This window comes from Stegodyphus dumicola, chromosome 6, assembly GCF_044657685.1.
Source record: "Stegodyphus dumicola isolate Sdum_Otavi_A_Nest chromosome 6, ASM4465768v1".
NCBI lineage: Eukaryota > Metazoa > Arthropoda > Arachnida > Araneae > Eresidae > Stegodyphus > Stegodyphus dumicola.
The window spans coordinates 182,618,516-182,906,873 of NC_140773.1; the positions used below are offsets into that span (position 1 = coordinate 182,618,516).

The window sequence follows — 288,358 nt, forward strand, 5'->3', positions numbered from 1 at the left end:
TTTAAATAGCACTGCGGAACACTTACTGCGTTTTCAAGTCTATTGGAGTTATTGGCTGCAGATTTCGCAAGCACGTCAGCCGCTTCGTTGCCAGTAATACCCACATAAGCTGGAACCCAGATCAGGATAGGTCTGTCATCTGGTGAGATACTTAGAAGAATTTTCTGAATATCTTGCATCAAAGGACTCCTTGTCTTGTGCCCTCGCATGGACTGGAAACTTTAGGTAGAGTCGCTATATATGTTGACCTTTATTCCTAATTGATATTTTGCCAAATTGATGGCTACTTTTAATGCAAGAAGCTGGGTCTGAAAGACGATATTTTTGTCTGCCAGTCGTCTTTCCCGAGTTTTAACCACTTCTTCTTGGAGTACACAGTAGGCGCAGCCTGTGCCTTTCTCTGTCTTTGAGCAATCTGTATAAATAGCTAATGCTTTCTAATTTGGCGTAGTGTATTGCATGTGTATTGTGTGCGATAAATCTGTATCTGCAGGGTATCCACGTATGATCGGCTTGCGCTTCTCATAGTCCGTATGGTAGAATGTGTTTTGCCACAGAGAGAAGTTATTTTCCAGGCGCAATGTCCTTACTAATAGTGATTCTCTCTCACTAGAAGGTCCAGTGGAGGGATACCCGCCAGCACTTGCAATGCCGCAGTCGGAGATATTCTATAACCTTTGCATATGATCAAATGTTGCATTCTTTGGATGGTGAGAAACTGTCTCCTCATATGGGCAGTAAGCTTCCTTCCCCATATGGCAACCCTATATTAATATGATCTTTTCTGAGATTGTTCTGTACCAGCTTTTGAGCATAATGATTGGAGTGCCCCAATGAGATCCTGTTGTTCTAACCATGGAATTACTAAGCTGATTTATCTTCTGCTTAGGCTCTTGATTCCTATTTCGCGCTCCATGCCTACATATTGTTACGAATTTGGTATTTAAAAAGCTAATGTTAGTTCAATTATAAATTAAATGGTTTTATTTCTCGTGCAGTGCAGCGCGTGACGAATATTAAAAGAAAGCTAAGCCGGAAAAATTAAAAATACAAGAGCGCGTGCGTTAAATAAATAAATATCTCTTTTTGATTTCGAGAAAGTGTTGGAAAATTCTAGCGCGTGATTTTAAAATGTTATAAAAGGAGGAAAACATCTCAGTTTGTAGTAGTTGCTTAGTTTGTTGTTGTTTAGAAAACTACTGTTGTTGATTGTAGCGAATTCGCGGATTAGCGTTCTTTAGCTGTTTTGAATTACGTTCTATTGACATTTGAGTAGTTAAAAGAAAACTACTGTGAGATATTGTAATACTGCATGATAATTTGAGAAAATTTAAGCATTTTTGTTGTGATAATAATAAATTTTTGTTCATTTTTCATCGGACTTGTGCATTCATTTCATAACGAACCCGTACGCACGCAACAATTTTTGGTGTCAGAAGTGGGATTTGAATGCCAATAACAAGAGCGATGGAAGAACAATTGAGACAGCTCATTAGTGCTTTTGCTGCATTCCAAGAAAAGATGGAAGCTGGCCAAGCATCATTTAAGGAAGAAATGAAATTGGGCCAGGAATCCGTTAAGGAAGAAATGAAATTGGGCCAGGAATCCGTTAAGGACGAAATGAAAGCCGTTCAAGCTGGTCAAGAAGAAATGAAAAGAGAAATTACTTGCATAATAGAAAATAAATTTGAAGCTATGGAAGGCAGAATTGACGCAGTTGAAAATAAAGTTGGACATATTGAAGAAAGAGTTTCTTCGGTGAAAGAAGAAATAGAAGAAAGAGTTTCTTCTGTAAAAGAACAAATTGACGAGAGAGTTTCTGCAGTTGCCAAAGAAATGGATACTTTAAAGAAATTCGTAGCGTCGGCAGGGAGCAGGAGTGATGATTTTAAATTCTTACCAATGCCTGCTCGTCCACCTCTGAAGCTATCCACATATGATGGGAAGACCTCCTGGCAGGTGTATAAGACACAATTTTCTATCGTGGCGGATGCGAATGGATGGGATTCCCAAGCTAAGGCCTGTCATCTCGCCGCTTCTTTAAGAGCCGACGCAGCGGATATCCTTCAGACTCTTCCCGAAAACAAAAGGTTAGATTTCGAAGCTCTGTCCGGCGCCTTGGAGTTGCGCTTTGGGGAGAAATGTTTAAAAGACTACAGCAGGCTCCAATTAAAATCTCGTCAACAGAAGCCTACCGAAACACTTCAGGAGCTCGCCGCGGATGTTGAAAGGCTGTCCCATCTCGCCTTTTCGGAATGCCCGACAGAAACAAGGGAAATCCTGTCCTTGCAATACTTTATCGACGGCATCCGAGATACTGAAATACAGAAAGCTCTACGAATGGCGGATGTAAAGGATGTAAAAAGTGCTCTGTTGTACGCCGTGAAATTGGAGACAGCCCAGCATGCAACTCTTAGAGATCGCTACCCAGTCAGAGCTGTGCGAGTCCACGACCCAGGGGACCAATTGATGGCTCGTTTAGATGATTTATCCAGACAAGTCGATGCTTTGATACGGAGTAGCACTGAGAACAAAGTGGCTGTAAGATGTTGGAAATGTGGTTCTGAAGGTCAACTACGACGGCATTGCAGAACACCCCAGGGCACGGATAATAAAACGGATGAGTTGACAAGACCAGTGAATGCTTTAAGACGGAATAGTGGTGAAACAAAACCGACCCTAAAGTGCTGGAATTGCGGTGTTGAAGGCCACCTACGAAGGAACTTCAGAACTCCCCAGAGCACGGAAAATAAGGCATACGATTTAAACAGACAATTGAATGCCACGGGAAGGAAAAGGACTGACAAGAAACCAAAGTGCTGGAACTGTGGAGCTGAAGGCCACGTACGAAAGAATTACAGAACACCCCAGGGTACGAAAATTGAGACAATTTCTGAGCAACGACTCAGGAAACAAATTAATGACCATATCGAGGAACGGAGGTTGCCAGATAATGAAAAACCCTGTTTTAAAGCGCTTAAGATCTCTATAGTGAGTGGCAACAATAACGGACTGTCCATCAATGGGAATATCGATGGAGTTCCTTGCAATATGATCATTGACACAGGAGCTAATGTTACCATCATTAGGAAAGATTTAGCTGAACAGTTTAAAGATAAACTTACTTGGACGCCGTCCTGTGTTACCCTTCAGACTGCGTCTGGTGACAAGATTGACATAACTGGGAAGTTAAACGTAAACATCACGTTTGGAAGTGCCGCCTACCATCACACGGCATATGTGGCGGATATTACAGATCCATGCATACTCGGATTGGACTTTTTAAGGAAATACAATTTTTCCTTAGACTTGAAAAACAATAAACTGCTTTCAGGATCTGAAGACATGACTATCCATCCTAAGAAGGGATCCTCACCTGGAAATGCCGATGCTTTGTCCGAAAGAACCAGCTCGAGAAACAGCCGAAATCATGCTAGGGTCGAAAAGAAACACCAGACTACCAGCTACTCTCCATCTCAGATGCTCTTCGGTCGAGACCTTCGTCTGCCTTGTGACCGCCTGTTTCATCGCCGTACGGATGCGCCTTCATCGCCTGAGGAACACATCCAAGATGTCAAGGCCCGTTTTGAAGTGATGCACCGTTCCGCACGAAAGCGAGTGAACTTGGCGACGGAGAAAGTGAAGACCAGATACAACGCGAGAGCTACTGGACATAGATTCAACAAAAGAGACAAGGTGTGGTTGTGGAACCCGATTCAACGAAAAGGACTTTGTCCGAAATTACAGTCACCTTCGGATGGTCCATATACAGTGCTGAACACGAATGACGTCGTGGTTCGGATCCGTGAGTCTTCGAACTCTTACGACAGGTTAGCTCATTACTATGGCCATAGTACATAATTGTAAATAGTCTAAGACCATGGTCATTTTGTTTACAAATGTGTATTTGATTTGATTTGTATTTAGTATTTGATTTGTATTTAGTATTTGTTTTGTATTTAGTATTTGATAGCATTTGATTTGTTTAAGTTAGTTATTGCATTTATTGTTTATATTGTTTGATATTGTAATGTAATGTTTATGCCTCAGTTGCATTTATGCCACAGTTGTAAGTTTAGCTTCCTGTCCAGGGATTGTACTGCCCGGGACGTGCAGTTCTTGGGAAGGGGGCAGTGTTACGAATTTGGTATTTAAAAAGCTAATGTTAGTTCAATTATAAATTAAATGGTTTTATTTCTCGTGCAGTGCAGCGCGTGACGAATATTAAAAGAAAGCTAAGCCGGAAAAATTAAAAATACAAGAGCGCGTGCGTTAAATAAATAAATATCTCTTTTTGATTTCGAGAAAGTGCTGGAAAATTCTAGCGCGTGATTTTAAAATGTTATAAAAGGAGGAAAACATCTCAGTTTGTAGTAGTTGCTTAGTTTGTTGTTGTTTAGAAAACTACTGTTGTTGATTGTAGCGAATTCGCGGATTAGCGTTCTTTAGCTGTTTTGAATTACGTTCTATTGACATTTGAGTAGTTAAAAGAAAACTACTGTGAGATATTGTAATACTGCATGATAATTTGAGAAAATTTAAGCATTTTTGTTGTGATAATAATAAATTTTTGTTCATTTTTCATCGGACTTGTGCATTCATTTCATAACGAACCCGTACGCACGCGACAATATAAACAGTTTTTTAGTTTTATATGCTGAGATATTTAATTTGTGCTGATTTGCCCAGCTTGCAAAAGTATTGATTGCGTTTTGTGCCTTTAACCTAATGTCCGTAAATAATAATAATGTAAAAAATATGTGAATTTCTGTTTTAGTGTATTACAACTTAAAGTATACTAAACTAAAATAACTTTCTTTCCCATCTCTTAAACATTTGTATATGAAATTATTTTTTAATAAATTACGATAATATTGTGAATAAATCAGAAGTATCACTTCTTAAAGGAACAATTGAAAAGTACACCCCACAGGTTGCTAATAAAACCTGAACAGCGGCTCTAGTCTGGACACCGTCGAGATAGAACGGGTCGTTTTTTACGATCAACTCGACAAAGAGCGAGTCTGGTGTCATCGTCTCGATCATTACAAAGATAGACGCGTCGGAAATTTTTCCGTCAGCTGGACAGCTGCCGTTTATGTTTCTGACTGTCGTTTTAGAGCTAAACTGAGGACGGTGGAGGTCACGAATTGTTTTTTGGAATTGTACGTAATAGATATTTTAATTTCTTAAGATTTGTGAAAAACTCGAGTATTTTGCAATAGAAATAATGCATTTGATGCTGACGATTCTACATTGTATATTTATTCTACTTTACCAATGCCTTAATTAAATTTTAGTGAAAATAATATATTTGGTGTTTTCCTATTTCACATATAAAGAAGGGGTGAAAACTTTTAATTTAAAATTGTAATTTTTAAACTAATGTACATATCAATGTACTTAATTTCATGTTTTGATGAGTAATTTGTAAATTTTGAAATTTTATGTTTCAAATTATAATGTATTTTCCTCTACTTTTATTTTAATTTGTAGTGTATAAAAATGTAATACGTTAGGCATGCATTAAAGAATCTGCAGTATATAATTCAAACTATGCACATCCTAAATTCAACATTTACATTAAATTGCTTTGAGTTAAAAAATTTATTTAAGTAGTTTTAACTGTAGCGATATCAATGTCAATTTCCAATAGTTGTTAGAATCTCCTGTATAAAACAAGTTACATTCCTACATAATTTTCGGTTAAACCAAATTCTTGCAAACAATATAATGCATGATTTATAATTAGTTATCAGATTTTTTAATGTGGTCTACTTTAAGATATTACATCAGTTTTCTGTATATTTATTCAGATCTAAAAAGTGCTTGGTTTGGGTTTTATGTAATTACGGCAAAGCCTCGAGGGCTGTCTGCCTTAAGTGAGGGTTGCCTTCGTGGAGGACATTCTAAGGGAAACTAGCTTGTATACACGTAACACATGGAGAAAACGACGAAAACGTCCATGCAGCCAGCTCGTTCGCGGGATTCCAACCTTGGACCGAACTTCCAGTGTTCAGCGATTTTACCGCTCGGCTGCTGGTGGAATCTATTTAAAAAGGGTATAAATAGGAATATGTGCTGCACTTTCTTTCACTGTATCTGTTAATATATTTATAATACAGTTATATATATATATATATATATATATATATATATTTGAAACAGATTTTGTGTGCCTTAAACTTCTATGCTTCTGGAAGTTACCAATGATATATTGGCAATGACAGATACGGGCTGGACGCATGGGTAATGACGCCCATACGTCCAGCCCGTTCGCGGAATTCGAACTTCGGACTGCACTACCAGTATTCGGAGATTTTACCGCTCGGCCACTAGTGGGATCGACATAAAAAAGGCATAAATAGGAATATATGTACTGCAATTTCCTTCCACTGCATATGTTAATATATATATGTTTCTGTGTGTGTGCAAGATGATATGTTTTATGATTTAACCTATAGTTATTTAATTCTTTCTATTTTCCTTCCTATTACTTTTGTTAAAAATTTGTTATATTTTTACTCAATAGTAAATCGTCTTTTAATGCATCAAACCAGTTTTCTGCTTATTAGTATCTACGATACATAGTATATTTGTAGCTACGTGATAAGTATAATTCCTGAATAAATAAAATTATTGATATAATGATTGGTTGCTAAAAATTAATTTTTTGGGGAATTATTATTGAATAATTTATAAATTCTTATTTTCATTAGGAATATTAAACACGCGTACGCGATGTTATATTTCAATGATTTGACTTATGACGTCGTTGCATAACCTTTTCAGACAAAATAATGTATTTTAATAATAAAATTCCTGTTAACAAATAGTTTACAAACATGCAACCTTTTAGAAAATTTCCATTTTGCAAAAGATCATACATAAAATTATGTGTACGTTTCTTCACAAACCTGAAGTTTTGAAAAGGCCATTTCTTTCTGCGTTTGAAATATCCATTAACGTTCACCATTTCTTTTTTCCATACTCTTTACTAAATGTGCTATCCAACAGCGAATTTTTTTGGAAAATTTCGCCATTTACTGGAACTCGTTGCTTTTTTTTTTTTTTTTTTTGCTACCCCCATCCTTAGAAATAAATACGTGAGAAACAGCCCTTTTGACAACAAACTACCCCATTCCCCTCAGCCTCGAGCAATGTAGAGGTGAGATAGACTGGTTGCTATGTAATAAACGTCACTTCCGCACGGAATTTCCACTTCATTTTCCGCCGATGCGATTTAAGGGGCCAGACTCGCTCTTCCTTCTGCTGTCGAGTGGAAAGAGAATCCCGACTGGTTTTCCGATATCGATCTCGACCGGTGTCCAGACTAGACCCCTAGATCCTTGAAATATGCAGAAGCATCATTTTTAAAGGCTTTAATGTTATACACATGCACTTATATTTCGATCTATTTCTTAATAATTTTCTGCACATGGTAAATTATGGATATCATCTTTATTATTTTAAAAAATTTAACATGTTTTTGTTCGAAAATACATGCTTGGAACAGCTTAGAAACACGTGCGTTTCACTACGGTAATGCAATGTTTTGATATTACAAACATGCAGGCCGCTTGTTAGGTAGGATTTCATTTCCCGATAGTGGAAGACACTGCGAACCGACCATCCTTGCCTAGAACTTACTTTGGTGTATTGTAAATTAACGCAGTTTCCTCCCCCTTTTGACTACATTCATGAACTCTATTTTAGGATATTTTCTACCTCTTTTCCTTTTCTTGGCCCTTTTTTTCCCTCTCTCTATTACTTTTCTGCCATTTATTTTAATATTTTTTGGTCCCATATTTTCTTCCTGGCCTTTCGAGCACGTATACGAAGTTAACCTCTGAAATACGAAAATTCCCCCTCTTTCTATACACCTTTGCACAAAGAGAAAATTTTGGTGTAGGATTTTGGTGCCTGGGTCCAAGACCTACCCCACATCGAAGAATAGTGTCGTTTACTAATGATACAGGAAAATAAATTCTTACACATAATAAATTCAAGAAATGTATATACAAACATATTTAAATGACATACGTAATTTTTCCTCTTCGTACGTAAGCTTGATTTTTCGCCCATCAGAGCAAAAAGACTTAGCAGATGCAAAACAAGACATCTCTCTACTTTGTCCAAGGAGGCTATTCTAACCAAGGAGGTTAGAATAGAAGGAGGGAGGGTTCGCAGTTTCTTGTACTATCGGGAAATGAAACTCCACCCAACAAGCGGCGTCCATGTTTGTAACTTCAAAACATTGCATTACGGCAGTGAAACGTACGTGTTTTTAAGCTGTTCCGTGCATGCATTTTCCAGTAAAAATATGTTACATTTATAATGAAATGCTTCGCTATTGTTAGTTTTTTGTTTTAAAGTTATAAAGATGATATCCGTAATTTACTACGTACAGAAAATCATTAAGAAATAGTTCGAAATCTAAATGCATGTGCATAACATTAAAGCCTTTAAAAATGATATTTCTGCATATTTCAAGAATTTGTTTAGGTTATATTAGCAACCTGTTGGATGTACTTTCCAATTTTTCCTTTAAGAAATGATATTTCTGATTTATTCACAATATTATAATTTATTATAGAATCATTTAAAATAATTTTAACCTGAAATTAATAGCAGATAATTATCTAAAAAAATAGTCACAGGTTGCATTTTTTTAAATGAAAGTTTTAAATAGATTCTTTTCACAACCAACAACCTTATAACAACAAGAAAATAAATATTAATAAAATAAAACAGATTTAGGTGAATTCAGTGATTTCAGTTTATGCGGGTTTCATATTTATAAATCTCAAAGAAATTGCCTTGAATTAAGATGAATTACAGAAATACACCTATATAAATTTTTGGATACATCTTTCCACATGTTCAGTTGTGTAAATATTTTACTTACTTTTATCGCTATACTGCCCACAAATTTGTAAGTTTATGCAAAACATTTTTAACAACAGAACAGTTAGTTTATCTTGATCAAATGCACAAATTATATTCCTAACAGTTCACAAAACTTAAAAATGAATAATATTTAATACATAAAGAAAAGCATTACTTTATTTAACACCTTTACAATTCATAAAAACAGTAACAATTGATTTCTTACTTTTAAAGAAAATTATAAAACGAATTACCTAAAACGTTCAAATTATAGAGTTTAAATCCTACCATATATTATTTTATGCTAAGGAACGAAGATACCAGCTATAAACAGAAATATTAAAATGTATTTAAGGTATTTTGATTATTATTAAGTACTTTTTTTCACATCTGGAAAGAAAAAAAAACATGACATTGTGATATTTTTAAACATTTTTATCAAATTACATAGAAAAAGAAAACCAATACTTACGAATGAAAAGTAATCTTAGGAATCTTTTTCGAAAATCTGTTTGTGCATCCATATGCAATACAAGCTGACATGCTTTAAAAAAAAAAAATTGCAATTACAGACTTCTCGCACAAGTCACAGCGATAACAGAAACATGGCCGTCAAGCTTCACCATTTGAGTTGAACCTTCCCTCCTTCTATTCTAACCTCCTTGACTTTGTCTTTACACTAGTGCCCTCTATAAACAAAGTAATTCATATAGGATTAACGTGTCCACGGTCAAACTGTAAACTTTTATCCAGCTGCTTTTGGGCGCTGGACGTGTGTATATTAATTAATTTCTCAATACATGCATTTTCTATTGAAATACGTGTAGGTATAAAAATATTTTTTAGTTTAGTGAATTAATTTATTTAATAGTATTGTGAATAGTATTATAGAATTTTTGTGAACTTAAGTGATGAGAAAGTAGATGGGTAAAAAAAAAAAAAAATGTTATAAATAGTGCTAAAATTTTCGTTAAGAATTTTGTTATGTCAGTTTCTGTACCATTTTTAATGCATTATTTCTTTAGTGATGTTTTTAATGTACATTGTCTTTTTTTTTAAGCATAATTTTTAAATGATGTTTACACGCACTTTGTAATGAGTGCATGATTTTAAGAGCACTGTACACATTTCACATATTAATTCATTACTTTTTATAATTCACATTTGTTTTGGGGCACATGTATTTTCGAAATTTATTTGTTTAGAACTTGAATTAGACACACAGTCTTCAATATATACATATTTTGTTTTGTTTGTTACAAATTAATGTTAGAAAATATCCTGTAATATTTTTTTTCCCCTTCCAGAAACTGTTAATCAGTAACTCACATAATAATTTGGACTTTCAGAAGTTTTGCTGAGATGTTTTGGCAAGTTTTCTTGTCATAGTTGGGCGATACTTACAAATTACCACCTTGATGCAATTTGGCATACATATGAAAAACAATAATGAAGTTATTCAGTTCAGTTGCAGAATTTTATTTTTTACATACATAAATACTTTACATTCTAATTAAGTATTTATCCAGAAAATCAATCAATAAATCAGTTTACAAGCTGTTTCTTATTTCTTTTATTCTAGTGGAAATTTTGTGGTGTTAATTTTACAACAGATTCGAAACAGTTGTTCTCTTTAGCGATTTTTTGGCATAATGCTGTAAATATTTCCTCAGAAATTTTGTCGAAGTTTTTTCCCTTACTGGCAGACTCCACCACTGCATATTTAAAATCGAGTTTAGGACCAAAAAAGGCTTGATTTATCTATAAAATCCATTTGAACTTAGACAGTATATAACATAAATTAAATCACTTTATAGAAAATTTTTGTACAGACAAATGTATATGTACTTAAATCTTATCTGTGGAATGCAGCCAGTGTCAAATTAACATATAAGCTACACAAGCTATAGCATAGGGCCCCAGCTTTTTAAGGATTACCCCCCCCCACACACACACACTCGCCATATCCTATGTAAAAAAAATTGTCCCGTATCTCTAATAAAAGGCCCCATACCTCATATAGCTTAGGCCCTCATCAAATCTAAATCTAGCCCTAGATGCAATGCTATTTAATGTGAATATTTTAACTTATTATAATTTATATGGTTAGAGATAGTTGAAATAAACTACAAAATAAGTAAAATTTTGGTCATTAGTAATTTGGTACTTAGTACCTTGGCTTAGTTTGGTGATATTTTGCAGAATAAAAATGATGGTGACTTATGATTTTAAAAAATAATTACTATATGCATACATATTATTAATGTACATTTTATGTTACTTTAAAAAATGATCAGTAAATTTACTTACAAGAGGGCTTTTCTTTTTGTTCTTGTGGAAATTTTGTAGTGATCTCTTTAAGATCAGATTCAAAGCAGTCGTTCCCTTTACACCTTCCCCCCTCAAATATATAGAAATTAGAGCACAAATTCTTTCACTGTTGGGCAGATCCCACAAGAGCTTATTTTAAAGATGCTTGCAACTTTTATAAAACTTTTAATACAACAGAAAGAACACATAAAAAAATAGTGACATTGCTTACTAAAACTGAAAATTTATTACATGTACGATTGTCTGAAGAACAGCTATGTGCATGGTTGCCAGAGTTTGGCACATTCTGAAAATTTGGTGGCTTTTAATGTTTTACTTTTTGTTCTAATATGCAAGTTCCAAAAATTCATGCTGAGAAATTTGTAATCAATTAAAATAAATAAAATTGTTCATAATAAGTTATTGTATATGATTCCTGAATGTTGATCTATTCTGTTTTCTAAATTACAGGGGTGTAGCTAGAGGGGGGCAAGGGGGCGCAGAATCCAAGTGGTGCCAAACTGATGTTATGACATTTTAGAATTAAATGTTTTCCATCCTTGGCAAGCAGTAGGGAGTGCGAAATCTTCAGTTGTCCCTGGGCGCTGTAAACCCTAGCTAAGACTCTGCTAAATTATTTATCAATATAAAATAGTCACTAGTATTTTAACAATACTGTGTACTTATATAAGTTTTACTTATACATTTGATTGTTCTTCCATTGCATTTTCATTAAAAAGGCATTATTGTTCTGAGACAAATCTACAATTAAATCATTCTAGGATAAAATCTATACATTGAATAGGTTAATATACACTGATGTGCAAAAATTAAGGACGAGATGGTTTTTTCAATATAACTTTGTAAAATGCTTTCCAAATCAACACATTTAATACCGTAAGATCCCCAATACGTAAGGACATGAGTAATGTAAGCAACACTTACTAAAAGAGAAATCAGAGGGATAAAAAGAAGCTTTATTGAAAAAGTAGCATAGAGCGCAATGCGACTGAAGGCCAAAACATCCCTGTGATGGGTGTCCAGCAAGAAACATCCGGTCTTTAATAGGGGATATGATCTCCCCTGACTGCTAGGCAGGTTTCACAGCATCTGCCCATGCTGAGAATGAGGGTGTCAGTGAGTTGTTGAGGCATTGTTGCCCATTCGTCTTGCAGTGCCAATCAAAGCTCCGGAATTGTTACAGGTGGTAAGTTAGGAGCTGCCAAGCGTCTGCCTAGAAAATCCCATACATGCTCAATGGGATTGAGATCCGGATATCGTGCCAGCCAATCCATACGTTCAATATCCTCACTCTCTAAGAGCTGTTCGGCAGCTACTGTGTGATGATATGGTGCATTGTTGTCCATGAAAAGGAACTGCGGACCCATAGCGCCTCTAAAAAAACGCACATATGGAAGAAGAATCTCGTTACAATAACTGGTCCCGTTGACTGAACCTGCGTCGACGATGTGAAGGTCTGTACGACTACCAAGCATGATGCCTCCCCAAACGAGAACACCGCCACCTCCATACCTGTCCCTTTCAATGATGTTCGAGGGATGATTGCGGCTTCCCCGCTTTCTCCAGATGAGTGTGCGATGAGAATCGCTACTCAGTCTGAATCTGCTCTCATCTGTAAAGAGTAGTCATTTCCATTCATTGTCTCTCCAATTCCGGTGTTCCCGGCACCACAGAGAACACCTTCTCCGATGGGCAGGCGTTAGAGGTACACTCTGTACAGGGCATCGTGCAAACAGACCACCACCGTGCAGTCTTCTGGCCACAGTAAAACGCGATATCGGTCGTCCAGTCGCCTGTGTCGTGTGTCTAGCGATTTCTCCCGCTGTCTGCCGCCTGTTTCTTCTGGCCTGTGAGGCAATATACCGGTCATCTGCGGGTGTGGTTCCTCGTGGACGACCACTACTAAACCTCCGGATAGCTGTTCCTGTAGTTTGAAATTGTCTCCAAAGTCGTGAAACGATGGTGTGAGCAATTCCGAACTCTGCAGTCACACTGCGGCCTTCCTCCAACTTCCCAATGACTCGACCTCGGGTAAAAGCATCCAGATGTCGTCTAACAGATTGATTATTCATCATTTCTCACTGAGGCAGCAAATCGGTATGATTTTAACTGCTATACAGCGTGCAATCTCTTTGCCAGAAATACTGATCTTGCACCGACAACATGCTTTATACTACTCAGACACTCCCCCATTATGTCTACCTGCATATCTGCGCATGTGCTACCGTACATCACCTTACTTAATCTCCTGATTGGTCTTTCTGTCCGCTCTGCCTCTTCGTTCAGCTGATATGCTAATTTTTCGACTTCGTCCTTAATTTTTGCACACCAGTGTATTGCAACATTCCATTGGCATTCTCTTTCACAGCAAAAATTGCAACTTTTTTCCTTATTCTGCTAGATGTTGCATCTTTTTACCTTTGGATTCAATATTACATGCCTGTTTTTAGTAACTGTCAAGGAAATGTTTCGGGATGTTGAAAATTTTGGCAACTTAAATTTTAGAAGTAATTAGCTTCTTTATAGATTTTAAATTTATTTATCAATTAATAAACTTTATCAATTAATAAATCTGCTTATTTTCAACTTCCAAAAAAAAAAAGCCAAGTTTGTTGCAAAAACCATTCAAACCAGGCTCAGAATAAACTGTTTAAGAATGGCTAGAATAATTATATTAAAATATCTATTCAGAAAAAGAGCTTTTCTGAAAAATGCATATATTTTACCTTATTCATATGCTTAAAAGGTCACAGTAATGACATTTTGGCTTATTGATGATGGGAGCAAAATTACAGACAAATGAAAGATCATTTGGGATATATTAATAACCCTTTACCAGTCCGGTGAACTTCTGGTATACAAAGCATTACATACCATCTGTAAGGCTGTTGTTTTTATAAATAAAAAAGGAGAATACTAATAAAATTTGTTTTACTTGGTCATAATTTAAAAATTTATTTTTTGTTAGTGACATATTAACAGATGCAATAAAAAAAAAAAAAAGCACAGTAGAAGAGGATGCAAACACGTTAAAAAAATTAATAAAATTTGATGAGGTTATCTAAAGAGATGTATAGTATTATTTAAAACATATACAGTCAAATGTCGTTAATCTGGAATGATCTATAATCCGGACCTCAAAGTTACAAACTTTCTGCGCATGCGCGCTTAATGTATAGTGGACGGTATAAGCTAAGCTAAAATTATCTAATTATCTATTTCAGTTAATGTTGCAGACTGCATTGTTCCTTAATCTTCTAATTGGATTCGGCTTATTATTTTTTGCAGACTGTTAGAGCAATTTTATAAAAAGTAAGCTTGAACTTTCGATTATGTCAAAAAGAGTTTCTGATTCTGGAGCTGCCAAAGGATCTACAAAGCGAAAGCATGTTTTGATGTCTATCAAACAAAAAGTGGAATTGCTGCAAAAAGTGGATAAAGGCATGAAGAAAGTGACAGAGAGGTTAGTGAAATCGAAAAAATTTCGATTGACAAGTTAGTCGGTATTCTCGGCGCAGCAATTACAGGATTTGAACAGCAGAACTTTGTAACTGAACAAGAAATTATGTCTGTTTATAGAATTAAAGAGAAAGTATTAGCACATAAAACGAAGCAACTTAAACAACTTACACTGAAAGAAATGTTTAATAAAGTAAACAAATAAATATTAAGCTTTTTTTTTTTTTGTAAATTTTGATACCCTTTAGATCATAATTGCTCTTTATTTCATAAATTACGGTTTCATATTTAAGTAAGTTGGAACTTTCGATTATGTCAAATAGAATTTCCGATGCTGGAGCTGCAAAAGGATCTACAAAGCGAAAGCATGTTTCGATGTCCATGAAACAAAAAGTGGAATTGCTGCAAAAAATGGATAAAGGCTCCTTTGTTTCTCTAACCATTCCGAAATCTGTTTATCAATTTCACGCTGCTCTGGAAGGGGGGAGGGGGGAACGTCATGGCGCGCAATGAATTGGAAGTTGATCTGTCAGCACTATCCTTATCTTCAGGGCAGATGTTTTTATTTTATTCGGTTTATAATTCCTTACTAAATGTAGTATTTAATCTCGGTGTACTCCATCTTTGATATGATTTAAATCAAATTCCTCGTCATTATAAATATCACGAATACAAATCAAATAGTTTTCTGGTTGCTAATTTTCTAATTTCGACTATGCGTAATGTATGCTTTATGCATGCGTGTGTTGAAAGAAATGTTTAATAAAGTAAACAAATAAATATTAAGCTTTTTTTTTTTTTTTTGTAAATTTTGATACCCTTTAGATCATAATTGCTCTTTATTTCATAAATTACGGTTTCATATTTTTAATTTTATAATTTCTGCATGCCATCTTACCAGATTTAAACTGATGATCTATAATCCGGAATCGCCGAAGTCCCGGCGAGTCCAGATTAAAGACTTTTGACTGTATTAATATTTAAGGTACTTTTCTGTTTCGCTGGCGCAAATCTTGCCAGGTAGACTTTATTGGCGAAAACACACAGTATACACGTAAAAAGTGTTGACAAATGTTAGTTCTAAGAATTTTTTATTTTGAAGGTATAAGTATTTTAATGTCGTTTAAAATTTTGTAAAAAAGCCAATAAACAAGGACAATAAATTTGTAAAAAGACATTAATTTAAGAATTTACTATGCTTTCATCGTACAACATCCTGATTCGCCAGTTCATATCACATGACCCCAAGTGATCTCATCTCGCGTAAACTCACGTAAACTACAAAAATCTAATTCTCTCAGTAATTATCTACTTTAATTTCAAGTTAAATCTTAATTTGGAATACAAGTTTAAATGCTAGAATTATTTCAATTCAGTGCGACTAGCTTACTCAGAAATTAAAACCGCAGTGCTTTACTTCGCTAGTGCATTCTCATTAGAATTGATGAATTTAACCCTTGACTTTGCCTTTTCTATATTTTTGCCATCAGCTGAGCGGTGTGATTGCATTCTAATTGACTTAATTACCGCCAGCGAATGGCCTTAGGGCATAAAACTGAACTATCTGGTAAAAATTCTATGTAATTGTATGCCAGTATTGAAAGAAACAATCAATCTGATAAGAAATGGATGCGACTTGTTTTGAAAATGTAAAAGGTTACCAGCGAGGATATTTTGTTTGGCATTGGTTGTACCATTACTGCCGACTATATTGCTTGCACCATCAAAATGGAAAAGTACCATATTTAAATTTGTTTTAATAGGAAATAGATCAAATAAATCACTTTTAATGAAAATAAAAAGTGCTTGAAAACGGTAATTGCAGCATGCTCTAAATCGTAGTTTTCTTGCATATAATTAGTGCTGATGAAAGAAGTGATAATAACTTGTGGTACAGATATCTGCTCTGCTCTTCCTCCAAGTGCTTTGTTCTGTATTAAGTGAAACACACTTCTGAATACATTATTTAGTGATTTTTTTCACATATATATTAATTTTCATCTAAATCTTTACTTTTATCCTTTATGTTTTTTAAGATTGATTCACCACAATGTTCAGATTCAAGAGATTCTTTCATTGAAACATTATTCACTTCTAAATTTATTTTAATTACTCAAAATAGTTCCTTTGAAGTTTTTATTGCCATATTGTTACCTTTGATGACCTCTGCTTGCAGATGTTTTCCAGAGTTTGTAACGTAAACAGACATCTATTGTATGCCAGTCGGTGTCAAATATTGTTTCTATTTAAAACACTTATAATGATCTTGCACTACAAATAGAGTGATATGAAGGGACCTGTTAAGTTTAGGATTGAGTGGACAGAGAAGAGTGAGGGTAGTTCATTTTCAAGTTAGCAGATGATTTTTAAATGGAATAATCTCAGATATGACACCTGACTAATTTAAGGATAATTTGTGATAAAAGACAAGTTAATTTAACATAAGGTAAATATTTAGTTTCTCATCTTTGATGTATTTGACAAAAACTGTACAGTCTTCCCTCGTACATATTAATACCTGATTACAAGATTAGGCAGTTTGCCTTTAGTTTTTTCTTTTTCTTAAATATAATTTCTTTAAAGTTAAAATGAAGTTATAATACACTGCTCGACATTGAAAATGCAACACCAAGAAGGAGTGGTCAGAAAGTGATGAAATTTGGAAAAATGACAGAGGCAGCAATAAGTGATCTTTATTTCAAAATGATAGTCAGAATACAGAGCGAGAATGGCGTCGGCTCAGTAGGATGTAGGGCCACCGCGGACAGCGATGCACGAAAAAACATGTCTAGGCACACAGTCAATAAGAGTGTGGATGGTGTCCTGAGGGATGGCTCTCCATTCCCTTTCAACCATTTGCCACAGTTCGTATTCTGAACGAGGCAGGGGTAGAGTCTGCAAACGGCGTCCAATCATATCCCAGACATGTTCGATTGGTGACAGGTCAGGAGAGTACGGTGGCCAGGGAAGCATCTGTATACCTTGCAGAGCATGTTGGCAGATGCGAGCACTGTGTGATCAGGGGTTATCCTGCTGAAAAATTGCAATAGCCAGCCCCTGAAGGTAGGGGATTTCCACCGGCCCCAGTACATTATCCAAGTATCGTTGGGCTGTCATAGTGCCCTGAATACAAACTACAAGTGACCTGGAATCATAAGCAATAGCGCCCCAAACTATTATGCCACGTTGCCGCGCAGTGGGGCATTCCACAGTTACTGCCGGATTAAATCTGTCTCCATGTCAATGCCACACATGTATGCGGCAACTGTCACTGGATAAATAGAAGCTTGACTCATCTGAGAACATGACGTTTTGCCATTCTGTCATCCACATCGCTCCAGTCCGGCACCATTCTAAATATTGGCGTGCACGCTGTGGGATCAATGGCAGTCTTCTTAACGGACGCCGTGAGTGCAAGCCACGTTCAACCAATTGCCGGAAAATGATTCTGGTCGACACGGGAACATCCAGGGTATCTTGCACATGCTGCAGAATTGCGGTACAAGTGATTTGCGAGACCGCCACAGCTTGTTGGCAAATGCGTCGATCCACGCGTGCTGACGTCACTCTGGCTGCACCAGCACCCCTCCTTCTTCCCACATTTCCTCGTTCCAACCATGTTCGGCATAGCCGATGCACCGTGCTCGCATCCATGTGGGTATCAGTTGTGATTTGACACAAGGACCAACCCGCCCTTCTCAGTCCGATCACCATAACCCTCGTAAAATCGTCTATTTGCTAGTGCCTTCATTGACGGCGGCCTGGCATTCTCTCCTATTACACATATCCTCCGGGACAAAAACCAACTTTCTTCGATAATTCATCTGGCAGAAATAACAACATGAATATTGCCCATTCTGCATGAATATTGTTCCTTCCCTTATATCTTATTTCACGTGCGTCGGAGAACTGTGCATTTCACATCATTCGCATAACTCAGTGATGTGCGTCTACTCTAAAATTTGCATGAATTTCTGACCACTCCTTCTTGGTGTTGCATTTTCAATTTCGAGCATTGTATGTAAATGTCGTATTTCTTAAAATTCACTATATTTATAACTAAATGATTATACTTAATTAAAAGTTTTTTTTAAATTCTGATAGATAAACAAAATTTCAGCTTTAAAAAATTACAAATTTGCAAATACACAGATTTAAAGAAAATTATCAAAATCTCACACACTTCATAGAAAGGCACTTTCTACAAAAATGTTTGGATAAATCTTTATCAAAAATATTTTATATGAATTCATATTTTCATAAATATTAATATATGCATTATTACATAACTGTGTTTAACTTTATAACAGGCAAATGGATGGGCTCTCAACTCTGAAAACATGCCAGATTTACAGATATGCCAATTTTAGTTATCAAATAGTGCTGAATTCAGCTAAATATCAGACTTTATTTCACTTTGTTGCCAGCAATTTTACCATTAAAAACAGACAAATTACTGATGATTCAAAAAATTCAATAAAGTCATTACAACAATTAGAAGAATCTGAAAATATTAGTCTGACTAAACCTTCATCTCCAGATGATTTGACCTGCTGTGGAGAAGGGTGCTCAGATTGTGTGTGGTTAAAATATGTGATTGAAATAAAATTTTACTATAAAAGTGATGAAAAAGTTAAAGAAGCTATAAAAAACATTCCTAATGAAGACATTAGAGCATTTGTAGAATTTGAAATGAAAAATAGAATAAAAATATGAGAATAGTGTTTTGAAATAATTTGTAGTGCAAGTACATTTTGTTCTTATTTATCTTAATATTTAACAGATTATTTAAAAAGTTTTGTACTAGAAGGTCAATCATGAAAATATATATATAATTTCTATTAGCAAATCACAACACATAGCTTATACTTTGATTCCTTATAGTAATTACACAAAATATATTTTGATGGCCAAAAAAATAATTCACCTATCTACAGAAACCCCAAGCTTTTATCTATCTAATATTTCAACTTGAAATAAAAGCATGGCATTTACTTACTCAAATAAGCCATTATTTATGAATTCAAAGTCTGTCATAATGGGAGCACAGCATAATGGAAATTTCCATCAAATATATGATCATCCCATTAGTGGCCGAGAGGCTAAAGCTACAAAACAGTAGTTTACTTCAGATTATATTACCAGTGGTTGCATCGATTTTTCCTGATCTGCAATATGAATATTTCCCAGGTGAAGATTCTTAAAAAATCCGTCATGAAGGCATCTTCTATAGGAAGCTACTGTCTGCATACCATAATCACTGCTCAGGAAAGCATAATTTTGGTTTGTAAAGGTAATATAAAATCAAAAAAAGTCTGGATAATCATTTGCCTTTGATGATGATATGCAGAGTTAATGGAAGCCATCTAACATATAAAGTGAGACTGATAAGTATGGTGAATGATCCCTGAATTCTGATAATGTAAAATATTTGAACATATATATTCCTCATTGGCTATCAAAGTAATCTCTCTGTGATATAATGCACTTCTGGCAACAATCATATAACTATTGAAAATGTGAAGTCATTTGTCACAATGTTGTTAGTTCTCCTGTCATAGCAGTTTGGATGTATTAAATGTCATAAAAATCTGTGCTGTTCAACATTTGATGCTATATTGCTTGTCATCAGTGTGTCACATTAATGCTGATCTTCAATAATATATCATAATCACACAAACATTACCTTAACAAAAAAAAACTGGCGGAATGTGTCTGTGACAATTTATCAGAAGTCAAGCAATAAAAATCAGTCACCTGGTCTTCATTGTTGTAAGAGAAACATTACTTGATTTAACTGTCATCTGCAATGCAAAATGAATTTTCTAAGACAACATTCATTGATTTTATCAATAGTTTTATGAAGACAACCTTCCCAAAATATTCTAAAACAAGATTTTTGACCTAACACATTTTTGTACTTGTTGTTTTTCAGCAGTTAATTATGGTTCAAACATGATATAACAGCATTTATAAGCTGTTAAAAATTATCAGACCATCAGTATATTTGTATATTGGTGGTTCACTGTGGAAAAAACATATACCAAATTACTCCAACATCAACTGGCATTAGTTAATCCTCAGAGATTATTTCTGATTTAAGACAGCCTAGGACAGTGCAGCTCTTAGAGTCTTAGGGACTACCAAAAAGTTGGTTGGAAAGCATTACATTTATCTTATTCTCACAAGTGATTTATCATCTTTTCTATTTATTTGATAAAACATTAGCAGCAGTTTGTCAGTCATATTCTCTGTTAAAAATATAAAAAAAAATAAAAAAAGGCAAAATTCGTTGCCTCTGCACTCAGTATGGTGGTTCTTAAGCTGCTAGAACATTTGCAGTATGTAATGGCTTGTGATTGACATTATTATAATGAATAAATTTATCTTCTGGTGTTTGAAATATTACTACTTACTTCTTCCATTTTTTTAACTCTATTACACTTACAGGGCATTTATTATTTATGCAGCCTGGTAAATATTGGTTTGGCATAAGGCATATGTTCTTTTATTTATCATCATCAGAGCCTAACAAGTTAATTGTTCTCAGAGATGTTGCTGTTTAATTGGACATACGATTTAAAAAGTATGTTGAAATTAAATAGTATACTATTACTCATACTTAACAATTTGAGCAACTTAAAAGCAATTTTCCTACATCATAATGCAGGTTGTATCTGTTTAATACTTAATATTCTAATTGGTCAAAATGATTGATTTTCTTTTTGAATTGAAATACTTGTAGGTATACATTAATCATTGGTCATTCTAATGTTAATGGTATTTTATAGTCCAGTGTATTTTGAATCTGCAACCATTAGTCTGTGAATTTGCCACAAGGGTATTTACTTAGTACTTAGGATTAAAAATCTATTTACCTCACAGTTAAGTGGATTTTACAATGCTGTTAATTTTTCGCATTTAGCAATACTGTGATCTGTTAAGCTGATAACAAGCAGGTTAAGAAGTTGATTTATATATTTAGTTGATAACAGCAAACCATAGAAGGGCTTTGCCATAATCATCTTTGGCTAAGGAAAGAAATGCTTTTGAAAAGAACTTTGCAATAGAAATTTCATATTAAATGAGAATCTAAATGAAAATATCTATATAGCTCACCCAACAGCTGGGATTGAACAACCAGTATTAAGCTATTACGGGGCATGGTACTAATCATTGTAAACAGAAATCGTTTTCTATACTTCAAATATTAAATAAAAAAACATAAGTAAAGATACTATGTGAATATCATGGAAATGGATCATTGCCTGTGCATGACATTAAAAAAGACAGGGGGAGAAGATCTTTTAGCCCACTAAAGTATAAAGATTACAGAAGTTTATTTAAAAGCATTTGTGAATATATATATATGTCATAATTTCAAAGCACAAACGCGATGGCTGAGTTGTAGGGCGAGAAGAAGAAGTTAATACCAAATTAACAAATAACAAAAATAAGAAAAAAATTTAAAGGGCATTAGGAATGTTCCTACGGGGAGTCTGATTGAATGAACAATTTCTGATTTCTTTTTAGTTAGAGGATTAGGCTTATCAATTTCAAAAGTGACTTCAGAATATTATTTTAAAATTTTGTAAGGACCTGTAAAAGGAGGAGAGAGTTTATGGGTAGGATAATTGAAATTCTTCATACATTACTAAATCACTTATTTTAAAATTACTGGGTTTTTAATGAGTATCATATCTTTGTTTACATTATGATAATCATCAGACCTTTTTTGAGTAATTTTTTTTTCCAGCTGCTTCAATTGGTGGATATACTTGATTTTGAAGTAAGGAATCATAAGGTAATTTTTTATACATTAAATATGATGGTGGGGATTTAGTTATAGAAGTATGTGGAGTATTACGATATTCTTCAGTAACCTGGGGTAATAATTTTGTCCATGCTATATTGCCTTGATAAGAATTTAATTTACATTTTAGCCTAGTTATAATTGTGTGAACATGTTCAACTTTATCATTAGTTTGGGGTCTATTGGCAGTAGTTAATAACTGTTTTACATTGTGATTCCTTATGCTTAAAATTTGAAAATCTAAAAGCAGCATTTCTATGACTTTTTTTTTTTTTTTTTTGGTATTTGAATTTTTTTGGTAATGAAAAAATTTTCTTTGGTGTTTGAATTTGAAAAATTTGCCTTAAACAAGTAGTTACACGATTAGAAGCAAAAGTCTAAATATACCTAGTTGCACGACCAATAATAATGTTAGTATACTTTTTTGTAAAGTTATAATAATTTAAACTACCAACAGTATCAATAAACAATATTTCAAAAGGTTCACTAACAGAGGGTAATTCCTCGTAAACAACATACTCTTTGATCGTACACTTACAATAATTTCTTATACACATTGTGTTTTTAGAAATTAAGATGCAGGCATTTTAGAGATATGCTTGGAATGCCTTGGATTGAAAATTTTGTGCATTTTCCGAACTTTTTCCGGAATTCCTGCACTTTCAACAGAAAAATTGGCAACCCTTAAATTCATTCTGTTTAGGGGTATTAGAACAATGAAAAACACCTTTAGGTTACTGTTTTGTTTATCTTCATGCCTATCTTTCTTTGTGTTTCGAATAAAAGGCTATACAAGGCGGGTGTAGCTCTCAGTTTCTGGAAAACTAGGCATGCAATGAACATATCTGAGGTCTATATATCTACTGTAATAGATATTGAACCAAAATTTAATTGAGAACAGAAATCTTGAATTGGTCCTTTGATAGCTTTCAAGTTCTTTAAGCTATCAAATAGCTTTCTGCTCAATTACATGCTAATTTTTTATGTAAAATTATTAACATATGATAAAACTGAAAAAGGGGGGAAAAAAAAATTGTAATTGTATATAATTTAGTAACCGTTAGTAATTTCGTGACTTTTAATACATATATTTTAAGTTGTTATTAAGATATTTTGGGAGATGTGACAGTGGTAACCACTCTGTTATTATCCAATAAAGTTTTATACTATTTTGTGAGATGATCCATTTTTACTTACCAGACTGGATACAGCAAACCAGATTTTCAGTCTCTTCAAGTTTGTTATAATAGGTTTTGACTTAATTTGAAAAATAAGAAAAAAAGTAGTAACAGAAAACATGTAAACAAGAGAGAGAAGTTCAAATAAAATGCATAGATTCCAACACGGTAGTCAGTGAAGTTAGGGTTCTCCTTTATTTCTTTTGGCTGTTTTGATTTACAAACTGTAACATATGAAATGCTCAAGATGTTTTGCTGTAAGTATATTTACCTTGAGCATTATTTAAGAATCATGCCAAAGATAGGCATGCTATTATTTTTAAGATAGAAAAGGGAAATAACCAGATTAGAAAAAGACTTAATAAGCAAAAATGACTAAATTCAAAATGAGATTTTAGTAGCTATTACAAACTAAAGTTAGAATTTCATTTTACATTTTCTATATCTTACGTATGCACACACGTCTATTCTTCACACAAAAGAAAGAAAATTATGAGGGTTGTTTTTTTAAGATTGATGCATTTTTGTAAATAAGAAAAATACTGTAAATATCATTAAAATATTTTTCCCCATTTTCTACATAATTTCCATTTTTGTTCAATCATCTGGCATTCAGCTCAACATGTTGTTGAATTTTGATGTTAAAGAAATCAGCTGCCTGTGAAGAAGTCTAGGCCATGACTGCAGTTTTCACTTCTTTGTCATTGAACCACTGACATCCCACCAAGTAATTCCTTTAAGTACCGAAACAAGTGAAAATCACCAGCTGTAAGATCTGGACTGTAAGGTCAATGATTCAATTGTTGCCATCCAAAAGACCTAATTAGACCTCATATTCTTACAGAAACATGTAATCTTGTATTGTCATGGTGTAACATCACATTGGAAGAAAGTAGATCAGACTGCTTGTTTAGTACTACATGTCAGAGTTTTCTCAGGGTTACACAATATGCATCACTTATTGGCATAAAACCCAATAACAAAATCCCTTTTCTGTCCCAAAAGATAGTTGCCATGACCTTTCATGCCAAAATTGTGTATTTGGTTTTCACTTTAGTTGGTGGCAATGTATGTCGTCATTTCATTGCCATCATTCTGTGGACTCTGGAGTCATGTGAGACATCCAGTTCTCATCTCCTGTAACAGTGCGATCCAAAAATTCATCTTCAGTCATTTACTCGTGATTGTATTGGAAAAAAAAAAGATAACACACAGCCCAATCTTTTTATTTTGTGATCACCAGAAAGCGCTTTTGGAACCCACTGACAACACAATTTTCAATAATTTAGTTTCTCTGAAACAATGGTGTACAAAACTAACCTTGAAGCCTATGGAAAATCAGTTGATAACTTTGAAATCATGAATCATTGGTCTCTCGAATTTTGTTGTCCACATTACAAACCAAATCTTTAGAATTCAGAGAAAGTTAGCCAGAATGTGACTCATTGTTCACACTAACTTGCCCGTCCTTAAACATTCTCACCCATGTTCTGAATTTTGCTGTTACTCATAGCCAGCAAACTTCATAAATCTGTGGGGAGAATTTCCACTGCTGCCAAGTTTCTTATGCTCACAAATCGAATTACAGATTGTATCTCCCAATCGGGAAGCAACTCTATTTTCTTATTCATAATAAATTTCTACAGCTTAGCAGACAGACAATAAGGCTGAAAATAGCATCTAAAATGTGCACAAAGCATGTTGGGAGCAGACATGCATACATATTGCAGAGATATGCATCTTTCTAACTCTCATTCACAAATGGACCTAATTAAAAAAATAACCCATGTATATCGAGAAGACATCTTATGTATTTGGAAAATCTGTAGAAGTATTAAAAATATCAATAAAAAATTACTCACCAAATTAGGTGATACAGTAAGTGAAGAAAAGAAATTCCTACTGCAGCTCAAGAAATCATAATAATCTTTAAACAATAAAATGAAGTTTAAGTATAGTATTTCTCTGTACATTGGATTGTAATGCATTGGAAAAGTCCATAAATTTCTTTTGAAATTTTAAATTTTGATTTCTCCAGTGCTGCAGGTATTGAAATCTTGCATGTTAAGCCAGTATGCATGCAAAAAATTCTAAAACATTTGAATCAGATTTGGAAAACATTTCATACTCAGTGAACCTTTAATTTTTGTACTGCATAATACACTTGATAGACAGACATTCTTATTTTATAATAATATAGAATCATCATTGTTATTACATTATGTTCTGTGTCAAAAAAAAAGTCCATTTTAATTTTAAGGCATTATTCAATAGAAAATAAAGGTACCTAGTATCCTGCAAAGTATTTGGGCAGGCAAGTGGGGAAAAAGTATATATATATATATATATATAGAGAGAGAGAGAGAGAGGGCTACAATCTGATGAAAACTCATAAAAACTTATCGTTTTGCATCTCCTAAAAATTCATTTTTCTTTTTTGGTGTATTGTTGGATATATTGATTATAGTGACAATACATCAGAATAATAATGGTAGGTATTATTTATATTGCAAGATATGCTCATCCAGAATAATAACAGTAATTGGATTTACACAGTGGGATGAATGGATTACTTTCTTCTCTCTATAAATTTACATGCTTTGCATAAAGAATATCTTCTGATATATGTACTAAAAATTACTATATATACTATATATATTTCTGTATTATTTTTAACTGCATGAGATATATAAGCATTAGTTCTTCCAGATGTGTTCAAGAGATATATTCTGACATAAATTACACACGAAAAGGGGAAAAAAGTGCTGAAAAATTTAATTATCATTTATCTGCAAAAATCCTTCTTCTGTAAAAAATAACTTTATAAAACAGTATAGGGCATCTTTCTACAGAGACTCAAATTTGAATCTTTTTCAGGTAAAAATCTAAAACACTATTTTGAAATTAATGGTATATGAATTTCAAATTATTATTTTTGCTCCAAAATGTTAAATATATTTACACTGCACATAGTTATGCAGAGAGCTTTTTGATATAACGATAATTGTGAAGCTATAAAAAAGGATGTCATTCATTTATTTCCTTCAGTTATAAAAAAACAGCTTTATCTTGACATAATGGAATTTGTGTGTTTGATTATTTGTTCATTTTGAAAAACTAAAAAATGTTGTAGATGAAATAAAACATATTTTAATGTAAAGATGAAAAAGCAGTATGCAGAGTAAAGAAGTATCCATTGAAAGCTACACAAAAGGAATTTTAATTGTTGACAGAAATATAATGTAATAATTTAGCTGACCTGTCTTAGAAGTTTGTTCAAGTCGTGCTCACACTTAATTGAAGATGTCATTACTACCTGAAGGTTTTGAGCTGTTAAACCATGACAAGTGGGATCGATGGAAAGTCGATATGAAAATGATTTTACTGGATAGAAATTGTTGGAGATTCATAGAGGACAAAGAAGAAGAATGAGATAAAAGTGCAACAAGGCGTGAAAAGCAGGAGTTCACACTGAGAGAGAACAGAGCCTTCACTACATTATATTATGGAATTAAAACTGAGTTCAGGCCGCTGATACAAGAATGTTCAAGTGGTAAAGAAGCATGGGAAGTTCTACAGAAGCAATTCGAACTCAAAACAAGAGCAAAGATAATTCAATTACTGTATGAATTTTTTAGTATTAGATATACACCAAATGAAGAAATAGGATTATTCATTGCGAGGATAAGAATGACTGCAAAGAAGTTGGCTGAAGCTGGTTACAACTTGGCAGATCTTTTTAAAGGATTCCAGGCAATACGGAGATTACCCCAGGAATACTCCGCCATTGTACAGTTGATCTATAGGTGGAAGGACGAAGATTTTACGCTGGAAAGAATTGCTGAAGAACTAATAAGGGAAGAAAGCCGACTTCGCCAGGTAAATGCCGATTTAGAAGACAGCAAGGTAAGCGTGTTTAATACTATTGGTTCAAATGCAAGGAAAGATAAAGTTGAAAATAAAACTAAATCTAAGAAAAAAATGGGGAATATGAGAATAGGACCCTGTTTCAGATGTCATAAATTTGGGCACTTAATTACTCGATGTAAAGAAAATGTAAGTAAAAATCAAAGTTTAAAATAGACGATAAAAATGGACAGTTTAGAGATAAAGAATTAATGTTAGTAGAACATTATGTAACAACTACAGATAAAGGACGTAACGCAGATAAATTTAATTGGGTCGTAGATACTGCAGCTACAACTAGTTTCTGTAATAATAGAAATTTAATGACAAATTTTGAAGAAATAAACGATATATGTATGTCTTTAGCTGTAGGAAATTGTGAAAGTAAAGTACTAGGAAAGGGTACCGTCAAATTTGCAGTAAAAGTAGGCAATCGAATAAATTGGATTGAGTTAGATAATGTCTTATATAATCCAAATCTAAGGAGAAATTTACTATCAGGAGCAAGGTTAGAAAAGCCAGGTGCTCATTTTGTGATTTCAAAAGGGAAGATGTGGATATACTTTAATAATTGGGATAGATTATGCTACGCTAAAAGATATGGCGGACTTTATCACGTAAAACCATTTAGATATGCAAGCGATAAAAAAGAGGTTGGTTACGATACAGAAATTGGAAGGTTAAATAAAGTAGACGATGCAATGCTATGGCATCGGAGATTTAGCCATGTAAATTTTGATTATATTAAGAAAACTAGTAAGAATCAAAGCGTGAAAGGGTTACCAGAAATTCTAAAACCAATGGAGAGGTGTGAACTGTAGTATTATTGCTAAATCTAGTAGAATAATTTAAATAAAACTGTTTCGAAAAGATCGGATAAACCATTGCAGTTGGTTTATTTAGACGTTTGTAGCCCACTACCAGTTCCATCTAAGGGAGTAAATATTTCCTTGCTATTGTGAATGACTATAGTAGATTAGTAACAGTGTATTGTATGAAAAATAAAAATGAATCGTGCTACAACTTTAAGAATTATCATAGGCAAATGGAAAGACTGACGAATAGAAAATAAATAAGTATACGCACCAATAACGGTGGGGAATTCTGGAACAGGCAATTTGAAGGGTACTTAGCCGAAAATGGAATTAATGTCACAAACGCGTACATCCCAGAAGAGAACGGTGTGTGTGAACGTTTTAACCGAACAGCATTAGACACAGTTAAAGCTATGCTTAGTGATGGTAAAATGGGAAAAAAATGGTGGGCAGAAGCTCTTGGCTGTTTTGTACATACGTGGAACAGAGTATGTCATAAAAGCAACTGAACCCCTTATGAAATGTTCCTAAATAGAAAACCCAGTGTTGTTTATTTTAAAATATTTGGTTGTAAAGCCTATGTTGGCATGCCAAAACAGATTAGAAATAAATTACAAATGAGGTGCAAAGAAGGAATCATGGTAGGATATGCGAAGGAAACTAGGGTTTATAGGATATGGCTGCCAGAAGAACGCAGATTAATAGAAACCTGTAATGTGAAGTTCGATGAAAAACTGTATGCAGCAAATGGCATCCTGGAACAGAAATCAAAACCTAAATTTAAAAGACTAGAGGAATCTGAGCTATTAGCAGAATCAGATGAAGAACAGGAAATTTCTAGAGAAGAAATAAAGTTGTCAGATGGCAAATCTACTCCGAAAGAAGTATCAGACTTAAACTGGCAAAGAAAAGCAGTTAAAAGGCCAGATGGAACACGTACAGACATATATTATTATGTAGAGGGAACAGACACCCGTTTTAGATCCTATAATGATATTGAAAAGTTTTGTGGGGCAAGAAATATTAAATTTGAAAAAGATAAGTTCGATTTTAGTGGAAAAAACTAATACTCGGGCAAAGTTAATTTTGTAGAACAGGAGACTAGCTCCATGTCTGAAGAGGCAAATTCCGTAAGAAATTGTTATCCCTCAAAATTTTAAAGAACGAAAATCAGTAAATGCCGAAGAATGGGATAAGGCAATGAAAGAAGAAATTGAAACAATGAAGAAAAGAAAGGTTTGGGAATTAGTCGAAAAGCCAGAAAATAAAACTATGATAGGAAACAAATGGGTCAATATGCTAAAAAGAAAGGAAAAGAATCAAGTGGTTAGATACAAAGCACGTTTAGTAGCACAGGGATTCAGGCAGAAAAGAGGAGAAGATTTTGACGACGTTTACAGTCCTGTAGTAAATTTTTCAATCATAAGAATATTTTTCACTATCCTGGTATGTTTATATGGATGGACTAATTGTCAATTAGATGTAAAGAACACATATTTATATGCAAACCTAAATGAGAAAATATGTATGACCCAACCAGAGGGATTTATCGAAGAGGAAAATAAAGTGTGTTTATTACACAAGGCCATTTACAGTCTACATCAAAGCGGCTGTGAATGGTTTTGTGAATTTAAAAGTACTTTAGAAAATCTACATTTTAAGAAAATACAATGGTGTAATTGTGTTTATAAGAGTTCAAATGTAATTCTCTTGTTATATGTAGATGATATTGTGATTTTTAGTAAAGATCAATATAGTATAAAAGTAATTTCACAGCTGAGTAAATTTTTTTATCTTAAAGTATTAGGCAAAACTAAAACGTTACTTGGAATTGAATTCTTAGAGAATGAGAATGGGGTTTTTATACATCAGCAAAAATATATCGAAGAAATTTTTGAAAAATTTAAACATTTCCAGATACCAATAACTTCACTTCCCATAGCTAAAGGCACTATTCTTACAAAATTAGATTGTCCATCTACAAGTACAGAAATTGCAGAAATGCATATATTACCCTTTAGAAATCTGTTAGGATGTTTAGTTTTTGTAGCTAACAGGACAAGGCCTGATATTACATATGCAGTGAATATCTTATCACAATTTCAGAAGAATCCTGGAATTAGGCATTAGGAAGCATTGCTGAAATTGCTTGGTTATCTCACTAGTACTAAATTATATAAGTTAAACTTATCGAAGATTAAACATCTAAATTTATATTGTTATTCAGATGCTGATTATGCAAGTAATAGAGATGACCACGTGTCCATGGGAGGATTTATATTATATTTAGATGAAGTACCGGTCATCTGAAAAACTGTTAAACAAAAATGTGTAATTAAGACACAATAACACGCCGAATAAATACTAATTCAGAAGTCAAACAACAAAAATCAGCGTTATATTTACAAATTTTGCGTTTTTTTTTAAGCCTGGACAAGAATGAGCAAGTGACGCCATCTGGTGGTGAAACCAGGACTAAAACATAATTTCTTTAAAGGCCGAAGGCAAAGTTGGATTGGAATTAGGATCGTTAACTAGAACAGAAAGATTTTTATGAATGTGAAATGCCTCTAGAAAATCTAGTTCTCCAATGGAAGATGTTTTTTGAATAATTTTGGCAGCAGAAAAATTGAAAGTGTGATTTTCGGACCAACAATGTTGAGCAAACGATCTTATCTTATCTAATCATTATTTCCTATCTTGTTCATTTGCGGTTTTGCAGCTGAGGATGGTGGTTCGGTAAAACCATTACTGTGAAAAATTTTGTAAATATAACGCTGATTTTTGTTGTTTGACTTCTGAATTAGTAAAAATGTGTAAGTTTATCAACCATGGAAGCGGAATATATCGCCTTATCTGAAGCAGCGAAGGAATTAATGTGGACTAAAAATGTCTTACAAGATGAAATTTTAAAGTTTAATTTAAGAGAATATAACCTGTTTTGTCATAACAAGTCTGCCATTGATTTTTCCAGATCGCCAATAGAAAATCGCCGAACTAAGCATATAGACATAAAATATAATTCTGTGTAAGTTTTGTTTTTGTTTTTGCATGAGACAAAGAGGGCCGATTGTTGGCTTTAAGTTTTCCTCATGCAAATTTTGATCGGAGGTCAATCGGCGGTAAGCCAACATGGTTGCCGCTGATTGGCATGGACCTTATAAGAGACAGACTAACCCAGTGGGCGGGGCGCGCGTCACCGATATGTCAGCAAGAAAGAGTAGGGACGATCTGGTTTACTTTAACACTGAAACCTATGGCCTTTGTATCCCTTTGTATCACATAACTCTTTTTAATTATTACATGTTATACGTTGTATAGTGATGAGATTATGAAAGCCACAGTTTTTTCCAAATAGGATTTAATATATCATTAAAGCACTTTTTACCGCATTTCCCGCATTTTTTTCACGCGTAATTCTTGTACAAACATCTTTACTTTGGTAAAACGGTAAAAACTCTAAGCACAAAATTTATGAACTTAATTTTGCGTAAAAATAAAGTAAAATTAAATAAGATTGATAGTACGCGATGCTTTGAAAAAAATAAGGTAAAATTAAACAAGATCTCATAATTTTTTTTCATGAACACTTTCAGGCAGTGATTTTCCAAACTATAATAACATTGCAAAAAGATCATATTTGTTTGATTATATGATCATTAAATTATTAACATTTAAGTGGATTAGTTATTTTAATAATTCATAAAATTCGGAGCATAAAATTTTCCCGAGCGTAATGAAGGAAAAAAAAAAGATAAAACAAAATATAGAAGCACTCTTTTTTTTAAAGTTTTGTGTGTTACCTATATTTATTGAATATCATGTTCTTCGCCTGTAAACCACATACATTTGAAAACAGCATATCTTTAGAATTTCCGCACTGGAGATAAAACTGTTATTTTCCGTACAGTGCTCGCTCTGAACTCGTTGAGTTTGTTAATCAAAAATTCGTTAAAGTTTTACAAAATATGAAATAGATTAAAACAAATTCGAAATTCGGCCGTCCAGATGCCTATGTTCGAGTGGAGGATTACATTATTCAAAATTTGATGGCTCTAGATGCTGTCGTTTTTGTCACAGTGCGAGAAACATACATGTATTCATGCAGATTTTTCATTATTTAATTTCTTTACATATAATACAGGGCGATAATATTTGGTAACAACAATTTTCAAGGAAACACGGACATTTATAGTAAAACAGCGCAAAATGCCGCTTTGAAACTATCAGCCTTTCTAGGCTACCGTCCCTTTGAGCTAATAAATTAAATTAATAGTAGATAAAAAAAAAATCTTATGCAGAACTAAAAATAAATTTTAAAAATAATCACTATAAAATAGAAGCAAAACTAATTATTACGGTTAAATACAATTTTAATATCAAAATTAAATGTATAAAAATTTTTAAGGAGTCAAAAGTGTTTATCACTATGATGTATTACGAAATAAAATTCCTTTATAGAAATTGTGCTATAATACTCATCTATAATTTAAAAAAAGCAGCACAATTTAGAAGTTTAAACAAAACTTTCAAAAATTCGTTTTTAAATATTTTAGTATTTTTTACTTATTTACACCAATAAAAAGCATAAAAATTGCAAGAGAAAATTGCTTGTTTGAAATTTTCTATTAGTTCAGATTTAAAATATTATTTTCTAAAAGAAGTAGTTACAAATTTCCTTACAGCATAGGAAAAGCTAAAAAAAATCCAGTCCTGAAAGCATGCAATAGCTTTATAATTATTTGGAATGTTAATTATGCTCGATAAATATGCTAAATTTTTAAAAATCAATCTCAATTTCAAAAATAAAAATATGTAGAAATTCTAATTTGTGAAATGAGGCGCTACAACCAGCTTTTTCTTGACAATTACACATGCTGCAATAGGCAACCAATGTTAAATTTCTGCAAGCCGTCCCTACTCCTCCGGATGTGATCAAGGTGACAGCCGACAACGTCTCAGACGAGGGAGAAAACCCGTTTGGGTTAGTCTGTTTCTTATAAGGTCCATGCTGATTGGCCGAGTATTATATATATGTACGCCGGTATCAGCGAATGTCTTGTTCTCTTGTGATATTATGAGTAAGCATAATGCAAGTTTGCTTTCAATCAAATGATTTTAAATTTAAAGGCTACAGTGTTAGCTTATTTTATTTTAATTTACGGAATAAAACATGAATTTTATTTAGATTTGTCTTAGCTTTATTTAAGGGAAGCAAAATATGCTTTGCCTTTATCACCACTGCCAACTGAAAGAAGGATGTGGATAGCAGAATGGAATGAAATTGCTTTTACTGACGAGTCACGCTTCTGTCTGCAACACCAGGATGCTTGGATTCGAGTCTGGAGATACCATGGAGAGAGAATGCTGAATAGCTGCGTTATGCACCACCACACTGGTCCTGCACTGGGTATTATGGTATGAGCGAGTATTGGATATCATTCTCGCACTCCTCTAGTACGTATTGCTGGTACTTTAAACAGCCAGCGCTACATCTCCGAGGTGTTGGAGCCAGTTGTACTTCCTTACCTTCAGGGCTTGCCCACAGCCATATTTCAACAGGATAATGCACGACCACACATGGCAAGCATTATCCAAAAGATCTTCGTCAATCACCAGATTGAATTGCTTCCCTGGCTGCCACGCTCTCTGGATCTTTCGCCAATAGAAAACATGTGGCCCATAGTTGCTAAACGACTGACCCAGATTTCAACTCAAGCTGCCACACCAGATCAACTTTGGCAACGTGTGGAAGCTGTTTGGCCTGCTGTACCCCAAGAATACGAACACATCCAAAGTCTCTTTGAATCAATGCCGAGGCATGTGGCAGTGGTGATCTCCAACAATGGCAGCTACTCTGGCTACTGATTCTGAAAGTAACCACACTTCACAGAAGTCTATAAATTTAATCATTGTCTTGGTCAACATGTTATCTACTAAATAAATTTTGTTGTGATATCTCTTGTTTTTCTTGGTGTTGCAATTTGGGTGGCCAGCAGTGTATTTTAGAAAAATTGGAAAACAATTGAAACAAGTGAAAATGTGTTAAGGTTTTCACTATACAAATTTCTTATCTTGGCAGAGAAGAGGCTGCTACCTACTTGCAAGAAATATGTGTTGCAAACCTCATGTAAAAGTGATGTGGTTATATCTGCAATTTGAAAAATTAAGGCTTTTATTAACCATTTGTGGCTCAGTGTTCCACTACATGGAACACCCAAATTGAATCTCTTCTGAAACCTTTAAATTCAACCGTAAATACGAGGGCCATCCAGGAAGTAGATTACGTTTCCGTCTGTGTCCGCTAGGGGCGGGGCTAGCGCGGCCATCTTGGGGTCAGAGCGTTGCGCAGCTCAGTCTGCATCTAGCCGTGCTAGTGAGAGGTTCGTGCTGTGCTCCGTTCAGATACTGTGACGGTTTGAAATGTCTGCGTTAATTGAAAATCCCGCGAGCTGCGAGGTGCGCTCAGTAATAAGGTTTCTGACTGCAAAAAACTGTAAACCGATAGAAATCTATCGGCAGCTTCGTGAAGTGTATGGGGACAACATTATCACTGAAGGTGGAGTGCGTCAGTGGGTCATAAGATTTCAAAATGGCCGAACCAATGTTCACGACGAAGATCGAAGTGGGAGACCCAGCATAGTGACCGCCGAACTTCTCGAAAAAGTCGATGCTAAAGTCCGTGAAAATCGAAATTTCACAATAACGGAACTTTCTTTGAGTTTTCCACAAATTTCGCGAAGTTTGTTGCACGAAATCATCAGCGAAAAGAAGAAGAGGTAACGAAGTGGTTGAAGGCGCAGGCGGCCGAATTTTTCGACGAAGGAATTTCCAAGCTCGTACATCGCTACGATAAATGCCTTAATTTGTATGGTGACTATGTAGAAAAGTAGTATTTGAGTGTGGCTTTCATCTGTATATAATAAAATTTGTTTCCTATACTTTGTTAATTTTTTATTCCAAAACGTAATCTACTTTCTGGATAGCCCTCGTAGATAAAAATGCCTTTATAATATACTTTGAACTTTTCTTTTTAAACAGTAGATAGCAGTATATCACAAGGAGACACAGAATTTTCATTTATTATGTGTTATTAAAATCCACTTTTTTTCAAGTAATTTTCTCTTTTTTTTTAATAATATAAAAAATTTTATTTGGAAAAAGAATTAGGAATAATTTTGCTGGCTGTACTCCAAATTATTTTTTCTATATTTTTTTAAATCTTTCATACAAAAACCCTACACAGAATCATTGAATAAAACCGTGTGTTCCATTAGCGGGAACACTGCGCTTTTAGCGATCTCATGCTGTTACGAATCAGAACATCTGTGCTTAGGAGAGAACATCTGTTGTTTACATTTTCTGTTTCCGTTGTTTTTTGGGGGGCGAGGGGAATGAATTCAAACAAAGCAGTATTGAGGGATGAGGTATGTTTTGTGTTATGGAAGCCTTAATATTGGCATCTCGAATTTTTTGGGAGTCGTTTTTAGGCAGGAATTTTTATTAGTAGCTTGACTCATTTTTACTTAGTCCTGCATGAATTTTTTGCTGTCACTTTTTAGTCTCATTTCCGTTTATTTTCAATAATTGTGTAGATATTTTGTGTGTATGTATATATTATAGGCTTATTTTTCTTTATTGTTAATATTAATCGTAGTTAATTTTTCTTATTATTAATTTTCCATAAATGGCGCAGAGAGGTCTAACTCTTTCCGAAGCGCTAAAAGTGTTTCATGAATTACCCTCAGATTACAGCCCAAAGATTTCCGTTTAAATTTGCTGTGTTCCCTCTGTGCCATGAAAGCATCAGAGATAACTTTGAAGAGGCGACACTTCCTTCAAGACCTGAAGATACTCCCAGGCATAAAGTAAAGGTTTCTGGGGGAAAACGCTACAGTAGTGTTGAACACATACTGGTGAAAGGTTATGCGTAGACGATGTGCACATTGTAGCACGAAGCAAAAGCCGCACAAAACAAGTTTTATGTGCAAAACCTGCAAAGTTGGTTTGTGCTTCCATCAAAAGGTGTGACTTGCTTTGAAAAATTTCACAAAGCTAAGAAATAGGAAAATTTGTAAATATTTTTGTATATAGGACTTGTGTATATAGATATTTATCTCATTTATCCGTATATATTCAAGAATATTGTGTATATCCAGGAAACCATATATACAGCCATAATACAGAGTTTTTTCATTCCTATGCAAATGCTTCTACTCATTTTCGTGCTTCACTGCAATGCTCGCTTAGTCACACTTTTAAAAGCTCTGGCAGCACAGTGTTCCACCTCATGGAACACCCACAGAATTAAAACTGTAAGTGCAATTTTTACAAAATTTTACCTATATACTCCTTTAGGACTAAATAGATTGCATACAACTTTTTTTGTTGAAATTCCGACGTTAACATATAATGCGCCGCAAAGGGTTAAGTCTCCACATGGTGTTAATATATGATGGAATAATATCATAGCATCTGGCACTGCTGTTCTGAAAAATGTGTTTTATAGAAAGGATTTATATACGCTGTAACTTGAATTTCTTGGAATTAATTTTATACTAGTAAGTGTTTCATAACTCTTTAGTTTAAACTATTTTAGGTGCTTTAAGGAATCTAAATGCAAGGACTAGATTCAGTTATTTATTTATATTATTCACAGAATTATCTTCTAAACTGCAGATTAAAATACCTGAAAATAGTATTCTGAGTATACATTTTATTTCCAGTATTATGTTTTTTCCATTCTTTGTAATATGCCTGGAAAAAAAAATATATATTTACTCTTATTGTCATAAATTATAGAAATTAATATTTATATATGTTCTTAAATATTTTATAATTAAAAAAATTATCTACCAAATATTATTTAATCATTTGCTTACTTTCAGTAATAGTTTCAAAGCTTTCTCTAGAAGGAAAATTTCTATCTATTTGTCCTTCATCACAAAATTTCCCTGTAAAATAAAACAATATTTTTATGAATGTTTCTGAATTAAAATAGGAAGGAATAATCTGTAATATTAACAGCTGTTGAATTATTAAAAATGTTTTAAACTTATAAAAAACACAATAAATCTTGTACTTCAGATAGGTTATTAAAACATCAGAAATATTATAAGTTTCAGAAATTTTATTGGAACAACTATATTATTAGAATATGCTATGGGAAAACTCTTAACTTTATAATAACATGCCTTATTTCATTTAATTTTTGGCCAATACTTATTCTGCTATTGCGCATATGTTTATTAAATGCACCCCCATTATTATTTCTTAATAATTTTATTTCCTAATTATTGTGACTTTCTGTTTCTGAAATTGACTCTTTCCTTAAAAACTTGATATAAACATAATAAATAATAAAAATTGTGTACAACATATAATAGTTTATAAATTTAAAAGAAATATGCACATTTAATGCATGATGCATAAAATTTAATTTTTCCATTATTTATGAACTAAAAATGAAAAATAAGTTAAAAAACTATCTCAATATTTGCATTAATATAATACCTATTTGAGAATTCAATGGAATTTTTCCCAGGAAAGGAACATTCATTTCTTCTGCCATTCTCTGAGCTCCACCAGTTGTTGGAGGAAAAATTTCAGTTGATACCTAATAATTAAAGGTAAAAAGAATAAGAGCCTAAAAAGAATGAAATTGATCAAGGGGGGAATACAGCTGTAGACGAATAGAAAAAAAAAAATTGAAAACACGTTTCTATGTCTGCAAATGATTTAACACCTTCCCTGCCGCGTGGGGCGTATGCGCCCCATGCTAAACTTTCCGTTCAAGCCATTTGGTATTATCATTGTAAAATGAAGAATTTTTTAAAAATTCATTATGCAGTCAATTATGGGCATCTTAATACTACTGCTATGCTCTCATTTAATCGTGGGGCATGGACAACTTTTTTTTGATCGCCAAAAACAAAATAATACAAATGTAAAGCGCACGCCCCACGCGGCCTGAACGGGAAGTCTTCAAAAAATGAAAAACGGTCTGGCAGGGAACATGTTAACATTTAAATTGAAATTACAGTACCTGCCACATAATAAAATCACTAGTTAATATAATTAGTTACTTATTTCAGTCAGATTTCCAAGTGCAGAATCAAATAAGCTTAGAATCATTAAGAAGATACCACTTATATCCCCGTTGGGATATCCCTTATAAAGTACCTGTTCATAGTTATAATAATAAAATCTCAAAAAAAGTGTCATTTGATGTTTCCTGTCTTAACAAGGGGATTTGAATGTGAAGTTCAAGAGGTGAAGTTGTATAAGTTTCCTAGAATCAGTTGCAGGAGTAAGAACATGATGTACTCCATGTAAAGCATAGAAATGTGTTTAAAAAAAATGTGTGCGAGAGAGAAATTGTATGGAGTATGAAACTGTTTTCTGGAAGTATTTTGAAATTGTGAGGCTGAAAAATGCACCAATAACTAGGACAGTCTTCATAGGAAAAGCCAAGGAACTTGCCAAAATGATGAAGGAAAATTTTATTCCAACTAATGAATGGTTGAAAAGATGGAAAGAGAATTACAACATAATCCTATGTAGTTGTATAGAGAAAGAAAAACACAGATCAATAAACAATTGAGATTTTTGGACAAAAATCATCTTGCTCAAACTTTTGAGTTACACTCTATATCCAGTTTATAATACTGATACAATTGTACAGACCTTTTCCAGAGAATACCTTATTATTCAAAATTAATTTTCAGCAGGATACAAAAGTCAAGCAGTGGCAGCCTATCAATAAATAAATAATAACAAAATATTTTTAAAAAATATGGATGTCTTCAAGAAGATGTGTTATGTATGCTGAATGCATACAAGTTGAAGAAACTTGTAATGATTCATTTTTGGAGTATATTGCTATAAATGAAAATTTGACAACAGTGTGCTAAAAAAACTGAAAACATATTGTAGATATAATTAAAGAATGAGAGGAAGAATAACAGGATGAAGTTGAAAATAGTATCTACTCCAATGCAAAGAATACTGGTGTGTCAATAACCACCAAATCATGAAACACACTTCAAATTCTTTGAAGGATTCTAGAATTCAAAAGTAGATATGGCAAAGTTATCAACAATTTTAGAAAATACTATCAAAAGACTTTATTGTGAAATATGCAAAATAATTTTTTTTGATTGGAAAATATAAATGTTATCAGTATTACATACATGCATTCTTTTAAAAAATATGCATATATTCCCCTCCCCCATTATTATACGCAGTCAAAAAGCAAAATTAATTTTTGCAAATGTAGGAAGGAGTATAAAATTAATCTAAGAAGTTGAGTTTTAGTTCTTCAAAATTGGTAAGGAAAGATTTAATAAGATATGTGCAAAAATTCTGATAAAACAAATATGAAAAGTGGAGAATTAGAATTGTGTTTTCTATCATCATGATGTATTTCCTATTACCAAGGAAGATATATGTGTATATTTATTATGTTCATTCTGTTTTAATGGTAAAATTACTCTCAGTTAAATTCTTCTAGTCTGAAGAGTTTTCTAATTAATAAGATACATTTGTAAGCAGCGGTATCAATTATATATATATATATATATATTTATTTATTTTAAATATCACACTAACTTTACAAATAAAAATAAATTACCTTACACTTTGGGCATACGAAAACACTCATATTTTCTACTACTCCAAGAACACGAAGCTTTACTTTCTCACAAAAATTTATTTCTTTACGAACATCTAAGAGAGCTGTTTCCTAAAAAATAAATAAGTAGTAAAAATTTTCAACATGCACTTTTATTTAATTAACATTTCTAAAAAGCGTTTTCTAAATTAATCCTTCATAAATATATATGCTGAATATGTTTCAAAAGATATATGAAGAGTCTATTCTCAAATCTATGAAATGAATTTCTTAAAAAGTCCTTTTTGATCTTTTTTTTTTTTTTTTTCTTTTCTTTTAACCAAAGAGGCAGTTTATTCTGAAAAAGAAAATTGTTCTTGAATCTTTAAATAATGAATAATCACTTAATGTTTAAAATTATAGTTATAGTTAAATGATTAATTACATGTTATCAAATTTTCCCCTCTGGCTAGTGATTGCATACAATGATACGAGCAACAGCAGCTCATGCAGGCGCTTTGTTAAATTTATCTCTAATATGAGAGCCCCTTGTTCTTTTTGTTTGTGTGATAAACTTATGTCTTGCATGTCATAATCATATTCGGACTTGCATTAGCCTTTCTGTTCTTGAGAATTAAGGTCTCGTTTGGTTCATTTAAGTTAGGTCAAACATATTTTAGATTTAAACAAATGCTTCAGCATTTGTTGTTCAATAAGTTTATTGTTGGGAATGACAATGTTTACCATCAAGACAAGGAGATGAAATTCTTTCTTAAAGTCTTTCATTAAATGTTTAGTTTTTAACTAAATGTTCATTGTTTAGATTTCCTTAAAAGAGGAAACCTCTAAGATTTAATCCTAAATCTTACATACAAAATTTTTTGGAAAATCATTCCTCAGCCTTGGATTCTCTAAAAAATCAACTGACATGAAAAAACAGAAAAATGATGTTATTTACACCAAGTTTGTGGTATGAACTGCATTGTATAATTAAATTTATTTATTATTTTATGTAATATCCATGTATTTGTAGTTCAAAGGGACTTTGTCCCTGAGGGACTATTGTTTTTGTTTTGCAATTTTGCATTGAATCACTCTGAATGTCCATTTCACTTTTCAAACTGTTGCCACCAAATATTATTGCCCTGTGTAATATTTGAAGAATTTAAATAATGAAGCACCTGCAGAAATGTATGTAGTTTCTCGCATTGTGATGAAATAACTGTACCTAGAGCTATCAAATTTTGAACGACGTAATACTACTGCGAATGTGGGCATCCGGAAGCCCAAATTTGAAATTTGGAACTTGTCTTATTATCGATTTCATATTTTGTAAAACTTTAACGAATATTTGATTAACAAACTCAAGGATTTCAAAGCGAGCAGTTGCAACGTTGTACAGAAAAAACATTTTTATCTCCAGCACGTGAGATTGTGTATCGGAAATTCTAAAGGATATGCTCAATTTAAAATTATTTTGTGATACTGCTCTTGAACTGAATTTTATGGTTTAAGTGTGAAGAACATGATATTTAATAAATAAAGGTAACATACAAAATGTTAAAAAATTTCCCCTTTGGACATAATTTAAAATCTGAAACCTTTCAGATTTTCTTTTATTTTACGTTTATATTCATATCATTTTATTTATTTATTTTGTATTATAAATTTTTAAAGATTTTTCTCATTTTAAAATGCTTGGTTTCATGCACAATTACTGTTATTTCTTATTTCTGTAAAAAGGAAAATATTTAATAAGAATTTGATATTCTCTTTTTGTATGGTAAAGTTTTTTGTTACAATTTTATACCCTTTCTTACAATTTTATAGCTTACCAGTGAATATATATGAATTTCCTCTATTAAAGTCTTGATACTGAAAATAAATATGAAGGCTGACATATATTTTTTCTGAGAAAAACTTGACCAAAAAATTTTATATTTACCTTATATAAAAATCTAAATGATAAAATTTCTAACTGATATTTTATTTATAAAACTTGAAAATTTTTCAGAGAAATATATTTTGTATTAGTGCTAAATTTAATCAGATTATTGCTATAGTGATATGTGCTTATGCAAGCCCGCTATGTATAAAATAAATAACATGTGTACCATATTCTCATGTGTATAAAATACACCATTAATTTTTAACACTAATTTAAAAAAAAAGTTCTCAAGAATAAGGTGCAGCTAGCCTGTCTGTAATCTTCAATAATTTTATCATTTTGGTAGTGTAAAAGGAGCTAAAACAAAAATAGTATTTATCACACACCGAGACAAAATTTTTATTTTTAGTCATAAGGAATATGTTTCTGTGTATAACACCTCTTATTCACTATCACTGTCGATACCACTAAATTAGCTGCCTGCACTACAAATGTCACATTCGCCGATATTCATATTCCACAGCATCCATCTAGAGCAGACATTGGCAACCCTCCCTTTTTTTTTAGCTGCGAGTCAAAATCAACCAAAACATGTGCATTAAGAAGACATTTTGGGTCAATGTTATTTTCATTTTAGAAGTCTTTCTTCTTAAATAGTAAGATAAATTTTATTGGGGAAATAATAATAGTAAGATAAATTTTATTGAGTAAATAATAATAGTAAGATAAATTTTATTGAGGAAATAATTTTAATACTTTAAAAATAGAATTAAAATTCTAATTATTATGAAAACAAACATAACTGAATTGACTTTATTTTTCTCTTGGATGTCAGTGGCTTCTCTGATGCTGAACTTGTGATGTTAGTTTAGTAAATTCTAGCTTATAGTTAGTTGCATTAACATGAATTCAGGCACCTGAATTTCTGGTAATTCAGCTGCTCCTGTTCTTACTTAAAATAAATTTCATGTGTGAAAATATTTTCTCACATTTATAAGTTAAACCAAATATGGACAAAATGGCACAGACTTTTTTTTTTTTTAATTATGAATCAGCATTGCCAAACTTCTTAAAATTTCTCCTTAAAATTCTTAAATTGATTTCTCCTTAAAATGTTACAATTTTTATTTTTAAAGAATAAAAATGCATATTCATTAATGCTTTGTAATCACACAAAGTGTTACAGTTATTATTTAATTTTTTAATGCATTCTTTAAGTGCTTATTTCATATTGATGTTAATCCTTATATATTATATTTTATTCCTGAAACTCCAAGTGGGTCACTTGAAACTATGAAATGGGTCACTTGGTAACTTGCAGGACATAAGTTGATATCTAGATCACGGCCTGATCTAGATCACTTGATATACCACACTTCAAAAAGCCTCGCATTTTCTCAGGCTACCAGAATCCATGCTCACATTGAACATCTGATTATTCCTTTTTGGTATAATGTCATGGTTCATGTACACATCCAGTCACAACAATCCGTTGTAGAGTATCCTAACATTCACTCTACAACGATGTATTTTATATTCAGTTGTTAAATATGCACTGCTATGTTATGCACATGCTACTGTGTTTCCACATAATTCTACAGTATATGTAGCTTAATGTGATTGGTGTTAATGCTATCGTTCAGATATTGTTATCAAATTGTCAAAGTCATTATCATTCAGATATTGTTATCAAATTGTCAAAGCCATGCCCGTTTGTATTTGAAAACATTGAAATAAATCATTTATTTTGATCAATAATTCAGTTAATGTGATCAAAATATTAAATAATAATTTTTTTAAGTTGTTAAAAGGTCAACAAGTCAAGTCAAAACAGATTATAAAAATTTAAAAATGAGAAAGGAATATACCTAAGTCATTAAACAGCTTCATATTGATTTCAGTCAACCATTAATTATGCAAAAATGAAGCCTTAGTTTAACGTAGATTTTGAATAACTCTATCAATTTTGAGGGGATCAGACACAAATCCCTCTTTTCCAGTAGCAAAAAACATTTTGCAGAAATTTCATTTTTAAAAAAACAGAATCCTCTAAAATAGTATATGCCAAACTAAGGTTGCTTTTTTGCCTTGATTAGGAATTTTATATTGCCATATTGTTTTCCAGTGAGGAATGCCGAGTATTAAGATTAAGGGTACAGATCAGTCAAATAATTTCCAGAAATGTTATATATAGTCCATAAATGAACTTTTGCATTAAAGACAGTGTTGCCCAGAAGGTATAGTGGGTAGTGGCATTGACTGCTGTACCGATCGGCCAGGTTTGAATTCCACAGATGGCATGAATGTTTTTAAGTGTGTAGTGTATATGCAGCAAGAGGACACTCAAAATACATGGCAGATCGAAAATTCTCTTGAATTTTGGTGGTAGGGGTGAGGTAGAAGAACTCTGACTGCTTCCCCACCAGAACTGCACAGTTAGCGCGATGGAACTGTATCTGTACAACCAATGGTGAAATTCCGTGTCGCACACTTTTACACTGTACCTGCATTAACATTATGAACAGTTCATAAAAAAAACTTTTGCATTTTCTTATGCTGTGAAAATATTTATTTGTATGTTTCTAGTTATATTTTTATTAAATTAGTTAAATTCCATTGCTGTTTTGAAGGATAATTGTTTTCATTGTTTAAGGTTGTCATTCAGTTAATGTTATCAAAATAGCCCTGGATACATCTGATCACATTAAGCAGCACTTAATGTATCTACCTACTTCTAATTATTAACATGTATAAGCTACACCCAATTTCATCTGCTTTTTTTGAGAAAAAAGGTGAAGCTGAGACAATATGGTATTCATGAGACAATATGGTAAGTGTTATAGTTTTATGGTTTGTTGACTAATTAAAATATGCCAAAGCATACAGTTTGCAAGAAAAATATTTATTTGCAAGATATGTCTAATATTACACTATCTACCTAAGGGGAGGAATGCCTTTGTGGAGGAGTTTTTAAAGAAAACTGGCTTGTCTTCACATTCCATATGGAAACTCCCACGCAGTGAGCCCATTCTTCAGGATTTGAGTCCTGGACTAATTACCAGTGTTCAATGATCTTACCACTCGACCACTGGTGGGCATCATTTGTTAAAATATCATTTATTAATGGTTTTGGCCTTACAGATTCATGTTCAGTTTATTTAAATAAATAGCTATACCTACTAAAAATTACATAACTAATTTTCATTTATGTCATTTAACTCACCCTTTTATTTATTTTTTGAGTTATACGAAGTGTGTTTCGCCAGTCTCTGAAGGCTGGATGAGGGCACACTTGATGTAACATAAAATACTTCTCATAATTCTACATATTGATTTTTCTAAGAATTCATTCATTAAATACCATAACCATACCTGGGGTGTAGTGATAATTACAGCTCCTTCTAAATTTGTGCCTTGAAGATACTGAACTATAGACATATGTTCATCTGATGTGCCAGGTGGTGTATCTATTACTAAATAATCTAATTCTCCCCAGTCAACATCTTTTAAAAATTGTTTTATCAGTCCTAAAAATGGAAGAAAAAGAATGTATGATAAATACGCATAAAAAGTACTTTTTAGTAATGAAATAATATTCTGTTTAGGTTTACTCTTACAGGGAGCCTGCTGAGGACAAGGCAATTTTTATTTGCTAAGCTCACCAACAGCTAATCAGGAATGGATTAAGCATCATTGCTTAAGCAGAAGTTATAAGCTTCTAAACATGTTATTTAGCGCATATAAGTTAAAGCTAGGAAAAAGTTTTGAATTACACTAAACCTGTGTTCATATCTCACTGACTGAAGACTGTTGATGCAAGGTTAAATTCTTAATCCAGTTAAAAATGCTGTAAGTATCACGTGAGTCCTGCTGGGTGCTTATACGACCCCACTGATTTAGTTAATGCAGTTTATACATATGAAAAAGCTAAAAGATTACATAAAAAATAGATAAATTATGTTTCTAGAAATATATATAAAGCATATGTATATAATTTTATGAGTAATATTTAAATTAATATTTCTACTAAATTTTTTTTAAAAATTAAACTTACTTAAAAGTTAATTTCAGGTATCTTTCCCGGATTTTAAAAATATTTTTAACAGATGAAATTTGAAAGATCTTTGCAAATGAAATGTCTGCATTTAAAACAAGAAACTGTTTTATTATTTTTTAACTCAAAGGTAGATTGCACATTGTTTTGCACGTTGTTTTTCATTATGCTTTTTTCTCATCATCAATTACTCATTACTCTTTTCTGATGCAGCAAAACAGTTTATTTTCTTTCACAGTGTTTTGCATAACATTAGCATAAATGACTTTTTTTTATTTACAGATTTATCAGAGATAATGCTTATGTTTATAGAAACATTTATCCAGTTTTTATATTTCAAAGCAGCGATTTTGGCAGACATAAGAACTACTTGTGCATTTATCCCTGCCTTGCTCAAAATGCTTGTTTTCTGAAAAATTAAATAAAACACTGATATTCTATTAACAGTAGCTACACTTCTTTCTGTTCCATTGCAGAATTGGATTATTTCTGGATGTGTTTGCTTAGATTTTGTCGGTTGTTTCTCATGATGCATTGCTGATTTTTTTTTTTTTTTTTTAATCACAGCTAGTGTAATGTCTTTCCATAATTTAAAAGTATGTTTTCCTTTAATTAACAAATTCTGAAGGTACTCCTGTTTTGATTTTCTTCAAATTTCCCACGACAGTAAGTTTTTCAAAAGTCTTCTACCTATCACCTAGCTATTGAACGAATTATCCATCAATATGTTTAAACCAAACAAATCTAAAACCAAACAAAGGAAAGAAAAACTGCTTTATAATATGAGAAAGTTCATTAGAAGTTTCCATTCTGGAGGCACCTTTTGGTTACTGTGACATCTCATCTCTGTATCCTATATACAAAATGGCCTTCCACTGACTAAAGTAAAGATACTTTAATGCCATATTTCACTGAAGTTTGGCCGTATACTGATAAAACCCACATCTTTCACGAAAATTTTACATTTTTCATCAAGGCCTACATACTCATCAAATGAATAACACTTTTGACAATTTTTGTTGACATAACCAAAGAATTCTGTAACTATTATCAATTTATTCACTTCTCATTGAGCTTTATGCTTATTTGTGTTATCTAAACAGAAGCATCTTAGATGGAAAAAATATTATTTGAAAGACACCACACTTCTGAATAATTCAGTATCATTGGTACATAAACCTTTTGCATTAGCATAAGAATATTAATAATGACCATATAACAGTCCAGACAGTGCTTTTATCTATATTTCTAGCATCCTGGTTTCGCTAATAATTAATTTGCAGCTATTTTTGCAATAAAAAAAGTTGGCACAGTTTATAAAATTATTTATAATGCTGGAATTAATACAAGGTCCTCAATATTTGAGGGGTTCCTTTTTATTCAAGGCAACAGATTTCAACCCTGACCATGTGGGTGAAGATATTACATACACTAGTCCCTACCTTTTGATTAGGTTGTCTTTTGTTTCAAATTATTTTGTCCTTTCCTGCATAAGTGTCATGCTTTTTATTAGATTCAAGAGATTCAGTTTTTTTATTACTATAACAAGTTCAAGTTCAAATTTAATATCATTATCATACCCTATGATAAATTTAAAAATTATTTTTCTCTTTCTCTTTTTATCATCTAATTGCCAACACTTCTGCATGAGGACAATTTATCAGGAATGACTGTACCCATTCGTCTTTTAAATAACTCATTACCAACCATAAATGCTGTGCAGGCACACTAAGAGAGGGAGGGGCTAGATTGATACTGCTCTCATGAGGAAACACAAACAGCCCAGCCTTATGTGGGTGTTAAACCCATATCCTAGAATCCACACTAGCAGTAAGCCTCCAAAAACCACCCCCCGAAACAATCTAAATTTCATCTACTAACATTCTTGACTAGGTGACACTGGGCTCAGATCTTGACGTCCATCAAGATGCTTGCCATTGACACTCCACTATAAGCAGTGTCATCTTGCATGGTGGTAATCTCGGTCAAGCTGAACAGTGTCCGATTAGAGAAATGTGATCTTTATCAATGAATCATGCTTTTCTCTCAATGCTGTATACATTTCTGGCAAAGAAGAGGTAAGCAGTCCAATGTACCATTTGTTACCATTACTCAGACTGCTCGCTGGGATGTTGATGACATTTTGCAACCAATCGTACTGCTTATACTAGCACATCATCCATGTTCAGTTTTCCAGCAGGACAAATGCTTGGCCACATACAGCACGAATTTCCCAGAAATATCTTTGACGTGTTAATGTCTTCAAGTGGCTTGCCAAGTCTCCAGACCTGTTGTTTATCAAACATGTCTGGGACATGTTGGGCAGGCAAATTTAGCTGTGTGCAAATACATCAACTCACTGACCATTTGTTGCACCATTCTATTTGTTGCACAATCTACTGCAGAGGGTTACTGGCAACATAATAGACTCCATGCCCAACCAAGTATCAGCTTGTATAGTTGCCACAGGTGGCTTTACCACCTACAAATCATAAACAAAATGCTTTTTTCACCCCAGTTTTTGAGCATTTTTTAATTATTATTTTTTTATCTATACAAACATTATACTACTGCCGAGTTTCACAGTTGTGGCTCAGTTCTTTCTGGGTGCATATTTTCTTTGCAACACGGTGTACAATAGCATTTGATAAGAACATATGCTTATTATATCAAAGATGAATGGCATATACTATACTAGTTTGTAACAGCTATCAGAATTTTTTTTGAGTAGGTGATGTATTAATAAACATATTCTTTGGAATTTTTGTATTAAATTCACTGTCACTAATTAGTATAGCAAACCAGCTTGGCATTTATTCATTATATTATCTTCCAGAAAAGATTCATATTTCTTGGTGTATAATAAATATTAAATGAAATTTATATTCAAAACAGAAATACCAGTCTCTCTACCTCAGATTTCAACAGCCAAGTAAGTTTGCTAAATATGAAGTAGGAGAACCTACAGTATATTAATATTTTCAATTCTATTATTCCATTCAGCTCTGATAAACAGATATCAAACAGTTCAATTTCTGGTAAAGAATAATATTCTATATTTATATTTAAATTATTTATACTTCAAAATTAAATTTTATACACCCACTAGGAATACTGATGTATGCATTAAACAATTCAGAGCATTTGTATACTGCTGTAATAGTTGTTCCAAAGAAAATTAAAATCCAATTTCATTAGATTAAGCACAGCCAAACATTAGGTTTCCATTTTCTAAATTAATTTTTATGTTCATAAATATGTTTTTCTAAAAAATATTTAAAAATTTATCATTTACATTCATGCTAGCAATACAATCAATAAGTTACATAATGACTATTTTTATTAGGGACCATTCCATTACAGTGGCTTGTACAAAAAGTCCCCAACTAATGAGAGAATATTAAACCCATTTTTTGCTATTGTGATCATTTTTCATAATGTTTCTTTCCCATAGAATATGATAAGTTCTTGTAACAAAAATAATCTGTATACTCTTGTTAAAAAAAATCAAAACACCATGAAAGGAGAATCTTTTTCTAATGAGGCAGGTGAATACACATATAGCGGAAAAAAATTAATACAATTTGATGAACAACCGAAACATTATTAGCAAACAGTAGCAATGTACAAGGTATATGTCAGTAAGTTGTAAAGACTCCTCTACCTATACAGCATTCTGCTAAATGGATTATGAAAATATACAGAATTATGTAATTCTTCATTCAAATATTCCAAGTACTCTAGGGTCTAGTACATCTCAAATCGGTTATTGGAAGTATTAAGGCGACAAATCAAATCTTCCAGGAATCATTATTAAATTCATCTGTGAGAAGTCGCACTTATATTCAGTTGTTGAAATTGGGACGTTCTTTGAAACAAATCCATTCTTTCTTTCTTTTTTAAAACAGCTAAAGGATGATTATTTGGCCAAGTTTTGCTTTCCACTATTTTAATCCATTGTAGAATTTCAGCATCTTCTCTTGCTAAAAGTCTGCTTTCCAGCTGGGCTTTTGGACCACTATAAAATTTTATTGGATTGATATGAATTCCCAGTGAATGTCTTGTCCAGTTTTCAGAGAAATTTCTTTTGAATCTGGACTTCTTTCTGCTTTTATAGCTTCCAGAAAAAAAGTCCCATTTTTGAATTCCTTTGATTAAATAATACATGACTCCACTTTTATTATTATTATCACTATTTTATTTACTTTTGCGAGCTGCTAATTCTTGAAAAAGCTCACAAATTAAGCTAAGATCTGAACTGAAATTAATATTCATAATTTTTCTTGACTGTCAGATAAGTTTCGTTAAATTCTCTTTTTATTCTCATCTTGAGCTCTTTTAAAATGGGCAACTAAAGCCTTTGAATTTCGCCAAACAGCAGAAACGCATCTAAAACTGGAAACAGTCCATTTGGTTTTTAAAACATTCCCAATTCTTACAATTTCACAATCGAGCTGTTCTGCTTGGCATTTTAGCTTGCATTTATATAGGACTGATGACACAGTGTGTAAAGTTTATGAATAAAAGATCTGAAATGGTTTACTTGTGATGGGAAATTTTAGTTTATTAAATCCAATATAGAAAGTCTTAAATAGCAAAATGCAAAATAAAATTTTGTGCAACTGACATTTAAATAATGTCACTTTCCTTCTGTTTTGTCCAAGCATTATTGCAGCCCCACCAGTTCCAATTACCAAGAAATTTTCTTTTAGAAATAATTATGAATACCTAGTTCTCTTAAATGGAACATAAATGATTTTTTAAATATTCCTTCAATGACATCTTTAAGTTATATTTTATCAAGGAACATGACGGTAGGTTCATTCATGTCTTGCATTAGTGAACTCTAAAGTACAGGCCATATCGATTCTGTTTAGCTCTTACACAGCAATTTATGCCTCAAAATCATAAAACACTCAATTCTTTATAAGTATTTTGTATACAATTCTAAATATATTGCCAATTGCATCCTCTTCATTTTTAAATGCATGGTACATATTGAAAGAGCTGCCTGATGAATTGAATCCTGTCTGAAAATTTTTTTTCTGACAGAAATCATAGTACATCTGCTTTGTCCTTACTTGTAGCAAAAACTGACATGAAGTCAACTGTTGAGAAATCTTCATACTTTGCATTTGGCATCATGCTGCCTATGTGCCAATTTATTTGCAATATATGTAGCCAAGTTTTTTTATTAAATTTTTAACCATTAGCCAATGAATGTTATTTTTCTTATTAATATCCCAACATTCAAGAAGATCCTCAGAAGCTCAGATCTGTACTCACTCTCCCCATGGTGTATTGCTGTATTTTTTGCTTTTACTGAATCATTATTCATTTCTCTGTTGGCTATGATGGTGAAAAATAGTTATTTTCCTCATATTGAAAAATGCCATTGAATTACATAAAAAGCTAAACTTTCACAAATTAAGTATTTATATGTAATCTGAAATGACTTTTAGTGATGAAAATTACAGATACTAATATTGCTAACCATGCCTTTCTGTACTAGCATGTGCATACAACCAAAGTTTCAGTTTATAAACGAGGAAAAAAAAAAAAAAAAAAAAAAAACTTTTCATTCTTTGGAAAAAACGTATACAAACACATAAGCTGACTGCCACTACTGGAAGTAGCAACAAGATTGACCAGTCACTGTGCTAGAGTCCAAATGGCTTAAAAAAACTTATTTTCATACAATGTTACCAGTTATGCCCGCCATCCTGGTGACCTGTTTGATGCTCAGACATATTCCTTAATAAAAAAAAGGGGAGGGAAAGAGAGAAAACAGCAGTTATAGCAAGTTTAAAATCTACATAAAACATAACTATCACATAAAAATCCATGATATGTTTGGAATGAGTTTAGTGAGAATTCAAAAATTATTTTTTAAAAAAACTTTCTTCTATTAAATTTGTAGTCTATTAGATTGTTTGAAACAGAAAATGTAAAAAGTCAACCATGCTCTTGCTGGGATTTGAAAGTTCTACAGAAACAAAAATTCTAATAGTATAACTGAAATACTTACCCAGTGAAAAGAATAGTTCCTGAAGTTTACTGAATAAGTTACAAATGTGCACATGAACCTTTTATGACATGACAGATATCATTGTGATAGTCAAGTTCTTCCCTAGCATGTCTCAGCAAGTCCATGCAAACTTCTCGCAGAAGTTGTTGTGGTACATGTTTAGATCATCTATCTAAATCTATAAGAAGCTGAGGAACAAAACCCCAATCCCAACTGCTAGCTGAACATGTTATCAAAGGCATAATTGAGGAAAGAGGAAATTCCTTATAGATTCAGTAAAATGTTTAAAGATATGCCTATTTCTGCCTGTCCCCAGTTAAGGAAAAACTGTTTATTTGACATGGCACTACAACATTCACATAAATTATTAGTTTACAAACATGAATATTACTACCATTTTTTTTAGGTCCTCTCCATATAACTGCTTCTTTTGGCCCTTTGAGCAAAAAACCAATTGACATCACACAAAGATTTTCTTCTACATACTACAAAAGAAATTAAACACTAAAGATAAAGTATTTATAAAAAAATAATATTTCTATAAAAAAAAATTCTTTTTAACAAAAATAGTACGCCTAGGATTGAAAATATTTTGTAAATAAATACAGATCAACCTTAAAAATAAACATATTTACTTATAAATTTTATTCCAGCACTAGCTCTCAAAAACAGAATCTATATTTAAGTAGGCATTTCATTTTATAAAAGTAAACTGAGTAATAAATATTAGGCCATTACAGAAATATTAAGCATGGCTTTAAATGATAATGAAATTATTAACACTAATAACTGATACATAATTTAAAATTATATGAGTTAAGAAGCTTGTTTCTAATTCAGCTAAATAGAGCTCTTCTATATCTTTAAACAACTATATACTGATACATTTACTCAAAAAAATGCACTTGATATTGTTATGTTAATTAATATTTATGGTAATGTCATTTAAAATATTCCTATTTCCATGTCTCCCCCTTTTTTTCTTTCCAATTAAAAGTGTTTGTACTATCACAGATTTCACTGCTCTGATTCATAACTGTCTCAAAAATCAAAATAAATAATAATCAAAAATTCATCCAAAAATTAAATTTTAACATACCATTAAATACTAATTCTTAACCTTAAAAATTATTTCAGCTTTTTAGCATTACAGTATATATTATTCATCAAAACAAATAATATTTCCACAATACATTGACTAAGAAAATGTCCTTTTCCATGACTTCATTACATTCAAGCAGAATTTATTTATTTCATTTAATAACATTTTCATTTTATAACCTTATAGATAGGTATTATAGATTTAATAAAGAATATATTTTGCTCCTTGTGTTTATACATCAGATGAAATTAATAAATTATTAAGAAAAGGTAGTTTCTGGGTAAATAAACCAGTTGCATATTAACATATACAAAATTATAAAGAAAATTCGTATTATATTTACAAACAATTCCAGAATTTAAATAATGCAAAATTATCATCAGTAGACTTCTAACAAGATAAATATCTACTGGAAAAATAACTTTATAGGCATAGATCACAATTACTGTTCTTTTACTACATTATTTTAATCAGAGATAAAAGATATTGAGATTATTTTTAATTGCTTATCATCATATGGTACTTAATAAAGCATATCAGTAGAGTCCAAACAGAACGAGACAAGTTCTAAAAATGTCCGGAAGATATTGTTGTGTGCATACGGGTTCGTAATAAATTAAATGCAGAAGTCTGATGAAAAATGAATGAAATTTATTATTATCACACAAATATATTCAAATTGAAGTTTATTCAAATAAAACAAAATGCTTAAATTTCCTCAAATATTCATACAATATTGCAATATTCCACTCTAGTTATCTTTTAAACTACTCAAACGTTCAGCAGAACTTGTATTTTTCATTTTTCTGGCGTAGCTTTCTATTCAAATAAGATGCATGCAGCATTGCATGAGGAAATGAAACAATTTAATAACAATTCTATTTAAAAATGGCTAATTCAATACAAAAACTGTTACAATATTAACTAAATGCTATTACAATATCCTTAAGCATAAATAAATAAGGCTTTCACAGCTACTAATTATACTTGAATTAGGTATTTTTTAACAAGTATATTGACTGAATTTGATTAAGATTAATTTCTGATAAAAAAAATATAATGAGGATTTTTAAGTATTTGCTCTTTTCACCCTTATTCTTCAACTGCATTTCTAACAAAATCATTAGAATACAAAATTATGTCTATCTAAAATCTCAAGATGAACTTCCTTTTGTGTAATGGAAAACCACATTTAGGAAACATTTCAGCTCGCTAAAGTATGGAACATTGCTTATGAAAAAGTACACAATCATAATTCATTTAATTTTATACAGCTGGCTTTTGTATTACATTGGGGTTTGAGGAATAAATATCCTAAACAGTTTTAAAATTGCATATAATATCTGCCTTCCAAACAAGTAAATATTAATAACTTGCTCTTGATCAGAAACCATGGCAATAACAAAAACATTACATCTGCACATATTTCATTTATGCTTTATTATTACAACAAAGCAAACTAGAGCAGAGCATATGCATCTGTAGGGCTGCACCATATTGCAGTCCTACAGATGGACACTATTAATATTTATTGCTATTACTACTGCAGCCCTACTAATATTTATTGAAATCATTAAGTTTATACTATCTACTTACAAGAAAAATCATTCAGTATCTACATGATTCTGTCTTAGAAAATATGCAACCTTCTAGAAAGAGACTGACATTTTTTAAGTTGTATATATTACTAATAATTGAAATCAAAAATGGAAAGATAATTTAGGAAAAAGTTATTTACAGGTACAAGTATTTATGAATTGATAATAACACAACAGTTATATACTACAAGTGATATCACTGCTTCATGATAGCCTAGCCTATATACTGCATTAATTTATCACAATCGTCATGAAGTCTGTATGGCATATAATTTTATATTCCTATAAAAAGCTAGAAACATCAAATCCAACTATTTAATTAAAATGTCATGAAAAGAAGCTAAGAAACATACATAGAAGCATACTTTATATAGGACATTTTCAGCATTATATTAAAAACAAAAAATAACAAAACGATGAAGATCATGTTTTCTTACATTGCTCAGTTTACTTGATTCATAAATCATTTATGCAATGATAACCAGCTTTATGTAATGTTCTGAGCAGATGCTCGCAACACTTAAGCTCACTGTAGTGCAGGTCAGAAAAGGTGAGAATAAAGCTATTACTATGGCACAGAATGCATGATGTATATTATGGCACAGTATGTAAGATGATGTTAATTTTATAGAGACATGATTTATCTGTATATTTTATCATAAAGATAAATAACATATGTATCACATTTTCTTCCAGCCAAAAGCAAAATTCAAAGTCTGTAAGTAGCTTAGTAGTAGTAGCATACATTATTAGCTTGGCAAAATTTTTTTATAATAATTTGTGTTTATTTTATAGCAACAAAAGACAAAAAAGATTAGTAGCTATAAATTTCTTATGCATTCAAGACACACCTAAAACTTTCAGTTAGTTTGATAGTTATAGGTTACATTCTGGGTTTTTTTTTTTTTTTTTTTTTCATAACTTTATAAATCTCCCAAAATATTTCTATATATTTACTGAAGAAAGTTTGGATAGTATTGCCTTAAGTGATATTTATAAATTATTCATATATGTCTAGGAGTTCCACATTTCAAGTAACAAATGAAAATATATACAGCATTGTTGTATCACAGCCATTTGAAAACAATTATTATCCCTGTATAACACATAATTTCAGTTAAAAATCAAAATTTAATATTTCAAGAACTATTATATTCCTTAAGAAACTGTTTATATGATGTCAGCATTCTATTTTACATATGATATACAGTTTTGTAACGGATGTGCATATATGGAGATTTAATTCGGCTATGTAAACCAAAGGAAGCATTTAATAATATAAGTTTTCCTCACCTACAGCCAATTTGTTTAAATCTTTATTAAGTACTTTACCTTATTGTAGATTTATAGGTGTTTTAAAATCAGTTATGTATTACAATTTACTTTTAATTTTTTTGCTTCCCTATATATATTAAAAATACAGTCAAAAGTCGTTAATCCGGACACCCATAATCCGGAATGATCTATAATCCGGACCTCAAAGTTACAAACTTTCTGTGCATGCGTCAGTGCATTAATGCATTGACGCATGCGCGTAATACCTTTATACATGCTCATTTAATGTATAATGGACGGTATAAGCTAAGCTAAAATTATCTAATTATCTATTTCAGTTAATGTTGAAGATTGCGTTGTTCCTTAATCTTCGAATTGGATCCGGCTTATTCTTTTTTGCAGACATTTAGAGCAATTTTATAAAAGTAAGTTGGAACTTTTTCGATTATGTCAAATAGGAATTTCCGATGCTGGAGCTGCAAAAGGATCTACAAAGCGAAAGCATGTTTCGATGTCCATCAAACAAAAAGAGGAATTGCTGCAAAAAATGGATAAAGGCTCCTTTGTTTCTCTAACCATTCCGAAATCTGTTTATCAATTTCACGCTGCTCTGGAAGGGGGGAGGGGGGAACGTCACGGCGCGCAATGAATTGGAAGTTGATCTGTCAGCACTATCCTTATCTTCAGGGCAGATTTTTTTATTTTATTCGACTTATAGTTCATTACTAAATGTAGTATTTCATCTCGATGTACTGTCTTTGATATGATTTAAATGAAATTCATAATAAATATCACGAATACATATCAAATAGTTTTCTGGTTGCAATTTTCGAATTTCGATTATGCGTAATGTATGCTTTACACATGCGCATGTTGAAAGAAATGTTTAATAAAGTAAACAAATAAATATAAGCTTTTTTTTTTGTAAATTTTGATAACCTTTAGATCATAATTGTTCCTTATTTCATAAATTACAGTTTCATATTTTAAATTTTATAATTTCTGCATGCCATCTTACCAGATTTAAACTGATGATCTATAATCCGGAATCACCGAAGTCCTGACGAGTCTGGATTAAAGACTTGACTGTAAATGTTTTGACGGAACCACAGTATTTAAGCGGCTTTTTAGCATACGAACTAGGATTTTTCTTTTAACCTTTTTCTAAATTTTGCAGCACAATGTGCAAAGTTTTTTACCACATAGGTCTTTTTTCATTTGTTCTTTTTACTTTAATTTAAATTGTATTAAAAATAAATAATAAAAAGCAAAATTTTAATTTGTAGTATTGCCTAAGTCTATGATTTAATTTTATTATTTCCTCTATTTATCCTGTAAACAGCATCATGCTTTTAATAAATATCTACCACTGTGTCATTTCAGAATTAATCTTTGCCACATGAATTTTAGGTAACACTAATGGCAAAGGTGTTTATGTCATGCTTTATACAATCATAATATCAAAATTTCCAAACAGACTTTAACCAGCCATTTGGGATAAAATCAAAGCAAAACTGGATAATCCTTAACTTAACTTCAAACTGGAACATGTGCAATTTTTCTTATTTTCTTTGGCCAGTGGGCTTGTTGTCTGCCACTGCTCTTTCATTCTTCAAATATATTACAAAAATATAAAAATTATCAATATAAAAACTATTCAAAAAAGGTATTTATGTGCCAGTTTAGCAGTGTTTTCATAACAAATACACTCATGTCCATAAATTAAGGATAATTCGGAGTCGCACGGAAATCGAACTCTAAAATAAATATATCACCTGTAAAATCACTACGCACATCTTCAAGAATCATATGCAAATTTCAGGAAGTAACCAGATGACACCGATGGGACGTCACAATGACGAGAGTATAAGAGAGTGATATATAAGGAATACAGGCAAAGAAGTAAAATTGTTCGCAGACGCTTTATAAGCATTTCAGTGCAATAACCGAATAGTTATGACACAAAGGACCCATTTGGATGATTTTATACGTGGTAGAATAAGCGGCCATCTGGAATGTGGGCGTACCCAACTGGAAGTATCAGACGAACTTGGAATTGCCCAGAGTGTCATCTCCAGGCTTTGGCAACGATTCCAAGATGATGGTAATGTGAGTAGATGTTACAGCACAGGTCGCCCCAGAGTTACAACGCCGAATGACGACCGATATTTAGCAGTTACTGCCAAAAGAAACAGGCGGAGCACAGACTCAGACCTGTCTCGTCAGCTCTCTTCAGCCACTGGTACGACAATTTCAAGGCAGACCGTGTACAGACGCTTAGGGCAGATTGGTCTATATGCTCGTAGACCTGTCAGATGCGTTCCACTTACTGCAACTCACTGTCGCCTGCGGTTAGCCTGGAGTAGAGAGCATGCATTGTGGACACCGCAACAGTGGGCTTGTGTGATGTTTTCCACGAGTCCATGTTTAGCTTGCAGTCTGATTCTCGCTGGACTTTCATATGGAGAGCTCCAGGTACCCGTTACCACAAAGAAAACATCATTGAATGACACCGTTACGGTGGTGCAGGAGTGCTCGTTTGGGGTGGAATTATTCTGGGTTCTAGAACTGACCTGCATGTTCAAATTGGAACCATGACAAGCCAAATCTATCGGGACGTCATTCTGGAACAACATGTACTTTTGTTTCGGGAAGCCATGGGCGCACAATTTGTGTTTATGGATGACAACGCCCGTCCTCACCGTGCAAATATTGTAAGGGAATGCCTTCAATTGGAGGATATCACCCCTTTGGACTGGCCAGCATTCTCACCGGACTTGAATCCAGTAAAGCACGTGTGGGATATGCTTGGCCGACGAGTTGCAGCCCGTCAACCTCCTCCTACATGTCTACCGGAACTTCGGAGAGCATTGTTTTTTGAGTGGTGTAATATCCCCCAAGATCAGATGGATAATTTGATACTCAGCATGCCTAGGCGTTCTACGGACTGTATTGCATCGTCTGGGAGACATACAATGTATTAACAATCATACCAACCATGTAATATTGGTTTTTTGTAATTTTTTTTTTTTTTTTTTTTTTTGTAATTTGTTCCAGGGAGAAAAAATCACTAATTTTTTTAATAATATCAAACATATACCATCTTTTTTTGCTCTTTACCTTTTGTTTAATAAATAAGCTTTACAAATAAGTCAAATTTGTTTTGCTTCTAACTCTTCCTTTGCCTGATTTTGCATTATCCTTAATTTATGGACATGAGTGTATTTGTCTATAATAAAAAGAATTACCTCCTTATGCATCATCTTTCATTGTTAACATCTAAATTATCACCAAAACTTTTATTACATATACAGTAAAAGACTAACCATCTGGCATTCAACTAACTGGAAAGCTCAAGTAGCCGGATTATTTTCGAATTTTTTTAATGCAAAATTAAGCAAATAAGAGCAACTTTGTTATAAAGCATGCATAGAACTACAATTCGAATCAAACAAAAGTGTTTCCAAACAGTGTGATTAAGTGCCAATAATGGATAAGCTTGACATAATGCTTTGGCTTTATGTAAACCAGCAATTCTCAACCGTGGTACGAAAGAGAAAAATAGGTGGTATGCAAAGAAACAAAGTATTTTTAACTATTAAATTCAAAAATTAAATACCCCAACATTCTGTTTAGGTTTTTTCCCACCTCATAAATTTATGCAATCGGAGCTTTGTTTAAAGTCAATAGCCTCTCATAGACTTTAGAAAAATACAGTCAAAAGTCGTTAATTCGAAGATTATAAATAAAAGTTTCTAATTTATGTTTATATTAAATAATTGAATAGCACTAGGTTTTATTATATATATATATATATGCACAGTCAAAAGTCGTTAATTTGGACACCCATAATCCGGATTGATCTATAATCCGGACCTCAAAGCTAAAAACTTTCTGCGCGTGCGCCGCGTTGACATAGGCGTTTACGCGTGCGCGTAAGACCTTTTACCACTGCGCATATGCGTTTGCGCAAGCGCAGAATACGTTTTCGCGTGCGCGTTTTATGTATAACGGACGGTATAATCTAAAATTATCTAATTATCTATTTCAGTTAATGTTGATGATTGCGTTGTTTCTTAATCTTCGAATTGGATCCGGTTTATTATTTTTTGCAGACTGTAAGAGCAATTTTATAAAAGTAAACTTGAACTTTCGATTATGTCAAATAGAATTTCCGTTTCTGGAGCTCCCAAAGGATCGTACAAAACGAAAGTATGTTTCGATGTCCATCAAACAAAAAGTGGAATTGCTGCAAAAAATGGATATAGACATGAAGAATGTGACAGAGAGGTTAGTGAAAACGAAAAAATTTCGATTGACAAGTTAGTCGGTATTCTCGGCACAACAATTAACGGGACTTGAACAGCGGAACTTTGTAACTGAACAAGAAATCGTGTCTGTTTATAGAATTAAAGATAAATTATTATCACATAAAACGAAGCAACATAAAACAACTTACATTGAAAGAAAAGTTTAATAAAGTAAACAAATAAATATTAAGCTTTTTTTTTTTTTTGTAAATTTTGATACCCTTTAGATTATAATTGATCTTTATTTCATAAATTAAGGTTTCATATTTTTAATTTTAGAATTTCTGCATGCCATCTTACGAGATTTAAACTGATGATCTATAATCCGGAATCGCCGAAGTCCCGACGAGTCCGGATTAACGACTTTTGACTGTAATCCATTTTTATTTTCACAAATATACTGTTATCCACAGAAAATACAAAATTTGTCACAAATGATGTTTTTAAAAGGAATAATAGAAATGAATGTTGTATTTAATAGGAAATAAAAATTGAGTTCCTATAAAAATATAATAGTATCTCATTCACTCTTTTACAGTTCATCGATTTATTAGCATGTCTACACTTTATGTTGCGGCCATTTCTGGGCTCATACTGCTCTATTTTCAATTAGAATAATTTTTTACATCAATTTTTTAACCGAAAATAATTTGAAATGAAAAGAATTAGCATTCCACAAAAAACATTGTTTTTCATTGATAAATAAGTTCAACAAGTATTTTCCCAGGGTTTATGGAAAAGAAAATTAGAGTAGAAATCCATTTTGTTCAAATGTAGTTGAAATTTTATCTCATGAAGAAAAAGAACAATTGATGGAAACTTGTGATTGAACTCTAACTGGAGATTTCAGAAATAACACACTTTTAACTTTTGGATGAAACTCCCCCCCCAAAAAAAAAGAATTTAAAGGCATTTCAAATAAAACTAATATTGAAATATTTATTGTCTACTTGCCCAACCTATTTGTGTGAACAAGGACTTCTTTCCATGTTATATTTGAAAAACTAAATACAGAACAAAATTAAAAGTGGATCAAAATTTACAGTTAAGTGAAATAAGACCAGACATAAAGAAATTTATCTCTTTTAAGCCCCGTCCACAAGAGCAGATTCTACTAGTAGCGAAAACTAGTTCTTCCAACATGCACCATTCATACCGCGACAAGCATTAACACTAGAATTACGGTGGTCTTCGTATACCTAGAATTACGGCGGGTGTCATTTTGACTGTAGCATCTGATTTCAAGAGTATCAGTACTCATATACCCGAGAACCTCTGTGAACGAGAGTAGAATGTAATGTAACTGCGTAAATAGCGCATCGCTGCTGTCTTATTAGTTAGTTAGAAATAAATGTTTGTGCCGTGAACTAGTCTGTTTTGGTTGCGTCATGCACTTCACTGAACCCACACCGCTAGACACAAAAAGTTGGCGACGAGGCTGTGTGAGAAGTACATCGTTCCCGACTCGGCGCACTCGGTTACATGCGTAAAAAGTAGTGGCAAAACCGAAACTTGGATTTAGGGGATTCCCCGAAAACTGCAAAAGGCAGGAAAGTTATTTGATTTTTATTTTGGAAGAATGGAGAAGTTAATTGAAGAATTAATAAAGCAAAATGAAGCTTTAATGGTCGCATTGCAAGAGAAATCGGAACATAAACAAGACAAAATTTCTGTTTCTTTTGATAAGTTCGATGAAACGGTAGAAAATTTTGATTTGTTCATAGAACGATTTGAGGCTTTTTTGGACATTCAAAATGTTCCAGAGGCAAAACGTGGGAAAGTTCTGATCTCAAGCTTGAATGCAAAATTGTATAATTTGTTGAAAAATTTACTCTCTCCGGATAATCCTTCAGATAAAAATTTTACCGAACTAAAAAAGGTTCTTAAGGATCATTTAAATCCTAAAGCTTTAATAATACCTAGTCGGCACATGTTTATTAACAGAAAACAGCATGAGGGGGAATCAATTAGTAGTTATGTCACTGAATTACGCTCGTTAGCGATTCCTTGTGAATATAAAGAGGATATGCTAAATACCATGTTAAGGGATGTTTTCGTTAGCGGTCTACGAGATCGTAAATCGTAAAATCTTAGATCGATTATTTCAGGAAGATGATATCGATTTAGAGAAAACATTAAAGATAGCCTTGGCGATGGAAAAGGCGATTAAGGGTGCAAATGAGATTATAGAAAATTCCGTAGAACTGAAGGTACTTAAAACCAAGAAAAATGAGTCCAAACCGCGAAAACAAAACTTTGTTGCTAAGAATAATAAAGGTCAAAATGAAACTTGTTCGCGTTGCTTAGGAGCAAATCACAATAAAAACAACTGTAGATTTGCAACAAGTGAATGCCGCTTTTTGTAAAAAAATTGGACATATCGAAAAGGCGTGTTATTAGTCTAGGAAAAACCGACAGATTAAACAAAAGAAAGTTGAGGCAAATAATGATTATGATTCGAAAAATGAGGTCCCCATCTATGGATTTAACTCCAGCACGCACATGTTAAGAGAGGAAGAGCCTAAAAGACCGCCAATAATGCTTCAAGTTAAAATTTAAAAACAAACCAGTTAGCATGGAACTTGATACTGGGGGAGCAGTTTCGGTAATGTCTATAAATAAATTTAGAAAAATTTCCAATAAAAAGATTCAGCCTACAAATTTAGTTTTTAAAACTTACAGGGGTGATAAGGTGGTACCTTTAGGATATGTTCCTGTTAAAGTTGAATACCAAGGTCAAAAATTAGTTTTAAATCTATACATTGTGAAAGAAAATTTGGACACAATCTTCGGCCGAGAATGGCTGTATAAAATCAATCTCGATTGGAATGCCATCAAAGCATTGAAAACTTCTAGTGAATTGAATTTAAAAAAAAAAAATTGCTTGAGGAGTATAAGGAAATTTTTGACGGTAAATTAGGTGAAATTAACAATCACGAAGTAAAACTAAATTTGAAACCTAATACTCAACCAATATTTTGTAGGTCACGACCGGTACCTTTCGCATTAAAAAATAGAGTTGAATCAGAAATTGATCGGCTTGAGAAAGAAGGTATCATTGAGAGGGTTGAGACTTCAGAATGGGCAACACCAGTTGTGCCAATTGTTAAATCTGATGGTTCCATTAGGCTTTGTGCTGATTATTCTGTGACTCTGAATCCTAATTTGGAAGTGCCACAGCATCCATTACCAAAACTCGAAGAAATATTTTCATGCCTTAATGGAGGTAAAAATTTTTCGAAACTTGATTTCAGTCATGCTTATCTACAAATGAAAGCGCATCCGGAGAGCCAACGGTTATTAACAATAAACACGCATAAGGGGTTGTATATTTGTAAACGCTTAATGTATGGATTAAATCCTGCCCCAGCTATTTGGCAGCGCTATGTTAAGGGATTATTTCAGGGGATCGAAGGAATTAAAATTTTTATGGATGATGCTCGAGTGACAGGACCGGATGATCAGTCTCATTTAAAGGCATTGGAAATATTTTTCAAAAAATGCAAGGAGCACGGCCTAAAATTAAACTTAACTAAAAGTAAATTTTTTCAAAATGAGATTAAATTTTTAGGGCATAAAATTGATGCCGCTGGATTGCATAAAACGGATGAAAAGATTTCGGCAATTGCTAATGCCCCTACGCCGAAAGGCGTCCAAGACATCAAAAGCTTTTTGGGATTAGTGAATTTTTATGCCAAATTTTGGCCTAATCTGGCAACTTTGGCACATCCATTAAATAATTTGACAAAAAAATATGTTAAATGGAGTTGGTCAAAGAACTGCCAAATCGTTTTTGAAAAAATAAAAAAGGAAATTTGTTCAGAAAGAGTTTTAATGCATTACGATCGCACATTACTGTCAATGCTAGCTACTGATGCATCTACGGTAGGTCTTGGGGCAGTGCTCTCGCATGTTTTGTCTGACGGAACAGAAAGGCCTATAGCATTCGTATCGAGGACACTGACTAACACGGAGCAGAAATACGCCCAAATCGATAAAGAAGCACTGTCAATTGTCTGAGCTGTCAAAAAGTTTTATCTATATCTAAAGGGGAGACGCTTTTCTCTGGTGACAGATCATAAACCTTTAGTGGCTATTTTCAAATCAAAAAGAGGACTTCCTATCCTCACAGCCACCCGACTCTTACATTATGCACTGATATTGCAAGCATATCAGTTTGATATTGTGTATCGAAATACCAAGGAACACGGTAATGCTGACTGCCTGTCGCGCCTACCTTTTAAGTCCCAAGATTTAAGCATTAAGGATGATGTTGAAATATTCCAACTCTCCCAAATTGAAACTCTTCCGGTAACAGCCAGGGAGATAGCTCGGGAAACACGAGCTGATGAAGAATTAAATAGTCTTTATGTGAAATTAAAATCTGGAAAAAGTTTGGAAGGTAGGGAAGCAGAGTACACTTTACAAGATGACTGTATAATGAATGGTCAGAGGGTAGTTGTTCCGAAAAAACTCCGAGTTAAAATTCTCGAAGAGTTACACCAAGGACATTTAGGAATCGTTAAAATGAAGGCAATCGCCAGATCCTACGTCTTTTGGAAGGGAATTGATCATGATATTGAAGAAGTTTCTAGGAACTGTGTCGATTGTATTAAGTTCAAATCAGATCCAGTAAGGGCAAGGGTCCATCACTGGGAATATCCAAGTGCGCCTTGGGAACGCATTCACGTAGATTTTACAGGCCCTATTTTTGAACGAATGTTCTTGATTATCATTGACGCACATTCTAAATGGCTAGAAGTGTATACTTTAAAGTCAGCAAATTCCTTTCAGACAATTGAATGTTTGAGAGACTGTTTTGCAAGATACGGACTGCTTTAGTAGTAGTGAGTGACAATGGTCCTCGGTTTACATCGGGGGAATTTGAAACTTTTATAAGGAATAATGGAATTAAACACAAAACGTGTGCTCCATTTAAACCGGCAAGTAACGGCCAAGCAGAGCGGTACGTTTACACCGCTAAACAAGCATTAAGTGCAATGCAAGGTTATCCAGGAAATATTAAGCAAAAACTTGCCATATTCCTCATGAATTATAGAAAGGCACCGAACATGATAACCTTGTTAAGTCCAGCAATGTTATTCTTAAAAAGAGAAATTAGAACTCGAATTGATGTAGTTGTTCCAAATCTTAAACGAAGAGTAGAAGAACGCATTCGAAGGAATACTTACGATTTCAAAGACAGAAATTTTGAGATCGGAGAAAAGGTTGCCATTCGGGATTATAGATCGGCAAATTCTCGATGGAAAATTGGCAGAGTGACAAATAAGGATGGAGCGCTGCATTATACCATTGACGTTCAAGGAACTTTACTGCGCCGGCACGTCGATCAGATCAGATCGGTAGGGAGCGAGGTTCCGTCTGCACCGATAATCTATGAACCTCGTATGGCTGTAACTTCAGATGGCAACGTGAAGCCACAGGCTCCGGACATGGACATCGAACAAAGAAGTGAAGCTGTGCAAACTTCAGCCGGACTTGAAACATCGTCAGTTCCAAGGAAAACTGAGCCAGTCATTCCAGTGAATCCTGATAAAGAGTTGCAGCAACCTCAGCCAGGACCTTAAGACGATCTTCGCGCATCCGCAAAGCTCCTCAGAGATTAAATCTCTAAATAAGTGGGGAGGGATGTAGCATCTGATTTCGAGAGGATCAGTACTTATATACCCGAGAACCTCTGTAAACGAGAGTAGAGTAGAATGTAATGTAACTGCGTAAATAGCGCATCGCTGCTGTCTTATTAGTTAGTTAGAAATAAATGTTTGTGCCGTGAACTAGTCTGTTTTGGTTGCGTCATGCACTTCACTGAACCCACACCGCTAGACACAACATTGACCCCTTGATAAGATATCTGCATATTTCTCTATATGATACAATATATTTGTGAAAAAGAAATTAAAATAACGCAAATTATGACAATTACAGTTTATTTTAAAGAATATAGAGACTTTAGAGAGAATATAGAGAGAGATGTAGTCAAATAATGAACAAGCATTTAAATATTTCCATCGGAAAATGTAATTTTTTTTTCTCCGATAGCTTACATTTCCGAAACACAGAAAATAAAATGTATAAATATTTACGCAAATTTTTCCAAAAAAAAGTGGTTTCTAATCCAAATATTAAAGTATTTTAAAACAAGCTTTTTGCTATAAAGAGTTCATAGAAATAGAAATATATAGAAATATTTTATTTACATATAATATATTAGTCAGCGCAGCAATTAGCACACACGCTTATCTTTCTGATTCTTTGTGTACAATATCCGCATACGTATTTATTACAGTTGTCGCAAATATTAGAAGTTTTGTTATCTTTGCATTTCCTTACTTGACATTTCTTCCTTTTTTTTTTTTTTTTTTGATTTTATTGAATCTTGTCCATCCACAAAGCCACTTAAAGAGAGAACTAATATGTTTTTATTAGATATATATTCTCTTAGTTCTTCTGCCAAACGCAATAGAAAATCCCTTCTGCTGCTATTTTCTATTGTAACTTCCTTATACAGAATCTACACATTTATGCCCGCTAAGTCCAAAATATTGTATAATGCATGTACTGGCCAACGTCGTGATGGTGCTTTCACGGAGTACTTTCTTGCCATTTGATCCAAAACATCTACCCCGAATTTTGTAGAATTGTAAAGGTGTATTACATCAGGAACCTTCTTTTCATTAGATTCAAATTCAACTGATGAATGGAGTGTACTTAACAAATTTACGTTTTTGTTCCTTTTACCTTTTACCTGATGTAGTTGTTATATAGTCGTGTTTCATCACAACTGAAGAAAAAAGTTTGTTTGTTACATTTTTGAAACTAGAGGGAATTTCTCTTTTTGCACAATTTACTGTTCAAACATGACTCAATCCTTTTGATTTTAGGGATTTTGCAAGTTTTACCGATCTAAAGAAACTGTCTGTAGTTATATTTCGGGCAGTATTTTTGTAAGGATCAACTAAACGATTTACTATGTTCTCTCCTAAACTTTGATCACTTGGTCTCATTTCATCTTTTCCTAAATATGGAAATCCGTTTAATAAGTATTTTGTCCTAACGTCTACTGCTAGCCAAAATTTTATTCCAAATTTATCGGGCTTGTTAGCAAAAAACGGCGTCTTGTTTTTGCAGGGAAAAACTGTTCATCAATCCTAATGTTTTCATTTGGTTTCTTGCAAAGCTTACAGTTTTCTATAAAAGTATCCCATACCTCGGATATTAGTGCAAATTTATCACACTGCAAATGTTACCTTGTTACCTTGATAAAAGACCTTGTTAGTTTATTATCAAAACGAGAAATTTCATAATTTCCAGTAACCTATCGCTACTCAGAGTTTCATGAAAAAACTTTGGTCTCCAAGTCTTGGACCACAAACTAAGAATTGGTAACCCCTTGGCGTCTAATGCCCCCCTTACGTACAACAACGTTATGAATGCTTCCAGTTCTGCTAATAAAATAGTGAAAGAGTCATTATGAAGTTTACGCTTGGCTTCAGCATCAGTACACTTCTTTATGACGCGTAAAATTTTTTCATTTATTATTAATTTCTACGCACTAACAGCTTTACCAGAACAAATGTGACGTTTAGCATAGGATGTCGGTCCTGCATTTTCTCGCAAGATATTTTGCAAGGGTTGAAGTAAGATATTTTGCAATTTGCAGTATTTTCTACTTTCCATGCAGTTCCATTACTAGCAATTTCTTTGCAAGTGTTAGTCTGAATTACGTTGAATTTCATATCCCCTTTTGAGCGTCTATTAGTTCCCGCTTTGACATTCTTAGGCACGGCAAAATTTGAACTCATAGAAAAAAATCCATTTGTACTTTCACTTGAGCTAGAGAATGATATTGCCTGATTACTCTACAATAAATTCAGAATCACAAGATGTTTCATTTCCATCTTTATCTGTAGAATTATTTTTGATTTCAAAACCGGAATCAGCATCAGATAGTTCTTGCATCAGTTTCACGATTTCTTCATGCGTTAGTCCTTTTCTACGCGCCATTAGTACGTCACTATAATAAATTCATGTAAATAGAATAAAATTTTCCACTAAACTTGTTATAAATAATAAACAAAATATCTACGAAAAATCTACAAACGTTCAGCTTGTAATAATCTATTTCCTCTATTTTCTTTTCACAAAGAAAAGTATTGCACATATTTCAAATCATGTGACTGGCAGATGTGAAACTACGCAGACCCACCATATTCTTTTCCTTTGTATTTTGTTTAGCATGTGCAAATAAAAATAGTTTATAGAAGTAACAGTGTTCAGATAATACAATGGAATGTATTCACATTTCTTTTCTCTCAAAGGGGTCATAATGACACCTGCCGTATTGCTAGGTATAATCATTTGTTAGGACTAAAATAAAAATACGATTTTTTAAAAACTCTTTTTCTATTTCGTAAATCGCAATGATTTAGGAAAAGTCGAGAAAAGATTAAGATATTTGCGAAAAAAAAGAAGAGCTGGCAGACATAAAAGTTCGCTAGGTGTGAAAATGACCCCAATTCTAGGGTTAACTGCTTCTCCGAATTGGAGGCAGACTAGTGACTGTTCCTACCTCTCGGGAATAGGGCAAATGGGCAGATTTCCCATACTGCACTGCACGATTGCGCGGTTCACTCAATTTTAACAAACAACATAGCTGACGTGCAACTGACTGCTCACTGGACTGTCAGCGAAACAATCGCGTTGGTAGATATCTAAGGATTCGACATCATCAAAAAAAACTTACATAGAACCGTATGAAATATGGAAATTTGTAAACAAGTATGGACAAGGTTATCTGATGCTGGGTATTCCAGAAATACCATTGAAATTAAAACTAAAGACGGGCATATCCGCTTCAGCTAGACAGGGGGACTCAGTACTTTTTGAATGATTTTTTAATTTAAGAACTTTTATCTACTTTTATGAATATTATTATTAAATGGTTTTCTAAGACAAAATAATTTTAAGCTGAGAATAAAAATTTTTGCCAGTATTTTTTTATTTATTTATATATTTTTTTTATTTTTGGAAGAAAAGTTTAACAATTAATATGTCATTCTTCTCCTCAACTTTCAATGATTTCCCCCCCACACATTTTCTTATTGTATTTATTAGAAAATTCTTAATAGCATAAAGGATCGATTTTGTAATTAAGGAATTAGTATCTGAGAAAAAAAATTTTATGCAAAAACTTTGAAACAAATATAATCTCAATCACATTTCCACTTCAAATCATTTTTCTTTTCAGTATTTTGGAAAACCCATTCTTGTTTCTCTAAAGTATATAATTTTAATAAAGCGGTAAAAATATTTAGGCCATATCTATATGTTTTAGGACTTTAAATAACAGGATTTATCGAAAAAATGCAAATTGAAAAAACACACTTTAAACAATATAAGCTATCTATATGAAATATTAAATCATTTCAAATTTCTTAAAAATTTTATTGCCAAATTTCATTACATATATTATATACAGTCAAAAGTCGTTAATCCGGACTCGTCGGGACTTCGGTTATTCCGTATTACTGACTTTTCCCGATAATAGATCATCAGTTTAAATCGGGTATGATGGCATGCAGAAATTATAAAATTAAAAATATGAAAGCGTAATTTATGAAATAAAGAACAATTATGATCTAAAGGGTATCAAAATTTACAAAAAAAAAAAAGCTTAATATTTATTTGTTTACTTTATTAAACATTTCTTTCAATGTAAGTTGTTTAAGTTACTTTGTTTTATGTGATAATACTTTCTCTTTAATTCTATAAGCAGACATAATTTCTTGTTCAGTTACAAAGTTCCGCTGTCCAAGTTCCTATAATTGCTGTGTCGAGAATACCGACTAATTTGTCAATCGAAATTTTTTCGTTTTCAATAACCTCTGTGTCACTTTCTTCACTATTAGAAGCGAATTATAATTACTAAATTATAACTTGATTTAGATCATGTCAAAGACGGAGTACATCGAGATGAAATACTACATTTAGTAAGGAATTATAAACCAAATAAAATAAAAACATCTGCCCTGAAGATAAGGATAGTGCTGACAGATTAACTTCCAATTCATTATGCACCGCTGCGTCCCCCCCGGCCACAGAGCAGTGTGAAATTGATAAACAGATTTCGGAATGGTTAGAGAAACAAAGGATATGCCTTTATCCATTTTTTGCAGCAATTCCACTTTTTGTTTGATGGACATCGAAATATACTTTCGCTTTGCAGATTCTTTGCGAGCTCCAGCATCAGAAATTCTATTTGACATAATCGAAAGTTCAAGCTTACTTTTATAAAATTGCTCTAACAGTCTGCAAAAAATAATAAGCCGGATCCAATTCGAAGATTAAAGAACAACGCAATCTGCAACATTAACTAAAATAGATAGTTAGATAATTTTAGCTTATACCGTCCATTATACATTAAACGTGCATGCGCATACGCATATGCGCAGCCGTAAAGGTCTTATGCGCAAGCGTGAACGTCAAGTTGACGCATGCGCAGAAAGTTTGTAGCTTTGAGGTCCATATTATAGATCATTCCAGATTATGGGTGTCCAAATTAACGACTTTTGACTGTGCATATATATATATATATAAATAATAAAACCTAGTGCTATTCAATTATTTAATATAAACATAAATTAGAAACTTTTATTTATAATCTTCGTAAAACACGTTCAAAACAATTTTAACAGATGAACTAATTATAATATATTTTCTAAAACATTTATAATCAATATTAAAACATTTATAATTAATATTAATGCTATCAATTTGTCATTTTATTCATTTTTTCAAAAAGCAAAGTTTGAAATTTGAGCAGCCAGAAAACATTTTATTTGAAACCGCTCAGCAGCATATGTGGTTTCTTTTTTTCTTTTAATCATTTTGTCTTGTATATAAATTGCATTTAAGATTAATTTAGGTGTACTTTAATTAATTAAAGAATTAAACTCTGATGGCGTTCTATAGCAATAGTAAAGAATGTCAAAAAAGGTGTAAGTAAATGTTAGAAATCCGCTAGTCTGATTCGCATTTGTGACATTATTCATTGCTCGCAGTGGCTTATGGGTTAAGGGATGGAAGACGATGTGCATCTGAACTGGTCCTGAAGGCGAAAATGCTTCATATCCCCATTTCTCCCTAATACAAACTGTGGTTGGCATGTGAAGCGTTGAGCAAAAAGAGCATTGCATATGAAAGGGGCTATAAAGAGACCCACATTTCTCACTAAATTTTATAACTAAAATATAACTTAAATTTTGATAATTAAAATAGTTACCAATTTTTAACTTATTTTTTTTTATATGTGCATATTTAATACAAATAGAAATGCACAAATGGCAAAATATATATACATATATTTTAATATTTCTGTTGAAAAATTGAAAAATAATCATTGCAAAATGTAGTGGTTGTACTCAAGTTTTGAAATTTTTGTTTAGATGGTACATGTTAGTCAAAAGGTTGAGAACCACTGAAGTAAACCCAATTACTTCTCAATAAGTCAGTTTAATTTTTGTAAAAAAATGAAATAAGTTAACTGCTGTTCATCCAGGTTTTTTAATCACATTTTGAAAAAAAAAAAAATTATTAAAATTTGGGATTTGCCTTTAATGAAATAGAATGCAGTAGAATGGGATCTAGGCAGCAAGAAAAACTGTGAAAATGGATAAACAGTGGCTACGCAACATAAAAAATTATGAGAAGTGATTTAAATTTGTATATGTTATGCATTTAACTTGTATATTCTGATTAACTAAATAAAAAGCAATCAGCTTCTTCAAATGTTTGCAGTGTGGCTGGTGCAAGTTTGGTGAGATAACTGCCAGTTTTCACGGTCGATGGAATTTCGCAGTCGAATATAATGTTTCAGTGCTTATGCCTGGAATGCCCTTTATTCTTTCAACAGTTTCACATAATTTAAATGCACGCATCTACTGTTCAACATAGCAAATAAAATGATTCCTTTTAGAATTTTAGACTGGAAATTTTTACTTTAATTCATTTGCCTTTTATGGTACTTTTCCTTTATGCACCTGCCATGTTTTTTGCTTGTAAAAGAGAAAAGAAAACAGTTGCCGAGACCCAACGATAGCACCACCTGGGAACTATGTGTGTATATGCTTGTGTGTAAAAAAGAGAATAATTAAACACACAGATTATTACAATGGTACTACTGTAGTATTTTATTCATGCGAACAAAAGTTCTTTTGTTCCCCACTGCATGAGATTAGCAGTTTTCAAAACCTTACATTTTCCTCTCATCCTGGTATCTCAGCCTCCCTTGATTTAATTGCTAAATGTTCTATATAGCCAAGCATGCAAAAAGAAATAAAATCGTTTGTGCACAGCTGTGTTAAATGTCAAAGAGATAAAATTGCTAAACATACCAAAGCTCCTTATTGGCACGTTTGTTGAACCTGATGCTTGTTTTTCCCACATATATATTTTATAAGCCCTCTCCCTCCATCTGATGGAAAACAGTTTTGCATGACTATCACACACCAGTTCACAAGACGGCCAGAAGTTATTCCAACAACTCACATGACTGCAGAAACAGCTACTTGTGGCTTAGTACATGGATGGACATCCAGATTTGGATGCACACAGTCACACATCTGAGCGGGATAAAAATTTTAAATCTAATCTTTTAAGAGAACTTACCCGCATGCTTCAGTGCAACAGGACTTGAACCTCTGAATATTATCCCTGGTCAAATGGAATTATCGATTGCTTCTATTGGCATCCTAAAAGAGGCCTTTAAGCACATAATGCAGCACAATGGACAGAAACTCTCCCACTTGTTCTCTTAGGCATATGCTTAGCCATTACAGAGGATATCAAAGTAGCTTCTCAACTAGTTTATGGCACAACATTAAGATTACCTTCTGATCTAGTAACCAGTGATGCATCAGATCTTAAATTTCGCATATGTCAATAGTTTACTTCAAACAGTGAGGTCTTTAAACCCGATTTCTACTGCCCTAGATGGCAGCAGTAAAAAGTCCGACACTCTGGCATTCCACCACCTTATACTGGACCTAGTCAATGACAGAAATGATACGAATTTTATTATTGATGTAAACGGAAAAAATACTACAGTTTCAGCTCCCGCCCGAACAGCTAGGGTTTTCAGAGCCTGAGGACAGCTGATGATTTTGCACCTCCTCCTGTTGGAAAGAATGGAAAATAATTAATTCTAAAATTTTGTAAAATCAGTTTGATACCCTGGATGCTGCACCCATAGACAGATGTCCCCCCTTGCCCCCTCTAATCCACATGATGCTTTAATCAAACATCTACCACTAAGAGTGGGCTAAGATATGATTTTCTAAGCATTTAGTCACAGACTACATTCGTTGAGCACAAACTTTTACTTTATTTAATACTTTGTATTATGCACATGTTTGCTACTGCATCTATGACCATGTATATATTTTTATTACATTATACTTCATTTTCTGTTTTTCACTAATTTTGAATTTTCTGCATATTGTAAATATTTATTATGATTTGTAATTGTGTCTTCATTACTGGGAGCATATCCTGAAGCATTTCATTTATGTCAGGGAGAGATGCCTTGTATCAGACAATCAGCAACAGAAACACATCATGTGTATGTTTTTACATCACAAACTACTCTCTCCCCTCACAGTCTTACTGGCAGTGCTGCTGGGGAAGAAATGCTGCTACAGTGCTCCTGCACAAATTACTTTTCTGTGAATGGCATAAATTGTATTTTTATTTTAATGCTGTCCTCGCAGTTTCATTAACACATTGAGGGTGGCACAGATTTTGCTATATTGTGCCACCGGACGGCAGTAAAAATCGTACTATGTTTTACCTGGTGGTGCCTTGCACACAATGTTGTGTAGCAAAACTTCAGATGCAAAAGCGCAGTTTCCTTTTACTATACGTTTAGTATATGCAAAGCTCTGTATAAGAGGAGTTTCTTTTTTCTGTTATTCTATATTTGGCAAACACTTGCACCTATATTGGTTCTGTAAATATATAAAGCTAAGTGTTGATGAATAATTCTTCCTTCTTTATGGATTACTAATAGTGAACTTCTGTTGGCATGTAACTTTGTTTTTCATTCTGTACGCAAGAATTTGAAATTTAAAAACATTATATATTATAGTATATTATAGTATTGATTTCTTCTGGTAAGCAGAATTATAAGACATCCGGTAAAATATGTAATATGTTAAAATGTTCACCCTTTAGAAAATGGATTTTGCGATAACAGATGACTCATCAGATGAGTCTACAATTGTGTTCCACAGACAAAGATCAAGGCAAATGATACTTCATCTTTTTCAGAGGAGAGTCACAATGATACTTATGATTTGGAGGAAAGTGACTCATTTAGGACATCTGATAAATATACTATGACGCCAGAGTTTTTAGAAGCTGATTCAGAAGAAAATGATAAGACAGAATGGCAGCAGGTCATAGGAAGAAGCAGTGTGATATGTCAGTATACAGAAGACAAGGAATTTTTGAATGAAAATGTTAATTTTGATGATCCTTTTTCATTGTACCAGTTATTTATGTCAGACAATGTTCTAGAATTAATAGTGAATAAAACAAAAAGATATGCTGAACAATCCAACATTGGTGTTGAAAATAATTCTTTATTCACTACCAGAAAACACCAACAAACCTGGATGCCTGTTACAATAGGAGAAATAAAAAAGTTATTGGCATACTCATTATTATAGGTCTGCTGGAGTTGCCAGAAATGAAGTTATATTGGTTGAAAAATACAATGTATTCAAACACATGCATAAAAAAGTTTATGATATTTTATTTTGATGATATTTTATTTTTAGTTATATATAAATGCAAACATTTGCTCTTCAGCTGTGTGTACAGCCACTGAATGTTTCCTGATTTTAGTATCAAATAGCTTAATCAACTTTTGTTGCTATACAAACCAAACTTTTTATGTTTCATTTTTTTTTTTTTTTTTTTTAATGAATAAACAATTTTTTGAACAGAATAATACAGACTAGAGAAACCTTGTAAAAGAATAGATTTTGTATTTTACACAAAATTATTTTTTTAATTTAAAAATACAAGAGACACACAAATCTTTGGGTCATTTAAAACATTTGTAATTGGAAATATATATGTCTACAATCAACGGTTACAAAAATAAAGGCTAAGTAAGGACTTTTGTATGCATTCACAAACACACACATATACAGTCAAAAGTCGTTAATTCGGACATCCATAATCCGGACCTCAAAGCTAAAAACTTTCTGCGCGTGCGCCGCGTTGACACATGCGCATAGGCGTTTACGCGTGCGCGTAAGACCTTTTACCACTGCGCATATGCGTTTGCGCAAGCGCAGAATACGTTTTCGCGTGCGCGTTTTATGTATAACGGACGGTATAATCTAAAATTATCTAATTATCTATTTCAGTTAATGTTGATAATTGCGTTGTTTCTTAATCTTCGAATTAAATCCGGTTTATTATTTTTTGCGGACTGTAAGAGCAATTTTATAAAAGTAAACTTAAACTTTTGATTATGTCAAATAGAATATCCGTTTCTGGAGCTCCCAAAGGATCGTACAAAACGAAAATATGTTTCGATGTCCATCAAACAAAAAGTGGAATTGCAGCAAAAAATGGATAAAGACATGAAGAATGTGACAGAGAGGCTAGTGAAAACGAAAAAGTTTCGATTGACAAGTGAGTCAGTATTCTCGGCACAACAATTAACGGGACTTGAACCGCAGAACTTTGTAACTGAACAAGAAATTGTGTCTGTTTATAGAATTAAAGAGAAAATATTATCACATAAAACGAAGCAACTTAAAACAACTTACATCGAAAGAAATGTTTAATAAAATAAACAAATAAATATTAAGCTTTTTTTTGTAAATTTTGATACCCTTTAGATTATAATTGTTCTTTATTTCATAAATTAAGGTTTCATATTTTTAATTTTAGAATTTCTGCATGCCATCTTACGAGATTTAAATTGATCTATAATCCGGAACCGACGAGTCCGGATTAACGACTTTTGACTGTATATATAGAGAGAGAAAGCTTCTGTTTTGAAACAAAAGTACTATTTTTAGGTATTAAATAGTTATTGATTTTATTTTAAAGTATTATTTAAGATTAATTTTTCTTAAGCTAAAAACAAAATTAATCTGACTTACCACAGGTGACCATCCAGATCCACTTAAATGAACCTAAATTATCAGTAAATAAGAGAATATAACATACATTTTGTCTGGTGAATAACTTAAAATAAATGTGCAAAAATTTTTAATGACAAATTGAAAGAACATTAAACATAAATCAAATGACACAAATTAAAAATATGCTACATCTTTGATAACTAGATACAAAGGAGTTTAGTTTTGCCAAAATTGCGTAAAAAATTTGAGATTTTAATCTGAATTCCATTATGAACATAAATTTACTGTTATGCAAACTTAACTATTAATTTGAATATTTAAATCCCTTCTATTCATTCTTTAGATGCTAAAAATTTTGTTATGTGTAACAACATATATTATTTTTCTTGAGATAAAGTATTTTTTAAACAGTGCAGAGAATAATATTCAAAACAAAACATAAATTATAAGTGAAATCGAGCACGCGAATTTAGATTGAGAGCTCAGTTGAACTTGGATCTGGATCTAAATTTTTCTTCAGATTCAAAGCGTATCAAGTATTAAAATCTAAATGCCAAGTTAGATAATCTAAAACCTAAATGACAAATTAGGTGAATTATAAAAATTATGCTTTATTATGTATCAAGAAGCTGTCACTGTATATCCAAGTATATAAACAGAACATCCAAAATGTCTATTAAGAAGTACAAGAGATTAAGTATTTATCAAAATTATTACCTAGGTACTTTATAAAACTGCATAAAGTTAATACATTCTAACAAAAATTAAAGCAATGATAAAAAATTATCAGGTGAATATTCTGAATTTCTACAAAGAGCATGCTGCTCAACATCACACTCTTAAAATTAACTTAATATGCAGGAATTAGCATTATACGTAATTCAAAGCTTGCTGTACTGTTCGCATACAAACTTTGTTAAATAATGCACAGCATGTAAAATAATGAAATGTGTGCAATCAAAGTTAAAAATTCATCAATTCTGAGAACTAAAGTGGAAATTTTTATAAAATTTTTTAATAAAAAGATATTTAAACAATTTATATTCAGTTCAACTTTGCTTGTTTTATTAAGATCACATTATAATATATGTTCAGATATAATCAATTAGTCAACTATATTATTATTCAATTACTAATTAATCTTATAGGTTAAAAATGTCATTCGCTGCTACAACTGATGTTCATATTGACAGATTTAGTGAAGTAAACATTGCACTCCTAATGTTTTTAATATTGATATTATTTATACATAATATTAATTCATGTATAGTTTAATTTTCTACTTAAACAAAAAAAAAAAAAAAAAGAAAGAAAGAAATAAAGAAAAATCAATTCAAATATTTCGCAGTACAGACTAGTGCATATTCAAAATCAATTTTTTTTTCTAAATTTTATCAAATAAAATTTCAAACAAATTGGACTTGAAGAAAATACCTTCATTTTAAAAGTTCACGAATTCAAACTTTTTGCATTTCTGCTTTGATATATTATAAGTTCACGATACACTTACCCGATATCACATTTTTCAATTAATAGTCTATTCTATTTAGAAAAAAAGTCTTTTTACTATTGTGTAGTAGTTAACTATGTTTTTTAATTAAATAAAGAGATCACTGTTTCATTTTGATAGTACTCACATTATCTTTTAAACTGCAATCATTCTGAACAATAGCAAATAGACAGGGACAACTCTGCTCTCTTTTTCTTCTATTATTTAAATTCCATAATTTTGTGTAACTTTACCCATTTGTGATAACAGCAGACTGGTCAAAATCTCTATGTGACAAGTTTTTTTTTTTTTTTTTTTTTCCCTAGAAATTTTTCACTGCACTTTTCCTAAACTTTATTTTATGTATTTTCATTTGTTGATTTAAATGAAAATTTCTTCTAGATCGCTAATGTGTGGAAAGCTCTAAGCTTTTTTTTTAATATAACAGTGATATTTTTTGTGTCTTAAAACAGATACCAATTGCACAATGAGGTTGCTGAATTCATCTTTAGTCTAAGCACTTATTCTGTCACTAACAAATAACTGAAATGACCGGGGGGGAAAAAAAAAAAAAAAAAAAACACTTTGTTTAACATTATTATCCTATTGAACTTTAAAAGAAGTTTAGAAATAAAGATTAGCCAATCTTAAATTATAAATAATTAATATAATATAAAGCTGAAAGCAGAAAAATCGCTTCTAGCATACTTAGAAATAATAATAAATTAATCTAAATTCATAGGTAAACAGTGAATATTCTCTCTTTGTAACTATATTGTAACTATGTGCAATTTTCCTAGTCTCTTATATTGTGTGAGGAAAGGAGAAGCATGGGAAAGCTACTTTTGTCCATGTTTTTTTCAACTGATGCAATACATTTGTCAGCAAGCATTCTCCTCTTAATGAGAGAGGAGTAAAAAGAAATATGACACGGCAGTGTGCAGCTCATTTTGTTTTGAGTTTCCACCTTTAAAATCATCAATTCAATATCAAACTACAGATTAAATGCAATTAATAAGGATTTCAATCTATGAACAAGTTCTGCTCTGATCAGTATTGTGGCTGGCGATGTTGGCTTGCTTAGATTCAAATACAGGAGAAGACATGGACATTTGTAAGCATACAGTTCTTTAAGGTATGGGGCACTTAAAATGCTGGCAAGCATAAAGTCCTCTCGAGTGGTTTGGTAGTAAGAGAAGAGGAATAGCAGTCTCTTGGATGCATCCCCCAGCTTAATCTCCATCAAAAAATTAGGGCAGAGCTGCATAGTTAATGCAGTGGACTAAACCCAGTAAAACTAATGATGAAATTCTGATTTCCTATCCCTTTCTACTGAACCTATAACTATATGAATAAGTTAAATAACAATAATTCTTTTTTCCAATTTTAAATTTATATGCATTCGATAAGGCAATGCTCCTGAAAATTACTATGAACCTTTTTATAGTTTTTATTAAGTTAATGAGTTTATCATACTTTGAGCAATGTACATCAACATCCAATGCTGAATTAGAATACCAGATGACATCATCATCACAGCCCAGCGCAGTAAGAATCATCCCAGACAGCGCTGAGACCTGGTCGAGAGCGGAGGGCAGACGGCTCACACGTCTTCAAGAGTTTATGAATTTAGATTGTGCTTCTGATGTTATGCCTTTAGGTGTAAAGGGACTACATCATTATATTAATCCAGCATACCGTTAACTTCATCTTTATATACTTTTCTTAATTACTTTTATTTCTTCCTATTAAATAAACCATTTAAATATTACTTCGGGCTCTCATGCTGTGAATTAAGTCAGAGTCTACAAAAAAACATGGCGACCAACCGTGCGGCTCGAACTTGGAAAATGTGTGAGTGACATTATGAACTGTGCATTGAACTACTGAGTGAACTGTTCTCATAAGTTATTCGATTTATTGGATTACTCTTATAAAGTGTGGATTACCCAATTGACGACGATCATCTGTCGGGTGAGTACAAAACTTTCTTTCCAATATGAAGTTAGTAGAAATTCCAGAATTGGAAGCAGCTTTAAAGAACAGTAAAAGTTCTGAAATCTAAAGTTTGCATAAGCTTATTTTTAATACTGATGGAGACCGAAATAACCGGAAAAGATTACGTGAATTTTCTGGCTTTATATTTAAACCAGATTCTAAAGAATTTAATAAGAAAATAGATACAGTACAGAATAGTTTTACTTTGAATGAGTTAATTAAAATTTGCAATGTATTGTGCATAAATTCAGAAGGTTTAAAAACGGAAGTCGTAACCCGAATTGTCTCTTACCTATGTGATTTATCTGTATTATTTGAAAATATTTTGCATGAAGAAAATAGTGATATTGAAGATGAAACTATTAATAAAATTTCTGAAGTAATGCTTGATGATAATCAAAGAGACAATCCTGGTTTTAATGAGTCTCAAGTAAACAACAGTATGCAGCTTCCAATTCAAGATCATTTTAAACCTCATCTTAGTTTTTCTGATATTGAAAGTATTGTTAATCCTTTTTCTGGTAATGCATATGAAAATGTTGATAAATGGATTGATGAATTTGAAGATGTTATAAACTCTTTGAAATTGAGTGATTTGCATAAATTAGTTTTTGCTAAAAGATCATTAAAAGGTAAAGCGAAACTATTTATTCAGAGTGAACCTAAAGTTAATGATTGGTGTAAGTTAAAAAATCTTTTGAAATCTGAATATGGTAAAGCTTTTAATTCTGATGAGTTGCATGAAATGTTATGTAAACGTAAATTAATGCCTAATGAATCTTTAGATGAGTATTTTTTGAAAATGAAAGAAATGTGTTCGCGAGGTAACATTGAAGATGCTTCATTAATTAAATATGTTATTGATGGTATCCCCGATTCTGTAGTGAGGAAAACTATACTATATGGTTGCGAAACAATATCTGAATTTAAACAAAGGCTTAAAATTTATGATAAAATGAGATTGGACAATGATAAGTTTAAAAATCCGAAACCAAAAGTAGACACTCAAGTTAAAGATAGAAGTAAGCTTTCGTCATCAAACCGAAGTCAATTTAACGTTAATAAGGTCAAATGTTTTAATTGCCAGGAATTTGGGTATTATTCAAAGCATTGTGTAAACAAATCAAAGGGTGTAAAATGTATAAAATGTAAGAAGTTCGGGCATTATTCAACAAACTGTCCAGAGCAGACCCCCGAGACACAACAAGCAGCTTTATTACAACGAATTTCCGACAAGCATAGAATTAGGAAGACTGTAGGAATAAATAATCATTTAGTTGATAGTTTAGTTGACACTGGTTCAGATGTAACGATATGCAGCGTAGAGTTATACAAGCAGATTGGTTCTCCTAATTTAAATTGTAGCGATATCACATTAAACGGAATTGAATCAAAGCAAACGTACCCCATCGGCTTTTTCATTTCTGATATTTCAATTGATAGTTTTTCACTGCGTACTAAAATTTATGTTGTTAAGTCATTATGTAATCAAATTGTATTAGGTTTGGATGTATTGAGTCAGTTTAACTTCTCTTTTACCGAGAATGGCCTTCAAATAATTTCTCATCGGAATAAAAGTAATGTAAACTTGATAACTGCTGAGTCATATCGAAATTCTACCGTTCGTTGCGTTATGGGAAATTTGAATATTGCTGTCTCATTGAAGAATGTTTATGATCCTTCGCAATCGTCTGGCGTCTCTGTTAATGTAAACAAAAGTCCCGAAAGCGGAAGTGGATCGACGTTTAATTACCTTTCACATCTGGTGAATGCTATTTCTGTCAACGAGATTGATTTATCGCATATTTCGAATGCAGAACATAAAGAAAGACTGTGTAATTTAATTAATTCGTACCAACCACGGAAAAATAGACAATCTGACTTCAAGATGCAAATAATTTTATGGGATGATATTCCTGTCTGTCAAAATAGAAGATACATGTCTTTTGCGGAACAAAAAGTTGTTGACGATCAAATTAAGGAATGGTTAAAAGAGGGCATAATAAAGCCTAGCAATTCTAATTATTCGGCGCCTATTGTTTTGTGTAACAAGCGTGATAATTCGAAACGTTTATGCATTGACTATTGGAAATTAAATAAGAAGATTATTAAAGACAAATTTCCACTGCCTTTAATTCCGGAAGTACTTGATCGCTTAGAACAGTCAAAAGTCTTCACGACACTAGATTTGAAAAATGGCTTTTTCCATGTAGACATAGACGAAAATGGCACCAAATATACTGCTTTTGTAACACATAATGGTATCTACGAATTTCTTAAAGCTTCTTTTGGTTTATGTATTAGTCCAAATGTTTTTCAAAGGTATATTTATTCAGTATTTCGTGACTTGCTAAATGAAGGTGTACTAATTATTTATATGGATGATATAGTCATACCGGCTAATGATGAAGTTGAATGTTTAGACAAATTAGAAAGAGTACTCAAAACTGCTTCGGAGTATGGGTTACAAATAAATTTCAAAAAGTGCCAATTCTTAAAACGTAAAATTGAATTTTTGGGACATGTAATTGAAAACGGAACTATTCGACCATCGCCTTCCAAAACTGTTGCTGTTCGAAACTTTCCACAACCGCGTAACTGTAAACAACTACAAAGCTTTTTAGGACTAACGGGATATTTTCGTAAATTCATTCCTCAGTATGCTAAAATAGCTAAACCTCTTAGTGACTTGCTTAGAAAAGGTATTGGTTTTAATTTCGATTCCGAACAACAGGAAGCTTTTTGTAGATTGAAAGAAATTCTCTCTCAGGCACCTGTTCTACACATATTTAGGCAAGGGTATCCATTAGAACTTCATACCGATGCTAGTAGTCAAGGCTCTGGTGCGGTATTACTCCAACTGTCTGATGATGGTAATTATCACCCAATCCAGTATATGAGTAAGAAGACTTCACTGCAGCAAGAGAAACTCTGTAGTTACGAATTAGAAGCCCTTGCAGTAATAGAAGCTCTGAAGAAATTTCGAAACTATTTGTTAGGGACTAAATTCAAAATTGTAACTGATTGTAGTGCTTTTCAGAAAACTTTAGATAAGAAAGATTTAACTCCTAAGATTGCAAGATGGGCAATGTTTATTGAAGAATTCGATTATAAAATTGTACATCGTTCAGGAAGCCAAATGAAACATGCTGATGCTTTAAGTAGAAATGCTCTAATTTTAACATCATACACATCCGATGTAACTGAGAAGATTCGGTTAGCACAACAACAGAATGAAGATGAACACGTGAAATTGATAAAGAATTTAGTTGAGAAGGGAGAAAAACATGGATTCTTCATGAGAAATGATATTTTGTACAAATTTGAAAATGGTAAAGATCTTCTAGTAGTGCCAGAATCCTTACAGAATGAAATCATACAGAAGGTACATAAAAAAGGTCACTTTGCTGTAGATAAAACTGTGAATGCTGTAAAGCAAGAATTCTATATTCCCAGACTGAAATGCAAAGTTGAAAAAGTAATTGCTAACTGTATAGAATGTATACTGTACAACAAGAAGCAAGGAAAAGGAGAAGGATTTCTTCATCCTGTACCGAAAGAAAACGTTCCCTTGAGTACGTATCATATCGACTTTATTGGACCTCTTCCATCAACGAACATGAGATACCAACACATTTTAACTGTTGTCGATGCTTTTACGAAATTAACTTGTTTCTATCTAGTGAAATCACCAACTACGCAAGAAGTTATTTCAAAATTGAAGCAACAACAGACTGTATTTGGAAATCCAGCCAGAATCATTTCAGATCGAGGTAGTGCCTTTACATCGAAAGAATTTTCAGCGTATTGTACTGAAGAAGGTATAGAACATGTCAAAATTACTACCGGTATTCCAAGAGGTAACGGACAAATTGAGCGAATTCATAGAATTTTGATTCCTGTTTTGTCAAAATTATCACATGAAGATTCAACGAAATGGTTTAAGTATGTTCCAGATGTTCAGAGAATAATCAACAGTACAACTACGAGAAGTACGAAATATTCACTGTTTGAGCTTCTCATAGGCACGAAAATGAAGAAGAAAGAAGATTTGAGAATTAGTGAGATATTGAAAGAAGAATATCTAAAACAATTGGTTCAAGAACATGATGAAATGAGAGAAGATGCGAAAAACAACATTTTGAGGATTCAAGAAGAGAATCGTAAACAATTCAACAAGAAACGTAAGAAACCGAAACTATACAAGATTGGCGACTTGGTAGCCATTCAAAGAACTCAATATGGGACTGGTTTGAAACTACGACCTAAGTTTCATGGACCGTATAAAATCATACCTGTTCGATCAAATGACAGATATGAAGTCGAGAAAGTAGGATGCCATGAAGGACCGAATTTGACATCTACTGCGGATGACCATATGAAGCCATGGTCAAATTGATTTGATGTTTGTATCAGCTCAAAACCTAAGGACCTGATACTCTTTTTTCTTTTTTTTCTTTTCTTTTTTTTTTTTTTTAATTCTCTTTGCAGGTACATGATAGTGATGTCCAGTCAACAGACATCGAGGACGATGCCTCTTCAGGCTGGCCGAAGCTGTGGGAGTCATCAACATCCAATGCTGAATTAGAATACGAGATGACGTCACCATCACAGCCCAGCGCAGTAAGAATCATCCCAGACAGCGCTGAGACCTGGTCGAGAGCGGAGGGCAGACGTGAGCAGACGGCTCACACGTCTTCAAGAGTTTATGAATTTAGATTGTGCTTTTGATGTTATGCCTTTAGGTGTAAAAGGACTACATCATTATATTAATCCTGCATACCGTTAACTTCATCTTTATATACTTTTCTTAATTACTTTTATTTCTTCCTATTAAATAAACCATTTAAATATTACTTCGTGCTCTCATGCTGTGAATTAAGTCAAAGTCTACAATAATAAGTAATAAATAAGACAAATTAACAAGCATAAGATTTTTATTTTAAACAGAACAACATGATTTATTTTAGGATGGAAATACAGAAGCTATGAAAACTACCAAAAGTTTGTGTTTAACCTGCAGAATAACAGAAATAAAAGGGGGAGGGGTCTACAGTTTTAGGAAATTTATAACCAGTTAATTTACAATTTGGTTCAAGCAGATGATTTTTAAAGTATTTTGATTTTAATAACACATTAAGCAGCATTTGATATATTTAACCAATAAATTATGTTAATGTGCTGAACAACCATAAAATAAAATCTAGAATTTTTTAAAAAAATCATTTTTGCATATATTGCATTATTGGTTACAAGACTACAAATTTTACATTTAAATTTGTTTTCAACTTCTTTAGTAGTATCAATAGCAAGAATATGTAAATTTTCACCTATATACATAGGCTATTTTTTTCCCCAACATCTAATGGGCTATAGGATTTTATTACCAAAAATTAATGTGCAATACAGGTTATTTCTCTACATAATTATCTTGACAACTGAGGCAGTTATCATTATTGAACAATTATAATTTAATTAGGAAAAAATCTCAAGCTCTCAAATTTTTTCCCAGTCTTTGCTTGCAAAAAGTATGGAGAAAATTATCTGCTATATACATGTAAGTAGAATATGCTGCAATGTCAATAATCACACGTATTTATGAACTTATGAAACTTATATATTTATGAAAATCATGATCTATGTCTCTTTCTGTTTAGAAATGATCGTTTTGAGAATAAATAATAAACTTCCAATCCCATACACTGCCCAATACATAACATTAAACTATTATTTAATACACTTATAATACAAACAGAGCAAAATCATATTTTTGAAAGTACTTGATATTTATTTATTTAATTGATATAATAAATAGGCATCAACTGATGATAGTTTAAAATAAAATAAATTTGAATAACTGCACTGCTAATCACAGTTCTTGAAAGCTCTCTGGCTTACTTTACAATTACAGTGGTTGTATCTGTATATTTTGGTTTGCAGTTTTGTGTACATATTTTTCATGAGTTCTTGTTGTTTTTTCATTTACATTAGCTTGAAATGATGAATTGCAATAACAAAACAATGTATTAACTATTGAAATGTGTGAGATAACAGAGAATGTCTGATTTGGACATATATGAATTAAATGCCAAGAAAAGCATAGTAAATGACTATCAGAAAAACCACAAATCCCTTCCAAGATTTTAGTAAGCAAACAGAATCAGAATAAATGCTTGCAAAAAGATGTAATATAAAATTAAAAATTGAAAGGTATTGATGACTCATTATTGAAAACTTATATATCACACTTTAAAATAGTGCACCTGCTTAAAAAGTAAATAAATAAATAAAAATAACTAAAATGTTTAATAAATATTTATATAAAATCTATAATGTTATTTTATATGCTTTCACAGATTCATTGAGCATTTGTTTATGGGATCTAAGGACCAATCCCATACAGACCAATTAATCATAAAACTACTGCAATTGGGAGATATTCCACTTGACATTTCCCTCCATATACAAATGATAACCTGAATACAGAGAGTATACAAGTGGTTATAAAACTCATTTATTAACCTGCATTTTGATATCAGAAGACAAATCTCAAACAAAAAACATCTTTACCTTAATTGATAAATTAAATAGTTTTTTTTTATAGTGACCTTACTGTAAAGATTCAAATATGAGAAAGCTGTGGAAAAAAATTATGAACCGAAGTATAGTTAATAAAATGATTTAAAAGCAATATATGAAGCCATGTGTTATGGATGTAAGGTATTGTGACAACAGTTGCTTCAGAAATGAAAAGAAATTATATGAATGTTGGAAGATAATAAATGAATTTACCAATTAAAAATTAACTATAAAATAACTAACTTTAAATAAAAAAAAAAAGTAAAACATATATTCTCATGTATGAAGATGATTATTCAAGTTAGTATGAAAAATGGAGCTAATGCTTAGTAAACGAAATCATATTGGGATGGCAATGATTCATTTCATCAATTATAAAACCATGACAAACATATTTTTACAAAAGCAGCTTGCACTTAGAGGGTGCTGATACATGCTGAAAAAGGGAAAGATAAAAAGTAGTAATAAGGACATTCCTGGCTAGAATTCGACAAATTGAAAATTAAGTTCTTGATACTGTTACGAAATGTCCAGGCGCGGTGAGATAGCTTCCCAGCAAAGCAGTTTTAGGGTTGCCATAAAATGGCAAGCGCAGGCAGGGTTGCCAAATTTGGCGAGAAATTGCCCATTTGGCGATATGCCATGGACGGATGGAGAACCTTCTGGAACGAATTTTTACCGGTTTAGCCCAGAATGTTCTCGAACACCAGCCAAAAGCTATATAAACCCTGCTGGTACGCAGAGAGTTAGTATCGAGTTGGTGTCTCATCTAGCGAACAAATCCAGTTGACAGCCGGGCAGCAAGTGCCGAGTGGGTCCTCGAGTTCATCGAAGGAGTCTCTTAGTGTATCGCGGTTAGTGCATCATCGAGAGAGCCTGTTGAGCTCTGGGAACGACTGAACCAAAAAGTCGGGAGCCGTGCTCTGTGTGTCGTCGAGTGCATCGCGAGTCGTAGTGTGAAGAGTCTCGAGAGTATGTGGAGTTCCGAGAACGACCGAGCAGAGTCGAGAGCTGTACCCTGGTACTTTGCAGTGAAGCTGTCTTCACAGTTATTGCATGACAGTGTGAAGGCTATGTCAGCGTGTTTGTAACAGTTCGATGACTGTAAAAGTGAATTTGGAGTTACCTGATTAATATAGGCAAATAAAGTGTTGTTTTGATACTTCATCAAGTAGTATTGTCATTATTCACTCCAAATCCTTACGAAACACATACGAAATAAGTAGGTGAAGGAAGTACGTGAAGGAAGAAAATAACATAACAACTGGTGTCGGAGAAGAAAAACACAACAATGCTTTTTAATCCGCTATTGCTACAAGAAAAAACATCTACAACATCTATTGAATCTTAAAGAAGGATTAAAAATCTTTTTCCACAAGTTAAAGCTCAAAAAGCAATTTTTCTCCTTATATGTATTTAAATTGATCATATGCCTTCAGAGGAAGTAATTTTTCCTGGCACTGAAAAAAAAAAAAAAAAAAAAATCAAATGTGCAGTATAAAATGTTTTTACTGCATGTTAAGTGCCCCTATTAAATTATACACTATCCCAAAGAAGATAAGAAAATCCCGTCCCTCTTACTGACCTGCAGATTCATTTTAAGATTTATCATGTTTCTTTCAGAAAAAGAATCAACTCTATTGCTTTCTTTTTTTGTTGCAATATATCCAAAATGAAAGAAAATAACTGTACATGTTACAACACTTATACCATTTCTTTATACTTGTTTCACGGAAAACAGAACAATAATTCACTGAGAGAAAGTCATACATATGCACACATACACACACATGCATGTGTGTATATATATATATATAAAGAAGTTCAAAACTTAATCAATTGCATGCTGAAAGCTTCAACAAGTGATGGTAATGAGGCAAAATAAATTAAATGTTTAAAACCCATCTCATACTTAATTTGGAACCAACCATATGCAGGAAAAAAAAAAAAAAAAAAAAAAAAAAAACATAGCATAGTGGTGGTAAACTGCATGATAAGCACAGTAATTGCCAAAACCAAAAATGAAAAGGAAAAAAAAAAAAAAAATGAATCTTTTACTGCACTGTCATCAAGGGTTGGTGCAATGAAAGAAGTAAATGTATAAGTCTGTTTCCGAACCAACAAGACGCACATTAAAGTTTAATACTTATAATAATTTTAGAAAATCAAATTTGTGTCTTTATAAGGCTAACCCTTACAAGTTGCAGTAGAGTATAGCAAAAAAATTGCAAAATCATAGCATTAACATCATAAATAAGTGTAAAATACAAGTAATTATTTTGAGTAGATCATGTGAAAAAAACAAATCATGCAAATACAAGTAATCCAATACATGAAAATATATAACATATGAAAATTTGAAATCACACAGGCTGGTGTAAAAAATTGTTTTGCAAATTATAGCAACAAATACATAAAGAAGCAAAAAAGATAGAAATCTAAAAAATTATTTTCTACATAAGCGGACTGAGTTCAAAAAACAAAACATTTAAACAAAAGCAATTAAACATAATAATATATGAAAATTTGATATAAAAACATAAAATAAAAACAGAAAGAAGAGTTAATTCGTTAATTCTTAAAATTTGTAACACTGCGGCGACAAAAAAGTTTTGAAATGAAAAAATATTAACACAGCCTAATCAGTAGCAAATGAAACATTAAAATCACTACTGTTATAACAGATATTTTTTATTCTTTTTGTTTGATTAGTAGTAAGGTTAGCAATAATTTTCTGGAGATACTGGAATTCAAATTAAGTTAAACTGGATTTCAAATTAGTTTAACTTAATTTGAATTAAGTCTGAATGAAATAAAGTAATTGAGTATGAAATAAAGTAATATTGTTGAGTTTGTTAATTATGTAAGTCAAATTAATCTGCTATGGTGTCATCTTTGTTAGTTTATTAAGGCATTTAGGATATACAGTCAAAAGTCGTTAATCCGGACTCATCGGGACTTCGGCGATTCCGGATTATAGATCATCAGTTTAAATCTTGTAAGATGGCATGCAGAAATTCTAAAATTAAAAATATGAAACCGTAATTTATGAAATAAAGAACAATTATGACCTAAAGGGTATCAAAATTTACAAAAAAAAAAAAAGCTTAATATTTATTTGTTTACTTTATTAAACATTTCTTTCAATGTAAGTTGTTTAAGTTGCTTCGTATTATGTGATAATACTTTCTCTTTAATTCTATAAACAGACATAATTTCTTGTTCAGTTACAAAGTTCCGCTGTTCAAGTCCCGTTAATAGCTGTGCCGAGAATACTGACTAACTTGTCAATCAAAATTTTTTCGTTTTCACTAACCTCTCTGCCACATTCTTCATGTCATTATCCATTTTTTGCAGCAATTCCACTTTTTGTTTGTTGGACATTGAAACACACTTTCGTTTTGTAGATCCTTTGGAAGTTCCAGCATCGGAAATTGTATTTGACATAATCGAAAGTTCAAGTTTACTTTTATAAAATTGCTCTTACAGTCTGCAAAAAATAATAAGCGGGATCCAATTCGAAGATTAAGGAACAACGCAATCATTAACACTAACTGAAATAGATAATTCGATAATTTTAGCTTACTCCGTCCGTTATATATTAAACGCGAAAGCGAAAACGTATTCTGCACTTGCGCACATGCATATGCGCAGTAGTCAAGGTCTTACGCGCCAGCGTAAAACACCTGTGCGCATGTGCCAACGCGGCGTACGCGCAGAAAGTTTTTAGCTTTGAGGTCCGGATTATGGGTGTCCGAATTAACGACTTTTGACTGTATATGTTTTTCAGTTTCATTATAATTATAAATGTCAATGATGTCACCTATCAGAGCCATGACAAGGGTGAGGAACTTGCCTCAGGTGAATAACTAAAAGGGGCCCAAACTGGCCATACGAATTCGAAAATTACTTTAATTATGTTTTTAAAATTGTGAGTTATTATTAGGGGAAATAAGCTTCGGCAAACTTAAATTAATAAAACAATAGGAAGAATTTCGAGAAAACCTGGAAATTAATGCAATGTGCATTTCGATGTTATTTCTTATTTATCGAAAAAGAATTTTTAACATTTTCATTTGAAAGATATAAATAATTGGTTATATTATTTTTCTGAATTTGCAAAGCTACGATTAAAAAAGACTTTAAGAATTATGGTATAATTATGCTATAAGAATTATTATATTTTGATTTAATACATTTATTTACTTTTGTTTAATACAAATATAGCTAATTTGATATATATATATATATATATATATATAGCGGTGCACATTTACTTTTTTGCCTCAGGTGAAAAAATATCTTGGCATGGCTCTGCCATCTATATACCTATAGGTAAATTTTAAAAATTCTGGTTCATGGTAATTATTAATGAAATAAATTGTTAATAAAATTATATTCTTTAACAAAGAGGAACCTGTTACAGATGGCAGTTGAATTGTTAGTCAGTAATTGGGAAATCTTTCGAGTATTGTTTGAGAATTTTTCTAAATTCAATAACGTCAATTAATAATTCATAATTAATATTACTAGTTGTAGATTATTTATGCTAGTTAATATTATTAAGTAGATGGATAATCCTTACCTGTTCATTTTCTACACCAAGAATTCTGGGCATTGATGGTCCACATAAATCTATATCCATAACTCCAACCTTATATATGTAAAAGATATCAGCAGTATATTAATTTAAAAATTTTATATTCATATTGTTTTATATATACATATATACTGCAAACAAAGATATTACGTGCAGCAAATAATTAAAATAAAAATTTAATGTATTACATAAAAGGAAAATAACTAATTGCATAAAAATCCATGAATTAATGCAAATTATTAGTTATATTGTCAAGAAACACAATTACTGCAAATTTTTTTTGAATCTCTAAAAATAATTCAGGAATTTAACATACTATAAATTTTTGCAAAAAATTATATTAATATTCACTTAAAATTTTGAAAAAAAAAGAGCTTTTTTTTAATCTTAAAATATTTGTGTTTTTTTATTTTTATTTGTTTAAATTACTGCATTTTGATCTGTATCTATTTGTCTTGTTTTATTTTATAGAAACATTCAGACTTTTTATCGCAAGAAACAGAAGAAAATCAACTGTGCTCTAACCGGGATTCAAACCTTGTACTTTTCAATCTGTTAATTCACTGTGCTAATTATATGCATCACAAAATAATATTTACTACATAAGGTAATTCCTTACAATTTTATGCAAATACTTGCATTTTTTTAAAGATTTTATATTATTAGACATCACTATTACTTATTCTGCACACTGTTTTACAGTAAACTTATATTTATTTATTGTTTATTTTGCATAAATTTTAATTTGTAAGTACAGTTAAAGAGTTCTCCAAACTTGATCTGGGCAGAAGAGGATCTTAAGTTTTAAGTCATAAAACTCATAACATTCACAACTCATAATAACATTTCATCCAATACCTAAGTCTATCATAATTTTATGAATACTTTTCTCTTTGTCTATTCTCTCAAGGCACCCAATTTTGTTTCCATTGCTATGTTAATTTGTCTCTTTTTCTTTCACATTTTTACTTGCATGGACAATGTAATGCATCATTTGTAAACCTGGATAAAATCTAAAAGAACTATACCCAGAATGAACTAAAAGTTTAGTTAGTTCTTTTAGTAACTAAACTAAAAGTTTAGTTAGAAAGAACTAAAAGTTACAAAGCACAGCCACAAACCTGATAACATCTAGCAACAGAAAGGAGGAATGTGAGAGATAATCAACAGCAATTTATTACACAGATTAAAGAAAAGTGTTACAAAAGGAAAGAGACAAAAATTGTAAATTTACAGATTCAATCTTTTGAGCTAAATCTTTGTACAGAACACGAAAACATGCTGAGATTCATACACATAAATATGCCGTTTTCCCCATATAACATGATAGAAATTATTACAGTCTAATTATTAATAAATCACCACATTATTTCAAAACTAATGTTGTGCTTGAACAGGAGATTTTTAATGATAAAGTGCAACTGTCGCGTTATATGGAATGTTGAATAATCAAGAGTTTGCAAGATTTTACTGTACTTATATTATGTTTCTATATATTTAATTCTTGATAATTTCATAGTATTTCAAATTCTTTGTCAAATAAATGTACAAAAATGACTGTGTTACAGGCTTACCAGTCTTTCTCACAAAATTTTGTTAACAAATTGGTGACATACTGCAACTTTTAATCATCACAGAAAAATTTTGGAATTTCCTAAAAAAAAAACACTTTTCCTACAAGAAAACATTTTGGATTAGTTTTTTCCAGAATGTTTTTACACACTTTTTCCCCTTCACCTGCTCTCCACCTCTTTAGGGCAATAGTATCAGCATCACTGCCACAAGAAACTCCAGATTGAGAGCTGCAAAGTTACTCTAACCTGTTTGCAGAATAAACAGCTATTAAGTTTTATCCACTCATGATTTAATCTTTGCTTAGTAAGTGGTTTTATAATTTATTCCTGTGTTAAAGTGATCAGTTTTGCTTCAGTTACTTTTAGCTGATTTTTGTCATTTTGATATATGACACTGCAATAATACTTTAGATATTTCTCTTTATTTTGCTTGTTTATTCAGAAGATCTTTATGAGTTTCTAACATGCAAATGTTTTTTTTTTTTTTTTTAAATTGTCACTAACCACTGCACTGAGCACTACTTTGATTAGCTTGTAAGGTATATGGAGCATATCTTTCCAGATCTGATAAATATCCTTATAATAAGAATTATTTGCCAATACCTTGTTTCTTACATTTCTCTAGCTTGATGTTAGAATGATAAATATTATCTAGAAAGTCCACTGAAAGATTTTTAAGGCAAACATACCATTTACTATTCAGCCGAATAATTTTCCACAACTACAGTACAATGTCTTTAATATGGACGTACATAATCCGGAATGATCTATAATCCAGACCTCAAAGCTACAAACTTTCTGTGCATGCATAGCGCTTATTCATGTGCATAATACGTTTACGAATGCACGTTTAATGTATAATGGACGGTATAAGCTAGGCTAAAATTATCTAATTATCTATTTCAGTTAATGTTGCAGACTGCATTGTTCCTTAATCTTCTAATTGGATCCGGCTTATTATTTTTTGCAGACTGTTAGAGCAATTTTATAAAAAGTAAGCTTGAACTTTCGATTATGTCAAAAAGAGTTTCTGATTCTGGAGCTGCCAAAGGATCTACAAAGCGAAAGCATGTTTTGATGTCTATCAAACAAAAAGTGGAATTGCTGCAAAAAGTGGATAAAGGCATGAAGAAAGTGACAGAGAGGTTAGTGAAATCGAAAAAATTTCGATTGACAAGTTAGTCGGTATTCTCGGCGCAGCAATTACAGGATTTGAACAGCAGAACTTTGTAACTGAACAAGAAATTATGTCTGTTTATAGAATTAAAGAGAAAGTATTAGCACATAAAATGAAGCAACTTAAACAACTTACACTGAAAGAAATGTTTAATAAAGTAAACAAATAAATATTAAGCTTTTTTTTTTTGTAAATTTTGATACCCTTTAGATCATAATTGCTCTTTATTTCATAAATTACGGTTTCATATTTTTTAATTTTATAATTTCTGCATGCCATCTTACCAGATTTAAATTGATAATCTATAATCCGGAAAAACCCCTAATCTGGAATCGCTGAAGTCCCGACGAGTCCGGATTAAAGACTTTGTATTGTACAATGTTTCCTTCATTTTTGTATATCATCATACATTCACACATCTGGGTAACTAACAAAGCTGCTTTACTTATATTACATGTACTCTTCACTTGCTGAACTGTTTAATACCTATTACGCACAAAACATAATACAGATTTATGATTTTTTTGAAATTTTATCATACATCTCTGATTATTATAGCATTAAAGCTTAGCTTGCAGTTTGCACAGAACATTTTTTTTACAAGTTGTACATGTAATTTACCAAATATATATGTGACGCAAATTTTTTAATTTCAGTGATCATAGATTTAAATCTTAAAATGAATTCAGTTTTTAAATATAAGCAATATAATTTTTAAAATTATTAAAATTTAATCTTAGGATGTTTGTAGTTGGAACTTGCTTCTAAAGGGAAAAAAAATCTACATTAGCTATCTTTTAAAATATATTGAAACATTTAGATTAATGTTATACATATCCAAATTAAGTTTTAAAATTTTAAACTGATATGCTTGCCTTTATATAAGATAATTGGGTAATCATGTAGTATGTCGATTGCTGCTTTTGATATACAGTGGATGGACAAAAATATGGAAACACCTTGTGAAATGCATGTTTGAAAGGAAAGATTGATTTTAATGAAATATGTAGGTGGCGCTGGCGTTTTTGACTACTGACGCCACCTATACAACTTCGTAAATGTACTAAACAGTTCAGTTGTTGTCGGAGTACTGTTATGTGAGGTTGTCATCGCATTATGTCAGAGTTAACAGACTTCGAACGTGGGCAAATTGTTGGAGCATGTATGGTAGGTGCTTCCGTAAGCAAGGTAGCCGAGGTGTTTAGTGTTTCAAGAGGTATTGTATCGAAGATTTATTCCGCATATTTGAAAAGCGGAAAAACGTCATCTGCTAAATCACAGCGCGGACGAAAGTGTGTCCTGAGTGATCGTGACAGACGATCATTAAGGGCAATTGTGACGAAAAATAAGAAGACCACAGCTGCAAAAGTTACTGCTGAAATGAATGTTGTGTTACCGAACCCTGTGAGTACCAAAACAATTAGAAGGGAGCTTCATAAACAGGGAATTGCTGGCCGTGCTGCAATTGAGAAGCCACTCATCAATGATGCTTATGCCCGTAACAGGAAAAGGTGGTGTTTAAGTCATAAAGCCTAGACTATAGAGAAGTGGAAGCGAGTAATATGGTCTGACGAGTCTTCTTTCACATTGTTTCCCACTTCTGGCCGAGTTTACGTCTGGAGAATGCCATCTCAAGCCTACAATACAGACTGCTTGTTGTCAAGAGTGAAACATGGCGAGGGTTCTGTTATGGTTTGGGCAGCCATATCGTGGTTCTCTGCTAGCCCCATGATAACTGTGTCAGGGCATATGACTGCCAAGACTTATGTGAACATTTTGGCCGATCAAGTTCATCCCATGGTAAACTTTGTTCCCCGATGGTGATGGTGTCCTCCAAGACGACAAAGCCCCTGTTCACACAGCTCACATTGTCCAGGACTGGTTTTCTGAGCACGAGGATGAGTTGTCCCATCTCCCCTGGCCAACACAGTCACCAGACCTGAATATTATCGAACCTTTGTGGTCTACATTGGAACGCAAAGTGCGTTCTCGTTATCCACCGCCAACATCGTTATCTGAACTTGCCACCGTTTTGCAGGAAGAACGGTATAATATTCCCTTGGCAAACATACAGGAACTGTATTTATCCATTCCAAGAAAACTGCAAGCTGTTTTGGATGCCAACGGGTTTCCTATACCATATTAAGCAAAGAAACATGTTTTTTTAAAGGTGTTTCCATATTTTTGTCCAACCCCTGTATATAACACTGTAATAATACTTTATTTCATTTTCCTACCTCCTCTTCTGGACAGCCTCTTTTTTTTTTTTTTTTTCTAATATGTAAGAATATATCACACAAATTCTTTCTGATTATGTCAATATCTAAACAAGAGAAAATGAAACAATTTTTTTCTCCCGTACAGTTAGTTATTTCATAGATGGTGCCACTAAAATTTTTAATTCGAACGTGTGATACAACAGTGGAAAAAAGAAATAATTAAAACAACCAAGTTTAGTGCTGCCATCTAAAAAATAAGTAATTAACTAAAAGTGTTAAATCTGCATACTGTAAGATTACAGATAACTGATATATTGAAATTTATATCAAAATATTTTATTTCATAAATTTAAGAGTGCAACATTAAAACTTAATTTTTTTTTAATTTAAAAAAATATATATACCATTTAAATATTCATGGCCTAATTTTTTAATCAACAAGATGAAACTTAATATACTCACATTTTTAGTTAAATCTGCAGCTAGAGTTTGAGCTAGAAGCGATGAAAATGTACTTTTCCCAACACCTCCTTTTCCCGAGAGCACAAGAATAATATGTTTAATATCACACAAATTCTTTCTGATTATGTCAGTATCTAAACAAGGAAGAGAAAATGAAACAAAATGCAAAAGTAAATATATTTATAGACATCTGAAAGACACAAATTCTTTCTGATTATGTCAGTATCTAAACAAGGAAGAGAAAATGAAACAAAATGCAAAAGTAAATATATCTATAGACATCTGAAAGCTTTCAGATTTTACGTTACACCCAAAGGGGCATTTTTTTAATGTTTTGTGCTCATTAAATATCATGTTTTTCACACTGAAACCATAAAATTCAGTTCAACAGCAATATCACAAAATAATTTTAAATTGAGCATATCTTTAGAATTTCTAACACACAGTCTCGCACGCTGGAGATAAAAATGTTTTTTTCCCCCCGTACAATGTTGAAATTGCTCGCTTTTAAATCGCTGAATTTGATAATCAAAAATTCGTTAAAGTTTCACAAAATATGAAATAGATAATAAAACAAATTCCAAATTTGGGCATCCAGTTGCCCATATTCGGGTGGAAACGTACATTATTCAAAACTTTATGGCTCTATCATTCTATTATCACAATGCAAGAAACATACATGCAGATTCTTCATTATTTAATTTCTTTAAATATAATGCAGGGTTCTAATATTTGGTGGCAACTTAGTTTTGGTCACATGTGTACCTTTAAGAGATTTGCATTACCTAATTTTTTTTTAATATGGTAAACTGTATTTTTAATGTTACTTTAAGAACTTCTTTTTAGTTAATAATTTATTTTTTCCTCTGTAAATTACTGATACTTTCGTTAATTCTAGTGACAAGAGAATTGGAGGGAATGATTAATCTTTAATTCTCTGTCACAATTTCCTAATGTTATTTAGCAGCATAACTTTTCTATGTACTGCTTGACGATACTGTCATCACACTGTTGTTGTAGTCTAGGAAGAGTTTATGTGGCATATACTGTTGAATAATGAACCATTGCTGCATTCTATTTACGGTTGTAATAAATATATTTAACCAAAATTTGATGTTTTCTCCCTAAATCTATGCTCTACACCAACATTTCCTAACCTGTGGCACACATACATCGGGGAATATGTGGTTGCTTAATCAGGAGTATACAAGAAATTTATCAGTAATGGCAAAAAACAACAAAGTGTTCAAATAAATACTGATAAAAAAAGCAAAATATTTAGAAACATTTTATTGATCATTGAATAAATGAGAAAGTAATAGCAAAGATTTTTGGTGTGACTGTTACCAAAATATGTACGAAAGCAATGTAATTAACCTATAACCAATCACACTGCTCAACTACCTGTAGCCACCCCTTCCTATTCCCTTTAAAAACCCAAACTGTAAGAAAAAGCTAATAAAAAGCATATAAGAAGAAACTGAAATGAGCAGATTTTATAATGGAATATTTGCATAAAAATAATGCATTTAGGTTGTAGAAGATGATGTTGAGATCAATAGGTGAAAGCAGTCCACTGGCATAAATTGTCATTCCCTGTAAACATTTTGAATGATATCCACTGCTACCTGAATGTGAAACTCGCTGATATGCATTTTATTCATGCAGGAAAACATTCATAAATAGAAATGAAGCAATAACTCTAAGGATGCACAGAGAACAATTCTAAAGCAGACAGCTGCCAAATCACATAGTGTTCAAGTGTTTAAACCATCATTATGAATCTTGCATAATTCTTCGTAATCACACTTTTGAGCAGCTATTATAAAAAGCTGAATAACTATTCCAATTTAACTTTACCTCTCTCTCTCTTACTTGTTATTTACACCTTTTTTTACATGGTAGCTCTTACACAAACCATTTAAGCACAAACATTCCATTACAAAATCTGTTTATTTCAGTCCCCTCTGCTTTATATTTTAGAATCACCCTGCATATTATACAGTATGCATTATTATTAACTTATGTGATGTTGCTAAAGTATCACCACATGCAATTTGTCAGTTGTGCCATATTTAAGTAAGTTACATGAATATAGGATACAGAGCTTTAAAAAAAAACCAGTTTAATATAACCAGTGTCTTTTTATGCAGATGAGAGCATTACATGCAGTATTTTACAGCAGCTTAGATATAAAAATATGGATTAATGTATTGTAATTTTCATATTAACTACTTTACTTGACATAGCTTATGTAAGCTTTTTTTAATGGAAGTATAATTAATAGTTTACAAAAAAATATATTTTCCCACACATTTATAAAACAAAATAGGTTTAATTCTCTGAGCAATATAATGTCTTTATCATCAATCAAATATAATGTCTTTAATCATAAAATTTGCTTAAAGTAATATTAAAAATATAGTTCACATATAGTCTTGTTCCTTAGAATATGACATTTGCTCATTTTTATTAATGATCTAAATATCATACCATTAAATATAAGAATATGATAACAAAATACTTAATTAAACAAATCTAGTTAACCCATAAGAACGCACGTCGCGCCTGCGAGGCCCTGTCGTTACAAAAACGTAATACAAAAATTTCTCCCTTTGGTGAAATCTTTCGACCTTCTCAGTAGCTGTGTTTAAGGTTATGTACTTATCATTCACAAGCATTTCGGGAAATTAATCCTTTATCTTTTCTCAAAAAGTGAGTAACCGGACTTCCCAGGCCCAAGGCACACACACGCTCGCATTGTTATTTAAAATTGTGAAAGAGATCGGGCAGTTGCAAAAAGGTCTTGCTATTTGAGTTATGCCGATGAAATGAAAAGACTACAGAAACTATTAGCCAAAGTGTCGATTGATGAAGATACAATTAATGAAGAGGACGAAGAAATAGTTGGTGAAGAACAGTTTAATGATCACCAATTAAGTTCTGAAGAGGTATTAGTCTCAAGTGATGAACGTAGTAATGAATTAAGTAATTTTGTGTCCATCAGCGAATTGTTATCTTGGCAAATATAATGTGACGAAATGTAATAAAAAACAACCAAGACTTGCTGTGAGAACTCTTGATCACAACATTGCGAGACAATTATTCGGAAATGTTTGTGAAGCAAAATTTGTGTTCTTCCCTATGAATTCTTGGCGACTGCTTATGGATAAAATAATAATAAAAATTCTAAGTAGATTATGCGAACATTTATATTGAATCCATTGCCATCAAATTTGGAAGATAGAGAGATGCTCGATCCACAAATATTACAGAAATCAGAGCATTTATTGGTCTTCTGTATTTTGAACGACTCCACAAGGCTTCTCACGTAAATGTTCTTGACCTTTGGGTGACTGATGGAACAGTGCTTGACATTTTTCATCGAACAATGTCTAACAAACTTTTTTTAAATTTCTAAAGAGATGTTTGAGATTTGGTGACATAAGAGATCGCTCTTCTAGAAGGGAAATAAGTAAACTGGCTCCGATAAGATATGCCTTTGAAAAGTTCGTTGAAAATTGCAAAAAAGTTGTCTTAGCGTAACGGACCGAAAATCACAAATTCGCTGCGCCATGTGCGAGAAAAATGTTTGTGGTAAACACAGCACGATTATTTGCAAATAAATGTGAAATGCAAGTTTTATTTTGAAATTATTGCTGTAAAAATTTAATATTGCATAAATTAGTACTAAATTTTATTTGCACTCAAAAAGAAATCAGTTTAATTTTTGTTGTTGGTGATAAATAATTTCAATCTTAAAACTGTTTTAAAATAAAACTTTATTAGACTTATTAAATTAAAAGTATATTTTTATATTTTATACATCTGGTTTTATTATTTAAATGTTTTTCTTCAATTAACACAAGCAATTTTGTTTTTGTTTTATTAAGAAAACGCTTCGGGCCTACGGAGCCCGACGTGCGTCCTCCCGTAGCTAAAAATAGTGTGCGTTTTCGCGGGTTGATTATTTCTTTTTTTAACATAAATCTTCATGATCAAATTAAAAAAACATTGTGACTAAAAAAATAACTAAACAAAATATATCAAAATACATTGCAGCTTAATTTATAAATTAAGCTATAACTAGCTTTGCTAATAAGTATTACCAGGATCAGGTTCAGCAGGCTTAGATGAAGCACAAATATTTTGATTGGGGCACCCAGCACAAGCTTCAGCTTTTCCTGCATTTTCACTCCCAGTTCCTGGACAATCTGCAATATGAAAAGTACACTTCTATGCAGTTTAAGCTAATATAAATTGAAATTTGCCTCCTTACTGTTAAACTAATGATAAAACCTTATAACAAATAATTAAAAATCTCTATTGCATGCTTAGATTTATATGAAATATTAAAATTTTATTGAATTAAGACAAATGCTAATGATGTTGAAACGTACGCTTAAGTCGTGAAAATAATGAAATAAACATAAATAACTGTAGGATTATTTTTACTTAAACAAGTGTTTATAACATTTTATGTCACACTAAAAAGTATTTCTAAATTTTATATGAAGTTTTAGCTTTTATGATGAGATTCAGAATAAAATGGCAACAGGTATTTGTAACAATGAGCTTTATTACAATGACAAATTTTATATGTACTTTAATACATCAGATGATACTCATAAAGCACAGACAATAAACTGCGGAACAAAAAGTCACACACATGCAATTACAGAATTACAAATTTTTACTTTCCTTCATAACATTTAAATACTTTTCAGGGAAAGAGAAAAGAATAAGTATTTTAAATTACTTTCTAATTTGGAATATAAGACACCTGTAATTGCAACATATAACAGACCTCTACAAGAATCATTTCAAATCAACACTTATTTAATCAAGATCTTCCTAAATAACATTAAAAAGTTTTGGCAAAATATTTTCAAAAATTTGCACACAATTAAATTTAGCAATAAAATATTAAAATTTCATGTTCTTCTAAAATTATTTTATTGTATTTTGAAAGTATGGCAAATAAGTCAAAAATATATACATTTGCATCAATTTGTCACACTTAAGGGTAATTAATAACATACTCCACTTTTCTAAACTATTCCTCCTCTATAAAATCACCTATTCAATAACTATAATCTAATCACAGCATAAAAATACCCCAAAAGTTCCTAATAGTCTCTTTCTTCTCTTTCACTCTTTCATGTTTTACTGAAATGTAAACTAACCAATGAAAATTTCACTGAATGCATACATTTAGGCTTCCATTAGTTCAGTAAATTAATAACAATCCATAGTACAAATAAGTTAAACACGTTGATTTTCACAAAGGCAATAACGATTGCAAGTAGATTATTTTTAGTTTCTCTATTGTTAAACATATTTGTAGTTGTCATCCTACTTGCTTACACCTTTTGAAACTAAAGCATCCAAGACAACTTTCCAAACAGAACAGTGAAGGTTTGCCCAGAGAGTCATAGGTGATAAGAATGCTTTCTCTCTGAAGATACAGAAAAATAGCCAAGTGCAATACAAAGAAATAACAGTAAATCTTTCCCTATACCAAAGATGCTAAATAGGACTATTTCTATTACAACTCTGAGAGAACAAAGTAACTTTCTTAGTGAAATACTAAAAATAATCTTATTTAATTTTAAGGGGGGAGTGCATGGAATTTTCGAATTGTACGATGAAATTCATAAATAATATCACAAAGCATCAATAAATAATATCTTTTATAATTTAACCAAATAGGTACATTGTGTTAACACAACCCTTTGTTTTAACCCTTTAACCATCTATAGATATGATCTTGAAACAATGAAATTCCCAAATATAAGACATATTTCTTTGAATGTAATTGCAAAATACTCCTGTCTATATAAATTAAGATTCTTTCATTTATCATGAGCAACTTTAATAATTAATGAACATTTTAAGATGTATATGCGTAGTTACATTTAAATATTTGGACAAATATTACTGAATGCATATAAATGGCTTATTAAATCAGAAATTTAATAGATTACATGAAAATGCTTTTGCCTTTGTTATAATATAAAAAATAAATAAATAAATAAGACACTACACAGCTTCCATGTACAAAAAACTCTTTTCAACAGTATATTTTTGTTACAGAAAAAATAATTTACAGAACAAGGAATTAAATAAGTTTTAATTTAAATAATTAATCTCATTTAAGAAAATAAGAGTATGACTTGCAAAACTATAGCAAGAAAATTATAAACATTTTAGAAACAATTCATATGAATTTTTGGTACTGTTCTGTTATCAAGACCAGATCCAGAAATGTATGTATGTATACATATAAGAGTTCTAATATACATGCATGTAGGCACAAGTGTATGTGTGTATACATATACACATATATGCACATACATACATATGTGCATACATTCATACATTTCTGAATCCAGTCACGATAACAGAACAGTACCAAATTTTTTTAACTCGTACAAATAGTACTTCATTTAAGCCCTGCTTATATAACTAGCAAATGTAAGTACATCCACTACAGTAAATTTAAAAAAGAAAACAAAATACCATAAAAGTTTAATAATATTCCACAAAAGAAGGAATATTGATCCTTAAAAATCAAAAGTGTTATCTAATTTAGAATTTTCACAGAATTTAGGGTATAAAAATTTATGGGAGAAGTAACTTTTTAAAATAAACTTTGCTCTCTTCTGTAAACGAAAAATAAAATTAAAATGCTTCAAATAAAAAAATAAAAAAAAAAAAAAAAAAAAAGGGAATATGACAAAGCAACAAAATGTTGTTAATAAATCAAACTAAAATTTTAGTGCAAACTAAAAATAATACATATTACAGTACCAAGTCAGAGATCGGACTCGTCAAGACTTCGGTGATTCCGGATTTGGAATTTTTCCAAATATTAGATCATCAGTTTAAATCTAGTAAAATGGCATGTTGAAATTATAAAATTAAAAATATGAAATCGTGATTTATGAAATAACAAAGCATTTATGATCTAAAGGATATCAAAATTTACAAAAAAAAAAAAAAAAAAAAAAAAAAAAAAAAAAAAAAAGCTTACTATTTATTTGTTTACTTCTTTAAACATTTCTTTAAAAGTAATTTGTTTAAGCTGCTTTGTTTTTGTGCTTTCTCTTCAATACTATAGACAGGCAGAATCTCTTATTCAGTTACAAAGTTCCACTGCTGTTCTGTAGCTGCTGTGTCAAGAATTCCGACTAACTTGTTAATCAAATTTTTTTTCATTTTCAAAAACTTTTCTTGCTTTCTTCAGCGGTATTTTCTGGATCTAGAACCATACTATTGATTTCTCTGTCCGTTAATTGATTGATGGAGCATTGTCATTGCAAGGAAAAACTTCTGCTATATCATCTTATTTATTACTTACTGCTTCTTCACATTTCTTTACAAAATCTATTAATTGGAAAATTTCACCTGTGACTTGTGATATCTGAAAGCCTCGTATTAACTTAGTTATTTATCATACTTATGTCTATTTCTTGCACATGCTTAAGGCTTATCTGAGTCCTGAATACATAAATTCCCACACATACTTAAGCTAACTGAGGGCTGGCACTAGATATTTTGCCACCTGATGCAGACGCTGCGGGTCCTAAATCCTACTGCCAAGCACCTCCCTAAGTTCTAAATTTTGGCTGCTCCTTAATTTTGGATCCCAGTGCTTTCCCTAAATTCTAAAAATTTTATCATGCCTTAATTTTGTTATTCAGTACTTTGCTAAATTCCAAAAATTTTGTCTTCCCTAAATTCTGGTGCCTAGTGCGGTGATACAAGCTCTGGTGCCGGTTGTGGGTTTATGTGAATTAAAAAAATTAGTTATTCTTAATTCAAATAGCATTACATGTAATCTCTTGGCCTATGAATACCATTAACAAAATCTATTTTTAGCATATGGAAAGAAATTTTTGTTAAATTTTTCCTCGTCGTCAACATTTAGTGTCTTTAACTTATATCTGTAATCATCGGCAAGCGTAATGTCAACATAAAAGGCTTTCATACTCTTTGTTATTATACAAATAAATAATATATAATTACATAAATATAATGTAATGAAAATTGTTTAGGTATCGCTGCATGCGTCATTACTCAAACTGTCATGTGTTGATAAACATACGGTGATGAAAGCAAAACATAATAAATAAGGATTTGCCAGGGATATAAAATGTTAGTAGTTGCAAAATCAATGATGTTTCTATGCAGAATGTTTCATTTTGAGATGTATGTCAAGCAGATACAAAGCTACGGAGCCAAATTATTGATGACACAAATTTATGCTAAAATGATTGTTTCTGCAGCAACAAGGTATTTTATTTAGTATTGAATTGAGATTAAGAATCAGATTTCTCCACATATTTCCTTATGGAAAAAAGAAAAAAATCAAATGTGCAAGCATAAAGCATTAAAAAAAAATTGTTAGTGGCTTTCAGGTCTGGATTTTAGATATTCTGGATCTCGGACTTTGTACTGTATATAATTTATATCATAACATACAAAATCCCATATACATTCATAAATACATTTCTAGAAAAAGAATCACAGTTTTTCATAGTCACTTCTCATATGCCTCCTCCCAAAATTAAAATATTTTCTAAACACAGCACGTCAATAAAGCTTTAGGACTGAATTCATAATATACTTATAAATTAAAATGATTAAAAGAAAAGAAGTAAAAACAGAATCTATTATAAGTCACACAAAATGCTATGAATACATTTCTTTTGACACAATAAAGTTATTTAAAGAAAGATTTCATAAATCACTGAACTGCAATGCATACATTATAACACACAAACTAAAATATAATCCCGGAAGTGAAGAAAAATTTAGCACATAATTAAAACTTATCATACACATACCAGGACATTAATTCTGCAAACAAAAAAAGTTAGAAACAATTTATTATATAAATAAAAATGTTTTTCAAGCACTGCACTGCAAAATTTTAAACAATATATTGTAAAATTGGAGGTCATTTAGGACATAACAATGTTTTGCCACATAATAACCTCTACAAGCAGGAACTTTTAAAAGGACTAAAAAAGTTAATTAATTTGTTTTATTAAATCTCTTCATTTCAGATACTCAGCAATTACGTGATCCAAAAAACATTGAGAAAAACAAATTTACACAAAAAATAATGTCCATAAATGCAGTCATTAAATATATAGCAAATTACACATGAACATTTTTCACATGTTTAACACATACCATTTCTTCACATTTTTTGTATATGTAGCTAATTTGTCTTATGCAATTTTTTCATGATATCATGAAGAATTTTAAAATTTCATTGCTTGGAGATAATGACCTATACAATCTACTTTGATTTCATGACAAAGTAAGGCTAGCAACTATGATAAAATAGTATCAGTACACAAAAAATAATGTCCATAAATGCAGTCATTAAATATATAGCAAATTACGCGTGAACATTTTTCACATGTTTAACACATACCATTTCTTCACATTTTTTGTATATGTAGCTAATTTGTCTTATGCAATTTTTTCATGATATCATGAAGAATTTTAAAATTTCATTGCTCGGAGATAATGACCTATACAATCTACTTTGATTTCACGACAAAAGTAAGGCTAGCAACTATGATAAAATAGTATCAGTGCTGCCATATAATGAATTTTTTTTTCATTTTTAGTACAGATAGATTATGTGATGATTAGCTGTCTAGAAGATATCGATTTTTACTTGGAATAATTTTAATTAAAAAAATCTAAATGCACATGCACGTGTTAGTGTCCCTAAGGAAATTAAATAAATACATAAAACATTGGCAGCATGTTTTAATAAGTACATTTACTAAATATCACCAATTTTAAATAACAAACTTTTTGGTACTTTCTTATTATAGTGGCTCCTAAGATTGAATTGCTAATCAACTGAGATATATTGTCATGTGTTCTTATTCCTTGCTACATGTTACATTTTTACTCTCACCATGTGTTTTTATATTAGCATTGTGCTTAATTTTTGTTAAGGGTTTTGAATTCGCATTATTATTATTATTTTTTTAATATTTATTGCTTTTCTGTGAATATGAGTTAACAATCTTCAATCTTCTAAATAAAGAGGTGGATGCCATATAATTTTTTTCAAGAAAAAGGTCTTTTTCCTGACAAGCGAGTATGTGAGAGGCCACAATGAAACACAAAACTATATGTTAACCATGAAACCATTTGAAGGTGAAATGTTAAAAACTGTAAAACAAAGAAGGACCTCCATGTTAGAAATCAGTTCAGTGGTTCAAGAATATAATTTGTCACTGCTATTAGATTTATGTATTCTTTGGTAAAGGAAGTTGACATCCATCAAATAGAGTGACAAACAGCTGAATATGTGTAAAAATGCTGCAATTCACTGGAACAATTACATGTGGGAAATGTGTTCCCTACATCTGATGCAAAGATTCAATGGGCAATAGGCGATCCCAATAAAATAGTTGAAATCGATGAAAGGTTTGCTCGCCGAAATAAGAAAAATAGCAGAGTACTCCCACAACAATGGATTTTTGGAGGAATATGCCGGGAAGACGGCTAGTGCTTTGTCAAATAGAGATGCTAGTACACTTACGGAGAAAATTATTCAGCTTGTCGAAGATGGATCAATGATATATTCAGACTACTGGACGGGATATAAAATGAAGCAACTTGATGAAGCTGATTACAGTCAATTTACTGCAAACCTGTAAGTACAGTTTTGTAGATCCAACAACGGGTACTCAGACCAAAATGTGGAAAGAATTTGGGGTTTCGCCAAGTGATGTAATAAATTACTATGAGCTTGAGATCATCTTGAATCATATCTTCTGAAATTTATGTGGAGAAAGTGCATAAAAAATGCTTTTAATGAATTGCTGAAAGCAATTTCAGAAATATGGCCTCGTCATAAGGATTAACAATATTCTTTGGGAACAACATGCGAGTATCATCATTATTATAGTATATTGCATCATTTTTATTTTCACACTTCACGAGCTGGCAAGATATAACGGTTGATTAGCGATTCAATTTTGGAGGCCACTATAATAAGGAAGGACCAACATTTCAAATAGCAATCATTTCTTCCTTTCTTAGAATTGGAACCTCATCGGTTTCTATTTCAAATTAACTTTATCAGATCTTTAAAGATGTTTGGAAAAAATTCATCATTATTTGCTCATTTGGAATCTACACTAAAGACTCACTGAAATGTTACAGAAATATCAAAAACATAATTTTAAAAGATTAAAAATAAATCAAAGCTATACAGTTTATCCTTTTATCTTAATATTTATAAAGAGATTTTTTAAATGGAAAGAATTTTATTTTTATCAAATTTCATACAATACAGAGGCTGTTCGCAGTTTTTAGACAATTTTGCTTTGCTATAAAAAAATTTGTCTGCTTGAAAATTTCTTTTTCAACTGCAGCTATATATTTGAAAGAATTAATTATCATCTGTTACTTCATATTTTTGTTTACGTGCAAAATGGCACTTTTAAACAAGAAATGGATGGAAGACTACATGTCTGTGATCTTTCTGAAGAAAATTCCGGTAAAGTGCAGAATCACCCACTTATTTGTTTGGTGCTTTTTACAAGAGCAAAAAGAATTGGATTTTTGACAATTTTCTTTGACTTTTTAAGTGAAAATAGGTCGATGTGTACATGGATAAAGTCAAGGGAGTGCGCAATGCCATTTTTGTGCAATTTTGGGATGTTTTTTTAAGTGAAAATAGGTCAATGTGTACATGGATACCGAGTATGTGCAATTCTTAAAAACGCACCAAGCAGTGGGTGATTCTGCACTCTCTCTGAAAATTCTTTGTATCTAATTGTTACAAAACACTGTGAAAGCCATGGTGTTTCAATATCTAAAGCTACGATAAGTAATATTGTCAACAAGAAAGGGAAAAAATATCAAAGTTTGGCTTCAAGGGGACAAATTGTTCCAAATATAATTCCTAGGCAGAAACAGAATGTTTCGAATTTTGCAAAGGTAAGATCTTTAATGTTAAAAGAAATTCTGCCAAGTGAAAGGACTATAGCAAATCATTAAAATGCTCACTGCCAAATGTAAACAAAGTGAATAATGCTGATTTGAATCATAAAAAGGTGAAAAAGCATAACGTGCATCGTCTTTCTATACGACAAATTACCAAACGCACTGCAGAAGTCTTTATAAGGAACATTTATCCAAACAAAAATGGAAAAATTTTGTCATAATATATAAACATTGGGTGTATTTAAATGACTGAAATAAAAGGAGAGCCATTTATTATCGTCAAAGAGGGGGAAAAATCTTAAAACATGGTTCAAAGAATCTAAAAGTTTTTCAAAAGGATTTATGATTGTTGCCGGTTTTTCATATAATAGCAAATTAAAAATTAAGAGAGTGGAGAAAAATGTTAAGATCCAGTTTCACATATTATCAGGAACATATGTGATATCCAACTTTCAAATATGAAATACCTTCTCTTTAGCTACAGTGGCATCAATCAGTTCGACTTTATCAAGACAAAGCAAGCAGACACATGTCAAAATCAACTGTTAATTTCCTGGAAAAAAAATGGAACAAGGAATGAGTATCAAGCTCCTACCCTTCACTCATATCCCTACTAAATATTCTGATGGATTACATACGACTTTTTGTGCTTTGGGACTTTTAAAAATTGGATTGTCCAAATATCAACCTACAACCCTCCTTGGACTCTGGAAAGGTGTTCAAAAGGAATGAGGTACTAAATACATCTTCTAGTAATACAAAAGGCTCTGTTGTTTTTGAAATTACAATGCAGAAAGATAGTGAAGAATAAGAGTTATCAAACAGAATATTTAAAATGCAAACATTTTAGGTAAAATATTTCTGTAAATACAAGGAAAATTATCTAAAATATGCACAAACAACCTCTGTATAAGAGATAGAAACTGATAGTATAAAAACAACTGATCATTAGACATGAATTGCAAAAGCTTCAAACTTGCTAATATTTATGTGCTGTTTTTAGCATGCCATTATTTCTTTTAACTTCATTTTAATCATGCATACCTCCCAGTTCTTCAGCATATAAATAATATAAGTTTTCAGAAAATACATAGCATTCTCATTAATAAACTTTACAGATCTGCTGTTGTGGTCAACAGGAATTTGTAAAATTGAGAATATAATATCAATACTACTACCAAACAAAAAAGGGGGGAGGAAAATTTTTTTTAACTGAAATGGTATTACATAGAGCTTAATTAAAGAATGATACCTGAATCAGAAATGATATAAAAGATACAGCATTAGGAATGATTTTACTAATTAAATTAAGGGTATATTTCCCCACTATTTCATTCATACAGTTTTATGTTTACAAAAAAAGAGTTTTCCTGATTTATGATAGCTTTAGCTAATTTAGTACTAAAGATTTTTTAACCATAAAAAAGATATTCAGTTCATTAAAACAATTGAATCAATCACATTAAAGTATACCAGATAATGTAAAGAGAATGCAGAAAAGATCCCAGCTACCATTATTTAGATACAAAAAAGAACAATACAGCAATTTGTAAAAGAAACATGACATCACTCATGAGGAAAAAAAATCAGTTTAACAGTCATTATTATTATTTTTTTTTTTTTTTAATTTGCCACTACTGACCATGTACGGTGTTCATCAGTAGCCAAATGCCTAAAAAGGCATGAGATGCTAATAGTTCATCTCCAGTTTTAATTTTTGGTAACTATGGCCAGAATTTGACATTCTTCCCATATTTCATGCATGAGCCATTTGGTGACCAGACAAAAGCCCACTGGACGAAAGCGCATGCAACAAAAGCCTACAAAAAAGACCCCACTGAGATAATTGCTCACGTGACTAATACCCACACCGATGAAAGCGCACATTGATAAAAGCCCACACAGATACAAGCGCACGCTGATAAAAGCCCACACTGACAAAATCCCACACCGATATATATGCTACATTAAAATTAATATTTTCCCCCTTTTTTCTTCAGCTTCACAAAGCAGGTTCATTAATAAAGATAAAATAAAAATAAATTAAATTAATAAAAATAATTGAACAATAAATTTAAGTAGCGGAACACATTTCATTTTGGGCTCCGGCTGAATTAAAATCCTATATGTACATAGAACAGAGAGTCAATCGAAATAATATAATAAAAAACATATACATGTATGTGTAACTTTGTTTTTATATTTACGTGACAAATGGAAGTGCCCTAGTATAAGTCTGACAAAGGGAGACGAAAGGGAATACTGGCCACACTGCTTCTTTTAATTCTACAAAATTATAAGGAGTATAAAATGTATGTAAATTTTCATCATATACATAGAATAATTTATGAATAATTTAACACTGCAGAAAATTTTGCAGATAATGAATTTAATATGGAGAATTATAGCCTAACTTTCATTTCAAGGAAAAAAATAAAAGTACCGTATTCTATTATGATTAAGTAAACATTTGTGTGCGCTATCACAAACACTGTTTTAATAGTGAATTAAAAGCACGGTTTCAAATAATCTAGTTCAATTTTGACAACTTGGATTTTAAATAAATTAATTTCATTCCCACTTGAAATTTAATTTTTAATCATAATAATTATTACTCGTAAAATTTTTCATGAAGTCATAGCTATTTTGGATTTCCTGAAAATGTGTGTTGTTTATAAATGGGCATTCGCTCGTGGGCTTTTGTCTTGCAGCTTTCTAACTGGCCGCTGGCTATACAGGCGGGAAAACATTGCGTTCCCCTTTATCCCCTATCGAACCTAGGGTGCCAAAGAACGGCCTCAGAAGGGACGGGATGGCCGAAGAGCAATTAAAGGGTGGTCAGGAATAAATTAAAGAGGATTTTAAATGTTTTTTGTTAGGTACTAGAAAATAACAATATCTGAAATTCCGCTTATAACCGAAGTTAACCCCTTTCCTTGCATTTCTTTAGTCTAGTTCTTGAATAACTTTTTATCTAAGGATTTAGTTAGAATTTCAATTATTTTAAAAATTTCAATAACTGGAAAACAACAGGAATTAAATATTTCTTAACCATTTTTAAAGGGATAATTCACTGTTTTTGCAGTAAAACTGCAGAGTGGAAAAATATGCTAGCTCCTGATTCGATAGTGTCTCTAACAACTTTTTGATGAACTAATTAAACTTGTCTGTTATATCGAAGTAAAGCCATTGTTTAAAAGTAAAACTACTGAACTATTTCTAAAAAAATTAAATTATTACATGTATTAAAATTTACGTAAAAGTAATATTTTTCATTTTAACTTTCATATGGTTGAAAATACAGCCATATGAAAGTTAAAATGAAAAATAAGAAGCCATATAAAAGTTAAACTATTCGAATAATTTTAATAACGAAGGTTTCTGAACTCAAGATTAAGAGAATTTAAGAACCATGAACCATTGTAAGAAAAGTAACCTTGCACATTAAAAATAATTTTTATTTCAATAAAAAATATTATGTTACTCGATTAACTGTAAACACTTAAAAAACAGTTCATTTTAATTTACCGTAATTATTTATATACAAAAACTTTCAATGAAGCAAATTTATTAAACAGCATTTAAAAACTGAATTTCACTGGAACACTTCTTTTGTGGGTTTTATGCTGTTATTACATGTTGAATATTATTTCACCTAGATTAAGAAAAAGAAATGCATAACATGTAAAAATTTATTATTTAGAAAAACTATCAAATTTAAGTCATTTTCTTCACATCGAAATGCATTGTTTTCCCTATACGAATTCCATATTCTGACAACACAGAAATAGTGGCCACATAACTTCTAGGAGATATTTCTTATAAATCTTGTGTATTGGCGATCAAGTAATGCTTAATTATGGAGCTACGTTTTGAATATTTTTTTCCCTTATTGAATGAGTTCAAAAGGTTTTTTTTTTTTTTTTTTTTTTAAATTTGTGTCTTAACTTTTATTTTCAAAAAATGTGCACGTAATCCGAAGTTTTATATAACAAAAGTTAGTATAAGAGAAGTGAGACAAATTAAATTATATGTACATTCAGTCACTATTAAAAACTAATTCTGTCTAAAAGCTGTACATTAAGATAGTGTCATTCATCCAATTCTTAAGCTTTTCGTGTAGGCACAAGGCTCACCAGCGACCAAGTGATAAAAAAGGCTGAACACTGGTAGTTCAGTCCAGGGTTCTAATCTCTGGGGAAAGGCTGACTGCACGGGCGCTTTCATGGTTTTCCCCTTGTGTAACATGTATACGAGCGAGTTTCCTTTAAAACGTCCTCCACGAAGGCATGCTTTTCCTTGGCTTAGTGCCATTTCGTCCGTTTTCTTTTCATGTCGCGTTCGAAATAGTGTCGTTTGTCCGCGGCCTTTCGCACTTATTTCTTTCCCGTTTCATTCGTTGTTCAAAAAGTCACTTTATGATTAAGAAAAGATATATTCAGACGAAATGACCCTTACTACTTTGACTTGACTCAGCCTTTGAGTTCTAATATTTATTAAACATTTTCTTTAGATAAATTTATTCCGAGCAGAATAATGAATTTCAGACATGTTCAAGAGGCATGTTTTTGAATCTAATTCCATTTTTGTCATTATAGTGTCCATTTTTTAATTTCACATACTTCTAAAGAAATAGAACCACTGTTCCTCTGCTTTGACAGAAAATCAAAATGTAGCAAGTGTATAACGAAGATGTACATGTTTTACTAAAAATATAGTGAGCCCTCTATAAACGAAACCGTTCACGGTTTTAAAGAATTTTAGTTGTAGCTATGGTGGTCTTAGAAATATGATATTCACTGGCAATGTTTGTTTATCTTCACAAAAAGTACAGATCTCTTTCAAAAGGCGACGTCTTAAAAATGTCTTCATTAGATATAATTCACTATAATTACTATTTTCTAATGTGTGTGTGTGTGTGATTATGGCAAAGCCTCGAAGGCTATCTGCCTAATTGGAAGAATGCCTTCGTGGAGGGATTTCTAAGGGAAACTGGTTCGTATACATGTTACACATGGGGAAAACCACGAAAACACCCATGCAGCCAGCCCGTTTGCAAGATTCGAACCTCGGACCGAACTTTACCGCTCGGCCGTTGGTGGGCTTATTTTGTAATGGATAATGGAATTAATTTAATCTAATGTCAGCTTGAAAACGGCTATTTACAATAGGGAGATTTAAAAGCACTGTAACTGTAATTAAGAGCACAGTAATTTTTCTTTCACAATCAGCTGTTAGATAAGATTAGCTGCTTTCTGTGTATTTTTCATGTTATATAACTGATATCCATGTGTCTTGAACAAATATACGGCAAATGCAAGAGAAATTATTAAAATATTACAATTTGAAACATTAATACTAATTTTCTATTACTATACATAATACTATTAATGAATGATGAATTTATATAATATGTATACTTAGAATCTAAAAACGATGAATTTTGAATATGACTCTATAAATATATATTTAGTTACAAAATTTTATTAGATGTTATTATATGCATAGTTCTTTGTAATCTTCACAATTTCTAATAAAATGCTTCATATTTATTACTATATTTTGAGGTGATTGTACTTAAATTTGCAGATATGTTGACTACTAAGAGTTGTCCCATCCCCCCAAAAAATAAATAAATAAATAAGATGAAAATATTCCAAATTGCTGTAGTTGAAAGATTAAGAGGTTATATTTGGAATTCATTTTCTGCCAGGGTGTCAGCTGATAGTTTTAATTTATTCAGAAATCTAAAAGAAAATATCTCTAGGAAATCGCCAAATTATAATTGTTACATTCAAAAAAGCTTTCTATGAGAAATATAATTTAAACTTGATAATAAGCTCAGTCTAAAGTAAAGAATAAAATATCTCTTAACCAAGTTTTCATTGTGCTTAACTGTTTTAATATTCTTACACTAAAAAAGAACTAAAAGGAACTAAAGGAAAAACTAAGAAGAAATAAAATAAAATTCAACTGTTTTTAATTAAAAAGTTAATAGTTTTAAAAATGAAACATAATTATATTTAATCTCAGCCATATTACCTTAAAAATAGCATGTGAGAAACTCCACAATGATATTTTTCATTTTCACATACACATACCAAAGTTAAATAAGTAAATAAATAATAAAATGCAATTTCAGATTTATCATCGAAACGTTATAGCTAATCATAATCAGAGAGTAGAAAGTTTGCTTTCAATATAATAAATTAAACAAACAAACAAACAGACAGACAAATATTTGTCTCAAATATATGTATACAAACAGACACATATTTGAGACATTAAAATTCGGATCTGAATAACTCCATTTATTACAATTAATATTATAAATACATGGTATAGTAATAAAAACCATATGTCCATTTCGATTATGTGCGCTTTTATCAGTATGGGCTTTTATCAGCATGGTCTTATATCTATGTGGGCTTTTATCAGTGTGAGCTTTTATCAATGTGCGCTTTCATCGCTGTGGGTATTTGTCGCGTGAGCAATTATCATAGTGGGCTTTTGTTGCGTGCGCTTTCGTCCACTGGGCTTTTGTCTGGGAACCGAGTCATTTTTATTAACAAATCAGTTTCCCTTAGAAAGTTCTTGAATCCACCTTTCCACTCTAGTTACTCATATAGCCCTCAAGTGATTTGGCATCAATAATTTATCATACTAGATTTTAAAAGATTTGAGATTTTACGTTATTGTTCAAGTTACCATCAAATCACTTTAACTTTTACCATAGAAAAATTCTATAATTAAATCATTTTTTGTCACACACACAAAACTAAAATATATAAAATATACATACTTATATGGAATGCAAGATAAAAAAAAGCAAAAGTGAACAGTCTCCTTAAATTTATATACTATAATCACTAAAAGTGATAATTTGAAAATGTACATAAAAAATAGCAATAGAAAGAAAAAGTTTAAATATTAGGTGCATCATTAGTGTATCTTTCAGAAATATATTACCAATATGCTTGATATTCGTAAAAAGCAAACATATCTTTATTCTTTAAATTATAGCATACTTCTGAAAAACTCAACATCAAATAAATTCACAAACTGAAAAGCTTACATCAGTTGACGACAAATAATAATAATAATAATAATAATAATAATAATGCTTGAAATAACTAACATTTTCATTATTTAAGATTGAAAGTTTGAGTGCTTCTTTCTAGACTGAAAAATAAAAATCGTTCTGCAAAAATAAATCTTTTTAATTTATGTATTTTATTGGAATAAATTGGAATAAATATGCTCCTCTACTTAAAACACCATCAAAGTATCCTGTGAAGTTGTAGAAGAAATACCTCAAAACAATAAAAGTATTTACTAGTATATATGTAATTTACACTAATGAATAAATTTACTAATCCCAAACATAGCATTTTATATTCAATTTTTAGTTTAATACATAGATAATTAAACACATCCAATATTTCAGAATGATGAAATTTTTCTAGAATAAAGTCACAAATATGCAACATATATTATTAAATATATATTTTGCTCAAGCAAAAGAATCATTATTCTTTATTAAATAATATATGTTATTGTCAATTCATAAAATCAAATAGTTAATTCAGCATTTATTAACTAGGGTATAGATATGCATCTAAGTGTTATTATCCACCAACTGAGGAAAGCTATAAAATAAAGGTTTGAAAAATATTCTAGGCAGTTCCTTCACTTGCAACTGATGTTGGAAGAGGGTGATCGGGAATATGACGACGACTTAAAGTATCTCCAATGAGGTTAGTAACCATATCACGGTCTTCACGATTTATGAAACCATGAAAAACCAACTCTTCTGACAATTCATATGGAGTATCTTGATGAGTTACTTCACAAGAGAGCTGCCTATTCATTTTATCATCCATTCGCAAAAGAATAGTCATCACAAAATTCTGTCCTTCTTCTTGAGGTTTTATATTACACATAATATTAACTATCCGCCTAGTTTCCACATCAGGTGCTTCTGGGGATGTTGATTTGGCAGAATCTGTCATTTCGGGAGAGGTAGTTCTACGCTGAATAATAGGGACATGTGTTGAAGCATAAGCTGTTAAGGGATAAATACCATTACGAACATCATCCAAGAATTTCTCAAGTTCTAGTTTCTGAGCATCAGTACGACTTATTTGAGGCCCAGGTTTACCACCTTTAATAGGTACGAAAGCTAAGATATCATTCTGATGATTATATCTTGAACGCAAAGCCTCATCAGTAAGCTGATCAGGTTGGTATGAAGTAATTTTCATGACTACATGAGCAGTTAAAAGTTTCAATGGATGTACTTCAAAAATTATAGGATGAAATAAAAGTTCGCGGGCAGTAAGTCGCTCTGAAGGATTTTTACACAAACATTTTCTGATAAAATCTTTCTGTAATGGATTTTCCAAAGACTCAATAGTTTTATTTACAACTTCATCAGTAACTTGATTTCCAGTATCGCCATTGATGGGAATTTCTAATGCAGCCATTTCTAAAGCACACATACCAAATGCATATATATCAACAGCTGGTGTAACCAAAGGAAACAACTTGGTACTATATTCAGGAGCCATAAAATGCATATTTGTTATATCTTTCCTGTACGTCTTCACGTGATAATGAATGGCATCAGGAGCTACTGAGCCTATTTTTATCAACCCATTATGCTGAATAAATATAGTATCACATGTTAAATTACCATGAATAATAGGTGGAGAACATGAATGGAGATAATTCAAAGCAGATAAAATCTGAGAACACCATCTTTTCCATGACAGAAGTGGCAATTTTATGACATTGCGCTTAGTTTTCTTTAAAAACTGTTTTAAAGACCCACTAGACATATACTCAGTAATAAAGATAACTCTAGGTTTCTCTGAATCCTTATCAATCCAATATTTATGAAGCTTTACAATATTTGGATGGTCAAGTTGAGTGAGACTATCAAAAACACCCCGAATTTTCCCCTCTTGATATTTAAAATTTTTTCGCTCAGAAAATTTAACTTCATTCCACACAACTTCAACACCTTCTTCAGTATCCATAGCAAGGTAAGCAGCATCGATACCAGGTATATCCCGCTGCTGCACTTCCTCTCTTCGCTTTAGCCATCGCCCACAAGGGCTTTCTTCTAAATTCTCACTTTCATCTTCAGAATCATCGCAACTCTCTCGTTTAACTTTTTCATCCTTTTCTTTATCGATGATGGGATTATTCGTAGCCATTAAACTCAGGCAAGTACTACTTCAGGAAAAAGTGCCTCGCATTAACTGAATCCTACACACTGATATTGATGACACAAGGAATAATCTTAAACAATGTATTCTTACATTAATATATATTCAGCTAAAGGTTTTCTTACGTTGTGGTATATTATCATCCATGTAGACAGCCAGTTCTACAAATCTTTATTCCAGCAACAGGTAACGTATTCCTACTTTGCTGAAGTATGCTTCTGCCGATAATCCTACAAATCGTTAACGACTTGTTATATCAAATACAGATGCTAGGCTGATTGTTAAAAATACTAATTACTCACGATTTAGTGATAGAAAATAACCAGACGAGAATGTATACATTCAAATGTCTTGGCAAAAACGCATACAGACTCAAGAAGAAACAAACAGAGTTCAAGTCTGCCAACTGATACTTGCATATATTTTTCCCTTTCCAATTTTTTTTCCTATTTCGAAGTTAAAACAGATAATTCAAATTGCAAAGAAATTCTTCGTCCTAAATTAAATAATTTATTTCAATCACTATAAAATATATCGTTTGTTTCTAATCTGTTTCAGCACAAATATTTAATTGTGTTGACAAGACTTTTCAAGGAATTTCAAGAAATTTTACAACTGAATTTCAATTTGTAAAATTCAATTTCAATTTTACAACTGAATTCTTTATCAGAAAAATAAAACATTTTTAAATTACAAAGTAGAAAATTTTATTTTCCTATGTTTTGAGATTGCTGAGACTTTAATTGTAACTGTTGCTTAGCAACCGCTGTTTATAAACAAGTATGGTGATTCGTAATGTATGTGTATTTTTTTTAAATCAAATCCAATTCAATTTTACAACTGAATTCTTTATCAGAAAAATAAAACATTTTTAAATTACAAAGTAGAAAATTTTATTTTCCTATGTTTTGAGATTGCTGAGACTTTAATTGTAACTGTTGCTTAGCAACCGCTGTTTATAAACAAGTATGGTGATTCGTAATGTATGTGTATTTTTTTTAAATCAAATCCAAAATTTCACTGTTGTAATTCTTTAGATGTTTTACTTTGACAGGATCTAATGATGAAAGAACTTTGCAAAGTGAAGTACTCTCAAGCTGTTCCAGGAATTAGTAGAATTGATGATGTTATTCATTTCACTCATGGTGAAAAATGCATTTCTCATTTTGGAGACGGTAAGAGCTGATTTGATATATTATAAGCGTTTAGTCACATAATAAATAATCTTGAGAGAGTTCTAAATAAAACATTTTTAAGTATAGTTTTATGGTTACATATTAAACAGTTAATGAAAGTTTAATTTACAAAAATGGAATGCAAGTCCCTCTGTCGAAAGTAACCGAAAAGGGTACTTAAAACATAATAAACGAATAAATGGTTTAATCCTAGTGTACGGTACCCGCGGGATTTGATGACTTTTGGTGACATTATAAGGAGCAGTAAAGGAGTCATTTTGGTGTAGGCGACAATTTTCAAAATCGCGCGAAGGCCGTACCGTATACTAGGATTTTACCGAATATATATAACGTAAATAAATAAGGAATAGCTGTAAATTATCTGTAATAAAACCAACGGAAAAAAGATAAACAAATATCGGATCCAAAATAAATAAATAACCGTACTTGCTGGTGTATAATACTCACTTATTCTTTAAAAATTTCGGATCTAAAAACTGGGTGCATCTTTAACAACGGTGGCGTTGCGGCTAACAAAATCAAAAGTGAAAGTTTGTAGAGGATGCACACGTTACGTGCATGTTAACCCTTAGATTGCCAATTACTTCCCACGCCTGTTTCTTTTAAAAAAAAACGAAATAACTGAAATTCCATTTGAGATTCACAAAAATTTCTCCCACCCCATTCATTAATGAACAATGAGATGCGAAAATTTCAGCTGATATCGTTTCTAGTTCCTAACAAAGAAGCTTTCCCATTTAGTGTGTACAAAGTTATCTTTGACATAAAGATAACAAGCCAAAAAAAAAAAAAAAAAAAAAAAAAAAAAAAAAAAAAAAATCCAAGAAATGACAAAATAGTCTAAGCAAAGGTGAACTAAACATTGCTTTTGGGGAACTGAACATTGCATAAACAATGCATTTGGGGAAACTGCATCATAGGCTATTCTGCATTTTAGAGGCGTAGCTAGAGTTTCCAGCGCCCGGGGACCAACTGCAGAATTTGCGCTCCTTTCTGTGTGCCAAAAATGGGAAACATTTCATTAAAAAATTTCGTAGCATGAATTTGGCGCCCTTTGGATGCTGCGCCCGGGGACAGATGTTCCCTCTTGCCCCACCCTAGCTACGCCACTGTGTACACTGATGATGTTCAGCTAATGGGAGGGAGTTCTGATAGTGATGACGAGTTGTATAATCAATGAATGTTGATTTTAAGAACTTTATGTAATATTTACTTTCCTAATAAATTGTAATCCAATAGGTTCATAAAACCAATCCGTTAACAAAATAATTCTTTATTTTCTCAATTTTTGGCTTTCAAAATCAAGGTGCGTCTCATACAAGGTCGTACTCATTATTATTTTTCATAAATTTCCATTTTTTTCTCCATTTCCATCTCCTTTCACATGTACTGTTATTTTCCTATTTCAAAACATGCTTACACTGAGAAGTATGTTCAAAAGTTTTCTAAAAATAAAGTAATTCATTCAAAAGAAAAACATTTCACATATTAACCCTTTATTTTCTTTCGAGAGATGTCGAAGTGGAACTTTTAAGCGCCAATTTTAAATTTGAAAAAAAAAAAAAAAAATGAAAAACTTACGATATTTTGTAAATTTAATCTGAGATGTTTCTCATGCAGAAATATAATAAAAAAATTCAAACTCTTTGTTATTTCTTTATTATTAACTCTCAATTATTGTCTGCTGTTTGGAATTATTAATTATTCAGCAAAATATTTGTGTAATAATAAATTTGAAGTAACATGATAAGACTCCTTAAAATAACTGTAAATTTCATTAGGAATTTAATGATGTAACAGTTTTAATATATTAGAAGTGTCGCAGAAACCATTAATGTGTTTTTGATGGATAGTGGGTGGAAATGAAACGACTTGAAAACCAACACCACATTTTTAGTTCCTATAGAATCTGAGGTTTATCATACCAAAAAGTCAACAAAACCCAACCTTGCAGCTGAATTATAACAGTTTGCAGTGAGAGCTTGTCCTGAAACTTTCAGAGGAGTCATCTAAGCACATAGATGCAGTATTTGACCGACAAAGCAGAGATTCTTCTTGAGGAAAAACGGGGGTGGGAGTCAAACTTTCCGTCTGCGTAAAAGAGTTACCATATAGTTACGGTTTCGCGAATATCTTTTTAAATAATCACTCTAGATCAACAGAAAGAAATTACCTATTTATTGGGTAGATAAGAATGCATAGCAAAACTTAATAGCTCTAACTAATTCAAGGAGAGCTCAGATATTTGGAAAATCCTCCTCAACGCACAAGAAATATCGTAAATTACCAATATCATTTCACAGCGTAAATTCTATAAGGAAATTCATCTCTCTCTCTCTGAACTACAGATTTTCTGAGGGCTGACTAACAAATAATTACTCCTGGTTCTCAGAGTCATATTTATAGGGAGCTGAAGAATAAGGGCTTCAAGAAAAATTGCTCTTAGAACTTCGACAGTAAGCTTTTTCGAAACTTTAAAAAAAAAAAAAAAAATAAATAAATAAAAAAAAATCGCCTAATTGGAGAAAAATCACCATGCTAATTTTGTAGCAAATATTGTCACCAAAGTCCTTCAAGAGCGCTTTTGCCAATACCTCTAGTAATTTCCCAAATTAAATAGTGTTCGATTCAGAATCTTAGGATCTACAATTCTATACAAGAAATAAACACTTATATGCAAATTATGCGGACACAAACTTAATTATAGTAAAATATACCCAAAAGTTATAATACAAAATGCAAAAATTAAACAAGAAATTAAAGAAAACACAATATCACCAAAATGCAATTAAATAGATAAAAAATACTTACAGAAATTTACAGTTATGTGCACATAATATAATAATTGTTGAATCGAAACTTAATATCTAATTGATGTTTGGTAAGTGTGTGAACTGGCCCTGTCTTTTCGGTTTAAAATAGGAAAATAAAGGAAAAACTCTTCAAAATAGGAAGTGTTGCCAAGCCAAGAGTAGAAATAAAGGAAAAACCCTATATTTCTTGCTACATCTGTTGCGCGTCGTTAATGATAAGAGTTATTGCGAATAGAGGATGGATCCTGAAGTAAGTAAAACAACGATGAATTCTATCACAGATGAACTCATTCATGCTTGAGGAACATTGTAGATCTGTTCTCACCAAATTGTTGTCGAAAGGCGACACAGTATAGTATTCTGCTTGCTCCTATGAAGCACTGACAGGTTTAGGGCGAAAGTTTTTATTCGGAATGCTATCTCGAAGCATTGTTCTTCCTCAGGATAATGGAAAGCCACATATAGCACTTCACAAAATCCGTCAACTCGTCTGGGCTGTGCTACCCATATAAATGGAAAACTGGATTTATACAGAATGGAATTTTTGCTGGGAGTTGTCTAATAAGAAAAAAAGAGTTAATGAAACTATAAAGTTAAATAAGAAGATGAATATTATAAATAATGTTGCTATAAATCAGGTACTGACTAATCATGGGCGTTTCCCGGCTTATTTTAATCGGTTCCATCTGCAGAATAATGATAAATGCTTAATATGTGACATGTGACAAGTTTGGGGATGCCAGGCACTTCGTCGGTGAATATACTCTTACCCGGAGTGCAAGAGAGAAATATAGAAAGAATTTTAAGGAAGACTTTAAAAGTAACTATTCAACTTTGAGAGATTTTGCAGAAACAATAATGAAAATTATAAATACGAACAAAGATAGAATTGGAATTCGGCACTGAGACTCAGAGCTTGGACTTATTTTTATTTTTATTTTTATTTATTTATTTATTTATTTTTGTCAGTCCCATTTTTTGATCATACGGCCGGCTAGGAGGATCCGAGCTGTGCCCTCATAATGATAATGATAATGTCTTCACCCTTGATATTCAGGTTTACGGCCCAAGAAGAAGCGTCTGACGTGGGAATGCAAAACTTGTTTCCTACCCTCTTCACCAAGCCAAGTGAAGAGTTTTACAAAAATAAAATTGATAGTTTATTGCATTTTGGGATTGTTATCTCTGCAATATACAGAATATGTCAAATAAAATCTACCTGAATTACAATAAACAAACATCACTTATTTGTCAAACAACTCATACATACAGATACGATGGTATGTTGAAAAAGCTCAACGAAGCAATGAACCCTAAAAACTTGTTGCCTGTTGTTAAACAGGCAGATTGAAGCGTAATTGGAGTTATTTACTGCCTCCGTCATGGTGAATTTAATTTGTACACTAACCAGTATGGGTCAGTATCAAAATATAAAAGATCCTGAATGAAAATCCTAAAAATGTGTGACAAAACCTTGGAATGAAATGTACATTTGCATTTTAACTTAATAAAATTTTAAAATACATTGCTAAATATTCGCTTAGTGCTATTGTAAGAATACTCTGGAGTTATTAAAACTCATCTGTATTTTTGGATTTAAGCAATATGGAATGAGGAGAACAAAGAATGCATATTTCTTTAAAAGCTGAAACGAAAATAATTTTTACGGAGGAACGGAAGAAAATCGATCATTCCGACATAAAAACATTTATAAGTATCGTGCCAAAGTGTATGAAAAATATAATTTTAACTAAAGGACATCGAATTAAATATAAAATATTCTGTTATTTTATAGTCTTATAAAATATTAATCGTATGTTCTAAACGTTCCGATACTTGTGTTGAGTTCATTTCCCAGCACGTTTTGAATGAGTTATTTTATTTTTAGAAACGTTTTGACCATATCTTCTTAACAACAAGCAGATATTGAAATGCCTTAGTCATTTGAAAATAAAATGCTCTTTACATTGTGGGATAAATTTTAAAATATAAAATGTAGGTGAATATCTGATAAGAATATGGTTCTGATTAAAATTCATTTTATTTTGATTAGAACGAAAGGTAATCAAGCTACCTAACAAATACATTATTTTACCGTAGTATAGATTAAAAAAGAAACATTCTTCAGAAAAGTAAGTGAAGCATTGTTACCAGTTTGTCTTCAGGCATACTAGTGACCAATAGAGTGGATGAAGGCGTAAGTTAAAATCGCTCAGCTTGTGAGGATCCTAAGTTTTACTAACGTTTATTTTATTTTAAATCTTTACTATCACTTCTTATTTTCTACTTCCGGCCAGAATTAAAAGCTTTAACTTATTTATGGAAATTTGTCTTGCGCACGCCAAGTACTTAAGTTGTGGTTTTTTGCCAAGCAAGAGAGAGGAAGGAGCTATTAGAAGCAGGCCGCTTGCCTTAGAAGTTTTACTCGGTTGCTGTTTGCCTTCCAGGCCAGAGGTTTAATCCTCTTGATAATTTTAAACGTATCGCAGTGTTAGCAGTTCTCTGTACTACATACGGCTTTTTGTTAATATACGGCCAATCTTGGAGTTAGACACTTGTTTATTAATCCAAAGTTAGTTTAGTTAGATTTTTAGTTAATATTTTTTATATTCTAACGTTCAGACCACAAGTGGTTGGTCTCTGTATTCCGAAGTTCCGGAAATCATTGTAAAGAGAGAAAAATAAAGGGTTTCGTATACCCTTCCTGTGTGTATTGTCTACTTCCCAAATTATTTGAACATAGCTTTAGTAAGCTCCCTGTTCTGAGTAAGGACAGTTAATGTTCGCAAAGCAAGTAAGGAGGAACACAGAACCTGATAAGCTAGACGTTGCTGTAATAGTATTGTAGGTAATAATTATTTGTTACGCAATTTATGTTAAGTCCAATAAGTGAGACATTGAGTTAAATTTAAAAGCTCGTAAACAGTGGATAAAGATCATGATGCAATTGTATATCAAATGAGATTGCAAGTTAAGATATGAAAGATGACCTGAATGAAACAACAACTCGAGTCGAAGTAGCGAGTATCAGTTACTTTATTCTGTCACTAGAAATTATGAATGGTACTTTTCCGTTTAAAGTATTATTTCAGAAATGTTTCAAAATATGTTTTGCCAATAAGTTATCTAGAAACTGTTCTTAAGATTGATCATCTTCAGACGTGTAATTAGTGACTTTTCCTTTTGATTCATAATTACAGCTGTTTAGTCCCAAAAGCCCAGTTGATGCTGCTAACTGCAAAGTACATCATTAATTTATAAATTTCAAAGTTTGATGTTTTATATACAAGTATATGACGATCTTTCACGTTTCGCTCTTTCATCCGGAGAAGGAGAAGGCATGAATTCAAAATTAGTAAAAGTTTTATAGGATATATGGCGAAATTTCATGAAAAATTTTCAATTAGGTTTCCCAATTTGGATTTCTAAAAAGGTACATCAGACACGAAAGATTTTGTTAAATTTATTTTTAATCTTTTCTTTCCTTTATAAATATTCATTAATCTTTTCTTTTACTCATAGAACCAATCAGATTTTGCTAATGCGATTTTGCTAATGCAATCAGATTTTGTTAATGCGAATCAGATTTGCTAATGCGACCAGGATCACCAAGTAATCCTGGTGATATTTTGATACGTTATAAACTATACATACATATCTTTTTCTAGTGGAATATTTTTAAGGGGAATTGGCTGGTATCCGTTTTACGCTTAAAGAAAATTACGAAAACTCCTATGCAGTCAGACCCTTCACCGGGATTTGAATTGGGGGTCGAGCTGTCTATTTTGAGCGATTTTACCGCTAGGCCGAACACTGTTATGATACGTAAATTGGCATATATTGCAAACGAATGGATAATGGGTCAGCTAGTTCCTTATTCTAGGTATTATATTACGTGGCTTGGCAACACTTCCCATTTTGAAGAGTTTTAAGTTTCAAGTGGAAATAGTAAGACCTACTTCGAAATACTAATAAAGAGCTCAAATGAAAAAAATCAAAATTTAAATTTACAGTGTGTTAATATGCTACATATAGTTTCCGACACATTTTTTTTAATTCAGATAATTTATTTTCATTTCCTCTGTATTTTTGTTGTTAATTTAATTAACCTTTTAAATATATACACAAATTTCGCCTCTGTTTCTTCATCTTGTGATGTTAAACATGACATATTTTTATACATTTTTTTCTGTTTTATTGTGGATTACCAAAGTCTCATCTTCAATCTCTGACGTAATATTTAAATTGAAGAAATTTACAGAATAGAATATATCCTTCCTAAGACTATTTTATTTATTTTTTAACACTAATCCGTGATATTAACTGAATCCGTGATTTTTAATTAATACAAGATTTTAAATTGCGTAAATTTTTAATATGCTTTTTAATATTACTTATAGATTCTTTTTTATAGGCTTATGAATAAAAATTACTTTATTATGTAGGTTTGCCTCTTTCTCAGAAGTTATTAGCTGATGCTTCTTCAGCTCAGCAGCATGGAAGAATTAAAAAAGTATGGTGTGAAAACTTGAATAAAAGCGGTGAAAAATATATTCGAGATGCTTTCCAAAGGCGAGAAAATAAAATTCGTCAATGGATCGAGCATTTAAATAAAGAGATAGATAAGTATGTAATTTTACAAAAAGCAACTCACTTTGACACACTTTGTTTAATTATATGATGAAAAATGTTGAATACTTGCAGATTAGCAAAGTCTATTGAAGATGTTACAGAATGCCAGAGAGATGTACTGAGAAAAAGACAATATTTTTCAGAGCTACTAAGGATATCCAATAATACCTCAAACTTCAGAGGGGCAATACAAGATCTCAACCCAAATGACCGCACGGGAAATTTACTTAAACAAGTACGTTTTCAAATATCTTATTAATGACATTGTTAAACAGGAAACATTTCGATTACCATATTCATAGTCACATACTTAGCAATTTTTTCGTCTAATATTTAGAATTATCACTAAACCGAACAGTAAATAATTAGTGGTGTTATATTTAAACAAACTTTACATCTGTAAAGTATTAATCCATTTTAGGCAGGTAATGATTGTGATAATTATAAATTATTTTAATCACGCAAAGCAATTAGCAACAAAAAAAAACTTGGAATACGCGTATAATTTAATTATAAATATATTAAATACTATTGTATGTAATTTAGTTCTACATATTGCTACGAATATTGTACATACGTATATAATTTTAGATGAATATTGTACATATAAATATGATTTATGAAATTGTTGTATTTTTTGCGTAATGTAACATGAAAAATCTAGAGAGAAAACCTAGTGGAAAAGTAAGAATACGGGGGGCAAATCCATTTAATATTGAGCAAATGGAAAAGTCTCGGAAATTTGGCGAGATATCGATAAGATGACAACGGTTCTGGCGACTCTTTTTGTCGCCATATTTGGCGATAAATCTCTAAATGTAGCCAAACTTGGCTACCATTTGACGACATTTTGGTCCGGTTCGTGTATCAGCGTAATAGATACTGTAATTGTTCACTATATTAGCTGCAATCAGAATTCAACCCTCATATTGCCTTCCAGTAAATTCGAGAAGCAGAAAGGGCTAGAAATATCCCCGCGACCAGGTGGAAATTATATAAGGCCGGAGAGAGAGCATCCTAAATTCATTATGTCATGTGCCCTGGGGCTTAATTTAAGGAACCGGCAACGTTGCACCTGCAATAGCTCTGTAATATAGAACTGTCTAAGTGTTAGTCTGCTCTGATCATTCGGGACGTGGACTTCACATGTGAAGGTTTCCTGTCCCTTACGCTCTGATTTGGCCTGTGCCACGTGACTTGTTAACTGTACGTTCCTGCTTCGTGCATGTTTCGCTGCCGCTATGCCTAACGACCATCGTTCGGTCCTCTTTGACCAGACTTATGAGATTTTACGTCATGGAGGTACTCATGAAAATGATCCAGAATCTAATCAAGAATTATGGAAGGCTCTGGAAACTGTTGACGAGTTGCAGATTCAACTTAGCGAGGCCAAGCCAGTGAAGGCTGCATTAAGAAAAGTTGAAAAGATTTTCTGGGCTATTATCGATCAAGATCACGAAGCTCGAGAATAGTTCTACAGTTCTTTCTGAAGGATTTTGGTAGAAATCATCTGATAGTAAAGGAACTTAATAAAAGACTAAAAGAAAGATGTAGAATGCAAGTTGAAAAATCGCAGAATCCTGCTGCTGCTTTTAAGAAAGATGTCCGTACCATACCTAAATCGACTGAAGACGAAGGATGAATTACGCCCGTTAAAACTGCCAAAATTTGCTCGGCTCCCGTTTCGGAAGCTAACAAGAATCGTACGATAAATACGACTCCCGCCACGGATATAGCTGAAGTGGTTAGTGCGACTAATAACTTGGAAATTCTGGCATCTCTTCCTGCCGCCGCCGAGCCCATGGACTGCGTTAATGAAACGGAAAAAGGCAAAGATCACTCGACTCCTGTTCCTGTGACTCAGTTAAAAAATGAAAAGCTGCTGCTCTTATTTTGCCTCAGACCTGAGGTAGAATAGAATGAGCTACGAGGACTTCTCTCTAAAAATGGAGTGAAAAATTTTACTGGAATGCTGACGAGAGATAAAATCACGCTATTCTTCGTCTCTTCACATCATCGCGACAAAGCCCTCGCCGTTCTTATGAAGGACGAAGTGCAATTCAGCACTTTCAGCAGTAAGAAGGATACCCCACTCAAAGTGGTTATCCGAGGACTTTAAGAAGACTCTTCGGTTGAAGGAATTACAGCGGAGCTAAAGAACGAAGGTTTCACTGTGTTAAACGTCACTCAATTCACCCGGAAAACTGATGGAATTATGACTAAACTTCCCGTTTTCTTCGTCTCTTTCAAGCGAGACGATAAAAGCCGAAGCATATACGGCAAAAAGACTTTACTCGACCTGCGGGTCCATTTCAGAAGATATCGATGTAATCGGTGCACATTAATGTGCTAGATGTCAACGTTATGGCCATGGATAGACCTTCTGTAATAATTTACCAAGATGTTTGAAGTGTGGGCAAATGCACTTGACTTACACCTGTAAATTAAAGAAAGATAAAAAGCCTACTTGCGTGCATTGCAAAAAGGATCACATCGCTCCTTCGAAGTCGTGCGAGTTTAGACCCAAAATTCGCGAAGGGAAAAGTAATAAGAAATTACCTCAAGCTCCCAAGCAGCAAAAATCTGATAGAAACCTGCCGGTGCCTGAGAAAATTGTGAAGAATGACAACCCTTCTCCAAATACCCATCCTGATGTTGCGAAGTTTGCCTCAACGGATCTAAATTTGGATGAAAATGTTTACTCTTGGTCGCAATACCAAGAGTTTTCTCTTGGTATTGCGAGTTTTATAATTACCAAGAGTTTACTCTTGGTTTTCAAGTTCAATGAATTTGTAGAAAAGGGTAAAAGAATTGACTCGCCCCAAGAAAAAGTTCTTGATCTGGGTATCGTAGAACAGATAGTGCAAATGGACTTTTAAGTTTGCTACTCTCAGTAAGATGAATGTTTTGAATTTAATTATTTTTAACTTTAGCGAACTAGGGCTCCGAGGATGGCGCCACTTGAGGTACTCTGCGTTCCTGTCGTTCTCCTGCATCTACTGTAATCTGTCACGATTAGACTTTTTCTCTGCCTTTCTATGCCTTAGGCCCCTCCTCCCTGCCAAGCCTTCCCTCTGGACTTTAACTTTCGTCTGGACTCTCTACCGTCATACGCCTTATGGCATATTTATCATCGCACCGGAAACATCGCGTAAAGCAGCGATACTCCGGCAATACCAGCATTGATTGATCGATTGACTGCTCTGATGTGTAGTTGTTGTTAGCTGTTAGCTTAACATGAATTCGGAGTACTGAGATATCTGCAGGTAGCTTTGCCTTTAGCTGCTCTTTGCATTGCGTTGTGTTTAACGGTCATAATATTCTGAAGTGTAACTACTGATTGTACTCTGCTATATTATGATGAGTTTTACGACTAATTTTGTGGAACGTTCTAGATCTCTGAAATGTTTCTTTGATAAAATAAATTTTATCAACTTTATCATCTGTGCATTCAATTTGTTACGGACCCATAGGTACGCAACAATATATTAATCATTATACATTAAGTTAATTAAATTTGCATTTTCGTTCGAGTGCTCTTTTAGCTGCCTTCCCTTACCGAATGAGAATATTTAATCATAAATATAGAATTGTTGCAATTTAACGATCTTAAAATTATGGAATGAGAAATTTAGATGAGGGAGGAGATTTGAGAGAAAAACTGAGAATAAGAGTGCAGTGGATGAGAATTTTTAGATGACTGGAAGAAATTTCATCTTCGGTTGTTCGATAACTTCTGTCATTACCTTTCCAAGTTATTATTTTTCTTCCAAAATAGCTCCTGTTATATTAAATATATTAAACACTTAATTATTATTCATTATCACCATCATTATTATTTATTAGACTTTTGTTTTCGCGATATTGTACATGAGAGTGAGAGTCTACCTCATTGCAAAGTAAACAAGTTAATTGTAGTAATCTGAAACTAAATTCGCTGTCACTTCTTTTTCCAGAATTACTACTGGTAAACGAATTTCCACTATTTGCCATTAAGGAAATTATAGGCATAATACTGTTATGTATTTTGTATTTAGTTATCTATTTTTAGTAGAACTGTAATTAAAGTTGTTTTATTTCCTCGTGCAGTACAGGGCGTGACAAGTTTTAAGAGAAAGCTACGCCGAAAAAGTAAAAATACAGGAGCACGCGCATTTAACATAATAAATAGATATCTCGTAATTGTACTCTTTTGCTTTTTAGAAACTTCGAGAAAGTACCAGAATGTTCTTGTGCATGATTCAAAAGCTTATAAAAGCCGGAGAGGAACATCTCAGTTCAGTTGTTTGCCTATTGTTCTTGTTGACTGTAGCGAATTCGCGGTGAGATCCGATTAGCTTTCTCTGCAATTTGAATTCTGTTCTATTTAACGTTTTAGTAGTATAAAATATAACTACTGTGTGATATTGTACGAATATCTGTGAGGGAAAATTTCAGCATTTTGTTTTATTTCTTGTGATAAGAATAAATTTTATTAACTTTTCATCAGACTTGTGCATTCAATCTAGTAGGAACACGTACGCCCGCAACACTTTTTGGTCTCAGAATTGGGGTTTGAATGCCAGTAACAAGAGCGACGGAGGAGCAGTTGAGACAGCTGATGGCAGCCTAGCAGAGATGAAAGCAGTCAAAGGAAAGATGGATGCTGGTCAAAAAGAGGTGATATTCTGCCAAGAATCCCTTAAACAAAAGATGGAAGCTGTTCAAGATGAGATGAAAGCGTGTCAAGAATCAGTTGAAGTGGAGAAGAAAGCTGTTAAAGAGGATAATACCTGTATAATAGAAAACAAATTTGAGGCTATGGAAGGCAGAATACACGCTGTTGAAAATGAAGTTGGAGAAATTTAAGAAAGGGTTTCTTCTGTGAAAGAACAAATAGAAGAGAGAGTTTCTGCTGTGGAGCAACGAATTGAAGGAAGAGTTTAAACCGTCTAACAGCGAATCGAACAACAAATTGAAGAAAACGCTTCTGTCATCCAAGGACATAGCGAACAACAGATTGATGACAGGGTTTCTGCAGTTGCCAAAGAAGCTGATAATTTAAAGAAATTCGTAGCTACGGCTGGGAGCAATTCAGATGGTTTTTAAATTTTTACCCATGCCTTTTCGTTCCTCACTGCAGCTATCCACGTATGATGGGAAGAACTTCTGGTAAGTATATGAGACACGATTTTATAAGTGGCGGAAGCGAATGGATGGGATTCCCAAGCTAAGGCCTGTCATCTCGCAGCTTCTCTAAGAACTAACACAGCGGATATCCTTCAGTATCTTCCCGAAAACAAAAGGCTATATTTCGAAGCTCTCTCCGGCGCATTGGAGCTGTGCTACGGCGAGAAATGTTCAAAAGACTACAGCAGGCTTCAGTTACAATCCCGTCAACAGAAGTCAATGTTAACACTGCAGGAGCTTGCCACGGATGTTGAAAGACTATCTCACCTCGGAGTTCCCGACAGAAACAAGGGAAATCCTGATCCTGCAATACTTTATGGACAGCATCCGGGATCCTAAAATACAGAAAGCTCTACGAATGGCAAATGTTAAAAATTTAAAAAGCGCTGTATTTCACACCATGAAATTCGAGTCAGCCCAACCAGCAACTCGTAGAGACCGCCACCCATTCAGAGCCGCTCAAGTCCAGAAGCCAGGGGATCAAGTAACTGCTTGTCTAGACGATGTAACAAGACAACTCAAAGCATTGAGACGAAATATTAATGACAAGAAACCGACCCTAAGAGACCCTTCAGAATCCTGCAATGAGTGGCGGCAGTAATGGACTCTTCATCATAGGGCATATCAATGGAGTGCCCTGCAATTTGACGATCGATACAGGAGCCAATGTTCCCATCATCCGAAAAGATCTGGCTCAACAACTATAATGTACCGTTATCTTGACGCCGCCCTACGTTACCCTCCAGTCTGCGTCCGGGGAGAAGATCGACATGGACGGGAAATTCGACATTGACATCACGTTTGCAAGTGCCGTCTACCATCACATGGCATATGTGGCCGATATTACAGATTCTTGCATACTCGAACTGGACTTTCTAAGGAAATACAATTTTTCCTTCGACTTTAAAAACAACGAAATGCATTCTGCCTCTGAGGACATAATCCTATTTGCAATTAATGGTGAAGAAGTTAAATATGTCCATCAAATCATAGCTCATAACGATATCATAGTACCAGCAAGAACAGAATTCCTACTTCCTGGATCCATAGCCGAAAATAAAAATTTCCGCTACAGTGTCATATCACAAGAACTGTAACAGATCTACAGGAGGTCACTTCCGAATAATGAGTAACTTGCGGAGTTTCCGTGAGCGCTTCTACAGGAATAATGCAAAGGATGAGGTGCAAAAGTGGTGCCGATCTTGCGAGTCCTGTGCAAGTCGGAAAAGACCGAAGAAACGCAGCCGAGGCAAGCTGCAATGTTACAATGTAGGAGCACCTTCTGAGCGTATCGCCTTTGACATCTTGGGACCTTTGCCACGAACTGCTGATGGCAACAAATACATCGTCGTTGTCATTGATTAGATCACCAAGTGGCCTGAATCATAACCTATTACTGATCAAGAGGCTGACACAGTAGCAGAGGTAATGATACTGCACTGAATTTTCAGGTTCGGAGTGCCCCTTCAGTAACATTCCCATCAGGGAAGGAATTTTAATTCAGCTGTAATCAAAGAACTCTGCAAGATGCTCAGCATTTACAAAACCCAAAAGAGGCCTTTACATCCCCAGCCATACGGCATGGTAGAGAGATTTAATCGAACCATCCTCAAGAAACCACCAGGACTGAACAAGGAGTTACCAGTGTTTCTAGTAGCTTACCGCAGTGCTGTCCACGAGACTACGGGCTATTCTCAGTCTCAGATGCTCTTCGGTCGTGACCTTCGTGTGTCTTGTGATGTCTTGTTATATCGCCCTCCGGATGCGCCTTCATCGCCTGAGGAATACATCCAAGATCTCCAGTCCCGGTTTGAAGAGATGCACAATTTTGCACAAGAGCGCAAAGTCGTGATTTCAACTTGGCGAAGGAGAAAGTGAAGACCGGATACGACACGAGAGCTACTGGACATTGATTCAACAAAGGAGACAAGGTGTAGTTGTGGAATCCGTCTCGACGGAAAGGACTCTGTCCGAAACGACAGTCACCTTGGGATTGCTCTTAAAAAGGGAATTCTTCTGTCTACAAAATTCGATCCTCCTCCACTGATTTGTACAGATTCTCTGTCCAGCTTAGAAGCCTTACGAAATGATAAATCAAGACAGAGTTGTTTGTATAGACAAAGAGACAGCATTGAGTTGTCTGGTTATATACTGGTCTTCGACATACAGCGAATCATCCTCTCTCTTCCTTCAAATAAAAGACCTTTTATCAGCTGGGTGCCAGGTCACAGTGGGATTCTAGGAAATGAACTCACTGATCAAATGGTCAAGGAAGCGGCATGGAGTATTTACTTGCCGGAATTCCAACTTTCGTTTCCAGCCTCATTTCTCAAAATACACTCTTTTCATATTCTAATGCATAAATGGCAACACCGTTGGGATTCTGCTTCGACAAGACTTCGAACTTTTCGATTAATCCCAAAACTATCTACTTTTAATTCTGCATTAACAGCTTTCTTATCTGGTCATGGCCCGTTCCCCCAATACTTAGCTAGATTCAATCTTCGTGATTATGATAGATGTGATTGTGGGGAACTGGACTCAGTTGATCATTATGCTTACGAATGCGAATTCACCCGACAATTTCACCTTAAAAAAACCTTCTGATGCTTATTGGCAACATTGGACTTTACAGTTTTTAAAAAGCAATACTGCCATCAACAAACTCTCACAAATCATAAGTATTTGCAATAGTCGCTTCACTTTCCCAACTGAAAGCTAAATAGCATCAAACTTATGTCAGCATCTCTGGTGAAACTTAATATTAAGACAGCTTGAACTGCATTATACAACTGAACAATAAGTTCACTGTGAATTGCTTGCACCAACTGGAATTATCTAACCTCAAATCAAAATGTAGTAGTGACAGTCTGGTTATTAAAATTGTGATGTAATATTTACATATTCTTAGTATTACAAACATGACAAGTATGCTGAATGGTACTGTATAATATGGTAAACTATAACAAGACATATTCTTTCTTGCACCATAAGCAAATGCACAGCACATTGGAATTCGTTTTATATAATACATAGCAAATAATTTGGTACATGGCTATGAACAGAATGATTTAGGATTACTATAATTGTAATGTATGTGACATATCAATTAATTAAAGGTTATGAATTGTGTTATTTATGCATATTATAAATTGTTCTGTAATATGTTTTCTTTAGTTTGTGATTTGCTATACGGATGGTTTCTTGTAATGCCTGTCTATTGTTGGGAAGTACTGTAGATTGTACTGTAGTACTATACTATACACCGCGAAGATGACATCTGTCCTAGTTCTTGCCGTACGGAATTGAACGCCATTTCTGGGGAAATCAGTTACATTGGCATACAAGGCCTGTTATTCAGTACATATTATTTTCTTTTGTTACAAGATATTTTGAATAGCACAGTATTACATATGAACATGTACTGTAGTACTATAGATACCATTGGAAGTACTGTAGATCCTCTTGTAAGGTTACTACAATTTGTAATGAATGTGGTAATGAAAGTGTCTTTCATGTTTTGTAAAGTGTACTGCTCTTCACAAAATCCAACAAAGCACGTGTTTCTTTTAGTATTGCAAGTGGTAAAGATTGTTGTAAATAGTATACGCTAATGCAATGCCCTGTGTCATGTCCTGAATTAAGTTCAATATTTGGTATGTAATGCTGCACAAAGTATTTTTTACTAGTGATACTACTAAGTATTATTATACAGAAAAATGATTAGCAGTGTATATATTGTTGCGTGCGTACGGGTTCGTTATGAAATGAATGCACAAGTCCGATGGAAAATGAACAACAATTTTATTATTATCACAACAAAAATGCTTAAATTTTCTCAAATTATCATGCAGTATTACAATACCTCACAGTAGTTATCTTTTAACTACTCAAATGTCCAATAGAACTTAATTCAAAACAGCTAAAGAACGCTAATCCGCGAATTCGCTATAATCGACAAGAGCAGTTTTCTAAACAACAAACTAAGCAACTACTACAAACTGAGATGTTTTCCTCCTTTTATAAGATTTTAAAATCACGCGCTAGAATTTTCCAGTACTTTCTCGAAATCAAAAAAGAGATATTTATTTACTTAATGCACGCGCTCTTGTATTTTCAATTTTCCGGCTTAGCTTTCTTTTAATATTCGTCACGCTCTGCACTGCGCGAGAAATAAAACCATTTAATTTATAATTGAACTAACATTAGCTTTTTAAATACCAAATTCGTAACACTGCCCCCTTCCCAAGGACTGCACGTCCCGGGCAGTACAATCCCTGGACAGGAAGCTAAACTTACAACTGTGGCATAAATGCATTAATAAGCATTACATTACAATAATAAACAACATGAACAATAAATGCAATAAATAAAACTAATCAAATGCTATCAAATACAAATCAAATACAAAATACAAATCAATTCCTAAATACAAATCAAATAAAATACACATTTAAAAACAAAAAGTACAATGGTCCTATACTATTTACAATTATTTACATTACGTACTATGGCCATAATAATGAGCTAACCTGTCGCAAGAGTTCGAAGACTCACGGATCCGAACCACGACGTCATTCAGCCTGTTGTATATGGACCATCCGAAGGTGACTGTAATTTAGGACTCAGTCCTTTCCGTCGAGTCGGATTCCACAACCACACCTTGTCTCCTTCGTGGAATTGATGTTCAGTAGCTCTTGTGTCGTATCGGGTCTTCATCTTCTCCGTCGCCAAGTTGACTCGCTCTCGTGCAAAGTTGTGCATCACTTCAAACCGGGCCTGGAGATCTTGAATATATTCCTCAGACGAAGAAGGAGCATTCGGAGGGCGGCCAACAGTAGATCACAAGGCAGACGAAGATCACGACCGAAGAGCATCTGTGATGGAGAATAGCCGGTAGTCTCGTGGACAGCAGTGCGGTAAGCCAGTAAAAAGAGTGGTAATTTCTTGCCCCAGTCCTGTTGGTTTCTGGAAACCACTAATGATAGGTTATTAAGGATGGTTCGATTGAACCTCTCTACCATGCCGTCCGACTGGGGATGCAATGGCGTTTTTTGAGTTTTGTCAATGCCGAGTAGTTTGCATAGTTCTTTGATTACTGCCGAGGCAAAATTCCTTCCCTGATCGGAATGTAACTGAAGAGGCACTCAACCTGGAAATCCAGTACTGTATCATTACCTCAGCTACTGTGACAGCCTCTTGATCGGGAACAGGGTACGCTTCAGGCCACTTGGTGAAGTAATCAATGACAACGAGTATGTATTTGTTGCCATCAGCAGTTCGTGGCTGAGGTCCAAAGATGTCAAAGGCGATACGTTCAAAAGGCGCTGCGTCTCTTCGGTCGTTTCCGACCTGCACAGGCATCGCAGGATCGGAACCACTTTTGCACGTCATCCTTTGCATTATTCCAGTAAAAGCGCTCACGAACTCTCTGTAAGGTCTTCATTATTCCTTCATTATTCCTCAAGTGACCTCCCGTAGGGCTGTTATGTATTTCTTTAAGGATATCAGGAATGCGGGATCTTGTTAGTATCAGCTGCCATCGGAACGTCTTCCCATCATCCGATTCGAATTTACGGTATAAGACGCCATTTCGAATGTGAAGTGAATCCCAGAGTGCCCAATACTGTTTGGTTGTAGGACTACAGATAGAAATGTCCTGCCAGGTAGGTTTTCTGGTTGATGACTCCATTAAATCAATTATGGGTTTAATGTCACGATCTTCCAGCTGGTCTTTCCTGACTTAATCATAACTCCACGGTTTTCGATCAGCCGATGTTGATGTTGTAATTTGTGTTGCGACCGGAGTCAGCAGCTCGTATTCAGTCTCCATAAGACGTTCGAATGTTGCCGGCGCATTACACAGTCCAAACGGCATCACCTTGAATTGCCAAAGCCCTTTTCCCGTAGTAAATGCCGTCTTTTCTCGGTCTTCAGGCTGTATTTCTACCTGCCAATACCCACTCTTTAAATCAAGTGTTGAGAACCACTTGCTTCCAGAAAGAGTGTCTAGAATGTCGTCAATTGTAGGAAGAGGGTAACTGTCTTTCTTCGTAACCTCATTTAACCGGCGATAGTCGACGCAAAATCTTGTTGAGCCGTCTTTCTTTCTGACTAGGACGATGGGAGATGCCCATGGACTTACTAAAGGCTCGATGACATCGCCTTCTTCCATATCTTTTAACAGTGTTTGCACCTCTTCCTGTTTAGCAAACGGTAGACGTCTTGGATGTTGCTTGATTGGGGGATGATCGCCGGTATCTATTCTATGTTGTGTCAAACTAGTTCGACCCACGTCAGAAGACGAGCGGGAGAAAACAACTTGAAGATCTTTAATGACGCGATCGGCAGCATTCCTCTCTTTATCGTTTAATTGCGCATTCTGCAATAACTCCGATGTAATGCTCTCTGAGGACACGGATTCTTGGATGTTACTCTTTCTTTCAACGCTGGTTACTGGAGAACATGCTGCAACCACTTCACCTTTCTTAATAATTCTCCCCTTCTCAGTTACATTGGCGACTCTCACCGGGATAACCGTTCTGGATAGGTCGACGAGTGTTGAGGCTACTAGTACTCCTTTTGGGCTAATTCAGTTATTTGGATATTCTATGATGCCGTAGCGGAAATTTCTGTTTTCGGCTATGGATCCAGGAAGGAAAATTTCTGTTCGGCAAGAACATTGTGATATTGTCTTGTGCTATGATTTTATGAACAGATTTGACTTCTTCATCATTAACTCCAAATAACGCTATGTCCTCAGATGTAGAATGCAATTCGTTATTTTTAAAGTCCAAGGAAAAATTGTATTTCCTTAGAAAGTCCAATCCGAGTATGCAAGAATCAGTGATCTCTGCTACATATGGCGTGTGATGGTAAGTGGCACTTCCAAACGTGATGTTAACATATACTTTTTCAGCGATGTCGATCTTCTCACCGGACACAGTCTGTAGGGTAACGCAGGGCGTCGTCCAGATAAGTTTGCTTCACTGTTGTTCAGCCAAATCTTTTCGGATGATGGTAACGTTGGCTCCTGTATCTATCGTCATATTGGAGGGAACTCTATTAATATGTCCTATTATGAAAAGTCCATTACTGCCGCCTCTCACTGTAGAAATCTGAAGCGCATTAAACTGGGGCTTTTCATTATCTGGAAACCTCCGCCTCGCGAGATGGCCACTAATTAGTTTCCCTGCTGTTTGTTAGGAGCGGTTTTAACATCCGTACCCTGGGGTGTTCTGCAGTTTCGTCGTATGTGTCCTTCAGCACCGCAGTTCCAGCACTTTACGGTCGGTTTCTTGTCACCAATATTCCGTCTCAAGGCGTTCAGTTGTCTAGTTAAATCGTCTAGACGAGCAGTGACTTGATCCCCTGGCTCCTGGACCTGAGCAGCTCTGACTGGATGGCGGTCTCGACGGGTGGCTTGCTGGGCTGCCTCGAATTTCATGGCGTACACTAAAGCGCTTTTCAGATCTTTAACATCCGCCATTCGCAATGCTTTCTGTATTTCAGGGTCCCGGATGCCATCGATGAAATATTTCAGGGACAGGATTTCCATTGTTTCTGTCAGGCACTCCGAAAAGGCGTGATGTGACAGCCTTTCAACATCCGTGGCGAGCTCCCGAAGTGTTTCGGTGAGCTTCTGTTGACGGGATTTTAATTGGAGCCTGCTGTAGTCTTTTAAACATTTCTCCCCGAAGCGCAGCTCCAAGGCGCCGGACAGAGCTTCGAAATCTAACCATTTGTTTTCGGGAAGAGTCTGAAGGATATCCGCTGCGTCGGCTCTTAAAGAAGCGGCGAGATGACAGGCCTTAGCTTGGGAATCCCATCCATTCGCATCCGCAACGACAGAAAATTGTGTTTTATACACCTGCCAGCAGGTCTTCCCATTATATGTAGATAACTTCAGAGAGGGACGAGCAGGCATGGGTAGAAATTTAAAGTCATCACTATTGTTCCTTGCCGTCGCTACGAATTTCTTTAAAATATCCACTTCTTTGGCTACTGCAGAAACCCTATCATCAATTTGTTGTTCGATTTGATGTTGGACGGCACAAACTCTTCCTTCAATTCGTTCCTCCACAGGAGAAACTCTCCCTTCTATTTGTTCTTTAACGGACGAGACGCTTTCTTCAATTTCTCCAACCTTACTTTCGACAGCGTCTATTCTACCTTCTATAGACTCGAATTTGTTTTCTATTACGCAGGTGATTTCTCTTTTCACTTCCTCTTGACCTGCTTTCATCTCGTCTTTAACGGATTCCTGTCCCGCTTTCATTTCTCCCTGTCCCGCTTCAATCTTTTCCTGATTAGATTTCATCTCTTCCTTCATTTCTTCTTGACCTGTTTTCATTTCCTCTTTAAATGCAGCAAAGGCTGATATCAGCTGTCTTAACTGCTCTTCCATCGCTCTTGTGATTGGCATTCAAATCCCACTTCTGACACCAAAAATTGTTGCGTGCGTACGGGTTCGTTATGAAATGAATGCACAAGTCCGATGAAAAAGGAACAAAAATTTATTATTATCACAACAAAAATGCTTAAATTTTCTCAAATTATCATGCAGTATTACAATATCTCACAATAGTTATCTTTTAACTACTCAAATGTCCAATAGAACTTAATTCAAAACAGCTAAAGAACGCTAATCCGCGAATTCGCTATAATCGACAAGAGCAGTTTTCTAAACAACAACAAACTAAGCAACTACTACAAACTGAGATATTTTCCTCCTTTTATAAGATTTTAAAATCACGCGCTAGAATTTTCCAGTACTTTCTCGAAATCAAAAAAGAGATATTTATTTATTTAATGCACGCGCTCTTGTATTTTCAATTTTCCGGCTTAGCTTTCTTTTAATATTCGTCACGCGCTGCACTGCGCGAGGAATAAAACCATTTAATTTATAATTGAACTAACATTAGCTTTTTAAATACCAAATTCGTAACAATATTTTACCCTTTATTATATAAGGCATAGTAACTTTCCTGTTGCATACAGAGTTCAAAGAACTTATTCTGCGGATTGACAATACTTCGTTTCTGTGCTAAGCTGTTAAGCATGGAATGAGTTGCCTATTTCTGTCATCCAAGCCAAGTTTGACTCCATGCCTAATGGGGTAAGGACCGTTTTAGATGCCAAGGATGGCAGCAGTGTCTGCTAATTTTGCACCCCTGTAAACCTCTAGTATGCTTACAAATTTAATTATTTTATCTTCATGCCATACTGTTACGTGCAATAAATATCTTTTTTAAATTTGCTTTCCTTCATGGTGTTGTAATTTTAATGGCCAGCAGTGTATTACCAAAAGAAAAATCTCTGATGCTTGCAGGTAGTACATAATTTAGAACATACGCTTAAATTTTTCTAGAATTTGGAATACAGTTCCCCTTAGTCCTCCACAAAGGTATTCCTACCTTGTAAAGTATATTAGGGCAGATAGCCTTGTATTCTTTACCATATTTAAATAATCAAACCAAACGAATTCAGTACGCCTTATTAAACCTGGCTCGGTTCTGTTGCCGAAGCAAAAACAGCTAACTGGAAGCCTATAAATTAAATTCAACCAGTACAAAAATTGCATCATTGCAGATTAAAGTGAAGAACTACTGGTTTTAGACTATATTGTTGTATAAATTTAAATTACATTATAGAACATCATATCGTATCATAAACGTGGAATCCCATCATTTCTCAGTCGAATTATTTGAAGATTCAGGTGTTTATCCAGTGATGTATGTGGATGTCACCTAAAGACGTTTTTTTTTTTTTCCCTCCTGATGAAACAGCGGCCGAGCGGTAAAGTCGCTGAACACTGGTATTTCGGTCTGAGGTTCGAATCCTGCGAACGGGCTGGCTGCATGGGCGTTTTCGTGATTTTCCCCATGTGTAACGTGTATAGGAGCCAGTTTCCGTTAGAAAATCCTCCACGAAGGCATCCCTCCCGTTAGGGCAGATAGCCCTAGTGTGCTTTGTCATAATTAAATAAACCTAAACCTCTTGATGAAACCAGTCTTTCCTTTCATCTCATACCTTCAAAATGCTTAGTCTCTAAAGACTGATAAAGGTTCTGACCAAATACTGATGAAGTGGATTGAATTGGATTATTAAGTTACAGCAAAGCAGGGCTATCTGCCTAAAAGGAAGGGTGCCTTCGTGAAGAACTTTCTAAGGGAAACAAAGGGAACTTTCTAAGGGAACTGGGAGGGAACTACCAGTGTTCAGCGACTTTATCGCTGCCGTTTGTGGGACTTTATGAAATGGAAGGCGATAACTTTATTTAAAATGATTGTCAGAAATACCAAGATGTTTCGAAAAGTTGGATGCTTTTTAATATACTTGCAGATTGCCTAAAGAAAAAGAGCAAGAATGAAGCAGAATGTCTGAAGAAAAAGAGAATAAAAAATAAATTTTTTCGTAAAATTTAGTATTTGTATTTTTTTTAAATTTAAAACTTTTTAATCTTATGATATTTGATTCTTGCGATTTCAAAAATAAAATATTTGACTAAAATATGAATAACATTTTAAGAACACAAATGTAGGGTAAAATTGTGTAAAGCAATGGGCACAATGATAAAACTGTTTAAAGCAGTGCATACAAGTCATCCTAAGTTAAAATATCGGTTATACATCTCTCTTATTTATATATATCTTTTCTGAACGGAACATTGAAAGGCGTGTTAACTGTGCTTTCTCTTTTAATATATGCAGTTTTCAAATGCATCGTAGTCTGGGTTACAAAGTATTCCTCCGAAAGAAATGCAATTCAAATAAATAAAATCAAATTCTGGAAAATTTCTATTAATAAATGTATTTAAAATGCTCGTTTCGAATGAAGAAATATAAAATATTAAAATAATTATCTGAAGAGTCAATGCAACACTAACAATTAAAATAAAGTCTAAAAATTTAAAAATTACCTAAAATAATAACTATGACTAAAAATATAGTATAAAGAAAACTATTAAAAAAAAAAAAAAAAAAAAAAAAGAATAAACGATGCACCTTTGATTTAAACTACGCAGTTCGCACGAGTAAATAGAAATTTTTAAAACAGTTATTCGAAAGAAACCATGCAACTTAAACAATTAAAATGAAATTCTAAAAAGAAAAAAATTGCTTAAAGTTCATAACAATTATAATTAAAAATATAATATAAAGAACATTATTTGAAAGAAGGAACGATTGGGTCTTTTTTTCCTCTCACGCACTATGTAAAAATGGAAATGAAAATAGGTTGCCACATATTAAGAAGTTCGCCAAGTGAAGTTCGCCATTTTGGCTCAAACTGAATAAAAAGCGCCAACATAAATTGTTGAATTTCTCCGTAAATTTTGCACCAAATTTGACAAAATTTAATATTTAGCATAATTTGAGTCGTAGAATCGAAATATGGAAAAAATTGTTATGTTATTTCAGAAAAAGTCCGATTTCGTGTCAGAATAACTATGTTAGAGTAGAGCTATATATAAATGTAGAGCTAATATATCCTAAGTTGCGCTTTCGAGACATGAAGAACGCAATTTGAATTTCGTCAATCGGCCCAGTAGAACAAGAGATATAGAACTGTCCCCCCTTTTTATTTATTTATTTATTTTTGAGCAGTATACATACGTTCGTACAGACGCCACGAAAAATTCTCTTCAGAATTCATTTTAAAGCAGTTTTATATTTTTTTTGGAAGAAAAGAGTATTTTATTCTGTCCTTACGTACAGATATCAGGCAAAAACATTGTGAAATTGCATTCGATAGCGGTCAAAATGGATATTTTCTTTGAAATATGCAGCCTGAAACTTTTCGCGATTACAATACTTCTTTTTTACTTCGTACAAGGAAGTAAAAAACAACGTCGGACGTGTTATTCAGGAACAGTGGGTATTCGGGGTTTAAGCAACGCGGATGGCAGCATTATACACTCTTTTGAAAAAGAAAAAAAAAAAAAAAATCGAAGCACCAAGAAGGACTTTTGCGATCGTGACGGAATTTGGTATGCAAAAGCATCTTGATCGAACATGCAAATGATCGAAGTTTTAAATCAAATGAAGCGGAATAGCGATCATAGCGCACATTTCTAGTGCGCAATTCGCGAAATATAAAACTAATAAATATTAAAAACCTTACAGACAACTAAACGACTTCGACCGTGGCTGCATTGTAGGGTTGCGTGAAGGTGGGTGGTCATACCGAGCAATAGGCCGCCACCTGCAGCGTACAGAGATGCAACGTGCAAAGATGTTGGCAGCAATGGTTACTACAAAGAAATTGACGACGAAATGAAGGCTCTAGAAGGCCAAGGAGCACAAATGCGAGGCAAGATAGGATGATTGTTCGCCAGGCCCGAACCGCCTCAAAGGTATCATTGTCGACTATTCAAAGCATTACAGCCACGTCTATACCTCCCGTGGTACCGTCCACCATCTCACGGCGCTTGTCTGAGGCGGGGTTACGCTCACAGAGGCCTTTAAGACGTTTGCCTTTGATCCCACAAAAATGGTAGAGTCGTCTGAAGTGGTGTCGCAGCCGATCATCATGGCTGGCATCGTATAGTGTTCAGCGATGACTCTTGAAGCAGATGACCACTGTCTGGAGAGGATGGGCCAGCGAGCCCAATCAGCCTTTGTTTTACAAAGGCATAACCTGCTGGTGTGATGGTGTGCTATTTCTTATGACAGCAGGCCATCTTTAGTCATCCATCCTGGGGCCATCTTCCAACAAGATAATACCAGGCCACATACCGTTTGCATATCTCTGGACTGTCTCCGTGCGGTTCATAATCTTCCTTGACCAGCACGGACGGTCACCAGACCTTTCTCCAATCGACATTTAAACTGACGCCGCTCTAACGGAATAGTAGCATTAAAAGCATAACAGCAAGGAAGGTTTGGGTTGGGCAAAAGCGGCCGTGCATCAAGCACCATCTTTTTCTTTCACATAAATTACCGTAGCTTTAAGCGGTAATCTGAGGGCTTGAGACTGGGGCTGCGCAAACTATTGACAGTAACGGAAGATTATCTTTTATATACCTACACCTGCCCGAAAATCTACAAATATCTGCTTTTATCTACCAAAACTTGTAAAATCTACTTATGAGGTATTTCTTCCGCCTTCTTAGCGAGCTTTCGTGGTGTGGTGGCATGCTGGGCACGTATAACAGAGGAAAGCGCTTCGATTCCCGGCGAAGGAGTAGTTAATTTTTCATCTTGCCTACTTCCAAAAATACCTAATGTCTCTACAGTCGCGCTCGAACTAAAAGGCTGTTGGATGATGATTCTCCTCATTCAGGATTTGGCGATTGGATCTCCTAAAATCTCCAGTCGCCCATTAAAAGGGGGAGTATATAAGGTATTTCTTCCGCCTTCTTAGTGAGCCTTCGTAGTGTGGTGGTTTGCACGCTGGACGCGTATTCCAGAGGTCCGCGGTTCGATTTCCGGCGAAGGCGTTGCTAATTTTTCATTTTGCCTACTTCCAAAAATACCCAATGTCTCTACATATCTACCAAAACTTCATGCTGCCTCTCTGCACCGCAAATTTTAAATTTCTATCTTTATAAATTTTCAAAGACTGTATGTAATTAAAGAGTGTGTTGCTACTACAATAAAATATTTTTTTTAATTCATATTTTATAGGACAAAAAAAGTATTATCACTATGAAAGAATTTCCTCTAAACGGCGCTATCCAATAAGACTTAATTTGTCGGCGTAGGAACAGGACTTCACGTACTTTTGTGAGATTTCCTGGCTTTTTGTCCTGTTATACCAGCTCTTGATAGAAAAGTTGAATTTTTCAACTTTTGCGTCATATGTCTAATATCTAATTTCACTGCTCATCAAAGCAATATTTCGAAATTTTACATATGAGACTGCTGTCCGTCTACTTGTGCGCTTCCCTTTTTCAATGTAATCTCCCATACCAAAAGTGTAAAATGTATATATATATATATATATGTATTACCCACCCCATTACCCGGCTTAAATTGTCCTCCTTATTCAGCCTTTATTTTGACAACCATTGGTCGTAGTCATATACTTCCAATTATAGAAGTATTCACGAAATTACTCATGTTTTGGTTTGTCAAATTTAAAAGAAATTTATTTTGGAAAATAACGAAATCTATCGTGGTCTCACGTTTCCTGTACTTATATTTTGGAGCTTTATTCTCGTTATGAAAAAATAAAATTATAGAAAGTTTAACTGCCATATGACAAAAAATTAATCGATATATTTAATTTCAAAATTTGCAAATTTCTGATGTCATTTTAAAATTTTCACGTGGGATCGGTTAATTAAGTAGCAAAATTCGAAGAAATAAGCTTAAATGAAGTGCAGCGAAAAATGTGCATAATTTCATAGGCCGTATAAGGAAGTCATGCGGTGTCCGCATAGGTTTTATTTAATATATAGTAAAGTAACGTTTTTATTATAAGAAGGAAGCACTCTGGTATATTTTTAAAGTAATTTTAAAATTTTAATTCTCATATATTTAAAAATATTTACACTTGCCTTTTATTGCAAAACTGTTTTTTAGAAATAAATTAGAATTGTGTGTAAATTGAATCAACATACTTCTCTTTTGCTGCATAAAATAAATTTGAAAACTTTTTTCTTCTTCTTTTTAAATAAGGCTGCATAACTGATACCTTACAATTAAAAAGTTTTCAGTAAACAGTTTATTTATTTATTTATTCATTATTTTATTTATTTATTTTTTACAGGAAGAGTCAATTATATGTAAAGCAGATGAAAATATGGCACACTGCTCTGAAGAGCTAAAAGAATGTGAAAAGTATGTATCAATCTAATTATTTTATTAACAATTAAAAGTCTGCGGTTTTGTTATGAATTTATACTGTTTAACGCTGTAGAAGCTCTGTCAGTTTTCTTTCAGGCAGCGAACGAAGATTTAAGCATTCAGAAATTGTTCCAACAGTAATGTACTGAATGGGCTGTATATACTACATTCGATTGTCTCATATCAATATAAAGCAGACAATGCTTAGAATAAAAGGAAACACTGATGAAAGTAAAATAATTATAAGATTATAACAGCGTATATATTATTAGCGTATATAATTTTATAAACATCAAAATTATAATCAAATTAAAAATTCATTGAAATGGATTTTCTCTTCCCTGCCATTCCCTTTAGCAAAATCTGAAATGACTAAATACATATTTTATATTGTATAAAGAATCAATGTTACTATTCATTTTGTAACATTTATAATTTGTAGATTCTTTAATTAGTTTAAAATGCTTTGAAATATAGTAAATGTCAAAATATACAAGAAAGTTCTCCTTAGAACATTTAAACAATGGTTCTGTTTCTTTTAAAAATAAGCAAAATTCATCTTTAAGTTGTAACTGATTTTGTAAAAACCTTTTATTGATTTGAATATTATCTTAAAGAGCAAATATGTGCTTTCAGAATTGTTATTTGTTACAATGGTTTTACTGTTTGAAGAAAAGAAATCAACCAAGGCTTCTTATAAATTAGTAAATAATTTTACTCCAAATATGATATAGCACCGGCCTAACGTTCAATTTGTTCTACATCTTATCAGTTTGAACTTAGCAAATAGTCGCTTCAAGTAAAGATCTAGCCAACAAATTAAAATAGTCAGAATCCTACAAAGCCTACAAAATTAATGCTATGATACTCTGTGTCAGCATTGTGCAATAAGTTAATGCTGATGTCACAAAATTTCTTCAACGAAAGCTTTTTAAAATTTTTCTTTCTCCGTTGTGCTACAATGTCTTTATTATCCACACAGCTTGACTAGTATTAATACTATGAAAAATATAAAAATCTTTAATTTAGTTTACTCGCCACTTCGAAAATAGACAGTTTCAAAAGGATTGCTATTCAACGCGACATCAAAATCTTCAATTTCTTTTCTAGTTACTGTCTTTTCTGTACGGTTGTAAACTGTACTCTGTACTGTTTGTACGGTGTTATTTGATGTGATCTGCTTTAGATCTTGTGAAATGTGTTATAAAATGATGTTTTTCTCTTCTTTCTAATAACGTAAGCATCTATTTAAAAAATTTTTATAAACAAGTTTCATGTTACTCATGTAATATTGGCAAAGAACGTTAGAAGAACTCTAAAATAACATTCTTTGCTTCTAATTCGCTTGATAACTTTTCTACCAGTGTGAAAGGGGAGGAGGTTCTGTCTCGAGGTTCGGAATGTACAGTATTGGAAACACCTTTAATTAATTGCACTAATGATAAGAATGTTCGTAATTATCAATGAAATATAATGCATATAGTTTAACTTTGACTCCTTAGATACATTATTAGGAAAAAAAACAGAGATTTGATTTACGCTTATTAAGATATATTTACTGTTTTAATTTTTCGCATTATTCCATAACTTGTAAGGTTCTTATATTAATTAACAGTTAATATGATTTTGATCTTTGCTTTAACGTCTTTCCGTATTCCTCACCAGAACGAAAATTTGCTTTAAGTGTAAGCTGAGGGTTTTGAATCTGCAGCCGATTGCTTAAAAATTTATTCGTTCGGATAAAGTTAGTTGAGCTTAGTTTATTGCTTATGTAGTTTTAGACTGTAATTAACGTTTATTATAAACGCTTTAATTTAAGTATCGATATTGATAAAATTATATCGCTATGAGTAGTGATTTATCTCTGCCACTCTATTTTCATACGAAGCGATAACTTGCTAGTTGTCTGGTAGAGTTGTAAAACTCAAACTCGAGTACAGTTTACAACCGTACAAACTAGAAAAGAAATTGAAGATTTTGATGTCGCGTTGAATAGCAATCCTTTTGAAACTGTCTATTTTCGAAGTGGCGAGTAAACTAAATTAAATATTTTATATTTTTCATAGTATTAATACTAGTCAAGCTGTGCGGATAATAAACACATTGTAGCACAACGGATAAAGAAAAATTTTAAAAAGCTTTCGTTGAAGAAATTTTGTGACATCAGCATTAAATTATTGCACAATGCTGACACAGAGTATCATAGGATTAATTTTGTAGCTCTGTAGGATTCTGGCTATTTTAATTTGTTGGCTAGATCTTTACTTGAAGCGACTATTTGCTAAGTTCAAACTGACAAGATGTGAGAAGGGTTAAAAAAACCCTTTTATTCAACTGAAGAAGGAATTTACAGACGGCACCTTGATGCTTACAAACTTAGCTAATACGGCTGCAACTCAAAATAGAAATATAAAATTAAAACTAATCTAAATAATCAGCCGAAGCTGCTCAGAGATAATTAACGTGAGTTAGTTCTTAGAACTATTACTGACGTACATAAATCGGCAAGTAATATGCACAATTGTAAAAGCAAGTTTAAATCCTCGAAACAGCGTGGTCTGAAGTAACTCAAACATCAGCTTAAATAGCATCTTTTTACTCTACTTTGCATAACACGCGAAATTGAAATATCATTCTGGCAGAAAGTGGAAATAAGGGAAGAGAGAAAAGATAAAAAATTTTCTCTCCTCCCTCATTCTCTCTTCTTTCAGCCAGAAACTGGTCAGTTTGAAATTGAATGCTTCTTTACAGTTGTATTTTAAGGAATTATAGAATGATAAAATAGATTTTACTATCTGCTGCGCTGATGATCTGTGATACATGATTATTTTTCCAGTAAGCTTCATAAAGCAAGAAGTGCATTAATGTCTGAGGTAGAAGCAAAAAGCATGACTCTGAATATCGGCAAAAGATGTCAGCATGCAGAACCTCTACTGAGTTTTCCCTATGTCCCTGCTGACCATCCGTCTGACCAAATTTATTATCCGAAGTAAGTTAAACAATTATTTATATAAATACAATATTGTTGCGTGCATACGTGTTCGTAATGGACTGAATGCACAGAACCGATGATAGCTCGATAAAATTTATTTTCCCAAAAGAAACACTTTAGAGTTCTGGAACTTTCCGCAAAGTACCCCTACAACTGTTCTCTTTAAGGCAGAGCAGAATGAGTAGTTACTACTTCAAACTACTAATAACGTTAAATACAATGCAGTGTAAAGCGCATCTAAAAGGCGAAGCTCTCAGGGGTATCTGATTGGAACTGATGCTCTATTCGGTCTTACATAGTTTCCCATCCACTGCCGAGAAATCTCTGCTACCTTCCATTTCTCGAAATTATTGGCAGGCATATACGGCTAAAGTTACATATATAAGCCAGATACGGTTACAGTTGCATAGAAGGACCAATTACAGTTATTTAATTATAGTACCAGTTACAGTTATACAGCGAACTGACCAAAATGCTACCAAATGGTCATCAAATTTGGCGACTATTGGCGATTTCTCGCCAAATTTGCTGACAAAAATTAGTCGCCAAAACAATAGCCAGCTTAGCGATATGTTGACAATTTTTCGAGATAGCTGTTTACGTCAATGTTAAATAGACTGTAATCTTGTTTTTCCCGCATATGTTTTCTTGTTTTTGTATAATATAACATTTCCATGTTATATTAACATTTCCATGTTATATTCCATAATATAACATTTCCATGTTATATTATACAAAAGATACTGCAGTTTCACCCGTAATTTCAGAGAAGTTATTCATACTTAGCACCAACTTTCCTCATTTTCAGATTTTCAATTAAAATTAGCTTACAGCATTTTTTGCTTTATACAAGTATGTCTGAAAATTGCTCAGTAGTTACACATCTATTAGATTTTACTGAAGAAGGAATTTTCTCCACATTTCCCTCATTCTTTGAAACTGAAAGACGCCTTATCAGGTTCAGTTGTTCTTCCTTATTTGCTTTGGGAACATTAAATGACCTGACTCGGAACAGGGAGCTTACTAAAGCTATGTTCAATAAATGTGGGAAGTAGACAAGATACACAGGAAGGGTATACGAAACCCTTTATTTTTCTCTCTTTACAATGATTTCCGGACTTCGGAATACAGAGACCAACCACTTGTGGTCTGAACGTAAGAATATAAAAATATTAACTAAATTCTAACTAAACTAACTTTGGATTAATAAACAAGTGTCTACTTGAAGATTGGCCGTATATTAACAGAAAGGCCGTATGTAGTACAGAGAACTGTTAATACTACGATACGTTTAAAATTATCAAGAGGATTAAACCTCTGGCCTTGAAGGCAACCAGCAACCGAGTAAAACTGCTATGGCAAGCGGCCTGCTCCTAATCACTCCTTCCTCTCTCTTGCTTGGCAAAAAGCCACAACTTAAGTACTTGGCGTTCGCAAGACAAATTTGCATAAATAAGTTAAAGCTTTTAACTCTGGCCGGAAGTAGAAAATAAGAAGTGATAGTAAAGATTTAAAATAAAATAAACGTTAGTAAAACTTAAGATCCTTACATACTTCCCGCCAGAGTTAATTAGTTTGAAACTGAGGTCTAAAACGACCTTGTTGAAAACTTTTAGCTCTAGAATCTAACGCGAGGCCAATCTTTTACAAACATTTCTCCCTAGAAACTAGAAATTAAAAAAAAAAAATGGTTTTTTGCATTATCAACTTCATGGACAATTACTTTTCATCTGTACTGCATCTAAACAGGAGCTCTTAGTTGAAATCTGGTTCCTTCCAGAGATCTGGAAGGAAAACTAGTTTAATGAAATGTTACACAATTAAATGGCAAGTAACATGAATATTTATATTTCTCTTAACATTCTTATTTCATTCATGACTTTATTTAATTATCTCTCCCCGTGCTTTCTGACATGTGTTGTAAAAGAAAACACCAAACACGAATGTATTTATGTACAAGTGTCCAACACTACCGCCTGCAATCAAAACACTAACGTGTTAAAATTCAACATAACAAGACCTCATAACACACCTTATATTCATCTCTAAACCCTGAGGTACTATTCTGAAAGTGGCTAACACTGAAGTGTAGCATCAGAGAGCCTAACTACATTCATTCAACCTTTAACACATATTCACAATAATTTGCTCTTTTTACAGTCACACGAATAAGTTAAAAATTTTTGGCATTACTTTCACTTTTAACATATCACAGTATTTCTTAACGTTTAACATAACAGTTCACATTGTATAAGGACATCTTAACATGCCATTAATTTTACGCATTTTAAAACATACATTAGTAGTACATTGTTAACTTCTTTCTTTTCCAAGCAAGTGCCAATTCTTCTCCATTGAAATACTACATTTCAAAAGTCTTTCAGACTAAAACTTCTTTCTTGCCAGAATCTTTTAAATAAAATTTTATACAATAACTTTTAAAATATTCAAGTATTTACACATTCCTATTATACATTAATTTTAGTTTTACTCGCGAGTAATTGAAAAACATAATACCAAAATAGGTAACAACTCATTTCTCGCCTTTTTGGCGATAAAGGTAGACCTCACATGAGGTAAAACGTCTTGAATTCTGCCACTTGCAGTAAGAATGAAAGATTAACTTAAGGTTGCAAAGTAACATAAAGTTTTACTTACCTTTGTGATATTCGGACATTCTTTTTTCTGCCCAGTCCTGGAAGGTAGCAAAGACTAGTGTTTGGTTTATCTTCCTTCTTGTGCGGGTTCGCCCTTCAGTTCCTTCCTCGATGAGCTTTCTTTTTCTTCCAGTGCGGTCACCCTTGAAGACCTTCTTTTTAGCCTCTGCCTGTGGTCTCGGCCGTTTGATGGCAGCTGGTCTTGGCAGAACCGGGACAACTCTCTCTCGTTCCCGCTTGGATCTCGTTGCTGGCTGTTCAAATTTTCCTTGTTTCTTTGCCTCAGCAGCTGGCGTTCCTTCATCGATTCGTCGACATTTGCTGCGTAGACTCCTGTCGATGGGTAGATCTTCCGTTTGGGAGCCGGGTTATAGTTGCCGTTATTTCTCCTGGCTCTCTTTGCATTCGTCGTACTTCTCCCTTCTTCATTCTGAGGGTGGTCGTGCGCTCTCTTTTCTGGTCGGTGGAACGGCTTCTTTTTCTTGTTACCTTCAATTTTCCAACGGGGAAACTTTCTTTTCAATTGCTCCTGCCTCCTAATGGCTTGCCCTTGTGATTGTCGTTGTTCCATCTCTGGAGCTTGTGCCTGCAGTGCCTGCCGTGCCTGCCGTGCCGGATCCTGCAAAAGATCTTTAAATATTTGCATTTTATTACGGTCATAGAATGGTTTTATCTGGTCAATGTTTGCGGAGCATGTTTCATTATTCCTGGCTTTTAACGCCACTACAGCCTGAGTTATTTTTTCTATGACATATGGTCCTTCAAATCGTGGAAAAAATTTGGCGGTTTTATCTTCTGGTGCTGAAGAAAGTGAATGCTTAATTTTTAACACTTCATCTCCTACTTTATAAGTTACTCCCCGTCGTTTCATATCATAATAAAGCTTCTGTTTTCTCTGTGCTACTTCAGTGTTCTTTTTTGCTTCTTTAATTAATTTTTCTATATCACCCATTTTAAATTCTGGGGCTCTTTGTTGAACATAAAATAATTTATCTAACGGCGTTATAATCTTTCTGCCTAAAAATAACTCAGCAGGAGTTTTGCCCGTCGTATCATCTTTTGCGGTCCTAAGGGCGAAAGCTAATTCATTGACATAGTTATCCCAGCTTTTATGAAAATTTTTAACATAACTACGGATAATTTCACTATATTTCTATTGACCCGTTCCGCTATATTTGATTGCGGCCGATACGGGACCAATTTTAAATGACGTATGCCCAGTTTTTGGCACATGTCTTCAAATATATTACCTACAAATTGAGGACCATTATCCGATATAACTTTTAGGGGCGCCACGTATTTTAAAATACATTTATTTAAAATAGAATCAGTAACTAATTTCGCGGAGGCTCGTTTTATAGGAACAATTGCGGTCCACTTACTAAAATGATCAACCATAACAAGGAGATACCGACTTTTATTTAACTGACTTTTTGGGAAAGGGCCCAATAAATCGATGCCAATTATTTCATTTGGAAATTCGGATTTAATGCTATTTAGAAACCCGTCCGGGCGGTAATTAATATAATTAACTGCTTGACATGTCGGGCAGAATTGGACATACGCCCTTGTTAACTTTTGCAGCTCAGGAAAATAAACTGCCTCGCGTACGCGTTGGATGGTTTTTCGAATACTAGCATGAGAAGCTAATGGGGAGTCGTGTAACTCCTGCAGTATATTTAATCTAAGACTAGCTGGGATAACAGGTCGAAATTCGTTGTTGGAATTCGTAGTTTTTGTATAAAATAATAGACTATCTATTAGTCCGTAATGGGCCGCCCTATTTCTTATCGCCACAATATCTTGGTGGCTAAAATTTTCAGGATCCTTTAAATACTCATAAATGTTTTTAAATTCAGGATCCTTACCCAGTTCGGTTATTACAGTTTCTCGGGAATGTATCGTACATGCTGTGAGCATTTCGACCTTTACAGTATTACCTTCTTCATCTATTTTTATTCTGGATAGGGCATCTGCTACGATATTTTCCTTTCAGGGGGAGTGCTTGATTACCAGATTATACTCTTGTAACTTGAGTGCCCATCTTATTAACCTTGGGGATAAGTTTTTCCCTGAGTACAATCTACTTACCGCCGCATGATCAGAATACACTGTTATTGGCGCCCTTCCAAAATAGACTCGGAACTTTTGCACTGCAAACAGAACTGCAAGTGCCTCTCTTTCGGTCGCGGATTAATTTCTTTGTGTTTGATTTAAAGTTCGACTAAAAAATGCCACGGGCTGCTGATTTTGCGAAAGTACCGCTCCTACCGCATAATCCGAAGCATCCGCTGAAATTTCTAAATTATCATCTAAAATCTCATCTTGCAAATTCTTTACTTAAGTTTTCAGGAAATTTCAAAACAGGGGCTTGCGTTAATGCTTGCTTTAATTTTTCGAAAGCACTATTGGCTTCGGCCGTCCACGAGAATCTTGCCTTTTTCCTTTTTAATTTTAACAATGGTTCAGCAATAGCTGCAAAATCTTTTATAAAGGACCTATAATATGAACAAAGTCCTAGAAAAGAAGAGAGCTTCTTTGCCGTATTTGGCGGCGGATACTTTTGCACAGCGGTTATTTTTGATTCGTCTGTCTCGATTCCTTTCTGAGATATTTTGTAACCTAAGTATTTTAATTCAGGGGCTGCAAATTTGCACTTTTCGACATTAACTTTTAGACCGGCCTCATTTAATAATGAAAACACCTGTCTTAAATCCTGTAAATGTTGGTCTCGATTATCACTAGTAATAATGATATCGTCTAAATAGATAAATGTGGATTTTCCAAGAACAGGCCTTAGCACAATGTCCATACATCGCTGAAATGTTGCCGGTGCCCCTGAAAGGCCAAACGGCATACACAGGAATGCATAAGTGCCAGACTTGGTTATAAAAGCAGTCTTAGGCACATCTTCCGGTCTAACCCCTATTTGAAAATAACCAGTCGTTAAGTCTAAAGTCGTCATGTATTTGGTAGAAGTTATGTTCCTTAGAATTTCTCCAATAATAGGTAACGGATATACCGGATATTGGAGTCATGGAGTTTAATTTACGATAGTCAATCGCAAAACGCCACCTTTTTGGATGTTTTACTGGATAGTCATTGTTTTTCTTACATAAAACAACCGGGCTAGCATAACTACTTGAGATGGGCGTTATGATCTTTTTACGTAACATATCTCTAATGTGCCACTCTATAATTATTTCTCTATTCTTATCATATCGGTGTGGTTTGTGGCGAACTGGCAGTGAATCTCCGGTGTCGATACTATGGTTAGTAACTTGAGTAAATCCTGGAATGTGACTAAATAACGAAGCAAATTCACATACCACTTGTCAAATTTTTTGTTGCGCTTCCTTAGGCAGGTGGTCAAGATTTAACATTGGTGGTTCTGTTTTTTCTTCTCGAACTGGTTTCATCGTCAGCTTAAGGGACGCTCCGTTAAAATCCAGCGTTGCTTCTGCCTCTGAAAGAAAATCTATCCCTAAGATGATATGTGCTTTCAAATTCTTTACTATAAAAAACATATTCTTTACTTGTTTGTCCTTGATACGAACGTATAGCGGTAATTTACCTATGCACTTGCATCTTTCTCCCTGCGCAGCTAACACTGTCGTATTATCCGAATTATATACGCGGTATTTACGAAAATACTTCCTAAAAAAATCTTCTGCCACACAGGAACACTGCGCGCCTGTATCCAGGAGTGCGGTGGCTATGATGTTATTCACCAACACTTCAATCTTTGGAAGAGTCAAATTTTTCACCATTACTGTATTTAACTTGAAGGAAGAGGGGTTTTCTTGGCCTTCGGATTTCCGCACCCTCCCGTCAGCAGAAATCCGTTTTAGTTTAAATCTTGTTTTTTCCTTTCCGTGCTTTCCTTCTTTTTCCACTGGCCTTCAGACGTTTTTCCTGGATTACTATTGAACTGTCGACGTTCGCCGGTTGTTTTTGGATACTCGGGTTTCCTTGCCCACTGATTTGCTTTGCTTCCGTACCCGTGTTCTTGCCTTTGCTGTGGTCTTGGCGCACCAAATTGGCTTCGTTGCTCATACTGGCGTCTTCTTTCAATGTCCGCCGTTCTTCTACTTTCAAACTGGATTACTAGCTCAAATAACTTTTCCAGTGTAGTCGGATTCCTTAATTCAATAAAGTCTTGTACTTGGGGAAGTAACCTCGGTAAAATCACTTGAATTATCTCAGGATCAGGACGGTTTCCATACAAGAGATTGAAGACGTGAATTTTTCTTAAAATAAAGCTTGAGAGATTTTCAATTCGTTTCTGGTATATGCTGAAAAGTTCCGTTTCTAATTTTGCACGATTCCTTACGACAGGGAAGGCTTTTACTAGGGCAGTCTTGAAATTTTCGTAAGTATAGGTGGGACTTCCCGCTTGACCCAAGAGACTTCTGCCTATACATTTGAACCAATTAAGCGCTTGGCCCCTCAAAGCGCTGGTAGCTAAGGTGACTTTCTGGAACTCATGCACGGGATACATCAGGAAGTGGTCCTCCAATTTTTCCAAAAAACTGGTTACCGGTGAGTTTCCATTACATGTTGCTTCTGGTTTCATCGATGCGCGCATGGTCTGGACGATGTAACCAAATCCTTCCAGAGCGGCAGCTGGCATTTCTGGATTCTGAGCCGCTTCTGCAGGCAGCACAGGTTCTTCTTGAAACTCGGCCATGGTTATTCTTCTTCGTCGGGCGCCACTATCAGGTTCAGTGTTCCTCCTTACTTGCTTTGGGAACATTAAATGACCTGACTCGGAACAGGGAGCTTACTAAAGCTATGTTAAATAAATGTGGGAAGTAGACAAGATACACAGGAAGGGTATACGAAACCCTTTATTTTTCTCTCATTACAATGATTTCCGGACTTCGGAATACAGAGACCAACCACTTGTGGTCTGAACGTAAGAATATAAAAATATTAACTAAATTTTAACTAAACTAACTTTGGATTAAGAAACAAGTGTCTACTTGAAGATTGGCCGTATATTAATAGAAAGGCCGTATGTAGTACAGAGAACTGTTAACTCTACGATACGTTTAAAATTATCAAGAGGATTAAACCTCTGGCCTTGAAGGCAACCAGCAACCGAGTAAAACTGCTATGGCAAGCGGCCTGCTCCTAATCACTCCTTCCTCTCTCTTGCTTGGCAAAAAGCCACAACTTAGTACTTGGCGTTCGCAAGACAAATTTGCATAAATTTGTACAGTACATAAATAAGTTAAAGCTTTTAATTCTGGCCGGAAGTAGAAAATAAGAAGTGATAGTAAAGATTTAAAATAAAATAAACGTTAGTAAAACTTAAGATCCTTACAGCCTTATCTTTGGTTCATCTTTGACACTTTTGCGCTCACATTTAAGTAGTTGTACGCTTATGCTCCTAATAATGATGCATCACCATATACTATTCGAATTATCTTTAAGATTTCGGTAGCAGATTTACCTAATTTGTAACAATATTTATTGTTATAACCTTGTTCCATTGCGAAAGCAAACTTTTTTCTGTAATATCTTCTTAGTGAATGAAAATGACTCCCGCCTTTTCAAATGCAGACGACATAATAACTGCTTTAAACTTACTTTAACAAGAAATGTCACTCTTTCTAAATTTACATGTAATGCTTCAATCCTTTCTATTTTATCGTTTATCCTTATGGTTACTTTTTGGGCGCACCGTGTATTTGTTTTACAGATTGTAAGTTTAAACCTACTTTGAGTTCTAAAGTTATTACTTTAGTAGTAACTTTTAAATTTACTAATTTGCATTTATTTACAACTGATGGAAAAAATAAAAGGTGCAGAAAATATTTAACATAAAATTAACGTGTTCGCTACGATAGACCTTGCAAATCCGACCCCTTTAGATCCCAGCTTTTAATTTTTGTTTTCTAGTTTGAATCAACTATTTTACCTTCTCATTCTTGCTCATTTTTAGTCTTTCAGCTGAGAGAAGTTCCAGGTCATGTATTAAGTCTAGATTACCATTAGATCTGAAAATGTCAGTTTCTTCTGGTTCCTTTTAGATTTGCCACATTATGAATAAATATAAAATAGGCGTCATTGATTAAAACACGTTCCTTCACCACTGATCCAGTATGTCCTAATTTATGTACTGTACAAATGGCAGTGACTTTTGATTTTACAGAAATAACAGTTTGAAAGATAGAATTCTGCTTACACAACGTGTTCAAAGATCAACGCACTTCAGTACAGAAGGATGTTGTGAGCACCTTAAGTGTTTCGTCGGATGAAGGAAGTATATGGGGTATATGGGGTGAAGGAAGTGGCAACACAATGCGTCTCGAAATCAACAGTGGGGAACTGGAAAAAAAAATGGTATTAGAGAAAAACGGTGTATCACCTGGGTGCCTGGGTTACGAGAACCCTATCCCTAATCGATTAAATAAGCAGTTGCGATTTGTGATTCAAAAATAACTTAAACATAACATATGTACATATTTACATGGCAAGTTTTTTTTTTTTTTTTTTTTTTTTTTTTTTTTTTTTTGTGAGTGTTTTGAGTTTTTCAGACACTAAAATTAAACATGTGATTCTAACATACTGAGGTGCGAGAATCTCACGAGGCACTCGAGTCTGGTTTCAAATATTGCCATTCACAAATACCTTAATGTTCATCTATTTAAATTATTTAAACTACAAGATTTTAATATTATTTAAAGCTGTTACATGGTGAAATTAAGGAATGAAAGTTGATGTGCGCTTTCAGTTTTGTGCATATGCTAAGTTTTATAAACTCGCATCTATTATTATTTATTAAACAATGAACAATGAATTAATTATTAAACAACGAATACTGAAAATATATTTGGAAAATATAAAACTGAAATTCGCAACTTGATGTTCAATATTATATTTTCGTGGATCATTAATCGCTCAAAAATCCGTTCGTAGAAACTAAACAATGCTGAAGAAGAACCACAACAGATCGAAAGTTTTACGATACATAAAGATTTTACACGCAACATAAAAGATCAAGTCAAGACTTTCAAGAATTTCTAACCCCCCTCGAATTCTAGCCACATTTTGAGACGCATGCACACGAATTCGCATATCTTATGAAAGTGTATGTGTGATGTAGGATTATGTGCCCATGTCCGCTTCCCCGCCTAGCTTATACATATACTGACTACCAGAAAAAATATGTTTGGACGATAAATTGTTCCATAGAAAGAGATGCATTTGTTACGTTGCTAAAAATTAGGGGGGGGGTTAAACTTTTAACTTTAACTCAACTGTCTGACTGGTGCCGGACACACTAACAAAAAAATAATAATAATCATCAATAGTGAAATTGCTATCAAAGCACATAAATGTCTTTTATCATTAAACCTCAAACACAATCTTCAAATCAATAATCCTGAAACGTGGTTAGTACAATAATTATAACGGGTCGCGTTGTGAGTAACCCGTATAAAAATGGGAAAAATCCATAACACAGTAACACCACATTCTATAAAAGCTCCATGTTTATTAAAAGCCTCCCGGCTCAAACAAATGGAGTGACATGACATACCACCGTAAATTACATACAAAATAAATAAATGCAATTAAAATTTTCTAATACATTTTTTAAATTTCTGGATTAATTCAATCACATGATAACTGGGTAAACCGATCAGTTCCCTATAAATAGACCTTAAGACGAAAAATAACACATATCTCATTCCAAAATTAACATACTCATATTAATTTTTGAGTTTACTATTTTTGAACATTCAGTAGCTCACTAATTAAGCTGGTGAAACAAATCTTTAAACCTTCATTTACAGACTTTAAAATAACTGGTCATTATTCAAAATATTCTAATCACTTTCTAGTTTACATATAAAAAATGATTATTACTTCTATGGCATTAGAGAAAACAGAGAAGAAGGATTTTTTTTTTTAAATCACTCACATATTTTTCGGAATATAAAACCTTGAGGGGAGAATCTAATTTTCCTACTCACGGAGGAAGTCTATTCCTTGAGCCAACACCTTGATAGCAGTTTAACTAACAGTCTCGCGTTGAAGTCCACTCTGAACAAGAATATCTGGGAACGGGCTGAAGTTCTTTTCGTAAAATTAACTGCCAGATCAGGGAAAGTTCATTCTTCAGGGACATATTTCTGTGTGGAACGTCTATGCGTCAGGAACCACGGATGCCGAATAGTAATAACTACACGTCGATCAGGAACTTCCCAGTGTCAGGCATATTTATTTCGGGAATGTCAAATTTTAGTGTTCGTAAAAAATTATCCGGAGACTCGGGTAGAGAGAGAAAATCTGTGCTAAATTTTCTTGGTAGATTTGCTCTATACATCTCGCTCTAAATCAGTAATCACCTCGCAGTAAAGTACTCTTTGCAGCTCGCGCACATTTCTCCTGACATCTCGCAGGAAAATGTTCCCTGCATCTCGCACAAAACCTTTTTAAACATCTCACAGAAAAGAATGCATCCTCTAGAGCACAGAAAAACACAGCCAAGCCCTCTTGCTCAGGCAACCGGCCGCACGGCAAAGCCTGCAGCAGGGCAAAACGCCCCTCGTTCGCCTTTTCTCTTTCACATCGCCGCTGCTCAAATCACTCTATATCAGACTCCGCTCCGACACGCGAGAGCAAGACCCGCAAGGGGTCAAACCCCGCCACAATTTTCTCCTTTTACTTTTCTCTTTGCAGCTCAAAATCAGACTGACTTCTAACATTATGCAACCTCCCTAGAAATCTCGGTCTCTCCGCCCCCATTTGTTCACAGGTTTAAAAAAATTACATAAAATTAAATCTCCCCAACCCAAGACTTTTACTTTTATCTTTAGCTGAGAAATTGCATCCCCACAACGAATAAAAAAACAAGACAATTTGACAAAGCTACCGGATATCTGTACTCGGGAAAAACGTAGGAAATAGACCCCCCCCAGCTAACAAGCGAAAAATTAGCAAAGAAATCAAATTGCCTAAACTTACAAAGCCCCCATTGTCCGGAAGGGAACTGAAATAAAAGATTGCAATATACACAAAGCGAAAAAGCAAAGTGAAGCCGATTTATGACTTCATCTACAGCCCCATTAGTAAACGAGCTCCCCAGCGAAGAAATGCGACAAACACCCTAACTGCTTCAAGTTCTGGCAGTAAAATGGAAAAACCATAAACCTGATGTCTTCCCTTTAAAGTTTCCTGTCTTTGTTACACAATCTACAGTTTCAAGAATAACGAGCTAAATAAAGCTTTATTAATTTAAGAATACTAGTTTTACCAGTTTCAAATATAAATGAATACAAATAAAAATACTTGATTAATGATACTTAAAACAAAAATGAATATATTTAAAATTCGCGACATAACACATTTGTGTACTAGATTAATTTCTTAAAAGAATGCTTAGGTGACAAATTAGCTCCTAATGCAGTTTATAGCTCTGCAATTACGCAGTTTTATTATTAACTGCACTAAACGAATTTTAGAAGTCTTCCAAAGCTGTTTCTTCGGCAGCTGTTTGAATAATTGCTCTAATTTGTGGTGTAACAGCACGATCGCTAGAATGATATAGATGTTGTCGTTACCAATCTCACTTACCTGGCAATGGTCAGTTACTAACCCACGACATTCATCATGGCAAGGATTCAAACGCGCTTGTCGTTGACATGAGCCTTGAGCACCATATAGGTTACAGTCCAACTTTAGTTCAGTTCCGCGCTCCCAATTTTGAGGAAGGCGGGACCGAAGTTCTCACAATTCTGTTCCTCTACCACTAACCTCTCAAGAGGACTTTCGGCTAGCTGCACATTTAGAATGTCCTCATGCCGCACAGGAGCTATACGTTATCAAACATCCATACCTTTTCCGGGATTTGAAGCCGGGTCCTTTGGTACGGCAGCCAGAGTCATTAACCACTATCCCGGTTGGAAGGCAGAACGGTATAGTAGAGATATTAGGTATATTTTTGGAAGCAGGAGAATTGAAAAGTTAGCAACGTCTTCGCCGGGAATCGAACCCCGGACTTCTCAATTACGCGCTGAGCGTGCAGACCACTACAACACGAAGGCTCGTTAAGAAGGCGGGAGAAATACCTTACAACATTACTATATAGTTTTATGAAATTATTACTGTAATTTGCATTTTCTGAATGAGGAATGAATACGTCATAACATAAAAATTATACCGAAATGACACAAAATTCTCAATATTTATGAATCAGGTAAACTTAATCAAAGTGATTGATCATCTTTTTATCCATAACATGTTTCGTTATCATTGCTGAAAAAGAATTTGTTACTTTTATTATGATAGACTTATTTTTAGACGTAGCTAATATTAAATTCTTTCGTAAAAGCAAATGTTATTCCATCATACTGTATGACGTAAAAATTATTTTTTATATTGCTTAGCACTTAATAATGGTATATTATACCCTGGTATGCAAAATTTAATGGCGAGTTTTTCGAATGTCACGTCGTGCAGAAATGTTCCAGAATGACCCAAATAATACCATAAGACTTCCAAGATGTGAAAATATGGGGCAAGTGAACAAATCCATTCAAACAAAGAATCAAAAGGATAAAGAGACACTTTATTGAAAATGTAGCTTCGAGCTGAACTGGAGAGAAAACAGAAAAGTCCATGTGATAGGCGCCTAGCAAAAAATATTCAATGTTTAGAAGAAGATATAATCATCGCTGACTACCATGCAGGAATTACAATGTCTGTTCATGATGATAATAAAGCAGTCAAGGAGCTGTTGAGGTATCGCGGCCGATTCCTCTTGCAGAACCAGTGCTTGAATTACGCCGGAGCCCAGCTCCGGTGCTTCTGAATTTTTAAGATAAATTACAATTCCAGCCGGAGCGCACAGGAGCGTTAAATAAAATGAGCTCCGTTACTTCTTTTTATAAAACTGAGCCACAATTTCAAGAAAAAAAAAATTAGAATTCCTAACGATTTAGTTTAGCAATAAGCAGACCTTGCAATACTGTATTTCCCTAGAAATACAAACTCATAAACATGAGACGTTCAATTAAAATCCCCTCATTTATATGCGGAAACTTTCCCTTTAAAAAGGGCAATAAATTTTGGGGAGTTTGTTTAGGAAAGCGTAAATTTCTCGCCGTGCCATCCTATCTGGTGCATTGTTATTGATGGTGATCCTCGCAGAATTTTGTGTTCTTAAATGTGCGTTAAGTGACAGCGAGTACAATAAAAGTCAAATACTGAGATAAACTGCTCAAGCACATCCTATAATGCATGCTCCTATGCTCAAGCATCGTCTTCCCACAGTATCCACTAACGTAACCAAATACGGAGGGCGAAAGGTGTAACTAGCAACTTTAACATTCATCCTTAGGATTCAGATTCAGGACTCATTTTACCCCTGACACACATCCGCTTGATGGCTATATCAGCAGAGATCCGCGGTCTTAAATTGAAAGTTTTCTCTCATCAAAATTCCCCTCAATTTTGTTTCCACCCACTCATACTTTCACGCCCTCATTCTCTTTCGCTCTATGTTTAGCATTATCTGAATCTTCATCAACTATACTTTAAGTATATTTAATTTTTGTAATGATAAAAGAACTTTTCTTCCCCTACGATCAGAGCTTATTGGGCCGGTGCTTTTTAGTTTTTGTAATAAATTATAATTCTAGCCGGAGCGCACCGGAGCCCTAAATAAGAAGGCTGCAGCACTTCTTTTATGTAATTGAATAACAATTTCAGTAGAAATTTTATCTCGAAAATTTTATTTTTAGCAATAAAATTATATTTAAAATGGCTTATTAAATTTTAATCTATCTCTTTACATTTAATTTAATTTTAATTATTTAATTACTTTAATTTTTTCAATAAATTATAATTAATTAACTATATAATAATTACCAATAAAATTATAATCAATTATATAATAATTATTAATTAAATAACAATTAATAAACCTTAATTAAATAGTTATTAATTAATTTGATAATAATTAACTATTTATTTTTTTAATTATTATTGAGTTTAATAGTTATTTTATTTATTTATTTACTGTTGTTCCTCTTTGATGACGGTCTTCCATAGGGCTACGACACATCTAATTTTACAAATTAAGCCTTGTGCAGAACCAATATCAGATGCAGAATCTTACTGGCGGCTGGTCACGTGCTGCCAAAGGTCTCCCGAGAAGTGTCCACACGTGTGTTATGGAATTTAGGTCCGAGAACCCTGCAGGCCAATCCATGCGTTGAATATCTTCACTCTCCAACAGCTCTGCAGCATTTACTGTGTAGGGTTTATATTTATTTTAACTGACATTTATTTTAAGTTTAAACTATCTTTCCTGTCAAGCCTTACTTTCCCCTGGAACTGCCAATGCCACAGTATGTAAATTTTAGTAGAACGCGCAAAGATTCAAATTATCAGCGGAAGTATTCTGAGTTAAATAGAAAGGAAACGAGTTCGAGGTATGCTGTTCTTACTTCACGAGCGCGGAGGTAGTTAGCCAGAAATTGAAGAACCCCGCGTTTCGGCCTGTGTGCTTGCCTCGGAGAATTGTTAATCGTTCAACGTGATATTCAAAGTTTGCTGAATTAGCAGCGGTATTGTAAAACGCGGTGAGGTTAGTTACGTTTAGAGAGCCTCGTAGTTAGAGTCTTGTTATTATTTCTTTTCAGGTTCTTATTTTTATTTTACCGCCGGGTCGGCGTAGTTTGTGAGCGTCAAGAGCACGCAATTGTAATTTCTTAAGTTGAATAAAAAGGGACTTAAACCCTTCGCAAGACTCTGTCTCATTTCCAGTTTCAGCAGTCACCACTTTGTTGCGTGCAGGTTGGAGGCGCGCAACCTGCACGCAACATTGTATGATGAGATCTAGCGTTGTCTTTCATGAAGACAAAATCTGGATCCACAGCACCTCGAAACAGACGCACGTGAGAAAAGAGAACTTCGGTATAATAGCGGACACCGATGACTGGACATCCTTAGCAGATGTGGAAGTCAGTATATACTGGTCATTCGTCGCCGTTTTTGCTCTCGGGTGACCGCTGCTGAACGCTTGGATAGTTGTTCCTGTCGTTTGAAATGCTCTCCGAGCCCGTGAAACGATGCTGTGAGCGATCCCAAACATCTCCGTCAGATCTTCCAGCTTCCCAATGACGTGACCTCAAGTAAAGTCGTTCGGATGGCGTCTCCTCGATTGCCTGTTGGCGATATCACACGGAAATAATAACTCGTTTTGGTTGAAATAATTTTACTTTACTTTATTCCAGACAGAGCAGCTGTTCCACTTGGTGATGCTGCTTAGCAACCTGTGTAAGACCTGGAGTGATTCGAATTTTGCTCGCTGATATACCACTATCTTGAAAAAATATACATATTATGCATTTTTCAGTTCATGACTAACTAAAGCAGGACGCCATCTAGTTATTTAGTCGATTGGAGATTCCAAGAACTATTTCAGTGCATTTCTGTATACGTCGTAGCGCATATGTGTTGCAGCAGATGTTATCTACCGATACATGTTTGTTTTGAGCTGATGGAATGCGGAGAGGATAAGCACTTTTTCCTGGACCGTCAAAAGTATAAAGGTCAGGGTATGCAACCCCTCTATATATGCACTGCGCACTGTTCTGAAAGCTGAAGCGAAATAAATAGCTCATGTATGGGCCATGTCCCGTCAGTTATTGTGTCAGCTCAGAAGTACCATTGCGTAATTTATCTCTTATGTTGGAAGGTAATTATATACTCTCCTGCTAATATCGTCGTTATCCCAGGAACTTTACCAATATTCCATCAAAAGAGCCCTAGTGGTCGATTTCATGTGCGACTTCGACCATGGTATGTACAATATCCGCGTATATTCATCCTTGGCTGCCAGTTTGGGGAATTTCGGCTGCTTTTACATTGCCGTGTACTCCAACATGTGCAAAAATTGAAATCACTGTTCTTTGTAATCCATTCACTAGATTGCTGAAGGTACACCGGCCATGACATTCCTCTCTCTACGTCACATGCCGTACAGCACAGCCAAATCTATAATGGACTGGAAGCCCAAAAGTCACGTGATCCATGTGGTCGATGTGTTTTTGTGGTAGTATGTGGTTGTGAATCCGTGGTCGTGTATTTTGTGGATATATATTTTGCTAATAGTGCTTTGCAAGTGGATTATTTTACTATTCTAAGTGATTTTAAATAACTTAAACTTTATATAATGGTAAATAATAGTGCTAAATATAAAAATGACAAAATTAATATATAAAAGTTAAAAAATTTACCAATTAATTTTAGTTAATAAGTCACAATTGTTTATTTTTATTTATGCTTTGTTTCTGCATAAATTATGTATAATATGTAGCATGTGTGTATATTGTACAGCTCCAAGTTTTATGAATATATTTTTAATAGTGGAATAGGCTTGTAATTTGAGGAAACCACTTAAAAAAAATGAGCCTAATCACTTACCTCTCTAATGGTTTGAAAAAAGTAAGACAACATAAAATTGGAGTTGGCACAAATAGAAGATGTCCTTTTTATGAATGTAATTAGCCTTTAATTCTTCGAATTTTTCTTGAAAGAGTTATTTATAGCATAAAATGCAAATAAGTTTATCTTTACTATCAAATTTTCTAACATTTAAGGAATTTTTAATTCATTTCCCTGTTTTAACAAAACTGAGATAGCCAGTTTTTACTAGTGAAGGGAGTAAAGAGAGATGACTATCTATGGATATTTGATGGGATGGCATGGATTTTTACAAAATATTCTGCTTTTTAATATTTATTTTACTATTAAAGAAATATAAAAAAAATTACATCCATAAATATATTGAATTTTCCCACATATATGGATTTTATATTATTTTGGAATAAATTTAATTCATATTACATAAATGGATTCCATTTTTATTAAAATTATAGAAATAAAGATTGCATGTAGTAAATCTCAATGATATTTTTAGTTACATAAACAGAGTATAATTGTTTTTAAATTATTGAAGATATGTATTTTTACCTCCTGTGAAAATAATACACTATGAAAAATTTAATGTAACTCATGCTACCAACTCACGTTTATTAATTTTACTTATTACTTTACGAAAATAATAGTTTTAAGAGAAAACTATTATTTTCGGCAAAAAATAAACTTCACGATTATAGTGAAGAGAAAGAGATCGACTATTTCGATCACGTGACCTTCCAAATTGATTTCGCTTCAAGGCCACGCCGTGTAGGCCTATGCCGTACTGTACAGATCCCAAACCTCTCTCCTGATTGGTCTTTCAGTCCGTTCTGTTGCTTTTACGCTAATTTCTCTGCCTCGTCCTTAATTTTTGCAGACAAGTGTATTATAAACTACACTGGAATCTAAACTTCAAAAATGTTTTTAAAAATAATTTAATTCGTTTTAGTTCTGAAGAAGATTGGGAGAAAAATCTCGAGGTAAAATTACAAAACTCTGTAGCTTCAAGGCAAGAAGCCACTGATTGCTGTTTCCGGACGGCTGCAGCAATCAGAAAGAACCTGAGCGACACAGCAGATGCTTGGTTTAAAACAAGTAAAGCTCTTCAGGAAAGTATACAAGAGGATGAACGAACCGTTTACAACATCCAATGTCACCTGAAACGAGTTAGTAATTATTTTTAAATTTTACTCAGAGACTGTGATTTTTTTTTTTTTTTTTTTTCTCTTTTGCTTTTTTGCTTTCATTTTCTTTCTCAAAGAACTGGCAACGAGTACTTTTTCAACGATCATCTGTGCATTATCTAGCAATAAGTTTTTAAAAGTAAAATTTTATAGTCTCATTCATACAGCATAATGTAATAAAAATTGTTTTATTAATTTTATTAATAAAATAAAAAGATTTTAAAATTATCAATTTGATATGCAGAATGTTACAAGAAATGTGCATGACTAAATAGCTTTTGAACAATTTGTAATTGATTCATTGTTCCAGTTTAAAAAATATATTAAATAAAGAACACTTTTAGAGTGGGACAATTTTGATCACGTAACACTTTATACTAAGACTGTAAAAAAATAAAATTTTTCCATGGGTGAATAAATGTTTCAAATAACAAGTTGGTGCTTACTTTACAAAAGACTTTTAATAGGAGAAGGTCCATTATATGCAAACTTATTCTGAACAAACTACTGTTAAGATTCCATGATTTAAGCTATTTTCACTGTGAGGGAAAAAACTGATATAATGGGTGATATAAAATATAATTTCTATAAGCACAAAATTTCACATTTTAACATTTCCACGAATGGTAATTTGCAACCAGTGTAACTAAAATTGTATGGTCGAACCTGATTTATCCCAAAAATAGTAATAGCGATGTCTCTTATTAAATTTATTCGTTCTGTGATAATTTTATCCCCTTTCTTAAATCGACTATGGAAAACCTTTTTCTGTTGGTTCCCTGCGAGACATAAAATTTCAAATTTCATATATACCAAAGAACTGACAACGAGTCCTTTTTCAACGATAACTAATTTAAATTTCACATTACCAATGCGTATATATCAGCACGTACTTAATCCCACCGAAAAGAATACAAGTATGAGTTTTCTGTTGCTTTTCCCATGAGTAATATAGTCATCACCTACTTCAGTATAGTAACATATTTATCACCAATAGAAAGTTCTAAACAAAGACCTCCCTTCTTTAATTAGATAATCTTCGCTTCCTCTCTTTTTGGATTAACTAAATTACTTGGGCTTTAATAGCACCTGAACAATGACTTTTAGGGATTTATAGCTTTTATTTACACTTTTACATGTGTTTTGGGCCCAGTGGCATAGGTATATTTCTTGGGCCCCTTATGAAAACAAATTTCTGGGCCCCACTCCCTATCATATACAGCTGTCCAAAAAAAGGAGAGGGATCAATGACTTTTCTCTAACGACGACTTTAATCAGTGCTGAATAAGCACGTACTCATAGCGTATCAAGGTGGAAAACGCGTGATAGTTTTTTTTGTGAAAAAAATTACGAAGTGTTCCTCCCTTTCTTTTTCCGTTTCTCTATTTTTAAGTCATCAATGAGTGAAAAATTGAAGCTTTATTCCTGGCATCAGCTGATTTTTACTTCGTTGTACGAAGTAAAAAAGAAGTATTGTAATCGCGAAAAATTTCAGGCAGCATATTTCAACGAAAATATCCCATTTTGACCTCTTTAAAATGCAATTTAACGATGTATTTCCGTGACTGTATGTAAGGACAGAATAAAACACTCTTTTCCTCCAAAAAAATTATGAAACTGCTTTAAAATTAATTCTGAAGAGAATTTTTCGTGGCGTCTGTACGAACGTATGTACGTACGTATCTCGCATAACTCAAAAACGAGTAGCCTCAGAACGTTGAAATTTTGTATATAGGACTGCTATAACATGTAGATGTGCACCTCGTATTTTGGTTGCAATCGGCCGCACCAAACGTATATAAATATATTTATATATATATCCACTCTGTTACCCGGCTCAGTGATCTCAGTTTCTTTACTCTTATATGTTTGTAAATTGTACATTTTTTGCTTTAAAAATGATTGAATTGTGTTGTTTTTATCTTCCGGTTAAAGGTTTTATGACTTTCGTAATTCTGGAAGCAATATTTGTACAATTATCAACAATTTAAAAGCTGTTTAAGTGCGGTAAAGTTTTAAATAACATGGCGGACATATTTGTTAACATTTGAAACAGCAGAATTGTAGATTTGTTGCCAATCTAGATAATTGTTGCCAATCAATAAGCTTCGCAACACAAAAATAACGCCTTCCTTTACTATTGCGAATTAAATCATGCTTAATCCTTTGTGGAATTTTTTCGAGGAAATAAGTGTTTAAGATTTACTTCGTAATTTTTAATATAGATATTTTGAGTTTATGTATATTTCCTTGTCGCGAAGTGAAAACTGAATTAATTGAATGAGAAATACTCAATCGTCTGTGAAAACTGTTTCTTTTTTGTTTTGTTTGCTTAATTTCTTTTATACATCGTTCTAGCTTTGTTATAGTATTTGAATAGAACATGTGGCAACGATTAGATAATTCTTTAAATGATATAAATTTTGTGCATTCTGAGTTATAATATGAACGAAATATAATACTGTTAAGTAAACCTAGCGCCAGAGTGTCATATGGTAAACAAAGTGAATTTTAAAGAATGCATTTATTCTATTGTGGATTACGCGCTGTCGGCGAAGTAGGTTTAATTCAGTCTAATAAGTTTAAATGAAATGCAAGAAAAAATGCGTATAATTTAATATTCCGTACAAGGAAGTCACGTGGTGTACACATCAGATTTTTAATTCAGCTTTTCTGCTTTGCTCAAATTTTTATGAGGCTTTGTTTCATCAGGGACGTTTCGGGGACAAATAAAAAGAATCTAGAAAGAAAAGAAGCATAGTATCATGTAAAATACAGTAAAAAGGAAATATAAAATGGAAACATGCGAAATACAGGGTTGAAACACTAAATTAATAGATTTTATATAAAATTTCATTTTCAATTTTATATGAAATTTTCGCTAAGCGATAAGAGACAGACATCATGATAGGTAAACATACAAAAGAAATTATGTTAATTTTACGCCATAACTTATTTAGCTCACAAATATTAATTATTCAAAAATTTTCAAATTAATAAATTCATTAATTAAAAATAAATTTAAGACCTTCTTGAACAAAACTGTATTTTCTAACCTTAAAATAAACATTTATATCAGAAATTTCCTTAACAAAGTTGTTCCACTAATATATATATATATATATATATATATATATATATGTGTGTGTGTATCTCATATCCTTAATTTTGCAGCATATTGCGCAAAAAAATTATTTAGACCAAATTGGTCTTACAGTATTGTACTAACTAACCTTACTTGTTAATTATATATATATATACGCATGTTTGTATAATTTTCTAATCTCTATTCATTTAACTCCTCTAGTTCTAGTTCATGTAATTCCTAATTTTCTTCTTTCCATCAGCTGTAATTTTTTGCTAATATTGTAATAATTAATAATTGGCTTATGCTGTAAGGTATTTTCTGCCTCCTTACACCGTGCCTTTGTGGTGTAATTGGAGGGCATTTCCTGCTACAATAGGAGTTTCCGAAGTTCGAATCCCGGCGAGGGCATCGTTGCTTTTCCATATTGCCTGCTTCGATAAATGTAACGAATCTACAATGGGACTGATGAAACTGATGTTACAGATCACTATAAATAAATATTAAAAAAGTCATGATGTATTAAAATTTTCTTCTTTAAAATTTCCTTTCTGCAAAATCATTTATTAATTCCTTGGATATCTGCTATCTTTTCGACGATCTGAACTTCAGTACAATATAGTGACAAGATTAAAAACTAAATATAGAGCAGATTGAAATTAAGCTCTTTTATGCATTTCAGTGAATAAGACCGTTAAATACTATAAATAAGATCGTTCGGCCAAGGTTTCATTCCAAGCGAACGGCTGGCTACACAGTTGCTTTTCGTGGTTTCCTCGTATGTAATTTAAATCTGAGCCAATTCCCCTTCGAAATTCCTTCATGATGACATAACTTTCCTTTGGATGATAGCCCTCGTGTGCTTTGCAATATTCAAATAAACATACTTTTTATGCATTTCGATCTTGTTCAATTCATTTTGCAGACCATTAGATTACTAGTTTCGTAGAAATCGACAGCTGAGTAAGACTAGACTGGATTACTTGTTATACACACGAAGGCTATCTGTCTGAGAGGAGAAATGTTTTCTTGGCGGAATTTCTGAGAGAAACTGGTTCGTACCAACGTTACACATGAAGAAAACACAAACACTTCCAAGAAGCCAGCTCATTCGCCGGAAACTGAAGGCTGAGTAAGAAAAATTGCTGAAAATTCTTAATTGCATCCTGTGTGTGATTCCCGAGAACAGGTAGATTTAAGTATTTTCATGTTTGTTCTTATATAAAACTATTTTTTCTAAATAAAAATTTCAAATATTTCTGTTGTGGAAGTTGAAACCTTGAATGATAGTTGAAACCGTGAATATCCACTTTTGATTTTTTTCACTTGATATGGAAAGAAGAAAGGTTATTTTAATTTGTTTACTGTATAAAGAGTGCTCGAAAAAGATTTCTGCAGAGTAATTTTCTCAATTATTGATTCTAAACATATGCATCCATTTATAAAATGTCTAAAATGTAGGCAATTTTGGATAAAAATCTTCTGTTCAGTGATTAAGCGTAGCAAATAGCAAAACATAACATTTTATATAGCTTTCGTCGAGTAAAATATCCAATTAATAAAATATTCAGTATATTTTAATTAGTTAAATAAAAAGTTCCGTACCTTTGCTGTAAAATTTGCAAAATTTGAACATTTCTTCTTAGTACAGGAGCAAGCAAACTTCATGTCATTAAAAGCCGCATGTTCAAATTCAGGAACGTTTGAGAGCGGAAACTAAATTTTTCAAAAGCCGCAACTCCATATTTAAATCATTTTAAAAGTAGTTAAACATGTTTCAAATGGAAAGAAAATTCTGATTCTAAATAATTATTCAATGACAGTTTGCCCTCAGCATATAATGATTCATCGAACACAACGCGTAGTTTTGTGGTGTCTGTGTTTTCTCTAATTACAGCTTGATGCTGTAAAAAGTACTCTTTTTCAGTTTTAAAATACTCCGACTTTTGCGGATACCTGCTAATTAATGTTGATCAATTAGAATAATGCTTATAAAACTTCGGATTCTTCTTGCATTTACACCAAAGCAACTCAAATCGTTTTTCTGCTACTTCAAAATTATCCCATTTTCTGCTGCATGGTCGTACAACGGCAAGCAAGCTGTATATTTCTTTTCCTCAAATTTTACGGATTCTTGAAATTTTCTAAGCTGTAACTGTCATCAGATTTATTAGAAATCCTAAAAGATTTCTACTGTCATAAATTTCTCATCAATTCGGATGTGCAATCAACTTCTAAATTATTTTCAGCTTGTATCGAATTCTGTAGGATATTAAATGTTTCTGATGCATTACATTCTCTGTTCTGCCTACAGACCACCTATATATATATATCTTTCTGATTATATGCTGAGGGCTTTGGTGCATATATATATATATGTGTGTGTGTGTGTGTGTGTGTGTGTGTGTAAGATATAATAAAATACGATAGCTTTAAAAAATAATTGGCGACCTCAAAATTAACATTCTAGATTTGATGATCTCCCCCTAAATTCATCTGTTCTCCGAAATTCGAGATCTTTCGGCATTACGTAACGCTGCTTGAAAAGGATAACCAAAACCAATCATAGTTTATCTCTAGAATCGCACCTACTCTGGTATAAAAACGCCTGGCAGTTAGTTACGTCACTTCTTCAGCTAACTCCCACCTTGATAATATTTCCTGTTTTGCTTCCCCGTCTAAAGTGCCTGCGTCTTAATTTTAAGAATCAATGTAAATAGCAGTTTATCATATTTCATTATGGTTGAATCATAGAAATGTATGCGATTTCATTATGATTGATAATCTATGAAGCTGATTTGATATGCGTGAAAATAAAGACTGGAAGTTCTTCAAGGTTATGTTATATACATACATACATCGTGACATATATATATATATATATATATATGTCACGATTCCGGGATCATAGAAGAGAAATCAGCTTGCATTCGTCGTAGCTGAGCGTGAAGACTTACAGATGAAGATAACATATATATATATGTTAGAAAGCCTAGCGGTCATACGAAATGACCGCTGTTTTAGATATTACAAATTGTAATTAAAATGATTTGTGCAAAGGTGTCTGCTAATTCAAACTGAATTACCCAGGGCAGGCGGCGAGGACGCTCCTTTGTTACTGCCCCACGGAGTTTTCCCCTTTTACTTACTTAATTGCTTAAAGTAGAGTACAATGAAGGAAACCACTGGCGGTACATTTCTTAAGAGCGACCTCTAGCTCAATAAATAAAGGTGATTTAAATAATAAAATGTTAATTCACACGTCAAAGATCTCTTTGTACACAACATTTCTTGTGTAGATCTTTCCATCATTTTTAAGCTCGCCTTTCAGAGGACCATCAATTATTTTTAATTTTACGTCCGTTCTTTCACGAACTCTTGAACAGGCAACATAAAGTTGACCGTGTCCATATCCAGGCTCAGGTAAAGAAATGCCAACACGCTTAAGCGTTTGGCTCTGAGACTTATTATTGATGGTCATAGCAAAGGCAAGTTTTACAGGAAATTGTCTACGTCTCAATTAAAACGGCAACCTTGTGCCGTGGCAACTTCACCCCATTGGCTAGTGCAGTTACGCAAGTAACCAATAAACTATCGGCGACAAATAGACACTTAAGCCGCATATATATATGGCGTGAAGTAACATTATCTCCTCCGAAACGGCTGGCTCCCGAGCTGGGATTAGCGAAGCACACCGTTGGATTCCGCAGGTCCGTGGCACGCCCTAATGATCATTCGCGTCTTCGTGGGACTTTAATTAGCCGAGATATTAATTAAAAACTAATTTTCCCTTACGTTTTATTTACATTTTCCACTTTTTTCTTGGGTTTCCCTATTAGAGGGATTCGGCTACGTTCCAATTTTTTTTTTCTCGAATATCTACAGAACGGCGCCGAGTTGAAATTCGAGACGCCTATCCTCGGATTCCAAAAAATTCTCCGAATCCATCGATATCGTTCTCATCTTCGTACGACTTTAATCGGCGGAGATATTAATTAAAAACTGCGGAAACGTTAACTTTCGCTCTCATTTTTCCGAATGGCAACAATAAACTATCGGCGACAAACACTTAAGCCGCTTATATATATAAAGATATTTGAATAACATCATAAAGTTTTTTTTAACTAACAATAAGAAATAAAATAATTACTTTTCGACATTCATCAGTAAAATGAGAAGAAATAATTACTTTCTTTTGGACATTAGTTTACCATATTTCATTCATATGTCTTATTTGCATAAGAGCCGCACCGCTCGCCTGCGCCTTTAGCCACCCTTGATTTAGTAGATTTCAGTCTTAACTTAGAACACGGAAATTAAAGAATTCGTTGGCTTACTTTGGTTCACACATTTCTTCACTTGCCGGCAAAATAAAGAACACGTGCGAAATCAGTTATTTTCCAAGATTGGAACACTATCCTGGGAATTGGCATTCCGAGAAATAACACTGAACAATATTTCTCCAGAGTTCCAAACCAAAAATGCAATTCCACTCTCGTGTGAGTTACATTTAAAATAGACCTGCCTTTTATTACTTCCGTTAATTCAAGTTATAATATCCTTTTGCTGACATTTTGGCTTTTAAACCGAAATTTACACAGACTGCACATCTGCCTGTTTTACTTGCCTCAAAAAATTTCCTACTTCGGAATCATCTCGTGAGATACCAACAATGAATTGAATATATTGTTACGAAATGTACAGGCGCGGTAAGATGGCTTCCCCGCAAAGCAGTTTTAGGGTTGCCATAAAATGGCAAAGGAATGCAGAGTTGCCACATTTGGCGACAAAATTTGACGATATGCCATGGACGGATGGAGAACCTTCTGAAACGAATTCTTACCTGTTTAGCCCAGAATGTTCTCGAACACAAGCCGAAAGCTATATAAACCCTGATAGTCCGCAGTCAGTTAGTGTGTGTCTCGTCTAGCGAGTCAGTCCGTGCGGAGTCGATCGAGTTAACATCCGGGCAGGGAGTGCCGAGTGGGTCGTCGAATGCACCGAAGGAGTCTGTTAGTATATCGCGGTTAGTGCATCGTCGAGAGAGCGTGTTGCGTTCCGGGAACGACTGAACCGAAGAGTCCCAGAGCTGTGCTAGTGTGTCGTCGAGTGCATCGCGAGTTGTAGCATGGAGAGTCTCGAGAGTACGTGGAGTTCCGAGAACGACCGAGCAGAGTCAGAAGCTGTACTCCAGTGCTTTGCAGTGAAGCTGTCTCCACCGTTATAGCCTGACAGTGTGAAGGCTGTGTCGCTGATTGTGTCAGCGTGTTTATAACAGTTCGACGACTGTAAAAGAGACTTTGGAACTGTCCTGACAATATTGGCCAATAAAGTGTGTTTCGATACTTCATCAAGTAGTATTGTCATTATTCACTCCAAATCTACGAACCCCGTAACAATATTGAATGAAACCTACAGAAGTTACTGTAAAAGAGTGCAAAATTTTCAGAGGGGTATGAATGTAGTATTTTTTACGCTTTTAAATTATATACTAGTGTAGTTATAATAGGAACTCTGACCACTCTTTCTCAATATGCTTCAGTAAAATGTTGTTATGTGTGAAAGGGTTTTAAATTCTAAAAATGTATGACATAAGCTGAATTAATTTTACAAAATGTAAGATTTGAAAATAGTTGAACTTCGTGATTTTGAGTCAACATAAAATTCTTAGAATACATGCACAATTTCTCAAATAGAGGTATTTACCACAGGAAAATTATTTGATTGTGTACAAATGCTTTTAATATAGAGATCTAGATGCTGTTTGAATTTTTCTCAAGAAACGTCTAGAGAAACTTTAACCTTTCTGAACACTTTTATGGCAATAATTTGTAGAAAAGAAATAAAATGTTTCAGTTTCACTTAGAATTAATGAGAACTTGCATTTCTCATTATAATATTTTCTTAATTTAAAAATACCATACTTGATAAATGATTTCAGATTAGCATAAACCCATGCAATCAACCTGCAGAAGGTGTTGCCTTTATTTTCTTCGTCTATTCCTTTTTCTTCATCCTCCCTGAATAATTTACCTTTCCTGCTTCCTACGGGATATACTCTCCTATACTCCGTAGAATAGCACTGTTCGTTAATATCAAATGCGCTAGCTTGGGATAGGAATGATTTTCCCCAAGATATCCAACTCACGATACATTGACATCTGAAACTCCGTACCTTTTCTGTATGTTCTCAGTGTAAGGGGACGTTGCATAGGTTTGAATGAACAGCCTTGAAAAACGTGTGCTAAAATATAAATGTGAAAAATTTCAGGTACTAGTCTCTTTTACAGGATCTAGGTTTTCCTTTATTTTGCATAATAAATTACTTTAAGTTTAACATCTTTCCTGAACCTCTCATTTTCCCCTCGCATTTCCTTGCCAGGATGCAAATTTAAGGTTAAGTGAAGTGAGTATTTAAACGAGTGAATCTTGTAATTTATTCAGAGCGTGTTTTCGCTAGGCAGCGCACGTTACGAGTCTGTCCTTGCTGTTATGCGGAGTTGCTGATACACCTTTTTGGCCATTTAATAAGCCAGGTATGTTATTGAGTCAACCTAGTTAGCCTTAAATTAAATTTTTAATCCAGTACTACTCTTTAACTTTTGAATTTATTGTGTAGCGATTTTTAAGTTCCACCGCAAGTTGTCGGTGTTATCGTAAGAACAAAGTACGTGCCTTTTCTGTTCAGAGTTTGACGAATAATAAAGGGTTATTTGTACCCTTCTTTTGTGCTGGTATACCCTACGCTTGTGAGAGAAGTCGCCAGTTTCCTTAGTAAGATCTACTATAGTTTATATTACCAAAGAGAGTACTTTGGTACTTATATTACCAAAGAGAGTACAAGGTGTAGACATGCCAATAAAACATAAATTTCTAAATCGTACTCTAGAACATGGCTATGGGGAATACATGAATAAACGAAGAAAAACACCCCAGTATAAAACATAAAATAGGCCGAAATTATTTTCTCTCTTCATGAATAGAATGAGTTTAGCCTCTTCCTTTTATTAAAAGTAATTCAGAAATATTGCATTTGTTAGTTACAGTCAAAAGTCGTTAATTCGGACACCCATAATCCGGAATGATCTATAATCCGGACCTCAAAGCTAAAATCTTTCTGCGCATACGCTGCGTTGACGCATGCTCATAGGCGTTTTACGCGTGCGCGCAAGACATTTACGACTGCGCAAGCGCAGAATACGTTGTCGCGTGCGCGTTTAATGTATAACGGACGGTATAAGCTAAAATTATCTAATTATCTATTTCAGTTAATGTTGATGATTGCGTTGTTCCTTAATCTTCGAATTGGATCCGGCTTATTATTTTTTGCAGACTGTAAGAGCAATTTTATAAAAGTAAACTTGAACTTTGGATTATGTCAAATAGAATTTCCGATGCTGGAGCTCCCAAAGGATCTAGAAAACGAAAGTATGTTTCGATGTCCATCAAACAAAAAACGAATTCCTACAAAAAATGGATAAAGGTATATCTTTTGTTTATCTAACCGTTCCGAAATCTGGGGTGGGGGACGTCGCGGCGCGCAATGAACTGGAAGTTGATCTGTCAGCACTATCGTTATCTTCAGGGCAAATGTTTTTGTTTTATTCGGCTTAGAATTCCTTACTAAATGTAGTATTTAATCTCGATGTACTCCGTCTTTGATATGATTTAAATCAAATTCCTCGTCATTATAAATATCACGAATACAAATCAAATAGTTTTCTGGTTGCAATTTTCTAATTTCGACTATGCGTAAGGTATGCTTTACGCATGCGATTGAAAACGAAAAAATTTCGATTGACAAATTAGTCGGTATTCTCGACACAGCAATTATAGGACTTGAACAGCGGAACTTTGTAACCGAAGAAGATATTATTTCTGTTTATAGAATTAAAGAGAAAGTATTATCACATAAAACGAAGCAACTTAAACAACTTACATTGAAAGAAATGTTTAATAAAGTAAACAAATAAATATTAAGCTTCCTTTTTCTGTAAATTTTGATACCCTTTAGATCATAATTGCTCATTATTTTATAAATTACGGTTTCATATTTTTAATTTTATAATTTCTGCATGCCATCTTACCCGATTTAAACTGATGATCTATAATCCGGAAAAATAGATAATCCGGAGTCGCCGAAGTCCCGACGAGTCCGGATTAAAGACTTTTGACTGTATTAAAAATTAGTCCTCATTTCATATCCTAACGACAATAAACACCTGACCTCGAAGCTCAGTTTGAAAGAGAGATTTCTAATCTCTTTCATCTGTAGATGAACTCAGTGGAAAATCAGGAAAGATACTGTCTGTCTACCAGAAGAGCCTCGCCACAGTGTCTGGCGGGTGGCGGTCCCTATAGCAAAAGGGCTAGTAAATTTCAAATAGGGCCGAACCAAGGGCTGCTTTATTGTTATTTTGTTTTTGGCGACTGTTGGCTGAGGGAGAAAAGAGTTTATCATTCGTCTTCAAGACATCCCTACGGAAGATGGGTCAAGGCTCAATTCCACGGCAACAGACAGCTGCAGACTAACTGGCGACAGCTTTTCTCATGATAGACAGACTGTAACTAAGATTTAACTGAGATTGAATTACGATAACTTTTTGTCTTTTCCTCTAAGTTTACTGTAGACCATATAAATGTGAATTTGATGTAAAATAAATAAATAAATTTTGAAGTATATCAGTCTATCAGATTTATTTCATAAAAATATGATATTTGTAGAAAAATATGATATCATTTCTCTGTTTTGTAGCTGGATGAAGAAATGTCATCGACTAAACAAAGGCTAGCGTCATTCTATGATGTCCTAAAAATTCAAGATCGAGTTAAGAACACACAGCTATGGCGATTACAAACCATGACATACCGACCAGGGCCAGACCATATCAGAGATGCTCCGGTTCAAAAGTATGCTACTAATCTTCTTCATTTTAATAACTCAATTATTAATAAAATATTAACTACCGTGTTTTTCGACTATGAAAGGTATTATTTTAACCGAGAAAAAAGGTAGCAAGTACTGACTTAAAACTGAAATGCATTTACGGTGAAGAAGAATTAATACGTGTATTAAAAATTTTTTCCTGAATATTATCTCATAAATAATGAAAAGTATTGTTTTCATGGAGGAAAAAAACTGACTTAAAACTGAAGTGCATTTATTGTGCAAAAAAAAGTTAGCAACTATATAAAAATGTTTTTTCTCCTGAATATTATCTCATAAATTTAGGATGCCTCTTATCCTTATCAAAGTTCTTATTAATAAATAACCTAAAATATATAAATAAAATTGGTATACGAAATTATGAAATAAGCTTTGCTTTTAAACAAATAATCGGCTGTCTTAGATCCAGTATCCTAAGCTCAGATCCAACCTTTTCTCCTAACTCTTCAGCCAAGGTTTTAATGTCCTCTTTTATAACTTTTAACGACTCTATCTCTTTCTTTATATATATTTTAAACAAATAGCAGTTTTAGCTATTTAAAATTTAACCTTTATTTTTTTTAATAATTTTTAAAATTGCAATATACTTTGCATTTACCTATGACAGTACGGTGTACTTTACATTTACTTATGATGATACAATATACTTTCATCAAAATTTTCGAGGTATATTAAAGTATGCATTCAAAGGTAAAAATGTATGCATAAATGCTCAGAACTAAACATTCCCTTTAACACGTTCAACTGAAAAATTTTTCACTTGTTATAAATCTTGCACAAACTAAGATTTTATTCACAAAATTCTAATATTTAAAACATTCAAGACGACTCAGAAATGATTTGTTAAAATACCAGCTAACATTTATAATCTTCAGAATTATAGTAATTCTTCCCTCTTACGCATTCAATTATATAAGCTTAATTTCAGCGCAACTCATCAACATTTCAACTCTATTAACACAGATTCAAATTTGTATAATGAATGCTTTTTTATTTGAAATAAAACAAAAAAAGCGCATGTCTTTAAACTTTACGTAAAACAATGTCAAAGGTACCTACCAGCCTGGATTTGTAGGCTTGCTGCCCTGGTTGAAGCCTGAAACCTGTATATTCTTATATCACTACTTAAAATACTTATGGACGCTGATGGTCCCGACACTTTTAGCACTTCTCACAACACACACAATTTTCGGACATTGCTGGTCTCACGCTTGAACACGATGCTATATATTGATTATAACTTGAATTTTTTATGAACACTGATAGTCCCTACACTTTAAAGCATTACTCATGACACACACAATTTTCGGACACTGCTGGTCCCACACTTAAACACGATGCTGTAAATCTTCAGACATTACTGAAAAACTTAGGGTTGCTATTACATACGATATTAGTTGCCGGAACATAACGTTAGAAAGAACAATTCTGAATTCTGGGAAGTGAGCTTTCGCGAAATCGGGTTACCATCTTCACTTGGTAAACAGGCTGACAGCCAAACAAGAATCAGTTATCGCTCAGATTGGCGAAAGTGATGTTTCCTTTCAAGTGACGATTGCTTTTCCGTGTTGTATTTGTATCGCTCAAACCCTTTTCGTTTTAAACTTTATTGTTAGCTATGGAAAATAATAGAAAGGTGATGGCTATTAAGTAAATTACTTTTATCTCGACTCTGGCGATTCTAAAAGCTAAAGAGAAAAAACATGCACAAAGAAGTCCGATTCATTGTCAAATATATCTGTTGTATATATTTGATTTTATAATTTTAAATAGTTATTTTTGTATCCATATATTTATTTAATACTTTTATGTATATGATATAATGTCATTTACTGATATTTGTTTTGTGATGAGTCAAAAATTTTTATTTCATCCCTATAATGTTAAATATTTCATAAAAGCTACTTGCTCAATTTTTTTTTTTTTTTTTTTTTTTTTTTTAAATTTAAGTATAGTTACAAATGTAAAGGTTGTGTGTAAGTGGGTTAATTTTAATGAGTAGACTAATGCACAAAACGCATTTCAATTATTTGTCAACTGTGTATTCCATATCCATGATAATGCGCAAAGAACCGATGACTACAGTTGCTGACAATTACATAATCTTTATATGAATTAGAAGTAACTTTAAATAAACTTTTTGGCATTGTTCATTTTTGTATTCATACATATCTAGATATATATATATATATATATATATATACACACACACATCTAATAAGACATATATTTACCTACACATAGCAAGAGATATGCGATGGTTTAGAAGTTGTTGATGTATGTTTATTAGTATTAATGTAATAAGTAAGATTTTTATTAATGAATGTATATACAAATGTTTTTCATCATTCATAACAATAAATCCATAAATTTCTAATGTTTCAATATGTATCATTTATAATAAAAATATAGTTCTTAATGTGTTTATAATTTAAAAAGCATCTCATTAATCACAGGAAGATAATAGCATACAAATTTAATGTGTATCCTCATTATTACATAATCTATGTTTTAATAAATAATGCATAATCGCTGATTATGCAATTTTTATATAAAAGTAATAAAATTAATTAGCAGAAAAGTAAAGTCGCGCATATACAAATATATTTTAAAAAATCTGATGTGTACACCACATGACTTCCTTGTACGGAATATTAAATTATACGCATTTTTTCTTGCATTTCATTTAAACTTATTGGATCGAATTAAATCTATTTCGCCTACAGCCCCTAAAACATAATAGAATAAATGCATTCTTTAAAATTCACTATATTTGTTTACCATAGCGACACTCTGGCGCTAGATTCACTTAACAGTATTATATTTCGTTCATATTATAACTTTATGACTTACTTTTTTCTGGTCATTAACTACTAAAGAGTTTTCGCCAGTAGATCGCATTAAAGTGCACTAGGCAAAGATATTTCCAAGTGAATGGTACTAAGAAAAGTACCAACACCCGTGGGCGAAGAAAATTCAGCTGCGTGAGTAGGCACATCTTAATACTTACGAAAGTAGGAGTTCATATATTATAACTATGTCTATATCTATGTCTTATCATAGTAAGAGGCAATCGACCATTAACGGCCTTTACAAATATATGATACTTGACTTTAAAATGCTTGAAGAATCGAGTAAGTTGTATCCAATAATATGGAAGTATTTGTACACATGCTGTGCTAGAACTCAGAGATTACTAGCGACGGAGGCTCCTGTGCTGCCGTTCGTAGAATAAGTAAACTTTAAACAAATGAGGTGCTCTTGTGACGCCATTTATTAGTAGGGATCAAAAGCATTTTAGTTGACTGGAGCTCTGGTTGCGCCAATTCTTGCAGGATGTATTGTAAGGCATTTTTAAAATTTTATAAAAATTATTCTTCTGATAAGCAATAATTGGCAAGTAAAATGATGAAAAACACAATTTCTACATTGGAACGTTTCACAAGAGTAAAAACTATTTACACATAAAATCTACCTGCTTTGGCAGGAACAAAGTCCATAGCGCTTTGTAATTTGATAAGTAAATCTATGAGTAAAGAAAATGAAGTAAAATCTTGGCTAAATAAGAAGAAAACGAAAATATATACATTACCACCGACTATTATGGTGAATAGTGTGGGGCCTCTTGTGGCGTTGTTCAATTGTGAAATCATAATTTCCTAGTTTTTTGATGATATTCTTAGGATGACTGCCACATTTCATAAAAAGTTATGAGAAGCTTTTAGAATTTCAGAATCCGTGGGTTTAATTTTTAAGTCATTGTGAAGAGTGCTCTTTCATACAAACCAAGGCGCATTTGTAATTATTCGGATGGCCTTATTTAGAATTCTTTCTATTCTTTCGCGATGAGTTCTTGCAATTGCAGCCCACGCTGGGGAAGCATACAGTAAAATCGGGAGGATAGCTTGTAGATAAATAACTCTTTTTGTAGCGAGACCTAAGTTTAGAATTTCTCGTTATGAATGCATAGATACTGCCTATTGCTTGGTTGGCTTTTTTACAGATATTTTCGATATGGTTTTTGAAGGTTAGTTTTTGATCGAGATAAACGCCTAAATATTTAACACATTTTTCATTTGGGATGGAGATATTATTAATTGTGATATTGTTGAGATGTCTTCTGGAAGGGTTCTTTTGGAAATAAATTGTGGTGGATTTGCTTTCATTGATTTTAATTTTCCAAACGTTAAACCATGGGAAGATATAGTCTATTGCATTTTGGAGGTTTTGAATGGCTTTTTGCGGATTAATGGATTTCCTGAGAATTGCAGTATCGTCTGCATAGCAGGCGATAATGGCATCTTTGTGGCTGGGAAGGTCATTTATGTAGATGTTAAAAAGAAAAGGTGAAAAATTCGAGCCCTGAGGGACACCTGCTTTCATTACTCTGATATTAGATAGCTCGTTCTTAATACGAACTTGAAAAGTTCTGTTTTCCAAAAAAAACTTGAAATTAGTAGGATTAATCCAGGTGGAAATTTGTTTCCGATAAGTTTCATAAGGAGGCCTAGGTGCTAAACCTTATCAAACGCTTTTTCAATATCAACAAAAATGTCAGCAACAGTGTTTTTTTTTTTTATTATTATTATTATTATTATTATTATTATTAAAGGCTTCTCCGATTCCGATGATTTCAGTAATTCTTGTAACTTGTTGGGTGGTGCTAAATCCAAATTGATGTTCCTTAATAATATTATTGCCTTCAGCGAATTTAGTGAGCCTATTGATGACTAATCTTTCAAACAGCTTGCCAACAGCTGAAAGTAAACTGATGGGTCTGTAATCTGAAGTGGAAGATCCATTTTTCCCAGGTTTCTTCAAGACAATGGTTATCGCATGCTTCCATTGTTTAGAAAGAAATTCCATGCTCAAGCAAGCATTAAAGATGTAATATAGTTGCAGGATGGCTTTTCTTGGTAAATTTTGCAGGGTTTTATTAGTAATTTGGTCATAATCGGGAGCTTTTCTTGGTTTTAATTTTCGAATTAATTCTGTAATCTCTCTGGGTGTGGGGTAGGTTATATTATAACTCAGAACGCACAAACTTTATATCATTTAAAGAATTATCTAATCGTTGCCACATGTTCTATTCAAATATTATCGTTGCCACATGTTCTATTCAAATACTGTAATAAAGCTAGAACGATGTATAAAAGAAATTAAGCAAGCAAAACAAAAAGAAACAGTTTTTCACAGACGATTGAGAATTTCTCATTCAATTAATTCAGTTCTCACTTCGCGACAAGGCAAAAATACATAAAAACTCAAAATATCTGTATTAAAAATTACGAAGTAAATCTTACACACTTATTTCCTCGAAAAAATTCCAGAAAGGATTAAGCATGATTTAATTCGAAATAATAAATGAAAGCGTTATCTTTGTTGTTGCGAAGCTAAGTTTCTCTAGATTGGCAACAAATCCACTAGTCTACTGTTTCAAATGTAAACAAGCAATTGCCGCCATCAAAAAAATTAATAGCCTTAGCGGCACTTAAACAACTTTAAAATTGTTAATAATTCTAAAAATATTGCATACAGATTTACTAAAGGCATAAAAACCTTAACCGGAAGATAAGAACAACATAATTCAATCATTTTTAAAGCAAAAAATGTACAATTTACAAACATATAAGAGTAAAGAAACTGAGATCACTGAGCCGGGTAACAGACTAAATATATATATAAATATATTTATATACATTTGGTGCGGCCGATTGCAACCAAAATACGAGGTGCACATCTACATGTTATATCAGTCCTATATGCAAAATTTCAACGTTCTGAGGCTACTCGTTTTTGAGTTATGCGAGATACGTACGTACATACTTTCGTACAGACGCCACGAAGAATTCTCTTCAGAATTCATTTTAAAGCAGTTTTATAATTTTTTTGAAGGAAAAGAGTCTTTTATTCTGTCCTTACGTATAGATATCACGCAAAAACATCGTTAAATTGCATTCGATAGCGGTCAAAATGGATATTTTCGTTGAAATATGCTGCCTGAAACTTTTCGTGATTATAATACTTCCATTTTACTTCGTACAAGGAAGTAAAAAATTATTCCCCTTAAGCTTAATACAAAAAAAAAAAATTCTATTACATAACAATAACATTCTTTTCACACGATCAGCACGAAACACGACAAATTTGGCAAACATTTAGCGACGAATAATTTGTAAACAAATCATCAGAAACAGCACGTCATCACCGAGCACATCATAAAATATTGTCTATTCTGAAATTTCCACGATTATAAATTTAATGAATATATAAACATTTAAAAATGACTTAAGGGGACTCATACACCTTAAAACCCATAAGATCTTCGAATATGTGACTATTGCAAGAATTGGAATGACATATTTATTTTAAAAGCAATTACTTTCAATCTTTTACAGCTGACTACATAATATGTAGCTGCTTTCTGAAATAGTAATCAGAAAGTTTGTGTTGCCACAAATATTTTTATAATTTAATCTGCTTTGTAACAAAAGGGTTCATCATTTTTCCACCTTGTGCGCACAGTTTAAAGCATTCTGTTGCATAATTTAATTCCATATTTAATATAGAGCTTTTATAACATTTAGAAATTACTGTGATCCAAAAATTCTAAGAATTTCATGTTAAATTTTTATTTTATTTGGAGTTGAGTTTATGAAATGCATTTTAATAAAAAAATCTGTAATGTTTTCGTCCATAAAATTTTTTGATAACATTAAAATATTCATCATATTTTTGGTTCAGTTAGAAAATAGTGCCCATATAAATAATTCTATCAAATTTCAAGTATGTAACATTAGCCATTTTAAAAATACCATGCCCATGAGGTGGAAACAGGACGAAACGTTCTGTCACAAAGCGGAGTCGCAACACAAACTTTCTGCTTACTAGTTTTCAAAGCAGCTATATTATGTAGTCAGCTGTAAAATGTTGGAATTCAATGCTTTTAAAATAAATAAAATATCCCAATTCTTTCAACAGTCACATATTCGAAGACTATAAGAGGTTTAAGGTGTATGAGCCCCCTTAAACAGTTATACTACAACAAAACAGTAATATATATATATATATATATATATACGGCTTTTTCCGCATTTCTTGAATTAAATCGTCATCTATTTCCACCGTCCATGATTTCACAACGAGAGCCATCGCCCTATTGAAAATTACCCGTGATCCTTCAGAAGCAGAATTTTCGTCTGATTGGTTGAACCTGTGTGGAACACGGCTCCAGGCGAAACATTTTCGGGAAAGTTTCAAAATGTTTCTCATAGCCGGGACATGCTGCGCTTAGCTAGATGCAACATTTCTCGGAAACCTTCCGTTTAAACCAGTGCTACTAGAATCTCGTTTCTCGGAAATGTCCCGCCTAACCGCGCACGTCGATAGAAGTGATAGCCCCTTAAGATGAACTCAATTTTATAACCCAACGCTTCTTTTCTTACCCGGACTGACGCCCGCAATCTTTAGAGTAAAACACAAGAGTTCTTGTGTGATTGTCAAACTAAAATTGTTTCGTTGAATTCATATTGTAGATTGTAGCCCTGCCACCAATAAATTTCAACGCTGGGATCCTACCGTTGCCACCAGTAAATATAAGCACTTCGATCCCACAGCTGCCACCAAGAAATTTAAGCTGTAATCAGGAACCTCAGTTTTGTTGCTATTGATTTGGAAGCTGGGGTTAAGTTCTACAGATCCTACTAAACAAGTTAGCGAGTTATGAGTTATCGCTACGTTAGATATATTATGACAAAGTTTTGAGAAGGTTTAAATAACCTTTTTATTTAATTTGACTTTTAATATAAAAGGCACCACTTGTGCCACAGAGAAACCACCACTTGTGGCAATGTATACTAAGCAATAACAAATAATTCAATCTGAACGCTGATAGCTTAGATTGAATAGAATGCTGATAACGAGATCTAAGACTATAGTCAAATAAAATAAACCATAAGCTGGCTCATTAATTTCACCGGCGCATAATTTATAGAATCGGCTAGTGAGAGAATGCAAAAGCTGGGATAATCACTTTTAGGTAAGCTTGGCGGAATTCTAACAGCGCAAAGAGAGTACCAGAAACTTTCTTTCTTCGATTCAAAACCCTCAGCTTCCAAACTATAAAAAATTTTAAAAGCTCATTTTGCATTACGTTGAGGCATACGGAAAGGAGAAGTTAAGTAAAGATCAAAATCACAATAACTGGTTAATTAACATAAGAATCTCCAAGCTAAACTAGAAGAGAAACACGCTAATTTGACAATCAAAATCGTAAAAAACAACCTTGTATTTAGCGTAGGTATAATGAAACACTCAATCTATTTCGAGGGCAGCTAAAGGTCCCTCCTCATCAGGAGAAAGAAATACATAGAAAGAAGAAAATAGGAGAAGGAGTCACAGCACTGCACGTGGTTATAAGATAAGGACCACGTGTTTCTGTGACTCCTTCTCCTATTTTCTTCTTTCTATGTATTTCTTTCTCCTGATGAGGAGGGACCTTTAGCTGCCCTCGAAATCGATTGAGTGTTTCATTATACCTACGCTAAATACAAGGTTGTTTTTTACGATTTTGATAATCTCCAAGCTGTTACTATTTTATTTTGGAAAGTTATTCATAGCTGTTTTGTTCAATTGCGCTATCCTCTAGAATTTTATTCAGGTAACACTGCCGATGAATTTTGTACGCTACAGTTCTACTGATGGCGTCATAAATATGACTAAGTAATTTGTCTAGATATACTATAACATGTCAAATTTTTTTCTAAATGTATGCAAAAGAATAACTTAATTTTGAATAAGGATTACTAAAAGCCCCTAGAAATTGATAACTTCACATTCCTCATCATAGTAGTTTCATATGAAATAAAATTTTAAAATTCGTTTTCTTCCCTTCCTTCTACTTAAAATTCCTACTTCTTCAGTCCATAACCTATTTACTTTATTGAACTTTTTCTTATCAGTTGTCAGAAGATCTAGTTATCTTATGCTAATATATGCCGTATGCATTTTCATAAAATACTTAATATTCTAAATTGTTTATATATACATTTGTGAACTATGTGATTTGTTTGTTAGTTAGCCCCCCTAGAATGCATTTTCCTAAATTTTCTCATATGCAGCTATGCAGCTATTGAGAAAAAAAAACTGTTTATACGTGGACCCGTGCGGTTTAAACCTTTCGTCTTCAACGATTAGTTGTATTGATGAAATTAAATTGAAAGGAAGCAAAGCAAAATGTGGTGTACCTGCAAATAAATCCAATCTGATCTTATATCAGTTTCTGTAAACGTAAGCAACCCACCAGTGGTCGAGTAGCTAAGACCGCTGAAACCTGGTAGTTTAACTTGGCATCAAATACTGACAAATAAGTTGAATTTTTGTGATTTTCCCATTCTGCAAGGTGAAAACGGGCCAGTTTTTCTTAAAATCCTCCACAAAGACATCTTGCCATAATCAAATAAAACCATAAAACTGTAAACTCAAGTTTTGGGTAACTTAAGATGGCTTAGTTACCTTTTTATTTGTCTTTCATTGAATGTATGCATTAAATTATTTTTCTATATTTTGTTCTTATTTTAATAGGTTAGAAGAAGAACTACGCAATATAGAAACAAAGAAATCGTATGTGTTTGATAATGTGGAGCGGAATAAAGATCTATTGCAAAATCTCAGTGACGAGAAAATGAAACAGATGTTGGAATTAGAAAAGGTATCACGGAAATTATTCATCGAACGAGAAAATTGCCTTGGCGCTAGAAGAACGATTCACATCGAAGGACTAAATCTCAATGATTATGTTACCAGTTAAACAACACTTAACTAAAAGTGCCTTCTTTTGTTTGGATTTTTTAAATCATAATCAATTTAAAATAGTAACATGGACTTCTGCTATAAAATGTTAAATTCTGACAGTCTGCAATTAAGTATTGGTATGAACTTTAAAAATTTCATGCTAAAATTTAGAACCACACATTAAAATTTAGCCTGTTTTCAAAAAGAAGATTATTGGTTATCATGTATAGTTTAAAAATTTTAGAAATTTAGCTTATCGGACAGAAATGTTGAAAAATGTATGACACATTAAAAAGTTATACCAGGAAAATATGCGAAAATTATCTTTTGACTTTAAAATCATCAAACACCAGTTTGTAACTGTATATTTTTTCCGACTCATAGTGAAAAATGCGGAAGAAGGTTTTATGTAATAAAGTTGCGGTGTATATCATCAAGCCTTTCTTAAAGACTAAGAAGGAATGACGATAATTAACTATTCCTGGCCACTATCAGTAACGGAGTGATTAAAACCTGGACATTGATACGCTAATGAGCAAAAATTATCGATGATGCACTTTTTTCGCATCGCATAAAGTAGTAGTTACATAGAACGGTGTTTCAGATCTGTACAAAATACATAGTTTCGTACGTACGGGTTCGTAATATATTGAATGCACAGAATTGATGATAGTTTGATAAAATGTATTTTAAGAAAAGAAACACTTCACAGTTCTGGAATTTTTCACAAAAATACTCGCACAGCTCTTTACAGTATCACAAAGTACAATCAGTAGTCCGACTTAAAATTACTAAGAACGTTAGACACCACGCAATGGAAAGCACATCTAAAAGGCGAAGCAAACACGGAGATTCTCAAAACGTTGTAGCTGAATCTGAACTAACAACTGAGAGCATATGGTCTTTCCGGTCTTATATAGTTTTCACACGGCCGCCAAGACATCTCTACTACTTCTTAAAATTACTAGAAGGTATATGATACCGTTACAGATACACATGGAATCAATTACAGTTATTGCAATACATATTACAGTGATAGAGAGACCGAACGAAAATGTCATCAAACAGTCACCAAGTCTGGAGACTTTTATTGATTTCTAGCCAAATTCGGGGACAAAAATTAGGCTGAAAAATCGTCGCCAGCTTGGCGATATTTCACCAAACCAGCAAGACATTTACTCAACATTAAGAAGATTTGCCCTTGTATTCTTTCTTTTCCTGCAAAGCATCTCCTCTTTAGATTTTCGGGACGCATTATACAAAAAAAAAAAAAAAAAAAAAAAAAAAAAAAAAAAAAAAAAAACTATTATCTCATAAACAATTTCACTAAGTTTATTTGCTTAGAAACAAAATCGAGATGTAAGACTAGAAAAGGCATAGTAAGTGACGGAGACAGTGATAAAAAATACGCACGGGACCTTTACTCAAAAACAGGTTCTGAACTAAGTAGGATAGACGATCGAAACAGACATGAAGAATATCATTTTCAGCGAAGTATATAATCATCCCTGACTGCTAAACAGAATGCTCGCTGTCTATTCACCCCTCAGTACCAAGTCTCTGACGAACTTTTGAGCATGGCTTTTGAATACTAAGATACTAAGTTGTAATATACTGGATTTTTACTGCATTGTGGCAGTACTTTCCAGTAGCAGAAGAGACTTCCCGAAGGACCTGGCTTTGTGGAGAACTCGGGAGGGTCCTGTAGTAGAAGATCATCAGGAAGAAGCTAGAAAAGAAAGAGAAAGGTACGAAGCTTTTGAATGAGCATGGCCCATTCCTTTTATAGCCCCGATCGCAGCTGCGAAATGGCTGATGTGCATTAGCGACGTGCCCCGGGCGTTTGATATCTATTCAATTGGAGTTAGATCGAGGGACCTTGCAGATTAATCCCTGTAGCGAATAGCTTCAGGACTCTCCTACACCTCAGCGGCAGCTGCTGTACAATAAGGTCGGAAGTTGTAATCTATGAAAAGGAATGCACGATCCACAGCGCTCTAGAAATGATGTATATGAAGAAGAGGAAGCGTGGTATAATCTATCGCAGGAACAGAGGAAGTGTTACCCGTTACCATTACCACCCATACTTTACTTTATTGCCTGCTGCTGCCTGAATAAGCCACGTCTCTTGCTTCGCTGTACTTTTTCTATTACTTAAAATGTAAGCTGCCTGTATAGAAATTGTGCGACGCGTTTAGCACCTTTAGTGTTGTACTAAGCAAAAATGTATTTCTGAAGAATTATTCCTGTTCAAAATAAAAATGATATTTTAACCATCACACCAGCTGCGATTTTCCCTCCATCTAGGCAACAGTTTTCTCGGTCAGGACTAAAAATTGATTGGGTTTATCTTCTCTACTAAGTTCTAACAACGTACTAACAAAAAATATTATACAATTTTCGTAATCGTTGATTATAGTTATACAGAATTACAGAAGTATTTTAAATAACGAAAATATTCACATTTTGACAATGTCAAATTTTTAAAGGAATTAATTTTTGACAAACACCGAAATATAACTTTTAATACGGTTTTCCAATTCATATATTTGAGGAGAAAGTTTTACACTTGTTATGAAAAAAATGAAATTCGAAATTTGACTCCTGTAGGCAAAAATTGACCGGAATATTTAATTTTTAAATTTGCAATTTTTGATGCCATTTTAGATATTTCTTAAAGTTAAAATAATTCGAAAAAATAAGTTTAAATAAAGTGTAGCAAAAATGTGTATAATTTAGTGTGAAGTCCACATCAGAATTTTAATATAATTATTAAGATTTGGAGCGAGAGCTTCAATTCAAAGTTACTATCGCTGAGGGTTTTATTATCACTAAATTTTAAGCTTTAGCTCTTTAAAAACTATATTATATTTTTTACTCTAAAATATATAATATGTATCAAATATGCATTAAACTTACCTATAATATGGATACGCTGTTTTAATGATTAAGAAGACATATTTCTTTTATAAAACTTTGGATGTTTTCTTTCGATTCCATAGCTTTTTCCAACATATTGCTATGTATTACACAGTACCATCAGTATTTCCACTTAAAACTACTAATAACGTTAAACATAACGCAATGTACAGTGTATCTAAAGAGATAACTGACCCGGAAACATCACCGATCTCACCCTAAAATAACAACTTGCAACAATAACACAACAACTTCAAACTATCTAACTAAGAACATATGCTCGCTCTCCTGTATTATTTAGTTCACAACTGGCCGCCAAGATATTTCTAGTACTTACTGGAAAGCAATACGAGAGTGAATTAGGTTAAAGCTAACACAGTTATCAATTACATTTATTAAATTACAATACTTATGTTATGTTATATAGAAGTGAAAGGGCTACCAAATATTTACCCTAAGTAAGTAGGTATTAGCCCCACACACTAACTAGAAAATTAACAACAATCCGGCATCATTCCTCAAGTCGTGATGGAAATTGTGACTCCAGCCAGCACTACAAGTATTGCCACCGCCGGCGGCATCAACGGCACTCCTAACCTTTCAGCGTTAAATTAGTTCAAGTAAAATGGATTACATTACATGATATACATAGTTGTGCAGGTGCATATTTTGAAGATGTTATCTGTTGTAGTGGGTACAGGTAACATGTTTCAGAACAATTATATATTGCAGTAGAAACAGGCTTGATGTTCCCACGTTACAAATCATTTTTGTAAACATGATCTGTTTACGTCAGTGGTTTACTATCAGAATTAAGTAAGAAATAAAAAAAAGTGTTTACAAAGCTTACATTTAAGTACTGTTGTAAAGTTGTGCTGAAACTTTAGCAGCTCAATTTTGACGATTCTTACAATACTTCTTACGGTGACAGAGGGACCGGCCTAAAATATCGCCAATTTTGGCGATTTATAGCCAAAAGGCGGCAAAATATGTTGCCAAAATCGTCGCTAAAAATAAGTCACCAACTTGGCGATATCTCGCCTAATTACTAAAATACCCATTTACTCAATGATGCACTTGCCTCTGTATTCTGACTTTTCCGGCATAGCTTGTCTCTTTTAGGTTTTTCATGTTACATTATGCAGCGATACAACAATTTCATAAATAATTGCCCTAAAGTCATAAGTAATTGCACTATATATCTATGTACAAAATTCGCAACAATATTAAGCCATTCTTCGTGAACGTAAAAGAAAAATTAGCATACTTAAAGTAATTTTTTGTTGAGAAACATAGGATACTCAAAGGAAACACTGTAGGAATAAATAGGTTTTGCTCGTCGGATTGCAAACTGATTGCTCAAATTTAAGATATGAATGAAATAAAATAGGCTTTCAGGCTATAGCAGTTTTAGTCCCGTAATATCCGAAATTTATATTTGCTTAACGTTAATGGTTATTTTTACTGAATATTCTAGGGTGTTCAGGATATATTTTTCCCTCTTTAGAGAAAACGTTCTTTTAAATAAACTAACTATTACTTAAATAGGCAAATTACTTGAAATCAATAAACAAATAACTTTATTTAATGTATTTTAACAGACCTAGTTCAGAAAAATAGTGATTAGTAAATTTTTTAGTTTTTTCCTATTAGTGTATTTAAATATATGTTACACAATATACTTCTAAATTATATCTAAACATTTTTATGGGTTCTTTTACTTAAAAATAAGAGTAAGTTCAACATTTTTAATTAATAAAGCAGTTTTTTTTTTTTTTTTTTTTTTTTTTTAATATTTCTTTATATAGATGAAATCTGTCATTCCACAGCTATGCGTCTGCTTGAGCCCACTGCTTCTGTTCTCCCACTGTTATCCGTTTCTCACTTGAAAATGGTCAGCTCATTGAAGTAGAATTTCTATAGAATTTTATCTTTTCGAATATAGTGCCCACCGGTTATTCAAATGGCTTTCGTTTCGAACATATTTGAGTTTGTTAAGCGGCTGCATTTAATAAACAGTGATTTCAGTATTGGCTTATTACAGCCCCAAATTTGAACATATTTAGTAAAATAGGAAATAAAATTAAAATAATAACAAATTATTAATTAAAATTTAAAGCTAAAATTAATTTGCGAAAATTGTAAATTTATTTATTATTTTTTATGAAAAAGTTCTATAATTACATACCTGATGAAATGTTAACTTTTACAAGGAATTGCTATATCCGTGTATGTTTCGTATTATTCGCCAACAGTCTTTCAATTGTATTGAATTTGTAAAACTGTTGGTAGCTTTTCGGATCTCCACCTTTCAATTCAAGAGTTCTTCGAGTTTGCAGTGCTTTTCTCCATTTAGCTGAGGTGAGTATATAGTAATTTTTTTTTTCGTATAATTTTCATTGTCAGTTTCAGTTCTGCAACTCTTTTAACACTTTCTAAAATATTATAAACCAGTGTTGTCGTATATTGTCGCGTTCTACGGGTTCATGGATTTGGAGTGATTGATTACAACACTTGATAAAGAATCAAAACACAATTTATTCGTCAGTATTGCATAGGACAGTTCCAAAGACACTTTCCAGTCGCTGAAAAATTACAGCAAACATACTGAAACAATCAGCAACTCAACCTACAACAGTGAAGACAGCTTCACGGCAAAACACTAAAGTACAGCTACCGATTTGGTCAATCTGTCTAACCTCTCAACTCTACTATTCTGCTACTGATCTCAAGATACTACTACTAAACTCAGCATACTCAAGATACTCTTCTACTCCGCGTATTGACAGGGTGTATATAGCTTTCGACCTGCCTTCGAGAGCATTCTCGGTAAAATCGGTAAGAATATGTTCTAGAATGTACTTGCTCCGTCTATGGCATAGCGCGAATTTTTTCGCCAAATGGGCAAGTTCACGCCAAATCTGGCAACCCTGCCTTTCTTTGCCATTTTCTGGCAACACTAGTCGCTTTGCGGGGAAGCAATCTTACCGCAGTTGGGCATTTTGTAACAATATCATCATTAATTGCAACTTATTCTAAAGATAAATTTTCAAAATTTCTCTCACTGATGTCCGAAATATTACAAATAACTTGAAAAGGTTGTAAATAAAAACCATATTTTCTAAAGTAATTTCGGTACTCTTTTGTTATCGGCACCAGATTCAGAAATGTATGTATGTATACATTGTAAAGACCTTATTTTGTACTAATAAGTTGTTTTTTTATTTTAAGATACTTTCCTTTCCCTTCTGATTTCAATTTCCTGCCAGAATGCAAATTTAAATGACGTATATGCAAATCTAAATAAGTTCGGAAATAGTATTCCGAACTCATTTAGATTATTCAAGTAGCCGAATTTAAGCGTTCGCAGTAGAAGAATTAGTTACGAGTTTTTACGAGTTTATGCCGCATGTTTGCAAGTAGCTCTGTTTCTGAAAATTTCGTGTCTGGTTTGGTCTGCACGGTTATTGCCGAAATATTGCGCATATGCGCGATTTGTCCGGCACAAGAAAATAAAGCCCAGTGGGCACATGACATTAGTCTTCATGATAAGGTCAGAGGTGGTAACAGGAGGCGACCGTGAGCAACACCTCCTAGAACTAACTGAAGGCCACGGCGCGTTTCCCAGGAGGAGGTGTGACGTCAGTGTCAGTAGGGATTGTATTTCATTTAACTCTCCCCACCCAGGACTGTGGTGGGTGGATTTCCGGAGTTTTGACGGTCACTTGGTCAGAAATCGTCCATAAGAACAGTCGACATTTTCTTTCTTTTTTCAGATATTTCTATATTATAAGTATTCCACTTTATTATTTGTTTTTCAAATTTTTGATATGGTTTACACATGCTGTGTACCTAACTGTAAAGGGAACTATCCAAATGGTCCAAAAGTACAGGTTTTCTCTTTTCCGAAAGAGAAAGAATTCTTAAATAAATGGATAAAGGCGATTCATAGAAGCAATTTCAAGCCAACAAAATTTTCGAAGGTAAGTTTTTTTTTTTTTTTTTTTTAATGAATAAGTTTATACTTATCTGTGCTTTAAAAAGTGCTTCTGTGTTAAGTATGTTATAATTATCATAAACTAAAGCGAGTACATACATTTATAGAAAGTAAACATATTTAATCTTATTGTAAGTCTAATAGTGATTATATAAGTATGATGATTTAATCATACTATTAATTTAATTTAAAAGCAGATAGTACTGTTTATCATCATGCTAATCGTTCAATCTATAGCAGATGGCATTCTTTATCGTCATGCTAGTCAATTTGTAGTAAATAGCATCATTTACCAAGTTAAGTAAATTAAACAAATGTGTGACTTAAAAGTAGGATTAGATTAAATGTAGGATTAATAAAAATTCAAAATTGTAAATACATTTTGTATGTTGCAAAATGCTTGCATTTAAATATCTCGATACATTTGTCACAGGAACAGCGTATTTATTAAAATCCGAAGACCTTGAAAAATCTTGATAATATCTCTGTAACTAATACCAATTTTGTTTCTGATGTTAATGCGAAAAAATACGCTATTTAAATTTTTGTGAGTTCATGCCTGATATTCTTAAAATTCACTTAATATAACATAAATCATTAAATATGAAGTTTTACAAAATCTTGTATTTAATTCTAGTTTAGATAATTAAATCCGATTATAACAATCTTTGCATGCAAGTGTTTCGTATTTTTTGTAAGTAAATAATTAAATTTATGCAACACTTTATTTGACAAAAGATTTTTCTATCTAATTAGACATTATTCTTCAAAACTAGTACCTGTTTCACTTTATACAATTAATAGATAAGTATGATTTTCTTTCTATTAGTCTTGGATCTTGGATCATATCTTTACTGCTGGCTTTAGCTACTAGGAGCTCTTACCAGTATATTATCATTTTACCATAGGCCATAAAGTTAAAAATTTAAGAGGTGTATTTAAAATACACCGCGCCCGAAGGCGAGATCAATAAATGAGAGAACTCATAAAATAAGTTTTGCTAAGTTGCATATCATGGCATAGCATGGGTGATTATATACGTAAATGGTGGCAAGAAGCGAAATGAAATTCTAAGCTTCTGCGTGAGTCAAGAAGAGCAGGAGCACGTGATCAGCGTCCGGCATTTAGATTGGTCGAGGAGTCAGAGTTCGAAAAATGAAGTTTTTGTAGTTTTTGGCAATAAATAAAGTTCGAACATAGTAAAAGCAACAACTATTTGTGAATTTAAGAGTCTTATGTCTTTTGAAACACTTGAAAATCTTCTAAACTTGCGATATAATCATTAAATGAATAGGAAACTGTAAAAGGTGAAAATGAGGTCATGTAGCTCACTAGGGCTAATGAGTGAGAGTAAGCACTTGGTGTTACCACGAACTTTGATTTTAAAACACACGATACGAAATATTAAAAATAAAAAGTAAACATCTTGGTTAAATAAGTAGTAAAACGAAGAATTCATCGATGAAAAATAAAGTCCTAATTTTGCAAAGTTCATCTTTCTTGAATAGTAACTGCAAAGGAATAGTAATTTTTTTTTTTTATACATTATATACACTACCACCACTTAGAATTGTGGTGGATCGTTCGAGGTCTTTTCACTACGTTCTCAATAGTAGGGTCATAGTCTGTAAGCGATTTAATAGCTTCATAGGGAGAATTTCTCATATCTTCAAAGAAGTTGTGTGCAGAAATTAGGATTTGGTCGTGAATTGGATTGATATCCAGGTCTTTGTGAATTTGAGAATTTCGCACGAACCAGGGTGCGTTCACTATGCTACGTAAGATTTTGTTTTGGAGTACATTTAATTTTTGTCTGTCTATTTTTCGGGCAGTAGCCCAGGCTGGAACTGCATAGAGGATTATTGGTCGAATAAGTGAGTTGTAGATATTTTTCTTGGTACGGAGGCTTAACTTAGAGTTTCTTCCAATTAATGAGTAGAGAGCAATGAAAGCAGCGTTAGCCTTATTTGTAACATATTGAATATGATCTTTGAAATTTAGGGTTTTGTCAATATAGACACCTAAATATTTATAGGAGTTGGCAACAGGAATATCTTGGTTATTGATTCGGATATTTATATTCACTGGGATATTTTTTCTGTATCTGCGAAAGAGAACTACGCAGCATTTATCAGTATTTAGTTTGATTTTCCAGTCTTGACAAAATTTGTTAATAATTTTGACTTGGAGCTGAAGTTTCTCTAAAGCATTATTTGGACTTCGTGAACTGGTGAGGATGACTGTGTCGTCGGCATATTTGAGTATATTAGAATGAAAAGGTAGAGGCATATCATTTATGAATATTGTAAAAAGCTTCGGTCCTAAAACACTGCCTTGAGCTACTCCACTGTAAATCACTTTTTTTGAAGAGATTGCTTCACCACAGCGCACTTGAAAAGTACGATGTTTAAAATAAGAATGCATAAGCTTAATAAAGCTGTTTGGTAAAAGAAAGTTAGATAGCTTATGAAGTAAGCCAGCATGCCACACTCGATTGAAAGCTTTTTCGAAATCGAGGAAGCATGCCGCTACTCCGTTCTTTTTTGTAAATTCTTGGGCAATAAATTCAACTAAATTTAATATTTGATGTGTGGTATTGTGGCCTTTGCGGAATCCAAATTGATGCTTGTCTATTAGATTAAGGCGTTCTAGATGATTGGTGAACCGAGCACTAAGTACTCGTTCGAAAACTTTTCCAAGCGCTGGCAGAAGACTGATGGGTCTGTAATTATTTGCTAGCTTTGGATCTTTTCCTGGTTTCGGGATCGTAACAATGATCGAATGTTTCCACTGCGATGGAAAGTAGCTGAGTCTAATACAAGCATTAAAAATATTTGTAATTAAGACTATGCATCTTCTAGGTAAAGCTTGCAACGCTTCATTAGAAATCATGTCATATCCTTTAGCTTTGCGCTTCTTTAATTTTTTAATAATTTGCTGAACTTCGTTTGGAGATGCAGGCATAAAAAAATTAATGCTGGGACTGTTGAGGATGCTATTGACAGAGTAATTAATATCTTTTTCGTGATCAGAATTTTTATTTTCATGTTGTTTAAAAATGTTTTCTAATTCTTTTGCATGAATTTCAGCTATGGAGTCTTCGGAGTGGTGAATTTTGCCCATGTGATACAGGGGGTGAATTTGATTGGGTGAAAGATTTCTGAGTGATTTAGCTACTTTCCAAACAGAGTTTGGGTAAAGATCCATGTTTTCTAGGAAATTATCCCACGAATTTGATCGATGGGTGGCGATGTCTTCTTTTATTTTTCTGTTTAAATAATTAATATGACGTTTTTCAGTAGGATTGTGAGTAATATGCCATCTTTTTCTAAGTCTATTTCTTTCTTGTATAAGGGATTTAATTTCTTCTGGGATGTCATAGGGATTTTTATTCTTGACTGTATAGGTAGCATTATTGATAGCGTTTTGAATTTTGGAGTTTAATCTGGTGATTTCCAGCTCAATATCGCAGTCGTAACGAAGTGTGGCTCTGCTGTTAACAGAATTTAGCTGTTCGGTAACCATATACCAATTAACTTTTGTATGAGCTTTAGGGAGAGGGGGATAAAATCCATAGAAGTTGAAGACTATAGGGAGATGGTCAGACGAAAGTTCTGGGAGAACATCAAGATTAGGAATATTAGGAAGGTTTTTCATCAAAACTATATCTAAAATATCCCCTAGTCCGTTGTGCGTATAGTGCGTTGGGTGATTGGGAGCAATGAGATTGATGTTACTATTGTGGATGAAGTTGCTTAAATTTTCTCTATTTCTATTTGTGACTCTACAGTTCCAAGAGGAATGTTTAGCATTTAAATCACCTGCTATTAAGGTGGGGTAGTTATTTTCAGTAAGTAGTTTCAGATTATTGAGATCAAGAGTGCTGGAGGGGGGATTGTATACGGAGATAAAAAGAAAAGGTTCTCTAAAACCACTATAGATAAGTACTGCAGCATTTTCTATAGTACAAGCGGGATTTAAATCATATTTGGCTGTTTTGATATGGTTTTTAATGAGAATTGCGTTTCCTCCCCCTTTATTATGTCTTCTGTCTTTTCTGTAGATGCGGTAGCCTTGTATTTTAAATTTGTCGCAAGAGCGGAGATGGGTTTCATTTACTAGCATAACATCAATGTTATGTCTAGTAAGAAAATTTGAAATTTCCACTTGTTGGTATCTGATGCCGTTTGCATTATAGTAACAAATCTTTAAGAAGCTATTTGTAGCTGAGATAAAATTTATTTGACTATGAGTTTGATTAAAATTCATAGTTTAGATTTGAGAAATATTCGAAGGCCGCCATACCGACCTCTAGTTTGTCTAATATTGTTTTTGCTGTTTTAAATTTCTGAAAGAATTCTTTAACTTGAGTGAATTGGATTTTTATCCAGTCAAAAAAGCTAAGTGGGTTTGAGTTTGTGTCTTCTGTTTTACTAGTGTTTTCATTTTCCTTGGAAGTATTCCATGCATTTTTTGGTTTGTTCTCAGGGAGTGAAGGAAAATCCTTTTTGTTAAATTTAAATTGTTCTTTTTTCTTTTCTTCTTTGAAAGCTTTAGATTCTTCGATTTGCTTCTGAACATTATAAGGATGTTTACTGCAACCTTTGAAGGAAGAAACGTGATTTTGCCCACAGAGGGCACAGACAGGGAGTTTGTTGTCATTTTTTGTTTGTTTACAAGTGAATGTTTCATGAGGCTCTGCACATTTTAAACAGCGAGGTTTATAGTGACATTTGTCCCGTGTGTGCCCGTACCTTTGGCACTTATGGCACTGCACGGGTCCAGGGCGAGCTTTAAAAGGCTCGATGAAGACATCCAGACCTCTGAGTTTCTTTAGATCATATATTCTTTTACCTTCTTTATTTCTAGTACATTCTGCTATAAAAACAGGAAGATGAACTTTCTTTCCTTCAATAGTGTGAATTACTTGTCGAATTTTTTGAATTGGGATACCTTCTTGGGCAATTTCGTTTTTGATTAGTTCCATATTAGCTGTTTTTGGAAGTTTTTTAATTATTGCCTTGATAGGCTTTTCACTGTTGAGTTTATAAGTATGAAAAGGAATAAGCAGTTTAGTTAGGTATTCAGTAACTATGCGGTAGTGGTCTGAGTCATAAACTCTTATGGTCAGTGTACCTCCCCTTAGGTTTCCACGATATTTTTTTATATTATAATTGCTCTTCAAAATCTTCTTTCATCTTATCCCAATCCCCCGTGAAGTCTGCTAAGACTATAGGGGGAATGTGTCCTGCTTTTTTGTTGGGTGTAATAAATTCACCTTCCTCTGCTTCCATATTGTCTTCAGGGTTTAGTTCCTCGAATTTATTTTTTTGAGCTGGTTCTTCAATTTCGGAATTTGATAGAGTTCTTTTATGAGTTTTTCTAGGGGTTATGTATCCTTCTTTATCTATTGTGGTTTTCTTTTTGATTCTAGATTTTTGACTAGCAGTAATTTCAGATTGATTTGTTTCCTCTGTTGGATTATTTAGGGTTTCTTTTTGTTTCATTTCATTAATGTATAATTCTAAGATTTGTATATCCTTTTTCATAGCATTGACGTGGGCTAAGTGAACTTCAGTCGCATTTTTTGGATTAAATGAATTTTGATAAGCATGAAACTCAGAAAGCATAAGTTGCTTAAGTTTTTCTAAGTTATGGCAGGTAACTTCCAGATTTCTGTGATCACACACAGATTTGATACGGTTTTCAATCGCCTCCTTGTCCATGATATGCATGAATCTTAACTTTTAACCTAATGGCGAAAAGAATAAAGAAAACATACTTATCGTGAACATCAAGAAGAGACGACAGCAACTCAGGATCAGCTTCAGTAGTGAGAGCAATGTCGTTTTCCCTTACTTCACAAAATCGCAAGAAAAGCAACGCCGTAGACAGAAAGAACAATTTCTTTAATCAACAGCAACACCTCATGCCAGCACTACCAAATCGAAAGTGATGAAGTGTTCTATTAGTCGTGAATAAACATTAACTTATATTATTTTAGTGGCCGACCAGCAGCCGAGCGGTTAAGTCGCTGAACACTGGTAGTTCGGTCCGAGGTTCGAATCCCGCCAACGGGCTGGCTGCATGGGTGTTTTCCCCATGTGTAACGTATATACGAGTCAGTTTCCCTTAGAAAGTCCTCCATGAAGGCATTCCTCCCCTTAGGCAGATAGCCCTCGAGGCTTTGCCATAATTAAAATAACCTAACCTGTATTATTTTATGCTACAAATTTAATGAAATTTAATAATGTATGCTCAGTTTAAAGCCGAAAAACTTAATGTATACAAATTCTTGCTGATAGGTTTGTGCCCTTCATTTTCACCCTGAGGACATTTCAAAATGTACAGAATTCGTTGATGAAAGGACTGGAAGGAAGGTGACTGCTCCCTTATCGAGGTACAAATTAAAACGTTTTGCGATTCCTAGTATTTTCCCAAACTGCCCAAAATATATTTCAAGGGAATTTATCGTGAGAGAAAGCCCAGATGAACGTCGTAAAAGGCTAGAAAATAAAAATCTTCAGTGAGCTGTAACTGAAAGTATATCCCAGTTTCAGCCGAATGAAAAAGAAAAATCCTTTTCTTCTTTTTCTGAATTTTTAGATAAGATGGGAAAAGAAAAGCTACCTGGCTCGTGGAACTGTATTAAAAGAGCACGGGAAGCTATCTTTTTAATTATTGAGCTAACACCGTGCCCTGAAATAAATATTTCAGCATTAATAAACGAAAAACTTGAACTTTCAGTTTACATTGGGAAAACTGAACTTAAAAAATTTAATAATTTAACTTTGCCAGCATCTGTTGGCAATGTAGATGAGGTAATTTATATTTTAAACGCTTTGCTGTCGTATGAATTTAAAAGTGATGTGCAGAATTTAAGAATAAATTCTGTTTGTGAAACTTTAGAAAATATTGAAGAACAATACGATGAAAATAAGCAGAAAGCCATACAATTCATTAGGGAGAAATTAACATTAATTAATACATCCAAAGAAAACTTACGGTATTCTCCAGAGAGTATGATACTATTCAGTATTTTATGTACAATTTCACCCCATGCTTATAAATTTTTAAGGAGTTCTAGGTGTATTTTGGCTCCTCACCCTCGGACAATTCAAAGGTTATGCTCATCTTTGGTAGCTAATTGTATATTTTGTATAGCAGTATGTCGAAGCAATTTTTTTTCCAAAGAAATCGAATATATTGTCATACATATATACGCATGCATATACATACGTATGGAAATAAAAATGTATGGCATGATATTTCATAAAGACTACAATTTAAATTCTTTCTAAAGATAGAAATGTAGTCTTTATGAAATATTATGCCATACATTTTTATTTGATGAAATGCAGTCTGTGATAAAAAAAAAGCAATATTTATCGTTCCCCGTTTACAGACAGTTTTGAATAATTCTGAATTGACTGCAAAGACAATTTCGATGATTTTCTTCTTTTCCTCTATCCTTCCTCTTTTTAGTTGACTGATTGAAAACAATCCTTCCTCTTTTTAGTTGACTGATTGAAAATAAGCATATACATATTATCTAAAGTATTTCTGTATAAATTGTTTCGAATTGTAATGTATAATTTAGTGCATCCTAAGGCATTTATATGTTAGTAATTTTATTCGGCAGTAATAATGCAATGATAGTTGTGTTTTTCATTTGTTGTGTTCAATATCCCAGTTTAGGATTTGTTACATTTGCCTTCCACACAATACTGCTAAACCATGTTATAAAATTTCTCTGTAAAGATCAGAGGTTAGCTATTTAGATCTATATCAGACCTTTATCAGAGATTTGATATTTGCCATTTAAAATGCAAAATAATATGCAATTCTCTCTGTGCACCTAATGTCTCAAATAATTATAAAAACATATTTAAATCGTTGCAAGCTTAGCGTTATTTTTTTCAAACATGAGTATTTATTATTATTCGGCAACATATGTCAAAAATAAGATATATTACTTATACTTATCAAAGATGTTTATTAGTCAAGGCATAAATTGTTGTAAGTATAATTAATACGACCCTTGACCAATAAACATCTCTGATTAATTATATTTGTTTTCAACTAATGATTTTATGTTGCTACATGATTCCAGGTAAATTAGCTTCATAATTTAAATCAGTTAGAATTTATCTCAATTTTTTAGGATCTATATCCTGCCTTCATGTCTTAAATTGTCTTTCTGTTTAATTATTGCGTACAAATAAAATTCCGATTCATTAAGTGTGAAGTTTCTTTCGTTAACAAGAGTTTCTCAGCGATTAAATTTAGTAACATCAGTAATAACTTTTAATGGAATTAAAAATTCTAGTTATTCGTATCGAAAACATTCTAAAAATAAAAATCTCGGTTCTTCACATTCTAATGAAAGCAAGGTATTTTCCAGATTTATAAACGATGAGAATTAAATATAAAAATTTCAGTTTTTATATAAGCCTGTCAAATGGATATTTAAGAAGGCACCCTTAAAGTTGGCGAGGACGAAAGTATCCCTACTGCAGTGACGTCACGAACTGCGCGCCGTGGCCTTGAGTTAGTTCTAGGTGGTGTTGCCGTGAGTCGCAAAGCCTTCGAGAGGCAAGAGCAACGAGAAGCGCACGATTCAGGAGGTGTGAGGATACTGTGCTATATGTTTGTGTTGTTGCATGAATAACAGAAACACATCAGACAAATAATTCAAAAACATATTAAATGCAATACAAGGGGGAATAATATAAGAATAAATAATACAAGCTATATACAATTATAACATATAGGATACTGAAACTATGAAAATATTCATATGCAAAATTATGGTAAAATACAAATAATGTACAAAATACAAAAACGTATGTAGAAGGACTATAGGATGTAGAAGGACAGCGATGTAGAATTATGTAGGAAAGTTCAGGTCCCGAGTGAGGTCGGCCGCTAGTGGTCTAAACATAGAATCCTCCTCGAGAATAACGTAATGCAATACATTTAGATCAATCATATGGCATGGGCGTAACCAGCTCAAATTACGGGGGTTGGCTGCCCGTTACGACTCCTATGGCTGTACTGTTCTTCCTATTACAGAAGATATATATATGATTATTACGTGACAAATATATTATGCTAATGGAAGTTATTTTAATATAAGTAATAATTATATTATGAATTTTATCTCTACATATAATAAAAGAAAGAGTCTGTCTGTGTCTTTCGTTCGCGCTGCGCGTAAGCTAATACACCCACGGTTACGGCTATGAAATTTGGTACATAGGTGCATCTAGACAAGAGTCAATGCATCTCGAAGCGATTTTTTCGAAATTCGAATTCGAATTTTTTTTATTTTATGTTTTGTGACGAAATCGCGTCATTTTGACACATAATGGGTTATAGGAAAGCGAGATTTACTCTACACGCTTCATTTTCACATCGTCATGAAACGTAAGTAGTATAAAAATGGGGGTTCTGCATCAGGTGGATCAGGGGGCGTGGTCAATGACATCACAGAGGGCGGGGCCAAAGGCAACGTCATCACACTAGGAGGCGTGGTTTCGAGTGGAGTTGAGTTGTTCGTAGACTACTGATTGAGTTGTAGACCTCCTGCTTTTCATTAAAAGTTAGTTTTTTTTAATTCGGCAACGGAGTCATGGCGTCCTCTAGGGATGAAAAAGAAAATAATCTATTTAGGAATTGCTCATGGCGTCCTCTATGGACGAAAAAAGAAAATAATTTATTTTAGAAATTTCTATTTTTAAAAAAAAATACTCTATTATTCAAAATATAGAATTGAACTCTGAAACAAAATATCTCACCAGCTGAGTAGTTTGAAGATTTTAACCACTAAGCTGACGGGATACATTCAGATTAAGGTAAAAAAGCCTATATAAGAAAATGGAATTTGAATCGACTCATCAATTTATTCTGATACTTTTATCCTTTCTAGTTTTTCATGAAACTTTCACTTATTTCTCAGGTTTTCTGTTTCATAATAACATATTCATTTACTGTCATATTTTTTTAATACTTAACGTTTCTAATTTATTTGTAATATTTTATTTAATTTCCACATACTATTTTTTTCATACCTTTCATAAATTTCAGAATACCTGATTTTTAACTTATACGTTATATTTCACAAACGTTCCCGCACGTGCTGTTTATTTGTTACATTACTTAATTTTAGATGCAATTTCACACTTTTTTTAACTTTATAATGTTCAATATATTCCGAATTTTAACTTCATTTACTTTTTTTAAACCATTCTAGTATTCTATACACACTTTAACTTAGTGGTATGAAATTGTATTTAAAAAGAAACGTTTATTTTTCATGATCTTAGTTCTTTTACTAAATTTTCTACAGAATTTCTAATTTCTTTCACGTGTTTAACAATATCTTCCTTACATTACCGAATATTTTTTTAAAAAAAAACTTAAGTCTATAACTGTTAATTGCTTTTCTTACGGTCATGATTTCCCTTCTGTGTTTATATTTCTTAATTCTAGCTTAACTTGTTTATTATAATGTTTTTATTTCTGTCTCATCACTCGTAATTCCAACATTTTATCCCTTTTTATTCATTTTAACGATATGGATTGTTTTCATTTACTCCATAATCAAATATTTCCTTACAATTTTTATAATACTTGTTTTATTCCTCGATCATAATAGATCATCTACAGGTTTTACTCAGAAATTTCCATTCACAACTTTACAGTTTAATACCATTTATATCTAAATGTATTTCTTTCTCATATAGTTTTATGGTCTTCAAAGTTTCTAACATCATATTTAGTTTTAAATCCCGATTACCTTTAAGTGTGTTGATAATTTTCATTTCTAATTTTACAACCACGTTCAGTGTTTTATCCACACATACCAAAATATTTCTTACATTTTCTGATATTTAGTCTATGTCATATTTCAGTACTTCAAATGAATTTACACTGCTCACACTATTATTTTTTCATGTTTTAGAGACACTAACTATACTAATTTTACAATTTGCCTGCACTAATTGCATCTATGTCAGCACTCATGATAAACTAGCAATTGTTTTGCATCACATGCATAAAGAAATTCTTAAAACCAACTTTTTCAATATCGTACTCAAATTACTGTTTTCCAGATAGGAATTACCAGTATTCTTTGGTTTTACTCTGTTACATCTTTTTAAATTTTAACATCTTACTTTTAATTCTAACATACATCTTTTAAACAGTTTTTTCTTTTAATGATAGCTTTCCTTATTTGTTCAAATTAATTCTTTCATTCACCTTCTTTACTACCTTTCAGTACCTACATAATTCACTATGCAAACGCAATGTCTTTCACTGACATTCTGTTTAATAATACCACAAGTTTCCTTAATTGACAAAAAGCGAATTATTTCTCATTTCAAATTAGAACTACTATATTTTTGCACAAACATTACCTTTATCCATTCAAGCCACCCCTTAACCTGTAACTGACGTAGCGAAAGGAGATTCTTATCATATGCTCTTTCGACATTTGAGGTTTCTAGAACTTCTTTGACAAGTATATCAATACCATCAGAAAATATACTTAACACTTTTACCCAGTTTAAAGGCAACATACTGTTATAAGAATGGTTTTAGTTAAATTTATAACACAAATAAACGCATTTTGTGCTAAATAGGCATAAACATTTAGATTCAGAGTATTTCTTTTTAATCCGATGTAAGACTTGAATTTCATTCATGATACGGATTGTCTCTTGATTTTCTTTTTGTTTACCTTACACTAATAGAAAATTTTTATTTTCAAGTTCAGCTTTTAATGAAATAGAAATAAAAACTACGATACACCTGCTGATTTTAAGAAAAGGAACTTTGATATATTTCTGGAAATGTAAATGCTTTTAGAGTTTTCTTTCAATAACGTTGATTTTCATTACTTTACTAACTTCAATAATTCTCTTATTAGCTAATATGAATGAAAGAAGATTGTCAAAAATGTGACACAGTATAATTCTTACGAACATATGTACCTTTACCAGCATACAGATATTACTGATTGAAATGAAGAAAGATACAGATATTTTACTCCAATCTACATTAAATTTAAAAAAAAATATTGAAACTTTCATACATTCCAAAGAATAAACGAAAACTCAATAGATATTGTCATGTTTGTATATATGAGATAAAAGTTTTATGAATGGTATTTAAAGTAATGCTTAGAACTTCATAAAAGCGAACATTCACTATGTTAATACACATATCATCAGTTATTTACATTAATCAATGTAATATTAATCATTACATGTACTATATGCATATATATTTAAAGTTTAATTGTCTTACAATTGAATAATTAACTATTGAGAGAAAGAGGTTCATATCTTACACTATTTAATTCACATGGAACAAATTTTTCCATCAACCACATTGAACCAAGTTTATTAAATTCGCCAAAGCTCTTTTATTTCTGAATTTTCACACTCACGACACATTTTAAATGTAACTATTGATTACCATTTCAAACACCAATATCATAACTCAGTGTAAAACTACATCATAACTCATTTTTTCCCTACTAACTACAATTTTATATATTCAAGAAGTACATCTAAGACATGATCATTTTCTATGTTCTAGCAAATCGATTCAATTGCGAACATACTATTAAGACTTGCGATTTTAGAAGACTTGCATATATTAACGATGTCAACGTTTCTTCGTTTTTGTAAGATTCGTATCAAACCATGTCGCATTCGAATGTGGTGTAAGAGATCACTTTTTCTTTTAAACACTTGTAAACAATGGATGCAATTTATAAGAAGAGAAGTATCATGCTGTTTCAAAACATCATCATCAGCATATTTCTGTTTCTTTTGACACCAGCAAAATTTGAAAAAAAAAAAAAAAGGTTCGTGAGATTTTCTTCAAATTCTGTTTTACTTGAAAAAAATGTCCGAACATTCAATACGATGTAAAGATTCATATTGTTTTAAATTCTTATGCTCACTAAATATTTTTTATCACGATTTACTCTTAAAAGTAACTTTATAAGTTTTCATATCCTTTTTACATGAAAAGAACTCGTGATTATTCACTACAAAATTCTAAGACGAGAAGCTTCGCGACTTTTCAAACTACAAATTTAAATTTCTTAGGACATACACTACATCTGATGTTTCTTTCATGAGATTTCAAATATCTCTTCAGATTACTCGTATTCAAGAAACCTTACAAATATATCACATAAGTTCAGCGAATAATCGCTTCATAAACTCTTAAATTTTCAACACGCGTGAATCACTTGAAGCATATACTGCACTGTAAACATACAATACTTAAAAAAATTGTTATAAAAAATAAAAATACATTCATTTCACCAAGAAGCTTTTCTATTTAAATACATTTATTTATTTCCAAAGAACAAGTTTCTGTATTATACATAAAATATACTTAGAATTTTCTTTCATTAGTTAATATCAAATTAACAACAATGTCCATTTACTGATATTTGATATACATGTTTGCTTTAAAATTAAAACTAAAATTTCAATATATTTCTATTAAAAAAAACATAATGAAAAAAAATACTCATAACAATAACCAAAGACAGAAATTTAAATAGAATAGCTGTACTTATATTAGTGCATTTTTATAATCTTCATAACATTTCGATTCAAGAAACCTATTACAAAATAAATGAAACATTTTTTTCTGCCTTAAAGAATCTCTTATATTTTTAAAATTAATACATAAAAATATATCTTCACCAATATATTTAATTCTGTCCTCAACACTTATTATAATGCAATCATGTCTTGTTTGTGAAGGATGATTTACAATGCAACCTTCGCATTTATATAGCTTTTTTATCACTGAATTTAATTCAGTTGTGATAGAGTTTATGAGTTCTTTAAAAAGTTCACATCATCACTTACCATATCCGAACAATTGTTTTTACATTTGATTTGCAACGGTAAAATAATTTGAAAAATACTTTTATATAAAGTATTAGATACATCAGGAATAATTTCTTTCAATTTTTTTAAAATATCACAGTTTACTTTTAGGTATATAGGTTTTAGTTTAAAAGAATTTTCATCTTGTTTAAAAACTTGTTGAAAAATACACTCACCTTCTTTGTTGAAAACTACCAACTCATTATTGCAAATAATGCTGGCACTCGTATAGACCAGATTAAATTCATATATTTTTGAAGAAAATTCTTGCCATGTTGCAGGAGTTATAACAACACCGCGTGTAGTAGGGTATAATATTTTATTTTGTTCCACACATTCACGTAGATGAATGTTCATTCTGTTTTCAAACTGATTTATGGACACAAAATATCCCCAACCTAGAGTCCACTGTGCAATCAACTTCGAACTTTCTTTTTTTTGTTCTCGATTATTCGGCATGAAGATATTTTCAGGAACAGATTTCATATAGTGGGCAAACCAGTCATCCTCTGGAAGTTCATCCTCATTATCTTCCAAGCGTCGTTTTTTGATTTTCGAAATTTTTATGTTTCGGAATGTGATACTAATTCTAGGATCTTTAACGTCAGGTTGAGAGGGTATTCCATGCATCCAAAATTGGTTCGTTGGGGGTTTCATTACAAGGAGAGTTCCATGAGTTAAGTCCACGCTTCGAGATGTGAAATTTCGCCTGGTAAATACCATTTGACGTTTTGCACCTAAACTGATGATAGGTATATCACTTTCAGGTTCGAGACAAGTTTCATTGTCTTTATGCGTTGAAATTTTCGCCACTCCGTCAGGATAATAGTTCAATAAAGCAAAATTATATTTTTTTGCCAGTTATCGTTTCAACATAATCTTTTACATTTAGAAGAGTTTGAGTCCATGGTTCTGCACAAATGCTCGTTCCAGAGAATTCGTAACTAAGTCCTTCATCACCAAAACCGAGTACTTTTCTTCGTGGAACATACTGAGTCCCATTAATTTCAAAACTAATATTTTTAAAATCATAATTTGATACTTCATCTAGCAAAATATCAGCTTCATTTCGTGAATAAAATTCTTCGTATAATTCCACATTTAACTCTGTATCACATATATTCCTCATATTCGCTTTTGAATCTAACGACAATTCTGAATGATATAGAAATACGTAGCATTCTTAAATAGCAAAAATTATCTAAAACATACATTAACGAAATGATTTCATCAACACTTATCGTAATACATTCTTGTCATGTCTTGTTTGTAAAGCCAGTCTTTCCGGCGTCATATGTGTAAAAATAATCATGATAGGATAGTGGGAAAGAGTTATAGTGTCCTAATGTTGTTATTCTGAACCTCGATATTACATATATGCATAAGGAGAATCTTAAAAGCATCATCCACTTATCATGATAGAGTAATGGAAAATTTCTAAAACTCTGATAATCATACGCGAAAGAATGTATTATCTTAAGGTTGTTGTTGCTATTCCAAGTTTGACAATACATACAGAAGTGAAGGAAGACCCTTGATGAGTGCTGCACGTTATCATGATAACGTGAAGTCTACAGCGAACCAATTTTGGATGCATGGAATACCCTCTCAACCTGACGTTAAAGATCCTAGAATTAGTATCACATTCCGAAACATAAAAATTTCGAAAATCAAAAAACGACGCTTGGAAGATAATGAGGATGAACTTCCAGAGGATGACTGGTTTGCCCACTATATGAAATCTGTTCCTGAAAATATCTTCATGCCGAATAATCGAGAACAAAAAAAAGAAAGTTCGAAGTTGATTGCACAGTGGACTCTAGGTTGGGGATATTTTGTGTCCATAAATCAGTTTGAAAACAGAATGAACATTCATCTACGTGAATGTGTGGAACAAAATAAAATATTATACCCTACTACACGCGGTGTTGTTATAACTCCTGCAACATGGCAAGAATTTTCTTCAAAAATATATGAATTTAATCTGGTCTATACGAGTGCCAGCATTATTTGCAATAATGAGTTGGTAGTTTTCAACAAAGAAGGTGAGTGTATTTTTCAACAAGTTTTTAAACAAGATGAAAATTCTTTTAAACTAAAACCTATATACCTAAAAGTAAACTGTGATATTTTAAAAAAATTGAAAGAAATTATTCCTGATGTATCTAATACTTTATATAAAAGTATTTTTGAAATTATTTTACCGTTGCAAATCAAATGTAAAAACAATTGTTCGGATATGGTAAGTGATGATGTGAACTTTTTAAAGAACTCATAAACTCTATCACAACTGAATTAAATTCAGTGATAAAAAAGCTATATAAATGCGAAGGTTGCATTGTAAATCATCCTTCACAAACAAGACATGATTGCATTATAATAAGTGTTGAGGACAGAATTAAATATATTGGTGAAGATATATTTTTATGTATTAATTTAAAAAATATAAGAGATTCTTTAAGGCAGAAAAAAATGTTTCATTTATTTTGTAATAGGTTTTTTGAATCGAAATGTTATGAAGATTATAAAAATGCACTAATATAAGTACAGCTATTCTATTTAAATTTCTGTCTTTGGTTATTGTTATGAGTATTTTTTTTTTCATTATGTTTTTTTTTAATAGAAATATATTGAAATTTTAGTTTTAATTTTAAAGCAAACATGTATATCAAATATCAGTAAATGGACATTGTTGTTAATTTGATATTAACTAATGAAAGAAAATTCTAAGTATATTTTATGTATAATACAGAAACTTGTTCTTTGGAAATAAATAAATGTATTTAAATAGAAAAGCTTCTTGGTGAAATGAATGTATTTTTATTTTTTATAACAATTTTTTTAAGTATTGTATGTTTACAGTGCAGTATATGCTTCAAGTGATTCACGCGTGTTGAAAATTTAAGAGTTTATGAAGCGATTATTCGCTGAACTTATGTGATATATTTGTAAGGTTTCTTGAATACGAGTAATCTGAAGAGATATTTGAAATCTCATGAAAGAAACATCAGATGTAGTGTATGTCCTAAGAAATTTAAATTTGTAGTTTGAAAAGTCGCGAAGCTTCTCGTCTTAGAATTTTGTAGTGAATAATCACGAGTTCTTTTCATGTAAAAAGGATATGAAAACTTATAAAGTTACTTTTAAGAGTAAATCGTGATAAAAAATATTTAGTGAGCATAAGAATTTAAAACAATATGAATCTTTACATCGTATTGAATGTTCGGACATTTTTTTCAAGTAAAACAGAATTTGAAGAAAATCTCACGAACCTTTTTTTTTTTTTTTCAAATTTTGCTGGTGTCAAAAGAAACAGAAATATGCTGATGATGATGTTTTGAAACAGCATGATACTTCTCTTCTTATAAATTGCATCCATTGTTTACAAGTGTTTAAAAGAAAAAGTGATCTCTTACACCACATTCGAATGCGACATGGTTTGATACGAATCTTACAAAAACGAAGAAACGTTGACATCGTTAATATATGCAAGTCTTCTAAAATCGCAAGTCTTAATAGTATGTTCGCAATTGAATCGATTTGCTAGAACATAGAAAATGATCATGTCTTAGATGTACTTCTTGAATATATAAAATTGTAGTTAGTAGGGAAAAAATGAGTTATGATGTAGTTTTACACTGAGTTATGATATTGGTGTTTGAAATGGTAATCAATAGTTACATTTAAAATGTGTCGTGAGTGTGAAAATTCAGAAATAAAAGAGCTTTGGCGAATTTAATAAACTTGGTTCAATGTGGTTGATGGAAAAATTTGTTCCATGTGAATTAAATAGTGTAAGATATGAACCTCTTTCTCTCAATAGTTAATTATTCAATTGTAAGACAATTAAACTTTAAATATATATGCATATAGTACATGTAATGATTAATATTACATTGATTAATGTAAATAACTGATGATATGTGTATTAACATAGTGAATGTTCGCTTTTATGAAGTTCTAAGCATTACTTTAAATACCATTCATAAAACTTTTATCTCATATATACAAACATGACAATATCTATTGAGTTTTCGTTTATTCTTTGGAATGTATGAAAGTTTCAATATTTTTTTTTTAAATTTAATGTAGATTGGAGTAAAATATCTGTATCTTTCTTCATTTCAATCAGTAATATCTGTATGCTGGTAAAGGTACATATGTTCGTAAGAATTATACTGTGTCACATTTTTGACAATCTTCTTTCATTCATATTAGCTAATAAGAGAATTATTGAAGTTAGTAAAGTAATGAAAATCAACGTTATTGAAAGAAAACTCTAAAAGCATTTACATTTCCAGAAATATATCAAAGTTCCTTTTCTTAAAATCAGCAGGTGTATCGTAGTTTTTATTTCTATTTCATTAAAAGCTGAACTTGAAAATAAAAATTTTCTATTAGTGTAAGGTAAACAAAAAGAAAATCAAGAGACAATCCGTATCATGAATGAAATTCAAGTCTTACATCGGATTAAAAAGAAATACTCTGAATCTAAATGTTTATGCCTATTTAGCACAAAATGCGTGTATTTGTGTTATAAATTTAACTAAAACCATTCTTGTAACAGTATGTTGCCTTTAAACTGGGTAAAAGTGTTAAGTATATTTTCTGATGGTATTGATATACTTGTCAAAGAAGTTCTAGAAACCTCAAATGTCGAAAGAGCATATGATAAGAATCTCCTTGCGCTACGTCAGTTACAGGTTAAGGGGTGGCTTGAATGGATAAAGGTAATGTTTGTGCAAAAATATAGTAGTTCTATTTTGAAATGAGAAATAATTCGCTTTTTGTCAATTAAGGAAACTTGTGGTATTATTAAACAGAATGTCAGTGAAAGACATTGCGTTTGCATAGTGAATTATGAAGGTACTGAAAGGTAGTAAAGAAGGTGAATGAAAGAATTAATTTGAACAAATAAGGAAAGCTATCATTAAAAGAAAAAACTGTTTAAAAGATTTATGTTAGAATTAAAAGTAAGATGTTAAAATTTAAAAAGATGTAACAGAGTAAAACCAAAGAATACTGGTAATTCCTATCTGGAAAACAGTAATTTGAGTACGATATTGAAAAAGTTGGTTTTAAGAATTTCTTTATGCATGTGATGCAAAACAATTGCTAGTTTATCATGAGTGCTGACATAGATGCAATTAGTGCAGGCAAATTGTAAAATTAGTATAGTTAGTGTCTCTAAAACATGAAAAAATAATAGTGTGAGCAGTGTAAATTCATTTGAAGTACTGAAATATGACATAGACTAAATATCAGAAAATGTAAGAAATATTTTGGTATGTGTGGATAAAACACTGAACGTGGTTGTAAAATTAGAAATGAAAATTATCAACACACTTAAAGGTAATCGGGATTTAAAACTAAATATGATGTTAGAAACTTTGAAGACCATAAAACTACATGAGAAAGAAATACATTTAGATATAAATGGTATTAAACTGTAAAGTTGTGAATGGAAATTTCTGAGTAAAACCTGTAGATGATCTATTATGATCGAGGAATAAAACAAGTATTATAAAAATTGTAAGGAAATATTTGATTATGGAGTAAATGAAAACAATCCATATCGTTAAAATGAATAAAAAGGGATAAAATGTTGGAATTACGAGTGATGAGACAGAAATAAAAACATTATAATAAATAAGTTAAGCTAGAATTAAGAAATATAAACACAGAAGGGAAATCATGACCGTAAGAAAAGCAATTAACAGTTATAGACTTAAGTTTTTTTTAAAAAAAATATTCGGTAATGTAAGGAAGATATTGTTAAACACGTGAAAGAAATTAGAAATTCTGTAGAAAATTTAGTAAAAGAACTAAGATCATGAAAAATAAACGTTTCTTTTTAAATACAATTTCATACCACTAAGTTAAAGTGTGTATAGAATACTAGAATGGTTTAAAAAAAGTAAATGAAGTTAAAATTCAGAATATATTGAACATTATAAAGTTAAAAAAAGTAAATGAAGTTAAAATTCAGAATATATTGAACATTATAAAGTTAAAAAAAGTGTGAAATTGCATCTAAAATTAAGTAATGTAACAAATAAACAGCACGTGCGGGAACGTTTGTGAAATATAACGTATAAGTTAAAAATCAGGTATTCTGAAATTTATGAAAGGTATGAAAAAAATAGTATGTGGAAATTAAATAAAATATTACAAATAAATTAGAAACGTTAAGTATTAAAAAAATATGACAGTAAATGAATATGTTATTATGAAACAGAAAACCTGAGAAATAAGTTAAAGTTTCATGAAAAACTAGAAAGGATAAAAGTATCAGAATAAATTGATGAGTCGATTCAAATTCCATTTTCTTATATAGGCTTTTTTACCTAAATCTGAATGTATCCCGTCAGCTTAGTGGTTAAAATCTTCAAACTACTCAGCTGGTGAGATATTTTGTTTCAGAGTTCAATTCTATATTTTGAATAATAGAGTATTTTTTTTTTTAAATAGAAATTTCTAAAATAAATTATTTTCTTTTTTCGTCCATAGAGGACGCCATGAGCAATTCCTAAATAGATTATTTTCATTTTTCATCTCTAGATGACGCCATGACTCCGTTGCCAAATTAAAAATAACTAACTTTTAATGAAAAGCAGGAGGTCTACAACTCAATCAGTAGTCTACGAACAACTCAACTCCACTCGAAACCACGCCTCCTAGTGTGATGACGTTGCCTTTGGCCCCGCCCTCTGTGATGTCATTGACCACGCCCCCTGATCCACTGATCCACCTGATGCAGAACCCCCATTTTTATACTACTAACGTAGGCACTTAGCTATTTTACGAACTTAAAATAAATATCGTGTTTCAATAAATCGGTTAAATTCGAATTTATTTAACAAAGTGAGCTTAAAACCTTTCCAACAGGACTTTTTCTAAAAAAGTTTATTTTTAAAAATGTACAGTTTATTTTTCTTTGATTTTTGGACACGTTAAACTTTCATCCTTGCGACTGCTTTTACAAAAAGAATTTTGGAAAAATGATAATATTTCGTATTTTTAAAACATTTCTTAAATGAAGCTTCCGAGTACACTTCTCACATCTTTAAAAATGTGATTTTGGCAACAATTTTCCTGTCTTATTGTTGTTGATAGATTTTTGATGAAATCGCATCATTTTGAATAGTTTCATTCTTTTAGAAATATGGGTTTGGCAACAATTTTTCATCGTGTTTCTTTATGTCACTGTTTTGAAGAGACTGGCCTATTTCATTGTCATTTTTATATATATATATGATACATTTTTATTGATATTTTTTATAAAGTTCTTCTACAGAGTAAAATTCTGCGCGGAATTTTATGTTTTTTGAGTTGCTTTCATGTTATTTTTTGCTTATTTCACTATTTGTAAGACATTGAAAAGTTTTGCATGATTTTTTTCTTCAACGTAAAGTTGGTTAATTTTTTATTAGGATAATTAATATTTGTATTAAGGGATATAGCTTATTTCATTTTAATTTTTTTCTCTTGAAAATATAAGATAAAATATCATTAATTATACTTTGCTTTTCAGAATTTTTTGTATTCTTTTATGTTATTTATTGCTCATTTCACTGTTTTTAAGATATTGAAAAGTTTTGAGTGATTTTTTTTAGGAAACAAAGTTCTTAACCTCCTTTATGTTCTTAAGATTTTGCAAAGGGAAGTTGGTTAATTTATTGATTAGGATAGTTAATATTTGTATTAAGGAATATTGCTTATTTCATTGTAATTTTGTTATACGTAATAACTTTTTTTTATGAAGTTGTTCTGCAGAGTAAAATTCTACGCGGTTTTTAAATTTAACGTTTGGTGTTCCCTTCAGCCATTTTTCCGGTACAATTAAAAGCCAGACAAAGGCTGGCAGCGAAGCTGCTAGTTAATGATAAAATTATGTAACATAATTATGGATATATTGCATTTCATTATCGTATTTATAATTATTACCTTACAAACATACTAAATGCGTAATTCAATATTTTACTTTTTAAATTAATTAAAAATTATTATTAAAATATTAACAGAATTTTGAAATTCGTCTTTCTTTGGTTTCATAATACAATTATAAAGATAAATAAATATATAAAATCCATATTTCTATTGTATATAATTATATAATAAAGATATTGAATTAAATACATAAAAGTTGTAAATACATAATTTATTTTGGACATGAAATTAAACTGCAAATATTTTTTTTTAAAGGCAAACATTTTTCTGGCCTTTCATTTTGGTTCGGCAATTAAAATATTCCCAAATTTCATTTTCCGTGGATGTAAACTGGCAAATATATCAATAATTTTGTCAATTGCTACTTCTTTGGTATAATGCATGTGTATTAAAGCCAAAGAATTTTTGTGCTCTTCCGTTATACTTAGTAGCTCTATTATAATTTTCGAACCTTTTCGAAGCACTTGCGGAACGTTCACATTCGCAAGATGTTGAGAATAGTTTTGTCGATTACTATTTTTTTGATATAATGAATGTGCATTAATGACAAAGAATTTTGGGGCTCTTCCATTATAGTAGCTCTATTATAATTGTCTAACCTTTTCAAAGCTCCTGTGGAACGTTCACATTCGCAAGATGTTATTGACAGTGTAGCTGCTATGTGCAAAAGCACATCAATATTTTGTAAAAAGATTTTATTTGAAGCTTTTAAAGCCAAAATTGGTGTGTCTGGCAGCTTTGCTTAGAGAATAGACATTAAAATGCCATCGCCAACGTTTCTTCTCTTCCTTTAGAAATTCCGGAGAGGGTAAATCAACTTTATGTATCACATTCAACATATTTACAGCAATTTCATTTACACGATCAGCACAAACCTATGGTTTTATGCAAAACAGACATGATGCAGTGAATGGCATAACTAGAACTTTAAGGCTCCTATGCAAAACATAATTCTTGACCCCTCCCCCAAAAAAATCGAGGTTTCCAGAAGCCAACATTTCGATAAAGAATTTATCAGATTAGGATTAATAGTTAAAAATCTGATATAGACACACATGACTTCCATGTATCGCCTATTAAATTATGCACATTTTTGGCTGCATTTCATTTAAAGTTATTTCCTCGAATAATTTTAACTTTATTACCCAATCCCTCAAAGCAAGCTGAAATGACATCAAAAATTGCAAATTTTGAATTAAATATCCCGGTCATACGGAAATCAAACTTCTTCTAATTTATTTTTTCATAACGAGTACAAAACTTTCCGAAGTATAAGTATAGGAACCGGGAAGTTAAATTTCGTTATTTGTCGAGAATTATGTTGTTTAAAATTTGACATAGACAAAACATTTTTCGTCATTTAAAAAACTTCTGTAATTGGAGGATATGACTACGACCAACGATTTCGAAAATAAAGGCCGGGTTAGGGGGCGATTATAATATAAATGTACACTAGCAAATGCAATAAAAAAGAGAAATTCACAAATGGATATTATAGCATCCCCTCAGGTACAAACTTTCAACGGTCTACGGCTACTCGGTTTTGACTTATGCGATGCACATATATATGCATACATACATACGTACATGCGAACATAGAAATGTCCAGAAAAAATCGCTTTTGAATCCATTTTAAAGTCGTTTTTGAAAAAAAAAAAAAATTCTGTCTGTAGATACAGACGTCACGACCCCCCCCCCAAAAAAACCAAATGTGTTCGGTTTGGTTTATGCGATTACTGCAAAGTCTCGAGGGCTATCTTCCTAAGGGAAGAGATGCCTTCGTATAGGTCTTTCTAAGGGAAACTGGCTCGTATACACGTTACACATGGGAAAAAACTACGAAGGCCCATGCAGCCAGGCCATTCGGGGAATTCGAACCTCGGACCGAACTACCAGTGTTCAGCGACTTTACCGCTCGGCCGCTGGACTGTTCTCGAATCCATGGATTCGAGAACAGTCAAAATTAAATAAGATAATCAAATATTTTCGCGATTACGATACTTTCTTTACTTCGTACAAAGAAATAAAAAAGATAATTTTTATTTTCATCCAAAAGCTTTGTTAACAATCAATTAACTCATTTTATGTTGCAGAATTCTTATATTTAACAGTGCTTGAGAGCATTTTTATGTCATTCATCGCAGTGACATATTCTTCCAATAATTTGACATCAGATAAAAAATTAGCTATGTATGTAACCATTTTTATTTTTTGCTAAAGTTGTCTGGATTTAATCTCTCTAAAATTAACTGAAATTGATTTCATCTTTTACAGATTTTTCCATTATTTGATCAATACAGTTATTTTATTTCCCAATTTTCTTTTCAATACAGCTTGCGATATGATGAGAACTTCACTCGCGCTTTTCTTTTCTTATGGGTACTGTATTCCTCTTGCCAGTACTGTATTCCTCTTGACCACATCTATCCTTATTTGAAATTAACCAACATTGTCCGCAATAGTCTTTGTTGAGTTCAAGTGAATAACAAAGCAAAATCTGTCTCTAAAACGGAGTTATTAATCCTTGCATAATGAACAGAAGAAAATGATTTGCTGTCTTTATTTTGGGGAAAATCGGTATCTTTTGGTCTACAAAGGCCAAAATTTAAAATAAATACTTTCTTATCCTTTGCAAGAATTTCTGGATAGTAACCAAAATTGGATGGATATCTTTCATTTTTTTAAAGTTTACTACTTACCAAAATTTTCAGTTTAGATAAATACATTTAAATACACAACAGCACATACCGCATGAAATTTGAATCATTAAAAATTATTTTATTTATTATAATTATACCTATTATTATAATAGCTATATAATAATCGGAATTTTCAAATGAGGGGGAAAATTGGTTGCCTTTTTCACAACAGAAATGCTTCTGGTAGAGTTCACTTCGTTAGAAAATGTACATGTTTTTGGAGAAAAGAGCCTAAATTTTTTTTTACACTTTTTTCTAATTTATGCTTTCTTTTTTCAGGGCGTCCCATATTAAGTGATTTATACTAACCCAATACAAGTTAAAGGATTATTTCTAGTAACACAACACGCAGCAAAATTTGTAGAAAAAGTAAACAGTAACTTTCGAAGACTTTTAGATCGGATTCATTACTTTTCACTTTCTCATAATCAAATTGGCCGGATCCCTCATAGTTTATCCCTAATGGCTAATTAGACCTTCTATATTGATTCTTGCAATTAAGTAAAATGCCTCTTCTATTCGTCCATACGCCTTTGTTCTTAAACAGAAGAAGAGAGCAAAGAGTATGTGCCTACATTTTGTGTTATTTTTAGATGTATACTTTCTTCTTTAAAAAGGAACAGAAGCTTAAATCTGCAAAAAAAGCAGCTTTAAGAATTTTGCAAAAATCGGTGTTCTACACTATAGAATTAAAAAATGAATAAATATCATTTTAAAATTTTAGGCCATGAATTCAAACTATTATAATGAACCAGGGAAAAATTAACAATATTTTCGCCTTCCCTGCCGAGGACAACGGGGATACTTTTTAATATTAATATTGAAATTTTTATTTTATTTTTGTTTTGTATTATGATCAAAAAGTAAAATGCATTTTTTTTCGATAAACATGCTAAAACTATAGTGTAGAACATCGATTTTTGCAAAACAAAGCCCATGCCTATAAAGTTATTTCTCTCTGAAAGGGATATTATTGATTCGTAGTTTCGGCATGATGTCGACGATGTATGATCTTACAATTACATCAGATTTTTATCAATATAATTAGTATTTCATATATGCTTGCTTACTGCTTTTTTAAATCGGTACGGAAAAGCATACAAATGTTATCTGTCTACGGTAAAAGATGCCATCCCATTCGTGGAGAACTTTCAAAGTGACACATGTGTTGCTTAACAAGTAAATCATAGGTTCGAAACTCTGAGCCGACACTTTTTAAAAACACCAACATTTATTTTACACGCCATTTCTTATTCTACAAAATCTTAAATGCAACTAACTATCAAACAGAAAAGCAGACGTAAACGTAATGATGCATCATCTGGGCACGTGATCCTCGTGACAGACGAATTCTTTAGGGTTGCCACAGAAAGGCAGTGTGTCGCCACAATTCTCCCACCTTTTGAGTGGATGGCTATACATTCAAAACATAAAACTTACATCAATATAAATGAGGTTTATATAACAAAGAAAATTACTTAATACTTAAATCATATTACTTGAAAACAAAATTAATACTGAGGAATAATACAACAATAATAGCACAAAAAATAAATCATAATAACTAAAGACATGAATTACATTATTCGTGATTTTACAACTCTACCACTACTGGTGGTGAAAGGAACTTGCTCATTTTGAGTATTATCTATAATATTGTCCAGTTCCAATCTAAACAATCTCTGTATTGGTCTCAAGAACTCTGAATTATTGCTTTTTACAAGAGCAACTCTTATGTTGCCATCTCGACCAGGGATCACCCGAATAACGCGTGCTAAATTCCAATATGCACGGTTTTTATTTTGATCCTCCAGCAAGACAATTTCTCCTACAGAGAGAGATTTATTTTTGTAATTTCTGGTAGACTGCTGTCTTAACTGCCCTAGATACTCAGAGCGAAATCTCACTCTTAACAATTCTCTCATTCTCTGGAGATACTTCGCTCCTCTACTCAATTTTTCTTTGTCCACATTGTCAATATCAGGTACACCCGACTGTGGAGTTTCATGCAGAAATTTTTCTGGAGTTAAAGGCAAGGGATCTTCAATATTGTCAGACACGTATGTAAGTGGTCTTGAGTTGACAATTCTTTCACAATCGCACAAGATGGTGAGTAACTCTTCATAACCAAGAGAAGCACGACCTAAAATTTTTCTTAATATTTGTTTTACAATTTGTATTAAACGCTCCCACCAAGCGGCGGATGGAGGATTAAATTTCCATTGTATTCTCTTTTCAGCAGCCTTAGAGCAGAGGCTGTCCCAGTCAATGGTTTGCAGAACTCTCTCTGCACTCACAAAATTTGTCCCATTATCGGAATATATGGTGGTAGGGCGTCCACGACGTGTGATAAAACGCTTTAAAGCTTGAAAAAATGATTCAGTTGTTAATGAGGTAACCAGTTCCATATGGATAGCACGATAAACCGCACAGGTGAAGAGCACAATATACGATTTTCGTCCATCCTTTAAATGCAAGGGTCCGGCAAGATCACACCCTACGATTTCAAAAATAGCTGAATCACGAACCCTATCATTTGGTAAAACGCCTGGGACTGTCTCTACTCTTTTAGCCTTAAATCTCTGACATGTGACACATTTTCTTATACAGTTCCTTATAGTTTTACGTGATTTTAAGATCCAGTATTTTTCTCTTAAATGCGACATCAATAATGTAGTACCTGCATGTAACAAATCTTTTTGTACACTTAATATCAATAATTTGACTACTGGATGTTCAGAAGGTAATATGATGGGAAACGTAAAGCTGTTAGAGTCGTCGCGATAAGCAAAATTAGACTTAGCTCTTATTAAACCCTGACTATCGACAAATGGTCTGAGTCGTCTTAGCTTATCATCTGTTTCACCATTAAACGACTCTTTTTGTATTAATAGCATTAAAGCTGTTTCTCCCCTTTCTATTTCAGATACAATCAAATCCTTAGAATGGTTTTTATTATTATTCTTACGTACATTATTATAAAATCTGAATATCCATGATAACATTCTTACAATTTTCTTAAATGATGAGAAATACTTATAGTACCATCCAATACAATTATTACTTTTTGCCAACGTAACAATAACTATCTTACGTATTTCTGAATTAACCAAATCCTCATCTGGTTCATCATTAAATTTAGGCCAATTTGCCTCAACTTCCCGTAACCAATCAGGTCCCTCCCACCATTTTCGTTCTATTAATTGAGCTGCATAACAACCTCTAGAAAGTAGGTCAGCAGGATTGAGACTACCAGGGACATATTGACATACAGTGGGGGAGGTCAACTACCTGATTTTCTGTACATGATTAAAAACGAATGCTCCCCAACGTTGATTTCACCGTATCCAACTTAAAGCCGTCGAGGAGTCAGTCCAACAATGAATACGAACTTCATGTAGGCCAATATCATTAATAACTGAAGACAATAACCTAGAACCAATATTACAAGCAAGAAGTTCTAATCGAGGAATCGTAATAGGTTTCGAAGGCGCTACTCTCGATCTTGCGTGTACCAAACTAACCTTTACCTTTTTGCCACTCTGTACTCTTAAAAAGACGCATGCACCGTACGCACTTTTACTACTGTCACAAAAGAGATGTATACTCACAGCTTCATTAATAGTTCTGAGACCTATCCATCTAGGTATTTGGATACTGGATAGCAAGTACAACTTTTTAAGCCAAAACCTAAACTTTTTGGTTAATTCATCGGGAAGAACATCGTCCCATTTAAGCCTTAAATTCCAAGTTTCCTGTAAAATTAGTTTTGGAATCAACATTACAGGAGCCTTATACCGTATAACGTCAAACACCTGATGAGCTACTGCTAAAACTAGTCTTTTAGTAACTGGGTCATCCAATTTTATATCTTGACTTATTTTGCAAGATAAGGTATCTGTAACTGTATGCCATACAAAGCCCAAAACAGACACATCTCCTTCCGTGGAGGAATCTTCCTCTGGCACAACACTTCTTATATTGGATTTCCAGAATCTTAAATTAAAATGACCCGAAGCCATAATTATTTGTGATTCATTTACAAACTTTTTCATTTCTATTTCTGAATCCATACTAGCCACACAGTTATCTACGTAAAAGGATGTTTTCAAAATCTCCGCTGTATGACTTAAGCTTTCGGGAACTACACTCAAATGATATTGTATTGTAGCGGCCAATAAATACGGACTGCACGTAATACCAAAACTACCCTTCTATGCCGATACAGTTCAACTTGTTCTTGATTATCCCTACAAACTACATAAATCTCAAAAAGTCTCGATCTTTTTCCCTTATAGATATTTGCAAGAACGCTTTTTCTATATCTGAAGTGACACCAACGTAATACTTGCGAAACCGATTAAGAATTGAAGGTATAATTTCAATTAAATTTGGTCCAGTAGATCAACAATCGTTCAATGATGGGTAACCAGGCGAATGAGAACTTTCATTAAACACTGGTCTTATACTCGTGCTACTATTTTCTTTAACAACCGCTCTATGAGGTAAATAATGTACACCCTTATATTTATTCTTATCCGGTACTTTTTCAATTATCCCGAGTGCTAACCAGTTCTGGAAAACGTCTCCGTAAGCGTCAAAATTTCCCGTAGTCATTAATTTTCTTTTAGTACTTACAAGACATTTTTCTGCTATCACTTTGTTTTCGGGTAAAAGCAAGCTATCCGACACCCAGAGTAATGCTACTTCGTACCTTCCCTCTGAATTTACCGTAAGAGTCTCTTCAAAATATTTTTGCGTATCCTCCTGTAACTGAGTTTCGGTTTTACTTACGGAAGGTTCACCCTAATACCCAAAACATCTAATTTCCAGAGATCACTAATACATTGACCCTTCACTAACAGAGAAGAAATTAGGAGGGATGCAGTATTTATCGTAGTTGGCTCAGTGCCAGTAAATTTACCCATAACAGTCCAGCCTAACTACGTATGCACCGCGCTGACACCGCACGTAAGGGGAACAATTTTTCCTGTTAGCAACTTACCAGCAAAATCCGCACCAATTAGTAATTTTTATCTCTTTATCTACCTTACATGTACCACTTTCTAAATCACTTAATTTGATACCATGTGACTTAAGTTCGCGTAACCACGAACCAGATGGGAGTTGCTTAATTTCAGAACAAATTTTGTTTTGACCAAGTACCTCTAATTTACACTTATATTTACTATATATATTGCTTACTTCAATAACATAGTTTTTATACATATTTTCTGAAGTCTCAACTCCACCAAAAAGAAATTGCTTAATTTTTGATTCAACAATACACTTACAATTTAACCTTTGAGCAACATCATTACATAAATATGATTTCATAGAACCACTATCATAAATTGCTCGTGCAAACATTTCTTTAGAATCATTCTGAATTTTTACAATTAAAGTTTGAAGATATACATCTGATACCTTAACATAGTTATTAAGAATGCCTGTTTTGTTTTCGTCATTCCATAACTTTGTGACACTTTTTGTTTTGTTAGAAGGCAAATCAGGACACATAATCACAAAATGTCGATTTTTACATAAGGTACACCTATGTTTAGCTGTGCACTGATTTGCTCTATGGTTTTTCTTAAGGCACACAAAACAAACATTCATTTTCTTAATAATATCTTTCTTACATTCTAAACTCATTAAAGATGCATCCTTACAACTTTCAGATAAATGGGATTTTTCACAAAAAATACAAGTATCAGATTTTTTATACTTTTGAAAATTATCATTACACTTACTACTATTTCTATTATTTGCATTAATTAGTTCACATGCAGTTGGAACAACAGGTTTTGTGTCAAAAAACTTATTTTTCTTATTACTTACTTTATCAGAACCCAAAACATCACGGGTAAGTTTAACTCTAAATTCAGTTTCTACTTCCCTTTTTAGAAAATCAATCAATGACTCCAAATCACTCTTACCTGTTGTTTCAGGTGACATACCTCGTTGTCTTTCCCAAATTTGTATTAAATCAGCAGGAAGTGCTGATTCCACTAAAGGAAATAAAACAACTGCAAATTTATTTTTAGTTAAACCGAGTGTTTCCAATGCGCATAGTTGAGTTTGCAACTTGTCTTAAAAGAGTTAATAAGTCTATCTTTTGTTTGTCATTGATTACCAGTTTTAATAGCTCTCTAACATAAATTTGAATTTAAACATTTTCATTTCCAAATCGTTCTTTGAGATACTCCACGGCTTTTTCGTAATTTTCTTCCGTAGCAGGAAAACTCTCCACTATTTCTCTTGGCGCAGTCTCAGGTTTCGTAGATTGTAGTAGATAATGAAACTTGTCTCTCCGGTCGATGCGAGTATCTTCATTTATTTTACTAAACCTTGTCCAAACGTCAACCACTTTATTAGCTGTTTTCGTAAATACACTCCTAATTGCTTTCCGCTTCTGTTTTAGTGTTTCTAAATCATCCATGTTTGCACCTAGGAACTTCTCTTATTTTCGTAAATTATCAAGTGTCGAAATCACCCTGTGACATTCATCCTGGCAGGCTCGCCTAATTTGTTGCTTAACAAGTAAATCATAGGTTCGAAAATCTGAGCCGACACTTTTTAAAAACACCAACATTTATTTTACACGCCATTTCTTATTCTACAAAATCTTAAATGCAACTAACTATCAAACAGAAAAGCAGACGTAGACGTAATGATGCATATCATCTGGGCACGTGATCCTCGTGACAGACGAATTCTTTAGGGTTGCTACAGAAAGGCAGTGTGTCGCCACACATATTTGTTTACCTTATACGCAAGGAAAACCATAAACGCTCATTCAGCTCGTTCTTGGATATTCTAACCTATGTCGAACTAGCACTGTTCATCAATCTTATACATTTTGACCACTAATGGGTTATGTGCTTTTTTTCATTCTATTTAAATTCTCTTAATTTATATTTCCTTTTAATTGGTATTTATCTGATTATATGTCTCAAACACAGACGCACACAAAATAAATAAGTAAATAAATCTGAAGACTTTCAGATTTTATATTACGCCCAAAGGAGCGTTTTTTAATGTTTTCATTGTTACCTTTATTTATTAAATATCATGCTCTCCACACTTAAGCCATAGAATTAAATTCAACAGCAATATCACAAAATAAACCAAAAAGAGCCTTATCTTTAGAATTTCTAATACACTCTCACGGCTGGAATATTTTTTTTTTATGGTTTTGCTATTGTTCGCTTTGAAACCGATGAGTCTGTTAATCAAAAATTCAAAGTTTTACAGAATATGAAATAGATAATGAAGCAAATTCAAAACTCCTAATTTGGGCTTCTAGATGCCTATATTCAAGTGAAGGACTACGTTAGTCAAAATTTGATGTCTCCAGTTACCGTTGTTTTATCACAATGCGAGACATATACATTCATGCAGAATCCTCATTATTTTGTAGAGTTGCGCGCCTCCAACTTGCACGCAACCAAGAGGTGACTGTTGAAACTGGAAAATAGACAGAGTCTTGCTAAGGGTTTAAGTCCCTTTTTATTCAACTTAAGAAGTTACAATTGCGTGCTCTTGACGCTCACAAACTACGCCGACCCGGCGGTAAAATAAAAATAAGAACCTGAAAAGAAATAATAACAAGACTCTAACTACGACGCTCTCTAAAAGTAATTAACCTCACCGCGTTTTACAATACCGCTGCTAATTCAGCAGACTTTGAATATCACGTTGAACGAATAACAATTCTCGAAGGCAAGCACACAGGCCGAAACGCGGGGTTCTTCAATTTCTGGCTAACTACCTCCGCGCTCGTGAAGTAAGAACAGCACACCTCGAACTCGTTTCCATTCTATTTAACTCAGAATACTTCCGCTGATAATTTGAATCCTTGCGCGTTCTACTAAAATTTACATACTCTGGCATTGGCAGTTCCAGGGGAAAGTAAGGCTTAACAGGAAAGATAGTTTAAACTTAAAATAAATGTCAGTTAAAATAAATATAAACCCTACATTTGCCACTGCCAGAATTTGGAAAACTTGGAAGCAGGTCCTACAAACGACCTGTTGTAAGTTTCTATAATTCTGAACTAACTCTCAGGAGCCTCGTTTACACAAAAAAAATCTTATGTAACAAATTGTATACTAAATTTCTGTCGATACTTATAAATCTCTCTTCTTACAGCAACTTTTCCTGGACTTCATCAATCAATCTTGTTCTTTTCCTTCCAGCGTCTGGAAGGAATAAGTATCAGTATCTTTCTAAATACATTATAATTTACACTTTCTTGACACTGAATAAATTTTTGTTTTTAAACGATTCGTTTTCCTTAGTTATTGCTTAATTCACATTCATTCAATTTTTCAAGCATTAATTTAACTTTACCCTGGCTCTCCACCATGTGTGGTGTCAAACGCGAATATTCGTGTTTTAGTCTTACAACACTTCCCCTAACCACCATGATTTGTTAGAATTCAACGACCAAATAGACACACCTTACTCGACATTCTACAACTCGATGAGCTACTTTAACATTCTTAGAAATTCAAGTGTAGGTGGAGAACCCTACAAAACACATTCATTCTAACTTCCCCTCATTCATCTTTAGACATGCAGGCTTTCGCTCTAAAGCATGATTTTATCTACAGTTTAATACTTAAATTTTGAATTCATTGCTTTTCAGCATTTTACTTTTAGCATCTAAAATTTTATGCTTCTAGACTAAATTCTACTTTTACATAACATTCAAGTATTTACGTACCTTTACAAAATTTTAATACATATGATTTTTACAATTTACCATAAAATGAATAAGAGAAAATAAATTTTTACTTTACTCATTCTTCGCCAAGCTGGCGGCACTGAAACTAAAATTCTTATTAATACAAGAATACGAAGTTATTTTTATCTTCGGCCAAATTTTGGCTTTAACATAGCAGAATTAGTCTTTCGACCAACAGAAAATGCTTGTTCTTAGCTTTTATACTTAAAGAAAATAATACTTTTGCCTTAGCTAAATAAAGTAAAACAAAACTAAGTCTCAACCGAGACATATTGACTTTCGTCAAAACATAGAACTTCGTACTTATGCATAACATTTCGGAACAAAAGAAAAAAATTTTTATAGAAGATTTTAACTTATCTTTGAGTTTTCGATGATTGAAACTCCGTCATTCTTTTCTGGCAAAATTGTTCCCATGTTATAAGTTTCATGGACGTCAATCTTCTCCTTACTGACTTCCGAGTGTCGTCCACATTAGTTTTTCTTTTGCGTCCTCTGCATGCTGGCCTCTTGGCGGAGTAATCGTCGGGTTGTTGTCGTTTTCGTTTTTCCCTTGGACGGCTGGTCTTGACGTCCTCCGGTCTGGAGTCCTTCTTGAATTTCTTCTGTTGTTCCTGGTATTTTCGTTCCTCCTGCTGCCTTTTCAGTTTCCGGAACGGTGGCTTTGCTTGCACCTGACTCTCTGGCCCTGGGAGCGTTCTCCTTGATGTATAATTTCTACTGCGATACGTTGTAGTTGGTGTTTTCCACTTTACCAAGGTTTCTTTAAGCAGTGCTTTTGCATTCTTGTTTTTCTTAAATGCTGGAGTTTGAAAGTTTTCATTTTTTCTTTTTGGTACCGTCGTCTGGGTTGTAGAAGGGCTAGGTCTTCTGCTTCTTGGGTGGTGGAACAGTTGTTATTTCTGGACCTTCTACTTCTTTTAGACTTGAGTCCTGCAAGAAACTTTTAAGGATTTCAAAATCATTTGGATTATAGTACTTTTTCACCTGGTCGGGACTTGCTTTACAGATCTCCCCTCTCTCGTTCTTAAGGTACAATACGACTCCTTTGATTTCCTGAATTACATAGGTGCCTTCAAATTTTGGAGCTAGCTTTGCAGTAAAATCGTCTGGGGCACTTGATAAAGAAAATTTCCGCTTCAATACTTTATCCCCAACTTTAAAATCTGCTTCACGGCGTTTTCTATCGTAATACACTTTTTGCTTATTTCTTGCCGTATCCGAGCTTTTAAGCGCCTGATCAATAAGTTTTTGCACATCTTTCTGTTTAAACTCTTGCTCTCTTTGTTGCACAAAGAATAATTTATCTAAAGGCGTAATTAACTTTCGGCCTAAAATAATTCTGCTGGGGTTTTTCCCGTAGTATTGTGATTTGCCGTTCTTAAAGCATAAGCTAATAATGTAGCCATACCAGCGCTTGTGATGTGTGCTAAGGTAACTGCGAATTATTTTTACAATATTTTTATTAACTCTTTCTGCTATATTTGCCTGTGGTCTATACGGAACCATTTTGATATGGCGTATGCCAAGTCCAGTGCATATGTTTTCAAATACTTGACTAATGAATTGTTTTCCGTTATCGCTAATGACTTTTATCGGTGCACCGTATTTTAAAATGTATCTGTGTAAGAATACATCTGCGACTGTTTTGGCTGACGCGCGTTTAAGTGGAACAATTTCTGTCCATTTTGAAAAATGATCTACTATTACTGAAAGAAAACGATTTTTATTTAACTCGCTCTGGGGGAAGGGACCAAGAAGATCTATGCCTAAAATTTCATTCGGAAATGTAGCGCGAATGCTATTTAAGTACCCGGCCGGGCTGTAATTAATATCATTTATTAACTGACATTGATTGCAGGACCTGACATACTCAGTTACTATTTTGTATAATTGCGGGAAATATACCGCCTCCCGTACCCTTTTTAAAGTCTTTCTGACCCCTAAATGACCCGCTGTTTTCGCGTCGTGTAATTCCTTCAAAATGCTTAATCGAAGCGAGGCTGGGATGACTGGTTTGTACTTGAGATTTTTCGTTTATTGTTTTCGTATAAAATAATAAATTATCTATTATTTCATAGTTTTCTGCTCTATTTCTTATCGCATCGATATCTGTGTGCTCAAAGCTTTCGGGGTCTTTCAAATATGCATAGATATTTCCAAATTCAGGATCAGCTTTCAGTTCAGTGATAATCGTATCTCTAGAATCTAAAATTTTTTAAGTCAACACAGCGCATTTAAGTTTATTTCCTTCATCGTCCAGTTTTATACGAGAAAGTGCGTCAGCTACATTGTTTTCCTTACCCGGTTTATATTTTATTCTGAGATTATATTCTTGGAGTTTTAAAGCCCATCTTATTAACCTGGGCGTTAGGTTTTTCCCCGAGTAAAGTCTACCAACAGCCGCATGATCCGAAAAGACTGTTACTGGCGCTTTGCCGAAATAAACTCGAAATTTGTGTACAGCCATTAATACGGCTAATGTTTCTCTCTCTGTAGCTGTATAATTCCTTTGTGTCTGATTCAACGTTTTACTAAAAAATGCCAGAGGATGGCTATTTTGCATAAGAACCGCACCCACCGCATAGTCCGACGCATCTGCTGCAATTTCCAGGTTTTCGTCCCCCTCCGGGAATTTCAAGACAGGGGCATTGATGAGCGCTTCTTTTAATCTTTCGAAAGCGGTATTTGCTTCCGCTGTCCACGTAAATTTACTTCTCTTTCTTTTGATTACTAAGAGTGGTTCAACAATATTAGCGAAATCTTTTATGAAAGACCGATAGTAAGAACATAACACAAGGAAAGAAGAAAGTTTCTTGGCGGTGTTGGGCGGTGGAAAATTCTTGATTGCTTTTATTTTTGAATCTTGCGTTTCTATACCCTTTTGCGAAATTTTATAACCGAGATATTTAAGTTCTTTAGTTGCGAACTTGCAGTTTGAGGCGTTAATTGTAAGACCGGCATCTTTTGATAATTTAAAAACTTCTAGATCTTTAATGTGTTGTTCCAACGTACTACTCGTTATAATTATATCATCTAGATATATTAAAGTTGATTTTCCTAGGACAGGCTTTAGAACAATGTCCATAGCTCTCTGGAATGTTGATGGGGCCCCACACAACCCAAAGGGCATGCTTAAAAATGCATAAGTGCCCGATTTTGTTATAAACGCGGTTTTATGTATGTCTTCGGGTCTCATAGCTATTTGATAGTAGCCAGACGTTAAGTCCAAAGTAGACATGTATCTTGTAGATTTTATCTTTCTAATAATTTCCTCTATAACCGGCAAAGTGTAAACTGGGAATTTAGTAATACTATTTAGTTTTCTGTAAGCGATAGCAAACCTCCAAGCCCTTTTATCCGAAGGAAGAAACTCGTTCTTTTTCCTACATAGTACGACTGGACTCGCGTACTCACTATTTATGGGCGTTATTATTTTATTCTTTAACATCTCCTGAATATGTTCTTCGATGATTACGTCTTTTTGTTTGTCATAACGATAAGGTTTAGTCCTACAAGGTTTTTCGGCATTTAATTGTATCTGATGCGTAACTATTTGGCAACTACCAGGCTTTTCTGAAAACAAGTTAGAAAAATTACTCACCACTTGCTGGATGGCTTGACTTTCATGGTCATTCAGATGGCTAAGGTGAACTTGCGGTTTCTCCACAGGTTCCACCACCCTCTGGTCCATCTCCAGCACCACGGAACTGTCTTGAAAATTCAGCTTGGCCCTCGCGGCCCTTAAAAACTCCATACCTAAAATAAGAGGATTTTGCAGATTCTTCACTACAAAAATTAATACTTTGAGGCTTTCCTCTTTTACCTGTATGTTTAATGATAATTTCCCGATGCAGTGACAGGTTTTTCCTTGCGCCGCTATAATTTCCGTATTTTTGGTTTTAAATAATCGTACCCTATAAAAATTCTTTTTGAAGAATGTTTCGCTCATAAAATTTCCTTCTGCTCCTGTATCGATGAGGGCTTCTACTGGTACAGTCGGTCACAAAAGTATTCGAACACCGGTACCCTATCAGAAAATGACAAGATGGCGTTTTTTTTTCTTTCTCTCTGTGTGTCGTGTTATTCCATCCTAGGTTTTCTTCTCCCCCCTATCTTGGAAAAAAACTGGAAAAAATTGGTCACGATCTCTTTTTGAATGGGGAGATGCCATTTTGAGAAAAAGCTGACGACCCTATCTTGGAGAATGAACATGACCGCTCTACACACCCTTTCACTCTCTCTCTCTCTGAATTGGGAAGCCATTTTGGGAAAAAGCAGACGACCCTATCTTGGAGAATGGAAATGAACGCCTCTCCCTCTCTCTTTGAAATGGAAAGCCATTTTGGGACCCTCTATTCTTGGGGAGGGAGAAAACTGAAGTCTGCACTTCGCTGTCTCTGAATGCGGAAAGCCATTTTGGGAAAAGCGGACCCTCTTCTTCTGATCTTGGAGAACTGGAAATGAACGCTCTACACGATCTCTCTTTGAATTCAGAAGGTATTTTGGAACCTTCTAATGTTGGAAAACTGAAATGGACGCTCTACGCTTTCTCTCTCTCTCTCTCTTTGAGATGAGTAGCCATTTTGGAGGATTCTCCACCACTATCCTAACCTTGGAAAACTGAAATGAACACTCTACACCTTCTCTCTCTCTCTCTCTCTCTGAAATGGGTAGTCATTTGAAAACTCCCTAACTTTGAAAAAAAACAGAAATGAACGCTCTACACCATCTCTCTTTGGAAATGGGGGGTGTCATTTTGAGACATCCCTCCCCTAAACTTTTGGGGACCCTCTCCTCTTGGTAGGAAAAAAAAGAACTGAAGTGAAGGCTCTACACAATCTCTCTTGGAATGGGATCCATATTTCGGGAAACGTGGATCACCTCATGCTGGAAAACTGAAGTGAACCACCAAGATTGGACTCTATATAATATTTTTTTTTAATTGACATCATGACCCTCCTCCAATTTGTTATTAAAAAAATTTTTTTTTTGTTTTGGTTTTTATCCCATTTCCGATGTGATTTCAGAAATGCAATTCCATAACAGTTCAATTTCATTCGAGGTTAAATGATCTAAACAGTCTTTGACCCACCCATCCGTATGATTATTTTCTTCTCCTTCCTGTTGCACCAAATTTTGTAAGTCCATATAATCATTCCATACGGGAAGGGCTGGATCCTCACAAGGCTGTCTTGAAACACTTGGAGTCTCTTTGGGATGAGTGGAGGGATCTAGGATGTCTGGACCCGGCTGCGATTCTACCTCCATGATTTCTGGACCCGTTGGAACTTGTTTACCCGGCTGAAATTCTACCTCTACGATTTCTGGACCCGTTGGAACTTGTGAACCCGGCTGTGATTCTGCCTCCATGATTTCTGGACCTGTTGGAAATTGTGGACCTGGCTGACATTCTACCTCTACGATGTCGGGACTTTTTGAAGCTTGTGGACCCGTCTGACATTCTACCTCTACGATGTCGGGACAGGTTAGAGAAGAAGAAGAAGAGGATACTGGAAGAGGTTCTGTCTGTGAGGAGTCCGAAAGAGGTTGCCTGTTTGAACAAGTCGGGGAAGAAGAAGAAGAAGAAGAAGCTTCTGGGTTCTGAAGCGGATCTTGCACGCCAGGTAGGTTCCGGTAAGTCGACCGTTTTTTAAGAGGTAATTTTTTTTCTTCCTCCTCATCTTCAATTGTGATGACTTCAATTTCATTCCGTTGCCGGGTCGATTTTGTTTCGGGCCATGACGACGGTTTGGTCCAGCTCCTCTTATCATCTAAGGAAGGGATGGGTAAAGGTGGCGGAGGGTTTTCTTCTTCTTTTTCTTGAAACATCATCGGCGATTGGAAAGAAATCTCCTCTTTCAATTGTTTCCAAAGCGAGTACGAGCACCGATCGACGAGAAAGAGACTCTTCTGGGTTGTGACGATGAGATATTGCGTTTTCGGGGGAACGACATAGTTTTGAAAAGGTCTTAGAATATATTTCTTATATTTCATCCTGTCGCTGACTTTAAAACTTCTTTCCTTCAGATTGGGGGACGATGATTCGTAATAGGCGAGAGGAGCGGCTGTGGTTTGAACAATATGAACTTCGTCCTCAGCCGTCGTTCTCACTCCAAACGTAAAATATCGTTTCGTGAGAAAAATATTCTTCCACCGAAAACTCGTGCGCGGATCCGTATATCGCCGGTCTGTTTGAATGGGCCGTCTCAAAGCTCGATCCATCCGATTCCAAGAGAAGGGAGATTCCTCTTTCGTTTGTTGCGATTCGAATAAATTTCTGTATATATTCTGAACGAGTAGGTTGGAGGATTCGACATCTTGGTTGAAAGAAACGATCGCTTGTTGAGGTGGTAAATGCGGAATAAATGTCGCACAATGACACGCCAAAAAAATTTTCAAGTTGGAGATTTGCTTTAGCGTCTTCAAATCCTCCCCGTTCGAAATCCGTTGAGTTGGAAAAACGTCTAATAGCGACATGGCTCCCAATGGAAAAGAAATGATCTCGCCCAGTACTCTCGCCTTTTTATATATATAGACAAACACAGACACACATAGAGGCTCTATGACGTCCGTTTTATTTGTTTTTTTTTTGTTTCTCTCACTCTCTCTTCTTTCCAAGAAATCTTATCTCCATGACCTCTTTTTCTTTTCTTAAAAGATGAATGTGTGTGGGAATGAGGAAGTGAAAGTAATAATTTAATAAACAAAAAAATTATCCAACCATGACCTTCTTTTTTTTTCAAAGTCACCCTTTCCAATCCAAGGACGTCCAGAGATAGAGGAAGCAGGGAGAGAGGAGGAGGAGGGAAGGGAAGGTCACACTCTCTTTCTCTCTATAAATAAAAGGGGAGAGCCCCAAAGTCGTATTTTTGTCCAAGTGGATCATGAGGAGGCATCCCCGGCTCACTACGTGTATTCCTTTCAAATATAAATATGTTGATCTTTCCTTTTATATCATCCAAGGAGTCGTTTACCTGAAAGCCTCCGATTTTTCAAAATGTGCGGGTTATTATACCGTGGGGAGTTATCAAAAGATGCGGGACGAATTTTTGTCCGACGAAAACGTGTTGATGGCTCGTGACATTCCACCTTTGGATGCACAAATTTTGTTAATGAAACGAGCCAAATATTTTTACACGTCCCACTTTCTAACCGTCTCGCAAATGAATAGGATTATGGATCGTCTTGAGAAGACAAAAGGGATTCTCGTTCATTTTAGTGAATGGTTGCACAAATGTTTGCACGAACCTCTCTCGATCGAGAAGACTGGGAAGAATACCTATTATATTCTTCTCGAGGACTCTCCTCGTTCGTCTCATCATAGAGAGGCCACGACTTTTGAAAAAATCCTCGAGCAAGAAAAAATAGAATGGTGGAACAACTACCCCATCCCTCTCCCCGAGCATCAAGAGGAGCCTGTTCAGAAGAAAAAGAAAAAACCTTTCCAAAAGCCTATCCTCATCCTCCTCGATAATGATGGGGATGAGGAGAAGCCTGTTCAGATTCCTCTCCGTTTGTCAAAACCCGTCGAGGATGAAAAACCTCTCCGTTCCTCAAAACCCCTTGAGGAAGAGAGACCCCTCGAGAAGGAGAAATCTCTCCCATTGTCAAACCTCCTCGAAGATGAAAAACCTCTCCCTTTCTCAAAACCCCTCGAGAAGGAGGGACCTCTTCCTTTATCAAACCCCCTCGAAGATGAAAAACCTCTCCATTTATCAAGACCCCTCGAAAATGAGGGACCTCTCGATTTGTCAAAACCCCTCGAGGATAAGGGAACCAAAACTTCTCTCTCTTTCGAAGAGGAGGGACCTCTCAATTTGTCAAGACCCCTCAAGAATAAGGGAACCGAAAATCCTCTCCCTTTCTCAAGACATCTCGAGGAGGAGGAGGAGAGACCGCTTCATGTCTCAAGACAGGACCCCCCTCTATCTCTTGAGGATCCGAGGGAAACGATTCCTATTGAAAAACCATCTATCGACAATCCCCAGAAAAGGTCTTCGGAGGAGATTAGACTTCCATGTAGAAAACGAATCTGCCACAATAATAATAATAATAATAATAATAATAATAATAATAATAATAATAATATAAACCCTTCTCAACAACAGAATCCTACAACATTTGCAGATAAATGCATTCAAACCAATTCCTTTATAGTAACCCTTTTGATTGGAGAACCCGTGCATTAGCCTCGAAAAAAAATGAGATTGTAGACTGTTTCTATGACCAGAATGTTAAGCCAATAGATAGGTCTAGCTCAGAATTTTTCTTTTTAAAAGAAAATAAATAAATAATCCAAAGACTATTCGTAAATATAAATGGTAAAGTCTCGAGTCGGCTGGAAAAAAAATTTCAGAGCTGAGAAAAATTTTCCAACTCAAAAAAAAAAAAAAAAAAAAAAAAAAAAAAAAAAAAACATTTTGTTAATTTTTATCATGTCTTAGACATGATAAAAATTAACGACCCCCTTCCCTTTTCGTCTGGGACTGTTGTCTTACTCTTTTGAAAAACAAATCGTGATTCATTCATGGAATGATTGCCATTAGAGAAAGGATGAGTCATGGTCTATTTTTAGAAAGGGTGAGACATCCTTCCCAGACAAAAAGGGAGGGTCATTAATTTTTATCATGTCTAAGACATGATAAAAATTAACCAAAAGTTTTTTTTTTTTTTCATTAGAGAATTTTATCTCAGCTCTGAGAAATTTTTTTTTCTCAGCCGATTCGAGACTTTACCATTTTATTAAGAATGATTTCTCCCTGATCTATTATTTCAAAATTCCAAGTTTCGCTTCAGAACCATCTGTGCTGTTGAAGAAGTAACGTGATATATGTATTTTTTTTAATGAGTTCTGTCAAGATTGAATTGTGCAGGATCGACCTTGCGAATTTCTTCTCTGTGTCTTTAAATAATAATGATACCGAACCGCTTTTTGTAGAGTGCAATGGAAAAAACCTTTTGTATGGTTAGGACAATTCATGTGTTCGATCCCATTGTATTTGAGAATCTCTTGCGTCGATCCCGAAATGCAATAAATGGATCTTTGCAACCATTTCTCTAAAAACCGCCGTTTCATTTCTCCTCGCACCCAAATCATGGAAAAAGGTTCCGTCAACATCGTTAACACCCATGGAAAATAACTGTACGGAATTTCTCCTTCGTACCACGACAAGCCGTGATAATAATCACTCGCCCACACAGCGGTTCGTTTTTCTTTCTCGGTGAGCATTTGCCATGGAAACGGGGGTTTAAAAACAAATACCCCTCGAGAAGTACCGTCCAATGTGACGTAAGCCAATTCTTTCACAATAAAGGCTCCTTGAGAATCGTAGAAACCTTCAAAGTCGAGCACGAGTTCCATGTTTTTTATTTCTTTTTCTTTCTAAGGTGAACTTTATTATTATTATGATGGATGTGTATTGAGATACGCACGATATTATTCAAAAAACAAATATATATACGAATGTGACCTTTCCCAGAATTCATACGACCTGTCACGTGCAACCTTTTCTCTCTATATATATATAAAAGAGGAGACGGCGAGAGAACGCTATCCATTTTTTCCTTCAGGACACACAGCGAGAGAGAGAGAATTTTGTTTTCTTTTTTTCCTCAATTGAAGAAGATGGACATTTTGAGTGCCAAACCTCTCAAAGATTCCTACATTGTTCTGGACATGGAATACTTTCACTGTTATGATCCAAAGACGGGAGATATATGTTTCATCTTGAAAGAACTGGGCTACATCACTTGCGATTTAACCTTATGCGGGTCCATGATTTTTCTCCCTCCTGTCCATTACGATGACTTATCGTCCCGCAATCAAGCTGTGGTCAACCAGACTACAAATAACCGACATGGCCTGCAATGGACCGAGGGTCGTCTTTCCTACGAGCATCTTCCTACAATCCTGAAAATACTGACCGAAAATGTGGAGGTGATCTACGTCAATGGATACGATAAAGCCGAATTTTTCAGCAAGCTCTGCCAGCGATCCGTTTACGAGTTTTACATCCCAGGGAAAACCGAGTGGCGGAACAAGTCGAAATGCACGCGACACCAATATTTCCAAAAGATGATTCATTGTGCCGAGAACAAGGTGAGAAATTTTCGATACCATTTGATGGAGGGTAGTTACGTTTTCCGGAAATTACATTGTTAGCCCTTCGAGAGCAAAGCTGTCGAAGACGAAGAGGAGGCGGAAGAATCTCCCCAGGAGAACTCGTGCGACGATGAGGAGGAGGAGGAGGAGGAGGATGAACTTTCTAATAATAATAATAATAAATGTCTAAGTTGGGATGCTTTATAGACCCAAGAATATTGGTCTCAACCCTTATCTCACCTAGACCTGAAAGAGGATCCTCAAGTGTACTCTTTGTGGTCCTCTTCTAAAATTTGGTCTTGGAGAGAACCCTTGAATGTTCATGAATGAAATGGTATGTAAATCCCTAGAAAAAAAATAGAAAAAAAATGTTCCTTTTTTTTGTAATGTGTTGATTTCTTTCCAATCCCATTTCTTTTCCATAACTCCAGCCCAATCGACGAGAAGAAGAAGAATTTTCCAAGTTACACAAGACGAATCTTCCAAGTTACACAAGACGTAGAAAGATTTCACAAGGATTTATAAATCACACGCTCCCACATGATATATGTATAGAGAGAAAAAGACCCTCTGTTCTCTAGCCAATACGTCAAGATTTCCCTAAACTAAGAGAGGTCATGAGTACCGAGGAAACCTTAGCAGAGCAAGTGGAAAGTCTTTCAAAGAGATTAGAAGAGTTAAGACGGGATAGATTTACAGTTCCGCCGACTAAAGAGGAAATTATCATCGATTTCAACAAACCGCTGTACTTTCATCCCCTACCCCAAAGAATGAGACGAGTGGACTCGCCGTTGAACAGTTCCAATGAGAAACAAAATGTCACTTATTTGAATAGCCAATTTCAACACATGAATATTTCATAAGTATTTTTTTGTTTTTTTCCCTAAAGCGTAGGGAGATCGGATCAGTAGTTTTTCCCTTTTCATCGTCGAAAAAGATTGGGAGGAAAAATCTTTCTGATCTCTTTCAGAAAAATTTTTCAGCCTTAAAAAAAAAAAAAAAAAAAAAAAAAAAAAAAACTTTTTGTTAATTTTTATCATGTCTTCTTAGACATGATAAAAATTAACTCTACCCCCTTTTGTCTGGGAATGTTGTCTCACACTTTTTAAAAATAGATCATCACTCCTCCTTTCCTAAAGAATAGAATTCCAAGAATGGGATCTGGTCTATTTTTAGAAACGGTGAGACCCTATTCCCAGACAAAAGGCGGGTAGAGTTAATTTTTATCATGTCTAAAGTTCAGGGTCCATCCATCTTCTTACGTGAAACGGTGACCCTGACGAGATCGAGATAAACAAGTCCTGTTAGTTGTTTTGTAATCTTGACGCGATCCAAGAAAGACTTTTTATTATTTTTTTTGAAATAGGCGGGGGTGGGGGAGATAAAATGTTCTCACGACCCTCAGATATCTTTTCATAAATATATTTTTTATCAAAGTGTTTCTTTCATTCCGATCCTTTTAAGAGGTTGGGATGACCCTCACATTTAGATGGGGTCGCAAACCCGACAGATGTCGCGCGAGTATAAAAGTGTGTATCCTCCGCGAGATTTCTTCAGAGAACAGAAGAAGACGTGAACTGAGCTGTTAAGTCCCTTTGGTCCTATGAATATGGTTTAATCATAACTTCATTTAAAAAGACCTTTGAAACTTTGAAACTTCTTAACCATTTGAAAAGAAAAATGTCTCTTTCAAGACGACGACTCTAAAACGTTTTATTGTTTCCCCCCCCCTTTCTAGATCTTCCCTGTTATACATATATACCTTTTCGATTCTCTTTTTTGCTCCTGTTTGTGGAAGACATCACCGTATTCATCGCCATGGCGTGTTCAGAAAACTTTATCGTGCTCGATCTAGAGGGTTTCCAGTCCTACAACCACAAGAAGGGTGAATTTACCTACGTTTTAAAAGAATTGGGCTATGCGACAAAAGATTTTTTGACCGTGGGATCGTTGACGTTTGCTCCTCCTCACCCCTTCCACCAACTGAATGAAAAAACCAAAAGACGAATGCCTGGCTGACGAGAAACCGGCACGGACTTCGTTGGAACGAGGGTCCCTACAACCATTTAGGACGCATTCTCCAATCGCTCACTCACAGCTTCTCCACGATTTATGTGGTGGGATGCCAGAAAGCTAAATTCTTTGCTAAAGCCTTGGATTATCAAAAACCCGTGACGGAAATTTATGTGCCAGATGGAATCATTTGGAAGTATCGGGAAAAATGTGCCCGACATCATCAAAGAAGGAAATATTTCCATTGTGCCGAAAACAAAGTGCGCAACTATCGATGGCATATTACGGAAGGAGATTTTCATATCAATCACGTCTATCCAGACGGAACGGAGAAAGAGGAGAGGATCCAGGAGGAAGCAGACAATCCTCTGCAAGCTTTTGATAAGGCCTACGATCAGTTAGAGAAGGATCCTTCCCCAAAAGCGTACGATAACCTCATCCAGAAATGGGATAATCTGTCCTGTTTCCAAGTGATGGAACATCCGGATGAGCATACGCCTTTAAACTTGATGGGCTCTTCTACTTCTTCTTTGTCGTCAACTTCCTCCAATAACTCGAGGAAGACGGAGGGTTGGGGAGACATACCTGAAAATATTCCCCATTACGATCCAGCAGCCTGTTGGGACGAACCTTCCAAAGAATCTCATGAGACCCCCAAAATATCTTCAGAGGATCCAAAGACAAAATCCACTGAGTGTTGGGACAATGAACGGACGACTCATGCTCCAAAATCCACTGAGACTATATCCACTGAGTGTTGGGACGATGAAAACGAAAAGACGACAGAGAATCGGGATGACCGTTCTCAAAAGTATTTGAATTGATATATACATAAACTCAGGAGAAAAAAAATAAAGAAAAGATTTTTTAGGAATAAGTAGGGAAAGGTTCTCCGCTTTCCCTATATTTATGGAAATGGACTGAGAAGAGAGAGAGACGAATCAGGAGACCAAAAAAAAATGGGTCTTGGAAGGAATGAGTGCAAATGCATTCGATTCCTTCCGAGACCCATTTTTTTTGGGTCCCTCTCTCATCCAATCTTGGAAAAGAACTTTGTCCTATTTTTCTAGGTCCATTCAAAAAGAAATGAATCTATCCATAAATTTTCTTAAAAGAAAAAAAAAAAACAAAAAGATCCATTACATCTTGACGGTCCAAAGTCGAGAATCTTGGAAAAAGTTATCCACTCTCCATCCAGTCAAGCTTCTCTGTAGAAAATCTAGTAGGTGCATCTGCATTCTTGAACACCCGGCAGTTATTATTGGACGCGAAACGTCGAATGCTGAAATAGTTAACAGTGATCCCATTCTTAAAGAAACGGGGATGTTTTATTCATCCAGTCGAGTGGGGAAAAATTTCTGAGAGCCGGAGAAAAATTACTCTAGCAGAAAAAAAAAAAAAAAAAAAAAAAAAAAAAAAACCCTTTTAGTCTGAACGTCAAATTTTTAGTCAAATTTTCAGACTAAAAAGGGGGGTAATTTAATTTTCAGAAACTTTTCCCAGCCGACTCGATGTGAATAAAACTTTACTTTTTTTTTAAGAATGTTCTTTAATGTTTCGATTTCAACCTATCGAGTTTCGCTTGAGTTCCGGCCGTGCTGTGGGCCCACCTGGATACAAGTTTTCCCCATTTGGAATAGAATTTCCGTCAAGGTAGGCTACTTTTCCTCTTTTTGCATTTTTCATGTCATTTCATTTGTATTACAATATACTAAAAACGGGCGTTCGAACTGATTTCTAGGCTATTCCTATACAAATGGAGCTCGATCCAAGAAAGAAATGATGTCTTTTCTTTATTTTGTGGACTGCCAATTTGTATTGGAATATACTGAAAACGGGTGTTTGAGTCGGTTTTCAGTATATTTCAATACAAATAGAGCTCGACCCAAGAAAGAAATGATGTCTTTTTTTTTATTTTGTGGACTGCCAATTTGTATTGGAATATACTGAAAACGGGTGTTTGAGTCGGTTTTCACTATATTTCAATACAAATGGAGCTCGATCCAAGAAAGAAATGATGTCTTTTTTTTATTTTGTGGACAGCCAATTTTGTATTGGAATATACTGAAAACGGGTGTTCTCGTCGGTTTTCAGTATATTCCAATACAAATGGAGCTCGATCTAAGAAAAAAATGATGTCTTTTTTTTTATTTTGTGGACAGCCAATTTTGTATTGGAATATACTGAAAACGGGCGTTCGAGTCGGTTTTCAGTATATTCCAATACAAATGGAGCTCGATCCAAGAAAAAAATGATGTCTTTTTTTTTATTTTGTGGACAGCCAATTTTGTATTGGAATATACTGAAAACGGGCGTTCGAGTCGGTTTTCAGTATATTCCAATACAAATGGAGCTCCATCCAAGAAAAAAATGATGTCTTTTTTTTATTTTGTGGACAGCCAGTTTTGTATTGGAATATACTGAAAACGGGCGTTCGAGTCGATTTTCAGTATATTCCAATACAAATGGAGCTCCATCCAAGAAAAAAATGATGTCTTTTTTTTATTTTGTGGACAGCCAGTTTTGTATTGGAATATACTGAAAACGGGCGTTCGAGTCGGTTTTCAGTATATTTCAATACAAATGGAGCTCCATCCAAGAAAAAAATGATGTCTTTTTTTATGTTGTGGACAGCCAATTTTGTATTGGAGTATACTGAAAACGGGCGTTCGAGTCGGTTTTCAGTATATTCTAATACAAAGGAGCTCCATCCAAGAAAAAAAATGATTTCTTTTTTTTATGTTGTGGACTGCCCTATTTTGTATTGGAATATACTGAAAACGGGCGTTCGAGTCGGTTTTCAGTATATTCCAATACAAATGGAGCTCTATCCAAGAAAAAAATGATGTCTTTTTTTATGTTGTGGACAATCAATTTTGTATTGGAATATACTGAAAACGGGCGTTCGCGTCCTTTTTCCGACTATTTCTACACACATTCCACTATATTAAAATGACGTTATGGTTGAGTCCAAACAGAGTCGTCCTCGGACAGAGTCGTCTCCGGACAAAGTCGTCCCCTCTTTTCTTTGAATTCTATTCTTTAAAAGGATGAGTCATGGTCTATTTTTAGAAAGTGGGAGACAACATTCCCAGACAAAAGGGGGGGTGAGTTAATTTTTATCATGTCTAGAAGACATGATAAAAATTAACAAAAAGTTTTTTTTTTTTTAACATCTCAGAATTTTTTTCTGAGCTCTGAGAAATTTTTCCTAGCCGATCCCATTTCGTTTTTCGGCTTTCACTTTCAACTCTTCACTTTTCCTATCCACTGTCGTTGGAATTGTGTTCACTGGAGGCTATTTCTTTTTTTGCAATCTCGCTTTTAGTTTTCTCTGAGATTCTTTAGAAATGGCTATACAAATTTCACCATCTATATAGAGATGATGTCCAAACAAAGTCGTCCCCGGACCATCTTGATGACCGAATATGTATAGAAATAGTCTGAAAATGGGCTTGAGGGCCGGTTTCTGGACGATTCCTCTACAAATTCGGCCGCATCCAGAAAAACAAAAATACATAGTTTCTTTTTGGGTGGACAGGAGATGATAAATTTCTTTTCTCTCTCTCTCCCTCCCAATATTGGAGGAGAGAGTGGCCCAAAAAAATGGGTCTCGGAAGGAATCGAATGCATTTTGAAATGCACTGATTCCTTCCAAGACCCATTTTTTTGGTCTCCTGATTCAACTCTCCAGTCTATGGTATAGGGAAAGCGGAGAACGTTTCCCCTTCCTTAAGCGACTGGAGACCATATCGCATCATCATCATCATCACCATCATCCTCTTTCTGATACTTTTCAACGAAGGCTTGATGTCTCTGGATGATTTTGGGGAGATGATGGATCCCGAATTGAGTGATGAAAAAGAGAGGACTCTTTTTCCTTTCTTGTTCGTCTTGCACAGTCTCTCGGAGGGTGATATACGTTTCCCCGTCCTCCTCAATTTTCGTCAGAGGTCTCATGAATATTTTACACATCCAAGGGAAAAGCGACTTGTTATGCAGGGATTTCGAAGCGACGAAGGCCGCTTCATTCGAAGTGAGGACAATCTGGTTCGGTTGACCCCATTCTTTGGAGTAGTTGTCCAAATCGCCTAGTCGAAGAAAATGGTGTCGATTAGGGAAAAAGGACTTGGAGAACACTCGTCGTATGCGAGACGTTCGTAGGCAAGAGAGTCAAGATATCTTTGGCATTCCAGTACAGGAATCCTAGATCCACATACGCATGCACGTAATAGTCATCGTTATATTCCAGTTTGAGCAGCATGGCTTTTGTATTTTTTTTTCCGTTCTCAAGGCGAAACACTTGTCTGATATGAAAAAGAGCTCGCTGGCGATCCGTTTATATAGACTCCTCAGAGAGAGAGAGAGGGAGAGGGGAGGAGGAACAAGGTTGATGAATTCTAAAATAAAAAAAAAATGATAACGAAATGAGATCGGCTGGCAAAATGTTTTCAGAGCTCAGAAAAAAATTCTGAGATGTAAAAAAAAAAAAAAAGGATGAGTCAATGTCTATTTTTTGAAAGTGGGAGACAACATTCCCAGACAAAAGGGGGGGTGAGTTAATTTTTATCATGTCTAGAAGACATGATAAAAATTAACAAAAAGATTGTTTTTTTTTTTTTTTTTTTTTTTTTTTACATCTCAAAATTTTTTTCTGAGCTGTGAGAAATTTTTCCTAGCCGATCCCATTTCGTTTTTCGACTTTCACTTTCAACTCTTCACTTTTCTATAAAAGCATTCCACGTTTCTGTTCAGAACAGTGTCTCTCTCTACCCAAATCTGAAACCCTAGTCACGAGAGAATATGAGACTAGAAAAATGGTTTAGCTTATTGATCTAAAAAATGTCCCATGCTAGAACTCAGAATTATAATCAGAGCGGGGCTTTCCAGTATCCACTTCCAAGATTTTAGATTTGCCATGGGTGACATGTTCCCAAATTCATAAATTCTTCAATTATAGTCCCCTTCTTTGACAAATGGCTAAGAAATTCTTAAAGAATATCATGATAAAGATTTAGCTATCTATATATAAGATTATGTTTTCTTTTAAAAAAAAATCCAGTCTTGATCGAAATGGACTTTACACACAATTTATTGTATCCCCACCTTTCCAAGATTGGCTTGAAGAAGTGATAAAAAAAATGGGTCTGGAAGGAAAAGAGTGCATTTCGAGAAAAGAAAAGAGGACCCTCTTTTTCTCGCAATGCACCCGTTTCCTTCCAGACCCATTTCTTTTGCCTCCTCAGAACTCTCTTTCTTTTCTCCTCCCTCTCTCTCTCTTAAGAGGGATTGAAAGAAAGAGGCTAGATGAAAAAGTTTCTTTTTTTTTTCTTTCGAAAAGATAAAAAAAAATTTGGAGGAGGAGCAAATTTTTTTTTGGGTGGTGGTGGTTGTTTTTTTAGAAGGTGATAACTTTAGTGACATTTAAAGAGACCACCAGAGGATCCGTTTGAGTCTCGACGACCTTTTCTTGACTGGGGTCTGTCTGGCAATAAGCGCTGGCATATTGTTTAGGGTAAGTAGAAGAGTCCGTCATGCCTGGATGAGGCGGTATGTAGCGCACTCCCAGATTAAAGAGGGTGATGAAGGGAAAACTCTCCCACGGATAGAGCAGTCGGTAAACGGGTTGATTGGGTACAACTCGAACCAGCGGCTGAGTTAAAATGCTATACACCCAGGCCAGAAGCTGATTATTTTTAGGATTATTTTCGGCCAGATGTAACATTTCTTCGCTGGAGAGGACATATCCCTCTTGAGAACTGCCGAGACTCTCAAGATCTTTTATTTTCCTGAAGACGTGGTGTTCGTCGAAAAACACGGAGAGAATGTCCCAGGTTCTTTTACTGGAAGTATGAATCAGAGGCAAAATGTCCGTAGCGTTCCAAAACAATCTTCCGTCATCCACATAACAGCGAATGCTCACAAACTCATTATATAAGACGCGGATCATCATCTTGAGTAGAAATATGGATACGCACAGCAGTCTCTCTCTCTGGGAAATAGAGTCTGTCTTCCACTCGCGTCTCTATATATACGAGAAGACCACGTGATGGGTGACGTGACGGTTGACTTCTAGAAAAAAAAATCAACTTTGTCTACCTCTCTCTCTATGACCTTCTATTTTTTTTCCTAAAGGACACCCCGTCACCTTTTCAAAGGTCATGGGATTGAGAGGAACGAAAGAAAAAAACAACCATCCTTTGTATACTACCTATGACCTTCTCCTAGAGACCCTGTCATTTTCTTCTCGAAAGCTACGTGATGAAAGCTTTTTTTTTATTCTAGAGTTTATCAACTTTGTAGACACATGACCCCGTCAACTTCTCAAAGTCCATGTCGTATGGAATGGGACCGTTTTGGTTTTTTCTTTTGAGAAAATAAAAAATAAAACAACTTTATAATCATCTCTCTATGACCTTCACAAACACTCATTTCGTTATCATGTTTTTTTTTATTTTAGAATTCATCAACGTTGTTCCTCCTCCCCTCTCCCTCTCTCTCTCTGAGGAGTCTATATAAACGGATCGCCAGCGAGCTCTTGTTCATATCAGACGAGTGTTTCGCCTTGAGAACGAAAAAAAAATACAAAAGCCATGCTGCTCAAACTGGAATATAACGATGACTATTACGTGCACGCGTATGTGGATCTAGGATTCCTGAATTGGAATGCCAAAGATATCTTGACTCTCTTGCCTACGAACGTCTCGCATACGACGAGTGTTCTCCAAGTCTTTTTCCCTAATCGACACCATTTTCTTCGACTAGGCGATTTGGACAACTACTCCAAAGAATGGGGTCAACCGAACCAGATTGTCCTCACTTCGAATGAAGCGGCCTTCGTCGCTTCGAAATCCCTGCATAACAAGTCGCTTTTCCCTTGGATGTGTAAAATATTCATGAGACCTCTGACGAAAATTGAGGAGGACGGGGAAACGTATATCACCCTCCGAGAGACTGTGCAAGACGAACAAGAAAGGAAAAAGAGTCCTGTCTTTTTCATCACTCAATTCGTGATCCATCATCTCCCCAAAATCATCCAGAGACATCAAGCCTTCGTTGAAAAGTATCAGAAAGAGGATGATGGTGATGATGATGATGATGCGATATGGTCTCCAGTCGCTTAAGGAAGGGGAAACGTTCTCCGCTTTCCCTATACCATAGACTGGAGAGTTGAATCAGGAGACCAAAAAAATGGGTCTTGGAAGGAATCAGTGCATTTCAAAATGCATTCGATTCCTTCCGAGACCCATTTTTTTGGGCCACTCTCTCTTCCAATATTGGGAGGGAGAGAGAGAGAAAAGAAATTTATCATCTCCTGTCCACCCAAAAAGAAACTATGTATTTTTGTTTTTCTGGATGCGGCCGAATTTGTAGAGGAATCGTCCAGAAACCGGCCCTCAAGCACATTTTCAGACTATTTCTATACATATTCGGTCATCAAGATGGTCCGGGGACGACTTTGTTTGGACATCATCTCTATATAGATGGTGAAATTTGTATAGCCATTTCTAAAGAATCTCAGAGAAAACTAAAAGCGAGATTGCAAGAAAAGAAATAGCCTCCAGTGAACACAATTCCAACGACAGTGGATAGGAAAAGTGAAGAGTTGAAAGTGAAAGTCGAAAAACGAAATGGGATCGGCTAGGAAAAATTTCTCAGAGCTCAGAAAAAAATTCTGAGATGTTAAAAAAAAAAAAAAAAAAAAACTTTTTGTTAATTTTTATCATGTCTTCTAGACATGATAAAAATTAATTTTTATCGTGTCTTCTAGACATGATAAAAATTAACTCACCCCCCCTTTTGTCTGGGAATGTTGTCTCCCACTTTCTAAAAATAGACCATGACTCATCCTTTTAAAGAATAGAATTCAAAGAAAAGAGGGGACGACTTTGTCCGGAGACGACTCTGTCCGAGGACGACTCTGTTTGGACTCAACCATAACGTCATTTTAATATAGTGGAATGTGTGTAGAAATAGTCGGAAAAAGGACTCGAACGCCCGTATTCAGTATACTCCAATACAAAATTGGCTGTCCACAACATAAAAAAAAGACATCATTTTTTTCTTGGATGGAGCTCCATTTGTATTGAAATATATTGAAAACCGACTCGAACGCCCGTTTTCAGTATATTCCAATACAAAATTGGCTGTCCACAAAATAAAAAAAGACATCATTTTTTTCTTGGATGGAGCTCCATTTGTATTGGAATATACTGAAAACCGACTCGAACGCCCGTTTTCAGTATTTTCCAATACAAAATTGGCTGTCCACAAAATAAAAAGAAGACATCATTTTTTTCTTGGATCGAGCTCCATTTGTATTGGAATATACTGAAAACCGACTCGAACGCCCGTTTTCAGTATATTCCAATACAAAATTGGCTGTCCACAAAATAAAAAAAAGACATCATTTTTTTCTTAGATCGAGCTCCATTTGTATTGGAATATACTGAAAACCGACGTGAACACCCGTTTTCAGTATATTCCAATACAAAATTGGCAATCCACAAAATAAAAAAAAAGACATCATTTTTTTCTTAGATCGAGCTCCACTTGTATTGGAATATACTGAAAACCGACTCAAACACCCGTTTTCAGTATATTCCAATACAAATAGGGCAGTCCACAAAATAAAAAAAAAGACATCATTTCTTTCTTGGATCGAGCTCCATTTGTATTGGAATATACTGAAAACCGACTCGAACGCCCGTTTTCAGTATTTTCCAATACAAAATTGGCTGTCCACAAAATAAAAAGAAGACATCATTTTTTTCTTGGATCGAGCTCCATTTGTATTGGAATATACTGAAAACCGACTCGAACGCCCGTTTTCAGTATTTTCCAATACAAAATTGGCTGTCCACAAAATAAAAAGAAGACATCATTTTTTTCTTGGATCGAGCTCCATTTGTATTGGAATATACTGAAAACCGACTCGAACGCCCGTTTTCAGTATATTCCAATACAAAATTGGCTGTCCACAAAATAAAAAAAAGACATCATTTTTTTCTTAGATCGAGCTCCATTTGTATTGGAATATACTGAAAACCGACGTGAACACCCGTTTTCAGTATATTCCAATACAAAATTGGCAATCCACAAAATAAAAAAAAAGACATCATTTTTTTCTTAGATCGAGCTCCACTTGTATTGGAATATACTGAAAACCGACTCAAACACCCGTTTTCAGTATATTCCAATACAAATAGGGCAGTCCACAAAATAAAAAAAAAGACATCATTTCTTTCTTGGATCGAGCTCTATTTGTATTGAAATATACTGAAAACCAACGTGAACGCCCGTTTTCAGTATATTCCAATACAAATTGGCTGTCCACAAAATAAAAAAAAGACATCATTTCTTTCTTTGATCGAGCTCCATTTCTATTGAAATATAGTGAAAACCGACTCAAACACCCGTTTTCAGTATATTCCAATACAAATTGGCAGTCCACAAAATAAAAAAAAAGACATCATTTCTTTCTTGGGTCGAGCTCTATTTGTATTGAAATATACTGAAAACCGACTCAAACACCCGTTTTCAGTATATTCCAATACAAATTGGCAGTCCACAAAATAAAAAAAAGACATCATTTCGTTCTTGGATCGAGCTCCATTTGTATAGAAATAGCCTAGCAATCAGTTCGAACGCCGGTTTTTAGTATATTGTAATACAAATGAAATGACATGAAAAATGCAAAAAGAGGAAAAGTAGCCTACCTTGACGGAAATTCTATTCCAAAAGGGCGAAACTTGTATCCAGGTGGGCCCACAGCACGGCCGGAACTCAAGCGAAACTCGATAGGTTGAAATCGATCCATTAAATAACATTCTTAAAAAAAAAGTAAAGTTTTGTTCACATCGAGTCGGCTGGGAAAAGTTTCTGAAAAATAAATTACCCCCCTTTTTAGTCTGAAAATTTGACTAAAAATTTGACGTTCAGACTAAAAGGGGGGTATTTTTTTTTTTTTTTCTGCTAGAGTAATTTTTCTCCGGCTCTCAGAAATTTTTCCGCACTCGACTGGATGAATAAAACATCCCCGTTTCTTTAAGAATGGGATCACTGTTAACTATTTCAGCATTCGACGTTTCGCGTCCAATAATAACTGCCGGGTGTTCAAGAATGCAGATGCACCTACTAGATTTTCTACAGAGAAGCTTGACTGGATGGAGAGTGGATAACTTTTTCCAAGATTCTCGACTTTGGACCGTCAAGATGTAATGGATCTTTTTGTTTTTTTTTTTTCTTTTAAGAAAATTTATGGATAGATTCATTTCTTTTTGAATGGACCTAGAAAAATAGGACAAAGTTCTTTTCCAAGATTGGATGAGAGAGGGACCCAAAAAAAATGGGTCTCGGAAGGAATCGAATGCATTTGCACTCATTCCTTCCAAGACCCATTTTTTTTTGGTCTCCTGATTCGTCTCTCTCTCTTCTCAGTCCATTTCCATAAATATAGGGAAAGCGGAGAACCTTTCCCTACTTATTTCTAAAAAATCTTTTCTTTATTTTTTTTCTCCTGAGTTTATGTATATATCAATTCAAATACTTTTGAGAACGGTCATCCCGATTCTCTGTCGTCTTTTCGGTTTCATCGTCCCAACACTCAGTGGATATAGTCTCAGTGGATTTTGGAGCATGAGTCGTCCGTTCATTGTCCCAACACTCAGTGGATTTTGTCTTTGGATCCTCTGAAGATATTTTGGGGGTCTCATGAGATTCTTTGGAAGGTTCGTCCCAACAGGCTGCTGGATCGTAATGGGGAATATTTTCAGGTATGTCTCCCCAACCCTCCGTCTTCCTCGAGTTATTGGAGGAAGTTGACGACAAAGAAGAAGTAGAAGAGCCCATCAAGTTTAAAGGCGTATGCTCATCCGGATGTTCCATCACTTGGAAACAGGACAGATTATCCCATTTCTGGATGAGGTTATCGTACGCTTTTGGGGACGGATCCTTCTCTAACTGATCGTAGGCCTTATCAAAAGCTTGCAGAGGATTGTCTGCTTCCTCCTGGATCCTCTCCTCTTTCTCCGTTCCGTCTGGATAGACGTGATTGATATGAAAATCTCCTTCCGTAATATGCCATCGATAGTTGCGCACTTTGTTTTCGGCACAATGGAAATATTTCCTTCTTTGATGATGTCGGGCACATTTTTCCCGATACTTCCAAATGATTCCATCTGGCACATAAATTTCCGTCACGGGTTTTTGATAATCCAAGGCTTTAGCAAAGAATTTATCTTTCTGGCATCCCACCACATAAATCGTGGAGAAGCTGTGAGTGAGCGATTGGAGAATGCGTCCTAAATGGTTGTAGGGACCCTCGTTCCAACGAAGTCCGTGCCGGTTTCTCGTCAGCCAGGCATTCGTCTTTTGGTTTTTTTCATTCAGTTGGTGGAAGGGGTGAGGAGGAGCAAACGTCAACGATCCCACGGTCAAAAAATCTTTTGTCGCATAGCCCAATTCTTTTAAAACGTAGGTAAATTCACCCTTCTTGTGGTTGTAGGACTGGAAACCCTCTAGATCGAGCACGATAAAGTTTTCTGAACACGCCATGGCGATGAATACGGTGATGTCTTCCACAAACAGGAGCAAAAAAGAGAATCGAAAAGGTATATATGTATAACAGGGAAGATCTAGAAAGGGGGGGAACAATAAAACGTTTTAGAGTCGTCGTCTTGAAAGAGACATTTTTCTTTTCAAATGGTTAAGAAGTTTCAAAGTTTCAAAGGTCATTTTAAATGAAGTTATGATTAAACCATATTCATAGGACCAAAGGGATTTAACAGCTCAGTTCACGTCTTCTTCTGTTCTCTGAAGAAATCTCGCGGAGGATACACACTTTTATACTCGCGCGACATCTGTCGGGTTTGCGACCCCATCTAAATGTCAGGGTCATCCCAACCTCTTAAAAGGATCGGAATGAAAGAAACACTTTGATAAAAAATATATTTATGAAAAGATATCTGAGGGTCGTGAGAACATTTTCTCTCCCCCACCCCCGCCTATTTCAAAAAAAATAATAAAAAGTCTTTCTTGGATCGCGTCAAGATTACAAAACAACTCACAGGACTTGTTTATCTCGATCTCGTCAGGGTCACCGTTTCACATAAGAAGATGGATGGACCCTGAACTTTAGACATGATAAAAATTAACTCTACCCGCCTTTTGTCTGGGAATAGGGTCTCACCGTTTCTAAAAATAGACCAGATCCCATTCTTGGAATTCTATTCTTTAGGAAAGGAGGAGTGATGATCTATTTTTAAAAAAGTGTGAGACAACATTCCCAGACAAAAGGGGGTAGAGTTAATTTTTATCATGTCTAAGAAGACATGATAAAAATTAACAAAAAGTTTTTTTTTTTTTTTTTTTTTTTTTTTTTTTTTTTTTTAAGGCTGAAAAATTTTTCTGAAAGAGATCAGAAAGATTTTTCCTCCCAATCTTTTTCGACGATGAAAAGGGAAAAACTACTGATCCGATCTCCCTACGCTTTAGGGAAAAAAAAACAAAAAAATACTTATGAAATATTCATGTGTTGAAATTGGCTATTCAAATAAGTGACAGTTTGTTTCTCATTGGAACTGTTCAACGGCGAGTCCACTCGTCTCATTCTTTGGGGTAGGGGATGAAAGTACAGCGGTTTGTTGAAATCGATGATAATTTCCTCTTTAGTCGGCGGAACTGTAAATCTATCCCGTCTTAACTCTTCTAATCTCTTTGAAAGACTTTCCACTTGCTCTGCTAAGGTTTCCTCGGTACTCATGATCTCTCTTAGTTTAGGGAAATCTTGACGTGTTGGCTAGAGAACAGAGGGTCTTTTTCTCTCTATACATATATCATGTGGGAGCGTGTGATTTATAAATCCTTGTGAAATCTTTCTACGTCTTGTGTAACTTGGAAGATTCGTCTTGTGTAACTTGGAAAATTCTTCTTCTTCTCGTCGATTGGGCTGGAGTTATGGAAAAGAAATGGGATTGGAAAGAAATCAACACATTACAAAAAAAAGGAACATTTTTTTTCTATTTTTTTCTCTAGGGATTTACATACCATTTCATTCATGAACATTCAAGGGTTCTCTCCAAGACCAAATTTTAGAAGAGGACCACAAAGAGTACACTTGAGGATCCTCTTTCAGGTCTAGGTGAGATAAGGGTTGAGACCAATATTCTTGGGTCTGTAAAGCATCCCAACTTAGACATTTATTATTATTATTATTAGAAAGTTCATCCTCCTCCTCCTCCTCCTCCTCATCGTCGCACGAGTTCTCCTGGGGAGATTCTTCCGCCTCCTCTTTGTCTTCGACAGCTTTGCTCTCGAAGGGGTAACAATGTAATTTCCGGAAAACGTAACTACGCTCCATCAAATGGTATCGAAAATTTCTCACCTTGTTCTCGGCACAATGAATCATCTTTTGGAAATATTGGTGTCGCGTGCATTTCGACTTGTTCCGCCACTCGGTTTTCCCTGGGATGTAAAACTCGTAAACGGATCGCTGGCAGAGCTTGCTGAAAAATTCGGCTTTATCGTATCCATTGACGTAGATCACCTCCACATTTTCGGTCAGTATTTTCAGGATTGTAGGAAGATGCTCGTAGGAAAGACGACCCTCGGTCCATTGCAGGCCGTGTCGGTTATTTGTAGTCTGGTTGACCACAGCTTGATTGCGGGACGATAAGTCATCGTAATGGACAGGAGGGAGAAAAATCATGGATCCGCATAAGGTTAAATCGCAAGTGATGTAGCCCAGTTCTTTCAAGATGAAACATATATCTCCCGTCTTTGGATCATAACAGTGAAAGTATTCCATGTCCAGAACAATGTAGGAATCTTTGAGAGGTTTGGCACTCAAAATGTCCATCTTCTTCCATTGAGGAAAAAAGAAAACAAAATTCTCTCTCTCTCGCTGTGTGTCCTGAAGGAAAAAATGGATAGCGTTCTCTCGCCGTCTCCTCTTTTATATATATATAGAGAGAAAAGGTTGCACGTGACAGGTCGTATGAATTCTGGGAAAGGTCACATTCGTATATATATTTGTTTTTTGAATAATATCGTGCGTATCTCAATACACATCCATCATAATAATAATAAAGGTCACCTTGGAAAGAAAAAGAAATAAAAAACATGGAACTCGTGCTCGACTTTGAAGGTTTCTACGATTCTCAAGGAGCCTTTATTGTGAAAAAATTGGCTTACGTCACATTGGACGGTACTTCTCGAGGGGTATTTGTTTTTAAACCCCCGTTTCCATGGCAAATGCTCACCGAGAAAGAAAAACGAACCGCTGTGTGGGCTAGTGATTATTATCACGGCTTGTCGTGGTACGAAGGAGAAATTCCGTACAGTTATTTTCCATGGGTGTTAACGATGTTGACGGAACCTTTTTGCATGATTTGGGTGCGAGGAGAAATGAAACGGCGGTTTTTAGAGAAATGGTTGCAAAGATCCATTTATTGCATTTCGGGATCGACGCAAGAGATTCTCAAATACAATGGGATCGAACACACGAATTGTCCTAACCATACAAAAGGTTTTTTCCATTGCGCTCTACAAAAAGCGGTTCGGTATCATTATTATTTAAAGACACAGAGAAGAAATTCGCAAGGTCGATCCTGCACAATTCAATCTTGACAGAAATCATTAAAAAAAATACATATATCACGTTACTTCTTCAACAGCACAGATGGTTCTGAAGCGAAACTTGGAATTTTGAAATAATAGATCAGGGAGAAATCATTCTTAATAAAATGGTAAAGTCTCGAATCGGCTGAGAAAAAAAAATTTCTCAGAGCTGAGATAAAATTCTCTAATGAAAAAAAAAAAAACTTTTGGTTAATTTTTATCATGTCTTAGACATGATAAAAATTAATGACCCTCCCTTTTTGTCTGGGAAGGATGTCTCACCCTTTCTAAAAATAGACCATGACTCATCCTTTCTCTAATGGCAATCATTCCATGAATGAATCACGATTTGTTTTTCAAAAGAGTAAGACAACAGTCCCAGACGAAAAGGGAAGGGGGTCGTTAATTTTTATCATGTCTAAGACATGATAAAAATTAACAAAATGTTTTTTTTTTTTTTTTTTTTTTTTTTTTTTTTTTTGAGTTGGAAAATTTTTCTCAGTTCTGAATTTTTTTTTCCAGCCGACTCGAGACTTTACCATTTATATTTACGAATAGTCTTTGGATTATTTATTTATTTTCTTTTAAAAAGAAAAATTCTGAGCTAGACTTATCTATTGGCCTTACATTCTGGTCATAAAAACAGTCTACAATCTCATTTTTTTTCGAGGCTAATGCACGGTTTCTCCAATCAAAAGGGTTACTATAAAGGGATTGGTTTGAATGCATTTATCTGCAAATGTTGTAGGATTCTGTTGTTGAGAAGGGGGTATATTATTATTATTATTATTATTATTATTATTATTATTATTATTATTATGATTGTGGCAGATTCGTTTTCTACATGGAAGTCTAATCTCCTCCGAAGGACTTTTCTGGGGATCGTCGATAGATGGTTTTTCAATAGGAATCGTTTCCCTCGGATCCTCAAGAGATAGAGGGGGGTCCTGTCTTGAGACATGAAGCGGTCTCTTCTCCTCCTCTTCCTCCTCGAGAAGTCTTGAGAAAGGGAGAGGATTTTCGGTTCCCTTATTCTTGAGGGGTCTTGACAAATTGAGAGGTCCCTCCTCTTCGAGAGAGAGAGAAGTTTTGGTTCCCTTATCCTCGAGGGGTTTTGACAAATCGAGAGGTCCCTCATTTTCAAAGGGGTCTTGATAAATGGAGAGGTTTTTCATCTTGGAGGGGGTTTGATAAAGGAAGAGGTCCCTCCTTCTCGAGGGGTCTTGAGAAAGGGAGAGGTTTTTCATCTTCGAGGAGGTTTGACAATGGGAGAGATTTCTCCTTCTCGAGGGGTCTCTCTTCCTCAAGGGGTTTTGAGGAAGGGAGAGGTTTTTCATCCTCGACGGGTTTTGACAAACGGAGAGGAATCTGAACAGGCTTCTCCTCATCCCCATCATTATCGAGGAGGATGAGGATAGGCTTTTGGAAAGGTTTTTTCTTTTTCTTCTGAACAGGCTCCTCTTGATGCTCGGGGAGAGGGATGGGGTAGTTGTTCCACCATTCTATTTTTTCTTGCTCGAGGATTTTTTCAAAAGTCGTGGCCTCTCTATGATGAGACGAAGGAGGAGAGTCCTCGAGAAGAATATAATAGGTATTCTTGCCAGTCTTCTCGATCGAGAGAGGTTCGTGCAATTATTTGTGCAACCATTCACTAAAATGAACGAGAATCCCTTTTGTCTTCTCAAGACGATCCATAATCCTATTCATTTGCGAGACGGTTAGAAAGTGGGACGTGTAAATGTATTTGGATCGTTTCATTAACAAAATTTGTGCATCCAAAGGTGGAATGTCACGAGCCATCAACACGTTTTCGTCGGACAAAAATTCGTCCCGCATCTTTTGATAACTCTCCACGGTATAATAACCCGCACATTTTGAAAAATCGGAGGCTTTCAGGTAAACGACTCCTTGGATGATATAAAAGGAAAGATCAACATACTTATATTTGAAAGGAATACGCGTAGTGAGCCGGGGATGCCTCCTCATGATCCACTTGGACAAAAATACGACTTTGGGGCTCTCCCCTTTTATTTATAGAGAGAAAGAGAGTATGACCTTCCCTTCCCTCCTCCTCCTCTCTCCCTGCTTCCTCTATCTCTGGACGTCCTTGGATTGGAAAGGGTGACTTTAAAAAAAAAAAGAAGGTCATGGTTGGATAATTTTTTTGTTTATTAAATTATTACTTTCACTTCCTCATTCCCACACACATTCATCTTTTTAAGAAAAGAAAAAGAGGTCATGGAGATAAGATTTCTTGGAAAGAAGAGAGAGAGAGAAACAAAAAAAAACAAATAAAACGGACGTCATATAGCCTCTATGTGTGTCTGTGTTTGTCTATATATATAAAAAGGCGAGAGTACTGGGCGAGATCATTTCTTTTCCATTGGGAGCCATGTCGCTATTAGACGTTTTTCCAACTCAACGGATTTCGAACGGGGAGGATTTGAAGACGCTAAAGCAAATCTCCAACTTGAAAATTTTTTTGGCGTGTCATTGTGTGACATTTATTCCGCATTTACCACCTCATCAAGCGATCGTTTCTTTCAACCAAGATGTCGAATCCTCCAACCTACTCGTTCAGAATATATACAGAAATTTATTCGAATCGCAACAAACGAAAGAGGAATCTCCCTTCTCTTGGAATCGGATGGCTCGAGCTTTGAGACGGCCCATTCAAACAGACCGGCGATATACGGATCCGCGCACGAGTTTTCGGTGGAAGAATATTTTTCTCACGAAACGATATTTTACGTTTGGAGTGAGAACGACGGCTGAGGTCGAAGTTCATATTGTTCAAACCACAGCCGCTCCTCTCGTCTATTACGAATCATCGTCCCCCAATCTGAAGGAAAGAAGTTTTAAAGTCAGCGACAGGATGAAATATAAGAAATATATTCTAAGACATTTTCAAAACTATGTCGTTCCCCCGAAAACGCAATATCTCATCGTCACAACCCAGAAGAGTCTCTTTCTCGTCGATCGGTGCTCGTACTCGCTTTGGAAACAATTGAAAGAGGAGATTTCTTTCCAATCGCCGATGATGTTTCAAGAAAAAGAAGAAGAAAACCCTCCGCCACCTTTACCCATCCCTTCCTTAGATGATAAGAGGAGCTGGACCAAACCGTCGTCATGGCCCGCAACAAAATCGACCCGGCAAAGGAATGAAATTGAAGTCATCACAATTGAAGATGAGGAGGAAGAAAAAAAATTACCTCTTAAAAAACGGTCGACTTACCGGAACCTACCTGGCGTGCAAGATCCGCTTCAGAACCCAGAAGCTTCTTCTTCTTCTTCCCCGACTTGTTCAAACAGGCAACCTCTTTCGGACTCGTCACAGACAGAACCTCTTCCAGTATCCTCTTCTTCTTCTCTAACCTGTCCTGACATCGTAGAGGTAGAATGTCAGGCGGGTCCACAAGCTTCAAAAAGTCCCGACATCGTAGAGGTAGAATGTCAGCCGGGTCCACAAGTTCCAACAGGTCCAGAAATCATGAAGGCAGAATCACAGCCGGGTTCACAAGTTCCAACGGGTCCAGAAATCGTAGAGGTAGAATTTCAGCCGAGTAAACAAGTTCCAACGGGTCCAGAAATCATAGAGGTAGAATCGCAGCCGGGTCCAGACATCCTAGATCCCTCCACTCATCCCAAAGAGACTCCAAGTGTTTCAAGACAGCCTTGTGAGGATCCAGCCCTTCCCGTATGGAATGATTATATGGACTTACAAAATTTGGTTCAACAGGAAGGAGAAGAAAACAATCATACGGATGGGTGGGTCAAAGACTGTTTAGATCATTTAACCTCGAATGAAATTGAACTGTTATGGAATTGCATTTCTGAAATCACATCGGAAATGGGATAAAAACCAAAACAAAAAAAATTTTTTTAATAACAAATTGGAGGAGGGTCATGATGTCAATTAAAAAAAAATATTATATAGAGTCCAATCTTGGTGGTTCACTTCAGTTTTCCAGCATGAGGTGATCCACGTTTCCCGAAATATGGATCCCATTCCAAGAGAGATTGTGTAGAGCCTTCACTTCAGTTCTTTTTTTTCCTACCAAGAGGAGAGGATCCCCAAAGGGCTACCCATGTCCAAAGAGAGAAAGTGTAGAGCATTCATTTCAGTTTTTTTTCAAGTTTAGGGGAGGGAGGTCTCAAAATGACACCCCCCATTTTCAAAGAGAGATGGTGTAGAGCGTTCATTTCTGTTTTTTTCAAAGTTAGGGAGTTTTCAAATGACTACCCATTTCAGAGAGAGAGAGAGAAGGTGTAGAGCGTTCATTTCAGTTTTCCAAGGTTAGGATGGTGGTGGAGAATCCTCCAAAATGGCTACTCATCTCAAAGAGAGAGAGAGAGAGAAAGCGTAGAGCGTCCATTTCAGTTTTCCAACATTAGAAGGTTCCAAAATACCTTCTGAATTCAAAGAGAGATCGTGTAGAGCGTTCATTTCCAGTTCTCCAAGATCAGAAGAAGAGGGTCCGCTTTTCCCAAAATGGCTTTCCGCATTCAGAGACAGCGAAGTGCAGACTTCAGTTTTCTCCCTCCCCAAGAATAGAGGGTCCCAAAATGGCTTTCCATTTCAAAGAGAGAGGGAGAGGCGTTCATTTCCATTCTCCAAGATAGGGTCGTCTACTTTTTCCCAAAATGGCTTCCCAATTCAGAGAGAGAGAGAGAGAGAGAGTGAAAGGGTGTGTAAAGCGGTCATGTTCATTCTCCAAGATAGGGTCGTCTGCTTTTTCTCAAAAGAGCATCTCCCCATTCAAAAAGAGATCGTGACCAATTTTTTCCAGTTTTTTTCCAAGATAGGGGGGAGAAGAAAACCTAGGATGGAATAACACGACACACAGAGAGAAAGAAAAAAACGCCATCTTGTCATTTTCTGATAGGGTACCGGTGTTCGAACACTTTTGTGACCGACTGTCTGATTATACTGGGAGAACCATAAAATCGGAAAAGCGATGGGTTTCACAGTTAACGAGACAATCGAAGACAAACTGGGAAAGAGAGATCCTTTTTTTTTAGCTGAGAAGCAGATTGCCCTGGAAATCCGTGACTCTGACCATATAATCTCTCCATAGACTCTTTGAACGGTATTCAGGAGACATCCTCCATGAGGGAAAAAAATCTCCCCTTCCCCTTCTAAATCGACTGGAAAGAGAATGAGGTGGAAGAGATCCATCCACGAGAGATCATACTCTTGAACGTCAGACAAATATGAAGTCGAATAGCTTAAACAAAAAATGCTTGAAAAGTCATCGAGTCTCAAAATCTAGGTCTCTCTCTCTCTGAAGGAAATGAGAAAATGGGAATCTGCGTTTTTCTTCCTAAACGGCGAACATTCATCTGAAGTGACACTCGAAATGTTTAAATAGATAAACGAGAGTCCATTCTTAAAAAAATAGCGCTGTGTCGTCAATTGAAGAATCGAGTCGGCTGGGAAAATATTTTTGAGAGCCAGGAAAAAAATTTTCTAAATCTGAAAAAAAAAAATCTTTTGTTAATTTTTATCATGTCTTTAGACATGATAAAAATTAACTACCTTCCCCTTTTGTCTGGGAATGTTGTCTCACCGTTTCTAAAAATAGACCATCACTCATCCTTTCTAAAAAGAATAAAATTCCAAGAATGGGTTCTGGTCTATTTTTAGAAACGGAGAGACAACATTCCCAGACAAAAGGAGGGTAGAGTTAATTTTTATCATGTCTAGAAGACATGATAAAAATTAACCAAAAGTTTTTTTTTTTTTTTTTTTTTAAGAGTTAGAAATTTTTTTTTCCCGGCTCTCAAAATTTTTTCCCAGCCGACTCGATTCTCCATTGACAAGACAGCGCCATTTTTTTTTAAGAATAAACTCTCGCTTATCTATTTAAGCATTCCCAGTTTGGCTTTAGATGAGTGTCAGCCGTTGAAGAAGAAGCATCCTGTCACTTGGGAGAGACATATTTTGAGGAGTCAACATGTTGTGTGGACCGTTGAGATCGATTTTTCTCTTCCCATTGTGTGGACATTGTTGAGCGTTTTGTGAAGCTTTGAAAGAATGGAGGGGTTTTGATGGAGAATATTTCTTTTTATTGAATTTTTAAAAAAAAGATTTAAGAGTGACATTTTATAACAGGTTTTACATGGAAAGAAGGTTTTTCTTCTAGTTTGAAGACTTCTTTTTCTTGGGAGATGTTTCTATTGGAAAGATGGAAGGAAAGACGATTCCCACATTGAAGAAGGTTCATGAGAAACTCGTACGGATCTTGGTTCTCTTCTCGAGCCGATATATCATACGGAATCCGGGACATGTTTTGCAATCGCTCCAGTTCCTCCTCGTATTTTTGCTTGCTCGCCAATTTCATGCGGGGACGAAACTGGTCCAGAATATACAATACCTGGGGTTGAGTCACTCGAGAAAAAGCGACATATTGCTGAAATCGATTAAAAGGTCCGTGAATGTAAATTGCGATCGACGGAAAGGTGGCTCCTTGGGCTTTATGAGCCGTGATCGCTTCGGCTAACATCAAAGGAAACTGTTCGCGATAAAATGCGAGTGTTTTCGTCGAACAGGTGTCAATACGAATGGAGACGCGATCGATAGGAGCTAGATTTTCGAAAATTGCAGCCAGACTCGCGTCACAACTCCGTCTTCATTCTGATCTAATTGGTGTAGTGTTCCAATCGCTCCATTCATCCATCCTTTGGATCTGTCGAGCGTTTTAGTCAATTGATATCGCGCTCCTCTTTGTAAATGGAGGACGGATTCGAGATTCGCCATCTGAGATCGATGTAAATGTCGACTCCGTTTCATCATCCTCTTCCGCAATTTTTCGCTCTCGGAATAAATCACGTCTCGAGCCAGACACGAACAGTACGTCCCTCGGGATTTCAGACGTTTCATATTATATTTCTCTGCATCCTTGCTCGAAAAACAGAGAATAATAGCTTCGCGAGGAATTTCGTCGAAACTGCGAACGCGGGACTGGAAAAATGCCACATCGTCCGGTTCTAAAAAGTGATTTCTCGTTAAACGATCGAGTCTCTCCTCGTAATCCAGAGAAAATCGCATACATTCGACTAGTTCATAGTAGAGCGTGGATTAAGGCGTCCACCACCCTTCAGAATAAAAAATGGGCGTGTCGCGAATCGGTTGGAGCTGCTGCAAATCTCCAAATTTAATCATATGCACATTCCCAAAGGTTTATCCGGCACATGACACAATTGTCGAAGTTGCTGGTCGAGGCGCGAAAATAAATTGGATCCGATCGTGGAAACGTCATCCAAAATCACCATCCGTAAAGGAGCATACAGGGGTCTGTAATAGTCTAAAGTCTCTTGGGTCAGAGGTCGAATAAAAGTCCCGTTCATTTGAAGGCGCAGGGCATGATGCAAAGTATCTCCCGTAATGTAGACCGCTCCTTGAGCACTGAGTGCGAGTTTGAGAATCGAGCACGCCTCGCTAAAAGGAGGCGTTCGAATCAGAGTTTGGTATAAAGCTTGGATCAGGAAAGATTTACCTGTTCCGGCAGATCCTTGCACAATAATATCCAGAGGAGGGGGACGTTTCGATTCAGGTAACGCGTAATAAGTGTACAAACGGACGAGAACGTAGATCAGGAAATTGTATTGCTCTTTATTACATTGTCGAATACATTTTTGATAGGCTTCTTCGGACCACATATCCTTATACTGCAAATTCGTATAGCTTTCCCACTGCTTGGGAGGAAGATGTTTCTTTCGCGGTCGGGAGTTCTTTTTAAGAACAGCATAACGTTCCCTTTGAAGTATTCGTTCTCGCTCTCGATTAGCTGAATTGCTTCGCCAGCGTCGTTTCTGTTCACGCATTCTTTCCCTAAGACGTTCTCTACTGGATAGGCTCATCGTGACACCACTCAAAAAAGGTGAAGTGTGTGTATAGAAAATCACTTCCTTTAATTTATATACATATACTTTTTGAGGAGGGGGGGATGTGAAATGACCTTGTCTCAAAACGAACCAATAGCACTTCGAGAAGACTTGCAACGAGATCGGTTTCTTAGAGAGAGAGGGACACAAAAAAATATATAAAAAATCAGAATGATTTATCCGTCGACCTCTGGGCTAAAAGTAAACAAACAAAATTTGAAAAGGTCAAGGGGAACTCACTGAATTCATCTTAGAAATCAGATAGGAAAAAAAAATGAGGGTACCCATGTTTCCTCTTCAACAACATAGACTCATCTAAAACGAAACTCGGAATGCTTACACAAATAAAGAAGAATCCATTTTTAAATAAAAAATGGGGACGTCTTGTCGATCGAGTGGGCTGGAAAAAATTTCTGTTACTCAAAAAAAAAAAAAAAAAAAAAGAAAAAAAATTTTGGTTAATTTTTATCATGTCTTCTAGACATGATAAAAATTAATGAAACCCCCTTTTTGTCTGGGAAGGATGTCTCACTCTTTCTAAAAATAGACCATCACTCACCCTTTCTAATAGCAACAATTCCAAGAATGAGTCATGGTTTGTTTTTTCGAATGGGTGAGACATCCTTCCCAGACAAAAAGAGGGGACAGTTAATTTTTATCATGTCTATAAGACATAATAAAAATTAACCAAAAGTTTTTTTTTTTTTAAACTCTGAGAGTTTTTTTTTCAGAGCTCTGAGAATTTTTTTCCCAGTCAACTTGGCATGACAAGACATCTCCGGATTCTTTCTGGAATGGACTCTACGATCTATTTAAACATTTCGAGTTCCGAGTTTCGCTTCAGTTAAGTGTGAGTCGTTGAAGAAGAAGAAACCATTCTGTGAGTGGAGAGAGAGAACTATTCCTTTTTCCATTCACCCATTGTGTTAAACCGTTCAGATATTTGCTTTTATTAATATTTTTTTTCCTAACCCACCCGTCTTTAAACAATAGAATAGTTTGAAAGGGTCAACCCATTTTATAGATATCACATCATAGCCTCATCTCAACGGGTCTCGAGTGGGAGGAAGGAAGGAGCAGGCGACGAGAACTAAGCATGTCTGTTTATCGAGTAGACGCATCGGGCAAAGAACGATACCCGACCGACCCCCAACATCCTCACTACGAATTATACGTTACGGATCCTGAAGGAAATCCTATCTTGGCTCGAGACGAAAACGGTCATGAGTATTACGCGGTAGATTTAAACGGAAACCAATACATTTTAGCTCCTCGACGGTATGCCCGAACGGCTTTTGGACGAGAATACTACCGGAAATTTCAAAATGGGGACGAGTATTCGCTTTATACATCTGTTTTATTCCCTTATGCCAAAGACGAATCGGGGCATGAAATGTATCCTAAAAAGGCGGATGGAGTCGAATATTGTTTAACGGCCGGCGATCGAATTCGTTATGCTCGCGATGCTTGGGGAAACGAGTTTTATCCTCGAAGAGCGGATCAGCAAACGGAATACCTCTGTGAAGAAGTGGGGTATGCGAAAAGAGCGGACGGATCCGAAACGTATCCTAAATTTTATATCTACACTTCTGGTTAAGATCTCTCTCTCTATCGAAAGAGAAGAAAATAATAAAGAGTGTGTTACTGCAATGGAGCATTCTGACGCGGAACCTGTTTCGTATTCCATTTGGTGTGTGAAATGCCGAGCCAAGACCGATACGGTCGACGTCCACTATCGCATGTCGAAAAATCGACGGCCGATGGTCACGGGAAAATGTCAGGCGTGTGGAACCAAGAAACAACAGTTTATTACAAATGCTTCCGTTCCACCTGGAATTCAATTCCTGGATGAGGAGGAAGAAAAAGGAAAATGTTCCGAGTAAGAAGAAACAAGTATAGAAATCAAAAATTGGAAAAAGATGGATCTTACTATTATATGCTCTCCTAAAGCGGGTGGTTCTCCTTTACAGTTTGGCATACAAACGGATTCGCATAATCCGATTCCAAGACTCGTGAATTTTCCTCAACCGACAACTCCACCCTTAGATACTTCTTCTTTGAATGAGTTTTCTAGCACGTCGTGAGAGAATTGATTCTTCCCCTGCAACGAAATGTTGATGAAAAGAGCTCTGAATGTGGAAGCAAGGACACGGATCCAAAGCCAAATTCGGAGGGTTGAAAGGGATAGGTGAAAGTCCATTACTAAAAAAAAAGAAACAATGGTCATGTCTTGTCGATCGAGTCGGCTAGAAAAAATTCTCTAGATAAGATTGAAAAAAAAAAAACTTTTGGTTAATTTTTATCATGTCTTAAGACATGATAAAAATTAACTCTCTCTTCTTTTTGTCTGGGAAGGATGTCTCACCCTTTCTAAAAATAGACCATCACTCACCCTTTCTCAAGGCAATTATTCCAAGAATGAGTCATGATCTATTTTTAGAAACGGTGAGACAACCTTCCTTGACAAAAAGGAGGGACAGTTAATTTTTATCATGTCTAGAAGACATGATAAAAATTAACCAAAAGTTTTTTTTTTCAGAGCTCTGAGAATTTTTTTTCCCAGTCAACTCGATGATCCAAACAACAAGACATCCAAAATTGTTTCTAGAAGAAACTCTCGCTTCTCTATTTAGACCCCTCGCGTTTCCAACTTCAGATCCGTGTGTGCTGTGCACTCAACCTAGAATTGCGCTTCTCCTCCCTCCTGGAAAGAGCCTTTTTTTTCTGAGCTCTTAGCATTTTTTCTCAGCTTCATTTCCATTCTCCAGGTTTCTGTCTCCTCCTTTCCATTAACACTGCAAAATTTCTAAATTTCTCATCACTCGGAGCTTGGAAATCTGTCATCCAAAAAACATGACATAGCTCTGCTTTCAAGGAGTCGGTTTAGATTCGTCAGGATCATGGCTGATTTTCCATGACGGCTCTCCAACCGCAATATTAGAGTTTGAAAGGAATAAGGTAAAAACGTTCGTCCTAGATATGCAACGAAACGTAAAAAGAGCGACGAGGATCTAAAAAAGCTACTACCCTTTCCAGAAGGGGGAGGGAGCAATGGATATTCAGGTGAGTCCACAGCATGGACTGCACGAAAAGGCTTCCGCAGATAACAGAATGTTCGAGATGTCTGTCGTCGATCAAGTCAGCTGGTAAAATTTTCTAAGAGCTGAGAAAAATGTTCGCATACCTTCACAGAAATTCTTTCCAGGAGGTGAGAAGTGTGTATCCAGGTCGAATTCACAGCACAGACTGAACTGAAGTTGGAAACACGAGTGGTTTAAATAGAGAAGGGAGAGTTCCTTCTAGAAACAATTTGGATCTGTCTTGTTTGGAGCATCGAGTCGGCTGGGAAAAAAATTCTCAGAGCTTTGGAGAAAATTTCTGAGTGATGAAAAAAAAAAAAAAAAACTTTTTTTAAATTTTTATCATGTCTTCTAGACATGATAAAAATTAACTCTCTCTTCTTTTTGTCTGGGAAGGATGTCTCACCTTTTCGAAAAACAAACCGTGACTCATTCTTGGAATAATTGCCATGTTGGTTTCGTTTTCGAAACGGTGAGACATCCTTCCTTGACAAAAAGAGGGGACAGTTAATTTTTATCATGTCTATAAGACATGATAAAAATTAACATAAAGTTTTTTTTTTTTTTCATTACTCAGAAATTTTTTCCAGAGCTATGAGAATTTTTTTCCCCCCAACCAACTCAATGGACTAGACGATAAGTTTTTAAGAATGGACGTTTTGTTATTTATGCAGATATTCCGAGTTTCGCGTCAGGTAAATGCGCGCTCACCTTAGATTGGATTCCCTTCAGACAGGTCTAGAGATTGGATAACCCATCAAGAATTCTTCGACAGGTTTTTGGAAAAAGAAATCGTCAAGAAGTGAGTATTGATTTTGATATTTTCTTTTCAACCTTGGGTCAGTATCTAGTACATTCCTATACTAATTCCATTGTATTTAAAAAAAATAATGTCAGCACGGACTGATCTGACCCGAAACGCTTGCCCATCCAGTTGGCTGCTGGAGGGAGGAAAAAAAAAGAAATTTGTTTTGAAGGATATGTCAGTTTTTTTCTAAAAATAGATTTCTAAGAAAAGAATGAACCTTTGTTGGAAATCTATTTTTAGAAACATGTCTAGACAACATGTTGACAAGAAAAAAATTCTTTTTTTTTCCTGAGAGTGAAATGATTTTTTTCTTTCCACCCACTTTTCTTATTCTTTGGGAGGAAGGAAGAACTTCCCTTCCCCCCGCCTTTTTTCCTCTAGTATTTATATAGATCCGAGTTTTTCTGCCTACAGGGTTCATTCTCGTTCTTCCTTCCCAACCAAGCAAAACTAAAATGTCGACCCATGCCGTTGCAGTTTTACCTACCCTGGTGGAAATCACGCCCGTCTGTCATCTCGAAGTAGCTGATCAATGGGAACCTCTCTTACGTTTCGAAGAATGGTTTCGGCACCCGGAGCGTATGGAACAAATCGTCCAAGAAACCATGTGCTATTTATCCTGTTACGATGGAAAAATCCTGCATTATTTTTCGTCCATCGAAGTTTTCAAGCATTTTGCTTTCCAATCGATGATGGAGGCAGGAACCTTTCGCTTACACGCTTATCTGCGATGGCAAAATGTGATCGCCGTCGATGCTGGAACCTTTTTAAAACTGTTTTACGTTTCACCCGAGTGGGTTCATATTCTTCAAACCGGAGAAGCTTCTATCCGTCTTTATGGATGGGAAATGGAATCAGAAGCCGACGGGTATCGTATGATTCCCTATCGACTGCGAGCTCGCTCCGTGTACATTATTCACGGACCTCTTTACTACCAACTCCAATTTCATGACAAGACGGTGTTTGCCGTAGACGCCCTCTCCAGGAAGAAAATGGAGTCTTTACGAGCGTTGCATCCTGAACAGCATTTCCAATTCCCTGCTCGCGAGGAAGAGAGGAGAAGGAAAAGATCCAGAAGGAGGAGACACCTAAAGAGGTACTAAAAAGAAGTCGGAAGGTAGAAGCATTTTTTTTTCATTAACGGAAAAAAAAACTGTGGATCATTCTTTGTATATTTCTTGAAAAAGAAAAGAAAAAGACTAATAGTCATAATAGAGGGAGTTAGGAGGGACCCTATCTATATATAGCTCTCTATATAAATCGGAAGCGTCAACAGGACGGTCCACCGAAAACAATCTATCCTATCTTTCTCAGAGCAGAGTGGAAGAAAGGCCAAGATGCGTGGACTCATTGGAAGCAAAAAAATTCGAGTGGTTTAAATAGATAAGTGAGAAAAGATTTTGAGAGGTGTTGTTTTATGGATGGAGCTGGCTGGGAAAAAAATTGGCAAAGCTCAGAGAAAAATTTCCTGAATTGAAAAAAAAAAAAAAAAACTTTTTGTTAATTTTTATCATGTCTTATAGACATGATAAAAATTAACTCTCTCTTCTTTTTGTCTGGGAATGATGTCTCACCGTTTCGAAAAATAGACCATCACTCATCATCCTTTCTAAAATAATAGAATTTCAAGAATGGGATATGTTTTATTTTTCGAAACGGTGAGACATCATTCCCAGACAAAAAGAAGAGAGAATTTTTATCATGTCTATAAGACATGATAAAAATTAACCAAAAGTTTTTTTTTTTTTTTTTTTTTTTTTTTTTTTTTTTTTTTTTTTTTACTCAAAATTTTTTTCCACAGCGCTGAGAAATTTTTCCCACTCGACTCACTCATCCAAACAAGACATCTAAAATTGTTTCTAGAAGGAGCTCTCATTTTTTTCTATTTAAGGAACTCGAGTTTCGGCTTCCCATCAGTCTGTACTGTGCATTCAACCTGGATACCCATTTTTTGGAGATAGGGGGGGAACTTTCGCAGTTTTTTTACCTGAAACCCTCTATGGAATCTCACACATATCCTCCTCTGTGGATCGAAATGGACTGACCGCCACATCTGTTTTAGATAATAGTTTTGAATTTTCCACCTCCTCCCCAAGAAATGGACTATCTCAATATTTTTTTTAAAGAAAAACGAAATTATTTTTTATGATTATTCTACAATTTTTAGTTTCCCCCCACACTCTAAGAAGAATAAAAACATAAAGCACATTGAAACAGTTCCGATAAATTTTGAAACTGAAAGTCCATCACCTTGTTCTCCACGGGACTAAAATAAGTTTTCCCGGTCTGAGAATCTTCTTGGATTTGAAGAGGTTCTCTCATCACACTCTGAAGCCAGGTCGAAAAGAGGAGAGCGTCTGGACCCAAATCGTTGAGCAGTCTTTCCAGGGAATCGAAGGTGATCAAAGGGGTATGGCGGAGAATCCGGCTGGGGCGGTCCGATGTATCGTTCCAGAGATCCGTCGTTAAGGATCGGTAAGGGCGAAAAGGGGCTCGAGAGATCCATTGCTAAATAGTCCGTTGACTTTTCGGACTCATCCAAGTCCCTTGCTGGGAAAGGCAAGTCACGAGTTCCGATCCTCGAAAATAGAGCGTGCCCGGCCCCAAGTAAAACGTGAGGGGGATCGTCTTGGCGAAACGGAAACGAATCGCGAGGGAAAAAGACTCTCGCCGTAACCATTCCATGGCATTTGGTTTTCTCTCTCTCCTGAGGACGAGATGGAAAAAAAAAGAAAAGACAACTTTTCTCTCGGTTTCTTTTATATATAGGAAGAGAGAGGGGGGAGGGTTCTCGAAAAGACTCATGGGAAATTTCCTCTTCTTCTTCTTTTTGGGGTAGGTGGGAGGAACTCGTTTTTTTTTGGCGGAGAGAATGCGTCGGATGACATCCCGAGACATTTAAAAAAAGAATAGATAGGATGGGTTCTTCAAGTGAGAAATGCGGGGTGACTAAAGGATCTTATTTTAAAGAATATTATTACCATTCTTCGAGGGTGAGACGTCTTACCATTAAGTCAGGTAATCCGAGATGATGAGCATTCCTTTTGACATGCCTCATATGTTTTCTAATAGTTATGTAACATAAATATTCCAGGCTAAGAATACGTGGTTCAACAGCATAATTGAGTAACCGCATATTTTCCTCTTCCAATTTTCCATTTTTTCGCCAGCGTTCTAAAACTGTTTTGGGATCGCAACACCGGACATTCGCACCAGCAAGCAACAATATATCCACGATGAGTTTGCATCGTAATTGACAGGCATAGTGTAAAGGGGTAAAACCAAAAATATCATGTTTGTTCATGTCGCATCCAAGAAGAATCAGTTGCCGAACGATATCATCCATTGAGAACAAAATAGCGAAATGTAAAGCATTTCTTTTCGTTAACCTGTGTTCATAAAAAACGGGTGGTTCCGCGTTTATTATTAATTTTGTGAATATCCATTGATGAAAAATGTTAGAAAAACTCATATTGAATTCAACTCTATTAAATTTACGCGTAGCTTCTTTGATAGATAGGTAGGAGATATCCTTAAATTCTTCACTGGACGGGGTTCTTGAGAAGACAGGGTAGAACCATGTTGGAGAGCACACACTCATTCTAAAAGGAAACACGGATTGAACTAAAGCGAAACTCGGAATGCTTAAATAGATGAGCGATAGTTCGTTCTTAAAAAATTGGATGGTTTTGTCCATCGAGTTGGCTGGGAAAAATTTCTGAAAGCCAAGAAAAAAATACGCCGTAACCATTCCATGGCATTTGGTTTTCTCTCTCTCCTGAGGACGAGATGGAAAAAAAAAGAAAAGACAACTTTTCTCTCGGTTTCTTTTATATATAGGAAGAGAGAGGGGGGGAGGGTTCTCGAAAAGACTCATGGGAAATTTCCTCTTCTTCTTCTTCTTTTTGGGGTAGGTGGGAGGAACTCGTTTTTTTTTTTGGCGGAGAGAATGCGTCGGATGACATCCCGAGACATTTAAAAAAAGAATAGATAGGATGCGTTCTTCAAGTGGGAAATGCGGGGTGGCTAAGGGATCTTATTCCATTTTTTTTACTTTTCTAAATAACAAATAGAATCGGGTGGATTCCATTTATCTCCTTCTAAAAAATATAGCAACACTTGATCCTTCCCGTCCTTTTTCGTTTCCTGTTGACGTGTTAGATACTTTAGAGCCTCTTCGATTTTAATTAAGTAACCCCGATAGACCATCCGATCATCAATACTCCCGATATTGCGTTCGAGAGCCATTCTATAAGCATCTTGAGATTGGAAAGGAGAATAATTATCAAAGTAGGTATTACGGCGTAAATGTTTAGGATGTTCGACTATAAAAAAATATTGTGTATAAATGCATTGATCTAATCCCGTAAATTCTAGTTTGATTAAGGGATACTGAGCCACGTCCGAGGGTTGGTAGGCGAATCGGTAGCCGGACTCTTCTTCAAATTCCTGATACGCGACTCTGAACCATTTGAATCGAGGGTCGTCGTCTTTCTTGAAGCGTCTTTTATCCATTTGTCCATGCGGGAAATCCCATTCATCTTCATAAGCTAATTTAGCCTTGTACCGATCATAATCGTCTTGTAAATTGGGATGGAGAGTCGGATAAATATGGTTTTCAAATTCATCTTGAAGCACCGATATTTTTTCCAAATCGAAGGGTGGTTCGATACGTTTATTTTTTAAAAGCTGAATTAAATAATTTTGAAAACAGTATGGCATTTTTCGATGAATCATCACCACCTGTCCTGATGAGGTCTTTACCACTAAACCATATGAAGTAGAGTATTTGTTTCTCTGGATCATCTGAAAAAAGGAAAAAGAGAGAAAAATTCCTTGATTACCTATCCACTCAATGAATACATTTATGAACAGCAAATTTCACTAATTGTTGGAGCGCTAGCATGGCCATAAATCGATGACAAGATTTCGATCGACAAGATGGACATTGCTGTGGCTGACGATGTTGAGGTTTGTAAATAACAGTCCATAAAAACTTGAGATGTACCTTTTGATGAATTTTTTCTCGAGTGGGTTCATTCGCCACGTAGAGTTTTTCAATATGAAGTCGTTCCAGATCCGCATTCAATTACTGAATAAATTCCTTCGTATGTGTTTTCAGGTCTCTGGCTATAAACCGGACGCAGTTCGTAAGAGTATATCCATCAGAGGTGACAGCCAACACACCAACAATTTTTTGGTGGAGCTTGGTCTGTGAGGACTTCTTCTTCTTTCTAGAGCACGGATGAGTGGATAACGAGGGAGGAGAAGACAGTATTTCCAAAGAATGAGTTGGAGAAGGAGAAGACGTTTTCGGTACTCTAAAAACGGGTGAAAATGGTCCATAAAAAGTGGGTTCCGTATCTGGAATATCCTCAAAGGGATCTTCTTCACATGAAATGACTAAGTTATCCGTTGCCATGTGTTCGCTATCTTTTTACGAAACAGAATGAACTCCGATTTCTTTTTCAACCATTTATATACTAAGAGAGGGAGAGGGGGGAAATAAAAGTAGGTAGAGGTATCGAGACATCGTAAATAATTTTTGATTGAGAGCTGGGAGAAAAAATTCTTTAACCTTAAAAAAAAAAAAAAACACTTTTTGTTAATTTTTATCATGTCTTTTAGACATGATAAAAATTAACTGTACCCTCCTTTTCGTTTTGAATGATGTCAATATGTTGTCTAGACATGTTTGTAAACAATAGACTTCAAGGAAAGTATGATTCATTCTTAGAAATCTATTTTTAGGAAAGGTGAGACATCATTCAAAACAAAAAGGAGGGTAGAGTTAATTTTTATCATGTCTAAAGACATGATAAAAATTAACAAAAAGTTTTTTTTTTTTTTTTTAAGCTTTTAGAATTTTTTTCACCTGATTCGATTGACAAGAAATCCCAGTTTTTTTTTAAGAATGGAATTTCTCTTCTATATATTTCAGCATTTCAATTTTTGATTCAGATCCCTCTGTGCTGTTGAAAAAGCCTGCACTTCAACTCTCCTGGAAACAGTTTAAGCCATGTCTTCTCTCAAGATTCTCTTTAGATCCAGCAAAGATGTGGATTGAGTCTCGTGAAAACAGTTCATTGTTCAAGAAATTCATGGAAAGATGGGGAGGTCTTTTTAAATGTATTATTTCTTTTTATTAACTCTTTTCTTATGTTTACGACCTTGACAACTTGTTACTTTCTCAACTTCAGGTTCTTTGGTCGGCTCTCTAAAAGCAGCTCTTATCTCAGTGGACGATGCATCAAATTCCATTGTACTGAATTCTCCATTTCCCGAAAAGACTTCTTTCAACATGTGAATGGCTTCTTTGGTCAATTCTAATGTTTTATCTATCGTCTTATTCTTTTCATTTTCTCTACGTTGGAGAATAGCGGGAGTTAAAAAAGGATTTTGACAACAGGGTTCAAATTCTTTCGTTTTGTCTTTGCGATCATGACGATGTATTTCTATAATCTTGTCATCCGTATCATCGGGGTTTATCCATATTTCCAAACCTAACTCTTTACCTTCAGAATTTTTGGGAGATAGATGAATAAGTACAGGATCCATCGCCATGGTTTAATTATTGCTTCTTCCTTTTTTATTACTCTTCTCCCTCTTCATTTTTTTTCAAAGTTTTTTTATATAATCCACTCTTCAAGTCCCATATTCAACGAATATATTTCTGGCTTTCTTTAAAAGCTTGCAATAGCCACTGAAATCGGAATCGTATCAAGTAGGCCAGAGCTCCAAAGTAAAATAATAGAATTAAACAGACGACATAATAATGAATCTTCAATACGTTGCCCAGTAAAGCGAAAAGAATCGTAGGACCCGCCGTTACCAGTGGTAAATGAATGGCGAACGTTTGTCTCTTCGACCATCCTTCCTCTTTGGGGCTTTCGTCTTCCTTTTCAAACCGACTCAATTCTTGGTCCGTTTGAAAATTTTTCTCGATTCGTTTGAAATGAGATGTCATTCTTGACCTCTCGAAATTTTAGGAACACTTGTTCCATGTACAATGACATAATCGTACGCTGTGTTGCCTCGCAAGACCCGTTTTGTGAACCGTAAAACCGACTGATTCTCTGGACAATAAATCGGTCGGAATTCAACAGATTGGTCGGTCATACATTCTCGTTTTCCCGTTAACCTATGCTTTTCGTCTATGTGTGTATATTCCAAATCACAGGGGGAAGATAGATCGCCCAGAACTCGATGCACGTAGGGTCCACATTCACAGACGTGTCGTTCGGCATCCCATCCTAGTCCGGGCACGTTCCACAAATCTCGAACGCAGTAATCGACAAAACAGACCCACGGAGATGTTTGAATCATTCGATTACCTCGTCGATCTAAAGAATGGCATTGACACTGGTATCGGAACGATCCATCTTCTAACGTTTCGTAATAATCGGCTACTTCTTGAGCGGGTTGTTGGGTTCGACGATCTATTAAAACATTGAGAGAAGGATCACGGGCTTCTGGATGTTGACAGGGATGGGTGAAAGAGGAACGAGGAGCACAGAGCCATCCCGAGGCCGAAAAAATAGGAATTTCCGAGGAAGAAAGACAAGCGGTCCGAATTCCTTGGGGAATAAAATAAGTACCCGGTTCGAGATGATTCCATGTTTTATCAGAAAGAGTGAGTTTTTCGTAAAACGTGGGATTTGTTTCACAGAGCTGAGAACAATCGCAATGGCTATCGGGACACTGAAAGATTTGGAAAGGGCAATACGTCTCGGTTGAAATTTCTGGTAAGGCTAATGATGATGAGGGAGGAATAGAAGGCATCCGGAGATCGGGTTTATAAAAAAGATTCAAGAGAGTCACTAGAAATACAATGCATAGAATGATCGCGCTCGGGTGTATCATTTTTCTTTCTTTCCTCCTTTATAAATTAGAACCGGTTCCAATCCCTACGAGTTCTCATTATACTGTGATTCGACACTTTTCCAAGGACAAGTCGCTTCTGCAACTGTTTCCTCAAGATGTTTACGTGTTCGTCGATCAAGGTATTTGTGATTTGTACGAGAAAACCAACGAAGAAAAAACCTATATTTCAGCTATCCGGCTCGATACGCTGAAGCGGCACGATCTTTTACATTATAAATACATGCTAAAATGGCCTCATACGATTGAAATCGTGTCGTATCCGAATCATCTCACCCATCCGATGGATATTTTAAATTACAGAGCTTAAGGTTCGGTTTTGATGAAAGGAGCCGTATTCTTCACGGCAATATCGTTTTTATTCTCCGTAGTATACCAATGAGCATCGACCTCCCGAATATTTTGAATAGCCTTGCGTTGTGTTTCATAGAGGGGATCGTCGAGCGATTTGAGAGGTAATAACGCGTTCGGTTGTAACCGTTGTTCGGCATTCAAACCTTGGTGAACGATCCGTTTCAACATAAACGTAAGAAACAAGCGACGTTTTCCAAAAAAAACCAGCGACTCTTCTGTATGGGTATCCATAGCCGGATGAAAAAGTGTGAAATGGCATCCTTTTTGGGGATCCATCACGTATTGGATGACGATATGATGATACCAATCGCGTTGCCGCATTTGCGAGAGGAAGTGAAGCCGTTGCAATTGACGAAAATAACGTCGGGTTAGACGATACGAATCCATTCTGACTTACTTTTTTATCGCGCCAAGATCTTTCTTTTTTGTTGACAGGATAAACATTCACGATACAGAGCCGTCATTTCATCCAACGCGCGATCTTGTTTTAAAAAATGTCGATAATTCGGTTTGGAACAACACGCTGCTGCGTCCTTTTTCGGAATTTTTTGCTCTTTCCATAATTGGCACATCTCGTTTATGAATAAAGGCTGGATGCTCGCCATACTTTTATTCGTTTTGGGTTTATACTACTGCTACTTGTATTTCTATAATTTTTCGGTCCCGTCCCCGAAAGTTCCTTCTTCTCCTCCGACGACAACGACGCGTTTCCAATATCAGATCGAGACCTCAAACGACAACGAGGTTTCGTTACACACCTCCACGGGAAAAACATGGACGTTTCCTCTCCCACTCGAATATTATTTCGCGGAAGGACGGATTTGGGAAAAAGATGAATGTTTTGGACAGCCCGATGATACTCAGCTCCCCGCAACGGGGAAAAACCTCTACCTGTTTTTATTACGATCGCAGAGTTTTGTACCCCGCGAAAAGTCCATGATGTATTATTATTATCGATGTCGGCACGGTCGTGTTCTAGACGTGCTCATGTGTCAAGAAGAACATTCTCCTTCTACCTGCATTCCTATCAATCCCTGCATCGATCAGCATGACGGATCGGTTTTACCTGATCCAACCAATCGACGTTTTTATTACGAATGCCAGAACGAACAACCGATTCGAATCGCCTGTCCGCCCAAGACATTTTTCTACTACGACGCTTGCACTTCGCGAAAACATTTCGTATCTTACTGTGAAGACGGTCAACATTTTCCGATTGACGAGGTGACGTATATCGAGTGTCGTGGCCATCGACCGAAAATGATTCAATGTTCGCCCGGAGAAAAATATTCGACACATTATCGGCGATGCGTGTCTGATCTCTGCGACGGATTTCCGGATAATACGCAACGACCTCTCCCCATCGTCCAAAAAGGATCTTTTCTGTACTCTCCGGGTTACGCGATTTGTGAAAACGGAATGGTTCGCGACACTATATCCTGTCCTCTTTCCTGGGACACATGGATCGGCGATGCCTTATTCCATTTACCGATGGTGTACGACGAAACGTCCCAAACATGTCAACCGCCTCTTTTCTGTGAAAATGTTCAATCGACCTCGAAAGAAATTGTCGTTCCCGCTCACAAGTATACGAAACATCTCCCGTCCTATCCATTTTCAACATCCTTGGATCGAGCTGTAGCTTACACGTGTGATCCAACCCGAAAACGTACGGTTCTAGAACCAGGCTATCGAGTGTCGGATCAATATACGGTTGAATGGGCTTGTGAGGATAAGTCGTCATCGTCGAAACTCGCGATAGGCGATACGAGCGATCAATATTTTGATTGCGCTCGGAGGGAAATTCAAACGTGTCCTCCTCAAACATTTTTTGACGGAAATGAATGTCGACCGCGCATCCCCGGCGCGTTTCAGTATCGGCATCTCGATGTGTTTAAATTCGATCATTTATCGATCGTTGCGAATTGGATTCGGCCCTGGACGACTCTTGATCATGAACCTCGTGCCTCTTGTGACGAAACCAACGAAGAAGTTTATATTCCCGGCTATAATATTTGTTCTCATCCCGACTGCACGCCGTACCCATTCCTCAAACAATTGAAAACAGCTATTTATTTACCCACTTCTTCTCACATGTGTCTTTTCGAAAAGGGAAAATTTCGAAAAAAACGCGTTCGACGGCAAGGTTTGAAATTTTGGTCGCAGCGATTCGTGAAACAGGCTTCGACTTATAGCGTTCCCGAAACGTGTCGTGAAGGCCATCGCATACGATCGGGACGATTTATTCCCGATTCCGTATTATACGCCACTTGTAATTGGCGTCAACCTTTTGTCTTTTGTCCTTCTTCCTCCACAGAAGGAATTCGAGCCACTCCGTACGGGTATCACGTATGCGTACCCAAAGAAGAAGCCTATGAAGGGATTTTACCGGCTGGATTAACCCTTCGACTTGAAGTTCAAGAGCTGAGTCGTATTATACCGGAACATGGAGCGCGATATAAAATAGATGGACGAGAAGCTGTTTTTGATGCGACGCAGCATCCCGAAGGTATCCCCCTCTTTACCTCAGTCTATGAAATTTGGACCGAGCGCGACATGAAATTGTTTTTTAGAATTCTCGTCACGCATCCTCGTTCAGCTTACTGGGAAGACCGAAAATTAAAAGCCCTCCCCGATCCTGACATGACGTTGTTGTACACGGGTGAAATGACCGAAAAGCCCGTCACGACCGATGACTATCCGGTCTCGGCCGACTCGTTGATTCAAATGGAATAAAGTAGAAAAAAAATGGATCGTTATTTAGGTCAAGGCATATTGTTTTACTCTACGGTTTATATCAGCATCATCCTAGTCGCAGTCACCCTCTTAACGAACCGGCTCATCTTTTTATTTTTATTAGTCCTTACGTTTGGTCTAGCCGCTTACATGGCTTATTTGACCGTTCATAATTCCGAACATCTCAAAACGACGGGCCAATCGATTGAAGACTGGATTCGAAAGATGTATCAAAAGATAACTGGATAATCGGAGGTGACTCATGTAAATATCAAGATCGGTAAAGGAAAAAAACATGGTTTCGGTTTACACCATAGATGAATTTGGAAAAGAACGATATCCAAAAGATCCTAAAAAACCTAAACAGGAGATGTATTGTTTCGATAATGACAATCGACCTATTTTTGCCAAAGACGAGCATGGAAATGAATATTACGCTGTGGAATATCGGGGTCATGAATATATAGCGCTTCCTCGTCGGTACGCCAAATCCAATTCCGGAGACGAGTTTTATCCTAAATTAAACAATGGAGGAGAATACCCGTTAAATTCATTGGATGTAAATGTGAAAACGTATGCTGTCAATGCGAGGGGAGGAGAGATTTATCCTAAATCCAGCATTGGAAAAGAATATTATATACAGGATAGAATTCGGGAAAAGCCAGAGACGAATTACATCCGATATGCTCGAGACGAAAATGGAAATGAGTATTACCCGAAAGATCATAAAAACGAGGAATTTCTCTATATCTATCTAAGTTATGCTAAAAAAGCGAATGGTGATGAATTTTATCCGAGAAAGTGGTATTATTGAAAGATCTTCAGGAGAACAGTATCCGCAGCATGGACTCATCTGAAACGAAACTTGGAAAGCTTAAATAGATAAACGAGTCCATTATTAAAAAATGGTATCTTGTCCATCGAGTCGTCTGGGAAAAAATTTTTCACAGCTAAAAAAAAAAAAAAAAAAAAAAAAAAAAACACTTTTTGTTAATTTTTATCATGTCTATAGGACATGATAAAAATTAACTGTCCCCTCTTTTTGTCTGGGAAGGATGTCTCACCCATTCAAAAAAAACAAACCATGACTCATTCTTGGAATTCTATTCTTTAGAAAGGAGTGATGGTCTATTTTTAGAAAGTGTGAGACAACATTCCCAGACAAAAGGGGGAGGTAGTTAATTTTTATCATGTCTAAAGACATGATAAAAATTAACAAAAAGTTTTTTTTTTTTTTTTTTTTTTTCATCTAGAAATTTTTTTCAGCTCTTACAGTTTTTCCCCAGCCGACTTGATCCACAAAACCAGACATGTCAAAATTGTTTCTGGAAGGGATTCTTGCTTATCTATTTAAACTCCAAGTTTCACTTCAGATCACTCTGTGCTGTGAAAGAAGAAACATCTTCTTATAATTTGTAAGTACTAACTGATTTTTTAGTTTATTCACTGGTTAGTTACTTCCCCTCCAAGTCATTCGTTTTTTTCCCCTCCAAAAATCTTCAGCTTTCATTTAGAATGACGATAAAAATAAAACACAAATAGGAAAAAGATGGTCACGCATAAGTAATGCATGTAGGGTTGAAATAGGAAGGTGAATCTTGTTAACAAATAAACAATTATCGTGAAATAAATCTAATTTTTCGGGGTTCTTTCGTCTGTTCGTGATTTTTGGAGAAATGACATTCGCGGGGTCGATCGGTCATGGGCACTTTATGGATAGCATCTAAATATTCTTGCACTTTCTCGGCAAAGAAGAGGTATCGATCGCTCGCATCTTCTTCTAACACGTCCCATAGAAGACCGGGTGTGATTTCTAGAACATGGTCCGTTTCCGATTGATAAAACTGAACGTCTAATCGCCAGTCGATATCGTAAAGAGTTCGAGCGGTCAGCACTTTATTGAAATGAAACGGATCCAATATATCGAGTACGGCGGACAGAATTATACCCGTCAGCACATTGGAAGTAACCGAGAATCCTGTCGCGGCGATTCTGGAAAGTGTTGCGAGCGTACTTGATTGGGTCCGAACGACGGCTTGAAGGATGGCCGATTGAATGGGAAGAGACTGCATACTCAATTTGGTTAAGAGTTTAGGCATCCGTTTTTCAAGGATTTTTTGCGCGGCTTCTAATCCGATATCGATCCCTACATCAATCGCCAATTCATGAACCAAGGACCGTTTCACATGTTTCTTGGGCCAGTTTTGTACAAAGTCGGGAAGATGAGGAGGATATGGTGGTAACGTATAATTTTTTTGCAGAGTGGAAATAGATCGATAGATACTGCTTCCCAAGAAAAATTCGCCAATATCTTGCCCCGTCGTCGTCACACAATCAGACCCGTTGAAAACAAGACCGTACGCTTCACAATAAGGCTGGTTGAGTCGTAAATGACCCTCGACGAGATTGAGGCCGGCATGATGACGAGGAAGAGAAGGATGATTCGACTGAAAGAAAACTTGTTCGGGCAAGAAAGCTAATAATTTCTTGGCGAGATTTACGGCTACACATTTTCCATTTCGATATTCCGTGTCCATACTCTGCTGCGTGTTGGAATATAAACGATCGCAGGCGGGTTGGCAAGCTAAACTGAAACCCGTTCCGAGTCGAATCCATCGCGGTTCATCTTCCGGGGAACACGATTCTAAATTTTCTTGGAAAGGGAAGCAGGCAATCATGTCACATCCCATTTGCGTAAAAACAAATTTTTCGATGACGTGACATTCTTCCGGATCGAGGGTTTTAGGTATGTAGTAATCCCGTTTGGAGTCGGCTTTTCTTATTTGGAAGGTGGTATGTTTAAAAATAAAAGCGTACCGACTTTGAAGAGCTTGTTCGTAAATATAGAGTTGAGTCGCTTCTTGAGCATACCGAATAGCGTGATCGAGATCGTAAGAAGTGACAGTATATTCATTTCTATTTTGAAACGAATCCCATTTCATCTTGAAGGAGGGCTTTGTTCCTATATATCGAAAAAATGTTCGATGTTGTTGCTTTTTTAACAACAAAAATAAAAGGATTCTTTTTTTATATAGTAACAAGTATAAAATGAGATTCAATTCAGTATTTACAGTTGCGTATGGAACATATACAAAAACCAGTTCGAAAAAAAATGTTTTTTAATTAAAAAATAAATTGTCTCAACTATAAAATCCTATAAATTTTAGTTTTTACAGTTGCGTATGGAATAGCGATAAAAACCAGTTCTCAAAATTTTTTTTTAATGAACTATCTTATCTATAAAATCTTCTCAAAATCAGTTTTTACAGTTGAGGATGGAACCTGATGAAAAAATATTTTGGAAAGGATGCTATTCGAAAAACATTTTATCATGGTTAGTAGTTCTTCTTGTAAAGGACAAAAACAAGTTCAGTTCGTCTAATATTTGTGCATCTAAAGTATTTAAATCTATTCCAAAAAATATATATATAGTCTCCCACATACCTTCAATGTATTATTGGACTGTCCACTCTTTATATTCCATTAAAGAGCCATGGAAAAAATGTTCCGAGTCTCTAGGGGTTCACTTTGCCTTGTTCACTACTTGTAGTTTCTACATTTTCGTCTTCACACTCTAGTCTTTCGAAGGAAGCTTCTACAGGATCTTCTCCTCCCCTTTCCGATGGAGGTGGACTCTCGGGAGAAATAGGATCTTCTTCCCCCTTTTCTGATGGAGGTGGACTCTTGGGAGAAGGATAACGAACAGGTTGCAAATCGACAATCGAAGGGTCGAAATAATCACTCGAAGCTAAAGTAGGGTCCGACATATTATTTCTGTTTTTCTTCTTGATTCTAGGATCCTCTCTCACATTCTTTCTCTTTTGAGAATTATTTTCTTGTTGATTCTTTTTCGCCTGGTATTGTTCCAATTCTTTCGTCTTCCAGACTGTAATTTCGTAAAATATATTTGAAAATAGATCCTCTCCAAGATACTTTAAATACAATGCACCCCATTCGCTTACTTCATCACTGGTAGAAGGTGTAGTGTTTATTATTTCTTCTATAGTACGTCGAATCACATCCACGTAGAGAAGAGATTCCGATTGTTTGGAAACTTCGTGATATAAACAACGGACGATTCGAGCATGAACTGCTTTGAAATCTAGAGCTTCTTGTTCGTTTAAAGGTGTTTTTTCATCTCCTCCGTACTGTAGATTAAAAACATACTTTTGCAGATCCTCGCCCAGCAATCCGTCTACGGCAAATAATTTATACACTTCTATCTTAGGTATTTCCTGTCGTTTGAATAAGATGTTGGAAAGTCTTATTAGATCGGTCGATCTAGAATAGTCTTTAGATAAAACTTTCTCGATCATATTCCATTCATCTGGCGTGGAGATGGTTTTATTTTGTACCAACTGCTGTTGCACATCCATCCATAAACGCCAAATGGTATTTAAACAGTATCGATGGACGGGTACAAGAGGTTTCAAATCTTGAATCAAGGTCCACGGAAACATCATCATATTAGCTATTCTTTTTAAAACTCTCAACTGAACGGTGGTTTTAGTCGTAAACAAATTAGATTGATTAAATTCTTCCAGCACGACTTCATCCAACACGTACTTGAGACGATCCTTCAAGGGTAATGTCAAAGGTTCCAGGGTTACAGTGTTTTCCTGATCCATCTTGTCCTCAGTATGAAATGAGAAAATCGTCTCAGCTCCAGCTGTTTATATACTGTGAAACGAAAGGGGGGGAGGTAGAAAGGAGAAGCAAAAGTTGGGTAGTAGGAAAAAAATTAGCTTCCAAAAAAAAAAAAACTTTTTGTTTATTTTTATCATGTCTTTAGACATGATAAAAATTAACTCTCTCTTCTTTTTGTCTGGGAATGATGTCTCATCTTTTCGAACATATTTCTAAAAATAAATTTCCAAGAAAGAAATGAGTCATGTTCTATTTTTAGAAACATATCGAGACAACAGATTAACATCATTTGAACAAAAGGGGGATAGTTAATTTTAATCATGTCTGAAGACATGATTAAAATTAACAAAAAGTGTTTTTTTTTTTTTTTTTTTTTTTTTTTTTTCTAAATACGGCTCTGGAAATTTTTCCCAGTTGGTTCGATCGATAAAATCAGAAAAAGGATTTCCACTTAACTATTTAAATTACTCGAGTTTCGGTTTCAGATCAGTCTGTGTTTTGGATACCAGCCTCGAAAGAGCTTCAGTTAAAGTCTATTATATACACATTTTGGTAAGTGAACTTTATTATTTTGTTGAATTGTTTTTTGGCTTTTGTGAATTGCTTGAATATTGTTTCTTTTTCAACTCGTTGTGTTTAAGCTCTTTTCTTTCTCAAAACAATACGAGCTTGTCGTGGCAATCGATCTCGAGCTGTTGGATGCCGTCGTGAGCAATGACTTAATAGATATCGACAAGCTTTATTGGGAATTTTCTTATTTCGTATGTGGGCCCCACCTTCGGTCACAAACGTAATGGAATGGTTACCATATTTATGAAGCAATCGATTAGGACCCACACGAACGGTTCGAGATCCAAGAACGTATCCTAGACGTTTTCTCATAGGTCTTCTACGAATGGGTCTTTGTGTTCCTCTACGATTGATATTGGAAGGAGAGGAAGAAGAAGATGCAGACGATGAAAAGGAAGCCGAACGACTTCTTCTTAGAGGACTTCTTCTTCTAGAATGACGTATTTCTAAACTACGACTACGATTTCTCTGACTTTTTCTTCTTCTTGGACTTGGACTTCTGCTCCTGCTTAGACTTGGACTTCTGCTCCTTCTTGGACTCGGACTGCGTTTTCTTGGACTTCTTCTTGAACTTGGACTCGAACTTCGAGAAGAAGGAGAAACGGACTGTCGAATAATGTAAGGGCTAGTGGTTACATCGGATTTGGCATACGTGTGGAGAGGAAATTGAAGTTCGAAATCGTCAGGAAGGTCGACTTGGTTTTGAATTTGTGAAGGTAGAATATCGTCATAATAAATAACTTCCGGTGTTCCAAGAGGTGGAATTTCCTTCGAAACATCATCCTCGTTAGGATCATTCATTCTGACTTTATTTCAATCGAAACACGGATCCGACGACAGGATCTAAGTTATATCGCATAGAAGCTCGATACGCATCTTGAACCGATGTGCAAAGAATATATTCCAAAGGTCCGAATCGTTTCTTTTCTAAAATAATGGAAAGATCGACCGTCCCTGCTCGATAAAAAGGCGTGAGGGAGAGAATTTCCTTCAATTGTAACACGTTCCCGTGCTGGAATTCCCTACAACAGAGATAATCGATCCATTTCTGAACGAGTTTCTTATAAGCACGAGCTTCCGCGGACGTTTTAAAACACAATCGCCAGCCTTCAATGCGATCGATATGATTCAGCATGTAATCAAAAGCTGTCCAAAAATGAAATAACAGTGACGACGTATTCCGGAAGGACGTGAGATCGATTAAAATCCATGACATGTTTTCTAAGGGAGTCGGATCGGGATTCTCGGGACTGATCCATCGATCCAGGGTAGGACTAGGACCGATCGAAAGAGCTTTCTTGGACTCTTTAACTTCGGGTAGATCCGTTTTGTAAAGGAACGTCTGTTCCAAATCCATCAGCTGTTTGGTTTTTTCCATATACCTTTCTAAATTTCCCGGGAAATGAAAATAGGATAAATAGGAACACGTATGGTATCGATCGATAAAAATCATGTGGCTCGTTAAAATGACGAGGTGTTGAGCCGTTTTAATGTCGTGGTGTAAAACGGCATGCGGAAAAGGTTCAATGTAGAATAATAAATCGCACGTGTTCGTGCTCAATTCTTCCGGTTTAATCACACGCACATGAGGGGAAGACGGGTACGTATAAAAGGGACAAATGACAAAAATGGTGAGGTGGGATAAATGTTTGGAAATGTAATCGTTGATCACATAGGGTAATCGACTCAGGTTCCCAAACGCAATTGTTTTCTTGTGTTGGAGAGGGTACTGAAACAATTCGTCTAAATGATTCATTCTTTGCTCTTCTTTTTCTTTTTCTCAAATAAATGAAAAAAAAATATTTAAAAATAAAAAACCATGAATTCAGAAACGATTATGAAACAAACTGTAGCTTGCATTTCTTGGTTTTTGAATGAAACGTTCGGTCCCTCAATTGCCGATCAGTTCAACCAAAAAATTCAATGTTGGCCCGAGACGTGGAACCGGTTACGCGAATGGTTAGTTCATACGCCGATGCAGAATCCCAAAGACTGTATTTTATCGTTTGCTCAAACTCTGCCTCAGTACGAAACGTTCCAGGCCTCTTTAGAAGATTCGCTCGCTATTCACGAAGAATTTTGGAATAAAGTATTTACTAACTTGAGAGTTGCCCAGTCGCTTTTAGGATCCCCATGAATATTTCGAAGCTAGAACCGTTCGGTATCTTTGCTTTAGCGGGCGGATTACTCTATTCCATTTGCGTGTTGATTGTGCATGAGGAAGAAACTCACTTTAAATTTCATTTCACGGTCTTAATGCTCGTCATTTTTCTAGCGCTCATGGCCATCACATCTTTCAAATATTTAAAATACCGCTATCAATGTGAGAGAATGGAAGATATAATGTCCGCTTTGAAAATTCAATAATATTAATAAGAAGAAAATAGCACTTCCATCATGAATTTTGTCGAACAGTTATACGAAATGACGTTGGATGAAATGGCCACTTATTTAAGTGAGAAAGATCCTATTTTCCGGAAATTGTTCACTGAATATGTGGAGTATGCCAATTTATTACCCGAAGAACAAACTCAAGCCGAAACGCTTTACCGACAATATTTTCCAGAATCGGAGGATACTCTCGACGCGTTTATTGACAATTGGCGACGGTTTAAATTACAGTATCGTTCCGACAATGGCCGACAGGTCGAAGAAGATGTTGAACCGGACGAGGTGGAAGTTCGTTCTCAAAAAGGTGGACCTTGTCCGGGTTTCGTCTTTGATCCGAAGGGGAAACGACTTTACAGTCCGAGAGTCCTGAAACCGATCAAATCCGATCGCCGACCAAATGAATTTGATGTGTTCAAGTTTCTCATGGACAAAGAACGCAATCATGAAGTGTATCACCTAAATATTGAACCGAACGCCAATGAGCTGTATTTAGATATGTCTTATGAAGATAGACGCAACATGGACACTCGAGCAGATCAAGCGCTACGGAAAATGGCGAAAATGGTGACCATCTTAAATCAAAATTGCCATTATAAAATATTGGATCTCTATAGCGAAAGACGAATCACATAAACTAAACGCGAAAAGCCAAAGAAACAAAAAATATATTATTAACATACCTGAACAGAAGCTGGTATTCAAGCACAAACTGATTTGAAGTGAAACTGGGATGGTTTAAATAAATAAGTGAAAGTTCATTATTGTAAGAAAATGGTGATGTCTGGTCAATCGAGTTGGCTGGGAAAATTTCTGAGAGCTGAGAAAAATATTTTCTAGTATTAAAAAAAAAAAAAAAAAAACTTTTTGTTAATTTTTATCATGTCTTCTAGACATGATAAAAATTAACTCTACCCTCCTTTTCGTTTTGAATGATGTCAACATGTGTCTAAAAATAGATTTCCAAGAAAAGTATGATTCATTCTTAGAGATATATTTTTAGAAACATGTTGACATCATTCAAAACGAAAAGGAGGGTAGAGTGAATTTTTATCATGTCTAGAAGACATGATAAAAATTAACAAAAAGTTTTTTTTTTTTTTTTTTTTTTAGTCCAAAGGGGGCATTGTCCCCGAAGGACTATTAGTTTCGTTTGGGCGTTTTGCGTCGACAACTGTAGACGGCGAATCACTTTTCAAAATAACGCACTTACCCTGATCCACTCTCACCTCCTCCTCGCTCTCTTATCCTTATCCACTCTCTCCTCCTCCTCTCTCTCTTATCCTCCTCCTCTCTCTTATCCTCCTCGCTCTCCCATCCTCCTCCACTCTCTCATCCTCCTCGCTCTCCCATCCTACTCGCTTTCCGATCCTCCTCCACTCTCTAATCCTCCTCCTCTCTCTACTCATCCACACTCTCTCATCCTCCACTCTTGTCCTCCATTTCCATATAGTTACCATTTCCCGTTGTATGAAACAATAGAATAGTAATCATTCTCAATAAAATGGTAGTCAAGCAACCGCAGTAAGAAGAAACCATTGAAATAGACCTTAGTAAA

At 34.3% G+C, this 288,358-nt stretch overlaps 3 protein-coding genes, 1 long non-coding RNA gene and 1 pseudogene across 5 annotated transcripts; 3 read left to right on the forward strand and 2 right to left on the reverse strand.

Moving 5' to 3' along the window:
* Positions 1 to 9,554: 9,554 nt before the first annotated feature.
* LOC146996905 (uncharacterized) lies at positions 9,555 to 21,087 on the forward strand. Its single transcript, XM_085819242.1, has 2 exons — positions 9,555 to 9,712; positions 18,990 to 21,087. The coding sequence occupies exons 1-2, from the start codon at positions 9,690 to 9,692 to the stop codon at positions 19,393 to 19,395; spliced, it is 429 nt and encodes a 142-aa protein (XP_085675368.1). The 5' UTR covers positions 9,555 to 9,689; the 3' UTR covers positions 19,396 to 21,087.
* A 14,407-nt stretch (positions 21,088 to 35,494) lies between these two features.
* Positions 35,495 to 45,151, forward strand: LOC146996906 (uncharacterized). Its single transcript, XR_015041778.1, has 3 exons — positions 35,495 to 35,818; positions 44,544 to 44,720; positions 44,834 to 45,151. It is a non-coding gene; the product is annotated as an uncharacterized LOC146996906 (long non-coding RNA).
* On the reverse strand, positions 37,018 to 118,175 carry Nubp1 (NUBP iron-sulfur cluster assembly factor 1). 2 transcript variants are annotated; one of them, XM_085819240.1, is made up of 11 exons: positions 117,892 to 118,172; positions 100,649 to 100,753; positions 96,540 to 96,673; positions 91,093 to 91,161; positions 76,460 to 76,492; positions 52,367 to 52,457; positions 45,263 to 45,417; positions 40,024 to 40,134; positions 37,905 to 38,007; positions 37,274 to 37,345; positions 37,018 to 37,148 (listed from the first exon to the last, which is right to left on the reverse strand). In XM_085819240.1, the coding sequence occupies exons 1-11, from the start codon at positions 117,911 to 117,913 to the stop codon at positions 37,120 to 37,122; spliced, it is 924 nt and encodes a 307-aa protein (XP_085675366.1). In that variant the 5' UTR covers positions 117,914 to 118,172; the 3' UTR covers positions 37,018 to 37,119. The 2 variants fall into 2 exon arrangements, 1 of the variants encoding a protein (XP_085675366.1); XR_015041777.1 differs by lacking the exon at positions 37,018 to 37,148 and having other exon boundaries at positions 37,300 to 37,345; positions 40,029 to 40,134; positions 117,892 to 118,175.
* On the reverse strand, positions 101,099 to 117,885 carry LOC118201864 (nuclear receptor-binding protein homolog pseudogene; annotated as a pseudogene).
* Positions 118,176 to 118,744: 569 nt separating the features above from the next.
* On the forward strand, positions 118,745 to 192,302 carry LOC118201865 (uncharacterized). The gene is made up of 8 exons (XM_035374030.2): positions 118,745 to 118,941; positions 126,221 to 126,401; positions 126,480 to 126,642; positions 146,292 to 146,362; positions 149,205 to 149,357; positions 167,409 to 167,625; positions 179,484 to 179,638; positions 189,258 to 192,302. Exons 1-8 carry the CDS (start codon positions 118,827 to 118,829, stop codon positions 189,481 to 189,483), a joined length of 1,281 nt encoding a protein of 426 aa, XP_035229921.1. The 5' UTR covers positions 118,745 to 118,826; the 3' UTR covers positions 189,484 to 192,302.
* Positions 192,303 to 288,358: the final 96,056 nt, after the last annotated feature.

Bases quoted from the DNA above. Each gene is read 5' to 3' on its own strand.
- Nubp1 (XM_085819240.1), bottom strand. From the start codon at position 117,913: ATGGATGATAATATACCACAAC. The intron at 96,674-100,648 runs GTAATACTTATT...TTCCTTGTTTAG, and splicing joins GCCTGCTGAACCTGATCCTG to ATACTGACATAATCAGAAAG. The intron at 45,418-52,366 runs GTAGTAATATTC...TTCCATTTTTAG, and splicing joins GAGAGGACCTAAAAAAAATG to GACTGATAAAACAATTTTTA.
- LOC118201865 (XM_035374030.2), top strand. From the start codon at position 118,827: ATGATGAAAGAACTTTGCAAAGTGAAGTACTCTCAAGCTGTTCCAGGA. The intron at 118,942-126,220 runs GTAAGAGCTGAT...TTTATTATGTAG, and splicing joins CATTTCTCATTTTGGAGACG to GTTTGCCTCTTTCTCAGAAG. The intron at 149,358-167,408 runs GTAAGTTAAACA...AATTCGTTTTAG, and splicing joins GACCAAATTTATTATCCGAA to TTCTGAAGAAGATTGGGAGA.
- LOC146996905 (XM_085819242.1), top strand. From the start codon at position 9,690: ATGCATTTTCTATTGAAATACGT. The intron at 9,713-18,989 runs GTAGGTATAAAA...ACTTTATAACAG, and splicing joins CATTTTCTATTGAAATACGT to GCAAATGGATGGGCTCTCAA.